This window comes from Parambassis ranga, chromosome 4 (assembly GCF_900634625.1).
Source record: "Parambassis ranga chromosome 4, fParRan2.1, whole genome shotgun sequence".
Lineage (NCBI taxonomy): Eukaryota > Metazoa > Chordata > Actinopteri > Ambassidae > Parambassis > Parambassis ranga.
Genome location: NC_041025.1, coordinates 5,064,400 through 5,349,012, shown reverse-complemented (window position 1 = coordinate 5,349,012; position 284,613 = coordinate 5,064,400). Strand labels below are relative to the sequence as shown.

Genomic DNA, 284,613 nt, shown 5'->3' with positions numbered 1-284,613 from the left:
AAATAGAACTCAATTAACAGTTTTGCTGCAGGCATATTGGAACATTGTTTCATTAATGAGATGAATACAGTCTGATAATTACTTCATCTCAATTAGAAAAAAAAAAGCTACACTCTATATTGATTGTGGCTGATGAGCTTGAAGGTTAATTAGGATCACAGTTTTTCTAAAGTCTGCTGCTGATGATGCAGGAGCTGTTTGTTGTTGACTCTTCCAGTCACAAATAGACCGTTTGATTTTATGTGCTCAACAAAAGGTTGTCTCATTTCAGCATCTTGTCCTAACCTTGACTCCAGGCTGCGTTCAGTGTGGATCCACTAGAGGGAGCCGTGGTCATGCCGAACGCCTGCACAGACTGACTGAAACGCTTCACCGGGCCCCCATTAACGCACCTGTACACAGCCAAATGGAACAAACTAACAGTGCATTACCATTAACAATACAAATGACACCATTAGGCGCACTTGGCTCTCAGGTCTTGTGAAGGCTATAAATAGTTTCACTTGGTCTTGGACAATTTGTGCTGCACTTGCATAATGACAGCACTCACATGAATTCAAGCCGTGTCAGTGGAGTTTCCACATTTCTGTGGAACATTTGGGGCTTTTTTGTTTTAATGATGTCTCCCCTGCAGCTCCTGTCACACAAGTAAAATGTCTCCTTCACATCCCATCCAGAATGTTTTGATCCTGTTATTGCTGAAGCTGTGTCCAGAATAATGACCTCTTTTTGTCAATGAAACTTGGCTGGACTTCTAGAAATGGCCCTCTGGATTGGTTTTGGAGCCGTTTTCAGCAGACCATAGGAGACCCAGCACAGTTTTTTTTTTTTTTTTTTGCAGTTAGCTGACCTCAAAGTGGTTTCACTACTGCTCCATAAAACAAACAGAGCAGAGCAGAGGCAGCTTGACTGCCCCTCACTGGGACTGTGGACAGGACCTTAAAGCACTTGGCCAAAGGGGACCATTATGTGTACTACTTTTCTCTGTGTTTTATGTAAATGCACCACACTGAAATGGAAGGTAAAATTAAGCCAGCATGTCAGAGGCTCTGGGCCAAGAAAGCCTCAAGTGTCCCTGATATTCCTATTTTACTGGAGCCTGGTGCAGATGATAGATTACGGTTGTGGGGGAGAAATGATGGAAGCCGTCACCATCATAAAGCTTCACCGCATTCACACGGTAATACTCCTCCTTCTGGGCTGTTACACACAGACATGTGAGGGTGTTAGGAATGGTGACGCTGTGTAGGCAGGTACACAGGCTGTGCCCCTCAGGTTTACATACAGGTCCAGAGCTAAGCATTCATTTAAGTAAAGGATAAACAGAGAAATGTAAAAATAAACAAAACCTTCACAGACAACAACTTGCTGCTGGTCTGGATGTGTGTGTGTGGAATACTAAGACTTATGAGAACAACGGGAAGTGTCAATAACATTCAAAGCTTAACTGTGTCTCCATATAAGGTCTTTGTACACCACAAAGGTAACCAGGAATTAAAAAGTGAGACTGGCCCATTGAGGATTTTGCTCTTGAAGCAGCATAATCTAAAAACTGTCACATGCACAATTAATCTCAGGTAGCTTGTGTCGTAAAGGATCTAGCGGGTGCTTCCCTGCCAGAGATTCTTACAGACCCTCATGCAGTCAGCAGCTTTTGCAGCATGTAGCCACAGGTCTGTGCGCAAGTGAGAGACACAAACTACATGCAGGTGTATCAGGGCTTTGAGCTAAATGCTAACATGCCACCAGGTCAAATGTCACTGTGCTGATGTTGTGCAGCTGATACTGGAGAAAAAAGGTTAAGCATGTGTTGTACTTTAAATTAGTCGCTTGGCTCTTTATGTGAAGTATAAACACATAGTCGTCATTAGTTACTGAATGATCACAATGTGGGAAGCTTGTTACCGTTCCATGTGTTTGCTTTAGGTTCAGGGTTAGGTTCTCCTCATCCAGACATGAGTCCAGTAACAGGTGAATGCTGCACAGAAATAAAATAGCCAGACAGATACACTCCACATTTAAAAGAATATTGGTGGTGCAAAGTTTTAATCAGCATTACATCCATCATTTACATGAGGAAGTACATGATGTAATGCATAATGGACAATATGAGCCAGTGAGCACCACGGGGATGTTGACCCCATACAGGAAACTCTCTGATACTCTTAATTAGATTGCTGTATTGTAGTTTGACCTTGGTGGAAGACACTCTACACTACTCTGTCTCTCCCTCCCTCCCTCCCTCCTTCCTATCCGTCTTTCTCTTTTGCTTTTGGTTGTGCTGGCAGGCTGAGAGAACATAGTGGAGCATGGGCATTTTCTCCTGGAGGGTAGGAGAGAAATGCAATCAGCAATTCAATCGTGGCCATTGTGTAGCAGTGCTGATGAGCTTTGCAGAGTAGATAATGGATTAAATTATTTATCCCCCCCTCCTCCTCCTCAGTGCTCATTGTTGCCTCCTCTTTGTGCTGCTACAGCGGTACACAGACGTAGGTTGAAGGCCTAGATCACTCGCTGCCTTTCATAGATCTAATTTTTCTAATTAGCGCTTGAATGCAGAATGGTCTCTCCCCTCTTTACCTCCTGCCTCCACTGTGCCATTCATTGTCAGATACATTCCATGAGGTGAGCATGTGAACCTATCAGCGTCCAACTCAATGAGAGAGAACAGCACTGTAGCACCACATCACCATCACTCCTCCCCATACTCCTCTTGTTGAAATGATTTTGATAATAACCTAATCAAGGACAGTTTCTTCAAATGAATGAATCAGACAGAGCAGCTGTGCCGAGCTCTGGCTAATCTGAGATCACAACGCCGGGACCAAAATGTCACTGCTTAAAAGTGTTCTCTGCGGTGAACATGTGCAAAGTTCCTGCATGCACTTTATCTGCAAAGTGACACATGGATGAATGGATCCTTACGTGATATTGATTATCCAGATGCTTTACATTATGACACATACAGCAGCAGCTGTTTGCCATTTAGCAGCAGTTCCTTAAGAAGTGATGCGGCTCATTGTGTCAGGTTAATTATCTTCAGAGGAAAACAAAAGTTTTACAGACGAAAAGAACCAAACCTGGAAGCATCTGCTGGGCCATGTGCAAAATGATCAGGTGACAAACACTGTAAGAAAGACGTAAGTCTGACTACACAGGAGACAGTTTGAAAAACAAGGGAGACCACAGACATGGAGACAGTTTAACATCACAGTCCCACAAACTGGATGATGGAGCCAGACCCAGTGATCATCCAGAGATCATGTGATCAGACAGGACTTCAGAAGAAACACAAATGTGTGTATAAATGGTACATTCAGGGGAAAAAATAAGTATGTTTTCAGTTAGTTGCAGTATGTAACTCTATATATTTTAGTTTATTCATTTTATTTCATATACTGTAAGTATAATTTAAATTTTTCTTTCCAAAGTATACAGTATGTTACATTTTAATAGACTGTATTATGAGCAGCACCGGCTCAGACTAGTCCTGCACAAAGCTCCAAACTGGCTGCGGCTTGTATGTTCTGTGTATTATTTTAAGCCACATTCAAAATTCATTCGGACATGTTTGATGTTTTTGGAAACGTTGTGCTTTCTCATAGAATTGAAGATAAACTTTTAACTAATTAACTGAATATTTGGCTGCACAGTAAAAGTTTGTAATGAGTACCAACAGTCAGGAGTAAAACAAATCCAGACTTTTGGCCCTGAAATTCAATAGTGGCATTTACTTTTTTTTATTTTCTTAGTCTTCACATTTTAGTCTGGCAATATATTACGTTTTTGTTGGTGTCACTAAACGCTATGACTGCTTAATAATAATAATATCACGTTATTCACGTCAATGTGTCTGATTACACATTTGAGTCTGGCAGCAGCATTTGAACTAACTCATAGGTTGAAGTTACGCTGTAAGACCAAAATCCATCTGTCCTCCGTCCTCCATCAGAGCTATAGCGCCTGCTTGTGTCAGAGTGTTGACAGATGATGCAACTGTTGTGGTCATGTCCCCCTAAAAAAAAGATGGCAGCAGAGAGGGAGGACTGGTGCAGACTGGTGTCTACAAACACGCCTGATTATTCTTGTTGTGGCCAGCAGAGGCTTGCATGTACTGTAAGTTCCAGAGCAGTGTGGCCTGCTTGTGTTACATACTTTTGTGGGCCGCCTCCCTGACAACTGGCAACAAAGGATCCATTGAGCAGAGGCAGCGATGAGGGGCTTTGATGGGTAATCTGCATGCGTTTGTAGAGGGAAACTGGAGCTGGCTTAAAGGAAACAGGTGCAACTAATTACAATATCCCCAGTCCTCCTTACCTCTGGATTTCCTCCTGCTTTCTCCCTCTTCTTTCATTTCCTTTATCACCCTTGTTTTCCTTTTTGCGAAATCTTTCGCAGGGGTGAAATTCTCTAATGAGATTCTAGAGAACATGCTGCAGTAACGCAGAGCGTGCAGCTTCACCCCCCCTCCTCCCTCACAGGTCAGACATCAAAGTGCTGAGGTGAAATCTTCCAGGAAAGTAACAGGAAGACGTTTTAATTTAATACTTCACGCCGCACGTGTTACGGCTTTGTTCTTTGCACGTCATCGACATGCCTTCCAACCTTTTTGATAAGCTGAAAGCGCTTCAGTACAACACAGTCTACTCTTTGTCAGAGTGCATGTAGTCTGTGTGAATCAATGGTTTAAAGTGAAAGTAATGAAAAGTTGAGAAGTTTCTGAAGCACCTGGCCCAGAAATGATTTCCAGTATTTCAAGTATAAATATTTCTGAATTGTAATACATAGAAGGTCATTCAGTGAAAATGGCAGTAGATATAAATTTAAAGCATGAGCCGTAGTCTTGATTTTAGCTCAGGCGAGTGGCCAAATCCTTCAAATAAATCACTGAAATAAGCTGCTCAATATGTACTGCATTAGGAGGGCATCGTCTGCGACATTTTAACATAAGCAGATTGTTTTCATGAGGAGAAATAGGCATTTGGCAGTATATACAGTAGAAGGGATCCATGTTGATAGCTGATCCTGATGGGAAACGGACACAACATTGACCATTTGTTGCATTAGCTTAGCAAAAGTATGCAGGTCTGGAGGTTTACATGTGTCCCTGTGCCATGTCACTAGTTAGTCTTTACTAGAGCACGGGGTTAAAAGTGCAGGGAATGGATTAAACACTGATCATATGCAAACATCAGTATATATCTGACCATAGAATGAAGGGAATTATGTTATATTTGTCAGACAGAGCCATCTCTGGATGGTGCTACATCAGTTAGCATTAGCTCCCTGTTTTGTTAATGGGGTATCATACAACACGTAGTATCACGACTATAGCTCAGTATGCTGCTGTGTGGCACTTACACATGTAGATTTTTAAAGACCCTGTCAATGGTTTTAAGTGTGTTATGATCAAATATGATGATGAGCACTGTATACTGTAAACAACAGACCTGCAGACACTGAGAAACCTCATGTTTTCAGTAAGTGACAGGGGTTACATCAGCTTTTAAGCTGTTGCATGTTGTGGTACTGATCAACATTAGCAACAACATGGTGTCTAAAAGGTTAAAAAATATCGGCCAGTATGCAGTGAATATATACAAATACAGCAGTCAATTAGTAAAGTGTTTTTAACTCATTTCTCCTGTGCTGTGTTTACAGCCTGTGTTGCTATGCACATACAGCACGCTTGCTGTTCGTTAAGAACATATTTGAAGATAATCACATATTAAAAGATCCTCTGAATTTATTCTAAAAGTGAGACTTGTGTGCATTGATGTGTCAGTCTCACAGCAAAAGTTTTTTTTTTTTCGTCAGACTCTTTGAAATAAAAGCTGTATCAGGCTGTTAATTGATGGCTTTAGATCTGCATCTTTTGTTGTATTTTATCTCATATGTCTAGTCCTTGAGCTCTCCTTTTTATCTGCTCACATCAAAATATGGAGTCATTAATTTGCAGCTCTGTGTCGCGCTCTTTCATTTGCAGAAAATACAGTCAAATGCTTTCAATAAAAAACAGGTGCTGAACTTACGTATCTATCTTTTTGTGTGTGTGTGTGTGTACATGCAAGAGTTTATACGTGGTGATTAGAATTTTGACAGATACAGAGAGGTGACTCCCCAAAGACAAAAAAAAAACAACAAGTTATTTAATGATTCAGATGCACTGATGATAAGTGAGTCATATGAAGACAAATCAAAGCCTGCTAGCTTTGCAACAACACATTCCAAAGTCTATGTTTCATGCAGGGTGCCATATCTCCTCCTGGCCTGCCACACCTCCAGCACAGATTAGCTCCATCTCTGTGTGTGCGAGGGAGGAAAGGAAAACAATCTTGCACTAACAAAACCATTATTAGTTCATTATGAATTAGAGAGCCACATCTGCAACTAATACCCGGCCAGGTGGGATTTGTAAAGAGAGTACAGTGTAGAGTTTGTTCCACTAATACATTATAAACACTGCGAGAACATGTGGCCTTTGAGGTTCCAGTTACACTGAATATGGAGCCTGATGCTGCTCAGATATAATGTTTCTCACGTGGGTCAACATTTTTGAATTAAACAATCTAGGATGAAACGAAGCGGCGCCCTTGTTTTCGCTGCTCTTTTATTCCTCGCTCTGTCTTCTTTTCAGGACAGAATTCTCTTTTTGTGTGTGTGTGTGTGTGTGCTTTCTGTGACCATAAAGACAAAGAAATGATTGCAGCAAAAGGACTCATTTTACCTCGTCTGAACATTCATCTAAATTCCATTTAGCTTCGTTGTCCTGTCAACTGTGTGACTAAGAAGGTGGGTAAAAGGCCATTTTCCCAGGCTGCTCAAGCAGATTTTGGCTTGAAAGAGAAGCGCCGCAATGAGAGAAAAGGGACATCAAAATTGGCCTCTTGTCATCAGGACCCAGTATGATCCCCATTTGCCTTTCTCCAGGCGATCCGTCAGCAAGGCTTGATCAAAAAGGGATACGTCTTCCAGCATCCCCCCCCCTTCAAGAGATGAGTGTCCCTCACTGTCCTGTTGCAATCACTTCCTGTGGGCCAGGAAGCCCCAAACAAAGGCCTGCCTCTTTCTCTCGAGAAAAAGAAATACAACACATATTTATGAGATTATCAGGCATCTCGTGTTTCATTCTAATGAAAGAAAGAATTGTTTCAGGCGCACAGAGTTGAAACATGTGACACCAGGAAATGGTTTGGTGCTGTTACTCTCTTGTCTGAGAGAAGAAGTGTATTTTTTTGGCAGGAGGAGCGAGTGATGATGCTGCTCAGAAAAGCAGTCAGACAGGATGGAATCAGCAGGAGTGAAAAGTAGCCTGCTGTAAGTGGGACTTACTGATGACGCAATGGAAGCGTGCAACGACGGGTTTTTTTTTATCCCATTTTCAGATAAATATCAAAACATACAAAGAAGTAGCTGTGTATCTGTTTGACTCTACACCAGCTGGGGAACAAAAAAACTTGCTGCTAAAAAGCTGTGAGTAATGTTGTTACATCACTTTGCTCCCATTTGTTCTGCTAATGCTGCCTCAAGGCCAAACACTCGCGCAAGAAAAGAACATGCATGCTTAGCAAAACCTTTCCTTTGACAAATAAAGGTACAAATACAAACAGCCACTCTGCCCACGTTCAATACTGGTGCTATAGTGACACAGTTCAGATTCAGTGGGACCATGGAAGACACCCCTTAAAACTCAACGGCACATTCCTACTAGAGAAACAACACATGATGTCATCTGGTAATGGGACCAATATACTCTCACAGGTTTGCATTTGGAGACAGAGGTGTGGATGGTGGCTCGGTCACCTCCCCGATCATAACCCCTCTTGCTTGTTTTCCCGGTTGATCCAGGAGACTGACTCTACAATGCTGCATTCACAGTTTGTTTCTACAAAAACAATCCCAGTTTGAACCATGTTGAAACTCTGAGGATTTCTAACTTAGCAAGAATTTAAACATGTGAGAAAGCTTCTGGAAAATGGACAGGCAAAACAAACCCAAAAAATAAGAGTGCAAGAATGTCCAACAGTGCGCTGCGGGAACACAAACAGTACTGTGTGTGTGTCCGTTCACTGCATGGCATGGTTTGTTTAATCTCCTTCATCAGTCACTCTGCATCATGTGGAGGAACCTGGTGATGTAATAAGCAAAGCTGCTGTACTGCTTATATTCAGGCCTACACACTCTGTGACCTGTGCCAGCCTCCTGCAGGAGGGCGCCGTCAACGGCATCTATCTGCTGGGCCGCTTGTTTCTGTGGACTGTAGGTATCGTAGATGCTGGGCTCTGGGATTCAGGACAATGGACAGATTGAAGTTGGGCTGACAGATTAAACAGCATCTGCCATTATTGTTGCTCCTAACAGGCCTCTGATATCATTATACAGCATGTTGCAGGTGTGACTCTGATGTCTGTGTCCCTCTTTGTTGATCGCCTGCCCCGCCGTAATGTGTTTCACCTGTGTCTTGTTATCCCTCATGTATTTAAGTCTTGTGCTCCTCTTTGTTTGTTTGTACTGCACCGTGTCTGTGTGCCACCTGTAATGCCCGTGTCCTCTGTGTCCTCTGACTATTTTTTCATTGGCTTTAGTAAAAGCAGGGCTCTGCCTTTTTGGCCTTTTTGTGTCTGTAGTGTGGCTCCATTTGGTGTGCAGAGGTAAGATGTTTATTTTCTATAATCAGCAGCATGAAAGAATTCCTTTTGTGACTCTGATGTGGCACACATAAGGTCTCCTCATGTCCATTCACCATGCACACCATGGGGGGCAGAGAGCATTCAGCTGACACACAGAAACACTGTGGCTCAGCACACAGAAGGACCGTATGGGCAACCACAGTAACATGTACACAAATTGTAGGTATAGACTTATTTACGCTTTAAGCTGCTACAGCCAGGCCAAAAATGTCTTTATAGAGCTGATCCAATATATCTGAAAACATGAAATAAATGGAAGCTTTTTTAACCCTCCATCTATCACAGGCTTTAATAAGCGTCACCCAGTTTTCCTGTCATTACACCTTACACACTCCGTCCCTGTAGTCCCTCACTGGACACCCAAAGCTCAGGGTGCTCCTATGATTAGAATTTTTAACATTATGGCAAAAATTGTGAAACTGACAATGAATCAGAAGGTTGACTTCTAATGGTCCAGATTTTGGACCCTTTCAAGAGGGCCAGGAAGTTTGTCATCATGCCAGTGTGATGCAATGCTTTTATGATGCAGCCAGAGAATCTCCACAAGGAGAACTTGCACTCTGGTTTCATAAGGGTCCAGCATGAATGGAGCGTTATGATCTGTGGTTCAAATGATATAATTCCAGTTTCAGATTTTTTTTATTGGTCTTGAAAGTCTACCTGAGAACTCTCACTGCCATCAAGGGAGGACCTCCTTTCTCCCTCAGTCCTAATCTCAGTCCTAGCCGCCTTTAGTAGAATGCTAGTGTGTCATGGGAGAAATCTTCTGCATAAAATGACATTAAAATGTCAAGAAGCTGGTATAAACAATTACTTTAGCAGTTTACCTCCATTCCCTGCTACTCATAGAAGTACTTCATTGTGAGAACCCTCTAGCTGAATTGCAGCCAGTTTGAGTAGAGCAGCATACACAGGAAGTAGAGTGTCTATCTGTAGAATGGCTTTGATGCAGCCTCTGAATTGATACACAGCCAGAAGGTCCCAGTAGAATGAAATACCACACCCAAACCACAGCAAGCTGATTTACAGGTACACGAATACCTGGACTAAAACTGGACATGTTTCCAACCCAAGCAGATGAGAACAAGATTAGTTTTATCAATTAAAACTACAGTACTCTTGACACAATTGCGTATCTATTTTTTAGTTGATTAGTCCTTTAACTCTTTGTAGGCCTGTCCATCCTCTCATGAAGGAAGGATAATGCTTTTCTTGCTTTCTCTGTGACTGTGTGTGTGTGCACCCCTCAGACATCCTGGGTCCACGTTCACAACACAACAAAGGAAAAGATGTTTTTCTTCCACCTATTGATTTTTGTTTGAGGCATTGATCCTGCCTCCCTTATCCCCTTCATATATCACACAGAAAACACAACACTCCTTCAGTCGCTAATTGCACTTTGTCATCAGAGTTCTCTACAAATCTGAGCATTCATTTTTGATGTTGCACAATAAAATAATAGTCTGACCCCTCCCTCTTCACCACAGGATGATGATTTCCACCCCGTCTCAGGAAAGAGGTGGGAGGGAGAATGTACCCCTGTTATCTGCTTTCATCAGAAGCAACCTGAGCGGCTATAAATGAAGCAGGGCAGTAGAGCTTTGCAATGGTAAATAGGGTGTCTGATTGAAAGATTGACCCACCTGGCCGTGACTGTCAGGAGGCCTCATCCGAACGCAGGCAACCACAAAGCTCACCCACTCAGCGCCCAAATAGCCTGGGACGGGACCCGTGTCTGAGGAGATTGCTTCGGACCCTGATAGAGGAACACTTATCTCTGGGTAATTACTCTCTGTGCACAATGAATAAAATGAGAGACAGCTCCATAATCTAAGGTCTGCTGAGCGCAGAGATTACACAGCCCCTCACACTATCTGTCAAGGCCAATATGCAAAGATGATAAACATGTGAGCTTGTCTGTGGTTTGTCTTGATATGGAGTGGGAGCTGTCCAAATTTAGGTTTATTTCAGTCTAATTAGTGAAACACATATTTGGATTATGAATACATCGTTCCCTTGGAAACGCTGTAACTCTGGCATGTGAGCCACAGGGAATTGTAATGGCAAGCCTCATGTCCACCAATTTGGACTACAAGTGCATGCGCGTGCACACAAAGAATGCACACTTGATTTCACTACTCAGGAAGGTGAGAGTGTTTTTCACAAAGTCACTCCATGCTTATGGATATCCTCAGCTCTCCATAGTCTCCTGTCTTTGTGGAGGGTATAAGACTAACCCACTCCATTGTTGAGCTTTGTAATTGGCTGTGTGTTCATGACAAAAGAGGCTCATGGAGGGACTCTGATGAGAAACCGCCTCAATCCAGCTCCTCTGTTTCTGGATGGGCTTAATTAGAATTGCTGCAAAGATCCTTAGGGCCCAGAGAGAGGGCCTATTTCATTTTCCTGTTGTCTTTTGTCATCCTCACATCTTCTTCCCTAATTATTTCAGAGCCAAGAAAATCTGCTGGAAGGATTGGGTGAGTGTCCGAAGAGGTCAGCCTTTTAGATTACTCAGAAATGTACCATTAGAACTGAGGGGGAATAAAGTTGGGCAGAAAAGCACTAATTGCAATAAGACTAGAAGTATAAATATCTTTTATGTATAATAGGTCTGGCCAACCAATACATTTTAGTCAAAGATAGAAGATTCCTGTGCTTAATGCAGCATTATTAATGTTGGAATTCATATAACTAAAAGAAGTTGATGTAAAAGATGTGAATCATTCTCAATATTTTAAACTACTTTAAAGTAGTAAAATTAAAATTTCTGAATTGTTTACTTATTGAACATTTTCAGGTTTGATCACGAATGAGTCTAAACCCTGCAGTGTACTACAATCCTTATGGCTTTGTCTTCTCAGAAGAACTCAAACTAACAAACAACCAATTTTTGTTTTAGGTCTGTGACCATGCCAAAGTTGCATCCTTGCAGCTACTGGGTGTTTAGATATGCAGATAACATGTTCAGTAACAGCTGACATTGGACATTGACTTAGTAAATGTGTTTGAAATTATATATGTTTAGTTTTCATCATTGAATTACAATTGTATTCTTAACCTAATCTATGATTGTCTAGATAATCAGCCTCCTGGGTGCTCAGGAGTTTGCCAGTTCTTAGCTGGAAGAACCAGGTAGCATTTTTTTTTTATCATTGCTTGTGTTGTAGCACTGTATTCTGAATCTATCTTGCTCTATATTTATGCCCAAACAAAATGTGTGTTTCACTTTTTTTGCACCTTTTTACAGAGATTACATCTGAAACAAAATGCACTGTCAACATAGATTGCAAGCAGCATAGATGGACTTCTGTGACATTTCCCACAGTCCACCTAAACTCCTGGTTCATCCAAATAAAGGCAAAGTGGTGGAGTGCGGGTGGAAATTTGTATAAGCAGAATGCTGACAATTGGCACCATATTGTTCTATAAAACTTTTACAAGTACTTTTTTTTACAGTGGTGCGTTTCAGTCCTGGGAGGCATGTTAGTGTTACGTGTGTCTGTTGTGTGTGAGACTTTGACATTTTTTTTAAAATCTTTAAAAAAATAATAGCAAACTTATCATTAGTGCCAAACTGTTTTTGTACCAGGCTGCAAACATTTTCATTTCTGCTGTAAAGGACTTTTTTGACATGGAGGTCAGTGGGGAGTGACTTTTGAAGCCATCCTCCAGACCATCTTTTGGTAAGTCTAATTTCTTATTTTATATTATTCATTTATATCTTGGATATTTGTTAGCAGTTGTTTTTTTTGTTTTTAGGAATTTTTTGAATAACAATCTTTATTAACTCGCTCATTTTGAACCACACAGCAATTAGTGAAACTTCTTGTGTGATTTCTGATTGATTCGCAGTACTACATAGAGATTATTTTGGTGAAACTGTATCTAATCACCCAAGATGAGAGACAGCAGGACACGAAGACAACATGGAGCGAAAATACATCCAGGCATAAACAGTTCCTGACTGTGCAATCTGGATCAGAGACTTTTCATGTATAATGAAAGGTGTGAAAGAGGCCACAGGGCCATTACTATACACAATATGACTCATTCATGAAACTGTTAGTCACTTGACACAAATAGCCCTAAGAGTAACAATTTACCTGTCCGATTTTACGTGGAAAGTCAATCACATTTGTTCCTACTGCACATACTGCCTGTACTGTAGTAGAATGCTATTTAGCGGGGATGTTGCGCTGTATGAGGGTGATAGGAGTAATCAAGGAGAGGAGGGGGCTTCTCCATAGGAAGTTCCTGCAAACAGAGTGCACCCACTTTTTAAACCCCATTTGTCTTGTTAATGCTCCCCTCTGATTACCTGATTGCACTGGATGACTGTGGAGAAATCTGATTGCGTAAAATTATATAGAGCAAACTTTTGATTGGGGAGGGATCTGGCGAGCTTGCTGGCACCATTGACAGGCTTTGTGAAATTTGGCCTTGCTGATTTGAAATCAGCTAAGTGTCACGTCCCATAATTGTAATCAGAACTTAATTTTTTATCCTTGTTCTCTTTCAGAGCACAACTTTTCCTCACATAAACTTTTATAGCTTGAACAATACTGCAGCTATGGTCTACATACAATAAGGGAAAATACACTCATCTGTTGTCAGAGCAGACCACCACGTTCCCGCCTGTTGTCTCTTCATGTTACACTTGGAACCTTGACCCATCCAACATCTTGGTCAAAGCAGTTTGAATAAAACTTCATGAAGTGGATACTATTCAAACACCTCTTTGAGTTTAATTTTGTACATAACTGTTAATTTTGTAAGATTTAAATCAAAAGACATATTGATGTTATTGGTGCTTAACAGAAAGTAAAGTTCCTCCAAACATGCTGCGGCTTCATTCATTCCTCAAAGTCAGCTTTGGGCAAAGTTAAATATGTAATTAGAAATTCAAGGTAAATTAAAGGTAAGCTGATTTTTATCCACATACTGGTGACATTTCAATGATTAGAACACAGTCATCGGCATTCAGAAATCCATACTTGCACAACATCACATACTCTTCATTAATTAACTTCCTATTGATTGCTGACCTCGCCACGTCAACTTTTTTTCCATTTCACACATCAGCTTACAATTCAGTCAACCTGTGTTCCAGTGAAATACAGCACAGCGTTTGAGGTTAAGTAGGAGAGAATTTAGAATGTTGGTACATTCAGAAGAATGTATTTGGATTTTTTTGGAAATGTAAAGTGCAGGTTTTAGCTCAAGGACCCGTCCAACAGACTGGAGAGGACGGAGCATGTTACGGATTCTTCATGGGGTCGACACTGCCTGTTCCTGTTCACCCATGATCAGAGCTCATTTTTCAAACTAAATTGTGGAGCTGAACTAAACTAAATGTTTTTTCAGCGATGGTGATGGAAGTAGTTAAGGAGTGAACCCTTAGGCTTCCTTACTATCCCTGACAGTTATGCGTATGTGTAAAGGCGAATGGGAAGCGACAACCGAACAATTCAAAAAATGGCAAGCAGCTGATGCCACACAACCACATCTGAAATCATCCAAAGCTGGGGAGGGAAGAAAGGGACCTGTGCAACATCTGTAAATTACATGGCATCGGATCATGTCCCTTATGTTTGAACGTTTAAAGAGAAGGAGCAGGTAGGACTAATAAAAGTCAACAATGCAGTGTTGGAGCCTCACAGGTACAGTATTTATGCTACTTGTTCTTAGCTTACTGAAAAAATACTGAAACTTTTATATTTATTTTTAATTTTCACACCTGTCTAATGCCTGTCTATTTTTAAGCAGACAACAACTAGATATTTTATTTTTATTCTAATGAGCAGCAACATTTGAGTAAATAAATAATTTGATTGAAGTTTTAAAATGTATTAAGATAAGATAAGATAAGATAATCCTTTATTAGTCCCTCAGAGGGGAAATTGCAAAGTATTAAGGATTAGTTACTTTGTTATGTATTATCATCTAGGCCATGCTAAAAAAAACAAGCTCAAGTTACATCCATGTATCCATCCATTTTCTATTAACCCACTTTGTCCTGCAGTGCAGGGTCACAGGGGGCTGGAGCCTATCCCAGCTAGTTTTGGGTGAGAGGCGGGGTGCACCATGGACAGGTCACCAGTCCATCGCAGGGCAAGCTCAAGTTACAGTATAATAAAACTGCTGATAGCTAAGCCACTGAATAATTGTGCAATTACAACCTAATTAGAGAATTATTATACCTAAAGGCAAAACCATCCCAAAAATCAAAATGCATCCAGGCATTTTGGCTATTTTCTTAGCTGTCTTTGGTTAAACTTACCCCAGATTTACACTGGCCATGTAACAGCCACGTAGCATAAGCGGAGCATCAATTCAGCCGCATTTCTGAAGTGTAGCGTGTGTTACATGATGTTGGCCAATACGATCATATGCTCCATTAATGCAAATTTGCAATATATACTCACAGTGGCTGTGGCTTTGAAGCAGGAAACATACAGGACTTTCCATGTTTGGACCCCTCAGCTCCATTCATAGCTCTGTGAGACCAAGCCTGAATCTGACCTGAAAGCAAATGAAAAATGGAAACAATCTCAGTAAGACTATAGAACAGATGGCAAGTGTTCTCATGTCTTTTTAATGTACAACTGGTTTGTTGCAGTATATAAAGGACACAAACACAGTCATGAATGTGCACCACAGTCTCCTGGACAAGTTTATGGGGTCTTTTTAAGTAGAAGCTGCTTTTTAAAACAAAAATTACCAATGTGAATAATGCATTTGTGGCTTAAGAAAGAAGAGATATGTCACTCAGCTCTCATTATATGAACTTTCATTTCACATCTCTAAGAGATGATGCAGGAATTTTGAAGCTTTGGTGTCAGCCTGCTGGGTGCTGGGACTCTGATGGGAAGTGGATTCTGCAAAGTCAAAGGACAATCTACATTTTTTTGAAGAGTATCCTAAGAGATTTTTTTAGAAATATGTAACTGTGCATAGCCGATACTATCATTATATCAGAGGGGGACATGAGGTGAGGCAGCAGGACGGGGAGACTTCTCACAAAGAAACGTAAAGTAAGCGTTTCTTTTGTAGGTAAAATAAGTGTTTAACAACCTGTTAAAATCCACCTGAATGCAGGAAATGACCTCTTCATCATTAAACATTTTCTGAACTGAACGGTTCCATAGTAGAGGTGCCTGATAGCTAAAGGCTCATCCTTACTTGAATCTTCATGAATTCTAGTAATTGTAGGTTTCAGCCAGTGTTTGTGTTATTTCCTGTGTTATTTTGAAGTCACTGACTTCCCTCTTGTTTCAGGTGTCTTGTCTTCCTCTTCCTTGTGTGCTCCTAGCCTAACCTGTCTGTTCCTTCCTTCTGTATATCATGTGCGTCTTCCCCTCACTGGGTGCCAGCTTGTCTTGTGTGTACTCAACCTCTGTACACAGACACTGTGCACTAATCCAATAATACAACCGCTTTTTGTACAAAATATTCATATTGGTCACTTTAAACATTTAATTTGCACTGTTAGTTTTACTCTTTTTTATTCTTTATTCTATTTTATATTTATGTAGGTATATTTTAAGGATGTCTCTCTTTTATTATGTGTCATTATGTATCCAACTGTGCGCCTAAGCCAAGAGCTGCTGAACAAAATTTCATTGTGCCTTGCATAGTGACAATAAAGATTCTTGATTCTTGATTCTTGATACTACTCCAAGCCTTATCAGCCTTCAGAACCTCGTGAGTAACCTTGTAACTATGTCTGACTCTAGAGTGTGTTTTTGGACTTCCTTTGCCTAGCCTTAGTATTTTTGGACCACAGTGTTTTTGACCTGCAACTTGCTTGGCCCTTTTGTTACCTTAGCCACACAGACTTCTAACCTGTTGCCGACCACTGCCTGAAATGAAGGACTTTGTCAACCCTACTGCCTGCTGTCCTGCACCTGTGTCTGCCATCTTAGTAAAAACTTGACAGTACAATTAGATTGTGCAGATAGAAGTATTTTCTAGGATGTAAAAAGAGGCTCACTGGAAACTACACTGATCTCAGTGACAGCTACTGGAGGAAACAGAAAGTGGGGTGAGAGGGTCTGGCAAATGTTTGGAATCTGGATTTGAAGTGGTCCCATCCTATTCAGTTGTGGTTCAAATGGCAGAGCGGTTGTTCACTAACCATGAAGTTGGTGGTTTGATCCCTGGTTGGATGCCATGGTGTCCCTGGGTAAGACGCTTAACCTGAGGTTCAGCCTAATGTTTGCACTATTAGTGTATTTGTGTGTTTAAATGAAAACAAAAGGTTGCAGTGTAAAGTACTTTGAATACATTTTAGTAAGTAGAAAAGCACTATATAAATGCAAACCTTTTACCAAACACCAAGATTGGTCCCCTCACACTGCTGTTCCTCCCCAAGATGAAGAAGGTGCTCAGTGGTCACCATTTTAACAGTGATTCCTATATCATCTGATGTAGAGCATCCAGAATCCAGTTTACTTATCATACATGTGTTAGTACAAACCTTTGTAAGAAAGAAAAAATGTTGTAGGGCAATAACAAAAAAAGAAAAGAATATGACCCCTCACTGAACTGTTGTCTGGCTCTTTTCAAAATAAGAGCAGCTTTGTTAAGTTTTGTAAAAATTCCTGGAATGCCAAAAAGGTGATATCTTTGCTTGCTGTGAGTGCCAAACTGCACCATGGATACTGTGGCAGTGTGCGCAATTTCCTGTATTTAAGATAGAGTTAACTCTGGCTTATGCAAAGTTGGATTGTCAGATCCTTTAATCTGGGTTTATTCACATCTTAAAGTGCATCATTGTTGAGTGGACTGCAGCACAAAGTTCAGTCCCAAGTGTGTTTTAATGGTGTGTTAGCTGACAGCATGCTCATCATTATAAACTCAGCAGCTCCTGAACATTTTGGACCATCTCCACACATCATTCTTTTTTGACTCCTGAGCCTGCAGCCACCTGCACAACTTGTAATAAAACTGTCACAAATGAATGAAAGTCCAGGAGGGGGGAGGGGTAGCGGGGGGGGGGGGTTAACACAGATGTCCAAATAAAGTGTGAATGATTCATTTTGCCCAGATTAGTGGCATTCACCGCCAGAAACTTTCCCATGGCAAAGGAGCTGCGCTGCTTTCATTACTGCCCTGTGGATTGTCATCATAAATTGATTTTCTCCCAAAGACAAATTAAATTGCATATGAAATACAACAGAAAGAACAAGAAAGTGTCTGTTTCTCCATTTTCTTCCACAGCTCCTGTTCCCTCCCGTCTCTTTGTTGTCCTCTTTTTTTTGTCAATTTCCCATGTCTCTCACATCTAAGTGATCCAGAGTGTTCAAACTTAAATTAAGATCTCAGGCAAGATAAACAGTTAAAACCAGTTCCCATAGTTACGGCTCACACAGCGTGGTGATTGCATTATAATCCGACAGCAATCAACTCTAAATGAAACAGGGATGATAAGGGTGCTATTTTCTGTGTGTGTGTGCCTGCATGCTTGAATGTAGCTTATTTCTTTTCTTTGTTCGACTTAGATTTTTATTACCTTCCAATCAGGTCAGCTCCACAGCGGAGGCTTTTTGGACAAACATAGCCGTGATGTGGGCAGAATGAGATTAAGACACTACAGCAAGGCCTCTGTGAAGGGCCTTCTACTGCTGTGGAAAATTCATTCTGTTGATAACTCAGGAAATGATTCAGTAAGTTTGCCCTTCAGCATTGAGCAGGGTCTGATCTCAGTCATTTCATATAAATGATATATATATATATATATATATATATAAATGAAATATGTTCAGAGAGCACTGGTTCATACTATAACAAGACAAGATTTGATGAGTAATCCAACCCCAAATGAACCTTTTAACAACTTTCAATGTCTCATAAAAATGTATTAGCCTGGCTAACCATACCCATTCATACCCAGGGTCTGGAATCCGTTCTCTTAACAGCCAGCAAAACAACTCATTTCACTGATCTCTACACGATTTAAATGGAGACATTACAGAGACATCTTCACTTGGGGACAGGTCACAAAACAGTCAATGGTCTGGTCATGAAACTTATGCTATTTCACTACAAGTCAGGGTGAGAATCCTGGTCACAGATGTGAGAGTAAACAAATCTGTCCCTTCCAGGGACTGTATACAAAGACAGACAAACCCTCCATGATGGCGCCAGTATGATGTCTTCGGCTGTTGCCATCTTAGCGATGTCCAGAAATGCATAACTTTCAGCTAATCTGCAAAATAGCCAACATGTGGGGCGGGAATACAGCTGAGCCTGCAAGTGACAGGAAGGTACATTGTATAAAATTTCAGCCCCCCATATAGGAATACACATGGATGGAGTTAATAAATGTAGTGTTTGCTTCTGAACATATTCCAGTCAGTGCAAAAAAAGGTCCAGCAAGACATCACCATGCAATATCAACAATACACTAACTGAAACTGAAATGGCTAGACCATCGTACATGGTCAGTAAAAACCCATCCTCTGATGTTCCTGCCCTCTAATACCTGTGATGATAGCTGGTATATGCACCAGCTTACTACTGTTGTCTGTCTGTTATACCTAATATTTTTTTATCAGGCTTGTTTTTATGATGCACCTTCATCCCTATAGATGTACACGGGTGCAGCACAAAAAGCACAAAAGGTTCAATAAAAATGTTTCATTTTTTTAAACAAACTTCAGTGTTTGCATAAATTTGTGGGCACGGTCACAGGAAGAGAAAAACATTTGTCCTGCATGTGTGTCACACGCTTTACTGACCCAACAATCCACCCCAATCTCTTCTCAATGAGGCCTCGTGGGGCTACGACATGGGTTCTGACACACCATCCAAAAAAGACCCCAAACATCCACCCATCCATCGGACCATGAATCAGAAATGAGTTCAATATTCTAATCTCTTGAACCAGCATTGGTGTCCCTCTCCAGCGTCAGTGTCTCCTGGCCTGGACACTAAAGAGAAAGGATTTTCCTGCTCATTCTTCCATGTCTGAGACTTGGTGTCTCTGTGGGAAGAATGCCGCTCATCTGAGATGTCTGCAGGTTGTCAGAGGGAGAGGCATAGGAGCGAGGCCAAGGCGAACCCTGAGGCAGCCCGAGACAAACAAGAGAGGCATCTGTGAATGGAAGCCATCGTCAGTCATCCTAAAGAAATTATCCCCTCTGCTGTGTGCATCTGACCAACAAGGAGCTGCGTGTTCGGACTGTGGCCTCCTCACAAAAAAGACCCTCTCTCATTTATGCATTGTTTAAAATCTGTGTTAACGGGAGCAGACATCACTGCTTCTTTTCATTTCTTTCATTTTAAGTTGGTGTACAGTGGAAGAATAATGAGCAACTTCTGAAGAGGTGACGTTGAAATAAAGAGCAACATTTTTCACACTGTAGAACAGAGACTGTATGCAGTACACATTATGTCACCGTAAATAAAAAAAAAAAAAAGAAAGGAGCAGACGTTCAGTAAAGTGGGGTTAGAGCTGAATGAAATATGCTCCCAATTATGGCAATGGGTGTAAGGAGCTAATAAAGTGAATGTCCCTACAAGACACTGAACCCTAATGGATCCCAACTAATTTGCTTTGACTGATGAATTTCCCACTCCAGTTGTGTGGGGTTGAATAATTATGAAATTTATCACAAGACATTGAGGCTCATTAAGGATTCGCGACATTTCATTAAAGCAATGTTGTTAGAGGCAGCACATGGTGTTCTGTTTGTGTTTGTACGTGTGCACATGCAGAGAGTCTGAAATACTGTGTAGAAGCAATTATCCAGCGATTAAAGCACTTAAAGGAAGGCCTGTTTTCACTTCTCTGTCGTTTAGTTTCTGAGTTCCATCATTTTTACATCTTTTTTCCCCCCTCATCCCCTTTTGCTGGCTCTGTGGTGCACATTCATTACTGCCAAGGGCTTCTGGTGTGTTTGGAATTGTGCACCCTGATCCATCAAAAACCTACAAAATCTATTACATTTATAGGAAAATCTCATGACAGACCAGATGGTTTCATTAAATAGCTTTACAAGAAGAAGTCTCGGAAACCCAAAGTCTAGTTCAGTAAGTTCTGATGTGTGTGTGTGTGTGTGTCTCCCAGAGATTCCCATGTATTTACCTGTATGTATACAGCCTAGTTTAACAGTAAATACCCAACATCAGCATCCAGTGGATTTAAACTCCAACAGAAAACAATGTGAATGAATAATAACAATAAGTAAGACAAAGAATCATGTACTGCCAGCTGATGAAGACAGTGGTGCAGAGGACCCATAGCATATATATATTTCATGAACCCCAACAGAAAAGGGAAGAAACAATGGAAGCCAGCAGGCTGTAGCACAGAGCAGGTCAGCAACAGTGTTTATCTCATGAGCTGTGACATACACTGTGCTAGCTTGTTATTTTTGTGTTTTTAGTGTTTAGTAGCTGTGTGTGTAGCAAGGAGTTATGAGGTAACAAGCGCAGTGCATTATGGGTGTTGGAGTTCTACTGCTTGTTTTGGTATGAGAGAACCACACAGCATGTTCTCTGGGTTTTCTCTGGCCCTGCAATGATTCCATTAATTTAAACTTTTATAGACACTAAGCATTCATGACAAGTCCATCATTTCAGTTAAGTATCACTTTAAGCTCATTTAAATGTCTAACTCCTGACAAATACAAATAGACAGATAGTCTTCTTCCTGTCTCAAGCTAGGCTATGTTAGAAACACCCAGACATCAGCTGGATTTTTACACATACAGTACACTTCAGTCACTTTGTCTCACTCAAACACATACGTTTATTATATACACCGTTCATTCTGGAGTATAAATAGTCTCTTTCTTGCCGCCTTGCGTACATATGGCTTGTGAAAATACACCATGCTGGATTGTTATATATCAGGTCAAACTCAGAGGGATCTGTGAATATGGTATATTTTTGAACTCTTAATGTTCAGACTGTATTGGTTCAGATTTGTTGTTCTGCCCAGAATGAAACCAGAACAAACAGCACAAGCTTAAAGAAAATCCTCACACACAGATGAGGCTTGTATTGACTTGTTGATTTCTGTTTACTTAAGCTTGCTTGTTCTCTGTTTAATTACAAACAATAAATGGAGGACGTCAATGCCACCAAATAAATGAAGTGAGACATATTTTAAATAGGGGAAAATGGAGCAAAACACTTTGAGCTGTTCCAATGTTTTCTGACCCAAGTTGAGCTGGAAGCACATGGAAAATGGATCACAGAGACAATACCACAACACGAGGCAACACAGCCAAGAGCTCCACTTGAAGGCTTTCTTTACACTAATTTAGTCATTCTGAATGTGCTTATTTTCATGCCATTTTAACTACACACTGCACAGTCTACCATTACAAAGGAGAGTCTGAGTTGACTTACAGTGCATTGAACCAAATATATGGCCATCTCTTTTGTTCTCTTTGTGTCATATTTAGCATCAGAGAGGACCAGGACTAAAGACCAGTTTAAGCAGTTTAATCATTATAGCTCCTGCGGTGCATCCTTTCCTGCTTGATATGCTAATAAAAGTCCAGTTATACATGATTTTTTAGAATGCTTACGCCATTGCAGACCTCCCAGTGTATACATGTTCGTAATGTGAGTGGAATATTTATAATAAAGCTCATATGTTTAATTTAGCAGACCACAGTCCTTGGATTTAACACAGATTACCAGATTAATAACATGTCCCCTTTTAGCATTGCATTTCATACATTTATTGTGATCCCTGTTCCCTTCTGCTGCTCCCTGATCCATTATAAAGCACAGTTTCTAAACTGCTCATTATTGCTTTCATTCAACATTGCATTAATCATTTAACTACATTTCTATAGAACTTCTATAGAAATGTAGTTAAACTCTGTTGTTTGTTGCACAGAATCATTTAAATATTCACTTCTGTGGATATCACATTCAGTGAATAATACATTAAAGCTTTAAAAAATGATTTTTGGTCATTATTAAGAGAGATTGTAGGCTATATGTAATAGAGATTGTGTCTTCTCCATTCTTCTGTTTGATGATCTTCTTTAGACTAATTTAAGACTATTCACCCATATGCAGCCTGTTAGCATAAAGGTTCTGTCTAGGGTAAACAACCACTACTCCCACTGTGCTATCTATAGCAAAAGCTGCTGTATGCTTGTGATCAGAGTGTGTACAGTGGCGGCCAAGTGTTGCAGCATTTGCCAGAACCAAACACAAAGCAGCGTCCCGCCTCTTCCAGTGGACCACCATTGGTCCTTTTTTTCAAATGAACAGTGGTCAATGGTGAGAAATTCTGTTTGGATGGTATTCCAAATTACACACCTCATGTTTGTCATTTTAAAATATCATATTGCAGTCAGTAAGGAGGTATTTCTTTTTCCCCCTGTTGAATGTGCTGACTACAGGATTTTGTTCCTGATGTTTATTGTGTCTGTGCAGAGAAACCTGAGTAGTTTAGTAAATAAAACAGTGGTACATTTTAGATAGGGTTAACAATATTTTTACCATTGAAAACTCTTCATACTTTTCCACATTTAGGGTTTTGTGCGATACATTGGAAGGTCTCAAACCCACACACCATCATGTAGGCCAGCAGCAGCCCTACTGTTTTTGGCTGATTGCCAACTACTCAAACAAGAAGAGGAGGAGGAGGTAGATGGGAAAGAGGGGTTAAAGGAGAAGGAGGACATGAACATACTCACATACATACTACATTGCAGAGGACATAAATATAAGTGCTGGGAAGCTAAAAAAAACATTGTAATCACTTGTGTTAATAGAGTTAGGTGCAAAAGGAAACAAAACTAACAAAGGTCCTCCCCTGATTTGTCAGACTTGTCTACTGCTCACACGATTAAAGCATATATGTGCTCAGTGTTTGGAAGCTGTCAAGTTGTCCATCTTTGTGTCCTCATGCTTTTCCAGCCTACAGACATGATGCAGGCTTCATCACACACCAAGAAGTTTCTGACTACTTCACAAAATCTTCTCCAGAATTCCTGCTTGTCTTTCAGGAGCAGAATGTAGCAACAGTGTCCCGGTCTGAAACTCTGAATGTGCATCCTCATGCACAGTGAATCTGAAAACACATTTTTAAGTGAAGGGGGACTCTAAAGGGCTGCTTTAATGTGTTTTTAGGTAAGTGGTCTTTTACTCATTTAGCAGATTTCACTTAGAGATCTTTGTGCCATCCTCTGTGCAGTCCTGGAGCAGCTCCTCTCTATCTGAAGACAATCTAAGCTCTAATCTTCCCTCATCAGTTGGCTCAGCTGAGTGAATATCATTCTCTCTAGCAGACAGCACACACACACACACACACACATTTCAGTGATGGCAATGCTACACTGCAAACACAGACAAGGCCATCTGAAAATATGAGTGTGAGAGAAAGTTTGAAGACAGTGGTGTGGTGTGCAAACTTTGGCTCAGTGTCATGTTAATAGAAAAGAAGACACAATCTGAAGTTAAGCACCACACTGAATACAGCTCTCCTGCTTTTTCCCACAGGACACACAGCTTCATTATGAAGCACCGTGGTCTCCTTTTCATCTCAGTGAGATCACCCCTGTGGGGAGTATCAACACTGCGAGCCACATCTGACGCTCTCTTGTCCCTGTTCAAACATTGAAGTAATGTTCTGCCATATTGTTGCGTGCTGCTTTTTTTTCTTTCATAATGCAGCTGCTTGGAAACTGCAGGACTAAAAAGATCTCAGCGGAGAACGAAGGTGATCAATTTCTTAGGGAACTCCCACCCACCCTCCTTCTCCTCATCTCTCTGACCCCTCCACCTCCTCCTCCTCACTTCAACTAGCCATAATTATTTTGCAAAGGAGGAACACACAGAGTCATTTCTCTTGCCCAGTTATGAAAAGCTCATTAAAACAAGCCCGGAACAAACAAAGCTTTTCCTTTGAGGCCTCTTTTCAAATTCATTTTATAATTTCCCTCTGTTTTAATCATTTATATCAATTAATCATTCCTTGGTGGAAAAGATATTCTTTGCAATCTTTCTATGGGTTTTTTTGTTCTAGTGAGTGAGAGGCTTGATGAGAATGTCAAGAGAATGTGGCTCAAACCTAGGTGGAGTAACACTGGCTTTGCCAAAGGGAAATCAGCTTGATGCAGCACAATCTCTTCGGAGCAGCAGGAATAATTAAACAATTAAAGTCAAGAAAAAAGATCATCTTTATACATCTGACGTCTTTCTAATGAGGCCGGGGGCATCTTATAAGAAAAGCCTGTTTTGTCATGTAAAACCACTCAACCTGGTGAATCTCAAACAACTTTTCTCCAATAGCAGCACTTTTTGAAGACGTCACCGTGTTTGCAGAGGAGAAGGAAACGCTGCATTCCTTTTTATGAAAAGGTGCTGGGGTTGCTCTCAGTTTATCTTTGATGTGTCTTACATGATGCTGAAAAAAAGTCAAACTGAATGAATTAAAGGAGCTCAGCCAGATCGAGGTCTTGCAGATTAGCCTTAATAGGTGTTGAAACCAATGACCTGAGGCTTAATGAGGTTGTAAACGACAGCAGGCTTGGCTGCTATTATATCCAGTGACAGACGATGGCGCCACTACGCAGCTATAAGGCCTTGATATTTCCCAGAGGCTGGAGTCGCTCCTGGTAAACTAAGTAGTCACCGAACGTCAACTAATTAAACTCAGACGTGAGATGAATGCAGTCAATACGTCGCCACGCTGCCTGTGCTGAATTGTCCCCTCTAATGTTCAGAATGTATATTTTGTGGCAGATGATTTTACTGTAGTGATTAGAGTAAATAAGATGGTGCATATATATTTATAAATATTAAACAGTGCAGCTGATTAAACAGGACGCGCAGAGACGTCGGGCCTTTTTATGGGTTTGTGTGTGTAAACATCATGCACCGCGTCTCCGCTCCGGTCCGTCTCACCTCCGTCTCCATCCCTCTCTGTCTGCGTGTCCAAGTCAGTCTGTCCTCACTCTGATTGGCTGGGATTGTTATTCCTCCTAAATGGACTGCGCGCTGATTGGCTACAGCGGCACCTTCGTCACGCGGCTAAGGGGGTTTTTTTACTGGAGGTTTCTTCCTGTCAGCGACACATGTAGAACAAGCAGCTAACGGGACCCAGAGAGAGAGCAGAAGCAGAGGACGGTCAATTACAGCCTCTCCGCCCGCCTGCTTATTTCGTCCTTCTCTTGTTGCCACAGCACGCACTTCTCATTTTTGAGGAAATTACGGCACGCGCAGACCTGTCATTACGTCTTGCAATGGACTCCTTTTGTTCCGGCGAAAAACAGAGCAGTAAAGCGGCGCCAGTGAAACGGGAAGCATCCAGTGGAAATACTATCTGATAACTCCATTTGCTCGCCGCTCCGCTTGTTGCCGCCGTGACACAGCCGAGCTCGAGTCCTCGCGGAGGGGTTTCGCAGTCGCGCGGAGCTGGAGGCCGGCCGCGCGCGGTAGTGCGTACTTTTGTGGGACTGTTTGAGTCTGCAGCACAGCAACTTTACAACCATTACACTGAAAAGAGACCGACGAGGTGAGTGTGTTGGTATCACAGCTGTTTTGCATTTATTGTGTTATGACTGTCAGCAAACATGATGCTTTATACTAGCTGGAGCCGACACTAGTCCTCGTCTCCTTGTCGCTTTTAACGCATTTACGTTTTTTTTTTGGAGCTACATTTCTGCTGTTCTCATTAAACAGCAGCAGGAGCTTTTAGCACATGTCTGCCTGATACGTCCCCCCTCCCTGTCTCTCTGGTTTTTCCATGACTTGGTCTCTGCGCCCAAATTGCCTGGCCGTGTAATTACTTGAGTTAGCCCATTTAAGTTAAAAGCCACCCCCCTCCCCTTCCCCTCCTGTCCCCTCCATCCCTCAGCGGAAAAAAGAAAACTCCTCTCTGAATGAAACTTGACGATGGCCCGGCTTGTTTATCCAGGGAGTCACTTTCAGGTCGGCTTTTTGATTCATCTCCTTTTAGATTTAATCAGCACTAAGGTACGCTGTGGTTTGTCCCTAAGAGCCATCGCTAATGGGCTTACTGAATGCTTTTCTCTGTGTACCCCCCCCCTCTTCCCGGCTCTAATTAGCCTACCTGCCTTTCAACAAAGATTTGGCTTTATCCAGGCAAGTCTGCCTGACCAAATTGGAGAGGATTACAGTTGAAAGAGCCCACATTAATTTTGTGGGTGAAACAAATGCCTGCATTTCATTAGATTAGAGCACTTAACATCATTACAGCAGCTCTGTGGTGTATCAGGGCTGTGCTGTAAACATCGGTTTATAGTGGGATGCATCATATTCATCACTCGGGTCAAAGGCCTGGCAAGCATCAAGTGTTGGTAAACACAGAACCAGCATGTCAGACGGTTTCACATGTCCGTTCTGCTCCATCCGATTCATACACACTCCTTTGTGTTTTGCAGTAACCACAACCTCCACGCAGCTATTCAGACTGCAGTAGAGTGAAGAATTGTGCAGGGAAGTTTAGTGCTATTTAGAAATTCTCAGGACAGCTCACCAAAGACCTGTGCTGTGTAATTGTTTCTTTGGCCCTCCAGTGTTATCAGTGTTAACAGACATTCATCATGAGGTCCATCGAAGCCACAGCGTGGAGATGAGACAGAGATCAAGATTAATTTACTAAATGACTCGTAGCTGTCTTGTAGCTCAACAGGACTCAGGACTCTTCACATAATGAGATCAGCTATTGTGTATTGGTGCAATGTTGAAGGTGGATTTTTTTTAATTTGCTAATTAATTATGATACTTGTGCTGTGTATGGTTTACACGACCATGTTAATTCAACAGGACATCGTATACAAACCATGCTAAACCTGTAAAACTGGTACATGCGTAATCTGACATCCTTCCCTCTGTGTATGCACTTTTTTGTTTTTGTTTTTTAGGTACAATGGTGAATCCTGGAGGCAGCAGCCAGCCACCACCGGTGGGCACAGGCTCTCTGTCCTGGAAGCGATGTGCAGGCTGTGGGGGCAAAATCGCAGACCGTTTCCTCCTTTACACCATGGACAGCTACTGGCACAGCCGATGCCTCAAGTGCTCCTGCTGCCAGGCCCAGCTGGGCGAAATCGGCACATCGTGCTACACAAAAAGCGGCATGATCCTCTGTAGAAATGACTATATCAGGTAAGACAAAGACCTCACAAAGTCGGCGGATAACAATAACCGTTATGATGACAGATTATCCGAGGTGATTGCTCTTCCAAAACTTAGATCATTCATTTTTATATCTTTCTCATAAACTGCACATTTTTTTCTTGTAGCCATTCAGGGATTATATTAGGCAGTGATATTGCTTGCCATGCATTGATCGACAAACTTGGTAGAACACCTGTCTTAAATTGTAGAACCATCACCAGTAAAACACCCCTGGCCTAACTTGCCCTGAAAGACGCCCAGCATGGCACCGTGTTGTTAGAGCACAAAGCCAAAAAGACTTGCTCTGCAGGTCAGCGGTCTGTCTGTCCTGCTTCATGGTCAAAGGAATGACAGAATAGAGCTTCCAGTAGCTCCATGCGAGGCGTAGACTGTCTGACTTTATTTTTATGTAACAGAAAGGTACCATTTAATTAGCAAAGAGAGCCTTTTTAAATATTCTAGTAGGTCTGCCAGACACCCAACCACAGCCTGTTGATGACACTCACTAATGTAGAGCCGTCTGATGTGATGAGACGAGCCATCGGACAAGCACTGAAAGTTCAGATGCTTTCTTGACTCACTCTGGGGCGCGAGAATGGTATTTATTTTAAGCTATCAATTAGCCATTTGGAATGTTTTTCGTCTTTGCAAGTAAAATGTCTTAGATTCCACATTGTTTTGCATTCATACTCTAAAAAAAATCTTTATACAACTCTGCTATCACATCTGCATGGATAATTCAGAATCTAAAGTGAGCCTCTGTGCTCTCACACCCTCCTCATAAAAAGGATAGGGAAGTCAATGGGGTACTTCATTCATAATGGGAGCAAAACGTAATTAAAATTGGAAGGGGGAAAATGTGGATACACCTTTCCACTTGTAATGAGAGCATGCTTGGTGGAAGAGCTACAATGCATATTATGGAACCATGAGATCTCTGTAGAGATAACGATAGGAGCGGGGGAAAAAACATCTGACAGTGAGTCTACACAATTAAATGCTTTAATTATAGTCCCCCTCCATTTCCTTTAGTCCTGATGGGTTTTATCTAATGAGATCTGGTCCCTGGCTTGTATCCGCTCCCAATGACGTGTCCGAAATGAATGAGAGCCACACTGCAAACAAAACATTTAATTAACCAAATTGGCTTTTGAGAGAGAGCAAGAGAGAAAGACAGATAGAGAAGAGGGATTATTGTGAAGGCCATTTGCTGCTGTTTTTCCCTCCTTCATCTTAAAGGGGCAGACTCATTTTTTGTAAGTGACTTATAAACAGGCCATGAAACACGCAGTTCAAGCTGTAGCTTGAATCTGAATACAGCTGATATGAAAACGCTCATCTGATTGAGTCAAATGAAGTGGGATGTAGCCCTGGCCTGGCATGATACCCATCCTCTATCAATCAAATAGGAGCAATATACAAACATCACAGCGTGGCTTTCTCTGAGCTGTCACCAGAAGCTTCAACTTAAAGCCCAAGTTGCATTTGCTGTGGGGATCATGTTGTTTTAAGCTGGAGGTGATATTATTTCTGTGGGCTGCTAGTAGAGGGAGAATTAATTTACTTGTGGCTGCTGGATTCAGGGAGAATGCTGTCCCCTTAATTGAATAAGCCTAGGTAATTAAATGGCACTTTTCCAATAGAACGTGTGAGGTAAATCTAATAGTTGGTTATTTAATATCACTTTGAAGTCTGCCCACTCAAGCACTATGACAGCACAAGAGAATGTGAACTATTAGGCCAGGAAAAAACGGGATCTCAGAAATTAATTAAATCGCATGCAATTTAGGGGAAACGTTTATCTTGATTTGTCATAACAGAATTAATTCAAGGCCTTCAATTCACTTGGGGCCAGATCTGTTACTCTGAATTAACCAAGTGTAATTTGGCTGATCCCCCACCGCAACCACCACCCAACCTCCACCCTTGCACGCACACACACACACACACACCTCCCCATCCCCCTCTTCCCAAAACACATGCACATACACAACACAGATCCACGCGAACCCTCCCTCATCCTTCCAATCTACCCACCCCGCCCCATCCCCGGCCCCTCCACCCTTTTCTCTAATGCAGCTCTTGCCATTATGCAAAGCTCTGCTTCAGTATCAATATGGCCTAGTGCTTTTAAGGTGCTTTGGCTGCTGATGTAGAGAGGCATTTTTAATGGACTGTGTTGCAGAAATCATTGTTGTGGGGTAATTTTACCCTACTCAAAGGCCTCGGTGAATGAGGTCTGCATTTACCAGACAGCCTAGCAGCAAGCCATGCTATATTTCACCCAGCAGTCAGTGCTGAAATGAAATCCAATAGTCATTGCCTATATAGACAACAGACAGCTCCAAATGTGTGTTTTTGTTTGTTATTTAATATAATCAAAGACAGATCCACGGGGGCAAGACAGCAGATAAATCAAGATAAAACCATCCCCCAGAAACGTACTAACGGATTTGTTTTTTAAGAGGCAAAAAGCAGAAACCAGATGTGTCATTGCAATTAAAAGAGTCCCTTGGCCTTAATTATACTGACCTGGGGTGTCGACTTCACCTTGGCACCATAGTTCACTGGCAGAAGAGGCCATTAGAGCCCAAGTTCAAACCGATACAGCAACTTAATTGAGCACCTAAAGGCTTCGGCTCCTTAAATCAAATACTATCAAGAGCTACCCCCTGGTAAAATAATTAACCCCCCCTATATGAGTGAAATATAAAAAGGCAGTTTCCTGCAACCTTTGTTTCACCAATTTCAACCTAAACATGGAGAACATGGGAAAAGTGCGGGTTTGCGTCTCCAAACACGTCACGTGAGCACAAGTGTCTTAAAGCAAGGCATATATGTTCATTTCCACTATCATGTTTGTCCCAGAGAGGGCTGGCAATTGGCAGTGTTGTGACGACAGTCTCCAGTTAATTAGTTTCTGAAATTGAGTTTTGATGGAGCCTTTCCAAATGATGCCAAGACAAAATTTGCTTCTGCCTAGGCCGTCTTATTGAAAGACATTTCTGTGTCCCTTTGCAAAGAGCTCTTGCTTGTTTGTCAGTATATCTAACAACTGCTCAGGTTATGCTTAAGATGGTAGAGGTATTTACTCTCTTGTTCTGTGAATTTGTTAAATACTTTCCATATAATTGTCTCTAAGAATGTCTGGGTGGGAAAAAGGGAATTTGTTTCTTTTTCTTGTTAATTTTTTTAAGCCAAACAACTTTATCTGATGCACACACACCAGTGTTAACCACTCCCCCTATCCCTTCCTTTTTTCAGTCCCTCTCTCTCTCTTCCCTTCTCTCCGGAGCATGTCAGATGCCGTGGTCTTATTTGATTGCTTAGGAAAAGTGCAGTGATAGAGCAAACACCCGGTGAGATATGATGACAAATGGGTCCAGATCCCAGTAAATTACTTTCTGCTCAAATCGAAATTTCATTCAGTTTGCTGCTCACCGAGATGAAGTAATCTAAATTGTGGACTCAGAAGGAAGATAGAAGGGAAGCTGGAGCAAGCATTTCATTATCAAGAGGCAGAGGGAGGGAGAGAGAGAGAGAAGGTTAGGGACGAAAGAGATGAGCAGAAGCAAATCTAAAGTGTTGACACCATGATTGAAAAGGTTAACCCATGCACATTATATATCAACCCGAGTAGCTACGGGTTTCTAATGGAAACACGGCACTGACAGAGCATTCACAGGAGTCCTAATGGCAAAAGCACTATGTCTCCGCCTGGATGTACAATCAAATCCTCTTACGTCCTGATTGCTTATGTTCCAGGTTATTATTAGGTTGCAAAAAATGTGCAGCAAAAGTAATATGCAGTTTCAGTGGCTCGTGCTTGTGGAGAGTGGCAGAGGATTCATTTTTCCTGTTGATACTGTGATGATTTTCTATTTCTTTTCCTGTATGTTTTCCCTTCAAGTTCGAAATGGAGCTGGGGGAAAAGCGAACTTATCACTGAATGCAGTTTTCATTCAGTCACATGCTCGGCAGACAAAAGTGTGGATGCCACAGGCCATTACACAAGGCTACATCTATGCAGATGCATGCAGCTGTTCCATAGTAACACTTCTCTTTCTTCTTCTTGTCCCCTGTTTTCTCAGATTATTTGGAAACAGTGGAGCTTGCAGCGCTTGTGGTCAGTCAATTCCAGCCAGCGAACTGGTGATGAGGGCACAGGGCAACGTGTACCATCTCAAGGTAAAATGCACGTTTATGGAGCTTTAAAATAACAATGCATTACAAATGCTCAAAGCCTTTGATTTGATTTCCCTGACTATTTATGTAGGCCACTCTTACAGACATAAACAATCTAGTATTGAATGGATTTAATAAAATATTTATTATATATTATATATAATAGTCTATTGGCTCAAGATGTCTTTGAAACCCTTTGTAAGCACAATACAGTGTGTATATAGAGTTATATAGGTCTTATAAGCAGCTAGTGATACAAACAAAACAAAACAATACATAGTGAAGGTCGAGCATTTTCAATGCTCACCCCATCATAGGTGTTCTTTTTCATTGAATTCATTCATTGAAAATCTTACCAGCTAAAGAAGCAAGTTCTGATGAATAACCTTTATGTAAGTGTGATGTCATCCACATAATGTGATCGTAAAGAAAGCCTCATGTTGCTGTTAACTGTTAGTTCGACCTTCTTTAGTTGACCACTAGACAGACAGTCATGCAGACATAAGTATATCTGTTCACTGGCTTGCTCCATTATTACATAATAGGCCTTGATGCTGGCTCGCATCTGCAGGCCTGGTTGTGATCGGTTCTCACTCTGACCAACAGTGTTTCACATGTTCCACCTGCCGGAACCGGCTTGTCCCGGGGGACCGGTTCCACTACATCAATGGCAGCCTGTTCTGCGAACACGACAGACCCACAGCACTCATCAACGGCCATTTGAGTTCACTGCAGACGAACCCGCTACTGCCCGACCAGAAGGTAAGATGACCACTGTGACGGTGGAGAGTGCTGCCGCATTCTCTGTGGTTGTGTTTCAGAGTGTTAAAGGTGGAGCAGAAGACTGGTCGAAGCACAGGACAAAGCTGTAAAAGCTTGTCATCAGTCAGCTGGAGTCATTAGCAGGAAAAGAAAAACATCTGTAATTTTCACGCCAACATTTTTCACTCTGTTTATATTGATGTCTGTGGTCTGACTTCACTGCAAGGCTTGAAGCAGATATTTAATCTAACGGAGCAGAGATGAATTTTTTTTAGACAGCCAATGGATTTTTTCATCATTCTTGTTGGAGGACACGCGCTCAGAAAATCTGTATTAACCGTCAGCACAAAACATGTAAAAATGATGTTTTTTGTGCAGCACTCGGTTTGTTACAAGCAGACACATATTTGACTTGGAGACATGGAAAATGTATTTTGTCGTCCCGAGCCAGACTTCCATTTGTGCTGAAAAATGACACGTGTTGCCATTAATGCAGAGGGTTTAAAACAGAATTTGACTACTCTATCAACAAGACTGGGATCACCTGGGCTAAGTTATCACTCCAAGGCCAAAACTCTGTATCCAGGAGGCCCCAGGGCTGAACACAGACAGCAAGCTGCAGCCGCTAGTATATCATGAAAGCTGTCATCATGGCTTTCCCTGATTTGATCTTGATGCCTCCAGTGAAAGCAAAACAGAAGGCCTAATCATATACGAAGGATAACTTCATTCTTCAGGATAGCTTCATTCTGCCCGCAGGAGATCTAATCATTTTTGCCTCACAACAAGCGGCTTTATTGATACCTTGTCTGCACACACAGCACACAGAGATATGGGAGGCGCTTGGAGTGTGTCAGAGTCTGACTGAAAGAGGAATTATATTGTTGGGAGCATGCATTTCACCTTGAGTGCTTCTGTGAGTAGAGGAGAGGTAGAACTCCATTAAGCCCCCCCCCCCTCCCTCTACGTCACAGGCCTTTTAAGGGCTTGTCACTTTTACAAATCAGCTCTAGGAGCTCTTAGAGCTCCTCACATTTAAATTGAAAGCCACTGCATTATCTAGCTTAATTTTAAATGTCTGTTTAAGTACTTACTCCCACCCCCAGTGTCTCTTGTAGCATGGCTGGTGTAGTAAATATGAGGCCTCATTGTTTATTTATGCACTAACATCAATTGTAGTGAAAACTGCTGAATTATTGATGCTAAAATGCAATCTGAATATTGGCCCTGGTGCTTTAATTATAGCAGAGAGAGAATTATTAAATAAACAGAGACGCACCGCTCAGCGGGAACAGTCTCTGGGTGCTTTGGTTATCTGCACCAATGAAATAATGCACAAGTACTTCAACACACAACACATATCCTTTGCTGAAACTGAATGTGGACGGCCTCGAACAGCACAGACGTACAGCAGGATAACAGCCTCCAGATCAATATACCCCCCCAATGTATCAGGCTGAATGTAGAAGCATGGGCTGGTTAGCAGAGGAGAAAATGAAGCAGTCACAGGGTTATCTGCTGACCATTGTTTTGATTATGTGCGATTTTGCTGTGACATAATTGGTGTTGTTCACGATCATGGCATAGGATATTTGATGCTCATTTATTAAGCTTTCTTCCCAGCGTCTTCCTAATCTCTTTGTTCAGAACAGACAAATTACCTCTCTCATACAGAGCTGCTTTGACCCAGGGGAGTGAGACCCTCCCAGCGTCAGTCACTTTAATTAGCCCCCAAGTAGGAGTTTGCAATTACTAATAGACTGAAGCCCTCCTAGTGATTTGAGGGATGAAGGGAAAAGTAAATCACCCCTCGGAATCATAAAGAAGAAGGAAAAAAAAAACAAGAAAGATGAAAAAAGTTACAATTCTGGTAGAACCCAGACAGATAATTGTCTTTCCACCCCTGCATTTCTCCGTTTCACAGAACTGAACACCTCCTGCAGTTATGTTGGAGCGCTGTTCTAATTATACCAAAGAGAGCCGCTTCATGAATGCACTTTTAAGTTAATGCAAAGTAAATGGGACACCAGATGGTTTTCAAAGCCTGGCTGATCAATAAATTAAAGACCAGAGCTGGTGGAAAGTTGATTTATCTGGGGGTGAAACATTTATGACATTTTGTGAGGGGGGGATGCTCTTAATGAAGGCTCTAAAATGTTTTTATTTTTCACTGTTCAGGTGTGTTAGGTGGGAGACGCGCAGGAAGCAGGATGTGTGCCTTCATTTTAGCCCTTACTCATTGTCACCCGAGACAGCGTGGATCAGCAACACCCCAGCCCTTTTTTTAGCTGTGCTCCCAGGCCCTTCTGTCCTAAAGGAACCCTCTACACATCTAACCAGTGAACTGACTTTTTATTTCTGCAACCCATACACACCCAGCCTTCAAACCTTGGCTTTTCCCCAAATATGGGTGGATACTTGCACTTACTGCACCTGAATTGAGACGCTGAGGACTCTGTGACCTTGGGATTAAACAACAAGGGGACTCTTCAGGAAGAGAAAATTAAATAACACGCTGAGAGGATGTTGTGACTGAAACAAAAGAAAGAGAAAAAAGACTAATGAGGTTTAAGAGATGCAGGCTTTTCAACTCTGCACATTTGTTTAAAGACATTTTGGGGGGAAAACCGGGACCTTTTAATTTTTCCTCTCTTCCTTTTCTATCCTCATTTCCCAGCAACATGGTGTTTCCACTTTCTATATTTTAAGTGTTGTCAAAAGGGGAATGTGTTTTTTCTTTTTCTTTTCGGTGGTATATATAAATATATATAAAAAGATGGGGTTTTGAAAAAAAATCTGTGGCATTTTGTGGAAAACAAATCATGAACACTCTCTTTGGTGTATTTGTAAAACTACCATGTATGTACAGTATGCATGTAAATGTCGTTGTCCAGGCGTGGCTACAATACATCTGACCCCTCTGCACTCAGCTCTTCCCTTTGAAACCCATGGCAAGCTGAAGAAACATGCTCATAGTCAGCAATGTAAAGATCATCACCAACATATAAATGCTGAATGAAAGAGAAATTTATTTGTGATATTTTCCAAGACATTTGCTCCAGTATGGTGTATTTAATTAATAAAAATATTGAAGATTTAAAAGCCTCCTTAATTTCATTGCAAACCTAGAATCATAACTCGCAGGTATAATCAGCTAACTGGGTTTTATGGATATTGTAATATCGTTGTCAAGTGTCTGATACCGGTGCACGACTTGTCTGTCGTACCACTCTTTTGAGGACCCTGCAGAGCCGCTATTCAATCCCCAGCCTCGCAATCATCAAGGCGCATGATGAGCGTCTAACTGAAAATGGATAAACATGTATCCTCTCTTTCTGTTCAGATGACCGTTTGCTATTCATCACTCTAATACCTGACAGAAATAGAGGAAAATGTCCCTTTGAAGATTCAATTACTGCAGAGAGAGAGAGAGAGGTGTCTGTCTTTGGCAGGCACAAATTGAATGGGCTATTTGCAGAACAAATTGGTGTTTGAAGTCCTTGCAACACCTAATAGGTCTGAAGGAGGGACCCGGTAATGGCTGATGTGCTTATCTGCGCAGTCCTCAGCCCCCTGTGAGCCCCGCCGCCGAAACAATGCAGCCTCTGCACAGGATGAGACTTTGATGCAAAAATCGGCTCCAATAGCAGAGGAAATGGGCTCTTGTGTTTTAAATTGAAATTTCAATGTTTTTTCAATGTTCTCAGCCTAACCCATTCCTGTAGTATTGTCCTAAACAATGGTGACTCCAGGAGTCTATCAATGAGACCGTGAGTGCACTCTACCAGGCAGACGCTCGGACACGTTGGCTGAATGCCATTTCGCTGCTTCAGTCTCAGTACTAAAGACAAGATTCTAATTTTTACTACAGCACAAAACATGAAGAAACATACCCACACACCTCACAGAAGAGTACAGCCAACACAAGGTTTTCAACTCAATTGGGTACAGATTGTGTTTGTTGCTGGGACAACAGTGACATTCCAGTGTTGTGTAAGTGGGTAACGTAGCTATGATGAGTGTTTAGGTTGGAAACTGCACCTACTTTAATGTAAGACAGGCAAGAGTGAGCAGGTTCTGTTTGGATCACATGGAGCAGGCTCATGTGTTTTAGGACAAAGGACAAAAGTCTTTTTGAAGTCTCATACCAGCAGTAGGTGTCAGTACACTAAAAAAAACTGCTGATTGCTAATTGGGCTACACTTGTAAGTTCGTTAACAGCTACATGCTAAAAGCGTAGCTTGGTGCGTGCATGTACTGCAGCAGGATATGGACCACTTAATGCTGACGATCAAACCTCTGTTCATTACATGTTATCAGGCCATCGCTCTAGTCTTGTCAGGTGTAACACTGACTGATAACCATCTCACCTTTTCTCGTGGACATGGTAATAACTGGGTGCAGATCTCATAACGACGGTTTCATAATTAACAGATAGTATCTCCACTTTTATGAGTAAATGCACAATGGCCTGACTACAATGCATATTTCTGTGTTTTCCACTGGTTACATTTCTGGCAGCTTAGTAATGCTTAACTGTGAAATCATGCTGGGACAAGAGTCCTCTGTACTCTGACAGTATTTTTAGATGAGGCTGTAACTGATTTTACATCTGATCCCAATGATAACCAGGCTCTTTGGAGTTTGGACGACACATGCAGATTAAAGCCTGGATATACACACTCCCTTATTCTTATTGCTAGCGTACAAAAGCAATAGATTTATAAAAACATGAAACAATCTCGAGGGATAATTCCAGTTTTTCACGTGACATTAAAATGGAGCTTTGGCTGGAGGTCCTATGAACCACTTAAAACTGGATATTTTTTTTTTGGGTGGGTGGGGGGGTGCTAAGGCTATGTATGTAAACATCATTAAAATGTAGCCAGCGTTAATGCTCAAAGCCATCATCCTCCTTTAGCTTAACTGTTACATTTAATTTAAGTCAGAATTATGAAATGTTGCCGTCCACGGTTGGTGTGTCTGAGGTGATGACAGCCGGAGAGAAGCAGGACATGCCGTCACCTGCAAATAAAAATCACTCCGAGGCCACAGAAGCCTCTGAGTATCAGATTTTTATTTGAAATGATCCTTTAAGTTGATTTTGGGTTTGATTTTGCTTTAAAGTGATCTCAGTAATCCACATCAGAACCAGACTATTCCGTGCAGCACTAACACTGACCTTTTCCATTATGAAATCCGCTTGGTTCCATTAAGCTGTTTACTCACACACACACAGACATATACATAAGCTGTACACGTGTGCAGATTTCATATGAGTCATTTTTTAAAATCAACTTATTGAATCAAATTGCTCAGTTTGAGAGTAAAAAAAACTGATTTGCACATAATCCATATGTGAGAATTTGCTTTGATGTGGCAAAGCAGAGTGAGGCCTAATGGATCTCACCCACAACAATGGAGCACTCTTAAATGGCACGTCTGCCTGAGGGAAATCACTTTGCTTCTACTGCAGCTCCTTCCTGCTCTCACCGGGGAGTCTGCTGATGCACCACAACTGGATTACTTCTGATTAGCCACCTTGTATTTATTTGTAATTAGTTTATGTCTTCATTCTGCCACAAGTTTTTGATTATCATTTATCTCTGGTGTGATTGGGAGGTTTATTTTTGTATAAATGGATGCTGTGTTCTGCATGTGCAAACCAAGGACATCTGACTGGCTCTCTCTTTTTTGTTTACTGTATCAGAAACAATATACGTAACACCTTCCAGATGCTTTGAGATAATAACTTCAACACATTTAATAGATTTATTTATTGGACGATGTTAAGAGTTTATGATGTGCCTCAGTGTTTCCACATTCATGAAAGCCTCTATGTGAACACCAGGCCTTCTTACTGGCCTGCCTTCTCTTCTTCTATCACAGCAACAACTCTGAGGTAGTTTTTGAGTGGAAATTCATTCAAAACAAAGTTTGCCTGAAGGTGACACAGTGAATATAAAGGCTGAACAATAAACTCTAATAATGTAAAACACTTGTCATAAAAGGTGTTACCTATCCCCAAACTGATCTTTTTTACCGGGCTGTAAACATGTTTATTTTTGCTGTAAAGTTGGTCATTTTAACATGAAGGTCTGTGGGGATTGACCACTGACGGTAAAAACTATGGACAGTCTGTTTCTGAAGAGCCGTTTTGAGGCTCGGTGTGAGGCTCCGAGTGCCGCCATGTTGGCAGCGTGACGTCCGCCAAAACTCCAAATGTAGACAAAGAGGGGGAGCACGATGCTGTGATACATCAACTGTCTGTCACTCAAAGTGGTAACATCCATAATTATGCATAATTTTAAATCAGAATATAATTAAAACGAGTGAGTACAATTGACACTAGAAGAGAACCTATCATTTGAGTCCAGAGTGGTTCTTTGTATCAGGCTGTAAACATGTTTATTTCTGCTGTGAAGTCAGCCATTTTAACATGGGAGTCTATGGGAAATGACTCGCTTTTGGAGCCAGCCCCCAGTGGATGCAGTGTGAACTACAAGTTTTGACACTTCTGCATTGGCTTCAAGTTGGTTAATCAAGTTGGTTAATGCAAATAATGGGATTGACTCACTTTTAGAATCAGCCTCCAGTGGCTGCGGGGGGAACTGCAGTTTTTGACACACACTGCATTTAGCTAGCACATTTCATACTGTATATATCATTCAGTTTAACCATTTAAAGACTAAAGATTAGCCTAGCTTAGCTGTTTTCAGTCTACGGAAGCTAAGATAAAGAGGTGATGGAAGCAGACTTCTCATTAGCAGATCCACACAACTTGCAGTAACAGTTGCGGTCCATAAGTAAAGTTAGCAAACTTCTAAACTCCTCTGTGTACTGCTGCTAAACTATCACACGCCAACTTTACAAGGTGTTTCTTTGTTTTCTTCTTCTGAATGAAAAATATCCGTTCCTGCATTAATTCTTACCCACACTCTTATATACAGAACGTCCTTTAAACCATCATTCAACTTCCATTTCTTTATTTGTTCCTTCATTAGTTCATCCATCCATCTGTTTTCTTGGCCACACTTGATCAGAAACTTTGCCAAAACCTGTGAAAATTATGCATCTCACTTCCACGTTCCAACATTTCTGTAATTACACTGATGAGGTCCAAGGGGTTTTTGTCTGTTCCTTTGTTCATTTGTATCTCATAAAGCATTTATCAGGGTTTGACAAAACAGAGGAAGTGAAGCTCTTCTACAGACGGCAGGTTAAAACATGAAGAGCGAGGGTATTTGGAAAATAAATGTGTCTTTCAGAGGATCTTCTTTCCACACCACAACACATCTGTCGCATCTCCACTGACCATCCATATAAAGGATGCCAGAATCTAGCTCTCAATGAAACACGAAGCCCTTTAAAACACCATAATGGTGTGAAAGGGCCTTTATAATTATCTTGTTTCAGCCCAGCGTGGAATCAGCAAACAACTTAAAAATAGTGCCTGTGCCACGGTCGGTTACTTAGCGGGGTGTTCGATAACACAGAGAGGGACATGCAAATATTGGTAAGGCAATTATTGGCAGTCATGTTTGGCCCTAAAGTAGCAGGAAACTCTATCCTCTCCATTATGTATGCTGTGAAGTCGGTGCGAGGCGCGCTGTTAAAGCGCTGCTTTTTACTGACCAAAAGGGGCTCACTTTACACCAAGACGTCCTTCACTGAGGCCAAAGACAGAACCCAAGCTTCTTAAAGTCACATTAATGGCCCAAGAATCTCCAAGAATTCAGTTTCACACGTCAAATCTCCTGAAAAAAGATCTCCAAAACATTGTAGAAGAAGAGGACAAAGATATGGAATCAGTTTTTCTGAACTTACTGCAACATTTCATTATAAAAATAAACAGTGTAAAGGAGTGGGAGCCACTCGCTCTCAGCTGACATAAATGTTTATTTCACTGAAAGATATGATAAACATGACATCTGGACTCAGACGGCTTTTATTAGGGAAAATGAGCATAAATACAAAAGGAATGAGAGTCAACATTCATGTTATGTTTACTCCTGTGCACACACACACACACACACACATCTCCTCTCCTTTTACTGGGTTGACTCTTGAAAAGCATTCCTTGTTCCATTTTCCCCCATTCTCCTCAAGAATGTAGTAACAATAATAATGCATTAAGTGGGCTGAGTACTCCAAACACTCAGAGCTTCCTCTCACAGTAAGTGCAGAACCAGTTTGCCTGCTGCTGAAAGCATCTTACACACAGTCCTACAGAGAGTGGAGAGTTTGTTTCGACACCCCCGCCCTTTGCTTTCTACCTCTCACACACACTCACAGACACACACCACACACACTCCTACACACTGTCTGTGACTCTGGAGGGGGGGAACAAAAAAACACAGTCAGACTCTGGCTCTCGCGCCCATCCGGTGAATCCGAGGATCTAAACGCGAGGTGTAGCGTCACCTCTGCACAGGCATCCTGCTGGAAGAGTCCCATCTGAGTTCCAGCGCTCATCATGCTCCTGTCTGCTGGAGCCACCAGCATGGTGCCGCTCTGAGCAGGGGGTTAAATCCCCCGTAAGAACGGCAAAAGGTCACCAAATGCTGTTGTTTATCAGCCATCCTAAAATGAAGCGCTGAGTGGGTGTCATGGGGGATCGATTTTAGCACCTCTATGTGTGCAGCGCCGCAGACACAGCGCACTAATCATCCCAATACTAATGTCTACACAAATGCTGGGTTAAAAAAAGGCCTTCAAGTTTGGGTTAATTTCCTTTATTGATTATTGGGTGTGTTAACAACCAATAGCTTAATCAGTAATAATATTGGTTAAAGATTATTATACCCTTATTAAAGAGGACATGGAGAAAGGACAGAGGATTATAGCATCTTAACCAGTATAAGCTACCTATCTGTGGCCCATATGTACCACACAATCTATAAAACAACAATAATCCATCTTAAATTTAGCTTTGTTTGTGGTAGCTCAGTAGACAATATGATGATTACTGCTACATGTGCGTGTATGTGTAGAGTTTTTGCTTGTGTATATTGTATTTATTGTTCTTTGATATGCTGCTACTACAACTTATTTTCCCCACGGGGATTAATAAAGTAAATCTTAATCTTAATCTAGCATCTGGTAGCCGATTGTTTTAAAGGCAGCACTAAATTGTTTTAGCATTAGCCTTGAGAAAGGGCACAAACCAACATTTTGGTGAAATATTCTTGTGTTGATTTATTGTTTTCTAACAATTCGCAATGTCCTGATATGGCAGCCATGTTTTCTCGGGCTACAAGTATAAAAACATCATCAAGTCTAATCATCTGTAATGCTTTGGCTAGCTACAAGTTTGGCTTATTGACTGAAACCACCCAGTTGTAGGGTACTATGTAGGGAGCTGATCTGAAAAATTTAATAATATATTTCTACTCACAGCAGCGTTAATCGTGTCGCAGCTGTAGCATAATTAACACGAGCTGCATCGCCAGCAGCTGCATAAATATTGAGCTCATAGTCTGACAGTACATATTGCTAATACAGTGAGCATTGCATGTAGCCGACACTGCTCTTAATGATGCATTGTGGGATACAGTGAGTGCACAATGTAGGGTTTAATGATTCTCACTACACACTTGGACAGCACTAGAAAATGACATACAGCAGGCTATGTAGTGTGCAGGGGGTGATATCTGAATTAGACGTTATTATGCTAATCTAGTAGCCTATCTGAGAGACACAGAACCTTTCCTTCTTCTGTTAGCTTCCGTTAGCAGTTTGAAATGTCCTATTATGACAGCTTTATTGTACAAAGTATCAAAACATCTGTAATCCTTGCTATCTAAAGTGACTTCCCAGCTAACATATCTGCTTACAATTTTGGCCTTAAACTTGTGCGGTATTCCAGTTACATTATATATGATTACTATTTTTAAGTTGATGGTTTAAAATTTATTTTTTTATAGGCTACTTCTAATCTGTTATTATTTCTGATCATGCATTGGGGACTTGGAATGTAATCCCCTGGGATTAATAAGGTATTTGTGATTGTGATACCTAACATAAACTAATCCCAGTCAGAGCCTACCATGTTAGACACCTTTGGCCTGTCACACATGTAAACTCTTCCCTCTTAAAGTCACGGCTTTCACTCGACAAAACAATATGAATTCTCGGCCTGTATAAATCTAGCCGTGAGCTCACACTGTAGTTTTCCCTGCAGTGGCCAGAATGTTAAGAATGCTAACATGGCAGCCATTTTAATGCTCTCACAAACAGCTCACAAATAGAATTTCTTAGTGTCTTCAAAGTTGGAGCCATAAAGAGCTCACAATCAAGTTGCCAGTTGTCTCAGCAAAGGACTGTGTGATTTGGCATTATCTTTGCAATTACAAGGAAGGCAGGAGGATCTACCTAAGATCTCTCTGTCTATGCCCTTTACACACACACACACAGTGAGATGAGCACTCCAGGGGGAGAAAAAGCACCTGAGGGAGCTCTCCTCTGCCTCAGTCCTAAATGAACTTAAATACCATAGAACTATATAAAGGGTGGATGGAGGTGGGGCTTGTTTGAGGGGTGGGGGCACTCTATGTTCATCTAAGTTGAGTTATGTCTGTTAATGAGTGCTTTGCTCTGCAGTTGTCTTTTCTAATTAAAGGAAACGTGTCGTGGACAGAGTTTCTAAACACCCGAAGACAAAAATGTAAAGCACAAGACCTGAACGTGATTTTTCTCCTCATCCCCCGGTCAATGACCTATACATGTAATTATGGGACCAGTTCAAGCAGCTGCAAATATACCCTGAAGAATGTCCTGCACCATCATCGCCTCCGAACTGATGTTTTTTTTTTTTTCCATTCTTTTTTTTTTTTTCAAGGCATTACAGCTCGCTGTTTCTTCATATGTCAAAAAGATTCAGACTCTGTGACCTGAAACAGCCTGAGGAGAGCGACTTCACAGGCAGTTTCCTCGGGGACTAATGTGTTTTCAGAGCGGCGACCATCTTTTTCCCTGTTTAATGAGCTCAGTCATAAATAAATGCATGGCCTTAATTAGCCTGCGTGTGGCGGGGGCACTGGAATTAGTGTGGAGCTGTGGAGATGGAGGCTCCATGCCCGAGTTCTTCTGGAGATGGTGATCCGGGCGTGGGGAGGTGGCCTTTGAGCAGATGCTCTCCTTGCTCTCTGCTGGTTGAGGCTTCCATGACTCCCTCCTTTCATCTAAATCTATTAAGCTGCCTCTCAGCGAGTGCTCCTTGGCTGGCAGAGGGCTTATTGGACCGATGGCCAAACCTGCACCACACTGCTGTCTGTTTTTTAAAGATGCTGGATTCTAATACTGTTTTGGACTTTTTTAGGTGATGACAATTGTCTATATGAGCACATTGGGGTTCATGTGAACAATAAGGTCATGTGACCAAACATTAACTCGTAAGTACTTAACATTAAAACTGCTCACTGACTATAATTCCAGTAACTTTAGTCCTAGCATATTAGCATCCTAGCTGGCACAATGAGTGCTGAAGCTATCAGCTAACAATGCACCACGAATCCTCCTTTTTGAAATGTTTCATTGTTTACTGTTAAGTGCAATTTCTTTGATCTGCCATCGTTAAGTGGGAGCATTGTGAAATATGCAGTCAGAAAACAATTCAGGTTGATGAAAGGGTAATAGAAGCATTCCATAAATGATTGATTCAGGTATTGATAGCTCATCTAAAGCCAAAGATCCATAAGTGTTTGGAGTATGTTGGTGTAGTTGCAGCTGATGAGGAAGCGCTCACAGTCCGCAGGTGCTGACAGAAGCACCCAAAATGCCTGAAGGGGGCGTGGTGACTAATTCTGCTCACATATTACAGTCTAAGTTACAGTGCGTCTGTGAGAGGGCCCCTCCTCTCAGCACAGGCCAGAACCTGAACACACACACATACACAGAGATCTGTGGTCCAGAACATTACTGGTCTCCAGCATGTAAACAGCTCTCACGCAGCACACTTTGCCTTCTCACCACACATCAACATTTGTCCAAAACAATTTGTGCAGAGTGGTCCTGGATCAGGATTGTAAAAATACATTAGGCACAGACATTAGTAATATTGCTGGGCCATATGTGTGGCAGACCACTGAGGTCACCTGACACTGAAGGTCACCTTTTTCAGTTCAAATTATTAAGTGCTTCCCCCTCTCTAATCAGATGAGACGTCCCGCATACTGCCCCATGCACATAGCAACCAGTTTATTTATAGGCTCCAAACTGAAATGACCAGTTGGTTTAATTTAATAGTGAGCAATAGGATTATACATGGAAACAAATTACCTAAGTGGGGGTACTCACTACCAAAATCTTTTAACAATGATGGAAACCACGGACATGATGTCTCCTCGTATTATTTCATTATTGGGTTTAGCCTCTGCATCTGTCAGCTATAGGCCTGGCTTCTGGATGGGCCCAGCTTGTGTCCAGACTGATGCACAGCTGCTAACACAGCTCACACAGACCCCAGCCATCCCACACTCCAGGGTCAGAGAAGGGGAAGGGCAGCATCCCATCCCATCCCATCCCATCCCATCCCACCGGCGGAGCAACAGACCCTGTTACCCAATTACAATTCAATTTACCAGCCTGCTGTGGTCAAAAGACACAACATGGACTGTGTCTGCACATCATGATATCTGTTATTGGTAGTCTTTTTCCGACGCTGAGCCTCTTTAAATGCGAGGAAGGGTAGACATTATTTAATCTGAAGGAGTACAAGAGCCCAACATCAGCTTAAAGACGTGGCAGCATACCATTCCTCCTCTGAAAGACTCGCGCTGGTGACAAGATTTCTTTTTTTTATTATTATTATCAAGGAATGCAATTAGACTTCAGCCTTAATATCTTAGAAGCTGTCACATTCTCAAACTACTCTGCTATCTATGCTTGCCAACTGCAATCAGAAATAACTCTGTCCCTTCAACTTAATGAAAAACAAGTACTTGGCTATAAACTTGTAGTCATCCTCTATCCAATCACATTGTCTTGAGTAATTAAAATGATTAGCTTAATTAGCTTAATTAACTAAATTTGACTACAGGACATGGCCATATGGTGAAGAAAAACAAAGATGGGAGCTAATTAAAGTTAAAATAATGCAGGTTTTAATTAACTCAACCCTTAGGCATCAACATTTTCAAATTTATCCAAGCTGATAATTAAAAAGTCCTCTTGCCCAAGCAACATTTCTTCTCTGAGCTAATTAAATCTGGAAATAAATTAGCAACATGACGCTCCAAATATTAATTCCTGCTAGAAGATGACTTCACTTTCTAATGAAATTAATTAGCTGCACTGGACCCTCAATCAGATGCCAGGCGCTGTCCGTGAGCATAGACCTCATGTAATCTAGCGCCGGGCGAAGGGCCCAAGGGCAGAAATTTACAATTGTAATGAACACTCTTTAACTGTGTGTCTCTCTTAATATACCAAATGAACATGTAGATCTATTTATGCCAAGGGCTTCCTCATTTATAAAGGAGTGGTAAGACCAGCTAGTTAAAACTTTTTTTTCAGAAAGAATGTGTAGTGTGTGTGTGTGAGAGAGAGAGAGAGTGTGCATAACCACAGAGCTGCCAAAAGCGACGCCAAGACCAGCTTCAGCAGCCTGTAAGGTTCCACAGGCTGTGCCTGTGTGTGTGCCAGCCTATTACAGAAGACCCTTATGAATTCACCCTCCTAACACTCTCTTGGCAGCTTAAGGGGGATGACACTGTGGACGGTGGGGATGGGGGGGGGAATGCAGTAAAATGTATCCGTCTGCATTTTCACTGCCTGTGCATCTCATTGACTGTATATACTGTAGGAGGGCAGTGCTGTAAAACAAACGTCATTATCTGCCATCAGAGCTGTTTGAACAGATGTCTGCTGTGTATGTCGGTGTGATTTTAAATGATATATTCCAACATTTTTTTTTTTTTTTTAAATGTGGAAATTAGACACAGTTGACTGCATCGGTGGAAAAAGCAAAAAAAAGGTTCAAACTGATTGTACAATGTGATTGAGAAGATAAATCTGAGTGATGCCCACAGGGGAGAAAAATCATCCACATTAAATAATGACAGCCAACTCCAAAACAACAAGTGTAGTGATACGCAGATACACACACACACATACACAGCCTCTCCCCGATACATAATGTGCTGCAGTAAAATCATCACTTAGGCTGGACTCACACTGCAGTGGAAGTGGATGAAGATGTTAAACATTTATCACAACCACTCCTGTCATCAATATGCAGGCAGTACAACAGTGAAAGAAAAAATAATGCACTACCTGGGATGATAATGCACAACAATCTGCAGAGCTCCTTATTAGCACGCTGCTTTACTTTCAATTAAGAGGTCTGACACTCAATGGCACTGATCAATACGACACACTCTATTATTCAGAGACAGGCGGACAGTAGAGGAGGTGACTCTCCAGAGGCTGCACCAGGCTTCTTACAGGGCGAAACCTTCGCTTCACTGTAAGATGCTCCATCCTTTGTGCTTGAGCGCGTTCTCTCAAATGTCCTTAAAATTGAGATAATTGTGTTTACTGGGCTCGGAGTGGCTTTCAGTGTGTGCAGGCAACAAACTATGAAGCTGCTCTTTTGATTCTGTCACTTTCTCAATAATTAATGCTCTCCTCTGGCAAATTTTGATCCGATATGTAAATAGTTTCTCATCCCATTATGCAGAACATTGATGAATGTGAGCAAAAATTCCAAAAGATGACAGTCCAGCTCAACAACACAACGCGTGGGCAAACGTTACAATACACACTAATGACCCGGCCTCTTTAATGTCATCCCATCTGAGACATTAGAGAATTTGAAATTAAAGGTACAGTTGGCTCACACGACAAAGTGGCCATCTCATCTAAAGTGGATAACCCACATCAGTCAGGATGCGCCCGAGCTGAGCTTAAAGCTAGTTACAGCTCACATCAAAGGAACGTCATCATGCCCAACAGCTACCCTTGCCATTTGGATCCCACTGAATCCGATCCTTTAGTTACATTTTTTTTTCAAGCTATCTCTCCTCTAGCTTCCACGCTTAAACACCATTAAAATGGAAAATATAGTTTTTCTGCGTCAGCCTGGCCTTCGTTATTTCACAGACTCGTCCTTGTTATCTTGATCGCAGTAAACAAGCGGCGTGTACACACTCCTCTTGTATTCTCGGGCTGGAGTGCGAGCGAGTTGTCTGACAAAGTGGTCAAGAATGTAGACACAATTAGCGCTACAAAGAAATGTCTAGATATCAACGAGGTGGTGCAATGACCTTTAAAACAAAGGATTCTAAACACTGGCATCATAGAAATGTTGCTGCCTGCCTGCTGCCATCAGGCTCCAACTCATTTATTTCAGGTGGTTTTTTTATGTGTTTCTGCTTTGAAGAAAAATAAATCTCACTGCTCTAATCATGCTGCTCCGGGCTGTGACTCTTCCCTTAGATATTAATAACGCAGAAAAAAAAAATATACACACAAGCATCTTATTGGGTCAGATACATACACAGCTTTCAGATGAAGCATCTGATGGTGATTGTTTATTTGATGTTCCTAAAGCTACTTTCTTAATTATCCTGCTGTGGATAAGATTTTTTTCCTTCGTTTTTTTTTTTTTTTTGACATCTGATTTTCTTTAAACTAGTTCAACAGAGCATGACTGTGATTAACTTTAAAAGGTCAATTCAAATAGCTTTCAGGATGATGAAACCTGGTTGAACGTTGGGAAAACGATGTACTCGGAGAGGAAGAGCAGTCTCGCCCAGCGACCCCCTAAAGAATTACACTTTTATGCTTTAATAACCAGCCTGACAGCGGTACAGAAGTCATCCCGGGCGCATGTACCTGCAGAAAATACATGCCGTCTCCGAGCAATAATACATCAAGATTCCCTTTAAATGAGTCTTAACATGTCTCCAACTGCACCTTTCGTGACCTACCTCAGACACGTAAGGTTAATCCATGACAGGGTTAAAAACTTATCTGGCCTTTCTGGTCACATAACATCCCAATTACTTTAACAATCTCTCAGTGAATGGGGGTGGTTGTGGTGGTGGTGGTGGTGAGGGGGGTGACCAAAGAGATGGGAGAGAAGAAAAATACAATAGATAAAAGTCTGTCTCGGAGAAAAAGATAAGTTCTTATCTTAATCTAATGACTCCACAGCCTTAATTTGTCAGACCTGGCCTGCCTGGAAGGAAAGGAGGGAATAAAAGGAGAGTTTCTCGTACACAGTGTTAATAAGGGACATCTCTCAAGTCTCAGTGAAACAGGAGAAAGGATCATCAACGGAACATTCGGTGGCGACGGCGAGATGTGCTTCATTCTGTGGGTTTTTTTTTTCCTTCTTACTTGTGCTAACAGTTGCTAATTAGCACCTTATCACCCTCCAAGTAGCTCCATACTGCGGAGACGCCAAGCATGAGTATTTATAACCCAGTGACTGAGGAGATAAACAGCTCTGTGTGGCCAATGGCCAGATCAAACATTTTGCTGCCGTGACAGAACCATTTAGTCGCATTATTCCACACAGAAGGAAAACACTTCAGATCAATTTCACCTAAACTGGCTGCTCTGAAAGGTTCGTCCTGTCCACTAAGTTCAGGTTACGAGTGCACACACCTTCACACGTCACTGTGATAACACTCCTTCAAACCAAACTCTGCTCCTGTGTGTTTGTTTACTGCACGCATGGATCCTCAAACCTGGCAGCTTCGGTGACATGCTTTGCTAACGGAGCTACACAGGACCAGACTGACGCAAGTGAAAAGAAAAAAAAAAAGAAAAACATGTCTCTTGAGCTGCAGTTTCTTTGATGAGACAAAGAAACTAGAATGTGAGCACTGTGTGAGAGCAAATCTCAATAGATTAATTTGAAGTGTTCACTGAATTGTGATTCCTTTTAATTAATGATAGAATTAACTGCTTTGTTAATGTGCTCCTGGAGGAAATGAGCTGCTGGCAAACTCTGCGCTGAACAAAAGGAGGGCACATCTCTCTTGACATTTATACAAGTTTGCCGGTGTCAGGGTGCAGAAGCTCATGTTGGGTGAAATCTGTCTCTGAGGAATGCTTTCCTGCACTGCTGGGAGAAGAAGTGTGTTTGAAATCAATGACAGCACAGCTTACTGCTGCTTTTATGGTAGCTGAAGGACTGACATGTTCAACTGGCCGTTGATAGGATTTAAAAGCCTGGTTGTAAATTATTAGCTGTGTTTTTTTTATTGTGAAAGTAAGTCATCAGCAGTGAGCTCCATTTGCATGGCAGCGTCTGATTGAAATAAATCAGGAACAAAAGCCATGTTCACACCGCCTGTTTGTTGTGTGAAACACACGGAGCTGAAATGCATGTATGTTATCCCTTTAAGCTGCCATCAGAGGTAGGAACTGAGGCGGATCGCTATGTTAAAGTACAAAACCGCATGGTTTAGCTCTCCATAGAAAACAACAGACAAGAGGCTGATGCTGATACACAATGCTGGCATGACACTACACCAGCTCTGTTCAAAGTCTGTATGAACGAGTAAAAGAAGAGCCGCAGAGGGGCTAAATAAGAATCCAAAGTATTCCCTGAACACCATTTACATTACTTTCATGTTATAGTGGGAGAATCTATACAGGGCAGTGTTGTTCCCAGTCAAACACAACAAGGTGTGCGCTCAGCAGGAAATGGAAAATGGAAAAATGGAAAAATGACAAACTGGTTAATCGACTCAGGCCCCGTTCACACTGGAGAAGGTCAATCCAGATAGAGTAGGATTGTATCTGGATAGCCTTTAAGCTGGATACGTTCAGACCTATTTTCAAATCTCAAACGCGCATGTCCGCGTTTGATCCGCCTTAATCTGGCTTGTTTGGTGTCCTCCAAACCGCTAGGTGGCGCCTCGTAATATACAGAGTTACAGAGATTTAAAAAGCAGTTTATTTCCTTGAAGCCCTGTCTAAAATAAACTCAGGGCAAAGCTGTCATAGTTCGACGGTTGGTTACATATGGCTTTTGTACGCGACCCGGACACTGTCCACGTGAACCAGGAAGTATCATGTCAGTAGCCAGATTTTCTATGTGATCTTTGCCACAAGAGGTGGATCGAGATCTATCCGGATATATCTGGATTCGTGTTGTTCAGACTCAGAAAAAATCGGATCGGATGTATCCGGATACGGCCTGAATCCCGCTCTAGCTGGATTGATTTCCCCAGTGTGAACGGGGTAAAAGCTGATGCTAGCTGACACATTTTGTGGGAAAATAATCACAGGAAGTACAACACATCAGGACAAAACAACTAAATGCAACTAGCTGTTCTTTGTGTAGGTTACAGAGGCTACAAGGTTACAAGGTTTTTCTTTTCTGTTTTTTTTCTCTGTCGTGTCACTCAAAATACACAAAAAAGGATGTTTAACATTCACATCCGCTCATCCTGCACTAATTTATCAGCAGCAGTGAGAGCAGGCACCACTGACTTTTAATTTCCAAGACAAACCACTTATACCTATTTACTGTGCATCTTTTTTAAAATGAAATATACTTACAATTATAGCGATAGGAATGATGAATAGCTGTTTCTGAGCACTTTGAAATAATCGGCTGTATTTAAAGTACCTGACATCATTGTGCTACACTCTCCTCAGAATGTTCTTTGAGTCACTAAACGAGGTTTCACAGCCACTGTGTGTCACAGCATCGGTACACCGTGTGCTCCCTGACAGCACTTCCATGTATGTTTGCAGTGGATTTCATGTTGCAGAACACTTTCTGACAGTGCGCTTTGTGATGATTTTGTGTTGGGGTACGACACAGAGACAGAAAATCATTGAGATTCCAGGATCAGCGATATTGGAAGTTGAACTGAGTATTACAGGCTACATGTTTGCGGCGGCTCTTAACACGTACTAAATTACAGCACGTCCACACCCATGCTCAATATAAATCCATCAAAGGCCACGGTGACGGGAGGATCAGCATCTTCATCCAGGCTTTGTAAGTTATTTAATGTACAGTTTGTATATGTGTCCATCAGTAAGACAAGACTTTCAGCGGGTCTTTACACAGTAAAAGCAGCATGCTCCTCACTGCTGTGTCACATGACAGCACACCGTGCTTTCCTAAAGGGTGGAATGATAGGTTTGTAGCCAAATGTAGGAACAGGAAGCTGAGCACATTTATTATTCATTTACACACTTCGTCTTTGACCACCCAGCTCCACTGTGGTGCAAAAGGTTCCTGGTTCGATTCTGACTGGGGCCTTTCTGTGTGGGTTTTCTCAGGGTGCTCCGGGTTCCTCCCACATTCTAAAGATGTGCTTGTTAAGTCAATTGGTGACTCTAAATAGCCTGTAGGTATGAGTGTGACTGGTTGTCTGTCTGTATGTTGCCCTTTGATGGACTGGTGACCTGTCCAGGGTGTACCCTGCCTCTCACCTGTAGATAGCTGGGATAGGCTCCAGCCCCCCGTGACCCTGGACTGCAGGACAAAGCTGGTTCTGAAGACACATTAAAAATCTATCTTTATGTCACATGGAATATGATGAAGATGAATATTTGTTAATGACCAAAATGTATGTTTTTTTCTTCTTCTCTAGACATTACAGTGGATAAAGGTAGGGACAATAGGGGGTAAGGGCTAAAACTAAGACATATGACCAGGAAGTTGAAAGTGGGAGTTTTCTTGATTACCTTCTACATATAAGCATAGGACTTTAAGGAGGATGTTCACCTATCAAGCAATGCAGTGCACAGACAAAGCCAAATGTCACCTTGTATGAACAGTGCTACCCCCACCAACCCTCAGAAAACAAACAACAGCTGCATATTCTATTCAACAACAGGGCAGCGGGGCATCCGTACCAGCATAATATCACTGAGCAGGCCATTCCCTGCACTGGCCTGTCGAGCATGATGTACGTAGTGGACCGGTATCTTCCCCAGCAGAGCTCAGATTGTTTTGATATTTTTATTAACATGTCCTCAATCATAAATCACCCCGGGGGAAGTGAGGCCGATCCCTCCTCTCCGCGCAGCATCAGATTACAGGTGGAAGACAAAGTTATCGGACACCTTGCCACGTGTCTTGCGTTTAACACTACTTTAAGTCTTCGTGCACGAAGACTTAAATTCAGTTTACATTCAAATATTAGGATGTAGCGGAATACAATATACATAATATTATGTAAATGGCCTCTTATATGTAATGGCTGGGTTTCAAAAGCAGCCTTCTATCCTTCATCTGTTTTTATCAAAGCTTGGAGACAAAACCAGTCGGACAGGCAGGCGAGCACTTCTTGCAATGTCAGGATTTGATGTCATATCGCTTTAAATAACCTCGCAGGACATCATTTATGTTATTGTGCATCCTGTGATGTTATCTTCTCAAAGGGGGACGTATTAATGCATTGTTTAAGCACAATGCCGTGTCCATTTGCATCACAATAAGACTTTTTTTTTTTTACTTCTCAGCAGCCGCTCCGTGCCCCTCGACTCAGGCCGGGCAGCAGCAGGCGAGCCGTTCTACAGCCACACACATTTTCATGTCACACTAAGTTGCCTGTGTGCGCAAAACTGTCAGACTCTCTTAAAGGCTCTGGATGCTATGTGTAATTCCTTTAACACAAGGCCGCACAGATATCCTTATCATTGTTGTAATGGCGTGCTCATGCCACCCTGCATCCTGTGAGCTTGCACAAGGCAGCTGGTAATTCATTTAATTTATTCAACTGGACCCGCGGTGGATCAGGCCGCGCTCCTGTTGTGTGTGACGGCCAGGATACAGGGCCGGACACTCAGCAGGCTTCGTCCTTCAGAGGTGATCTCAGGGTCGCGTGTGATTCTATCACAGACCCGAATAACATCGCTCACTACTTTATATCTGCAGCCAAGGGCTGTTTGTGTAGGGTTTGTGCAAATGTATAGAAATGTCACGTCAACACAACAAACTATTTTCTCCGTCAGTCTCACTTGATGAAAGTCTTTTTCTGTCACCATCAGAACTTGCCTTTGTTTGTTAATATGTAAACACCATCTGTATTTTGTTTAATCCTCCTCAACAGGTAGCCAACTCTAAAGCAGATCCCCTGTCACTCACAGCCTAGGACATTTGGCACTCTGACACGCTGATTCAAATCTGTCTGTTGGTGCTTCAAAGCAAATATCTTGTTCACATGTGGTCTGAAGCGCCGCGGGTGTGTTCGACTGGATCTCAGTCAGCACAGAGAAGGAGCTTTATCTCTCCTGGTGGATCTGGCCACTCATTATGAGGTGGACCTGTCTAATGAGCTCTGATTTCACAAAGGCTTTGGCTTGAGTTCAATCTCATATGAGTGTGGGGAATTAATACATTTTGTTGCGCATGCTCAGTGGAATGTTTTATTTGGATACAAAACAATGTGGCACCTACTGTAATAGTGTGATTTTAGTGGCGATACGCATTAAACTGACTCCAAGTAGGGACAACATCAAACACACTCCTCAGACCTCTGGTAGAGACAGACCTTTTTTCCTGCTATTATTTGTTTTTAATTCTGACTATGCAGTAAAAGCATGGAATTTGGTTTTGTTTATTCACATAAATGACTTGGTCGCTCTCATCCTAGGTGATGTTTCATGTTAAGTAATATTGCACAACTATTGTTTTATATAAACAAATGACTGGATAGGCCATGCAGTCAATAATAGTTAAATAGATAATTAAATATCATTTAATAAATCAGGAAGCTGATGGAGTCCATAACAAAGATAGAAGATAAATATTTGACTATATTTTGATGCACGGTGCTTATGGCATATGCTTATTATTTATTTATTATTGGTTTGTTTGGTTGGTATTCATATATTCAGTGTCAGCTTAAATCAGGAGATATTAAACCAGATTTAATGTTAAATATGTTGAGACATTATAGCAAGTACACTATGGATATGTATGTGTGCGTTTATTTGCATACAGAGCGGGTAACATCTGATGACAAGTGGTCAACCGTGGAGACACTCACAGCAGCAGCAGGAAGAAGAGGAGGAGGAGGAGGAGGAGGAGGACAGTAAACACCGGATGCTGTTACAGAGAAGACAACGTGCTGAAGAACTCAAACCCAACTAGTTGGACAACTGAAGGTATCTGAGAGTTGACTGTCAAGTCAGTATCTTGAGCTATCTAGCTGTCATTACATGCAACTCTTCCAATGATGATGCAGAATGTTTGAAGTCAATAACTTGTTTAGAGTTGTTGAGTTTTGCAGATGAGCACTGTCTGAGAAGATGAAAGGCATCAGGTTTTTATGTTTTGGCGACCAGCATCTAAAATGTAAACTTAATATTAAACGGAGTGTCCTAAATTGTATAAAGAAATATTTGTTGTGCTTCAATCCATGTAAACAAATACATACTGATATGAACTGATGAAATAAATATACATTTATGTCCCTTTCGGTTTAGTAAACAATTAATAAAGTATTTCCATGGCCTTCTGTATTATATATCCTCTCCATTATCCGCCTTGTCATTTGAGCTGCCTGTGTGACCTGGTGATGAACACTGACAACAATGAATCAGAACATAATGTGATAATGTGTCGGTGGTGGTGGCATGCTCACACTATGGGCAGCTGTAGCTCAGGTGGTGGAGTAGGTAGACCATTAATCATAGGAGTGGCGGCCCATTCCTTGGCTCCTCTCATCCACAATGACAGAGTGTCCTTGAGCAAGACACTTCACCCAAATTTCTTCTGTATGTGTGTGGATACGGTAAAATGTGTGTCTTTAAAACACGTGTAATGAAAAAACGCACCTGTCACATCTGAAGCTTGGAATCAGTAGATTGTTGCTGTCTCTCTGCTGGGATTCAGAGAAGCATTCATCTTTTCAGGATGGTCCTGTAACCTTTCAGGCTGCCATTTGCAGCAATGCCCTGTCTGGGACTATAGATGTAAGAGAGCCCACTGGGGGTGTGCTTTCCCCACGTGCCCACCTGCCTCTTTTACTGCAGTCTGCTGTACCATGTGGAGCCCCAGATGTAGCCTGCAGAATAATCCACACTCGTACACTCATGAAAGTGTCCATCTGGCCCCACACGCACACATTAAGCTCTGGAACCATGCGGGCATGGGGACACTGTTGTTGTGGCATTTAAGAGATACAGCCGTGTGAGATACTGCTGTACTTCTTCTATTCTGTCCATAAAAAAAAAAAAGGCCCGAGCTGAGGTGGTGCACAGCTGAGAGTCACTTGGCTGTGACCGAGAGGTGAAACGGAGAGGGAGTGAGCAGGATAAGCCTGCAGAGCTCACTGCTAGCAGAGTGAGGAGGATCTTTTTACATTAGCTGTGCCTCAGGCACATGCAGATAACAGCAAAGCTGCTGCCTGGCAGGAGAGCTACCAACATTACAGCTGGCAATGTTTATCCAATCACAATAAAAGACTGCTTTTTATATTTCAAGGGTTTTTTTTGCTGTAGATCTGAATAATATCTTGTGTATTTTTTTTTAATATATACAACCCACCTGAAACCCATTCAAAGTAAACATGAGATAGAGGCCTGCCTCTGCCTTTATTTGCCTTTACATACAAGAGCTTTTCACCAAAATATTGCTTCAAAAATACAACATTCAATTATTTAAAATGCAAAAAAATAGAATAGAATAAAAACTATAGAAGAACATTCATTATATACAACATTAAAATGTGACTCCTGTCAGTTGCTGGCATGTCGTCTGTGGCTTGTCAGGTTAAAATATGATTAAGGTGTCATATAGTTTGAAAACAGTATCAGAAGTTTGTATTATGAGAATGTCCAGTGCACATGTCCCGCTTTGGTGTGGATTAAAGAGACCAAAACACAAAAGTGAGTTTTAAAAGTGCTTGTTTGAAGTGTTTTGTGATGTTGTGCTAACTGGCAGCTGGATATATGACAATCACCTTAACTGAAAGGCGGTATCTAATGGAAGAAAGGGTGTCGCAGAGATTAAAGTACACGCTTAATCCAAACAAATAACATGCAGTGAATATGACGGTAATAGAACATGAGAGCTACTTGTTAGCACTTTGTGTATATCTGTATGTTAATGCTTTATCATACAGACAGAAAAAGCAGCGTCTCTCTCTGGGAAGCTTTACTCTCATTTCTGAAGCAGCAGTGGGACAGACGCTGCTCTCGCCCCCGTCCTCGTCACCACTTCACGGGCTATTCAATTAGCAGAAGAAGCATGGGAGATGGAGCCATAATGGAGCTGATGAGATGCACAAGGACAGGTGACACTAATCAGAGCGGCGCCCCATTGTCTCTGTGTGGGCATCATTAAGGAAAGAGAGTGATTTCAGGCAATTTTTTTTCTCTCTCTCTCTCTGTGTCTGAACTGAACACACTCGTGCAAGCTGCACGCATTCTTTTCCTTAGCATCAGTTTGCAACATGTGTGAATATATCCACTGAATTAACATTAAGGAAAGCAGGAATGTTTGACACCTTCAAAACAGGTTTTGAAGTGTAACATCTCATAAATGCCACATTGATATACTGATGCCATACCTGGAACGGCTGTTTGACACATCTAATGCCCAGAGGACTGACTCTCACCTGTTTTGTGTAAACTGCTCAGAAAAAGCTGAGACATCCTCTTTTCAACACATCCACTTTCCTCTCCTGCACTTGGCTGAGTGAGGCTGCTGATGAAGCGTGACCTGCTGCTGCTGCTGCTGAAGTGGCCTCGCACCCATCCCAGCGGCCCGACCTGTTTCTGTCATCCTCCTCCTCCTCCTCCGAGCCCCGGGGCTGGACTGTGAAGGCGGTCTGCTCGGCCCGCCGGTACCGACCGCTGAGGAAGCTCCACAGACACCTGAGAAAACAAGTTCAAACGTTCATCCCACATTTTCCTGTCAGCACACTCCAATTAGATACATTCACACTTTGGCTGATCCCAAATAACTTTGTTAGTATAATAACATAATCCTAATCTCATTATTAAATCCCTCACCTCCCATTAACTGAGTCTTTAGAGCATGAGGGAGACCTCTGCAGTGCCTCTTATGCTCCTGACACAATGTGTCTGCTGCGCCAAAATATTATGACCTCCTCTGCCTAACACACTGCTGATCCTTCCAAACAGCCCCATCCTTCTGAGGACTGGACTCTCTAATGGCCTTTATACACTGTGTGATTTTTAACAAACCTATAAGACCGTAGCATGACACACTATGCGACGTGAATCTAATAAACTTTGGTACGACACAAGTTTGATGCATGCAGATTGTACAATGACCATTTACTGAAAGGGTTACAACGAACGTCAATATGCGAAGAGAAGGAGGATGTGGACGTGGGGTGACAGGTCATAGCAGCTGTCACATGGTAAGACAGTCAACCTAAAGTGCTGTCAACGGCAGTCGTGGAACCTGTCTCACAGTGTGACGTAAGACCACGACCAAAGATATCTCCACGATTCTCCTACAAATGTCGTCTTTCATTTGGGACAGCCCAAATCGCACCGTGTATACCCGGCATAAGACATCTGAAAGTGCACAGCTATCATCAGATCCTTTGAGTTCCATAAATTGTGAGTTGGAGCCACCATGGTCAGACGCTTATCTGTCTGCTGACTCAGACTGTCATCAGTCTATCACAGATATGTCAGTATGAGTTTATATGTTTACTGATGGTGACACACTTTCTGTGACATCATCCATAGGTTTCTAAAGAGCAATTTTGAGACTATGTTTGAGGCTCATCACCATGATGGCAGCATCTGAATCCACCTAGGTTAATCTAAATAAAAAGAGGTGGAGAGTGAGTGGATCTACAGAGGGCAGAGGGGGTTACTTTAGCAAGCAGAACAAGTCTTCCTGCCTGCTTGCCTACCTCAAGGTAGCCTCACTGCAGTACATGACACGGCAAAGCGCTATTTCATTACTGTTGCTAGCATTTTGGTCCAACAGACTTCAGAAGTGATTCACCACCATGAGTCGATGGATGTGCAAGACATTAAATTCAGACATTGCAGAAGGTCCTGAAGTTGTAACCATGGTAACCAATACTTAGTTCTGATGGTTGAAGGTCTATATTGTGGGCTTAAGGTGTACTCTCGAGGATGAAGATAAGTGGTGTTCTTGAACACTTCTCACAAGTGTTGTCTGGTCCAGGATATGAGCAGAGCAAGAGGAAAAACGATGCAGGAAGATTGTAAGTGTGTACAAACAAGGTGCCTGGACCAGGTGGGACCAGGCTGAATCACATGGTGAGAGCTCTGGAGACCAGAACCATTCTACATTAAGTTCTTCATCTCATCAATATATCATGTTCTCCCAAGCCCAGCCAATCTGCACAAATGGGGCTTGGTTGAGACCCCAATATGCCAACAGTGCCTGAGGATGACTTAAGAAAGTAGCTGTCTTAAGTCGAGTCGAGTCTTAAGTGTCGAGAACATATCATAGCCAATTTGCTCTGCCTAGACATGGTGACAACATTGGAATGAGCAAAGCAAATGGTCCTACTGAAACTTACTGGCCCTTGGGAAAAAACGGACTTCGCTGGTCAGTCACAGCTGCAAGCTTTAAAGCTCCTTGGAATCAAAGCACAGAAACTTTAAAGAGCCACCATGAACATCCTAGAGGCAGCCCCCGGGTTCATCACTGAAGATGTGCCCAAGTAGCACACTTAGGTGTATTTTAGAACAAGGTGTTACATATGTGATGCTGACCAATTTGTCCAACATGTGGCAAGATGGGTGTGACAATGTCTTGCTGTTTTTACTCTTTAGGACTGGGCAGGCTGAGGCATTAAGTGAAGAGAGAGGCTGCTAAATGGATCATCATAAACCGCAATTAAAAAAAAAAAGCAAATTCGAATTAATCAATAAAATGATTAATCGCCCAGCCCTAGGCTAAACTAATCACCTCCTGGCTCTGACATAGACAAACCAACAGAGAAAAAGGGATCAGCTTTCTCAGGTAGGTAAAAAATTCTCTAAATGTGATGCTCTTCCTTCAGAATATTTGAAACATTTTCTTTCACAGCACATTGTACATAAAACAAACTTCTTTTAGTCTTGGGAGAGGTTTATGTGTTTTCATGTGACTCTCCATGCAGCGCATACTAACTATCCAAAAAAGCAGTTAGTTATCATCAGGCCCATGTGACTGATGTGGGAGCTAATCATGATTGCTTGACTCCGAGGTGTTCGGACGACCACACACTGTATCATTTCCTACAATCAGCAGCCACTTAATATCAAGACACACACCTTTCTGTGCTGCCTGGCAACCAGAAGAAGGACCTAAGGAATCAAGACTCATTATTTCCACCTGTAATTTTTTTTTTTTACCAGTAAGAGTTCATTTAAATCCACATTTTTAGGAACAAAATAATACACTGGACAGGAAGGAAAAAAAGCCTTCTCCCAGAAGATTGACTGAATGCATAACCTCAGTCCGCACAGTAATTGGCTGGTGAGGCGAATCAATGCCTCAGATCAGAATTGAAGCATTCTGCTTGTTTACAGCATCTATCATTTGTTCTTATCAAGTGTGATCAGAGCAATTTTCATTCCCTTAATATAGGTGTGATGGGACAAAGAAAAGCTCAATTCTCAGAGAATTGGAAAACACATTTCTTGTGCTTTGTGGTAACTAAACTGTCAACAGATAAGAGAGTCCATAGTATCAACTCATGGGTAATTCATCTCACAATTGCGCTTCTGTGTTTTCCTCAGGAACAGCTTAGAAATATGGTTTGAGGCCTTTGCTCAAATGTCAGTGAAAATGGTTCTGAGAATGTAAAAGCCTATAATCAGAGCATCCCCAAATCCTCCAAACTTATGTGTAGTTATAAAAAGCACACTTATGAAGCTCTTATACATCTAGAAAAGAGCGATGAGCTACTCGTCCTCAGGCAGCTCTGCAAACTGCTGCAGACAGTAGCGTGAGGTGAGAGAGCAGTGTAGGCCACTTTGTATCATGTCAGCGCTAGCGGTTAGACGCCATCTCCACAGTGTCCCTTGTCACCAATCACATCCTTTTAAACCACCCAAGTAGCTTGACACCCCCATCACACACACACATACACACACACACACTCCCTTATCTGTCAATGCTGCTTAAATAATGTAATTAATGACTTAATTAACATTTCCATAATCTATTTTAATAAATCTAACACGGCATAATGAGAGTTTCTAACCTCCAGGCAATGGCATATAAAAATTCACAGTGCGGAGCTGCATGGTCAGGGCACTGTCTCAGCGCCACAAACTCTCGCCATGACAGTATAGGAAGGAGAGGGCGCATATTGTGTGACAGCCTTCTGAAAGGCAGTTCAAGCCTGACAAATGTCATGTGACTCTGTGAATGTGTCCAATAACAGACCTGCAGCAGGACAGGGAGGGCGAGGGAAAGATTGTTTTGGAGGGTCAAACTGTCGAAGTGAAGTGCCACTGAGAGGGACTATTTGTTTGCATAATAAAGATAAAACAAGAGTCACTGGACATTTCAGAACTTATTGACGATGTTTGGATGCTTACATCCAATGGAAATCCACGCAAGACCTGAAAAACACACGTCTAAAGTGTTGTTAGAGCTGCACTGTGAGTGGCTGATAAGTGGTATTTCAGCCCATTGTTACAAGAGATGTGCCTTAAATTAGAATGGATGGCTTTTTTCACTGTTCGCATGACTGAGGGAGTGTTAATGATGCATAACACTCATTAATGAAGGTGTGAATGGTGAGGGAAGTTTCCTGGAGAAAGTGCATGGTTCATGTGTCTGGGTTGGGTGCGCAGCATCTGATGCTGTATTTGAGCCCGTAAGTCACAACTTCAAACCATGACTCACAACTTTGTAGTGTTCCGGGCAAGTTATACAAAACTGCCTGAGTGTGAGGAATTCTGGTAGCTAGATGTCAACAAACTAACATGGCTGACCGCGCATAAGGTAACGGAAACTGTAACTTTTATTGTGCGTTTTTTGTATATTTGAAAAACATTTTAACATAGAGGCCTATGTGATTAGCTCACTTTTGGAGCCAGCCCCCAGAGAGTGCAGGGGGGGACAGCAGTTTTTTGACACTTCTGCATGGGCTTCATCTTTCAGCCCTGGGGGTTGCCACTTGTTTTCAACCAATAAGCATTTAAGATGGCTTCCTTTACTCCTATTTCAAATATACATCTTGTGTTACCAAAATGTTGATGTTGTTGTCCTTTAATAAGTGTCCCCTGTCCTTTAACGGAAGTGGGGGTCTAAACTCTAACCTGTGAAGCTTGCTCTTTGGCCTTATTTCAAAACCTGAAACTCTGAAATCCTGAAGCTCCAGCAAGTCCAGTATCCTGTGTTTGAGCACTTGAACATACCACAAGTAAGATGACAGAGAATTTCCACAGACATATTTTACTCAACTGTTATTATTATGTTTGTCGATAGTCAGAAAGCAGTCAAAAATGCCTCAATCACAGTAGCTGAATGCACTGCAAGACAAAGGAGCAAATATAAGCTCCTCTACCTCCAAGGGCTCCTGTAATGACCAACTAACCATAAAATGATGCTTATTCGATTGCTTTGTAGCAAAGTTAAGCTGTCGTCTGAAGTGTTGTAGCCATGGTAACAGACAACAGGTAACAGCGACACAGAGGTTGTGCTTTAAACAGCCCTGCTAATAGATTGGCATGTGACCGTTTCATCAGTGTAAATGATCGTAAGCTCTTGACATGGACACGACACGGTGCAAAAAATAAAAGGTCACTGCACCTTGTTTATCTTCGTGTGGTCTCTGTTTGGAAGACTAACAGGCAGAGTGGTGGATGAGAGACAGGACGGGGGGGGGGGGGGTGTGGTTTGCTCCTTACAAGGGCTTCCACCCCAGGGCTGAAGTGTGACTGAGATGCACACTGACAGGGGGCAGCAGGAGGCTGGCACATCCCAGGCAGCACAAGCACCATGGGGCACGACACCACAATGACCATCACCACCAACCTCCCTACTGCACCAGCAATCATGTGAGCAGCAGTCTACGGAGAACCTGTCAATGAGCTTTATGGAGGCATGACAATCTAAGGATGCACTGAGTTCCTAATTAAAGCTTTAAAACAACATCAACGTGTAACAGTATGTTAAACCCTTTCAACTCAAAACAACGAGCAAATACCTGCAGCCGAGATCTGCCAAGAATGCAGCTGGTCTGACGCTGTAAACAAACCAATTTCCTGACATAAAATTACAGCTCATTACTAGCGTGGATAAGGGCTTCAACAACATAATGATGCAGAAGCACATTACCACTGCCACCATATTTATTAATTACCAGTTGACTAGCCACATTCCTTGGCAAAGGCCATTAATGGAAAAAAAAAGAAGTTATGGGCCTTGTTAAGTTAATTACAAACAGGCTCTCTTATTTTAGTGTAGACAAATACTGGAGGAAGGACACATGTACAACACAAAGGTTTAATTACACTACCACTGTCACACTTTATCATTCATTTCATTAGGAGGCATGCGTGTCTTAATCCCTGCATTCAGTTGATTAAGTTGGTTAAAATGTGGTCTGATTTTCAAAAAACGTGATTAGGAATTATAATTCTAATGTATTAATCAGAACGCGCTCGACTAAATTTTAGACAATTATAGATTACATAACCTGTATTTGTAATCTGATTACAGTATCCACCATATGTTGCTTTCTAATCAGAGAGTAGATATTGTTTATGCCAGGAATCTAATGCATTATTTACAAGTTAGATGTTAATAAAAACAGACTGTTCATTTACTAATGGTTTACAGTACCGCAGGCATCGTTCCAATTAGCAATATCAAAATGGAAAAGAAGACTAAGTGAAAACAAGAGAGGGAGGGGGGGGTCAAACAACAACATGTTTTAGAGATGATTATTTGGATGACACTCACCACTTCTTGTTGTTGAAGTCACATAAAAATGAATTGTTAGTTGAAAATATAGTTTTAGAGCAGTGTGGATATATACTGGCATCATCATTAATTATTCTGAGGACGCTCTGCACATTATACACATGTTTAGCCCAAGGGCACTTCCAGTTAACAACAGACCGAGTACAAACACTCACCTGATGAGCAGGATCTCTGTCAGGATACCAAAAGAGGCTGCTGCCACTTTAAAGGTGCTGGGAGGGGGCGGTTTGGTGAAGGCGGTCATCAAGCAGTGAACGACGTAAGGCACCAGCCCCATCAAAGCAAACAGGACGATCAGCACAAGCCACGTCTGCCACTGGAAGCTCACCGACCGCCACGGAGAGTTCCTCTGCAGCTGGTACTGGATAATAGGAAAAAGAAAGTCGTACACAAAGAATTCATCATTCACTTCAACTGTTTTTGTATAACATCAATGTTGGGTTCTATAGCACTCATTCTGGACTGTCTTGAGAGCACAACCTATGAAGCAGCAAGTTCTCTGTGTTCTGTGATTATTATTAAAATAATATGGTGGCCAAAGAAATTACACATCAACACTATGGATGCAGTATATTTTCAGCACCTCTTTGATATCTGCAGATTTTGCCGATCAGCTGATAAGATGACGATATAGGCAGGTGAGCTGACACCGACTAACACTGTTCCCACTAACAAACACATCCAAATATGTTGGTGAGTACATAAAAAGAAGTAGTCTGTGAAGTATGTCTGTGGTGTGGGGGTTTTGAAGTCAGAAACTGCCTGCAAAGTTGCTGTTTGCATTTGATAGCTCAGCAATGGCACTCGTTCAACACTGAGTTTAAGCTTATATCACTACAGAAAAGACGTGTTGTTCCCTGGAATTATGTGGAAAACTATGAATTGTGTTAGTACCAGCGAAACGCGGGTTGAGCAAGAGCGATAAGTCAGAAATCGGAAATTCAATATTGTGCAACTTCAACAACATGTTGTCAAAGTGAGCAGGTTATTCCTCCTACTCAGAGGAATCCTGAGTAGGAGGAAGGGGGGCAACAAAACTGAGAACCATGCCAGGTAGGAGGAGGGCAGTGCGGTGCTGCCATGTATCCACAGCTTATAGCTGTGCAGGAGTTTCTTTTCAGTTTCTTTTGTGTGGCAAACACTTAAAATGGTACAGGAAAGCTTTGGGCTGAATACAAACTTCATGAGCCCCAAAAGATACAGGAAGAAACAACCCAATGCGGCAGGCTACAGACAGCACACAGGACTCCAATAGTGTATCCAACACTGTTAATTGAAGTTCCTCACTTTATTGCCTCTTACTAATGCCTTTTTTTTAGTAACAACAACCTAAAGTGGTGAAAAGGTAACAACTCTCCCTTTGAAAACTAAAGATTGATCTATTATGAATTCAACTTACTTAGTTGTTTTCCAGCAGCTAAAACTCTGGACTGAGGCAATGAAGATCTAGTCAAAATGTTAGCCTAATTAAAGGCATAACTGATGTCCGACTTAATAAATTACAGCATAGGCTGCATACTGCTTTGAATCTGTATACTACCCAACAGTAGCTGGATGTTAAAACAGCCTCTAAGCCTTAGAAAACAAAACCAGCTTCCCTTATACAGAAATCCTAGTAACTGTATATGAACCCATTATATAGAGTAAACAAACCCCTATTAGTGGAATAAACTCATAAAGTAATGCACTGTCACATTCTTTACATCCAGCCCTTTTTCTCCCCTCTTCATTCTTGGCACTGGACGAACAAACCCTTGAACAGGAATAAAAACAAACATGTATGTACACAGGCACATACATAAAACCCTAAGAGATGCATGCAGCCATTAAGCCAGCATGCAAGCACCGCTTTAAGTCCTCGCCAAATATCGCCTGGCTCTGGAGACAAACCAAAGCACTTAAACAGCGTTTGATTAGTGTCTGGAATTCATCTGCAAATGCACACTTGCCTTGTCCTCTTTCATGGCTGCTATTCATTAATTAGATTCTTTGTGCAACTGAGCTATCCTCAATGTTTAAGGTTACATCAGGCCCCAGTAAGTGGCTGCCTGATAACAGAATGCATCCATCTTCATTACTCAGCCCTTTCTGTCTAGGCTTGCTCCTCCACAAGTGAGCTATACCAGCAGCTTCTAAGGAACTGATACATTTCATTGCATTCAGATCCTGAACTTTTGCCTCCTTTGATTTTGGTGCCTCTGATTAAATTACTGGGTTGTGCTCTTCACTCATGTCAAGTTCTTTTGTGGCTATTTTCATGGAGTTTTTTGGAGCAGTGATGCAGCCAAAGGAAAGCCACACACCTTTTTTGGTTTGGATTACGACTCTTTAGCCATTAGTGACCACAGCGGCGTAAGAATACTCCTGTAATGAAATCAATCATACAATTTTTTTTAATATTTTAATACCAAACTAATGATTAAAATAATGAAATCACAGTGATTTTTTTGTCTTTTTCTTCCATAATGCAAACCGGTCTGTTGGTGTAAGAGCTAGTAGAGAGGTCAAAACCCACTGATGGCTTATTCCATACTTTAAGCCAAAGAAAGCCCAGACATTCAGATAAATGTCTGCAAAAACTAAAACACGTGTTTTCAATCTTAAAGGAGAAATGAATAGGCTCATGTGTTGCATACTCTTTTTTTGTTGTTAAGGGAGTGGGACTTGATAACATGAAGTAAATGCAGCGTGCTCAGTCATTAAGGTTTTTAGAGAACTGAAAGCAAATGGAACACATTTTGACGACAGTCCTGAAAAGGCAGGTTTAAATGAGGCATCGGATCCATTGGTGGGACCCCAAGCCCATCAAGGCCAAAGCCACTCTGAATCAGGTTAAAAGCAGCATTGTATTCTCTTTGCTAAATTAATTATCCACAAGAAAAATATCAATAAGAAGATACACAATCACAACTCTGTCCTTCCCATGTGAGTCTGCATCGAATGAAAGCAGTTTTCGGAGACCGGAGGAAAAGGAGGCCCAAGGGTCAATCCATTTACAGAAAGAAATCCTTGATTAAAGACATTAGAACAACTGTGTCCATTCAGAACTGCATCCCTCAAAGCCTGTGGTATGACCAGTGGTGTCAAGTACAAATACTTTGTTACCAAAAAGTAGAATTTTAGGGTATTTCTTAATTTTTCTGCCTACTTTTTACGTCTATTTGTTACATTTTCACCTAATGTCTGTTCTTTCTAATAATTACATTTTGAAAACAGTCTTGTTACCCGGGTGCGGTTCGATCCCGAGCCATTCAGAAATTTTTATTGTGTTCATCTATCATCTGTCCTCACGGTTCTGCAAAGATCTTTAATAACACAGATGTCCCACTGTTTCCTGATCGCTTGCGTCACTTCGTGTTTGTGTGTATAAAGTAGCATAATGATCAACGGAGTTAGAGCTCTTACTGTGATACAAGATTTTTGAAAAACACAGGTTTTTGGGCCAGGACAACAAACCGGACAGCTGAATGCTGCGAGCCGAGAGAAATAGGACTGTACTGCTGGATGTGGATGATGTGCGTCATCCACAGAGACTCAATTCGTTAAGGAGTAATAACATTTAAACATCTTATTGGTTTGTATGTGATACATCTCCTTCGCATGTGACAAATAAACAGGCCGAGAAACAGGAGACACACACACCAGGTAACTGTTGGAGCTGAGGGCATGAAAAAACCCTGTATCTATACTTCCACTTAGTAAAGTCATTTTATTAAATTAGACCAATGAGTAATAAACATGTGTACGTTTGACACCACTGGGTATGACAATGTCTCATTTTGACGGCCTTCTTCCTGCAGCCAAGCACATCATATACAAAGACACCAGCTCATACTGTATTTTCAAATGTAAGCGTCCACTGCCACCATCATGGTTGCTAGGCAACAGGGGAAACACATGGTGACAGCAGGTGACCCAAATGGGAACTCCTTCATAGGCCAGTGTCCTACTGAACACTTCTTTGGTGTATTTGTGGTCTACGAACATGTGGCCACCATTGGAACAGGGATACAGACTACGGTACATAAGGGAGGTATCTCAGGTCTGCCCCTTTAAAGGGAAGAAACACTGCCTTGTCAGGAATATTTGCACCTAATCTCAAATTCAAATAACACGCTGTAATCTAAACATCAGTCTGAGAAGTAAGCTCTAACTTAAAAAGTCAACGAGCAATACATTTAAAGAAATCAGTCTGTTATTTACATCCTGATGTTTTATGACTGTGACCTTTAAACACTATACCAATCAATCAATACAGGAGGGACGCTGCCTATTGGGAATATTTAGATCCACAGATTCTGAAAGTAGGGCACTATTTATCCAAACACAATCATTTATAAAAGCTGGACAGTCAACCCAAATACATTTTCTGCATATTTTCCACATTAGCCCCTCTCCCTGCTGAAGTACACATACACATTGTCCAGCAAGGAGATAATTAATGAAACACGGCTATCACCTCGGTGCACCAAAGGAGAAAGACAACCGCTTTACTGTCCTCATAAAGCCACGGTGAGAGTGTTTGACACACACAAATGAAATATCTGATATTTCTTAATGATAATAACATCAAAGGAGAAACACACTGCACTGGTATGTGTAGCATAGTAAGATTCATTTTCATTTTGTGTCATGCTACACTAATCAAGCTTTAATTCTAAGAGAGCACTGATGTAGCAGAGTGACAAACAAATCAACGTGTGTCAGGAGTAGCAATAAGCTGGCTTGAATTAGCAGAGCCTATAGCTATAGCAAGGAAACACATGTTTTCAGCTAACTTGTGTGTTAATCCGTACCATGAGTCACTTTGTTTGTATTTAATCCAGCATACGGTCAAGATATTGCGCTAACTGTGTGTTCTGTGTGCATGCGTTTTAGCTGTGTGGGTATGAAGTAAGTCAATGGGTTTAAACACATTGACACAACCCATTGAAAATGTTAAAAGTGTTTATGATTAGATAATGTGGTGAACATAGTCTACAATATAATTTCTAAATGGTAAACAATACATTTAAGCTCCTCACAGAGCAGACATAATCCAAATTCTATTTTGTGGAGGTGCTGAGATGCTAACTTCTTACAAAATATGTTATTCCTGCTACACTCTATACGTGCATGACAGCTAAAGCTAACAGTCAACAGTTGTTTAGATTTTATATTAAAATATATTTTACCTTCCCAAGAGAAAACATCTAGGTGAAGTTCTAAGTTCCCCTGACTACACCTTCAGTGCTAATCATGCACATTGGTGCAAAAGAATATTTTTCCAATACATAATCATCAGAAGTGAAATAAAGTGCTGCTAACACTTGAAAAGTCTCACACAGGAAAGACTGAGGACGCGTATGTAGTTTTGTGCAGAATTTTCATGAAACGAGAGCTAAGTTTGTACTGGATATGATGCTTCACACATCCATGCTTCCACACACACGCTTGCTATTAGCTTGTTATTTCCTGCAGCATTGTGTTGTATTGTTTTGCATAAGCTCGCAGATAAATGAGGAGTCACATGGATTTGCTGCTAAAATATTTATACCTGCATGTTAGGATCCACTGGTCAGAGCAGCAGAGATCTGGATTGGTTTTCCTATGCCGGCTCAGTACTTAGTAACCTTTAGCTGACCGTTATAGACGTATCGACAAACTCTAGTTAGAACTCCTAATTTCAGGTGCAACACAAATTAACTGTGTAACGTGGAAACGCCAAGCAGCTCCTGAAAGCGCCTCCCTGTGTTACATGCTGTTTGTTTGCTAACAACAGGGATGAAGTTCTACTTAGCAGGACCAAACTTGAAAGTCTATTAACTTATTGAGATTACAAACCCGATGCCTTCCCTCCCCTCCCTCCCTCCCTCGCCTCCCACCCGCCCCACCGTGGCCTGGCATCACACCTCAGAGGGAGAAAGGTGATTGATGAGAGCCATCAGGCTGCTTGGAATCTCTTCTCTCATTAGACTCCTTATGCATCTAAGCTGTTTCAACACATACTGGGAGGAGCGGAGGGGGGAGGGGGGTGTGTGTTCATCCTCACACTTTTTAGAAGGTAAGTACTCGCACTAAAATATTTACCTTGTACATTAATCTCTGGGAAATTAATTTGCCATTATACTTTCTGCCTGGAAAAAAAGAGACGTGTGATTCACACTCCCCTAATCTTCATGCTTAGTGAGCTTTCTGTCTTTTGACTCACTCGTGGGACTGCTTGAAAATTAACGTCCCTGAGGGAGCAGTGTTTGGACAATCAGGGTGGATCCTACCATCGACTACTGAGGCTCTCTTGAGAAGGGTTAGCAGGAGAGGAGAAAAGGGAAAAGGAAAGCAAAGAACGTTATATATGCATATCCCTAACAGACGTGCTCAATCACATTAATGCAAGTGTGGCACATTATTATGTACTAATTGACAATGGAGAGTAGCGTTACTATAATGTGCTGCTGATTGCACTTCTGCAAACCAAGTGGGGTCCATTCTGTTCAGATAAATCACCTCATTGTACCTAAGACAATAACCAAGATAAATGGAATCAGAGCCCTCCGTGGAAAGCAGTCAGCTCTACAGCTGTTTCCTCTTAACTTTTATGGTACATATCCGCTCAGTTTTTCAAGCGGCACTTTTGATATATGAGACCAAATACAGAAAAAGGAATAATGTAAATCTTTGTTTACTATTAAACCCCTATCAGAGCATAGCATTTCCTTGGATCTATAAGCTGAGGCAGTTTGCAATGGCCTGTTGTAAGGGATACCCACTGACTAAAGTAATCCAACACAGGGTTACTGCCAGGGCCAAGAGTTACCATATCCCTGTCTGTGAGTCATCCATATGCTGTGTCGTTAGCTATTGTTTAGTGAGCTCACAGGTGACGTTAAATGAAAGCCTGCGTGGTGTGTGTGTTTAGTGTGTGGGGGGCGTCGGTCCTGCAGCAGCTGTGTGGAATTTAACTCTGTCACCTGAGATTTCAGCCCAAGTGTCCACTGTTCAAAGCCTTTTTGTCAAGAATGTGAGAACCTATGCATAAATCTGTGCTTTGTCCAGGTGTGTATGCTACTCAGCCAAGTTGTGTCATGTTACAACAGTCTTTTGATTTTTATGAACTGTAAAAGGCAACAATGCTGCTCCTTATTTCCATCTCTTTAGCCAGTGTTTTGGTACGATGTATGCAAGGTTCATACACTTTTACATCACAAAAATGTATACTTATCCAGAAGAGAGACCCTATGATGCTCTGAAGACAATATGGTAAAAAAAGACCAATGACAAAGTTTATACTGTAGATGCATGATCAACCAAGTGGCCCAAAACTGGAGGTGTGCTAACTAAGCTCTACATGTACAAGTAACCAAAAGACGAACATATCAAATTGTAAACCCCATGCACACTAACAAGCTACCTGTGTGAGTGAGCCATCTACAGACATCTGTCCACATGTGATGGTTGCATGATGTTGATGCGGGCCTGAGCAACAGATGTTGGTTAGAGCTGTGCCTAACTATACTTTACTGTTCCAATAGGTGTCACAGTGGACCCTGTGGGACCTTTGTTTTAGAATGGGTGTGACTTTTGCTCTGTAATGTGGTGGGGATCTCATCATTATGGCAAAGATTTAACCCCTTCCAGGATATTAAGTCACTTTGTATGGGCTTAACCCCATATGACACCATCAGAACAACCAAGTCATTATCCCTGTGGACTAGTGTTACAGTGTCCTTATGTAGGCTCAAGGTTATTTAACATTGTGCATTATTATCTAATATACAGTATTGTCATTAAATGCCATCAATTAGCATCTTATTAAATTTTATATTTTAAATTATTTTACATTTTCTCTTTTTTTCCATACATGGAGATTGTTCACATCCAATTCCATGTAGGAAAATTCCATCCAATGCATATTCAATGGGGTTATGGGGTTAGCTTAACTGCCTGTTGCTGTGTAGTCACCAGTCCTGATATCTCTGCACACTGCATATGTACCATGTGAGAGCGGACAGCTTGACAGATGCACCAACAGTAACTTACTGAATAGGCAACTGTTGGGAAGACAGTGCATGGGAGGAAGGGGGACAGTGGATGCATTGTGTGGAACAGTGTGTGTCAGAGACAAAAAAAAGAAGGAGAGTTTGTCTGTGAAGGGTGGGATTTTGGTCCTTTGCCATCGGATAAGATATCCTGACAAGGCAATCAGAGAAACAAATTCCACAGCCACATGGGTTCAACTCTGTCGTTCTTCACCCTGATGAGCTTTTTGAAAAATGGAGTGCAGTTGAAATTGGGTTTGTATGAGAGCCTTCAGATCTGTCTCTCGTCAGGATTATTGCCACCTGTCTTCATTGGCTGCAAAGGTCTGTTAATTAATCTCGCCTCTGCTTCATATAGCGGCCCGGAAAAGGGACGAGGTGGTGGGGGGAGGGGGGCGCCATCTTCCCTCCACAGCACCAGCGTGTCAGATGTTGCAAACATGAGGCTATACTGTTGATGTTAGGCAACACTTCTAATCAGTCTCATTAAAATACTACATCATGTTCATCTTTAATTGCATATTTAATTTAATTTAGTTAATGAAAGTCATGGGGAATTTTCTTTGATGGACAGTAATATCTGGTGCGATCAATGAAGCTGCAAGTAGATTCCATCCTGACTGATCATGCTACAGCCACAGATCAACCAAGGAAACATGTTCAATGTGCTCTATTCTATAGAAATGTGTCCCTGACATCAGTAAGTGTAAGTGGAATCCTGCCGCTGAGCACACAAACATGTGATTCAGCATTGATTAATTGGACATGGATAGATTAATATGTCACTAGATACCCATGCCAAGCTTATCAGAGTAAAAGTGTTATTGCACAACCATCAGCTGCATCGCTGTTAATGAGCAGAAGGGGAGTAGATGGATTTACTCGACCAGTATCCTGCAAGACCAGCAGCAGGGGAAAAAAACACACAGCACAGATGACTTCTTCTTTCTTTTGTTGCATATATATATATATAGGACCGATCACACAGTCCCACAGGAACCCGCCACTGGTCCCGGCCCCTGCTAAGTGTCAAATTGATCAAGTGTTTTGCCAGGATTGTCCACTGCCGAGTGTCTGCACCTGTGCATTCCACAAAGTGTTGAGATCCTGGCGATTTGTTAGAGTGAAGTTTAAACTTGGCCTGCTGTTTGCAGCCCAGGCATACCCGGGCTTGTCTGGCTGAGAGCGGTTTGTATTGTACACACACACACACACAAACCCGTCACTCTCCGCTCTTCCTTTGGAATGTAAACCACCACACAGTGTCACACAGGTGCGGATCCAGCCGGGGCTGAGTGTGTTTTTTGTTGGGGATGCAGGACTGAAGCGCTTTGCCAAGTTAAAGCATGTAAATGAGACTAGAGACAGCAAAGTTTTCTTCTCCCTCACAAGTCTGAACAAAGGAAATAATCAGATAATGTTGGTTACATATTTCCTCTCTGAATTCATGCCACAGTACCCATAATCAACAGCACTTTTTACATATGTTTGATTAAAGTAAAAATGAGCAGTTTTTCCTCCAAGGACATCTTTTCATGTGAGAAATACTTTTTCATTTAGCAGATGCTTATATGCAGAACAGTCCTGTTGCCGCCCACAGGTATAATCAAGCAGAAAATTAATAATCCTTCTGCGGGACTACAATAAATCATTACGCTTTGGACAATTAATAATGGAGGCGAAGCTTGGGATGTCTGATTACAATAGTTATGATGCATATCATCAAGATTTAAATTTAACATTTCACAATGGAATTTCAAACACCAGTGCACATTACTGATGTTTAAATTTGGCGTCAGGGGCGGGCCTTAGGAGGTTTGAGGAATGGTCTATATCTCCATCTATAATTTTAACCAAACTGCTATTGCAAAATTACAGTGCAGTACTTTTTGTATCCATAAATTTACATTTGATGCATAGTTAAAAAAAATAAACAGGTTTGATTAAAGGAAAAAAAAAAGTAAAGTGCTTGGAGCTTCTGGTGTGACACACTGTGTAAGTACCATCACTAGTCATCCAATCAGCAGACCAAGTCTTTGACTAAGACGTCAATTTGATTTGAATTTGATCTATAAGTGACATATTAATAACATTTTGTGTAACTTGTGTGACTATCAGTTGTCACTGTCAGTTATTAGAAGGCAATGAAACCCTATTTGAACTGAAATAATTTAAACTTAAGCAGATTTAGGGAGAAATACACTTTTTTTATACTAGGCAGTAAACTAGTTTCTTTCTGCTGTAAAGTTGGACCCGCAGCTTTTGACACTCGTGTGTGTTAGCGTAATTACTTATATTGCATCTCTTTGTGAGCAAAAGTCCCACTATTTTAAATTTAATTCAGTTTTATTTATATAGCGGATTTTACAATCAGAAATTGTCTCAAAGCGCTTCACAGAGACCCAGAGCCTGAACACCTTAAGAGCAACAGTGTCAGGAAAAACTCCCTTTTAACAGGAAACCTTAAGCAGGACCTGACTCTACCTGGCCGGGTAGAGGAGAAGAAGAGGGAGACAGGACAGAGAGGATGAAGGAGAGAGAGAGAGAGAGAGAGAGAGAGAGAGAGAGAGAGAGAGGAACAAACATAACACCTGCAATTCTACTGACGCATAAAGAAATCCATCTACTATCATATCATAACTACTGTTAGCAATCAGGCCAAATGCTGCAAAAAGAGATCCTGCATGTGAACAAGCAACAAGTGCAGAGTAGATTTAATATTTCCTGTCTTACAACAGAGCTTGAAATCATGTCGTTTTGCTATTGTTGAAATGGAACCCGGCAAAATTTGAAAAAGTTGCTTTAGGTGTTTTGAAATACTGTATTTAACCTAACCAAGATGACAGAAAGTGATAGAGGACAGAATGGCACAAAATGGAAGAAAATGAAATACAACACCAGGAAAGAAAATATGCAGGTAAGCATGTGAACGTGTAACTTTCAGAAGTGTTTTTAGCTGCTAAAAGGCAAGCTAATAGAAAAGAGTGGGTCAGAAGTCATCATTGTAAAGGCTTTATTTCGGAGGAGCATGTCCATGAGACTTTCTAATTCTACACTGTTTGCACTCAAATTAGTGCTACCATTGTCAAACTTTTCATCTATTCTAGCAGTAATTACAGCTCTGACTAAATAAATAAGCTAGTAAGAACAAACGCAGAGGATGAAAGGATTTCTAAGCAAAAAAAAATCGATTTTAATTTCACTTCAACCTCAGGAATAAACAACAGCAACACTTTATTATGATTATTATCTGTCAGAATAACACAAAAGGCAATTTTCCCTCTTCACACTGACTAGTTGAACCTTTGCACTAAGCCTTCAAACACTATTATTTTACTGTACCCTCACAGGCCAGGTGTGCAGACATCTGACACTCTGTGAGCCTCCACTCAGTTTTGACATCCAGCTTTCAAGAAGTGGAAAAAAAAACACAAGGGGTCCAATACCTGAGCTGGGTAGTCAGCTCATTGAGTGGACATAAACTTCCTCCACCTGACATGTGGTGGTTGAAGAGGATTAGTTACACACACTCAGCCTTGGCTGACTCACAGTTTGTGGAATCACAAAGTAATCTCCAGGCACATTCACTTAGAAGGCAGCTTGATGATCCCAGGCCCAGTGATTTATTCATCTTAGGCACGTTGCGAGGCTGTAAGAATTTGTCAAGTTAGAATCCTAATTAAAACTGTTAATCACAGATTCCTGTTTGTTCAGCACTCGAGTAAGATGAAAAATGTGATCAAATTATTCATTGCTCCCTTTCAGACAGGTAAGCCAGCATAGCCCCGAGCATCAGTGTGCTTCAAATGTTTGTTTTTTTTTAGGCTCGGTTGTCCTGAACTACAATTTATTTGATATACATTAAAATCATAGGTGGACATTAAGAATTTAACCACCTGGTCAGTTTGGATTTATCTGTTCATTAAAATAAACAGAGTGTTTGAGAAAATGGGCTGAGGGCAATGATTCAGTGGACTGGATCAAAGTGCACGCTCCAAACTCAGCAGTAGGCTGACTGAGAGTGTATTGAGGCACTTCTTAGCTCAAATGTTTCTTACAGCTCAGCATGCATTTACATTCTGCCGTAATAAAATCATGCCATTTGTCAAGGGTTTCTTTATGAGCAGTCAAAATAAAACAATGACAGAGTATGTAGGTCTTTGCTTTCTTTAGCTAGGAACACACACTCCTTATCAAACCAACACACGGCCCTCAGTGCTGAGAGAAAAGATGGAAGACGGGACGCGTCGGGGAGTCTGGAGGAACGGCTGAGCAGCACAAATGGTCGTGCTGCTCCCTGCTGTGGGGACCCTATTAAAAACAACGTGGACGCCAGCAGGCGGTCAATCTAAAGAGCAGTTTGATGTACAGCAGCTGATGGTCCCTTCAAAAATGTATGAAAGATTGCATCAGTTGTTTGGACCAAGCAGCTCCTCTGCATGTATATGGAAGCAGTGGACCATTGCTATTGGAGAAATATCTTCATCAAGGTTTGTTTTATTTCATTAAATGAGTGTGTATCTGTCAATCAGTGTGATTTACAGCTCTGTAAACTCCACTAGGAGACACTACAGGGACAATGGTGGCTCTGCAGATTCCTAGCTAGTTGAAAAGGTCATAAATCTGCTAGTTGACATTATGCTATCACTAGAACACATGGTGAGGCCAACAATAGTGATGTTTATGCTTGATCACAACCATACCTCCTGGAACAGATTAAAAACAAAAAAAATTACTAACATTGGCTAATTAGTTCCATTACATAACACTGTAGAGTGGCTAAGCTACAGCTAAATACATTCTGAGTGGATGCAATAGTTTGCTAGCTTGCCACCACAGATTACGTAATCCACGTCCATCCATGGATTTTTCCCTCCAAACAATGATATAACTAAACAATTTAGCAACCAGCTCACCCCTGAGATTTTGGATGAAATATCCATTCATACAACCATACCAACTAATGCCTAGTGATGATGTGAATGCAGATTTTGACAGCATGTATCTTGGATGGCGTGAACACGTGCATGTAAATATTCACACAATAAGAAGGCATCATTCGAATGAAACAAATAAACTGTCTTTGGCTAATTAAATTACTTCTTGAAGTTGTTGGCTTTGTGTTTGTGGCTGACATTATAAAATGTTACAACAAGACCAATTAGTTTGTGTGTTCTGTGTGTAAATAGTTAAATCTAGGGTTGAGGTTTTGGACAGGTGACAGCAGTCAAACTCAAATCACCACATGAAGATCCTCCTCTGAGCTAACAGCCTCTGGAATCTCTCCAGGGACTCCACTTGGCTGAAACCTCTGGTTAGTGTGTAATAGTGAAGAATGTAGGGGGAGGAAGGGGAATGAGGGGGGCTCTGTAGATTAATTGGCCTACTTCCTCCAGTGTGACATCCCACTTCACACATTCACCAATGAAACAAGGCAACTGTAAAACTGTACAACACAGGGCTCATTCAAGGAAACACTGCCTCGTCACCACCATCTGCAGTAAAGCCAAACCCCCATACAAGCAGAGGACACCGGGGGCCTGCTGCTGTACACTAAGTGCTTATGATAACAGAAAGCATTACATCATACCATCATATATCTGGGTCCACCATCAATATGCAGGTTAATGTCTGTAATTTAACAGCACTTTTTTATCTTTCCCAGCACAGGCTAAAAGCCATTCCAGTGAAATGTAAAACTATAGAAAAAGGCCTAGATTGACATAACTAGGTAAGTCTATCTAGGACATAGTGCTCAGTAGACACAAGTCCTGAAGAGCACAGAGATGTGAAACTGAATACAGTGATATCAGAGCCATTGATGCTGCTCTTTTTTGCCTGAAAAGCTTATTTGGCTTCTTAAACAGTGTTTGACTCCATAATCTAAGGTCACAGATGCTGAAAGACACTGACAGCAATTGGACACTGTCTCTTTTGTATATTGATCAAAACAGGCAGCTCATAATTGGTTAAGACACAGTAATGCTGGTTTACAGTCATTCTTTTAAATGCAAATAAAGCTCCCCATGATATGGGACAGTGCTGAATGTTTGCCTATGGAGCCATGGCTAGTGTTAGCATTAGCATTGGCTGTGCCATAAATATTAGGTAAGGGTACTGATTTTTAAACATTTTGACTTGTAAATGTATTTTCCCTTTACTATTGCCTAGTAGTGAGGTGGTCATAGTGCCCTAAATGTTAGCAACTAGCAACAGAGGAAGCAGTCAGCTGCTCAGCTGAGAAGATCCATGTGAGGTCCAAGGTAGCATGTCCTCTGTCTACTACATTTTAGAGGGTAGCATACGTTTGATGAAACACGTGTCTCAAAGATGAAACCGAAAACTAAAGATACAAGCTTTATTGATTGCATCGGTTTCTGAAGTTTAAAGCCACTCATTTGTAGTCCCATAAAAACAATAATATTAAAGTGAGGGTGCATGCTCGGTTAGTGAGTCTCTTGCTGTCCTTACAGTTTCTACTGAGAAACACAGAGGGCTGTTCTGCATCCTGTGGTTTTAGGGTTAAATGAGCAGAAAGATTATGGCCATCATTATGAACACCATGCTGTTGGTCCAGTGCATATTGCAACAACAGCTCTATGTAGTTCAGAATGTCCTCTTTGCTATCAGGCACCAAGATGCTAGTATCACATCCTTTATGTGGTTTCCTATCCACCTGGCCCTTGTTGCTCAGGTCTTTCTGTGTGCCCAGTCCTCTTAAAGTGTCCAAGAGCTCATACAGTATGTGCAGCCATTGGGTTTGAACTTCAATATCTGTTTCCTGTACATTAAATTGGATTACACGTTGAGACTATTGAGAATGTTGCACAGCGACACTGAATAGCTCTGGACTATTTAACAGAAACAAATGACCACTTCTGGAGAACAGCATTGGACACTTTTTGTTTTTACTGACTGTTTGGTTAGCTTGCTTAGCAAGCAGCAACCCAAGTCTATGTAATAAATGTGCTCATGTGTTGCTATGGGATGTATGCTCTGGGTACTCCAAGAAAATAGATGGGACACCATTCAGCAAGTCCATGTGTAAGTTATAAATGGCATTATGCACGGTGTTCATGAATGGTAGCAGCATTTCTTATAGGATGAGCTTCAATCTCTATAGCTCAAGCCATCAATGCAAGGTCTCTTCATGATGCTTTTACAAGTAATGATACACAACTTCTAGTAATGCTGTTGCAAAACAAAATATAGGAATGGTGCTGAGTGGAAAATAAATTCACGTTCCTTTTATTTATATATTCCCTAGGATGCGCTTATTGGATGATTGGACGACATGCATGCAGTACTTTAAGAGCACACAAATCAGTGACTAGCAGAAAGGATCAGGTAAATCACCGATATTTCTTCCTCAGCTGTATTTATTATATGTTAATGCAATGTCAGTGATTCAGTTCAACCTAATGAGCTGAGACAATGGTAAATTAGCAGCTAGTAAATTGATACATTATTGTTGCTATCACTGAATTTCCCTATGGGGGACCAGTGCTGCTGGGCCCACGTTTCAATGCAAAAAAACACTCTTAATTCATAAACTGCAACTTCATTAGTATAGTTCTTATTATTTTTTAATTGGCAGGCGTCATATATTTATATAAAAAATATATATATATTATTAGATTGATAGAGCACCATTCATATTTCCTCACAATTAAGGTCCTATGTCTCCATTGGAATGGGTGTGACTCTATGGTGTTAGTACACTGATGTAATAAAGTTCACTTCAAACTGACATTCTGAACAAAGCGCCTAATTGTTGGAATAATGTTTAAATGGAAGGTGTGGTTGCTTTTATGAATCAGTGAGAGCAGCTGTCACTCACATCCTCCTCATCTGTAGCAAATGTCCCCGTCAGTCAGCTTAAGGTGTTCATTCTCCCGTGCGACAGCCCCCATAGTGAGTGGGCCCCACTCTAAAAGCCCATCCAGACATAGATGCGTAGCACTGGTGACCTTTAATTTCATTCAGACTGTGTACAAATGACTTCAGCATAGCCCACTTAGGAAAAAAAAAAGCCTGTGAAAGAAAGTCTTTGCAAGATTGTAGCTACTCTGGGTTTCGGCACACTGGCATTATCTACTCCCTAGCTTTAATGACTTCCCGCCGAGAGGAGCCACGGTGAGAGAGCCTTGGCAGTCAGACTAAGAATAGCATTAGACACAAGGTTATCTGGGCATTACACTCACTGTAACATGCAATTAACTCTACTCGTCCATTTTCATTATACAATTATTCATTAATGTCAATTTAATTTTATGCATTGTTCTACATGACCAAAGCCTGATTACGGGGGCCCTTGCACTCCAATATCCCAAGTTAACTGGTGCCAGCCTCACTTGCAGGCCGACTAATTGCAATTTAGCCCTAGACAGCACCTCCCCTCTTTAGGCCCTCAATAATGGAGCAACTGATTCACAGACAGGTAACGATTGGAAAGACAAAGTGCTTCTCTCTGTGAATGGGAAAACAAATGCACTGCTGCTAAGCTGTTTTCTTTGTGATAGCACTGAGGTCTGCCCTTTGTATTCAGAGAGGGACAAGAGGTAATATGTTTCCTTAAATCCTATTTGTCTTCCAATTCTATCTCCATATAGAAGTAGAAGACCCCATTAAATCACACGGAAATGTCTATACAGGGGATAGCAATGGAATTTAATTTATGGAAGATAACAATTTGCATTTAGCCATGTCAAGATTATGGTGCCATATGTACGTTTTTCATTACAAACTAGTCAGAAATATTCAGTCTAAAGATATGAGGCAGAATAATCCTATGATACATTTATTTCCTTTTCAGGCTGTTGGTGAGCAGACCTGAAATGCTTCATTCCTATTTTAAGGGTTGTGCTAGTAACAATGGTAATGTACTAGTAATGTTAAAACAGGTCAGAAGAATGGTCCAATTGTCAGCACTTATACAACGGCCTAAAGGAATCCAATGGTAAGTTTAGTGTTTCTCTTCCTTGCAGATCTGCTTTCCTGTGTCATGCTTCATGTTTCTGTTACTCAGAAAATGGGATGGGTTTGAATAAAGTGAATGCAAACTCTTATTTTATTTTATTTTATTTGCTGTGATTTTTGAGAGCTTTGCTGCTACCAGCAGCAAGGTTTAGCCTGACTGACACAGCGAAAAATACTATAACCTACTATAACAAAGCAATGCTAACGAGGTCCCACCTCCTCAACTTTCTGCTTCATGCAGGGTTCCCCTTAAGATGTTCGACAATCATTGGGGCTACATTAATTGAGGTACAAAACTTTTATATAATAAACTGCTCTTTGAACCGAAAAAAAGGAAAGAATGAGCGACACAGGCCAAAAACAAACGCATGACGCATGCGCACACACGGTCCTATCGCATCCTGAATAGACTCTGTATATTACGAGGCGCCACCTAGCGGGTTTGGAGGACAACAAACAAGCCGGATTGAGCGTGAACATGCTCAGATACACCCAGATACAATCCTACTCTAGCTGGATTGACTTTCTCCAGTGTGAACGGGGCCTTACAGATATTACAAACTGCTCACTTGATCACATGATGGTCTAAGTCTTTAGTGTGACAAGCCGCAGTCCCTTCACAGGCCACTTGACCTTTACAGCTGAAATAAATGTGTTGATAACATAGTGTATTAATATGTCCCCTGCTACATGACAGCTGTACTGTATTTGCATTAACTGAGAACTAAATGAATGTAGGTGTTACCAAGATGTCAAATCCCAGAGCCTCCAAACTTCTTAGAAGGTTATCCACAGTCTACGGCTGTACTTTGGGCTGTTTTGCAGCTTTTTCTTTGTAAGTCTGTTAATGTTGCTGCATATTTCTGGAGTGTAGATCTGTTGTCCCTCAGGTCTAGCATGCAGGATTTATATTATATTAAGGTATTTAGCATGTTTGCATGCAGGACATTGTATGTAGTGTAAATTTCAAACCCTCTAGACGTTCCAGATGAAATGTCAGGAGGAAAAACATTAGAGGGCATTTTTTTTATTCCCCCTCTGGGGACTGCCTCACTGCCTAAACCAAATATCATGGAAATCCATCCAATCTATTGTTGAGATGAACCAAAATGCTGGACTGGAGTGACAGACAAATCCACATCAAAATCCCTTAGAGCTGTGTTGCTTGTGTGGCTAAAAAAAGGCAGTGAGTGACCTTTCAGTTCCATCCATCTGATGGTAATTAGACGCCACAATCCCAGTGTTTATGAAGGTATTAACACAACAACTGTTTGGGTTTTTCCTCCCATGCTGTCTCCGTCCTCTTCTAAAGTCTTGCACAAGCAATGCGAAAACTCCAAACCATATTTAAGGGGCAACAAATGGTTTCACCCTCTTCTGGGAGGAAAATTTGCCTCATGCAATAATGGTAAAAAAATGATAAACCACGAGGGACCGTTTTTTTTTTTCTTCTTTATACACCTGACATGGAACACATGATTAAAGAGTGCAAATTTGAGGGTGACTCCAGGCCAATTGGACCTGTCTTTCATGCACTGATTCACATCAAAGACTCTCAGGCAAGACTCCTCAAGGCATACAGTATGTGATCAAAGCAACTCTCCTCTTTGCGAATTCTATTTTATGCCTGTTGTTCATATTATGTTTCATGAGTAACCATACAAATCTCATGCATAATTGGGAAAGGCTAAAAGACATTTAATTCTTCCAGAAGCATGTTTCATGAACAAAACAAGAAACTGTAATGCAAGATAATGATTAATGTACTTCTCTGCTGATTGACCATTGAAAGGACCCACTCTTTTATTCTTTCTGTTTCGGCGGACTTTGTAAGCAGTAGGGCAGCAATTATTGTTCATTTTTCAGACAGAGAATAATCAAGGCCTTCAAAAGAAAATTAGATAATAAGCATATAAAATATGAAAGGAAAGAAACAGCCAACTAGAGTCTTCATTCCAAATAAAAGAAGATGTGATTAGCATGGCCAAAAGGTTTACAACATTTTGTTTGAATATAATAGATGTAATTACTTTCATGTTGAATTGAATTCGCTTCGTAACAATATATCAGAATGAGGTGAAATATGTCCAGATTCAAAATGGGATAGTTAGTCCCATCTCTTTGCTCTTACTGAATGTTGCTATTATTTTTATAAACACAGAAAAGTCTTTTGAAAGCAGGACAATTAGACAAATCAACTTCTAGCACCTTCATTTATATACGTAGTGTATGGACACATTACTGGACTTCTAAGTGATTGATGTGCATAACAGCTTTCACTGACCTCACAGCAGCTTCTGTGCTAATCAGTGACATCGCTCTTCATGAGGTGTGGTAAATTTGCTGACCCCTCATTATGCTGAGTTGTTCTCTCAGATTGCTGTTCAAAAATTAGCCAAATTATGCCCACATTCTCTCTCTCTCCTCAAACACTGTTATGGCTGGTTGGTTGAATGAATAAATATGTCTGACACAGGCTGTCATGATACCAGATTTTTACCAATATCGATAATGAAACAATTGAGCATTGGCTAACTCAAATCCCTGGCTTCTTATGTTTTATAACTGCAAACTGTAATCTGTAATCTGCAGATCCATCCTACTGTTTTCACTAAGGATGGAAACAGTATGTTTTAAAATTAGTTATAGCTAATGTCAGGGGCCATTTTTAGATTGTGTGGGTTTTTTTTCTAGTCAATGGTTGACACACACAAGTTTTTTTTGTGCACAGAATCAGCTCTTACTTGCTTACATGGCAGGATTTTTGTGACCAACAAGACATCGCCAGTAACGACCTGCAGAATGGATGTGAAATTGAAGCAGTAGTGATGGTCTCCATCGCAGAAATTCTGATTAAACTAAAGGGATCCTCTAGAATTAAACTGGGGTTGGTAATGTGAGGATGTAAATATATGTTGAATGTAGGTCTATAATTTCAGCTGGATTATGACAAGGTTTTTTAAAGTAGAGGTCAGATTGCAGTAACCTTAAAAACCTGTGGAACATAAGGTTTGGAAATATTTATTTATTTTTAAATGTTTTCTTTCAATGAAAATAATATTAAAGTAATCAGACATACAGTCTAGACATTGTTAATGTGGTAAATGACTATTCTAGTTAGAAAAGGCTGATTTTTAATGGAATATATACAAAGGTATACAGAGGCCCTTTACAGCAACCATCACTGTGTTCTAATGGTACATTGTGTTAACTGATCATGTTAAAAGGCTAATTGATGATTAGAAAACTCCTGTGAAAGCACAGCTGAACTGATATGCTGAGCAGAGAAGCTATAGAACTGGCCTGGTGACCCCAAACTTTTGAACGGTATAGTGTATCTTGTTACTATGGCTGATGGGTCCAAAAGACAGGTAGATATTTTAGATTTGGTGATAGCAGAGGTCAGCTCAGAGGGCTCACATTAGGCATGCAGGTCAAAGTGAAATGTAAATGAGCAGAAGCATCTGGTTTGTGTCGGTGAAACAGATTTACAGCACTACAGTTGTGCGTTACAAACTCAGATATAGACATCTTATCCTGTTCTGAATCCAAATCCTTGGAAATCCCTTTATAAATAAAACTAGTGGCAAAGTTTATGTTTGTGAGGAATGAAGAAATCTGTTTGTGAAAAAACATCAGTAACAAAACAGAGAACACTGATGAGAGATTAGATAAAGGATGAAGAGCTTAGCGAATTTAGGAAATATGAACAAACTTGGAAGCGGACCCAAGATGGAGGAAGTATTGCTGTAAGGCAGCAAGACTTTAAATATGGGAAAACAATTGGCCATTTAACTGATAGGACAATAACACAGGCAGTGGGGTAAGGCCAAGTACAAGACGTTTATAGCTTACTGAAGTGAAATATGAAGTCTAATTTTAAGCATGCAATTACAGATCAAAGGTTTCATAGTTTCCTTTGTTTAAAATTGAAATAAAAAGACATGGGCCAACTGTCTATATTATGGCAATGAAGGGAACTGTCAGAGAGGAATCTGCTTTGTTTGAACTTTCACAGAATTTGTTCTCCACAATAAAAAAAATGTAACTAAAGGTGCCAAGGTTACAAATAATTTTCATTTTTCTTGTAGCTGATTTTTGAGCATGCCAAATTTGAATTCTGGTTGATCTGAATCCAGCTTCTGATGCTTCTGATGACCATCCTCATAAATGCCTCGCTGGTATAAAGGACACAGCTCTTGCTTAGAACTGGTCCAGCTTGTGTAACTGATCGCTCTGTGTGAATGGAAAAACTGTGATCATCGCCAGCCCACCTCTCACACAGTATTTGCCAAAGCTCTGTCCTTGGTCCCTTATTGTTTTCTACGACGCCATATTAGGGCCATTCTAAGAAAAAAAATACTGACCTGGAAGGGGGGGGGCTAATATTCTGAGATTAAAGTAGCAAATTTGCGTGAAAAAAACTCAGAAATTTACAGGAAAATTTCTCTGACATTAGGCTATAGGGACGAGCTACGTTGCTCGTGGTTAAACCCACCATCACACACAGCTGGAGGAAGGAAGACCAGAGCACTTTTCTGTCCTTGCAGGGCAGCAGCTTTATTCTCTTATTCTTCACTCCTCTCTCGAGCTAACAACTTTCTCTTCTTCTCTCTCACTGCTACACACACCGCCACAGGTACGCACACACACGTAGTCACTGCTGTCCTCTTAAGAAGCCATGTACTACTCTCATAACACCATGATAACAACTAAAGCCCTGTTTAAACAGTTGCATTTTATCCAGTTTACATATACACATAAACCATAAATGTTGCTCTTCCTTGACCAAGAACAACAGATGCAAATTTCTTTTTCACACAAACTTGCTACTTTAATCTCAGAATATTAGTCCCCTCCTCTTCCAGGTCAGTATTTTTTTTCTTATTTGTGTCTTTTTGATATTGAAAGCTGTACAAAATCCAGCTCAACAAGACTACTAACTACATTCCCTATTATTCTTGATGTGTATTGGTTATTAAAGCAATATATTGCTGAGCCAGTGAGTGACTGATAAGGGCTCTTAGCTGCAACTCCTCCCCTGAAATCTATGGCACTACCTGCCTTGTTGGTATATGATGGGTGCTAAGTTGCTGCTCTACAATCTAGGCTTATTTAGCAAATATATAAGAGCTGTAATCATTGAATTACAGCTTTATACACACGCACACACTTATACACACACCCTGTCATCTCAGTTTTTTGTCTTTTAATTAAAAACCTAGTTCACTTCACCTCTGGCTGTATTGTGCAGCAGTATAAGGAAAATGAATGAAGTGCAGCCCTGGGGGGTAAGAGCTCTCCTCATAAGATTATAATTGTCAAGATGAAACTCTCCAAAACAAGCTTCTGCAAAACAAATGTTCAAACATGAATTAGACAGTGGATTCCTTGTACAGTGAATACATGAATAATATTTTGTTATTGTTACATTATTAATTCACACTTTAAAAATCATAAATGCCACTGTATGTCTCGGAGGATGAGCGCGTGTTTCCTCCTTTGCTCATAATTGAAGAGTTTTGAATTGAACAAGCTAAGAATCAGGACAAGATTAGCCGCACATTCAAAATATGACATGTCAGACAAAAGTGTGAGTTTCTGGGTTGCTAAGAGATTTAAATTACAGGCAGAACAACGGCTCACACCGCTGCATTTCAGTGTGTCTGCACAATTAGAAGACACATGGGAAAACATTAGTGTGAGCACAGGAGGCCCCTGGATGTTAATGGGAGTCTGAACTCTCTCTGCACTCACTTCTTTAAGTTGGGAGTGTTGAGATGGGCCTTCTGATTGTCCACTGAGAGTTGTTTACATTTCTTCAAAAGCTCCATTTAGTTTCCCCTGACAAGGTGGAATAAGTGACTTGGCCATGATGGATGGCGGCACCTGTCCTAATGGTGGCTCAAACTGTGCCCACTAGTGCACGATACATTGATAAATTGACAACAGTTGGGACATGCTCTGCTAGCAGGGAGAATGAGGCTACTAGGACATCCGACTGCTCACCATAGTACCATGTCAGGGCTATGGAATCTTAACGTGGAAGTCCCCAAACAGCTGCAACAAGAATGAGCGCTCAGAGGCGGGGGGGTTGACGACCGATGATGTTTGATCTTTGTCTTTGCCAGAGAACAAAGATGATGACTTGCAACTGTAACCATTGCATTTTCAGGGTTTGACCAATGTTTACCAGGCTTTGAAGTTGATCCACACTGACAAATTTAACACAATCAGCCCATGGAGGTTTTGTTTTCGCTTTTACAGTCTGCAGCTTTAAAACATAAAGAGTGCAATATTAAATGTGTATTAATCCATTTTGTGATTGTAATGTGACTTGAAAATAAATAAAATACTCATTGACTGCCTCTGTTGCCATTAGAAACCTGTCCTCTATAGAAACAACTTGGGACTCTAAAAGAAGTGACCTTTATGGTCCTGACTGCCTTGTTCTGCTAGCCTATAGCTAATGCAAGCCATCTTCTTCCTATAATCATTTTCTAATGTAACAAAATACTTAACTGATAACAGCGTGCAATTCTAGAACTGATCTGGCCGCTAAACTGTCATTTGCAAACTTCTTTGTAATCTAACATTACAAGGGCTGAATCACCCACTACTTATAATAGTGTGTTAATGATTGTTGTGGTGAGAATCATATTACCCTCAAACTCATTATACCCACTGTACCATTGTACAAACAATGGTAATCTGTACAATCACACATTACGCTCACAGTGAGTAGCGTCTGAAATGTATTTTCCTTTTTGCAGATGAGTTCAGCAGGTAATTCACTACAACAGACACCCTCTATAGGAACTATATTATCTAAATGTAAGGTAGTTGGGATGCTTGCCACCAAAAGCTCATGTTATCGATGTACATTGTGTATTAATGAGAGCTAGCAGGGTCAGTATAGGGACCTTAACATTAGACTGAAGCTTCATAGTGATTACTACTAGGCACCAGGAATCTCAAGTTCAATTTTCCATTGAAGAAAGAGCATATGCATGCTGTCACTTTAAAAACAGGTAAAGTGGCCAGCATCGTCCTCTGCTCTCTCTCCTTTCAGTTGAGAATATCTGAACAAAGCAAACCATCACATGTGAACTAGTTGTCACCCTGGTAACCAAAAAATGGAGGAGAAGATTCTGGCTGTGTGTGGTCAGTATTTCTCTATGGCTCATGGCTGTGTAATGTTAAATGGGTCACTCTTAGTAATAAGCCTTGTAGAAACACTGTTTATTTTCCCCTGCATGCACCACCATGCCAAGAATATGGAGCCTGGGCACATAAACATACATCCTTAAGGAGGCAGAACATGACCTGCTGGTGGATGTGCAAATGTCCATCTGTACATTTATGAGGTGATTCTACTCCAGGGCTTTCACAATGTGGCATGGCCCGAGGAAATACCAGGACTGCAGAGCCGAGAGGAGTTGATAGTTGAGGAAGAGATAAGGACTGTATCTCCCCTCTATAATTATGGGGAATGTACAGCGATCAGCCTCAGCATTAAAGCGACTGACAGGTGAAGTGAATAACATTGATTATCTGGTTAAGATGGTACCCGTCAAGGGGATGGGTGTACCAGGTTGCAGCCTGCAGCAAGTGAACTGACTGGGTCAGAGCCTCTTAAAATGGCAGGTTCATACTCAGACCTTGCAGTGTATCTATGTGTGAATAAATCCAAATACAGGCAAATAGCTACAAACGCCAGTCATAATAGCATGCAACAATACGGAAGCACAGTTTCACGTGAGGGAGATGCATCATCTGGTAGACAAAGCTGCTTCAAAGTCAGCAAAGCTCCCCTTTAAGGCCTTTTGTAGCCCGAGACATCATTTTGCATAAAATAATTGTTTCCATTGAGGAATTGAAATCCTCTAATAACGGCTTACAAAGTGAAAATGGTTGTTTTAAAAGCTCCAGATGGTTATGTAATCTGTATTGCTGACTACGTCTCACAGAACTCATAGAGTTTATAATGAGCGTCAGTTCAGCTTACCTCAAATGAGACTCATAAAGCTTCCCTTGGCATCCTCCCTGCTGTCTGTTTTGCCTTAGTCTGATATGGGGTCCATAACAATCAGCACCGCCCTAATTATTTTTGGCACGAAGATGAAGAAGGAGAAAAGACCAATTTGAGGCCTTTAAAATGCCTTAACCTTATTTTAAAGAGCCAATTAACCAGCACATCTACCCATGAAGCCCACCATTACACCCTTTCTGTCACTTCTTTGGAGAGGAACCTATTTTACACAATTAATGAGGATTCTTTGCAGCTTCCACTTCAAAGTCTGAGCTCCGTTGTTTGTGTTGTGTCTCTCAAATCTCCTGCATGTGTGTCAGCACACATTCTCTACCTAACAACAAGGACCCAGTTTTTTAAGTGTGTTAAGTGAAATTAGAACATCAGCACAGAACTTTGAACATACACTCGAGCAATGTAAGAGCACATCCTAGGTCATGCTGCACGGGGGAGAGGTAGGAGGATGAGACGGGTCAGCTGCCTCATCACCCCTCATATTGTAACTCCTGCTAATCTAAATAGAGTTATTTGGAGGTCTGTGCCTGCAATTATGTCACATCTGCAACAGTTTACTAGGGTTACTCAGGTGATTAGTCAGACTCCTAAGGCCTTTATAGATCAGCTCCAGATGTCTTGTTTGTTCACAGCTATGTGAATGTAACACAACAACACATCCATGTATGTAACAAGCTCCACAACAGACAAACAACAAAACACTCTGCACAGGTATATTTTGGTTTTTAGCCTGTGTTATATTGTAATCTCACATCTGCAAGCTCAATCCAGTCTACAGTGTAATCAGTTGTCCCATTCCAATAAATGATCTGATCCTTTGGATTCTATCAAAACTTCACAGAAAGACATGTCAGATAGATAGGGTTAGCCGGCATGTCACAGCACGTCTGTAAATGAAGTGAAGGAATTCTCAGTAGATTCCTAACAGATGTGACTGTTTACCAACAGCTTTGGTCTCTGAACAAAATTACTTTGTTTATGACAGCTGTACGACTAAAGCACCTATAATACTTTGAGACATAACTTTGCCATCTATCTCTCTCTCTCTCTCTAATTTCAGCTACCAAGGTGACAGGTCCTGCCCCCCCCCCCCTCCCTCCTCCACAGGCATGTAAACAGTGGATGTTTCGAAGACCAGGAAATATCAGAAATATCATTTTTTTTGCTCTCCTGGTGATGATGGGCAGCAGGGAACTGAATTATGTATTGTGCAAGCTAACCGCTAACATGCTAGCCAGCCTGGAAAGACCGAGTTCACAGCAGTCGTCATTAGAATGAGTCAGGTGCCAGACTTAAAAGAATGAGTCAGATTGTGATGTGAATGATGTGGTGAGAGTCATTTTATAACTTAATTCCAACATAACCCCTGTGATATATTAAAGCATAATTAAAGTAAGTGTTACTTGTATGTCTTTATTAAGCGATGGAAGTTGAGGAACATTTATGGACCTTCTGGGCGTGTGTGTGCACTGTGAGAGTCTGAGGCTAGAATCATTTACACGCCTGTAAGCAGGTTGTCTTGACTTTTGTCATTTGTGTGATGTTGTCATCAGCTTAGCCTGGATGCTGGGAATTATTGGAAAACTTTAATCTATGTGGCAAGCTTTAAAGTAGAACTAATTCATCCTCTGAGCTTAGCATGCCTTTCACTTTTGTAAAGCAACATAACCTACACAATTTATTCAGTGTGTCCAACTTTCTAAGCTCTGCAAGTCAAACAGCAAATCACAAAGTATTTGACTTAAAAAAAATGTAAAAATGCAGAACAATGAGAAAGAGTGTGATGCATGTGCGCGGTGTCCCGGCATGCTAAACCTGCTCCGAATCAATCACACCAAGAGTAGCAGCGATCGCCTATCTCCCTGATAGCTACAAGGCGAAAGTTGTGTAGCACAGGGCCAGACTAAAACAACACCTTAAGGCTGATCTATTTTCTTGTTTGGAAGCAATATGAGTTCCCACATACTTCCTTGTGATTTAAATCAAGGTCATTAACTGTGATGTGTTGGAGGATGCAGAAATTGGGACATTAATCCTGAGGAAATAGTTATCTGCCTGAAGAGGTGTGATCTGAATGCAATGGGACTGGATAGTAGTGGATGAAAAATGTGACAACAAGTCTATGTCACCAGACATTATCTTCCACAACTTTCGCACATAACTCCTGAACTATTCGAGATGTCACCGGGGGGAGGAAAATCTAGGGCCGAACCTCTTGTTCCCATGAGCCTCATTTTCTCTGCTATTTATTGTGCGTTGCAGAAATTCTCCCTCTGTTCTGAGCCTACTTTTCCAAAGCCGTGACATATGAACAACAGGCTTAGCATGCTTTTTAAGATAAAAGTAAAGACGGCATCACAGAAGTGTGAGAAACAGGTTTATATAAGACAGGCCAGTATTTCTCATTTCCTGTGGTTTATAACAGGGAAAAAAAACCTCCAATGTTTCCAGAATTTGTCATATTTTAATTTGCTGTTGATGCTTTTGGCAAACCTCAAACTTCCTCCACATTAAACTGTTATCTTGATAAATTTATAAATTTAGTGTAATGTGTGATTCAGCATGCCTAATCAAAACCTAATCATCTCACACTCAGCGCCTCTTAGTTCCTACTCTCTCTGGTTTGTACTCAGTATTTTTATTTTTCTGTGTTTTCAAACAAGATTATGTCACTGTTAAATCATTTTTCATGTTAAAAGCCTTCTAAAAGCTCTGAGAATAATAAAAAAGCAGTACCTGCCACATGTGAGGCTTTTAATTTGCTTTTAAAAGTGCTGAGTAGTTAATAAGTTGAAACTAATCAAGGTAAGTGTGGGCAGGAAATGACAACATAGAGACAGTTGAAGCAGTTAAATAGCTTATTAGCAGTGCTGCACTGTAAATGTATTTAAACTTGTCTGATCTCTTCTTAATTTCACTGTTAGCATAGTGTTATTAAGAGACTGGGAGACTGGAGCTTGTGGCGATTCTTCTGGGGCTGAGACAGGACAATGTGGTTGTGGGAGTTGGACGGGACATCTATCAGACTGCCCTTCTTGTTAAAACCTGGAAACCAAATACTTCATATATGTGACATTTTCAGACCCTCACCATGCATCTATAAGTGAAGAGTGAGAACACCATCTTTACTCAGTGACGTTTAAACTCCTCTAGCTCGGCCTAAATCATTTCAATGTATCAAATTTTTCAGACTATAAGTCGCACCAGCCAAAAATGCGTAATGAAGAAGAAAAAAACTGTACTATGCTAATAGCATAATGCTAATAGCATAATGCTAATAACGTAATTGATGGCTGTGTAGGTGTATGCTAGCGTAACACATTGATGGCTATTCAGCTACATGAAGCATAAAAACGAACTCAATAGTTGTCCTTTATGTAACATATATACAGTGACAATTTGTTATTTCATTTGCAGACGAGGTAATCACTGCATCAGACATCGCAGTGATGAGGTGTTAACACACAATATAAACTGCTGCTGCCCTACAGTCACTCAGTGTTTTGTGCCTTCCTGTTATAAGGTATTCTGTTCATGTATTAATTAGACTGGTGCATCTGCAGCATGTGGCAGAGGTAAATCCCATTGTTGGGAATTGGCAGATGTATGAAATGTCTGAGAGCTCTTGTCCATGTTCTAACATCTCACTGCACACGTCTCGCGGCCTGTACGTTTCCTGCCAGTGGATTCCTGTACTGCAGGTTAGAGAAGCAGATAAGATCTATATGTGTAAAATGAGATTTCCCTTTACATCAAACTTAAATTGTGACCAAAGGAGATTAGTTAAGCTAAACCCAATCTAATTTCAGCTTTGCTCTCTCTACTGTGATTTGCATATTCTCTGGCTATAAGATAGGATGATTCATCTTTTACATGTTCGCAGATGAGATCATGGCGGATCAAGCGATGCATCAGTGTATTTTGATTTTCCCTTTTTTCCGGCATTAAGTAGCTTTTGATAAAGTCTTAATTTCCTTACTACATCATTATTAGCTTTTGATACCAATGTGCCATCTGGCAAATGTTAAAGCACAGCAGATAAGAATTCATAATGAATATGGTTGACTCTATGACAGATTGTAATAAAAGAGAGGGGCTGTGACAATTATCGCAGAGACAGAGCGTGAGGGCATTCGACAATGTGGCAGGCCTGCACTTGCTAATTGCAAAGCTGCTCGTACATCGCCGCTATCTCACCGACCATCAGAATTCCTTTATGTGCAATCACATCTTTTTTTTTTATTATTATTATGTTTCCACTCCTGAAATCCCACTATCCTGTGCAAGTCAGATTGTGTATTTAAATGGATTTTATTTGGCAGTTTAATCAGGTTCAGCGATATATAACAGAAGACCTATAACACTTCCCCACCTACACATAGTGAGAGTGATTCCAAATGGTTCTATTTCGCAGCCGTGTCAACTCCTCCCCAGCACCACCTGTCATCAGGATATTTTGCAGCAATATCAGAGGAAACACTTTGGAGATTGTGCGAGCTGTGTGCTTTCATCAGTGTCCCTTAATTAAATCTACCTTTCCCCAGGCACTTCCATGATCTCTGCAAATAAAATACAGAGTAAACACACCTAATTAAAGAAGTTAAAACAGCCCCAACCAGGTTCTGCCTCAATGTCAGCGGCTGGCATATCTGCAGAGGCTCTCGCTCTGCGCTGTAATTCCTCCCCGGCTCAGCAGTCGGTGCAGGCTAAAAAAAATCATGTGTCATTAGTAAATTACACAGGTGCCAGAATGAGTTTATCATCTTGAGTATGAAAAGCTGCATAATAACCTAAGGAGGTGCTTCTAAAACGGTCCTATCTTTTAAGCTAAATGAACACGCCACACTGATATGAGATTATCCAGCTTTAGAGCAGACACGGCTGCCCCGAGGCCTGCAGCCAGTTTATGATGCACTATTTTCCCCTAATCTTTTTCAACCTCAACAAGCACAAGTACAAGAGGAGAAGACACAAACGTGTGCTGTATAGGTGAACATTTTTTTTTACTGCACTCGTACTTATATTTGCAGAAAAGAAAGAAAGAGGAGCTGCGTAGTGCTTTCAGTCAGATGCCTTATGAAGGGTTGGGAGTTGTTATTAATACAGAATTTAAAACAAAAAACTCCATACCCCCCCCCTTCCAAATGGCATGTAAACCCATTTAATATTCATCAAGAAAGTTGTATTTTAGACAGACCTCTGTAATGACATCATTAAACTGCACGTTCTCTCTAAATAGTTTGTATTCATTACCTCCCCCACTGTGCAGTGGTTGTGTTGCATTTAATGCAATCTATAAAGGGAATTTAAGAGAGAAGCTCCACCCAGCGCCTGCTCAGCTCTGCACGATTCAAATAAAGTTTATTCAAACAGGTTGTTAGTGCTGATAAAATGATGCAGAAAGCTTGAGGCAAATGAAGCAATATTTAAAGCTGCAGTAAGTCATTATAAAATATTTCTTTATGTTAATCAGATTTATTATGCTGTAGACCAGACCAAGCTTTGAAGCAAACATTTCCTGATTTTGAACCTGCTCTGCATCAGGTGTGATGAACTAATTTCATTAGCGAACTTGACTTTTTTTATTTTTTTATTTACAAAATAACTCCTTATACAGACCTTCTTTATGTCTGCCATCCTTTGGATATGCACCAAGCCACACATGTGACAGCTGATCACATGGCCGTGTGTGTTACGGTCGGACCTGAGCCCTTGATATAACCCTATCAGAATCAGAATATCAGGAGGATGTCTATTGGTAGGACGCCGCAAAAGAACGGAATTTAACCCTTCCTGCACCCAATGAGAATCTGTTATTTTTTTATTTTATTTTTTTTTTGGAGTGGACAATTCAGTCATTGCTGGACATTGGTGGGGACGCGTCCCCTCCGTCAATGCTAAAACTACGCCCCTTGCTGCTCTGTCTACCAGACAATGCATTTTGCTCACTGCTCAGACTGTACTTCTGTAACTTCACTTGTGTTTGTGGACTGTATAGCTTTTGTAGCGGTGTGGGCACAGACTAAAAACAGCTGATCAGAAACCTATGGGTGACATTGTCTATATTTTTCACATGCTACGACTACAACAAGAGAAAGGCAGCTGTGTTTTACCATAAAACTGAATCTGCACTGCTGGTATTTGTTTTAACTACAATCAATTTTAAAAAGAATATTTATCATCAAATGAAACTAAATTATTCTGAGAATATTTACTTACTAACTGGATATATTTTGTGTGTGTGTATAACCTTGCATTTAATTATGTGTACTGCCATCTACTTAACCTAAATCTCAGTATTTAATATACCGGTGGTTTCTAAACCTGCTAATTATCACCTAAAGCTTTGATGAATGACAAATATTTCCAGTTTCAGAGTTTAATCAACACCTCTCAACAAAACTTTAAACACTTCACAAAGGTGCTTCTTAATAATTAATATATTTTATAAGGATTTAGTGCAGTTATTTAGATTTATTATTAGTGGTGTGTTTGTCTTCCTGCAGGGGTCACCAAGTTCAATTTAAGACATTTTAACTAAGAAAATGCAATTAACAGTAATATGGTTATAGCAAAAATAAACTGTGATGAAAAAAAAATTCTAGAAATTATGATTTTTCACATTTGTTGAAGATTTTGTCTGTAATTGACCAATCAAAATACAATACAATACAATTACATGTTATAAAAATGTCTGATATTTGTTGCCAGATGCTTATAAATGTCAACATTTGTCTGTGGGATACACTAAACTTATGATTTTAAATAAAAGGATGAATTAAACTAAAACCAACAGTGGCCATATAAGGACAACACTACTAAATGTCTGATAGCAGTTCATGAAGAAAAAGTTGCCTCCAACCTGGAAAAACAAGTACAATTTGGGCTGTGTGTCTTTAAGCCTGTAAACGTGGGTTGTCAGTCCATTGCACTTCCACTTGTAAGGCCTCCAGTATGTGACTGTCTGACGCTTATCTCTCCAGGAGTTATAGGAGTTAATGAGAGCAGCTTGACAATGTGAGACTACCTGGAGCCTGAGGGCTTGTCGGGGAGCGAGTAAACCATTAGCCATAGCCCAAGGCCAAATGGATCCTAAAAAAAAGTGGGGAGTTCTGCAACACTATTTACTTACTGAGTCTCATTGCAAAAGGCTGCAACTGTTTACTGCCACTGCAGATATCTAATGCTGTTTACTGTCAGAAACCCGAAGCCCAGGCCGGTCAAAACAAGCCAGAGATACAACACTGACATACAGTAATCCCTGCGACCCACTCACATGCACTGGGCCTTTTTTTTTTTTTTTTTACAAAAGCACTGTGAGTTGATACAGACAAGAGTAATGGGTCTCTCTACCTGTAACATGATTCTGCCTTTAGAAGAAGGCCCGAGGACGGCTGGGTGTGCCTACCCCTCAGTCCTCCCAGTTGGACACCACTATTCTGCGGCTCATTGTCTTTGTGTGATGGGTCAAGAAGATAAATCCTCTTAGTACTCCGCTTTTGCAAACAGGCACAGAAAAATGATAGCCCTGGGAGCATATTTTTGGCATCATATAAATAAGAAATGGAAAAAAAGGGAAAGAAATTATACTCCTGAAAGAATAATCTGGATGCCACGCTGTGCACGGATCCAACAATCATGAGCATGTAGTAACACACTTGAGTTCAAGTGGCTCTATTATAAGCAGTAAATAAGCAATTAATAAAGCACACTAACACACTCAGCTGCAAACATAAGCCGTACTGCTGTATGTGTTTACACCTCCCTCACGGAGGCACTGTCTTAATTATTGTATGACAACACAACAGTAGAAGTGGTACGTTTTAAAAATGCATTGATAAAACATGGTGACCTACATTAAAAAATGACTACTGGAAGAAAACAAAGAAAAAAGATCAGAAGAAAAGTTTCATTTTAGTCCTGCCCTGAGTTTCTTACACTAAAATAAATAAAGTACTGTAACATAAAAGCATGTGACAGTAACCTGGGCTATTTGAAAATCAGCTGTAATTTGCTTTTTACTCATTTTTAAACAGAACAAAGTGCAGGTGGGATTGTTTCTCCTAGAGACAGACTCATAAGTGAATGTCAAAGAATGTATCAACCAACATCGAAGTCGACTTTACCTTTATTGCTAAACTTTTCTACATGTGACAGATTTTCCTCCCAAATCTGATAACGTGACATTTATGCTCAGCATGCAACACTTGCAAATGTTAGCTGGCTTGTTAACAAAGAGACATTAACTGGATGTTGAGTAGACAGCTTGCTGATGGTTACATTTTTGTTTCCCCCTCTTAATGTTACAATATGAAGAGCTGCAGATCCACACAGCTCACTCAGTTATCACTAGAAAAACACCACCTGAGTAGACACTATGGCTACGTCATCATGAATCTATTGGTTTTGTTGAACAAAACGAATCATGATTAGCCAGCTAGCTGTGACTTAGCTCGACACTTTAAGTGCAAATGTTAAATAACAAGTGATACATTTAGCAGTTGTACTTACATGAATGTGAAAAGTATAAACAGTCGCTACAACACTTATTAATTCATAGTTCTTAGAAACAGAACCACACATGTGACACAAAACTGTTGCTAACAGTGTTTGTAGTACAGCTCATAAATGCTATGCATGAAGCATCATATAAATGTATAATTCCTCCTGAAGCGCTGCCAGAACGTGTGCTATTCTCATGCTAACCAGGCGGAAGTTTAACGTAGGCTGAAAGGTTGAGTTAAACTTTTCAAATCTTGAATCTACAGAGGTTAAGAACACCGGTGGATCTTCACACTTGGGGTCTTTTGAGTATATTACAATTACTCTGAAACACATGAAACAATTCCAAACACGGAGGTGATTTATTACATTAGCGCTGAGCAGTGGAGACCAGCACAAAGGGAGATTGTATAAAGATTACAGTGATGAAATAGTCAAATTTATTATCTTGACAGCTGGATATTCCAATTTCTTTGCCGCTGAGCCATGTAGATTTTCCAGAGTGCAAACACGTTTAAGTACTTCTTCAGAGTCAATTAAATCAGATACTAGTTAAATTACCATTTTTATTAACCTACAGGTTCATATTTTTGTAATTTTAATCACTATTGGAAAGACTATTAGAACAGCTTTCCTATGAAGGCAGAACTAAGGGTCATTTAAAGAGCGGGCTGAATTAATCACACAATGTCACTTCAAATCTACCTTTCAATTCACTTTAAAGCTCGCCGTATGATTTACATGTGCATGGAGAATTATCTGCGGTTAGTTAAAGAAGAGATTAGGAGTGGCGTTTGACTGAAACCCACCTCCAGGAAAACTGGAGCATGCACCTGAGAGTGAGTGAGATTATTAAAAATGAAAAGTTGGGGGAGTGTTTCAGAAGGCTGACAATGGGACCATTAAATATCCCAAAGTTCAACTAATGTCAATATAACGCTACAAATCATTAGTACCTGTGGAGCGTCTCCTCCCTCCTCCGCATGCACGTGCTGCTGTGAGCCAGCCTCTGGAGTGTGGACAGTAAATAATACACCAAGAGAACATTAACCTTTAGTTGTGGTGTTAAGATGGAACCTCAATTAACAAGAGTAAATAATCCTTGTGATTACTTTTGGCTGGCCTTTATCTCATACATAACCTAATTAAATGGACCATCCAAACATAAAACCGCAACTAATCAAGAGCTTTGCTGAGGCGCTGCGTTATGGCTATGTGGGATTTTCAAAACACACCCACGCATGTGCGACCATCCATCTCCTCAACACACACACACGGTTTACAAAGAACTAATGGATAATAGTGAGTTTTGATTTTTGGATAACGTCTGTTGATTTCATGTAGAAAGCTGTTTTTTTTTATTGTAATGTTATTTTTTATTTACTTTATAATTAAAAGTACTTTATAATTTATTAATTAATTATCAATAGTTTCCTAAAGGGGCTGTTTTCTATACATTGTTTTTGGTGTTAGAAAATATTTATTTATTTATTCTTTTAGGTAACTTTGCCATATATAGTGACCAAATAAAATAATACGTCTTATGTTTGGCTATACCTAATAATTTGTTCCATTCATTCTTCCAAAGTACTGCAAACTAGCCCTTATGTAATTCTTTCCAAGACTGAAGAGCTGGACATTGATTATGTATGTGTTTTCTGCTGACAATCACTCTGTTCTATGTAATTAGAGCCAGAGTTTTTCCAAGAAGTAGCTTCACAAAGTTATCTGTTGAGGAAAATCTGGAAGCTCAGCAAAACTGGAATACAAGCCTGTATCCTGACAGTTGTCATAAAGCTCAGGTCTCAAGAAAACTTAACAAATGATCTAACTGTGTCTGCAGGAAACCTGCAGTCAGATACTGATTGATCCTGGATAAATTGGCTAAATGATAGCGAGAGAAAGAGAGAGAGAAAGTTTGACCTCACAAAGTCTGCTAAATGTTGAGAAAGAGTGTGTTTCATCATGTTGTGCTGTTTATTGTGTCACAAGTGTATTTGTGGTGCTGGCTAGAATGAATATAGAAAGTTTGATTATTTTTAAAGCGTGTCTGTGATCAGGATGGGCAGGTGTTCCAGGTCATTGAATGTTGTTGAATTATTTTTTTGCATGTAAAGCTCTGTGTAGTGTCAGTGGTGTTACCATGAACCATGTTAGTACAATAACTTCTGGGTTATGAAGAAAGAAAAGGCAAAATTAAGAACAGCCACAAATATCTTAATTTCCAATTTAAACATTTTGAACATACATTTATTTGTGTTTTATTGTTAAAAAAAAAACAAAAAATGTAAAAACATTTTGTTTTTGTTTTTTATTTTTCCGAACAGAAATCTGCAACAAGACACAAATGCCGGTCCTCTGGCAGTGTGGGCAACTGTCTTACTTTGGGGACGCTGCGGCTGTGTGAAGATGAAGCTCCTGTTAATAAACCTGGATTACATCATTACTTGTGAGTATTGATAATCTGACACAAATATTTTTTTTTTCTTTGTGCCCATCCTACTGATGGACATTTAGCACTTCTTTAAGCTGATCAGTATATACTACGCTTATGGATTAGTACCCTTCATAGGCTTGTTTTCTGTTGCTGACACCAACAAAGCAATGCTGTTGTGTTTTGTTGTTTCTTTTTTCCAGTATGGTGATGTGACCTTAACTAAGATTCTCCCACATAATTATATATATTGATCCCTCCTGAGCACAATGATTTTTTTTTTTTTTTGCAGTTTTAATCCAAACTAATTTTATTTTAATTAATCCAAGAGCATCTTATCATATCTCACTCTAAGACAGTTGCAGTAAATGCAAATATGTAAATAAATTACTGGTAACTTGTTAACACACGAGTCTTTGCGTGAACTGTAACGTGATAATGATAAACAAAATGATACCAAGATAACTGAACAGCTGTGAAACGTTAAGTAAAACATTGCATCTGCTTGTTGTATTACAATGTTGCTTCTGTTGCACTATGTAACCACAACAAATCTTTTTGTTTTTTTCATTTTAATTTGCACATTTCCTCTATTACCTACTGCGGCTGCTATCACTGAGCATATCATCAAACAAAGAGTGTTTCTGAACAGACAGTTGAACTTATTTGAGGTCAGTAATATCAGATTCGGTTTCATTATGTTTGCAGGTTGGAATTGGTTTAAATAGGCCATAGGAAATTGACTCTATTTAATCTGAGCATTGAAATGTAGACCGTGTAATCAGTTCTCGTTCACATGTGGGCCAAGATAAGACTGGTTTTATTTGTGTGTAAATCTATCCTGAGAGGCCTCATTCTTGGCTGTGGCTATAGTAAGCCATGCCTCCAAGCTATAGCAGCGTGTGTGTGTGTATAACTGGTCCTTCACTCGCGGTCCCCACCCTCAGCCTCAGGATCCTTGTGTAATTGAGAGATGATCTGGGCAGTGCACACAAAGCGTGGTCACACCGCCTCAGGAGGTGAGGACAATAATCTTTGTAACAAGGCGAAGACGCTCCTTCCTCTCTCTCTCATGGTGGAATTAAGGAAATGTTACTCAAGGGAAAATCATTATTTAAGTGTGTTGTTCTATTGAAGTAGAAGTTTAACAGAGAGGCATGCCCAACACGTCAGGACTACTGTAAAAGCAGTGTGTGGAGAGCGCTCTCCGATATATGTGTGTCCCTGATCATTTGCATCTATGTGTGTTACTTCAGCTTTTATGAAGAAAACTTGATTGTGAGTTGTCATCTTCCCTTTAATTACAGCCTCGGCTTGGACGTATATGCATACAAATGGCTTATTGAAAAGGAGTTCATTTGAAAAACTACAACAAAACCATTTGTTCCCAACAAAACAGCACTTGCTGTATGACAAATGATGCCTTAGTCTTATGAATAATTCTCAAATTCGAGGCAATCAAGTTTTAAAGATATCGTAAATCCTGTCTGAATGGCCTCATTCATTACACCGCAGAGATGGGAGGGATACTAATAAAGCCTTACGTCTGAAAGTGCGTCTGACTTCCGCGCGTCGCTGGGAGATGTTCGCTGCTGAGCTGATGTATGGTGCGACTTGACTGTATGGTGATGGCGACGGCGCCGCGGCCTCGTTAGCATTCTGCTGTAACCCTCAGGCAGGGGTGTCAGATTCTCTCAAAATTTACAGCTCAGTTTGGAAGCCAAAGATTCAGTGCATAATGGCTGCAGGGACCTTTATAATGAATATACTGATCCTCACTAACCAAGGTGTGCAGTCAGGAAAATGTTGATTAATGAACAAGTACATATGTGAAAGGTTAGCACCGGTCGGAAGTAGAACAAAAATAACACTAAATTGTTCAATTGATTGCTGCTTTTAGTTGCTAGGGTAACTGAACCCTGTGATATAGGCTTTGTGCCTTCTGTCCAAGTGCCAGCATAACTTATAAAGAGGTGCTATGTGCACTTTCTTATAGCAGAAAATCATTGTAGGTGATGCTACTGCCTCCAAGATATACTAATCTATGTATTTATACATTTGTCCTGACTTCAGTCTAATGCAACATTGGATAGATAGAATTGGATAGAATGGTGGAATCATGTTGTTTTGCTCATACTACTGTGGCCTGCAGTGACAGTGACACTAAGTTGATGATATCCACCAATCTAATTTGTTATTTTGGGCATATGTACTAGTTACTTTAAGGTTAGCTAAGCTAGCTTGCATCATGATGTGGTAGGACCAAGCTGCAACGTTTGGGGCTCAGATCTGAAGCTCATGCGGAAGTGTCAAAACTTGTAATTCACGCTGCAACCACTGGGGGCTGGCTTCAGAAGGGAGTAATTTCCCATAGACTCCCATGTTAACATGTTTACAGCCTGGTACAAAAAACCACTCTGGTCTCAAATGATAAGTTCTCTTCTAGTGTCAATTGTACGGGGGGTGAAAATTTTTACAACTGACTCATTTTAATTATATTCGGACTTAAAATTACGCATAATTATGGGGGTTGTCGCTTGAGCGACAGACAGTTGCCGTATCCCACCGAGCCTCAAAACGGCTCACAGAAACAAACAAACAGGCACAGAAGCTCTCAATAGTTTTTACTGTCAGTGGGTTGGACTCAGTGTGTCAAGGTCGACCAGCTGAGCTGGAGCCAGCCAATCCTGTGTTACGCTGACATTAGGAATGCCCACCCATTTATTATATAGTGCGTAGAAATAGATGGATAAATGAACAAAGAGAGGAAAAATGAATAAATAAATGTAGTCATATATTAATAAATATTGTAGAAACACACACAACAAAATAACCTAAACAAAGGTGGTTGTTAAATTTAATTGAATTAAAGACAGTAATGTAAGAAGAAACATATTTATGTATGTATTAATTTATTAATAGTTATGTCATTTTTTTAGTCATAAACATAAACGACAATCAATAGCTGCAAACTGAACTGAACTGGCTGCCTTTAAATGAGTAAAGCTACAAACCGATGTGTATTTTGGTAATAAAATGACATGATTTATGTAGACTAGGTGTGGCCCTCCTCAAAATCAGAAAGAATAGTGAGCTGAGAGAATAAAACAAGAGTGTTTGTGGACTCCTTCAAACAGTGAATGTTCCACGGACCTCGTGCATTTGAATGAACAGAGGTTTTAAAATGTCCCTGCACGTGCCGCCTGCCCGTCCTGCTTTAGACGTCTCATTCCTTGAGCACTCTTCTGCTAAGAAGGGTAGGAAATGTGAATTACAACTAAGCTACTTAACCACAATGAATTAAGGCCTAACATTTGAAAATTTGATACTGAAATTACTGTCATTATGGTGCATTATGTCTGAGCATAATGATTGCTTTGGCGCTGTTTGAAGACAAAGGCAGACTCTGGGGGAAGAGTATATTCAGAGGAAAAGTTGATTTCACGCGGATGTTAATGATATGTGAACTTCAAACCTTCATTTTAACAGCCGTCATTTTCTGCCATTTCACAACTCATCTTTTGTTAGCTACCTAAATAGTACTGCGTCTGCGAGTCCTTTCTCTTTTCTTTGGACACAGAGTGAGCCGTGCACACACAGAGAACTACTTTTTCAGACAGCAGTGTTTTTTCCAGGCACATGTTTGCTGTGTACAGCACGTGCTTCAGTGGAGAACAAACACTGTAAAGGCTCAGAGAGAAATGCAGTTTTGAAAATCTTATGAACAATTGAAATGTGCAGTCAATGTGCATCGTTTAGCTAAAGCATGAACAGAGAGCTACACAGCACTTGTGCAGATCTTTCTTTGGCCTCGGCTGTGTTTTTGTGGGTATAAAGTTTGCACCAAATGTCTGGGGTGTTGACAAAGAGATGAAGTGCATACCAAGAGCGGGGACCACACAGCAACTGTGACCACGTTTTCCCCGCAGCTTTCTTATCCAACTTCCAAAACAGACACATGGAAAATGGGACTGTCTTAGGCTCCTTTGGTTTTTTTTTAGAGTGTTTCCAAGGTTGCAAAGAATGTAGAGACCAACTGGACCTGTTATTAATTCTCCATCAGTTTCAGTTTGGATGCCTGAAAGCCAATTAAAGGAGAACTTAATTGAATCAGCCTCAGGACCCTCCTGAGCAGGAACTCAAATGAATTGTGCTTGGGGACGGATAGCAGGGAAAGAGGAGGAGGGCATGGGAGGTTAAATAAAAAAAGGCTGAAATTACCCAGAGTCTCAGTCTTTGCTGGGAATAATGGCTACAGACTGACCCTGCTATGATGTAAATTAAATCTTGCTTGTAAACCTTATCCAACCAAACCACATGCTGTCTTTAAAGAACAAACTTTAATGCTAACCTCTGTTCTGCTGTTAGCTAGGATCCTTCAACCAGAGTCAATCATCAATAAAAACTATGAAAATATTAGTTGGTCATTAAAAACTCAAAAGAATTATCAATACATATATTGCAGGGACTTCACTGCTCACTTAGAGCTTTTGTAAACACATCAGACTTTCACTAACGATAAATGCATGACAATACAAGACGGTAATGTTTTGCATTAATGTTTTCAGCTCTGTCAGTTATCATTGCACAGCTGCATGATTCCATATGTCAGTTTGTAATATATGTGGCACTGTCTACTGACAGAGTTTGGGTACTTGGCCTACCTGGGTCAGACAGACGGCATAAATAACAATATGTGATCATCATTTGTGTACCTCATAGACTGATGAGCATCCCTACTGAATACATTGAAATGTTAGAATCGCAGTTACAGATAGCTAAGCTAAGCTAGGCTAGCTTGTTAGCTTCCACTTTACATAAGCTTACCTTCTTCAAACAAATAAACATTGTGTAAAGATAATCATATGAATTTGGTTAGAGTTGATGCACTTTAAGACATTAAAACGCTGCAATATTGTACAATATATCCATACCGGTCACTTTAAACAGTTAATTTGCACTGTTACTCTTTGTATTCTTTATTCTATTTTTATATTTATTTAGATATATTTTAAGCATGCCCTTTTCACTCCACGTGTCTTACTATGTGCAAGTCAAGAGCTGTATTGTGCCTTGCGTAATGACAATACAGATTCTTGATTCTTAAAATGAATGATGTGAGCTTAGGTTACAGTGAACACTTTTCCTTACCTCACTCAATATACCTCAAAAAAAATTAAATTAAATTAAATAAAAATTAAAAAATAAGAGGTTTCTGGTTCTTCAAAGGGCAGTGGCATCAAGTCTGTTGTTAAGGTAACTAACCTAATCCCACTTGCTTAAAAACAAGTAATACTTGTATATATTTATTTTAAAGAAAACAGCTAACCTTTGCCTCTTATGTTCTGTTGTTGTGTATTAAGTACGAAGGCTGCCGGCTGAGAATGTAAACAAGTGGTAAACATGTTAGCCATACGTCAATCACCTGCTGCTAATAGTAAAGCAATAAAAGGGTTAAACTGCACAATGCTGTTGCATGATAGTTTTTAGAAAAGGACACATTTTAGTAGATGAATCCAAAAGAAAGACAATAAAGTGCCAGTTTGAACAGTTATCTATCTGTGTGTGTGTGTGTGTGTTCATTCTCACACACATTTACCTCAAGGCCATGTTCCATTGTCCTGGGAAAGCCATGAGGACATGAGGAGGAATTCCTTTCATGTGTCATCTCCTGTCACAGTACTGTCCTGACAGAGGCTTAGTGACATACGAGAGGCCTCGGCAGAATGTCCTGCTTTTAGTCAAATGAAGTGTCTGGCAGCTGCTGCATTCATCAAAATCAAAGGATAATCTGCTTTCCATATAAAATCAAGTGATGATTAACATTTTTTTTTATCCAAAGAGGGAGGGTGGAGCGTGTAAGCTAGCTCCTTTAAGGAGACATTTGAGAGACAGGAGGTGGGACGGTTCACAAAATAGATAGATTTGAAGTCATATGAACATAGTAAACAGGAGTGTTGCTTCATTTATGACTTTCAGGCTTTTTTTTTTTTTTTAGCCATAACATACAATACACATTACACACCACTATAATATACACTAGTGTAATTAAAAGAAATGATCGGTGAATGCATCATGAATACATAATAGTCTAAAAGTTGAGTAAAATATAGGTTTAGTTATTTATTTACAATGGTTTTATGCATTTTGATGTCTATTTTTCATAGAATAAAATGCAATCCAAGACACAATAGGTCAGGAACCGATATTTTGAAATGGCCTGAATCAGGGACCAGTATATGGTACTTTGATACATACTCATTTGTGTATACTACAGGGAAATAAATGTTTGTTTGTTGAATGCATGGATGACATCTTTGGAGAACCAAAACACTTTATAAATGGCCCTGCCCTTATCAACATGTATTCTGCAGCTGCTGCAATGAACAATAAACTACCAGGGAGCAGCCAGAGTTTGCACAATTGGCTCCATAAATCCAGAATCAGCTGGGCTTTACTAACAAATAACTAGCCAGATAAACCCCCATCAGTATATTCAACCAGATAACCAGATTAGAGTGCTCTACTTTACCCATGGAGTGAATTAAAATGTGTTTGTGCTCACAGTCAGCATCAAAGTTCAGAAATAATGTGACCCTCTCCTAAAAATTAAACACATTCACATTAGCACAATTTGCTAACTAATGAAACTGATGGCATTATTTATTTATTTAACAGACATCTGCTGTCAGAGTCAGGCAAAAAACACAAAAACACAAATGTCTCTCCTTCTGACCCTTGTTCAGGGCTAAGGAAGTTTCTCCTTCATAACCCCACTAATGTCTCCTCCTCCTCCTCCTCCGGACTCCAATCAAAAGGGAGTGGGTGTAGGGGGGGCATTCTGTGGCTCTGGAACTCTTTTTCTTTATAATTACACCCTCCTGGATTGACCGAGCACCAGCTAGCCCTCTGCTATTTGTGCTAATTAGTCCAGAATGTGAGCTGTCAACATGCAAAAATCGTGCCACTAGGCCCACAATGCCACAGCCACCCCCACTGTGTTCAACAACAAGCACCTAGCCTCGGCCACTGGAATGCATTAACTTTTTTTTTTTTTTTCCCTCGGCGACTCATGTCAAATCCAGGTCCCTCAGAACAAAATCTTAATAATTAACTGGCAAATTTTAACATGATTGCTTCTGACACACCTACTCTGGTAATTATTGCTTTGAGGCCATGTGCTAATGAAATTAATGCATTCATTGCCCCAACAAATTAGCATAACTCATACAAATGGCCCACATTTGAGACCTCGTTGCAAAAAAAAAAAAAAAAAAAAAAAAAAAAAAAAAAGGGTAAACAACATAGAAGAGGAGGCAGCTTAAACAATAAAGAAAAGACAGAGAATGAAGTGGCTGGCACATGGAATTGGAGACTATGACGAGCAGACTTGCTTTAATGGCAAAAGCCTCTTAATGTTAACCAAGGGTGATTGCAGTAATGCATTAGAGTGATAGCAGAGCAGGACCAAATGATTATCACTAGCATCATTAGAGTCGTTGCTGATCTACATATACATCTCTCTGTGGACAAATATGAAATGGTCGTGCCACTGCAGACATTAAAATGTTATTATACTGATGCATTAACTTACTGTAGCAGGGTTCATATCAGTATACAGTAGCAGCTTCCTAACAGTCGCTCTCTAAATGGTGCAGCTGCCACTCGCAGCATCTACCGGTCCTGCCACTAACCCCTGTTCCGTGGCTGTTTGGTCTCTCAGTGGGACGTCTCTCAGACACTTACTGCTAGCCATTAATATTTGATGATGATGCCATCGGTACAATGGGGCGAAGACAAGTGCAACAGTCAGTCGGAGAGATGCTGCAGAAGTGTAAGAAATGTCCCCTCATAGCTTAAAAAAAAGAGAGAGATGGTTTAACACCTAAAAAAAATGTGTTCGCCTGCAGCCAAATACTGTCAGGGAAACAGGAAACCATGAAATCAGCCTCCATTTAAACAACTAACACAGTCAGGTGAGACTCTGCAGATAGGCTCATGGTAGTGTTTACCTGAACGTCTCTCAAGACAATACAGGGACTTCATTTCATTCAGCAAATCATCATCAACCCCAGCACAGATCATAACAGTAGTTAATGTAGATCAACAGTGTAACAGTGCAAGGCCATTTGAACTTAATGCTAATTAAAATGGATTTTCAGCTTTTGCTAAAGTCAGTTCATTTTTGTGTAGTAGCAGCACCCCTTATAAGGACCAGACCAGAGATTACGAACAGCTCATGCTTTGCCTACTGAGCAGTAGGATTTTCTTGATATTCATAAAATAACAAAACTATTTAGGGCTGGAACGATTACTAAAGTAGTCGAGTAATATTCAAGGGCAAAATGCATCAACAACTAATTTTGGGTGCAAGAGGCCCTGGGTTCGAAAGCGACCCTGTCTCCCCCACATTACCAACTCAGAATGACTCAAAATGTCATCCAAGAACATTACAGCTTGGAGTGTATATTGGATGATATGTGTTACTAAACATATAATACAGAAAAGATGCAATCATCTCATAGTTTGGCTGTCATTGGTGTTGTTGTTGCAGCTGAGCAGTGAGTCCTAATAACTACCTATCAATAGGTAACCAGCTATACTGTGTCTAAAGAACAGTGGCCAATGTATAAAATAATACTACTAATCCTAAAGCTGCTGGTCCTTCAGGTGTTCACCTTGTTGGCACACGTCTTGGCCTTTTACAACAGAAAACAACATTTCACTCGAGACCAGCTGCTGATTGACCCCAAATGAAAACTACTAAAACACACATTCCTGGATGAATAACAACAGTCAGTGGAGACCTACCTGCAGACTAAATGTTTCATTTAACTTTCATCAGTGTGTGTGTGTGTGTGTCTGTGTCTGTGTCTTTGTGTGTGTGTGATTTCATGTTTAAAATACCCTGAACGCCTGAAAGGTCGCCGTCAAAGTTACTGTGACATTTTCTCTCAGTGAGCGGATCCCTCTCATACATACACGCAGGCCCAGACACAGCAAACCCTCTGCCGCACGGTAAACAATGAATAAAACACCCAGTCAGCCAGCTTGTGATGCTTTGACCCACGTCGCAACCATGAATACATACAACACATCAACAGCATACCTCCCTAATCTGAGATGGTTAGTAATGCTGCCACCTTATCCAGCATGCAACCCCATCTGTGATGACACATCAGCTCCGACCATTTCATAGGAATAAACTCACAAACACCGGGCACAATGTGCAGACGGAAAATTTGCATTAAGAACGTAACACAGGAAGGCATGATTAATTTCTGCTCATGAAATGAATACAGATTTTGTCATTACATGCCTTGTATCCTTTGCCAAATATTGTAATGTCTCACCCTCCTTTTCTGCAAGCGAGTGTTCTGCTGCAATAATAAGGAATAAAAGACAGCTTACAGCTCATAAGCAACACAACTGCTGGCAAATCAGCTAAATCACAGAGCAAAACAAAGACCTGATTGCTCATTAGTATTATAGATCTGTTCTGTTTAAATCAGTTTGGTGAGATCCAGACACTGTTTAATGGCTTAAATGCTGTTTGTTTAACTGCCTGCTACCTACATTTCATACAGTACAGATTAAAAGAATGAGACATCATCAAATATCTCATTGAATTTTTATATCACCATCCCTTCTCAAAGCGCGCACACACACACACATCAATACACTTACCTTGGCCTTGCAAATGATGCATCGCAGTCTGTCTTCACTCCCACATCCCTGTAAGGAAACAACATTTAAAAGTAAATTAGAGACAGAAGGGAAGCTCTGAAGCTGAACTTCAGCAGAATGACACGCAGCAGCAGCAAATCATTTGTTTGTGTTTTAATCAATAAACTAATTATGTGTGTTTGGGAAATGTTATAGTATTTTTTTAACCCAAAGGTGCATTACATACATAAAGATGCTAATTTGATTTCATTGCTAAAAACCTGTATAATACAGCGGTTGGCTTTAAGGAGCAAAAAACACTGCAAAAAATTAAAAAATAAAAATATTGCAATACTATAAAACACTAAACAGCAACACAGTGAAAAAAATCTAAAATGAAAACACTGTAAAATCATAGCACACACACAACAACAACCTCATACCACTTTGTTCTAGTGTTGCAGACATTTTGCGCTCAGGAGGCTACGGGAAACACAGAAATACAATATTTTTCACCACTCTAAAACCCCACAGCACAACTATATCAAACTAAATTCACAACCATTCAAATCTTTTTAACTTTTTACCTAACTAAATTGTAAACTTCTGCAACAATGTCCACAATCATGTGACAACCATACATGTATGGAGCTATTTCAATATTGTTAAAGCACACTGGTATTGGCTGTTGCTCAAAATCCAGGTACTAGATATGACTGTTCAAAATAAAACAATAAAATTACATAAACGTTGTCTTCTAGTTTGCCGTAGCGCTGTGCACCTCAGGGGCACTCGGGGTACAGCAGCTGACAGACGATCATAAGTGCTTTCTAGTACATAAACTAGAAAGTAGCACTTCATCTGACAGCAGTGCACGTGAAACAACAAACAACATGTAGACAGCAGTCAGTCTTGGAGCTGCTGCTAGCTTACCGAAGATACTAATAACAAGAAAAGCATTTGTACAAACACAAACTGCCAAATCCACAGCTAATATGCATGGCATGTACGGTTGTAGGAGCACATTTTGATAGATGTTAATGGCATATAATTATAGAACACTGCTATTAGGCAATGTGATTTTATAAAGAGGACCATTGCCCCTGGCACTGTGGCTTGATTGCTGTGAGTGTTGGGCTAATGAATGTAAACCAGGTCTGTTTGCAATGATGAGAATTATCAACCCGAGAGAGAGAGAGGGAGAGAGAGAGTGAGGAGAGAGAGGGAGGGAGGGGATGCTTAACTCACTATTCTCACTGCCTGCAATTAAAAGGAGACACAGGCATGCACACAAACACATTTATCACATGTGAGGAACATTTCTAATGCATGTCATCGTCCTCAGTTCATCTCATTATGTTTTTCATCTCTTCACACTTTCTCCCCACTGACTCTATATTTAGCTTTTCCTTTTTTTCTTCTTCTATTATGTGGTTTATTTCAGATTGTTGGGAATAGGAATACCACTCGTATTACCCTCAACAGAGTGAAAGCAGATGTACAGAAAAGGATCCCGCAGCCGTTTTTGGAGATACTTGTGTCCTGTATTTTCTCAAGCAGCTGTCTGCGGGGCCGGGCAGTGAAGCACACACCAGGCCATGCTCGGCTGGTGCGGTGTGAGCCATACAGTCCTCTCATGCCCTTGTACTCTGTGCTGCAAGGGGTTTCACCCCTCTAGGAATGCGCTCCCTATAATGAGGGTCAAGGGTCAAAGTGCCGCTGCGCCTGGAGGCCGGGATCTCCCAGGCACACTCAGTCACTGACTCTGTCCCTATATTTAAATCATGCCTCAGGACGTGTTTTTCAAAGGGCATCTCCTAACTAGTTCCTGGTTACTAATTAGTTTTGTGCCCTGCTATTTGTCTTTGGGAACCTAAACGAGAAAGGGAGGGTGAGTGGTGGGAGGCAAATGAGGCAGTCTAAAAAAAGATAGCGTATGGTTTGCCTCAGTGCAGACGATAATCATTCAGATGGTCCTCTGCTGTTACCATGCTGAAGTACATATCAACAGTTGAAATTAATGCCAGCGCTGTTTTGTTGCCTTTGAATCCACAGAGCGCTGTATTTAGTGACAACATCTGCGCGAAGCTGAAATTAAATAAGGACCTGGAATATGCCCCCTTTTCTTTTTTGTTGTAGCTGCTTTTAGGAGTGGTAACGGCACACGCTAGCACTCCCAGCTGGCAGGCTCTGCCTCTCTCTCGCAAGTCAAATCATTATTGGATTACATTTTCTGGCTTCATAAAATGCGGTTAAGAGGCACTTTAGACATATGTGCATGACCTGCTTTTCAGAGATGGCTATCAGAGCAAAAGTGACAGGTCAATTGCTGATTTCTGTTCCGTAAAAGGGAAAGGGGCTCCCTACCCTGAGCACTCTAAAAGGTCGCATGCTCTCTCTCTGTCTGCATCTCTCTCACACAAAAAAAACTAAAGTAGTCTGGTAGCATCAGTCTCAGCTCAGAGTGGGGTTCTGTGTGTGTGTGCCTGCTTCATGAGCCTGTGTGAGTGTGTGTGTCTGTATATAATTGTATAGTGGGAAGACGCACACTTAATGGAAGTGGCTCTTCACTCTGACAGCTGGGTGGTGCAGATGAAAGGTCTGCTGCCGCATGTTGTCTACCACTTGTGGAGTATCCAGTGAGACCCTAATCTCACAGGAGTCCACAGCAGACACACATTTTCCCTTTAATTAATATACACTGATTGGTGTATTCAGTGTGGCCACCTACACATGCTCACGGGTACAGAATTAGATTTAGATAACATTCTGAAGAGTTGTTTATGCTGCAAATGGAGGCAACCACAACCTAGTACACATGTCAGCCACGGCATCGTGACCACCTACCACTCGGTCGTCTAGCCATCACAATGTGGCCCCTGTCAGAGCGGCTAAAATTCTTCTCCTTTTTCTATATTTTTCCTGTCTCTAACCCAACAAAAACAAAATGTTCACTTGCTGCCTAATATCAGGTAATCAGTGTTATTCTCTTATCATATAGTGCATACACTACCGATCAAAAGTTTGGGGTCACTTGGAAATGTCTTTATTTTTTTTTTAAATGTTTTTTTTTCAGTGAAGATAGCATTAAAGTAATCAGACATACAGTCTAGACATTGTTAATGTGGTAAATGACTATTCTAGTATAGAATAGTCATTTCTAGTACTTTCTGACATTTCTGACTATTCTAGTATAGAATAGTCATTTAGACTATTCTAGTTAGAAAAGGCTGATTTTTAATGGCATATATCCAAAGGTATACAGAGGCCCTTCTGTTCTGTTCTCCTGTGTTCTAATGGTACATTGTTTTAGCTAATCGTGTTAAAAAGGCTAATTGATGATTAGAAAACTCCTGTTAAATTATGTTGGCACAGCTGAACTGATCAGAGAAGCTATAGAACTGGCCTGGTGACCCCAAACTTTTAAATGGTAGTGTATATATATATTATATATATGTATTTTAATCATACAGGTTTAATAATAAATAATGTGCTGGCTTAATTCCCTTCTTTTATTTTAAATTCTTCAGAAACACAACTGATTAAGCTCTCTGAATGTGTGCACTGAGGTGGCATTATATGAACGAGTAAAGAGAGACAGAGAGAGAGAGAGAGCGTCTTCATAGAAGCGTCACAGTACAACTTCTACATGAAAGGGACTCAAATACCAGCTAAATGCTTCGATCTGAAGTTTGTTAATGAAAGAGTACAGTGTGTTTATCTGAGTTTTTTTTTTTGCTTATGTGTTGCTCCTTAAATGGAGGTGAACTGAAAGAGGCTGAAAGACCCCTAAGCAGCTGAAATAACTTTAAAAAAAACTGTACACAAAGCGATCACATTGTCTGTCCAAACAAAGTAACAAGCTGCTAAACTGCACACTCACGTCACATGACATGAAGTCATTTGCATACAGAGGAGGTTTATTACTTATGTGGAAGACTGCAGCTGAGGTGTTAAAGTCAGCCAGTGAATTTACATTTTCACATCAACACACCTCTTCACTCATTTTTTAGCTTTTATTTCTGGGAAAATACTTAGTACACAGTGGTAATTATACATTCTGGCAATTCAGTTTTGGCAGCGGCAGCAGTTTGCTGGGAATTAATGGTGGAAGAGTAATTAGCATGAGCAGCAATAAGCACCGACTGAACAGAGAGAGAAATGTATGCCACCTACGGAAACTTACATCTCTTCAGCTGACAGTGATCATTTGGGGAGGTGCAGAGCAAAGACAGCACATCGCTGACCGCTGCGTTACGACGAGCAGGACTACAGATGTTAATGAGTCGCTCTGCAGTGGGTGACCAGTGTCGGGTGCATGATAGCTTCCTGGATTTCTGCCAATCCATTATGAGGCACTTCTCACCACCTCAGCCCCTGTGTTTCAACCATGCAACGATGACGTCTTATCATTGTTAGCAACCCTCATTAAAACTAATTGGTATTGCCATTTGAAAGGTAGCTCATTAGGCGGAAATGTTTGTCTCAATGAGGAATGTTAGTGCGGCAAACACGGTTATTCAGTCAGAAGTCCAACACACACGTTTTGACAAACGGTTGATGAAGAGAAACAGCTGTGTCAAACTATCATTGTCCCCTACATGGAAGCGTCTTTCTTACCCTTTGGATCCATGTGGATAGACACATGTGATGGGCAAGCAAATTCTTGCAGTCACAGAAGTTCTTCAGTGGGTCACTGGCTTTGACTTCACCATCCTTGCATATAAAGCACTCTGTTGTCTCTGTAGGACAAATGGAGAAGACACAGGTTCAAATGGTTTCATGCTGCTTCAAAGTGTGATACACGTTAGGATTCACACCAGCAGAAATACATAATTCAGACTTTTCGTTTTCCTAAAACTAAAACTAATCAATCGATGGGCTGTATGCTTGGATTGGCATTTCCAGGTGGCTTTTTGACACTTGTTGGAAAGCAGAAGTTAACAACAGCACAACGAGTGTGTAGAGTACCTAAGAGTAATGAGGACTGAGGACATTTGACTTGACATGGCATTTTATTCTTGACACTTTTTCTGAACTAAGCAGATCTGGTGCTTGTGACATGGTGATCATGAAACAATAGCTCTTCGCTTCAATTCAATTTTTTATAGCATATTTTATTACAATTGTCTTTAGGTGATTTACAGTAACCCAGAGCTTAACCCCCAAAGCAAGCAATTAAAGGCAGGCACACACTCCCCTTCAACAGGAAGAAGCCTTAAGCAGGACCCAGCACTCATGACTTTAAAATCATAAAGTGGTGTTCATTTGCCAATAAGTTTATTTTCTGCAATAATCCAAATGTTAATGAAGAAAGTGCTGTTAGCTGTTGGATGACCACATTGCAACTTTGGAAATAATATTAAAATAGACAAAACACCAGCAAATAAAGAAAAAACCTACATTTGACAACATATGCATATTACACAAATAAATCTTGCTTCCTACAGCACTGGTGAGACGCAGACCTGATGACTACAAAATTAAAAGTTGTGAGAGTGAGAGTCTCTCATGGAGATAAATTAGGGCCAAAAGTTGTATTTATTTAAAATAAATAAATACAATTAATTGCAATTCTAACCTTTGAAACTGAAAAGCTCATGTTTCAGTTTCTTAAAATAAAAAAAAAATATAACCATAATTAAAACAACTAAGACCTCATTTATATAGAAAACATATGAGTAAGTTAAACATGAAAATAAATGCTTTATTTAAAAGTTGCTAGAAGTATAATACAACTGAAAAAGTCTGACATTTTGTTTACAACAAACTTAATGAATTTAATTTAATATACAAATTATTTCTTTGGGCCAGCCTGACTTGCAAACAAACATGTTGCTCCTCTGCCTGTAGCTTGAAGATGTGGAGAATAATTACTCAGGTTTTGAGAAGTGTGTGGATGAATGAATGATGTGCTAGATGCCGATCTACGGTGCGCACAGATTGGCATTGAGAGGCCCCCTAAGACCAAAGCTGACCAACTATGATAAGAAACCTCCACAAGACTATAAATAATGAGGGTCAAACATTCTGTGATGTCACAGATAGGTTTCTATTTTCATCGACATTTTGGCATTGTCTAACTACCTGCTATTCCAAATACAGGCTGTGCTGTAAACATGTTTATGTCTGCTGAAAAGTTGGACATGTTATGGAGCCAGCCCCCAGAGGCTGCAGGGGGAACTGCAGTTTTTATCACCTCTGTGTTGGCTTCATTTCTCAGCTCTGAAGGTGGCTGCGTCCACACATTCACACCGAATGTATCATTGCATTTTCCTTCAGCGGATGTTTTCTCCTTTTCTGCCGTGGCTGATGGAACATAGGATGAGGTGCTGCCTGACACAAGACTGTGTGTTTGGTTTCAGGGTGCAAAGAAGTATCAGCAGCTGATAATTGTTAACGACCACACATTATTTGCTGCCTTCACAACTCAACAGCTGCTTTGAACTCGCAGCAGAAACATGCTTAATGTCTTGTGGTGTAAATGATCTGTTCCTATTCAGTTGGGAGTGGACAACAGAGTGGAAGGGAATACATCATGTGCGAGCTGCCAGACATGTGCACCGAGGCTGGGGTTAGCCAGAAGACCTCATCTATTGTTTTATGCTACCATTGTGCTGCAGCCAGCACCTCTCATTTAACAGCAAACTTCTCCGGTATCTTCGTCAGAGATGATTGGCGAGCTTTGAAGCTAAATATTGGACAGTAGCTAGGAGCCAGATTCGCTGGTTTCATCCCACAAAAACACTGGGAGACAGCAGCAGCGCGGGAGAGCTGTCATCTGTGCGCTCGCCTGAATGGTGGATGAACTGCTGCCTCAGAAGCTCCTGTCTCTTTCGGGGCCTCTCGTTGAACCACATTGCTTCAGGTGAACATCTATCTTCAGATGAAAAATCTTTTAATCAAAGGCCTGGCTTTTAATGTAACTCATCGGAATCTGTGTAAGCAGATTTTATTACCGACCAGGCATATATCTCTACTGGCATTAATATCAGAGACAAGCTGAAAGGGAGAAACTTTTTTGTTTAGGCCTAACTCTGCCATGTTCAGGGTGGATGTGTGGTGTCTTACTTCCTTGTTACTGACACCAATACCTAGTCCACCACTTCCTGTGAGCTACTACAGTGTCAAAATGTATGTTTGCTTTCCTTTTGTCTCCCTGTCTAACAGTGTATCACCTTTAGTTAGTTTTCAGTCATTGTCAATATAAATGTGTGTGTGTGTGGAGGACCTTGCTGGAAAATAATGGAGCCATGTAGAGACATACCTATGGAGCATGGCAGTGTAGCTAACAGGCAGTCTGTATGATTCAACAGCCTGACCGAAAAGATTTTTCCAAAGTTACTGTGATGGCAGCTTCACCAATTATACCCACAAGTCCTTTTTAACATTTCACTCCCCTGAATCTGTGCTGCTTTTACGATCATTATGGTGAGCCCCGAGGCACTTCTGGAGCTAAATAACAGCAGTGCTGCTGAGAAAATAACTAGAAAACAACATTACAACAGAGATGTAAACATGCGGCGTGTCAATCGTAGCCAAGCTGACACGTCTGCGTGATCTGCGACTCCCATAATTAACTGTCAGCAGTGTCAGTGTTCAGCAGCATTTCATATGAAGGTGGGTGCTCTACTAACTGGCTGAAGTCGCCCTCTCTGCACGATTTAACAGCTAACAGAAGTTCCCCTGTACAGAAGCAGCAGCAGCAGCAGCAGCTCTGGGCTGCGTTGTTTCCATACAGGGTGACAGTGTTATCACAGAGGAGCATGTACCAACACCAGCTCTGTTTATGATTCCCCTCTGGTCTGAAAGTGGCAGGCGGGATATTTTAAATTCAGTATCAAACATGAACCGTTCAAAAGAAACTGACGAGGATAGCAGAAAAGCAAACTGAGCGGTTGAAAACACTGTACGGTGTACTACAAACTAAACAGAATGCCAGATTGGGATAATTTAATTGTCCGTTTCATTGCTAACGACCTCATTAACAGAAGAATGATGGGAAATCAGCATGGTCTGGGCGAAGAACCGCCTGTGTGACAGCCATCTGGCTACAATGGGGGGCGGGGTTGGGTGGGGGTTGGGAGGGATGGGGGGTGGGGGGGTACTTGTAAGCTAACACCGTGAACGTCACAACTTCCAAGCACGGACCTCGAGCACCTCTAGATGGAAGCTGAGATCTAGTAACAAAGCTTCATAACAATAAAAATGCCACTGCACTGATACTTGACAAAGTAATGAGGGAAGAAAACAAGAGGGACACGCCTGGATTCACAGTGTAGATCATGGGATATAAATCCTGAAGACTGCACACCTACAGTACATTTAATATGTATTTTTCTGAGAGATATATAGTAGGGATTGTCAAAGTGAGAGGCGGGCCTCCTCAGGGGGCCTTCAGCAGTTATAGGGAAGTAAAGAAAACATTGCACTAGTTATTATATTCATTAGCAAAAGGAAAACACATGACATGTCATAAAGATCTGTTATTTTGGGTGAATGGAGATACATTCATGCAGAGTTGAAAACTAATACATAATAAAGGCCTATTCTATGTATTTATTCTTAATCATGTCAAACATCAATATTAGGCTAAAGCTTGGTTCAATTACAAAGTGTGCACATGATTAAACAACATATTCATAATTCCAGGCAAAGCAAAACTATGCAAAACATAAACTAAGGTGGAGCGGTGAGGAGGCTAAAGGGCCCACAATCTCAAACCCTGATATATAATATGTCATATGTCCATTATTGTTAGAAAACTATGTTCTGTGAGTGGTTCAGCAGATGTAACAGGCTCCTATGATGTTAGGAAAACAATGTTACAGAGGCTTGATTTAGCACTTCCCAATTTTGATGACTTTCTCATAGACTGACAATACATTTAACCCATTTTACTCAAGCTACTGTATCTCTCTAATTAACAAAAAGCTATTCATTAGTTTTGTCACATTTTAAAAGCTACAAATCCGAGGCCAGGGGTCTTACTGTTGTGGTTTTGCTTGAAATTAAACAGCTAAAGTAGCCAACAGGCCCTTAAGAAAAGGAAATTATGAACACATTTTAGTAAGTAAGTGCTCAATTACCAAACAAAGTGATTTCTTAGAGCAGAATATTTGATGAATTTTTCTATCACATTTAGAAATGTGCTTGTTGTATATATTTCCCATCACCGTACAGGAAAAGATGACCTCAGGATTTATAAATAATAAACACAAATGTTATAGTCAGCCCTGTTTATCTGAGGCATTAAGGTTTATTTAAATTGATTTAATGATTAAATGGTAACAGGCTCTTTAACTGTTGAATAGACAGGCTTATTACACACACAACACTGTCACAGTACTCATCCTTCTAATGCTACAGGCGTGCCTCACTGTTGTCCTTGATATATAAACACATCAACCTTGCAAAGTAATGTATAACTGGCAAAGGAGACATACATACCTATAAACAAACTTCTGCATGACTCTGCACAAGACAGTGGTTGGTACTCGCTGCCCATTCCTCACTCTTTGTTTAGACTCCTCTCTGATTATTTCCAGACAGCAGTTTCCTCCCTGTCCTGCTAACATTCCTCTGCTTGCTCTCTCAGCTGATATATGAGCATTTAAACACAGACGAACACTTTAAAGCAGAAATCCTCCACAGTATTTCTACACTTTCTGCTCTTGCTTACTTCCAGTCAGCTGGTGGCTGTGTTTTCGTTTTTGCACCGGAAGTTGTGAAAGCGAGCGGCCAATCACATCAGTGCATTCAGGCACGTCAGAACAGGAAGTCTAATGAAGGGAGGGGGGGGAGAAAAGCTTTCCACTGAACTTTCTTCAGTCTGTCAGGACTGGTCTAAAAACAGATGCTGTGGGCAATACACTGAAGACTCAAACACACAATACAAAAGCCATTTCTTTTTCACTTCAGCCACATGCATTGAATGAAAGGAAAGGCCTATAAGACTAGCAACATTACATAATAAGGGAGAAGACTGTGATGGCACAGAAAGCACCGTTGTTGCAGCATGTGGTCATTAACAGTAAATGAGTAACGCGTTCTGGAATTTCCCCACGCATCTTTCTGTACTTGAGTAAAACATTCATGGAAAGTTATGTTTTTCCCCCACAACTGCTCTCTGCCTTAGAACGTGTGGGACTGTGTATCAGCAGCGGCTCCAGACATCCCTACGACAAACCTTATTATTTATTTAGTATTATTAATATTAATATAACACACACACACACACATAGAGAGATATATTATTATTATTTAACATCACATCCATGTGATGTCTCGTACCTTTACACACTGCACAATGTGTAGAAGAGTATTAATAAAAACAATAATATACTTTAAAAGTACATATACATAAAAGTACATACACATAATAAATACTATAAGTGCTGTACTTCTAAAAGCATTCCGAGGGGGGTGAGGCTCTGGCAGCATTGTATTAATGCACTAATAATGGAAAAACATACTTACTAAACATACTCAAGCAGACACACAACTTTATGTGATTGTAAAGTGGGAAGTGTTTCCCTTTCCTTACATGCTTTACATTCTGTTGTGACACATCTTTGCATTTACTAATTGTTTATTTTAAATATGCCACAGAACTCATGATCCACTCATTAGGAGACAATGTCCCTTCCTTTATGGCAGGCTTAGAGGTCTGTAGAGAAACATTCAATCTCCCTCCTCCTCCACACTCAAGGTGTCATCTCTTAATCTGCCCTCCCACTATAGAAATATCACTGTTTGTTATATATATATATATATATATATATATATATATTTAATAAAACTCTAAATCATCCATGGTTACCTTGATAAAAACATTAATAAATGTACACATGTAGTTCTGCTGTCCTACACGCAGCAATGAGACTAGCTTGTGATTAAGATTAGCTTGTTTGCTGGTATGGAGAAAATCAAACCTGTAACCTGTACCAGGGTCTAAGGCTACATTCAGACTGCAGGTCTTAATGCCCAATTCGGATTTTTTGGCATTTACAAAATAATATGCGACTGCTACCACTCTCCTGTGTGAACGGACTGCGGCCCTGAAGTTACCCGCATGCGCAGAAGAGGACACGACATCACACAATGTGTGCTTGTGTGGCTTTGTTTAAGTTAATGTGCGATCTCAGCCAACACAACCAAATAATATTAAGAAGAACGCTGAGAAGGAAGGCAGTGATGTGACTGCTTTTAGCGACAGTGACTTCATTCAATTTCAGAATGACGAGAACCTTTGAATACGTCTGCGAGCGCCTCTGGTTCACTTTCATGGCAAGAGAGTCGACATCTCCCGCAACCTGTATCTGTGAGCAAGCGCGTTGGAGTTGGGCTCTACTTCCTGGCAACAGGCTTGTTGCTAACAACACCGCTTGTCTGCCCGCCCCTATGTCGCAGAATTGTGATGTCCGTCGCTTTTCACCAATGCAAAAGTCGGATATATGCTGCATAGCCGTTCAGACTGAGGTCGCATTGCAAAAAATCGGATACATATCTGATTTAGGATCACATATGAAAGTGGCCTGGGTCAGATAAAAAAAAAAATTGAGCTGTTCAGACTGTCATGAAAATATCATATACAGGTCACATATGGGCAAAAAAAATCAGATTTGGTTCACTTTAGCCTGCAGTCTGAACGTAGCCTAAGGAGCTGGGCTGGGTCATTGTTACACTGTACCCAGATGCTGATCAATACTGTCCAAAAATAGGCCTACATGTTAAATTTTACTTGTTCCATTCCCACATAGGGCAATGCATAACTCAGATTTCAGGGCTAAATATATAAGCAGAAGTCAGTGTGGAAGAATCACAGCTTATCGAGAAGGAGAAGGCTACAAAGAGCGGGTCATGGGTTTCTAGTTGCTAAGGAAGAAGTCCAGTTTGTTTTGGATACAGGAAAGCGTTCGGGCCCCATGATGACAGCGAAGAGCTTCATGATCACAAGAGCATAAAGCATACGATACAGATTTGATTCTCATTACCGCACAGCTTGTTAGACTGAATTCAACAATACAAGTTAGGCTCTATTGGGAAGGTGGCTATGTGTTTCTAGATTACTGCAACATGTTATTTTTATTATACTATTTTTTTTTACACCAAAAACTGTCTCTATCACTATCAGTCATGCTATCATTATTACTGTGCAGTTCACACAGTTTATTTCTGTCTATAGAAATCTGAAGAGTCCCATACCTTTAACAAAGCACTCAGCTTCAAATAATAATAAAAAAAAACCTTGGAGAAGTTGTGGGGATGAGATAGGTCTACACTCTGCCTAATTAAATGGCACGTCTCCTACTATTCATGAAGAGCACTTATTAAAACAAGCATTCACATCCAATCCACTAGATAAATGACTTTACACCAAGTGCCATGAAGCCCATTAAATTGCTTCTTTAGAGATGGATCGGGTCCAAACACACAATCAAAGGATTTGACTGGGATTATCTCAGATTAGAAACACTCAGGGACAAATGAGGAGATGACAGGATATCATACATTGAAAGGATAAATTAGCAGTCACATACCAGACCAAATTTGTGATGGGTGTTAGGGAATAAAAAGAGCGGGGGAGAGAAAAAAAAAAGATTGAGTGCTAAAAAGCAAGGAACAGCTCTTTAGATTTCAGTAAGCCTGATGATACATGGCCAATGTAAACCACAGTAAAAGCTTTTCCCTTTCCCTCTAAAACCCTCCTGCCATGTAAATAACATCCACATCAACCACCACAGACCAAAAACATCAACCCAGGGGGAATTTTCTCACACTAGCTGCAGCCTAACAAACATTTTGTAGGAGATTTGAAACACACAGTCATCTTGAAACTTGCAATCATGATGTTAAAATGTTTTATTTGGTTTGACCTTAAGTCAAAACTTAAAATCTGCCCACAGTGCAAACGTGGGCAAGAACTCAAATAACCGTCTGTTCTTCACTTTTTCAGCCCCCGTGGAAAAAATATATTGATTTACTCTAGATAGCTTGTGCCTTCAGCAACTCCTTTAAAAATGTGCAGCTCTACAGAATTTGCTGTAAATTTAACCAAACGAGTGAGAATTGCGAGCTTAATTTTCAAAATCGAATGCTAACGAGCCCAGCTTTCTTGCATGCTAGATATTTTAGTTCCGCTCTAATTTGAATATTTTAAAGTAAAGTAAAGCCGGGCCTAGTGCTGATAAAACACTTTTCAGGAGGATAAATAATGTAGGCAGTGCTTAATGTTAGCATGTACTGCTTTGCATATTTTAAAACCCAATGAGGACCCCGCTCTATCGCATTAAACATAGGCTTTCACTTCCTCCCAGACAGCAATAAGAAAGGTATTCTGGAGGGTTTGCACTTTAAAGAAAGGTGACCTCTGAACTCGACATAATCTGCTCTGTCTTATGCTCACTTGTCAGGCTCTCCTCCCTTTGTGCTGTGACTTAGGTGAGACGGACAGTGAGGAGTAACATCGGTACCTGCGCTGCCTGTTAACAGTTCAAACGCTCAGTGCAACCGCTCTTTGATCTTTTTCATCGCCTTTAATGATTAATAGGGCAACTCACAGGTTGACTTTGTGGAGAATTTAATTTTTTCACTGTAAAATCTTCACTGTAGACTTAAAGTCCACACTAGTTGATGTGTATTTTGTGTAGTTTCCATTGATTTTGATAAGCCTGATGGAATTACTACTCATTTCAGGATCAAACAATGATGTGATGACATTTATATATCCAGAAGGTCAAAGGTCAACCTCTGACATCTCAGTGTGCTACAAAAACACTTTACAGTCTTTATTATATTTATTATGAGTCTCACCTACACTGGGCTCTCGTTAGCATTAGCTTTAGCATTGTGTATTTATTAACAAGGGGTTTGTGCTTTCCCTGCTACGATGGGCCGCTGCAAAGCTACAATGCTAGTGTTGTTAGCAAAATATCAAACGCTGGCAGCAGCTTTCCTTTGACTGGATGGGCTGATTGGAGTTTGGTGGCCACTGTGACATCAGATTTAGCTTAGCAATATTAGCATGAACTTATGAACCATTAAATATAAAAGGGTCTTCATGTTATTTCAATGACTGTGGAATTGCTGCCACCTCCTGCACACTCAGTGTTGTGTTGATTATGAGAAGTTCTGCTAGCATTAGCTGTAGCATTTAGCTATATCAACATTGCAGTGGTAACAGACCAATCCAAATCTCTGTGTAGGTCACATGTTAGCTACAATGCCAATGTTGTTGCTGTTAGCAAAACGTTGTTGAATTTCAGACAATCGCTGTGTTTTAACAACAACAATCACCACCACCATCATCATCTTCATCATCATCTTTATGGAATGTAAGTTGAAACTGCAGGTCTGGAAATTCAGAACTCAACAGCTGATGAGACACATCATGTGGAAAAAGCATGTAAAAAAATATTTTCTGCAAATACACCTTCATTCCAATCAATACAGTGAATTAGACAAAGTGCTGCAGATCACAGATGGGACTAAACAGCTGCTAACAACATCGCCCCACCCCCAGCTGATTAACAGCCCATGTGTTCTTCAAATTGCTGTCATATTACAAACTATTTTTAGTGCTTGCCCACACAGATAGCACACTGATAAAATTACAGTACCGAGATTGTTATTGAGAGCTGAGAAATCAAGTGAGTGAATAAATGAAGTCCTCTTTATGGTTTTGACCAGATAAAGTACACACGTTTAAACAAACAGAGAAGGTGTGTGTGTAAAATACATTTTAATTGCACTTTACATAAACCTCCTGACACTATCACGCCTACCACACGCACGCGCACTGTACCTCTAAATGGAGTACTGAACGCCTTTGATCATTCCACTTGATCACAGCTTTAAGATGTCAGCTGTGTTTGAGATAGGGAGAATTTGTCATTGGCTGCTGCCAGCTTTTTCTCTGTCACCCAATTTTTACTGCCTTGATTTACAGTATAAGTCGACGATTTGAGTGTGAATGAGGGTGTTTCGCAGGCACATAACACCATATCTTACACCTCCTCGTAAACAATAAATTGCCGAAGTTATTTTGTTCTTGTCTCATCCTCCTCTATTAACAAGGCTCCATTAACAAGCACTGCGGGGAACGGATTACACACAGAACGCTTTGTCTGCTGCTGAAAAATAAAAACATTTATTGTCACAGAGTTTTAGACTATAAGGTCAGACGTTCAAGGTTGCAACACTTTTTAAATATTCAGACTTGACCGTGTAAAGCTTCGGGAGGTAAGAGCATTTTCACTCCATTAGAGAAAGGGACAAGCATAATTATGAAAATGAGATAAGGGAGAATCAAAATGACCTGATTGAAAAAAGAGAAAGAAAAAAAAAAGTCCTCCAGTGCAGAACTTAGTTTGATTGATTCCGAGCAGATGAGCCCAGGGCTCCACTGTTGGCAGCCCAGGGTTCATGCTGTAATGATAGCTTTATAATTAAGATTAAAGACCACAGAGCAAAGACAAGACACTCGAGTGGTGTTGGGGGTTTCAGTGATGATACTGGGAATAATTGGAGAAGAGTATCTACAATCCCTACCTCCCCTAAAGAGTAGGCGGGATGTGGGTATATGCAAACACCGGGTGTGACTGACAAATGGAATCAAATATCACCATCAAAGTCTTTCAGTGTAAGATCTCAGGATCTAAAAAAAAAAAAAGGAAGAATTTGATGTTACTGTAATGCGGAATCTGAAGCAAGCGGGATGCGTTAAACAGCAAATTATGTATTATAATGATGATTCAGTCTTTACACGGGGCAGATTGGAGAGCCATCTGGGCAGCAGTTATGACTGAGACAGACTGACTTCTGTTGCTAATGAGTTGGACAGCATGAAATGAACAACCACATTTGCAACAACTTTCTTCTTTTATGATATTTGAGTAGGCGGTGATACTTTCTGCTCAACATTTCAGGAGGAAATTGTCAGAGATGATATAAACCTCTCTTCGTGGACGTCCTTTGTTAACATTTTCAGCCAGTCTGCTTTTTTTTTTTTTTTGCAGCGTTTTGCCGCAGCTTGTCAGGGTTGCTGTTCAAAGTGGCCATCATTTCTCACCTTCGCTGACATCTCCTATCTGATGAGGGTGAAGTCAAGTCGCTTAGATGACTAATAATCATATCAAAGGTGCCGTGTCATGCAGCAGATTTAAATAAGAGGGTTTGTGGGGGAGCATTTGCATGCATCTGTATGCCTGGGCTAAGAGGCTAATGTCATAAAAGTACGGAGCAGACATGATTTAATGTAATCTGTCATGTCATATGCTAATCTTCAGTCCTCTCAGTAACATACAGCATGTTAGCACAGGGAGATTTCAAGGAGCGGTACAGTCAGTTAAAGGTGTGGTATAAGATGGCCTGCAGTGTGTGTGTGACAGCCATGCTATTTGTGTTTATGAACAGTGCTTACTGTATAAATATACAGAGTGACTGAATGTAGCTGTTAATACTATGTGAATAGGTGAGGCTTTACAGAAGATTTATACCGAGGCTTTGAAGGAAATAGAAGGTGTCACCTGCTGTCACTGAGATCTCCTCAGTGAAACGTTGTGTTTAGGGCCCTGCTGAGTGTAATGTAACACTGAAAATTCTCCTTTACCAAGGAAATGACACAAAAAGCACCAAAAAGGGTCAATTTGACTAAAATCATCATTTTTTTAATCCAGCTAGAGCGGGGTTCAGGCCGTACCCGCTGTAGTTTAACGAGAATCCGGATATATCCTGATTGATTTTGATCTAGCCGGATTGACGCAAATGTGGCTCAGGTCTGAAACTATGACAGCTTTGCTGGGACTTAATTTTCCACTGGGCTACAAAGAAATAAACATGCGCGCACGCGGTCCTACTGTGGCCTGAACGAACTGTATATTATGAGAAATATCCTTCATACTCCTTCAGTCCCTGTCGTTCCGTTTGGAGACCCAGAGGTGAGCTGTTCACCGCGCCCCCTCCCCTCCTCTCACAGCTTCTGTACGGCAGCTTCTCAGCATCAGGGGGCGCTAATTTGCCAATTCTCCACACAGTGATCTATAATATACATAAAAAAACTGCGCAGATGATATTTTTTCCAACCCCTGTGTGATGCCGCCCTGGGCGACCGCCCGGTCTGCCCATGCCCAAAACCGCCACTGTCTATAGGCTGGATTAAATCCTACTCTAGCTGGATTGACTTTCTCCAGTGTGAATGGGGCCTTTGTTTAGACTATTACAGCTTTGGCTCGCAGTGACAAACTGTTAGCGAGCAAAACTTTCTGGACTTTTTTAATATCCACCAATCTGACCATGTTACAATAGATTTCCATTTTATGTGATAAAAGGGTGTCTTTGAAAAATCTTGATTCTGTATTCAGAAGTGTTAAAATTCTCTTGTCGTTTGTATCCTTGCAAGAGTGGCACACACCCATCTTAACTAATGAGTTATAGACTCAAATGGCATCGTTGAACTTGGCAGTTCATCAGTTGCTTGGGTGACCTATGTGAGGGTAATACGGTCTCATACAAACTGCAAATATTCTCACACTTTCATCGCTGGCTCACCGTTGTAGGAGAAAGAAGCTAAATTTGGTCACAAGTGGCGCCACAGCTAAAATACCAAAGAATGAAAAATAAATTCATTGGAGGAAAATGTCAGGTACGAAGCTGTGAGAGCGACTTTGGAGGTCTGACAAGACACAATTACAGACCAACCCCCTGCTGAGTACTGGGATGTGGTATTTTCATGTTGCTAGTGTCTCAAGTAAGCCCACAGCAGTGTGGCACACCCCTCTTTGATCTGTGATGAGGAAGGGGTGTCTGCTGCATCCCACTTTTGCTGTGGATATATGTGGGAATGAATGTCAGGACAAAGTCAGCGAAGGGCCAGCTACTTCCACACACACACACACACACTCCCAATGCACACAAGCATTATGATCTATATAACTGAGCCTCACAGAACAACAACAATAAGTAGAAAATGTTGATATTAGACACATTTGATCGAAGCTTACTGTAATAAAGATTATTAAAGTTTAAAATAGAAATATTTTCTCCCATGTATGCAGCACTACACTCTCATCTAATAATATTTCCAATTATTCATACCCTGAAGACAGCCTGATAAATTGCCTGCGGTAATTAAAATGATTAAGTGAGAAGTGCAAAATGGTAATTTATCCTTGCATGACAGAGTTAAGTAAACCTGGTTATAAAACCAGCCTAATTAGCTGTCGTAAAATAGAGCAGAATGGTAAACCAGTGAGCAGGTAGTTACACAGAACAAAGTATTTTCTGTCTGACTTGCCAGATGGCCTCTCTGCATATTTGTCTTACCTTTATGTGTTGCCTATGTTCAACATAACATTTAAAAAAAAAACATCAAATTTTAATACTGATTAAGATAAGGAGCATCATGTCACATTCATTTGAAACCAATCACATATTCAATCACTACTCATCAGTTAGGTCAGACTTTTCATTCATTTGGCACCTTGTATTGCACATGCTCACAAATAAATGCCACATTTGGCAATAATGATCTGATCATCTATTTACAGTACCGCTATAGCTGTAAAAGTCCATATTAGGCGATTGGGCCCCGTTCACACTGGAGAAAGTCAATCCAGCTACAGTAGGGTTGAATCCAGATAGCCTTTAAGCTGGATGCGTTCAGACCTATTTTCCTTTGTAGCCCTGTCGAAAATAAACTCGGGGCAAAGCTGTCGTAGGTCAACCGTTGTTTACATACGGCTTTTATACACGACCCAGACACTGTCCCTGTGAGCCAGAAGTATCACGTTGCTAACGGGATTTGCTAGCCGCATTTGAGTTTAGACCTGAGCCAGATGTAAGCCAATCCAGCTAGATCCACCTCAGAGAGGTGGATTGAAATCAATCCAGATATATCCAGATTCACGCTGTTCAGACTCAGCAAAACACTATCCGGATATATCCAGATACGGCCCAAATCCCGCTCTAGCCTGATCGATTTCCTCAGTGTGAACAGGAGCTTGGAGTGGTGGGTTGTGGCAGTAACCCTGGTGTGGAGTCTATGATTTATGTCCCCCTTGGTTTTGTTTTCATTTACGATTGAGGTTTAAAAACTACTGGTTACAGGTGTTAAAAAACGGTATTGCGGTTTGTTAAAGCAGACACCAAGCAGACAAGCAAAACCTTCCTGTCCCCTGCCGCTATTTCCAACTACATTGGTGATGAGTCTCCATCCTCAGTGACAGGCTTGTAAATATTGATCCATTATGTAGGCAGGTGAAAAAAAATACATGGAAAAAAATGCCGATCATTAAATTGCAACATCCATAGCACCATGTACAGTTTGTCTTCACTTTTTAATGTGACATTGGACAAAAAATAAAAAAAAGTTCAAACTCATATGAGCAAAAGTGATGTGGTCGAGAGATATGTACAAACTGACTGGCTTCACCAATGCAGTGCTTACTTAGGTGGGGGCTTTAGCTGAATAAAGTCTAAATCTAGGGGTTTTTTTTTAGCTTCCATACTCAGTTTTTTGGGGACAATCACATTTTACAGCTACAGTAGCTACAGTGCTAATCTAATAGTAGCAACTGCCATATTTGCTCCGAGTGTGAGAATAAACACCTTCAGCACCTCATTTTAAAATCACTTGTGTCGGTTTAGCCAGCCTGTCCTCAGCTAAGGTCGGTCTCTCTTGTCCTGTACTGTCTTTGATGTGAAACAACGTCGAAAGCACGACAAACAACATGTCGCAGGCCACGCAGACATGCACAGTAACCTTTCCCAACATCGCCTATATAAGCATGAGTCTGTCACATGCTCAATGGCATTGCATGTGACACTACACTCGGGGGCAGATTTCTCCCAAATATGATTTGAGATGATTGAAAGCTTTTTGATTTAGAAGTGTATTCTCTTAAGCTAAGTGCTCTCAGAGACCATCAAGGAAATTTAATTGCCTCACTTAGAGAAAAAAGCAGGTTTTCTGACCCAAATGATATCAGATCTTAACATCTCAATAGAAACACATGGAATTGGATGGTCAACTGGGCGCCTAATGTCATTGGGAAATGCAATTTTCTGATGGCATTTCCTAAGTCTGTCTCACCGAAAGCACAAGGATTGATCAAAATCTTAATGAGCCATTTTCAGAAGTGGACTTTGGCTTTGGCTTTATGGTAGATTATGGAGCCAAACAACCATGAATGTTGACCTTATAAAATGGAAAGTTTCTACATTTGAAAAACAGCCAGTCTGACACGACTACCAGCGGCACAGCACAAATACAAAGGGATTAAAACACTACAGTTTCATAAGGAATGACTGGAATACACTAACTACATAAATTGTCCATACGGACACACGCTGTGCAGACAAAACACAGCAGCAGACCAGCAGCACAAGCATTGTTTTAAATTTCTCTCATCTTTGACACTGATCTGAGCTGAATGTCTTATTCCTCCATCTGCGTTGTCTCTAACATCATGGTGCATTACATCTGTCTGACAGAGCACACACATTTCCCAGCATGATGTCAGCTGGCTGGCAGCCTGTTGCTGGATAGGCCCCAGTCACAGGTAATGCCAAGCTGAAGTGGATCATCCCACTCTCTTCAAACAAGATGGAGATAATGACTGATCTGAGAGGCCAGCACATTGCTGTAATGGTCAGGAAGGGAGGGCTATGAAAGATTCTTATATAAACAAGTAAAAAAGAAATGCACGGTTCATACATTCCAGCTGCTGATTTCCTACGAGAAAATAATCAAAAACACCTCAACACTTACAATGTCATTAAACTACATTCAACGTTGTTTGGCTCCAAAACAACTGGCAACACAAACAATAAGAAGTAATACTTCTGTCAGATTGATGGTGATCATTTATTCAATCATTTTAAGATAAGCTGATGTTAAGAAAGTAAATTGGGCCAATTACTGTATTTGTCCATCTGCTGGTGACATTGTGTTTCATAAAAAAACAGATTAAAACGATTGTGTTGGTGATTGAGCATTTTTACTTTTCCCTCTCACAGTCGATGGCAATTAAACAGGTAAAATGCAGACCTGCCACACAAACACTATAAGAGCGACTATTGTTGCTAACTGTACAGCAACTAGTGCAGGCTGGAAGAAGCAGGCTTTTAGCTACATATTATGTGACTCTGTAGGAGTGCTTACCCACTCTGCACTCTCAGTCCAGTGGCTCTCCATCGCATGCTTGGCACTGAGTGAATGTTGTTGTAGAGAATGACAGTTAAAGTCACAGCACAATACCTCTAATGAGCATCAGAGGTATTATGCTGCTATAGATATCATTTGCTTTGGCTCTTAAGTCTTTAATGTAGATCCAGCAGACCACTACCTTATAATAACCCCACAGAAACCGCACTTTACAGTCTCCTCAGTTTGGACTTTAAACCACTTTCAGACTATGCTGCGCATTTATACAATCTTCAGGCAACAATGGTGTTGTGTGTATGCTCCTATAGTCACTGTCTTATTCTTAAAGCCAATTTAGATAAGATTTATTTTACCAAGGGAGGTGGTGATATCAATATTTCCTGCCATGGACAGTGCCTTTAATCCAGTCTGGAGTGTGTATGTAAGTCATTTTTCACCCCCTCCATAGTAATGATTACAACAGAAATGACCTACTGTTTTTAAGCAAACATGCTGCTCACACCGTTAAGTAAATACTGTGAGAGGCTTTTTCAACAGGAAGAACTTCTCCTGCATTTTATCAGCACTCAGTGTGAAATTCAGCCTTTGTATAAAAATGGTGGACTTTCTTTTAGTTAGTTTGCTTTGTTTTGTTTTTGGTCGCAAACACTACCCTTTTGTGTTGTTCAGGACGAAAACGTCCACTAACTTTAACTGTTTTAAAAATATATCAGATAAATTTTTAAATTTTGTGTTCATATTTTTTGTCAACATGGTCGAAGTTCTCAGCTATTTATTGCAGCCCTACTTTCTTTGTTTTGTTTACTATGAAGACTTTGTAGTTGTATGTACTCGCACAGAACAAGGTCAGTGTGCAAATGGATCTCTTTCACTTTCTGTCTAACATACACACACAGTGTGTAGACACACAGTTATGTGCTAAAATATTCCCTATAACTCCATAAACAAGCCAGAAACTACACTTCATAAGCACAGGCCTGCAGGTAAAGGGTTATTAATAGGGTCACTAAGATGTTAACTGTAAAAAAAACTTTACCTCCTACCAACAGGGTAAACCACCAACAATCAAGAATGCATGATTATGTAGTGCCATGGCTGTGCAGTCAAAAAATGTGGTTGTAATGGAAGTCTATGGGACAAAAATGGCCACGAACAACAGTAGGGATACAAAATGAAAATCCAGTGCTGTGTAAAATCTAATAATGCAATAAAGTCAATTTTTTTACTGATGTTTGACATGACCAAGACTGTTCTGTAATAAAGGTTAAAAAAATCCAGTCCACATTCACCTTTTCTATTAAAAATGAGCCATTTTGTGTGTTTTTTTCCATTTATCAGCACCAACCCTTATGAAATTGGTGATTAAAGGGATAAAATCCTGGGGGGGAATGGTTTTTTTTACTACTTTTGATCAGAACTAAAGTTAATTTGAAGGTGTATGCAAAAAAATATATAAAAAATGTATCTGATATATTTTTAAAAGTTAGTGGACGTTTTTGTCCTGAACAACACAAAAGGGGGTAAAATTTGTCCACAGTGTATTATTGACCTAGATTAACAAATTTTATGTAAAATTAAGCTTATTCACAAAAAATTATTCAATTTGCTCACATATAGACAAAGTTTTGGCCAAATTAAACAAATTACGCTCAGAGGACAAAAATGTTCCAAAAAGTGCGTAAAGGTTCAAAAAACAGTATAGGCCTGCTTAGGAACCATTACAACTAGAGAATAAGCTCTCCTTTCCCAGTTTAAAATCAATACTTGCTCAATATTAGTGCTAAAATGATACTGTAATGACACTGTTCTTCCACTCAAGTCAAAGGATAAAGCAATGCTAACAATAATCATTTCTTGTTGAAGATTAGCATTAGAAAAGTAGAGTGCTAAACAACAATCATCATGCAATTTATGGATGGATTTTAGGGTTTACATTCATGTGGTCAGTATCACCATTCATATCCCAAAGAGACACAGTAGTACTCTCAGAGACCGTTTTGTCTCTGTAATATGTCTGAATATGACATGAATGTCTTTACTACAGTATGAGCAACTACAGTTTTACTTGGAACTAGTGGCTTTATTTGGATCTTTGCATTGTGTTGTTTACAGACAGCCCTGTAGATAAAGATAAGCAGGAATGTGCAATCTAGTCAAGCTCATCACAGACTGTCCTTGAGGCTTTGGAACAAGATCCATTTAGATTGTATGGCAGACTAAAGGAATATGGCCTATAATATGAACACCGGCTTTGTAGATAATGATCGAATAAAGAGGTCTTACGAAAAAAAAAGCTTGAACCCCATTTTTGATTAGGATCCAATTATAGTGTGAGAAAAAATATAGCAAATTAATTATAGGATGGCTCCTGCTTATTTTGTGATTTCATTGGATTTTCAGATTTTTTTTTCTTTTGCAAAATCTAATTAAACATGTGCCAAAACACATCAATGTTTTCAGGTATTTTTCCACTTTTTCCACTGTAATGAAAGGTTTTTCTCAGTCTCTTATGTAAAGTAAAAGTGGAATATAATTATAAAAAAATGGAAAATAAAAAAGTACTTACTTTCTATGTGTGGAGACTCAAGGTGTTCTAAACTATCGCCACATTTGTAGAAGGAATTATAGCTCTAAAATGCAATAAAAAAATAAATAATGGGAAAAATTGTGAAAGAACAAGATGGATTAAACTAAATGGATCATTTCAGACACTCCGGAGTTAACATATGCTGACACTGTCTGATACAATACTTCCATTGTGCACAGCAAAAACATAGACCACGTCGTCAAAGGTCCGACAAACCCATTTCACATGGATAATATGAAACAAACAGGGCAGAGTTAGGAGCAGCATGTCCCTTTAGAGTCGTCCCAGGACTCTGAGGCCTACTATGGTGTTTGTTTGCCATGTAGTAATGAACTTGCTTGATTCACTAAAAACCTGCACCGCTGTCGTCACACTGCGGCAGCCGAGCTCACAGCTGCCTGGGAAATAAGATAAACTATTAGCAGATGAAACACAGCTATCGCTTTCCATCTCACTTGAATCAGGAACTTGTTTGCCTCTGCACAACCTTCAGGAAATGCGCGGGGCCTCGGCTGGTACCACGAAATGATGCCCAGACACCGAGCGCAATTAAGGCCTGCGTGGCATGGGCGGCCATTATGAATGAAATCAAATTACCTTCATTAACCTGCCAAGTTGGCTGAAGGCGTCACTACCCACTGGTTCTTTCCTCCACCCTCGCCGAGGAAGATGAATGACAAACCAAAAGAGGTGTAGCATGCTGATATCCCTGTGGAGTTCTAATACAACATCCCCTCCCAAAATTTTCTAATGCATTCATACTCATGGAAACCATTTCTGCTGCCTCTGCCACCTATGTTTTAATGTTGCAAAATCAAAATGCATGGCTTGAAAACAATATCACACAGCATGAGATAATTAGCTCTCCTGGCTTGATAAATAGGCCAATACCTATGTGCACACATGCTTTTGAGCACAGCATAGGTTGTCTTCATGAATAGGCATTGTGCTGCATCCCCAGTCATAACACATATATCTATTTCCATAAGTCTTAAATCCACAACAATAGCAGCCCATAAAAATAATACATTTAAATTGCTTTATACTAATAAATAAGGCTCAGTGGATAAAGATATAAGATCATAGATGAAACTTTTGGCCACAATGCAGTCACAGAAGATTTGAAATTGCGTCCTGACTTTCTACCACTGACCTCATTTTCCACCATGGAGGATGTCAAACAGTGTTGAATTCCTCTTTTAAAAGAGGGGAAAAAAAACTCGGCCACGAATGCTTATTTCTCACAGGAAAACAGGAATCAAGTTAACAACAAAATGCAATCCTGTCTGGTCGCGCACATAATCATTTGGCCTTATGTAAAATTGCCGGCAGAGGCACCGGGGAACTGATATTTGTGGTGACTGGCTATCAGAGCCAGCATCAGAGGTAAGTGATTCTATTTAGATAGATAATAAATATGCGGTCATGGGGAACCTATATCCAAAACCCACATAATGACTTTCTGCTGCGGCTGGAAAAGGGGGAGGTTGCCCATCAGTCTTTTACAATATTTACAGCAATTTGCTCCTCCTTCATCCTTCTCGGTGCTAATTCTATTTCCTCTTCATTACAAACACCATATTTTTAATGAGAGAGACCTTTTCCCAGTCAAAATGTCTCCTCAATTCTCCTATTTATCAATCACACTGAGGCTTTTAGTCTGGAGGCACGAGGGTATCACAGGCTGAAATCAGTCTTGAATTCCACTTAGCCGGTGCACTGACTGATTGGGGAATTAGCTTGAATGGTATTTAGAATGATTATAATGCAGCAGAGACAACTATATAAGAAATGCGATATATGTCCAAAAAAATTCAAAGTGTTGCCACGTCTACAGTATACCTACTGTATGTCAATTATAGTAAGTGTGTGCTTTGTGATGCAAATTCCCTCAAACATTTTGGATCCCTCGATAACTAATAAATTATGTATGAAAGCCAATGATGCTTTGTCTGAACTGAGTTATTGCTACTAACAATTTTTGTGCCTGTGCCACCTGGAGCTGGGCGTCATATCAATATAATACCCACAAATGGGAGGAGATATTATCCTGGATTTTTGGCTGTGGTAATATTGCAATGTAGCCTAAATGTTGTCTTTTTTTCCAGCTCCTAAAGGCTGCATTACAGTTAATGGAACAATTTCCCTTATTAGACTCCTCTAGCTGAGTGAAATGAAACATGCATCCCTCGACCTGCTTGGCCATCATTTGCTGATGATCATTTCTAAAACCTTTAATATCGTATGAAAGCAATAACATCTGCCGCATTAATGATATCAAGGTGGTAATATTTGATTTTGTCAGAACCGTACACAGCTTTAATACCACCAGAGGTAAAACTATTGTGCTTGGATTGCTGTGTGATAAAAACACTGTCTCACATGCATGAATGCAGAATGTCCATCTGCAGTGTATCAGAAAGGAATTTGAAGCCAATTTAAGAGAAAATTAGGGCAATTATTCATTCATAGATTTTTTTCTCTCTACATAAATAAGAAAAAATGTTTCTTTAATAAAACTGTTTTGAATCGGATTGATATATAAGACTGTTCAGATCATATCCGAGGTATCAAAGAAATCTCAGATCCCTGCTCCCATGTTATTCAATGATACAGAGACAGACTATGTTTCCTGAGAGGTACGTCTCATACTTTCAATAAAAACTAGACTTTTTCCTTTCACCACTGGCATGGCTGTTATCCTACTCACATTTATGTATCATCATGCAGTACTTGTTAAATAAAAACAGCATTGCTGGTAAGCCAATCTTCAAATATACTAAATATATACACAACTAATTAAACGTATGTCTAAGTTACTGCACATTTAAGACACTATGTGGAAATTTGGTTTGACAAATTTGGGGCTGTGTTCTATTTGATGAATTTTTGATTATCTCTTCAGTTGAGATGCAGTTTTTTTTTCATAATTCTTCTATAGTCTGTGTGTGACTTCTAATATTGTATCACTGCCTCATTTATATCCAGAAGGAACTTTTGTCTTCTGCTGCCAAAGAGAATTCTGAATGTCTTTTAATCAGCATCGTTCTACATCTTGCCGACTCCCTATTGAAAGGTGCGAAAACTGAAACTAAATCTCATCACAAGGACACATACACAAATGCTACATGCAACATTAGTATCTAAGTTGCTAACTAGCCTTTAGGTACATGAGGGCACTCATTTATTAGACAACACTTGTTTACGGTCTGCAGTTACAATATAAAGACAGAAGAATTCATTAGAAATAAAAAAAAATCTAACTCTTTTAACTCACTTTTGGTCTCCACCAACTCCTGAGAATAAATTTTCTTAAGTTGCTAAATGTTTCTCAAGCTTGCTGACTTTAAAAAGGGTGATAATTAACAGCAAAACTGTCATTACTAGCTAATATAACAACACAAGGATATACGTGCATAAATAGCTTAAAGTAAATCACCCATGTATATTCTTTGCTACATGTGACTGAACTATAAGTTTGACCTATGAAGTATGAAAGTATTTTCTGTTGTGCATTACCTTACAGTGATTTTAACAAACATTTACATTTTTTCTGTTTTTTTAAAAAAAGTCATATATATTAACTTTTCCTTTACAGCAGTCCTCATACAAAGAATGTACTGTGCGAGTGAGTGTGTGTGTGTGTGTGTGTGTGTGTGTGTGTGCGTGCGTGCGTGCGTGTGTGTGTTGGGGGGGGGGGGTACACACACAGTACTTTTACCCTCTCATCACATCTCATTTCATCTCAAATGAACATCTTAAGAATTCCAGTAGACATGCAGCATTAGTGTAACTAAAGGAATCCTGGGTAGTATGTCATTGATTGACTCTAATGGGTTATGGTAAATCACATTTTTTTTTTCCTCTCATCAATTACTCTCATTTATTTAGTGGACCATAACTCTATTTTGTGAATGAAAACCTTATTCAAAAGACAAGAAAAATTAGCTGGTGGGTGCTGGGTTGTTGGAAAAGGAAGAAAATGAGGTGTCTAACCCAAAGTGACATTTACAAATTACCTGTTAATTTCAACTGGGTTGAGGGATGATAGGAGTGAATTACACTGACAGGAGGGTAACCGGGTAATGAAAGCCGAATCTGTAGTGGCCAAATAAGTAACCTGCACTTAGAGAGAGAGAGTGGGTTTATTCCATGTGAGCACCTGAAGTATTTTCAGCTCCTCTCTAAGCCGTATTCTGCCCACACCCACCTGAGAGGCTGGCGCTGCCCTACGTGCAAATCTACTTTTGGACCAATTAAGCAGAGGCTGGATGATGAATAGTTACAATCAGCCTTGTTTTAGGCCTGTGCTCAGGAGGATACTAACCATGCAGCGCGACTGCCAGTGTCAGAGTGCAAGGTGAGGTGGCGAGACTTACAACGGTGTCACCTTGCATCCGTCCTCAGCTAATGTCTGCTGAAAAGTCCTTTCCAGTGGTGCTGAGACAACAAGGTACAAAAACCGGTATCCCTCCCCCGCCTCCCCTCTGCCTCCCGCATGCCCCGAGCAAACATTAGGAAAGAGAAAACAGTGCCAAGTGGAAACGGGTGACATTTGAATTGAATACCTCAATAATGGATGCCATCTCCTTGCAACCTCCATTTAGCTGGCAGAGCCGGAGCGGCACAAAATCAAGAGAGGATCCCTCAGGTCAATGGAAACAGAGGACGTTGGTTAATGATGCCTGTACTGGTCTGAAAGCACCATGGTAGATGCAACAGGGAAGATAAAAACCCCTCCACCTATTAGCAGTGCAAAGATGGCATATTTCCTGGAAGCAAGACTTAATCTCCAGTTTGGTGCCATCATGTTTATTAGCTTTTTTCATAAGTTAGCAGTAGGAAAAGAGACAGAAACAGGAGAGAAAAGGGCCAAAGACTGAGTCTGTTGATTGGCCTTAAAAAGGTCAACGAAGTCTTCACAGCAATCTTCCCATTGTAGCATAATGGCTGGAAACTCCTTAACAATCTCTGCTGCGGCTGCACAGAGCTCTAGACTCCACCCTGACCTCTTTAGAGAGGCAGGCCCAGCTTCTTCACTCTCGTCTGACCGGAGAAAACTAATGAGTGCGAGGCTGTGGGTAAAACCTAATGGGGCTCAGTAGTTTTTGCTCCGGGCTGACTGCTGAAAATGAACATTTAACCACAGCTCGAGTAATTGAAAAAATGACAAGCGGTACATACAGGCCATTGGCCCACACAAACACACACACACACTCACAGCGTCCAAATTATTCTGATTATTTGCCACCTCCGGATTAGAAGCGCCTCTCCACACTGTCACTTACAGCACCAACCAGCAGTAGCGTCAGGATGCACAGGAAGAAGCAGAGATGCGGAAGTAACATCAATTAAAATGAGACTGTTAGCCTCTAGTTATGCCAGATATGGAGTAACTGTAGAAAGGCAAGGTCTCGGACATAGACTGAGCTGGGTGGCAGCCGGCTGCAGAGGAACCTTCTCAGGGATGAAGCATCAACACGTCTGTCTCCCTTCAGAAACAAAGTAAAGAGGAAAGCTTTACTTTGCTCACAGCTCCACCTGCTTGTCATTTATTGACACTGACAGCTTTTGAAAGTAAAACGAAAATACTGTGTGTGTATATAGTAGTATGTGATGCACTCTTTGAACCCCCACCCCCATTCTTTATACCCTACCCTTTATACTCCGTTGCAGAATCAGAGCAGGATGCAGAAGAAGAAAATGCATCTGAGAAATAAATGATAGATTCATGTGTTGTCTTAACACTGATGTCTCAAAGAAGCGAGTGCCCCCATTAATAACTGTTGATTATTTAACGTACAAGTTTGGCCCAGGCCTTCGGGTGTGTCAGATTTCATTAGGGTCTAGCAAGGAAATCTACACAATTTCTTCCATAAACATTTTTTAAAATAACAAATGATAAAACAATGCTGTGATTTTTCCTCAATAAGACATGTGTATAGTCAAATTTTGACTCCAAGTGTCCAATTAAATTGTGAGGTTCCAAACCCTTCCTCCCTAATAATACTGACTTTTTGCCTGCCCAATATTTAGTTTATAACTGTATGATGTGGATATCTAGCTCCCAGCACCCTTACAATAAACATGCACTTTTGTGGTTAAGATTGCATCCAGAAATCTTCTAAAGCAAACAGTGATGAACAGATATAGATTCATTAGAGAGATATAATTGAACCTGTTTATAGAAAAACACAGGGAGCTATTTTGTTATTCCTATCTTACATTGTGTAGGTGCTAATAAAACAGCTCTGACTGATGGAGGCATGAGCAGCAGAAACTTTAAGCCCTGGACGGTGTGAGTGCTGCCTCCATGGGTTGGTCTTGTTTGTCCAGCACATACCACAGATGCTGGACTGGATTGAGAGCTGTGGAAATTTGGAGGTCACGTCAACTCATTGACTTTGGTGTGTTCACTTCAGATCACTCCTGAACCAGTTTTTGGTGTTTCCAAGGAAGGTTTCCCAGCATTGCACACAGCATCACACTGTCTCTGCCAGCTTGCCTCCTTCCCAGGGTAGAACACACACACCTGGCTATCCACATGATGTAAAAGAATATGAAGACCGTCTTCCATTGTGGGCACTTTCAGCAGTAACACAGGTCAGACTGGTCTTCAGCTACGCAGCTTCGTACACAACGAACTCTGATGCACAGTGTGTTCTGACACCTTTCTTTTAGAACCACTATTACCTTTTCCAGCAGTTTGAGCTACAGTAGCTCAACCACATCCAAAAACACTCTCCCAAAATGCCTCAATAAACCTATGGCCTAGTTGCTGGTTCACCCCTTTTCATCCTTCTTAAACCGTTGATGGGTACTGACCACCAGGAACACCTCACCAGAGATGCAGGTTTGGAGAAGCTCTAACCCAGTTGTCTAACCATCACAATTTCATCACAGTTTATTTCTTGTCTATGTCACAACTCCTTCCACTTGTCCACTTTCTTACTCAACTTTAAGGACAAAATGTTCACTTGTTGTCTCATAAATGCCACCAACCGACTGATTAATGATAACCTGATTATTCATCCATCTGTGGTCAGAATGTTAGGACCTGATTGGTGTAAGTGTAAAAGTTGCCTCTGTCCAGGCACAATGACCAGAGTCAGTGTTATAAAAGCAGCTTTTTACATCATCTAGCTGAAATGGAGCAACCAGATATGAATCTATTTTATAGTTAAGTTTTCTGCTTTTAATTGTTGTTATGGACCAAATGAATGCTCTACCTATATGGGAAAGCAGTGGTGATGTTGAATATACAAAATAAGACTGATTAAAGCTAAATTATTATCTCCGACATTAACCAGATTGAACATGAGCCCTGAAACCGTGATCCATCATAATAGTTAGGCATTATCTTAAATGTCCAATGGCTATTCCATTTATGAATGTTATATTTGATGGATGATGGCAATTAGCAAAATTTAATCTCCAAAGAGTTCTCAGACTTCTCCCCCCACACTTGAACAGACTCTGGTGGAAAAGGTAATACCTTGTTTGGTGTGCTGTCCTTCAGTGCATATCATTTCACTGATGCTGTGATAGTTAAAGAGGAATTGTTATGCTTTTAGTGTCATGAACCTAGTGGGTTTGCTCAAGTCATACATGAGGGTTGTTTTAAAGATGTTTGTACAGACCAGTGTTAGCGATTACCTGCAGTTAATGAATCCACATTGTTCCAATGAAAACAGCTTTTCTGCTTTTTCCATTTCATCCAATGGTTCCTGGTTCTTCTTGTGTCTCAGATACAAACTGCACGGCTCCAGTGTGTCCTGAAACATCAGGGGTGCCCAGCCCTAACCAATTATAATGCAATTATAGGACATTATGTGTCATACTACACATGTTGTCCTAGGTCACTGTTGCTAGGTGCAATACAGTGTATGTATTAACAAAGGTCAGATAACTGGCTGCATGATGCTATTAAAGCGAGAAAGGAAATTGTTACCTGTCATATTTATACTGATTGTCTGGCATTAAAGTGTTGGGTACATCAAAGACAAAGAGAGTCATGTTAAAATGTGAACACGGTCGATGCTCTGTGCATATCAGTCGATGCCTTTTCAACAGGTGGAGGATAAGGACGGCTCAAAGACAGAGAGGCAGCACAACAGCAGGACAGCCAAGAGACGGAGACAGCAGTGTCAGACTGAAGCTGGTGCTGCAATCATTTGCATCAAAAAAAATACAATTCTATTTATAGACTTTACCTGCAAAATTACATAGCAGAGTTTAAAAAAGAAAACCACTCATTGTTTTTAAGTCCATTAACAAGCAAATATACAAACTCTTTCTTTATTACATTATATTTTGGTTTTACATTATTGGCCAAACAAAGCAGGACATTTGATGCAAGCAATGGACAATTAATCAGTGAAAAGAATTATCATTGCAGCCCTAAATATGTTCCATCATAGAAGTGTTCCCTTGCAAGACTGGTACAAGAGGTTAAAATCTAATTAGATGCCCATGTGGCAGAGGCGTGCAAAGCTGCAGCATTATTCCCTGCCAGGTGTAGTCAGTCTGCACCTAATGCTAACAACTACAATTACATGAAAGCTCTCAGATTAGCCTGATTTTCTGTAATAGAAATGAGGTCCTCTGACTGGCTGGCTGTGATTATGGCTTAGACACCACACACACTCAGACAGACGCATACTAATGTCCAATGAACCTAAAAGGCATTATTTCTTTCTGAAAGGGGGAAGCTGTGCATTTGAAACTGTCCTACAGATGTATTGTTAATTAATAACCCAGACACCACTTCTTTTCATTATTCCACTTCAAGTATTGACCTTCTTTCCTGAGCACTCAACTTGTTTTTTTTCCTCTCTCTCTCTCTCTCCTCCCACTCCATTGTACCCTTTTCCCCCATGGCCTCAGTGGGGTCTTCATTATGTCAGCATGCTGCTCTGACTGCCTGCTGTAATGAGGGCAAGGCTCCACATATGGACAGTGGTCCAGTGCAGACTCTTTTTTTTTTTTTTTTTAAGTGACAAAGGTAGCGCAGGTTCAAGTGAGTGCATACTGGGCCCACAACGCTGGCGATAATGATTCATTCCAATGCTCTCTAAAACCTGCACTTGCACCTCCGTCTGTCAGCTCCTAATGCAGTATGGTCCTCATTCATAACTGTCAAAAAGCTACTCGTCTGTACCCCCAGCTTACTTGGGTGAAAATCACACATAAAATGTATTTTTCCACCACAGCGAAGGAAGAAGTGGGAACTAATCTCATTTCTTTTGACACTTCCGTGTAATCATTTTTTTTTTTTTTTTTTGGAAGGGAGATAGTGGAGAATAATCCTTGGATGGATATGAGCCTTTCCCATGTCTGAAAGTCCAGGAAAAGCAGGAAATGCAAGCTGACTTTCAGATGTACCTGAGGGTTGGGGGTGCAGAGGGGTAAAGTAGAGGTAGAAGACACTAACAAGATCATGCAATATTAATGAGGTGTTGAGATGTAGGACATGCAAGGCAAATCGGCCACAGCATTTGGAGCCAAACGTTATATGAAAATTAGGATTGTGTGTTCATGATAATAGGAAATGTGGGATTAGAAAACAGTAAAGGACAAACATTATCTTCATGGCACACTGCTCTTGTTTTTACGGGATATAAAAACGTGCTGGAAATGTTCTGAACATTGAAAAACAGGCACTGATGTCTTCATCAGGCAAATGTTTTCAAAATGAAGCATCTCAGAACTGACCTGTGTGTGCGCCTAAAAAAAAACATCTATTATTTTTCTTTTCTCAAATTGGTGTGTGGATGCATTTTTAAAGCAGCTGATTCTGTCTGCTTCTCTGTTTCTTTCCCCGCTGTGTCACCTTTGGCATCATGAATGCACTGTTTCTCCTACAGCATACTCACATGCTTATGTAAGTCACACTATGGAAACAGCAGAAAGTAGCACAGAGGCCGACGTTTGTGCTATGTTGGTTACTTTGCTGTAAGTACTATGTCAGACTGGGGAAGTGGAATATCACAGGCAGATATTGGCTTCAAAAGGAATATATAGAAGGGCAATAAAATTTTTTGACAGGTTATATATGTGTGCTGCATAAAAGGTGTGTCAAGTGAGGAGGTGTCAATCTGATTGGTGAGTCATTTGCAATGATAGCTCAGCCCATTTATTTATTTATTATATTTTATCATATATTGTATTGATCTATTTATGTTGATTAAGTCTATCAAGATCTAGTCACCACTAAATCACCTACCAATAATATAGGCAATATTTATGTAAATGCATCGTTACTTAAGATTAAGATTAAGATTAAGAAACCTTTATTAGTCCCACAATGGGGAAATTGCATTTTTGCAACGGCATACAGACAGCAAGGGATAAGTTAAGAAAAAGATATATACATTATAAAATAGACTAACAATAAAAAGATATATACATTATAAAATAGACAGTTTACATATTAACAGTTGTTGCACAGGTGAGTGGAGGTAGAAGTGGTTTATAAACTGTACATAGTGCAACTAAATAAATAACAGTAAATAAAAGCACACTGTGGATGATGTCATGTTGAGCTGTAGAGGTATTACTTAACTGTTTAAAGCCTAAATCCTTTTAATTAAGTCCCATGGATGCTTACCATAAATATTAGCTTTGGTCATTTTCCTAAACAAATACATTTGTGTACACACAGCCCTGAGAGTAATGTTAAGTTGTGTCTCCTTTCTGACGTAATCCAAACAATCTTACTACTGTGGCGAGTTTATACCTGCAGCATGACCCATTTCAAAACATCAATGTTGATATGAAAGCTCTGCTGCTAGACACCTTAATTGTGGGGCCAAGAGTTTGCCATTTACCACCATTCCTAAAACAACCTAAAAAAAAAAGCAAACAGTATATCACCACAGAATTTAAATAATGGGACATACAATACCTACAACATAAACTGACTTGACCAACAACCCACTTTTCACAAGTTAGCCCAAGTAGGTCAGTCTTTGCACTAATTGCTCCAAGCCTCGGTCCATTTTACATGTGAATTGTATAGGTGAAATATATGGTATCAACACAAATAGCATCAAAATTGTTAGCGAAATTAATTCTACTCAAGCGCTACTGACACAGCTTATTATTTCTGTGGAAGACGTTGCAAAAGGAAGTGCTGAAACTCTGCAGCACGTGAGAGAGACCATCCCAGTGGGAGAAAGGAGACCATCTGCCCCTCTGCAGGTGACTGTCCCCTGATAGAGGAGTTAAGCTGAGACAGCGAAAGAGAGCTGCACATAAACTGGCCTGCTCTGGAGCTGCTGCTGCAGCAGGCAAAGGACTGTAATTTGCCCACTATTAAGCACCTTATAGCTGGCACTGGCTTTCTTACATCTATTGTTGTTCCAGAACAGCTACAATGATACATCAGTTAGAAGTGACCCTGATCTTCACCACAGGGGCAGAGCTACAAGCCACTCTTGTAGAGCCCTCTTGGGCATCTCTCACCAGGGGCATGTCACTCAGCACTGGCCTTGGATTTGCTACCGACTTACAAAGGCCAGGAGTGAATCATGCTGGGAATTTGCATCAAAAGGAATATCACTCTCTCTCTCCGATGAGCTTGGGATATCAAAATGTAACAATGAATGAGTGGTTGGGGGCCTAATAGACGCACTGACCACATTTGTCCCACCAAAAATACATATAGAAAAGCATGGAAACTACAACTTGCACTCTATTTTTTAATAATATATATTAATATAATAATATCAATGCAAGCATTGCATATTTATTTTTTTACTGGCAGCCTGAAGACACATTTCCAAGAAGCCACCTCGGCCTCACCTCTGTGCACTTGGCTTGACAAAACAATGCACCTACTCCAACTGCTCAATATGCAAAAACGTGGCCTGAGGTAATGCAAAGCCAAACAGCCAAAGCAAATTAGATGCTACAATTCTGCGGAGACACTACAATTAACATCTCACTTAACGGTGTTACTGTATTTTGGATCAAAGCAATGAAGGGAGATAACCTTGCTTTGCTTTCATGTTTAGATAGGCTGCTTGGACACATAATATATAATTTACCCAGAGGGAAATAACTTACCTAGCATCAGTGTGATAAGAGGAAGACTTGGCAATTTGGCACGCTTGTGTTGCAGCCACATAAGAGTTTATCAGCATCATAAAGTAGCACAGACCTGGGAGAGTTAGTCATACTGTAAACACAAGTTCCAAGTACAAGAAGCATTATCTTATGATCGGGATTTACTTATTTATGGGAGATAATTAAAGTTAGCCTGTGGAGTTTTCATTATAAACAAACATGGTTTTGTTTACATTGAGTGCTCAGTTCGTGTTTATCCTTAAGGCCTTACACATGTGCTGAATGCATTTCACAAAACACTGGCACCTGTGGAAAGGCAACATGAACATCGATTGCTCTGATTCTCCAGATGTTCACTGTTGAACTGCACCTCTGTGTCGCACACATTTATCAGGTGCCACCATGAGTAAGAAACTAGCATATTGCATGCATACCTTGATGAAAAAAAGACTAAAGACTAAGGACTAAACATTGTGATTCAGTGGCGGTTAGTTGGAGCTACAGTGCAGCGACATCACAGCTGGGTTCCTAAGTTTAGCTTGCCTTCTAGCTAAAAATCCACACCGTGGGATGTAATGCATATTGTATCATGGATCACATCAGCCAGTGGCAAACTAGCCAATTATCATAGCCACGCAGATCGCACATTAGCAAGCCAGCTAGCTTAACAGTAACTACAATGCATCCATGTCCTATTGTTTTCAGATTGTAACATTGTAGCAATGAGGTAAATTTCAAGAACAACAGTCTAGCCAATCCTCTAACTTAACTACACTGCATTTATGTAGCCTCACAGACTTTGTTAGGTTAGTTAAAGGTAGGGTAGGAGATTTCATTCTGATGCACTTTTTGTTAAATTAGTGTAACTTCTCTTTACAATCTAATAGCAACTGATTAGTTCTGCAGTTTCACTTTAAAACGAAGAATATTAATCATCTTGGAAGCTATAAACGCTAAAAACATCAGCCAATCCTAGGAGGTGTACCTGTGTGGAGTATTGGCTGGTTGTCACTCTCTTCCTGCTCTGCACGCACCAGAGAGGTACGTGCATGATGACCGAAGTCACAGACTGGTTGGGAGGCGTGGCTTCGGGGTAAGCTCCGAGAGAACAGGGCGTGTGTTTACTTTCAAAATCTGGCTGACTCTCACTGAGTTTTCAAAATCTCCTACCCTACCTTTAAGTACCTAAACCTACCTATACCAAAGTAACTTGCAAATGACAAGCGAACCAATTTACTGGGAGAGGAAGTCAGTAAGGAGCATGGGGAGCAGTTCATTTGGAGGAGCTGTAAACTAGCATAAATCACTTTCCGGAAAACCTTATCCTTGGCTGTACGGGGTGGAATGGTTCACAAAATCCACAGACTGCGGCATGTGCACCGAGCGGATCAGGTTTCTTTTTCCGTCCCATGCCTAATAGGCTGTTATAGACAAATGAGGAAATCAATAAAGGTCCCATTTTTCACATTATTGTCTGTTCATACACTGGCAATAAAAAACAATTAATATATATTCATTCTTATGGTGTTTTCTTGTTTTTGACAACACTCAGAACACTGCCGAAACCTAATGAAGAATACAGTATTTGTGCTTGATAAAAACAAGAGGACAGTGCATCATACCATTCTGGGTGCTAAGCAAATAATATAAACACCTATAACCTGGCCTTGCAGTCCTGGTGTAAATAGCATTTACATTTTGCAGTCTGACCTTGTTTAGCATCAGCTTACTGCACTAATGTATTATTGGAAGTTGGGAAAAGGTCAGCCAGTATTTGTATGCACTGGAAATTACTATTGCCCAAATTCGGATCTGACCACATGGCTGATCTCTTCAATTCCCACTCTTTACCTCTGTGACCCATGTTTCTTTATTGAAAAGACCTACTCCATTAGCAAAAAGCATGTTTTTTTCTGCACTTGTTATAGCATGCTTTCCCCTATTAGACTATTATTAGCTCCAATCCATCAACAGTGACATCATTCTAATATGATAGCTTTTCAAAAAGTCGCCGCACATGTCTGATGACAAGCAAAGATTTTTTTTTCTAAACTGAAATCATCAAATAATGTCTTGATTGCATTATAATGCTTTAAGCAGATGAGCATGTATTTGGTAAACGAAATATGAATCTACAAAACAACAAACCAAATGCATATCATCCATTGATGGAAACATCTGTGAATCATTATGCTAACTTAAGCTAATTCTTTAGAGTTCGATTCATTATGGAGTATTGTTAGTTTCAGTGGCTGAGCCCTTATTATCATGCATTTAGGAAATGAGGCAAATAGAAAAGGCATAAGAGCCCAATCAATAGCTCTTTTCATTTTGCCTTAATGGCCTCGTCTTTTTTCCCCTCGTGGACTAAAAAGAGCACATGGGAGGTTGGTGTTACAACCATAAAATGTAATTTCTCTCCAGGAGAAAACATAATAATGCCTCCTATCCCCTTTCTGCATATTCCTATAACATTCTGCAAAATTGAGTATGGATTTAACATCAAAAGGTTACATGAATTTTTCAAATGAGATATTAAAGTCAATACTTCAAGCAGAGGATATTTCAATTCAGGGGGCTTACATGACAAGGAGCTGTGTGCTAAAAGGGAGCTGGCTTCCAGGCACGGCTACAGTGGTGCCACAAAATTAACTCGCGTGGAAAAAGTCAAACCCAGGAATTATGATGTCAAATATGGCAGAGATGTTTAAAACCACTCCCTTTTAAAAGGACAGCCAGCTCAGTAAAAACAGAATCAGGCCACGAGCGCTCTGTAGCCTCTAGTGTGAAGCAACCTCCTTATTATTTATCAGACAAACAAAAGGCTGCTAAAAACAAAACATTATTGTCTTGATTTTGTTTTTATTTTTACTTAAAATGATAATTAGCTCTCTGGCTGCAATACATATGGCTGTTTTATCAAGTGTTTTTGGCTCTATGATACATTACATACAAACTGTGCATTTAAATTGTATCCCTGTGGGTTGAAGGAAAAAAAAAGATTTAGTTTAGAACCAATAAACTATAAATAAACTGTAAGATTTTTTTAATTAGTTGCTAATATTGTACTGCCATATTACAATATAGCATATAATAAAATATGTTATTTTGTCAGCTGGCCCCATTGACAGTAAAAACTCTGGACAGCGCTTCTGTGATGTCACTCGTTTGTGTCTGAAGAGCCGTTTTGAGGCTCCGGGACGCTCCGACTGCCACCATGTTGGCAGCGTCAGGACCGCCAAAACTCCAAATATGGACAAAGAGGGGGAGTTTAGGGGGGCGGGCGATCGCATTAGCAGGAAACTTGCGCTGTAATACGCCAACCGTCTGTCACTCAAGCGGCAACGCCCATAATTCTGCATAATAAAAAAGTCCGAATATACACTCAACAAAAATATAAACGCAACACTTTTGTTTTTGCTCCCATGTTTCATGAGATGGACTTGAAGATCTAAACTTCATTCCAGATACACAATATTACCATTCCTCTCAAACATTGTTCACAAATCTGTCTAAATGTGTGATAGTGAGCACTTCTGCTTTGCTGAGATAATCCATCCCACCTCACAGGTGTGCCACATCAAGATGCTGATCTGACATCATGATTAGTGCACAGGTGTACCTCAAACTGCCCACAATAAAAGGCCACCCTGAAATGTGCAGTTTTGTCTCACAGCAAAATGCCACAGATGCCACAAGCATTGAGGGAGCGTGCAATTGGCATGCTGACAGCAGGAATGTCAACCAGATCTGTTGCTCGTGCATTGAATGTTCATTTCTCCACCATAAGCCGTCTCCAAAGGCGTTTCAGAGAATATGGCAGTACATCCAACCGGCCTCACAACCGCAGACCACGAGTAACCACACCAGCCCAGGACCTCCACATCCAGCAGGTTCACCTCCGAGATCGTCTGAGACCAGCCACTCAGACAGCTGCTGAAACAATTGGTTTGCATAACCAAACAATTTCTGCACAAACTGTCAGAAACCGTCTCAGGGAAGCTCAACTGCATGCTCGTCGTCCTCATCGGGGTCTTAACCTGACTCCAGATCGTCGCCGTAACAGACTTGAGTGGGCAAATGCTCACATTCGATGGCGTCTAGCACGTTGGAGAGGTGTTCTCTTCACGGATGAATCTCGGTTTACATTGTTCAGGGCAGATGGCAGACAGCGTGTGTGGCGTCGTGTGGGTGAGCGCTTTGCTGATGTCAATGTTGTGGATCGAGTGGCCCATGGTGGTGGTGGGGTCATGGTATGGGCAGGCATCTGTTATGGACGAAGAACACAGGTGCATTTTATTGATGGCATTTTGAATGCACAGAGATACCGTGATGAGATCCTGAGGCCCATTGTTGTGCCATACATCCATGAACATCACCTCATGTTTCAGCAAGATAATGCACGGCCCCATGTTGCAAGGATCTGTACACAATTCTTGGAAGCTGAAAATGTCCCAGTTCTTGCATGGCCAGCATACTCACCGGACATGTCACCCATTGAACATGTTTGGGATGTGCTTGACCGGCGTATACGACAGCGTGCACCAGTTCCCACTAATATCCAGCAACTTCGCACAGCCATTGAAGAGGAGTGGACCAACATTCCACAGGCCACAATAGACAATCTGATAAACTCTATGCGAAGAAGATGTGTTGCACTGCATGAGGCAAATGGTGGTCACACCAGATACTGACTGGTTCTGAGTCCCCAGACCGCCAATAAAGCAGAAACAAAATGCACATTTCAGGGTGGCCTTTTATTGTGGGCAGTTTAAGGTACACCTGTGCACTAATCATGATGTCAGATCAGCATCTTGATGTGGCACACCTGTGAGGTGGGATGGATTATCTCAGCAAAGCAGAAGTGCTCACTATCACACATTTAGACAGATTTGTGAACAATGTTTGAGAGGAATGGTAATATTGTGTATCTGGAATGAAGTTTAGATCTTCAAGTCCATCTCATGAAACATGGGAGCAAAAACAAAAGTGTTGCGTTTATATTTTTGTTGAGTGTAATTAAAACAAGTGGGTTGACACTAGAAGGGAACTTATCATTTGAGACCAGAGTGTTTTTTTGTACCAGGCTGTAAATATGTTTATTTCTGCTGTGAAGTCGGCCATTTTAACATGGGAGTCTATGGGAAATGACTCGCTTCTGGAGCCAGTGGCTGCAGCATGAACTACAAGTTTTGACACTTCCACATGGGTTTCAAGTCTGAGCCCCGAAGGGTGCCGCTTGGCACCCAACAAAGTTAGAAGCTTTTAAATAGAAAATTTTATTTTTGTACTAAATGAAAAGTACAAGTGGAGCCAAATGTTTTTTTTCTTTTTAGCAAAAAAGGGCAGACGTTGGCCTTTTTTAACAATTTTTTTCATTGTATCTTTTCAAGTTCATTTATTTCTACTACTATTATTATTATCACTATTCCACATACTCCACCATATAAAGTAGACAATAACAAACTACGCTACTCCAAGCAGGTGCAAATTTTGTTCATGTCCGTCCAGACTACAAAAAACTCATGTGTTAGAGGAGACCCACAGATCTGTATGACAATGAGTCATGGGTAACATGGAGCCTAAGACAAAAAAACACACACATAATAAAACACACCAAATTGGACCGCGCTGACCGAGGCTACCCAGCTTTGGCCGTAGTGCCTTTCTAAAATACATTAAATGTCATATCAATAAAGTCTGCTCACTGATGACTGGATAACAAAAACGACAGACATAAAATATTTATACACAGCATATACAACTGAACTTTAGCAATAAAAAAATAAATAAATAATAAAAAAACAACGCTGTACCTGTTAAACATTTAAACACTGTAAAGAAAGTGTGGGTTAAACTGCCCCTAACTCCAACTATGCCTCTGACAACAACATCACAACACAACAAGAAACACACACAGGCGGACATTTTCAGAACACACTGGTTAGGTGTCACCTAAGGTGTGGATGTGCATGTGAGCAGGTCTGGTTATTGTAATGTGACCTGTGCATACAGTAAATGAGCCAAACCTATCCAACACCATTTATGTCAAGATCTCCCAAAGGTTACGAATACTGTAAAATCACAGAGACATTAGAAGAGGAAGATGAACCAGTGAGAGCATCCTGAATAGAGATCTAAGAGAAAATAATGACACAGATGGTGGCTCTATGACACATTTACCACCCCTCCCCCTCAGAAGGCCAATCATCTGTTTTATAACAGCTGAACCATATCATGCCAATCATGTTGTTGTATGGATGCAAACACACACAGTTGAGGTTCATGACAGTTTCAACTGTGTGGTGGCAGGAGCTGGTGTTGCAGACTCTGGATGAGAAGTGTGAAGATTTATTTTGTGTATACATTTTGTAGTTACTGTGATTGTCAGTATTATTATTTAGCTTCTGAGCCTTATTAAGTAGTGGGGGAGTGCTTGAAAAGGACATGCAGCAGGAGGCCACAGGACGGTTGTAAACCCCAGGTCACTGCATTAAGTACCATTGGCTTACTTTATGTGGTGCCTGTGCCAGGCAGTGAGCTTCATGCATCACCTCTCTGAAGCATCGGCTGCTGGAAAGCATGTGACTGTAAGGTGTTCACACCCACTCCTATTAGGCATTAAAAGTGGCTTATTTAAAGCAAGTTTCGACTGATTCGCTCACATTTACGGTGCTGAGAGTGGACTCACTGAGTTACAAAGGAACCTTGTATTATGCATTGTATGTAATCAAGCTGTGCAATCCAGTGCTCATAATAAGAATGACAATCCTAAAAGCCCTAATACAACAGCCTTTATGCTAGTGCTGTTCACCATTATTATGGCTCTAACCTAAGTCGGCAGATTTAATGGACTTGCTTCTGCTCAGACCTCTACTGTCTGAACAGGCATGAATTAATCTTGTTGAGCAAAGCAGAATCACATCTCTGTTCTCCCAGATTTTTAACAGCTGGATTTCCAATATGGCTTTAACTGGCTAATTAAGAAATAGAAGCTGATTCTAGCAAGAAGTGATTGAAAAAGAAACTTTTCCTCCTCTCCACCAGCGGGGATATTCTTGAGGGAGCAGGTCGTGGGGTGCCCCTCTTCCCAAAAATCCTCCACGCCTCATCCTTCATCTGCGGCTGCTCGTCATGTCCCATCACCGGCACAGTTACACCTGAACACTCTGCTGCTGCCAAACACCTGGCTCCATCTCCCACTGTCCAAATGAAAAATAAGCATAATCTGCCTTTCTGAGTATCCAGCAAATGAGGGATTTCATGACAAATTGGGTGGAGGTTTATTATGCAAAGGGGAAAGGGAGAACAGAGAGAGCAAGGAGCTAAAATAAAGGGGGTGTAGTTAGGGATGGCAGAAATGTGGTAATGACTTGGAAAATGTTGGTTTGGTTGTTAAGTACTGTGCCTAAATTTAATGTCCATGGCCATGTTGTTTTATAAGAAAGAAAGAAAGACAGTTACCGTTTGTGATTGTAAATGTTTTAGGTCCAATACATAATTATTTTTATGTGTATTTATTCAATATTTATACACTCACTACCGATCATGAAAAGGGATATGCTGTTTTTATAATCTTCAGTGCTGTCTATGTAAGAACCTCGCAATTTGTTGTGAAATGTGCATCACATTCACACCGCAATAGTACATTAACTGCCTCAATAGCTTGATGGATGTGTTTCTTAAAACTTAATTAGTGTGAAGTTCACTCTGGATAAGTAGACGTTCAATAAATGTCTGGCAGTTGAATACAAGTGGCATTCAAAACATTTCAAACGACATAAAAAGTATGACAGAGAAGAAGTCACAAGAAAGCAGGAGGGGTAGATGCAAAATAACTAGAGCTGTCATGGTGTGCAGTATTCATAGGGATGCATGAAACAGCCAAGAGAACAAAGGGGTCGCTGGATTTTACTGTTTTTGCTATTGCAACATTCTATTTGACACACTCATTACAAGTCAGTCTTTTAGTCAGTGTTTACCATGTGCAGCACCTACATTGAGAGTTGACAAACCAGCCTAAATCCATCCTGTCACTCTACAGGCTACCATGATTCCTGCTGCCAGAGAGTTCGGAGTAGGGGCAAGCAGGGGCATTTGTCCAAATAATCCTGATGAGGGCAACCGACTGCCCACAATAGCCAATGACAAGATGCAGCCAATGAAGAGGATGTTATTGTTTAAAGCTACAAACATGGCACAACAATACATAAGAGATGCCCTATAGAAACAGAAGAGCAGCTCATAGAAATATGGCAACATTTTGATCTGCTTAAAACATTAACCATTGTTTCACCAATTTCCACCAATAATGGTCATGACCGAGACAAGGCTTGTATGCCACAGGCCGGGCCATGGACAGAGGAGTAGAAGGTTCTGCACTGTACCTTTAAATACTGCTTTGGGAACATGTCCATTTCAGATGTCCATTGTAATCAGAAAACTGGGTCTTGGTTTAAAAGCTGCTAAATAACAAGGGAAAAAGTTAACTTCAGAGAATATGCAAAGCAGCTTGTCTCATAGGTGACCAAAGCAGATTATTAAGAAAACACCAATGACGTTAAACAAAGCAGTGGTAGTGGAGTCTGACAGAGTATATAACTTGTGATGAAAACTCAAACGCAACTTGAGATCTGAGACGAATAAATACGGACTTAAAGAGGATCAAGGGACAGACAAACAAACAACAAGGGAAAAATGGCTTCACTGGCAAAACGGGACATTTAAAGAACTGCTGACATCTAAAAGGCAATTGAATTTGCATACCACAAACTTTCATCTGGGGGATGTGAAGAAAGACTCCACCACAGGAATCATTTAATATTTAATAAATTAGAAACAGTAGCTATGGCTAATTAGAATTTGCACATTTACAAATCAGCCCTGATAGCAAAACAAATTATGAAATATAACGGTGCTCTGTGGATTACCAGGGGAAAATCAGATGATAGACAAAGCAAATGGAGTATCACTAACAACATACTGTCAGAACACATCACACTGCTAATCCAGTTAGAGGGGGATGCCATAGAGGCTTTGCTTTAAAATATTGATAGGCTATTCCGTAAAAGCTTTTTTTTTTTTCCCCTTTTGCAGGCGTGCATTCAGTCTAACACTTGCTTATTGCTCATGGGTCATTAGCCTCTCATCCTCTGCTGCTTGGCCAGTTTGCTTTGAAAGAAAAGCTTGTGATTAAATGAATGTGTTTGCTCTGGTACTCCATTAGAGGAGGTCTGGATGCTTGCAGTTCCACTGTTTATATTATGGGTACAAAAGGCTGGCAGTGTATAAACTGTTGTTGTATTCATTATTAGATTACTTCCTGGCGCGATGGCTTTTGGTAAAAGCAGTGGAATTCTTGTAAGAGGACGCGACGTGTGCTCGGAGGAAAAACATTTATCAAATGATAAAGGCCGAGGCCGATGCACATTCAAACTTAAGTAGTTATAGAGTAGATGCCATGCAAAATCTACATCAATAAAAGTCAAATGAAGAAATGTGGCTTAGCACAGAGTGGATTACAGCTATCCCACATGTCAGGCTGAGGCTTTAAACAAAGCAAAGTGAGAGCATATTTATCATAATGTAGCAAACACATAATGCAACACTTTAACTCCATTTACTCCAATTTAAAGACATTTTGTCAAGTTTTCAGTGAGGTTCTCCACACATACTGCACATGTTTTTTTCCCCCCAAAGAGAGCCATAATGACCAAAAAACAGTTAGAAAACAATGAGGAAGTAAGTTTGCCCACTAACAAAGAAATGATCAGTCTATGGTAGGTTTATTTGAACAGAGAGCAAAAACAAATTCAGAAAAATGCATTTAAGAAAAAGTTCTAAATTAATCATCATGTTTATGAATGAAATAAGTATTTGATCTCCTGTCAATCAGCCAGATTTCTGCTCCCAGCTGTGTTTTATACAGGTAAGGAGCTGACACTGGGAGCCCTCTCAGCTCCGTACCCTTGATAAAAGACACCTGTCCACAGAAGCTATCAATCAATCCAGATTCCAAACTCTTCACCATGGCTAAGACCAAAGAGCTTTCCAAGGACTGTGGACCTACACAAGGCTGGAAAGTTCTCCCTGCTGAAGAAAGCACGTGTACAGGCCCGTTTGAAGTTTGCCTCTGAATGATCCAGAGGAGGACTGGCTGAAACCAGAATCCAGCTCTTTGGCATCAACTCAACTCACCGTGTTTGCAGGAGGAATGCTGCCTATGACTCCAAGAACACCGTCCCCACCGTCAAACATGGAGGTGGAGACATTATGGTTTGGGGGTTGTTGTTCTGCCAAGGGGACAGGACAACATCACCGCATCAAAGGGAGCATGGATGGGGCCATGGGTGAGAACCTCCTTCCCTCCACCAGGGCATTGAAAATGGGCAAATTAAATTAAACCTGCCATTAAAATGATAGACTGATCATTTCTTTGTTAGTGGGCAAACGTCATATGATTTTTATGTTATAGTGTTAATGTGGAAGTAACATAAGTAATGTTCTGGTTCTGTCTGTCATGGAGGTGTCTTGAAAAAACTCTCCCCATAGTCTCAACATCTCAAAATCCTGCTATCGTTCCTCCCTACATTTATTGATTTGTATCATAGTTTGGCCTGGATAAACACCTTGGTTTTGCTTTTGCTATTTTCTCTTCTACTGTGTAATAACAACCTGTTTTGCAGGTTTCATTTACTGACAGCAGGAGGTAACGTTTGCTGAACATTCTGTACTATATTGCAAATTCCAAAAATAAAACCAAGAAAGGAAAAGGTATAGGCGCAGGAACAGGCACATTTTTTTATACTAAAGGCTACTGTGGAAACCTTTGCACTCCTTGACAACAGGGGGTCAAGAAATGCCCTTTCAAAGAAAAATGTGTTGTGACATTGTCAGCCTTAATCTGCAAGTCTGGGACGATACCCTGCTATGATAGGTTAGCAGTGGGTTAGGAGAGAAGCAAAGCAAAGGATTAGAGCTCGAGTTTGAGAGCATCAAAATCATTTCTCAAATATAATTTACTGAGTCTAACTTTAATTAAATCAGCATGCAGACCTGTGATTTTTAGATTTAGATCCGTATCAGTATTGGGATTACTGATACCCAGTACTAAATTCAGTGATTTCAGTTTTTTTGAATGAAACGTGGGGATTGCATTAAGAGTGTATTGTCACCTCTGGGCCAAGTATCTAACCAACTGTGGCTCCACAAAGGCTCCAATGGCCATACTCCCACACCATTTAGGCAGAAGAAGCATTAGTATATCAGATTTTAACACGCAAGGAGCCTCCGTAGCAAGAACTGCTATACGTTAATAACAGTTAGTACAGATAGATTGTCAAGGCCAGATGCAACACATCTACACTGTGCTCATTTACTGTAGCAAAGTATAACTTGAGCATGCATGTTTGTATTTAGTCAGAATGGAATTCTTGGTATATTCAGACCCAGAAAAAAAGTCTCCTCACGATAAGAAGTGTAATGACATGAGCTTAGGATCTTCAGTGACGGTAATGTAATCAGTACCACTTACTTTTTCTGACCTGAATAGGGCTGAGGGGGCAGTAAAGGGATCCGACTGTGGTATTGGCTGATGCATTGGAAAATCATTTTTCAGGGGGTATTATCTTGCCTGACATGGCTTTGTTCTTAATATCATTTCTTTAGACATCAATGGCTAATCTGCTGTAACTGTTTCTTTGTCTCTGTATTCAAAAACAGCACATCAGTATTAATTCATTAAGTAACCTTTTGTCTCTTCGCTGATTTATTGATGGACTGAGAATAAATAAGCAGTCACTAAGTTACCGTTGTCCTTATCTGCTTGATAATGGACTTGCTAAGAACTTGTTGTGGTGGAAATAATCCCTATTTAGTCAAACTATACACCTAAACAAAGAGCAGTTATTAATCCAATTCAACATTTTATACTGCATAAATTCACTTTAGGTATTATGTCACATGTAGTTGGGTATCATACAATAGACTGGGCACAACACTTATTGATTATAACTCTGACATATAATTAGATGTGGTTTGGGTATTAGATGCCATTTCTGTTGTTGTACATGTCACACAAAGTGAGCAGTCTCCCTCTTCAACCAATAAACCTGACATTCAAAAAATATGCAATGATTAATTTTCAAACATGTCCAACAATAACACTGCGTTTCATTAATCAATTACCAAGCCTGTGGAGAGTTTATACGAATATAAGGTGGCTCATTTTAACAGCTGCAGCACACTTTTTAAAGAAAGTTGATACATATATAAAACATGTTATAGGTCACACAGTGATTAAGTAGATGTCCCTGCCCTTTATTAACATTGTTAATGATATTTATGAGATCATCTGAAAGTTTGACTTCTTTTGTGAGACATCTATATGTTTAATAATACATATATAGGCAAGAATTCACTCTATATAGGGTGCTCTGCTATTATTGTAGGTTTACTACCATAGGTCTGGCACACACAGAATAATATTCAAGATCTTGTCATAGGCACTCTAATATTCATATATGCAGTCAATCCAGTGTTCTTCTCTTATCCTAAAGCTCAATCTTACTGCATGTACGACACACAAAGTTCATGGCAGTCTGCACGGATGGAAAAATACTCAAATTTTCTGATCCCTTGATTTCTTGACCCGTTTGAAAAATGATATGATCAGAGACTCTGATGCCACTTGGCTGTTTGCTGCATTCTGGGAAGAATCAAATATTCTCTTGCCACTACTGGCCCCAACTGATGTTTTGAGATTAAGTTAAATATTTATTGTGAAATTTGCAGATTAAACCACAGACCAAAGTGTATAATTTAAAAGACATGGGAAAGTCAGTTTCTAGCAACTCACAATGATTCTCTTTCAAATGGTGGGGCGGTGGGTGTCATTTGGAATCACATACAACATCCATTTAAAAGGGCCACGCTTATTTGATTTGCAGCCATGATGGGAAGTCCCAGTGTGGGCAAAGCATCCTTAATCAAAAGGGGGGAAACTGGCTGAAAAGTAAATCCTTCTTGTTTGTGCAACTGTGCTGAATCACCATAGAAACAAAGACAGTGTTAATGTGAAGCCTTTGACCAGACAAAACACTGCATCTAAATCATGAAGCAACTTCTTCCCAAGATTTAATACCAGTGATGTGGATGCTGTTGTTAAGATACTGTATGTGATGTGGGGAAGATTGTTTTGCCCTTCATATGGAGCTCCTCCACAGGCACAAGCTGCAGGCTCCACCCTTCCGTCCCCCATGCACCAACATGTCAATCAGCTGTAATTGCCATCCTGGAGGAACAATATCAGGCCGTGGAGCTCTAACCACACAGATTCATTGCAACACCTAATCTGCTAATGAGCTCAGCATGGCTATTTTCAGCATTGCCGCAGACATCGTAGCCATTGCAGAGGAGGCCTGGCGTGGCTTCCAGTGACAGCAGAGGACAGTTGGCCTGTTGGAGGAGGTACAAAGCAGACCTCAGCCTGCATGCTTCAGGACAGCACAGTCACTCCAGATCCTGTTTGGAGGGATATGTGTGATCTCAGCACATCACACTTGCTGATTAATATTCTCTTTTACAAGGCTGTTTTTTTTCATTCCTTCAGATGCTGCCTGGTGATACCCATATGTAAAATATTTCCATGTTATTTAGGTTAAATCTGTCAGGTAATTTTGTGCTTCTGTAAGCTCCCAATCCATAACTGATCTCATAATTAAATTGGATGAATAATACATTACATAATGGGCCAAAAAACACAGTTTGTTTTTCAGCAGCTCTCTGGAGCTCTAAGTTTTGCTGTTCAGGAACAAGAGCACAAAGAAAAAAGCAACACAAACAATCCTTAATGGAACTGATACAAGAGGCTTTTTAATTATCTAACTCAATCAGCTAAAGACCAGTGGATCAATGAATCCCCATTACACTCCCCAGCTCTGTGCCCAGACAGCAGCAGTTTACATCAGTTCAAACAGCAAGGCATGCTGCAGCTAAGTGACAGATTACAGGTTGTGGCTAATCTAATGTAGCCACAGCATTTGTACAGAGTACATCTTTAATTCAGATTGCAAGCTTCTCTCATTGTGACCATGTCACTTAACTGATACAACCTCTCTGAAATATTTATAGTCCACTACAGAAGATGTGACTTTGAAGTTTGTGGGGCTTGTGGGTAAAAACAATTGCCTGGGTGTCCTATATTACAGGACTTGTGAGCCAATTTAAAACACAACTGTTTTTCTAGTTTGTAGACTTAATGTACAATGAAATATACATGAAAAACAAAAGAACTAACACCTGACTTGTTTGGTTTAGTGTACAACTCACATTACCTAATAAACTGTGAAGCTGTTTTCATACATTTTTGTTGTTAGTGTTAGTGTTAATACAGTATCTAACTCGAACTGTAAAATGATTATGTTTTAACATTAGCTCATTTTTGAAGGGTATTGCTATAGTGTTTAAACATCAGCTTTGCATAAGTTTTTCAAGTTAAGAGTGTTTAAACATGCCTGATGTATGTTTGAAAGTCAATGTTTATGCTTATTTTTCACTTTTTTCCTTCTCTTTTTTTAAGTATTGTAAACTTACAAGCATACCTGTAGTCTCAGGACTGTAAACTGGCTGACTGGGAGGTCCAAGCTGTACTGACCTTCTGCATGCTCTTACACTCCATGTCGATTTTCTCACACAGTGAACACTAAATAGATTACCAGCATTATGCAGGTATCAATCTCTAATGTCACAGCACAAAACACAAGGCATCAAAGCCATGCCTTCATAACGCACAAATAATTAAAGCTTCCTCAATCTATCAACCAATGACTGCACTTTGTTTGTTTAATCCACAAGTTTTCCTGCCCTGACCTCTGAAACATAACCATAATCATCAAATCTCCAACCTGTTTTTTTAGTTTGTGTATCCACAAATAACATCCAATCAGTTTGCTTGTTGATGTTACTTCATCTGCCAATTACCATCACCTAAAACATCTGCTCACATACAGGGGCTGCTGGATTATGTTCAAATTAGTTAAAGGCATCTGGACCAAAGTCACCCCCATCTACTTCAAAGTTACCTTTATAGATGTGTGTAATTTCTGTGATGTGTGTGTGTGCCCACAGGATTACACTCAGCTTGAATTTCAGCACATCAATAGAGAGTATTTTCATTTGTGGATGGCTGAGCACCAACATGTCGATCATGTTTGGATTGCATAGAGCTCAATATTTCTCCAAGAAGTCATGAGCCTGTTACATTCACTTGAGTGTTTTCTAAAAGCAACATGGTACACTCTTAATAAAAATCCTCACTGAGTTGTAGATGTAAATTGGTTGTTTCCGGAGCAAAACGAATAAAACGAAAATAAATTTCAGATGAAATCAAATTAAATTTAAATGCTCAGAACGACAAATCAGCATGTGGTAGTGAATGGGCAATACTGCTTGTGTCTTACCTCTGCATGCTCATTTGTAGGCATCCGCACAATTATTTTGTGTAGTGCCAATTGAATATCTGATTGGGGTTATGAATTCAGGGGATTAATTTCGCTGCAACAAAGCATCAATTGTTTCCAGTAAGAGACGCAGAGGCAGGCGGTGTTGTTGTTCAGTAAACTGATCATACACAGAGTGTACTAATGCTTCTGTGGCAAATTCCATTGATCTGCTGTCCCGCTGCATAGTACTTTCCTAATGATATCTGAGATGCCACCGTTACAGAAACGGAGAGCAGCATTTCCCCAGCCCTCCAGAGCAATTTATTGTGGGAAGGTAATAATAAGTCTATCTTTGAAAAAATGGACTGGATGAGCCCCTGTCTGAATGTGGGCTCTGAGCCTGAAACCACAGCAGCCTCACGGTGGCATAGCGAGTCATTTTCAATCGCTCTTCAGAGAGAGACATCATTGACTGTAAAGAGAGCAGTTACCATTTTCACTTATAGTGCTTTTTAAAACTATTTCATTTAGCCTCTTACAAACTGTACAATTCAGTGGTAGGGTCAAAAACATATGCAAGGAAATCCCATTCAAAAAAACATGAATATTGCAGCCAACCCAGGGTCGGGCCAATAGTTGAATTAACTATTGCGCCGTAAAATGTTCAACTGCAGGAAGTCAGAGCAGGTGTAAGGTGTTTTCATTGTAGTATAAAGCCGTTTTACTCTCTTTACTTGTGTGGCGCATAGGTGAAGTCTGTGCTGTACCTGAATTTAAATTATTAATTGACCTTATAACAGACTGCAATGTAATAACTACCTCTTGAAAGACAGCAAAATGCTCATGCTGTCATACACTGCTCAAAAAATAAAGGGAACACTTAAAGAACACAATGTAACTCCAAGTCAGTCACACTTCTGTGAAATCAGCCTGCCCAGTTAGGATCAACACTGATTGTGAATCAGTTTCAGCTGCTGTTGTGCAAATGGAACAGACAACAGGTGGAAATGAGAGGCAGTTATCAAGACAGCCCTATAAAGGAGAGATTCTGCAGGTGCTGACCACAGACCATTTCTCTGCTCTCATCCTTTCTGCCTGATGTTTGATCACTTTTGCATTTTGTGCAAAAGTGCTCTCACCCTGCTCTGTTGTCCGCAATATCCTCCAGCATGACTGGTTTGGCGGTGTGGGGAGGCACTTCTTTGGAGGGCTGCCCGGCCCCTCTATCTGGTTAGCCAGAGGTACCCTGACGGTATAGGTACCAAGATGAGATCCTCAGACCCATTGTGAGACCACATGCTGGGGCAGTGGCCCACCAACATACTAATATTATCACTGGAGCTCTGTGCTAGGTGGAATATGGTTGTATAATCTGCAGTGGATTTGTTTTAACCTAACAAATTACAAACATGGCAAATGGCAGGAAAAAAATTACCAGAATTCCTCACTTTTTCCTTTCTTCTTCTTTTGTCTTGAAGTTCTTTGCCTTCTGTCTGCTGAGTTGCTGGTTTTAAATGCTGCATGAGCTCCATCACACAGATTTTCAGGGCTGTATCCAATGCAAGAAGTATTCAATGTACTTTTTTTCCTTACTTCTGACTTGCAAACCATAATGAAATAACAACGATAAAAAGTTCCAGTTGTGAAAGCATGGACAAAGATACTGCGCGGTATCTTTTATATTGCAATAACTTATTTTTTAGGGTCTATTGATGAAAATAAATCTAAAGTCATAGCACTTTGTCACTTTTAATCTCAAAGATGACTGATGTTTTTATTTGGAATTTTTAAGGAAAGTCTTATCTATTTGAGGTTGAAGCCTGATAAGTCTGATAATAAATATAATAATTCCAAGTGAATGTAGGGGAATTTGTATAGCTGAAGCACTGCCTTGTTTTACTAAAACAATCAGAGATTTGTCATGCAGTTGAAAATCTAATAAGCAACTAAAACCACTGGCAAATGTATTTCAGGAAGCCTGTTTTTTCTCCCTGGGGTGAAGTGTGTCAGTGGTGCAGCCATCAGCCACTGTATGGTAAACATAACACTGAAACAAACCACAGTCAAGTTTCTGGCCATCGATCTTCAGTCATTAGCTATGAGCTCATGGCGCCGCTCAATGACCAGCAGGAATCTCGGGGTAATATAAGCATGTAACCCCACTATTGATCCTCATGTGTCCCTTTTTGTGTCAAACACTCTTAACAGAGGGTGTCAAAAACACTCTACAGCCAAACCAGGAAGAGTGGATTACCCAATGTGAGACTCTTACATAGTGAGAGTGACTAAAAAAAGAAAGCAGCGTTGAAGTGTGCACATATCTTTTTTATGTAATTGCAGAGAACATCAAGTCTTCACAAGTCTTTATCACACTTCTGTGAAAGCAGCCTGTCCAGTTAGGATCAACACTGATTGTGAATCAGTTTCAGCTGCTGTTGTGCAAATGGAACAAACAAAATGAGAGGCAATGATCAAGACAAGCCCCATAAAGGAGAGGTTCTGCAGGTGCTGACCACAGACCATTTCTCTGTTCTCATCCTTTCTGCCTGATGTTTTGCTCACTTTTGCATTTTGTCAGTGCTCTCACTCCTAGAGGTACCATGAGGTACCTCTAGGAGTGACACCAGCTTGTGTGGGTTGAGGTACCTTAACCCACACAAGCTGCTCAGGTAGTGCAGCTCATCCAGGATGGCACATCAATGAGAGCTGTGGCAAGAAGGTTTGCTGTGTCTGTCAGCACAGTGTCCAGAGCATGGATGAGAGCCATAGGAGGGCAACAACCCAGCAGCAGGTCTGCTAACTCCTCCTTTGTACAAGGAGGAGCAGGAGGAGAACTGCCAGAGCCCTGCAACATGACATGATTTCTGCTCAGACTGTCAGAAACAGACTCCATGAGGGGCCCGTTGTCCCCCCGAAGTGGGGCTTGTGCTTACAGCCCAACACCGTGCGGGTTATTGGCATTTGCCAGAGAACACCAAGATGCAGAGGCAGATTCACCACTGGAGCCCTGTGCTCTTCACCGATGAGAGAAGGTTCACACTGAGCACATGTGACAGACGTGACAGAGTCTGTTCTGCTGCCTGTAACATCCTCCAGCATGACCGGTTTGGCGGTGGGTCAGTAATGGTGTGGGAAGGCACATCTTTGGAGGCACAGCCCTCTATGTGCTAGCCAGAGGTACTCTGACTGCCATTAGGTTCCAGGATGAGATCCTCAGACCCATTGTTAGACCATATGCTGGTGCAGTGGGCCCTGGGTTCCTTCTGATGCATGGCAATGCTAGGCCTCATGTGGCTGAAGTGTCAGTTTTTTTTGAGCAGTGTAGTAGCCTTATAGCATTACCGATTTTGTAACTTCAGATAAAGTAATTTGCAAATGACAAGTTAGGGGTTTAGCTGCCAGATGAATCCTGGGAGTTATAAAGCATATTTCTTTTATGTTATCATATCAGCATTATACATTATACACACACTATGCCATGGTCATTGATACAATTTATTGCAGGCATAACTATCACTAATTAATCCATTTTCCTTTTATTTTAACCAAAAGATTTATCTAGGTTTCACATTAGTTTCCACAGAAACAATTAACAATACCACTCACAGACAACTGAATATTAGAAGCAATATAATACTGTGTGGAAAGTGGAATTTAGTGTTCAAAGACCTGCCAATCTAAATTCATGCAATAAACATTTCTGAGCATCAGCATTTCCAATACATTTTTCTTTTAGCAAAAAGATAATTGGATGATTTCCTGAGATCTATTATAGAAAAACACTCGCTTTCATTACACTAGACTTTGACATCATTTCAAGTTCTCAGTTTTCCAAAAAAAAGGAAAAAGTGAAACTAGAATGGAGCACAGTTCAACCCCTGGGCTAATCGTGGGGCCTTTTATCTGCAGCAGAAAGAGTGTCTTTTGTCAGAAACAGCACCCTGAGTATGGAGTGAGGAGGGGGAGGAGGGAGAGTTCTGGGCATTGTCTCTCTGGAGGACACTAATGGGTTCTGGTGTCATGTTTTTCACTCAACACTTGACACATGGAGCCATTCTCCTTCAATCACTCCACTTTAATGTCCATTACGATGAGGTATGCCAAAGTAACAGGCTGACTTTTGGTCACTTAGATTGTCCAAAATGAGAGTCTATTTTAAAGTCTTCCCTCCTTAAAAAGCCTTTCTTTGCATGTTACTGTGCTAAGTTGCCTTGGTAAGTCACTGCATCTGATGTGTATGTGACACTATTCTGTAGTGTACAGTCTGTAGTCTGCCTGCCTTTGTGCCAGCACGCATGTAAGTAACAAGAAGCTATTGGTTGTAATTCTCTTTTCAAGGCACTAGACTGTCTAATGAACCCCTGAATGCCAATGAGGGTGGGGGAGGAGGCTTCACCGTATTTGGGGCAATAAAAGATGTATTCTATCCAAAGGAGGGGGAAAAAAATTCTCCTGAAATACAACTTCTCCTTGTCCTCACCTGGCACAATTTAAATTATTGCTCCATCCTGGTAAAGTAGGACACTCCATACCTCCTAATCCATTAGGCAATTAATTTGGGAACTTAAAACACTGCTGCAGATTTCTGCCGAGGAGTCGTCGTAGGTCTACTAGACAGAGAGCACTCGGGGGCAGTCCCTGAAACTTGAGTAGATGATTAAGTGCATTTCTGCTCCTGAGGAGAGATTATGTCTTGTGCCAGTGCCCGAGTCAGAGGATGGAGCATGGCTGTGGAACTTGGCAATGGTCGAGGTACATTGAGATAATGATGTACCTGTCCTCAACAATAACGCTAATCATATCTCACCTCTAGGGTTTGGCTTTAAGGTCAGAACAAATTCGCTACCATACATTAAGTCCTTGTATTGTTTTAATGAAGGTGCATGGAATCCTGCCGCTACAGATTGCACTTGCACCTCAAATGTCCCGTGTGTATAAATGCCTCCAAATCCTAATTCTCTTCACGCTTAACTGAAAAAAACGCACTGGAATTCTGGAACAGTTCTAAACATTATGAAAAAAGGAGATTGTGGCATGTAAGACCAGAGGCCCGTTTTTAATAAATGTGAAACTGAACTGCAGTCTAGTGCCTTAAAATTATAGCCATTCACCACCTTTCCACTCTGCACACTAAGAAGGGCAGCAGCAGCCCTCCGAATGTATGGAGCATCTGTGCCGACGTCAGGCCCTGATGGGAATTTTTCATAGAGGGAGCCATAGAGATATATTTATGTTTCTCCCCCCATTACCAGAGCTTTAAATAATAAAGCAAAATAAATAGCATCCATTAAACTGATCACATTGTGCTAACTCAAATTGTGTTTATTATGCTAATGGTACATGAAATTAAGAAAAAGACCTTGATGCCAGTGGATTTAATTAATGGGCTTTGGGAAAGGCACTGAGACATAATTCATTTCTGAGTAAGTAAGTCTCATTTGCAGTTCCATGGGTCCTCATGCCGCTGATTGCCTGAGTTATTCTTGCAGATGTGCTGCTCACAGCATGTCCCTCCATTAGAAATGAACACCTCATTATATAAACTACCTAATTAAACATAATACAGCTCCGCATTGACTCATTAATGCATAGCCTTCTTTTCTCTGAAGCAAAGAACGTGAGGGGGAGAAAGGGAGAGAGAGGCGGAGATAACGCAAATGAGAGATGGAGCAAAAAGAAAAGGTGCTGTGAACAGCACAGGCCGATCCGCTGTAGCCTTGTCATACAAAATACAATCTACACCCCCTTTCACCAATTCAGGTCTATGTTAGGAACACAATGAGTGATGAAAACACTGATTATTCTGCAGGTTGGACAGGATAGTGGAACAGGGTGTTGACTCTGTCCTAGTAGATTCTTTTAATGCATGTCAAAACACGCTGAAGAGTTCAAAATAAAGAGAAAAGTGGACAAATGCCTACTTACCCTTAAATATTTAGAACTTATGTCCCCTGCATTCTGTAGCCGACACCACTAGACCCTCGAGAAACATTAGCATGAATTCAACTAGCAACTAGCAAGACAATCATCTGTAGATGACCAGCGTGGCACTACCTCACTCATTGAACAAAATATCTTGCCTTTGCTCAACTTTTTTTTCTTTTTGCATAGCTTGGCCCATTAGCTGCAGACCACTCTGGAAAAATGACCTATACTGCAGCCAGCAACCTGAGACAATTCGGATGTTTTTGGAGAGACATCATTTTGTATGTATTTGTATGCAAGTAGTGAGAGTGAGAACAACTCAACGTAAATAACTATATATATAGCTTAGTTAGGCAAATTCGAAGGCAAGGGGCTGGATAGTGTACCATTGGAACCTATCAGAGACTAAATACTGGCGAACTAAAGAGCAGAACACAATCGTCATCAGGAAGCCGCTCACATCCAGTTAGTGTCTGCTAGCTTTGGGATAGGCTGCATTTGTACTTCATGTGTGTTTTGCTCTCATGCAACTCGCCTTCGGATAGCTTGTGCTAACCGTAGGCGAGCGGCTGAAGAGCAGAACACTGCAACATTGTAAAATGTAAAATCTTTTTTTAATGGATATTTGGGTTCAGAAGAGAATTAGTGGTGAATGGTTGTTCTTACTTTTATTAAAGCGATGTTATTCACATGACAAAGGCAAACTTCCCACAGCCAGAACTGAGAGTGCAGTGTCAGTCTGAGGTCTGACTGATCAGCTGGTCATACACGTGGAGTTCCGTACCTGTTGCTTGCCTCAGAGGTAGTTGTACACTCAACAAAAATATAAACGCAACACTTTTGTTTTTGCTCCCATGTTTCATGAGATGGACTTGAAGATCTAAACTTCATTCCAGATATACAATATTACCATTCCTCTCAAACATTGTTCACACACATTGTTCACATCTGTCTAAATGTGTGATAGTGAGCACTTCTGCTTTGCTGAGATAATCCATCCCACCTCACAGGTGTGCCACATCAAGATGCTGATCTGACATCATGATTAGTGCACAGGTGTACCTTAAACTGCCCACAATAAAAGGCCACCCTGAAATGTGCATTTTGTTTCTGCGTTATTGGCGGTCTGGGGACTCAGAACCAGTCAGTATCTGGTGTGACCACCATTTGCCTCATGCAGTGCAACACATCTTCTTCGCATAGAGTTTATCAGATTGTCTATTGTGGCCTGTGGAATGTTGGTCCACTCCTCTTCAATGGCTGTGCGAAGTTGCTGGATATTAGTGGGAACTGGTGCACGCTGTCGTATACGCTGGTCAAGCACATCCCAAACATGTTCAATGGGTGACATGTCCGGTGAGTATGCTGGCCATGCAAGAACTGGGACATTTTCAGCTTCCAAGAATTGTGTACAGATCCTTGCAACATGGGGCCGTGCATTATCTTGCTGAAACATGAGGTGATGTTCATGGATGTATGGCACAACAATGGGCCTCAGGATCTCATCACGGTATCTCTGTGCATTCAAAATGCCATCAATAAAATGCACCTGTGTTCTTCGTCCATAACAGATGCCTGCCCATACCATGACCCCACCACCACCATGGGCCACTCGATCCACAACATTGACATCAGCAAAGCGCTCACCCACACGACGCCACACACGCTGTCTGCCATCTGCCCTGAACAATGTAAACCGAGATTCATCCGTGAAGAGAACACCTCTCCAATGTGCTAGACGCCATCGAATGTGAGCATTTGCCCACTCAAGTCTGTTACGGCGACGATCTGGAGTCAGGTTAAGACCCTGATGAGGACGACGAGCATGCAGTTGAGCTTCCCTGAGACGGTTTCTGACAGTTTGTCAGAAATTGTTTGGTTATGCAAACCAATTGTTTCAGCAGCTGTCTGAGTGGCTGGTCTCAGACGATCTCGGAGGTGAACCTGCTGGATGTGGAGGTCCTGGGCTGGTGTGGTTACTCGTGGTCTGCGGTTGTGAGGCCGGTTGGATGTACTGCCATATTCTCTGAAACGCCTTTGGAGACGGCTTATGGTGGAGAAATGAACATTCAATGCACGAGCAACAGATCTGGTTGACATTCCTGCTGTCAGCATGCCAATTGCACGCTCCCTCAATGCTTGTGGCATCTGTGGCATTTTGCTGTGAGACAAAACTGCACATTTCAGGGTGGCCTTTTATTGTGGGCAGTTTGAGGTACACCTGTGCACTAATCATGATGTCAGATCAGCATCTTGATGTGGCACACCTGTGAGGTGAGATGGATTATCTCAGCAAAGCAGAAGTGCTCACTATCACACATTTAGACAGATTTGTGAACAATGTTTGAGAGGAATGGTAATATTGTGTATCTGGAATGAAGTTTAGATCTTCAAGTCCATCTCATGAAACATGGGAGCAAAAACAAAAGTGTTGCGTTTATATTTTTGTTGAGTGTAGTTGTCCCTCTGGTGGACAAAATATGCAACTTTAACACCCACAGCATGGTTAAGTGATGTTTTTCACCATTAATTTGCTTTTTTTAAAAAAACTTTACATTTTTCACTTGACATACGGCCGATACCGAAAGATCGGCAAATATCTCATATCGGCTGATAAAATCAGCCTGGCCGGTAATTGGTTAAAGGTAGGGTAGGCGATTTTGAAAACTCAGTGAGAGTCAGCCACATGCCCCTTTCTCTCGGAGCTCACCCCGAAGCCACGCCTCCTAACCAGTCTGTGACTTCGGCCATCATGCACGTACCTCTCTGATGTGCGCAGAGCAGGAAGAGAGCAGCCAACCGGCCAACTCTATGCGCAGGGGCGCCTCGTAGAATTGGCTGATGTTTTTAGCGTTTTATAGCTTCCACAGATGATTAATATTCTTCGTTTTAAAGCGAAACTGCCGAACTAATCGGTTGCTATCGGATTGTAAAGAGAAGTTACACTAATTTAACAAAAAGTGCATCAGAATGAACTCTCCTACCCTACCTTTAAGCTCTAATCTATATTAATCAAAAAGATTAACATACATTGAATGTATAATAATTCTGACAAGAAGTTTAGTAGAACAGATTTACTAGGCGACAAGGTTGTCGTTTTAGTAATGCAGTAATGTGTTCCCATTAGTGCATGCATTAAAGTACATTTTAATGTTTTTTTATTTTTGCACAGTACAAAACATTTTATTAAATCCTGTTTCATATTCTCACAATGGTTAAAAAAATTTACATGTTATGAAACAGGCTTCCATTAAAGATTTACCTTCTTAATTATACTGCAGTTATGTCACACTTTATGAGGCTGTTATGCCCAATGGTGTTTTTCCAAAGACATTACCCAACAACTCATCCCCAGACTATAAAGTCTATATTAAAAGTTGCCGCATAGTCACAAAGAGAAATCAAAACAATTGCAAATGCAGATAATTAGTCTGCGATTGCTAGAAATTAGGTCATTATGAAAACTGCAGCCACCCCCGCTGACAACTTCACTCTGTGATTAACTGTTAATAATGTTGCCTCCCTGCAAAAATTCTTTCTGTGCTGCATCCAGAGCCAGGGCCAAATAACTGCACGAAGTACACACACCGAGGGTTCCACAATACATCCATATAATGCATTTCTACATGTTTACACTGCCACATTTGTCAGATAACCACAGCGTCAACTTAAATCACTGAAGCAGAGGTTATATAATGATATATATTAACTTAATTAACAAACAGGTGTCAACAGATGCCATTCTTACTTAAGTCTCTGTGGCCCAATAATATACTTAAGAGATACTTGTCTTTAAACTAGAGTCACATTATTGTGACTTGGTGAGAAGTAAATGATTTCTTTTTTGTGATCACATAGAACATACAGAATATGACCACTTGGCTTATAACAATATTACAAAACAATATTGTAGGCCTATTGGCTATAAAACATCTGCATTAAATAATGGTATTATAAAATATTGTAATATAATATGTAATAATATTGAAAATAAAGTAAATTAAAGTTCTAACCATGGAGTTGTGTCAATGAAATGAAACATGTTAGAAATTAGGGCTGGATTGATATGTGAATTTTTTTAAGCAGTCATGGTCAGTCCAACAACCATCGACATATTAATGGTGTATGTGGTGTGTGTGTAGGTACTGCACCAGTGTGTGCTCAGGCAGTAACAATCATAACCTGTTAGGCCTGCTGCAGGCTGTATCCCCATGGTGTTTTTCTTGTGGTGTCTGCAGACCAAATATTGATATTGCTAACTAAATTTGCTGACTTTTTCATTTAATGTTCACAGCTGATGAAAATCTAATGTTTACTGAAACATTACATAGGATAAACATTTGCACAGAAATGACTGATGTACACATAGTAATCACTTTGTTACAATCATTAAGCAGCGCAGATAACAGTGAACTGTCCCACCCTGGAGAAAAAAACACATCTAGTAATAGAGATCTATCAGCTGGAAAAGGACTAAGCCAATCACAGTAGCCGGTCATACCGTCACCTAACTGTCCTAAACTTCCCACTGGAGTACATGGGACAAAACTTACTCAACATAAAACAGATGTCTTTGGCTAAATGGTCCCCTGAAATTCTATTTGAACGTGCAAAGTTCAAATACCATGAGTATAACTACACTCAACAAAAATATAAACGCAACACTTTTGTTTTTGCTCCCATGTTTCATGAGATGGACTTGAAGATCTAAACTTCATTCCAGATACACAATATTACCATTCCTCTCAAACATTGTTCACAAATCTGTCTAAATGTGTGATAGTGAGCACTTCTGCTTTGCTGAGATAATCCATCCCACCTCACAGGTGTGCCACATCAAGATGCTGATCTGACATCATGATTAGTGCACAGGTGTACCTCAAACTGCCCACAATAAAAGGCCACCCTGAAATGTGCAGTTTTGTCTCACAGCAAAATGCCACAGATGCCACAAGCATTGAGGGAGCGTGCAATTGGCACGCTGACAGCAGGAATGTCAACCAGATCTGTTGCTCGTGCATTGAATGTTCATTTCTCCACCATAAGCCGTCTCCAAAGGCGTTTCAGAGAATATGGCAGTACATCCAACCGGCCTCACAACCGCAGACCACGAGTAACCACACCAGCCCAGGACCTCCACATCCAGCAGGTTCACCTCCGAGATCGTCTGAGACCAGCCAATCAGACAGCTGCTGAAACAATTGGTTTGCATAACCAAACAATTTCTGCACAAACTGTCAGAAACCGTCTCAGGGAAGCTCAACTGCATGCTTGTCGTCCTCATCGGGGTCTTAACCTGACTCCAGATCGTCGCCGTAACAGACTTGAGTGGGCAAATGCTCACATTCGATGGCGTCTAGCACGTTGGAGAGGTGTTCTCTTCACGGATGAATCTCGGTTTACATTGTTCAGGGCAGATGGCAGACAGCGTGTGTGGCGTCGTGTGGGTGAGCGCTTTGCTGATGTCAATGTTGTGGATCGAGTGGCCCATGGTGGTGGTGGGGTCATGGTATGGGCAGGCATCTGTTATGGACGAAGAACACAGGTGCATTTTATTGATGGCATTTTGAATGCACAGAGATACCGTGATGAGATCCTGAGGCCCATTGTTGTGCCATACATCCATGAACATCACCTCATGTTTCAGCAAGATAATGCACGGCCCCATGTTGCAAGGATCTGTACACAATTCTTGGAAGCTGAAAATGTCCCAGTTCTTGCATGGCCAGCATACTCACCGGACATGTCACCCATTGAACATGTTTGGGATGTGCTTGACCGGCGTATACGACAGCGTGCACCAGTTCCCACTAATATCCAGCAACTTCGCACAGCCATTGAAGAGGAGTGGACCAACATTCCACAGGCCACAATAGACAATCTGATAAACTCTATGCGAAGAAGATGTGTTGCACTGCATGAGGCAAATGGTGGTCACACCAGATACTGACTGGTTCTGAGTCCCCAGACCGCCAATAAAGCAGAAACAAAATGCACATTTCAGGGTGGCCTTTTATTGTGGGCAGTTTGAGGTACACCTGTGCACTAATCATGATGTCAGATCAGCATCTTGATGTGGCACACCTGTGAGGTGGGATGGATTATCTCAGCAAAGCAGAAGTGCTCACTATCACACATTTAGACAGATTTGTGAACAATGTTTGAGAGGAATGGTAATATTGTGTATCTGGAATGAAGTTTAGATCTTCAAGTCCATCTCATGAAACATGGGAGCAAAAACAAAAGTGTTGCGTTTATATTTTTGTTGAGTGTACCAAATGCAGCCTGTGAAATGTGTCCTGCTTGTGGATCAAAGTGACAGCAGATTCTTCAACTGAATGCACTTCCTAAAGCAGAGCATATTGTCAGGAGGGAAACTAAACTAATTTTACAAAATATAAACTGGAAACTAATTAAATGTGTCACCAATCATAATCTAAATGTGTTGTGTTGGGTATTTGTGTTTGGTCCTAATTACAGACGGTGGACTATAATCTTTTTTATGTACGGTTTTATTGAGTGTGTTTATGTCTTGTACTGGGTCGTTTGTGAATGTTGCAGGGAGGGCCTCTGGTCATTGCATGCCAGCCTTTTCAATGTAATGCAAGACCTTCCTGAAACTCTTGAGAGCTGACAGTGCTTGACGTGAGCTGTGTTAATTACAGTAATGGCACGCATTCTCATTAAGTCGTTGTTTACGTATCCCGGGGCCTTACGGAGACTGAGTGGTGCTCGGGTCTGCTCGAGCACTGCCGCCTCATTGGTCTGCGTGGCTATGGCCTCGTTAACACAGACAGCTGTTCCTCCCAGCCACAGCCATGGCCAACATGACGAGTGGCGCCGGACATGCCGCTGAACACACCCTCTGCGGGAACTGTCAGAAATAGAAGGATCCCACAAGGCAGGAAAACGTCAATGAATAATCAGCAAGAAAGTATTCCTCGGGTTATGTTTTTTTGGCCCACCCCCCCCAAACCCCTCATGAACCAGCCGCTCCCCTTCATAAGGCTGTCTCATGACCCCGTCCTATCACTTTAAATTGGAGCAGTCAAAGATGCAGTTGGTGTATAATTCCACCAGCAACCTGTGGTGAAGAAACAGCTGGAATCTTACAGACATTAAACAGACTGGAAGATTCAGGCCTGTATTTATCAAACTCAAACAAAAATCTTGGACATATTCAGAAGATCCGAGTTTAATTATTACCCTGATACAATAAGTAGCAAGTGTATATTGTCATTATAATGGCCTTTTGAAAGCAGCAGGGAGTTGTGCTGTGTACTAAAAGCTAGGCTGAATAATAAAACATCATTTTTACTGTATGCACTTATCGCTGTATTCTACACTTTACTGTTACGAAAATGTTCTTCACATGTTTGTGACTGACACTAAATGTTTTTAGAGGTGAGAGGAGGCCTGATAGAGATGACTCATGAAGGCCAAATTACAATGCTTACTGGATGTAAGAAAAAAAAAATGGGACGACAACTGCAATTTTACAAAGTAGCATGGAAAAAAAGAGAAGACGCATACAATGGCTATATTTTATAAACGTCTCAACACTAACACCACACCAACAACAGCAAACACAAACCAGAACAGACTACAGCACTAGCTTTTCAAACATGTTATTAGAACCTCCACATAGCACAAAACCCGATTCTATGTGGAATTATGCTGTGTCCTTAAGGCAACCAATCAGAAAGCTGCCTCAGGTCATGGGCTTGACGAAAAAAAAAAGAGGATGAACCTGCCATGACATCACTCAAAGGTTTCTGAAGACCTGGTGTGGAAGGCTCCAGCTGTTGCTATGTGGGCAGTCGCCCAGTTAATCCAAATACAGGCAAAGAGGCCTGTCACTCAAAGCAGCGATGCCCTTCTGTGCATGAAATTAACATGGAGGCCTTTTGGAGTTTGACTCACTGCAACCGCAGAGGTTGCTGGTTGGTCCACAACAATGCCGCTGGCACCCATTATACATGTATAAAAATACCATGTACCAATAAAACATGAAAATCCTACCAAGCAGCCACTTTGATTTAGTTTTTATTTTGTAATAAATCGCTTATGTTCAAATAGCCTGTCATCTATACATAACTGAAAGAGGGTTGCACCGGAGCACCATTATAGTTGCAGATGTGTTCATAACATGTCAGAATAGTACCCTACTAATGCAGCATCTCTAAATGCAAGCATGAGAAACATAAATACTACACACCATAAAGCTAGATCACTACACACAGTGACACTCAACATGAAAAACCTACAGTTTTTAGTGCCTGTGGCAATCTCAGCATATTTCACAGTTAAAACATTACTTTTAAGACCACCATCATTTGCATGATTCTCATGGTCAATTCATCTGCTACTTTCACAGGTTACCCACAGGTCCAGCCCAGTGGTTGGGTGCCACTGCTGTAGCACTCAGTCCTGTTTCCATTCCAATTCCATCCCATTTTTATTTCCAGAGAAATACTGTGGTTCACATCCAACTATGTTTTCAAATGGCTTTAATATAGCTAAAGAAAACTTAAAGGATCAATCGGCACGATCGTGGCTGTAGATAAATTTATCATTCAATCTAAAATAATCAAGCACTATCAAATACGAGTTGGTAGAAATTGATCAATGCATTCTAAAATTCATTCCAATATTTTAATGTCTAGCTTATCGTGTCATAGGAAAGATGGCAGTGATGGCTTCAAGAAACAGTGGTTGAAATGTCTAACAAGGGAACTCTGCCTTTCCTCTGAGTGTGTGAAGTATAAACGCTTTAATTTTCCTATCATCACCGGGATCTAATACCAATCTGTATTCTTTATTCAGGCCGTCCGTGTTGCTGTCAGACAAAGCCTTTGAAAAGCCAATTCCTGAGAATTAAAGGAAAGAGATTAAAATATCATTAGGTGCTACATAATTGAATGTCAATTTTGAATAAACTTGAATTCAATTCCTGGTCATTAAACCAGATGTGGTATGCCTTTTTTCCCCCCCCAATCATACTTTTGAGTCCACAGATGAGAGCAAGGTACTAACTTGAAAATCATTAAATGGAGGGGGACTTTGTTTGGCTTTGGCATGCCAGACTGCTTTGATTCTGGCTCAGAGGAGAAGGGATGAGCAGCTGGAGGAGAGATCCAATTGAAACAAAGCTTTAGAAAATTGAAGGAAACATGAGCATAATAATATTTAATAATTAAATTCTCACAAACAATGGCAACCGAATGAAGTAATCTGCAAAAGTGTGCAACACCATTTGCATAATTGACACAGTCCCCCCCTCCCCCCCTCTCCTCCCTCCTGTAAATGAATGATGAAGACAATAAAAGATGTTGCTAAAATTGGGAACAATAACAGCAAAATTTCATCAAGGCCCCCATGCTCTGATTAATCTGCACTTGCAAATCAGTGCAGGCAAAAGAGAGAGTGAGAGAAAGAACTGGAGAAAGGGTGGGAGGGAGGGAGGGAAGCAGGGAGGGAGGGGGGGTGGCGAGATTGGGAGGGGAGGCAGGTGATTAACAGCAGCAGGGATTGCCGCCGTGGACGACGTGCCCCGTTTTGCTCAGCTCGAGGGGCACCACACAAACACCCCTTCTGCACAGCTGCTGCAGGCACTGGCTAGCTGGATCATCCCCCCAAAGTCTGAATGAGTGCAATCACTTGTTAATGTCATTAACCCTTACTACACTGTCTCCATGCCTCAGCACTTAAAAACCCATCATTTATCGCCCCCTTCCCCTCCCCTCCCCGCCACACCCAGAAAGTCTCGGAGAAGATATGTTGACTTTTAAAAGTTCCAAGCAGCTGATATATTGAGCATGATATCACTTCATGTGACATTCCTAAATGCGTCTAATCTTTCTCAGGCTAATTATTTGCTATCTGCCATTTTTAATTATTCAGCATGGAGGAACTGTATTAAATGAAAACATAATACAATGAGACCTATTTCGTATTCAGGATTTCTAATTAACAGTTTCTCTTTATACACAATTTCTATCTCTCTGATCACTTAGATAACAACTTTCATCACCATCTTTTGATGTTTACAAAATACAAAAAGCAGGCATCGTGGAGATTTATGCCGCATATTCGCCTGCTAATAACATTTGCATTTACTAGTCAATTAACTTGATTAAATTCATATTCCAAGTCTGATTTTACTTCGCTTGCACAGACAGTTATTGCTTACTGAATAAAAAAAAACTCAGCACAGACAAATGATGCAACAAACAAACAAAGGGAGGGAGATACATACGGTTCTATTAACCGGACTCAGATTACAAATTGCAACAATATAAACTGCGCGTGAAGTAAAGAAGATTTCCTCCTGCATTTCTTTCATCAGTTTGTTCACATGATAATTAGCATCTCTACAGACTTTAGCCCAAACTGAGCACATAGTAAGAATGCGTTGTTTTCCATGCATTCCTCCTCCCCATTATCACCCCTGACTCTGTATTCCCACAAGCAGCCACTATCTTGTAAAGTCCATGCAATTAGCAGCCTTTATAAACCCAGAAAACATTCATTTGATTTTAACCTCCTCTGTCCAATTAACAAAATGTAGGTTGGAAAAATAAATGGCAGACGCCTAAGCAAATTAATTATGTGTCCACCAAGCTGTTAGCCTGTGTGCAGAGAGCAGGGGCTGGCAATAAAGAGCTGGGCACACACTGCCATATGGCCGGTGTGAGAGCGGACATCATTTGAGGGGGTGCGCTGGTACACCCCCTTACATTCTCACAGATATTTATGTCTCGGCCACAATGGATATACAGCATATGCTGGGAAATGTGGCAGAATTGGTCTAATTTAAATATTTTGATCATTGCCGTTTGGATGATTAGTACTATTTTTTGATCCATCTGTAATCCTTTCTGCCATTTGTGTTAATTAAATTCTAATGTAGCATGGCTTTAAGCAGCAGTGAATTGTTTGTCTAAACACAAAAGTTTTCCTTTCCTGGACTTTGCAGACTGCTTGTAGCATGAATTATTAAAGGGACACTCCAAAAAAAAATCCACCCCCTTTGTGTTATGATGACACAATAGTTATTTTCACTTGTGTCTGTGACTTTTCAACTGTAACACAGAGCTCCCTGCCTCACACACTGGACTAGAGGGCAATAATCCTAAAGACTGCAATTCAGTATAGCTGACCTGTTGTTCCAATTCAAGTGAATCTGTGTTATTAGAATCAAAATCACAGCACAGAGCTAAACATTGAGAATCAGTACATTTGTTAAATAGCAATAAGAGGTGCAAAGCGAGTCTTTACTGAAGGTGATGTAACAATGTCAAGACCATCTTTTGAACTGGCTGCATCGGATTCCTCAGTCAGGTCTCATCAACCACAGAATATGACCAACATGGCCACCTAGAGGTGGCATAAAATAACACACAACATCTGGTGTCATTTTAAGGGAACAGTAACCTAAATCCTCCTTCATAACAGGATCGTGACATTAGATTATTGGCACAATAATCATAATTAACATAAATTATGATGGTATTATGCAGACAGACATCTAATCCACAGGGATCTGCTAACTGCACATTAAATATGTCTGATAACAGCAGACTGCATTTTAATCTAGCAGTTGTTGTGTTCCCAGCAACAGTTCTCACACTGCATTATACTACATTTATGCTGATGGGCTTTATCCTATGCACATGGTGGTTGAGTTATGGAAAACAAACACTGGTTAAAGGGAAGTAAATGGGGAAAAAAACAACTAAAAATAAGTGGTACAGATAAATAAGAGTTAATGTTTTTATTCACTATAGTCTTGTCACAGTAAGCCGCTGCAGGAGGTCAACAGAGACATGATTTCTAGAGACCAGACCAAAAGATCACATTACACGACAAGCTAGCTGTTGACATTCTATAACCAGCATACATACAGATAAGAACTCTGTTGCAGAAATTCGTATTCAACAGAAATAGATCTATTGTCCAAGAAGCAGGTGTAGTTTCTCTGTGTGGTTATGTATATACCCATCTTCGGGTTTCCATGACATCATCAGTATGCATACATTGAAAGGTTCATACAGTGGTGTTGTGTTGATGTTAATCTAGGGATCATTTGTCTGGCAAAACAGCACACCTTCATCCATACCAACAGCACAATTTCATGCCAAGTAGCTTGAAGCGTTAACCATTAACTCCGAGGCTACAATTAAAAGCATTTCATCAGATAATGCTTCCTCCACCAGATTAAGTGCAGGCAAACCACTGTTGACTATGACAGCTAGAAATAGCTCCAAGTTGGGTATTTATTGTAGCAAAATTTGCAGAGTGCAGAGACAAGCTACAGGCATGTAATGCCATCATTTGTCCAAATATACCATCACAACGGTCATAAACAAACACCTAATGTTTACATCTTGAGCAACATGACAACTTGTCCCACTATTTATTAGTAGCTTCCAATTTTTTAATGCTTAATGTGGAAAAAGCTTCCCCTTTTTTAAATCAATCTTTTGTAATGTAGGGTCAAACAAACATTATAACCACAGATGAGCAATATTTGATTAATCAAAATGTATTGCTTTAGTGAGGCCCTTTCTACTATGATGCACCATAGTATTGTATTGTTGGAGTCTGCATGTGCACAGACGCATGGCTCCAATTAGCAAGGATACATTTATAACGGGACATTACAGAAGTCTCCTTTGAATCTCTTTAAACTTCACGCACAGTATATTTCTTGGTTTTTTTGTTTGTTTGTTTTTTCTGTTACTCAGCCCGTGCTGGATGTTTTTATATTTCCATTCTGCTGAGAGCATTTACATCACAACACTGGAATTAGTTGTTTTTGTACTGTTCTGCTCTATTGTTTGGATCACTGCTGTAAAATGGGGAAAAAACATTGCATACATTTTATAAGGATTAAGATTTTTCCTCAGACTGATGTACTCTGTCTCCCTCAAGTGGCTGCTTAAAGCAACTGTCTGAAACCTTTCTGAGATGTACACTCAACACTGACTGACATGCTCCTCTTCTGCATGGTTATGTAGAACAAATGTTCACGTGTTTTGTTAACATTTATTGATATATCATTATTATAAAAGTTAAAAAAAAGAAAAAGTTTAGATACACAAGTAATGACCCTTGAATATATCGAGGGTCCAAAAGCCTAAAATAAATATCAACAGAACAATTCCAGTTCAGCACTGGGCATATCAATAAAATATCTATAGGCATTATATCTAGGCTATAATGTTTTAATGCTGCTGTTGCTTTTTGATGTAATCCAGTTTCAGTGAAAATACTTTTATGTTTACCTTTCTCCCTTTATCTCGGTCCTCCTCTTCCTCCTCCTCCTCCTCCTCCTCCTCTCCTGGCTTTAAAAGACGTTTTGTCGCTCTGCAAAGAAGAGTTGAATGTTATCAAACCTCACACCAAAGTTTTCCAAAGTCTTTGTCAACTTTCCGTAGGAGCAGGCTAGGTAAGAGTAAGCTATGTCAGCTAGCTGAGCTAACTTATTTCTGAAAGGGGAAAGTTATGAAGCCTTGGCTTAGCAGACAACACAACCACACGCCTGCATCTGTGTCCACGTTTCATTGTTCGTGTATAAGCAGTCACCTGTTGTACAGAGCCAACGTGCTAGCTCAGCCAGTGTTGTCGGTTCTTGCCGTCACTCCGCCAAAACCTGTCACGTACGGGCGCCGCCATTTTTAAAATTTGGATCCAGAGTTTGCGCAGTGGTGGCCAGGAGGTGGTGCAGGTGCAGAGACATGGATTTCCCGCCGCACTCGCACTGGTATTATCAGGATGTCTGATCCAGAATGCTGCAGTGTGTTGTGATGGTGAGAGGAAACTTGGTTCGAAGCTGCACATGCTCCATTTGTTCTACTGTGCCATGGATGTGGTGTGGGAAGCTTTAAAATGAATAAGTGAATTATTGAGTTTTTGTGATGCCAATACATGAATTATGAACTTATTAATATGGTGTCTTTATGATACAATGGTATCAAAAGGGAAAGTGCAAGCAAACTGGAAAGAGGTTGTGATGTGATGTGGCCTGGGTTTGACTACAGGTAGTGAAATGCAACGCCTACGGCCCAGCACTGTAGAATTATTTTTAAATAAAGTGTTGTTCCTATAACAACATTCGGCCAGCTGGCAAGCTTCCCCAACACCACCACAGGTCACCAACACAAGTCACGATATGGGCTTAAATATCTTCCTTGATTCCTCCACACGCACTTCGAAGCCTCGTCACAGAAGGACACAGCTTCTCTTCACTGGCTCGCTCTAAAATACAGAATAAATGTTACAATTCTTCTCTTTACATACAAGGCCCTCAGAGGACAAGCTCCATCATACATACCAGACCTGATGTTAGCACACATTACATATACCTAACCCTAACCCTAACAGAATGGCCCACTCTGAGAACTGGCAGCTCCCAGTTTGGGTTCAGGAGGCAGTCACCTTGTCAACCTTTAAGAAAACCTGTTTGATAAAGCCTACACATAGTCTGAGCCATAGTGTGAGAGGGCCTATAGTCACAGGTTTGGTTAGAGCAGGCTCGACTAACCCTTAAACATCATCTTAGATGTGCTGTGAGAGCACAACATGATGTGACTCCCCTGTGTATTGTCCATTATTCATGTCATTTACTGTCCCTCTCTTGTAGTTTTGTGTGTGTTTTTCCCCTCTCTGTATTTTTCTGCAGGTCATTTTTTTATAATCCCTCATGGACTCTTAGATCCTCCAGTGCCACAATCGAACAAATTAAAAAACAAATGGGCAGTTTAACCAAAATGACATTTTCATGGATTATATGCTTATCTAGACCACAGTGAACCACTGTAAATAATAATCACCTATAGTATACATTTAGTGTATGTTGTCAGGTGTTAAAAAATCCTTAGTCCTCTAAATAGAACAGAGAGCCAGTCAGGCATCAGTTATTTATTTAGATGTATACACATCATGTTCTTATATTTACTTTACAAGTGATCTAATATCCTAATGCACTAAATAATATTAGTTAAAATGGTATATGTTCACATACAAATGTGGCTCCCCCTACTGGACATGGATGTGACATTCAGAGTGTAGCCTAGCATTAATTCTCTCTGTGCCACGGTGAGTTTTTGTCATGAGGTGAGAGATGTTATGGTAAAGGAAGGTTTTGGACATTGGTCTAACATCAGACGTGTGTTTTTGCTGAGCAAGAATTGTCTGTAGAGACAGTGTTAGCTGTGTTGGTTGGTAAAGATGCAAAGGTAAGGTTGAGGGATTTTTTTACAGTGAAGAATGCAGAGTCATAAAAGCGCAGCTGATCATGGGAACGAGGCACACATGTCGGCTGCCAGTCATCGGCGGACCCTGGAATGAAGAACAGGTGTTGTCCCCCGCCAGCCACCAGGAAGCCCCGGCTAGCAAGTGTGAGCAGAACAAATCCCACCGGGAGGCAGAGCACAAAGAGGACCACTCAAAAAAAAAAAAAGTACACACAAGCTCCACAAGCTCCACAGACAGTGGCCGTTCACTGACCTCATTAGTCTTGGCACACACAATGAAGGTGACTAATGTTGACACATCACAGTGAAGTGAATCTCCTCTTATATCTTCCAGGTGACGAACAGCACCAAAGTTTTATTGTCAATGTTTAATCAAAACAATGAAGGGTTATTGAAACAGATGAAGTGATACCATCATGAATAGTGGCTGAATGCCTTATTCACTTAAATTCACATACTTCTGTTATATTCTCAATCAGCCTACACAGCAAAAAGTCCAGTGTTGAATTGACTCCCACAGAGTTGATTTCAACACTTTTCCAGGGTTTATATGGCTCCACACTTTCTGGAGTTAAATTAACACTTTCAAAATAGTTAAACATTCAACACTCTGTCAGAGTTAATTCTTTAACTCCAACAGTAGAGTTACATTAACACCTTGAGATTTGACAAATAACACTGGTCAGAGTTAATTTTTACTATTTGTATAGTGTTGATTTCACTCCTGAAATTGGCAATCTATTAACACTGGAACAGTGTTAAAAGTATATATAAATATATAAAATAATAATAATGAATTGAAACAAATATTCTTATAAATAACATTTATTTCTCCCTTTGCAGTCATCTACACAACTGAATTAAAACATTGTGAATGAAGGAATAATATATAAAGATTCATCTAAAACACAGTATGAGCTTTGTATATCAAATGGTTTATAAAACTTAAGCTCAGACATTTTTAATAAGCACCTTTCCTCACTTCGTAATACTCTGAATGCATGATGATATTCATCAAAATTCTCTGTGAATAGCTTGTTTGTTAGAAAAAAAATGTGATCTTCAACCAACAGTACATCAATTATTTGACAAAAGACTGGCATATCTTCTTCTAATGCACTGCATATGGCAAGTCCAGCTCTATATTCTACACCATCGATTTTAACCCAACTCGTTGAGAAAACTTCTGTGGATGACAAGATCATGTGAAACACTTCATTGTTGACTGGTACTTTCTCATCTCTGAGGGAAAAAGATTTTATTGGCCCATACTCAGTTTTTTTGAGAGTGAATGTTTCCCAGTAATATGCAATGGTCATCTGATGCTTCTTAGCAAGTGATTTAGTTATGTTTTTGAAATTTTTAAAAGAGTCTTTAAACACTTTATGTTTGGCTTCAAACCTCATAGACCACATATGTAATAAGGGGCCAATTTTCCTTATACAAGATGGGTAATGGATCATAAAATGATGTTTAGGTATCAAATTTTTGTGTGGATACAACTGTTTAAACAGCTTGTGATGGTCAACAATCAAGTGCTTTAAATATATTGTCATGCCATGAGTGAGGGTAGGTGAAAACACAATGTTCATTATTTGAAGTAACAACAGAAACAAATTCCAGTTTTCGTTTCCTGCAGGAATAATATCTATGATTTGACTGTTACTACCAAAATGCTTTCACGTTTTAAGCCATTCTAAGCATCTGACCAAACTTACCAATCCTTTGGTATCCAGGAATCTCGGGAAGGTGGAGAGGATATTATCACTTCTGCCTGGGTCATTAACAAGCTTCTGGCGGTAATGAAAGGTCTCTCTCATCTTCTGGAAAATCAGAGACTTGTCTGTGGTGTGGTTGAGCAAAGATATAGCTTCTTGACAAGCACTACCATCAAGTTGCCTTTCAACATTAACAGTCCTTTGGAAATTTGGGCCTCTTGGAGAAATGTCAGTAGAGGTATTTGGTGACATTGCATATCGTCGACGAATCTTCCTTTGCACTGTTTTCAGACGCCAAGAAATGTATCCTGTGTTGCTTGCAGCATCATAGAAGTGTTCCTGAAATGCAAAAAAACACTGTCATGCACTCATGCAAGAATCACATCAAAGTGTCATGCAAACACTAATGATTATTACATAGCCTTTGTTGGAATATGGATCCCTGAGGGAGGGGAACAGCATCACTATCCCTTTGGCATAATCTTCTCTGACTGCTTTAGTGGGGAGGTGCCTGAGAGGATATATTAAATTAGTAAACTAAGTTTATACAATGGCCATGCAATTATGTGGCACAAATAAAAGATTATAAACACACACATACCCATGATTATCAATCATGTGAGCCACTAGTATGTTGACCATTTGTCTTCTTGTGGCATCTGTTAGGGTTTCTGTTGTTTGGTACTCCTGCAGTACCTCTTCACCACCAGACTTGCTTCTAAGCACATCCTCAATCAACTAACATTAAATTGCAAAACAATGTGATAAATAGCTTTTCTAGAACCAAGAGTTGAAAACCAGGACGTGATAAGAATCAGAATTAGAATGAAGCCTTGTTATCACCTGCTTAGCGGACATTGAACGTAAATCCTCAATTCTCAATTTCTTCCTAGGGACCTCATCCATGATTATAGTTGATCCACTTGAACTGAAGCTCAAGTCAGATGCAGAAGACCTGGAGCAATCAGAGAATTCTAAAAGGAACATAAAAAAAATATGTTACCGTTTTTTTTCTTATAGGGTGTAGAGTGCTTTATCATAGTTAACTTAATATCTCACCATCATTTGAGAAAACTGTCAGCACCACATTGCCTTGTCCAAGAAGGTCACTGAAAATTTCAGCATCAACTTCTGTCCCTGTTGCATCCTTGAATGTAAGTTGTACATCAGGCGGAAGGCAAAATCTCTCAATGACTGCAAATAATCATAAGTTGAACAGAGAATGACTGTTAATCTTAAAAACGTTTATCCATAACCATATAATCATGACAGACCTAGCTCAGTTTCTCAAAATCAATTCCCTCATACACCCAAATTTGAAAATGAATGATTTAAAAATGTATATTATGTGTATATACAAAAACGTTTATCAGTTTATGCCCATTTATGAAATTTATGAGGCGTGACGAGTAATCAGTCTGCATGACTCGCGGTACAGCTGTCTCCTTCCCTGCGAGCAGCAGGCGTCTGCAGCAGCAGACTCCGCACGGGCAGACGGGCACCGACAAAATGTACGCGCACCGCTAGCGGGTCTGAGAGGAGGAAGAGATACTGGCACCTGACATACTCTCCTTACCCCTTTCTCCTCTCAGACCACAATTCGATTTTTTTGAAGCCAAACGAAAAAAAAAGAAAAAGAAAAAGTACATACCCTTTTCACTGAATTGTCCAAAGTTGAAGTGTCCTTCAACTTCATTCAGCTTCACATATTTTTTTTCTTCGCAGTACTTGACCTGCACCAGCATTTTACCTTGACTCTAATGTAGTTAACAAAAGACACGTGTTGGTCAAACAGGCTGACACATGTTCGGACCGTTTTTAGCGGTCCCTGTCATGTTCTACAGTTCTTCTGCTAAAAAATAATGTAACCATTAGCTCCAGTCTCAAACATTTTATGGAGTAAAAATATATATAAACCTTTGTTCTTTATCGTCTTGACTTAACATCAATTTGACTAAGCGTCAATTAGCTAGCAAGGCGAGCTAGCTAGCTAGCTAGCTGGCTTGCCTTGCTAGCTTTCACTACTAGCTCACCTGGACAAATTGTCTTTCAGTCAACAAACAAGGCTTACTACACGCTCCACATACATCGCGCTGCACGTACTACAGTTCGCAGCATCAATTTGTACCTATGTTAAAATGTAATTACACTTACCTATTAGAACGGCACCAGAACAGCAAAATGGAGTGGACTTGAGAATTTTGAGAAGAACGGAGAGAGGTACTGGGGCGGAGGCGGAGTTTAATTGTATCTCTGCAGAGTTGAGTTAACACTAATGTGATCAACTCTATCAAATAACTCCACAACTGGACACCATTTAACTCTGAATGTGTTGAAATTACACTTTTGGAGTTAAAATGAACTCCTAAATGTTTAACCCTGAAATTCTAACTCTCCAATTTTTGCTGTGTATGTTTGAGCCTGTGGGAGAAAACCGGAGAACACGGCGGAAAACCCACCTGGCACATGGAGAGCATGTAAACTCCACAGAGAAACGGGACAGCTGGACATTTCTTTCCTGTGAGGCACAGTGTTAACCACTGCACCATCGTGCCAGCCAAAGTTTGATGTTGTCCAGATGTCTGGCTGTTTTCATCTTCTCTTCCTTAAGACCTTCTCCATGTTTTTCACCGGAACAGCCATGTTCCACAGGACCAGAGCATGGAGCACATGGACAGCATCTGTCCATGGAGCCTACACACAAATGGACTGATTAAGTTTTCACAATCAGTCCATCAGTCCACAATCTGAACAACTAAAGGAGGCACAGCTCTGAGGAGCATGATGACCTATCACATGTGGTGTGTGCAGTCAGAAACATCAACACAGTCAGAGCTGTTAGCTTTAGCTTTTCAGCACTTTCTCTGGTTTTGAGGTGACCACTGCCTGAGCCCAAGGGTGCACAGGCTACCACTCCTCTCCAGCTGGTCCTGTGGTCATCCATTTGCCTCATCTGGTTATCATGGAAAGCTGTTGTCATGGAAACCCTGAGCCTCTTTGTGCAGACACCAAAACTGCACCTGTTAGAGGAAAATATCTGGTCTGCTGTCCCACAACTGACATGTCACTTGAGAAAGAAGAGGAGACCAAGATGTCGGTGCACAGCAGTGCTGGGAAACAGTGAAAGTTTTTAGCAGACTATGTTGCTATGGAAACTTGAGGAAGCAGTGTATGAGGAGACAATTGGCGGCATTGTTTTTTTTAAGGTTTTGTGATTATTTACTTTACCTTATCTTCTATTTTATATATTATTAATACAGAAAAGATACAGATCACCTGTTTTTTGGCACACAGTAGACAACACAATACAGACAAAAGATGTTATGCTCCAGTTATGTTCTGTTAAGGTTGCCTGTCCATTGAACCCCCTAGTTGTATTGATACAAAATAAAAGCAAATGGTCTTGCCCTATAAACTGGTCAGCAGAGGCCCAAACAGCATTCACTAACCTGAAAAGTGTGTTTAGAGGCCCAGTCCTCACCTATATGGATATTTCTATGCCATTTGTTGTTAACACAGATCCCAGCTACCAAGGTCTGGGGCAATATTGTCTGATGTTCTAAAGGGTAGCTGAATCACATGCTCCTCTGAGTGCAATGATGCCAGTTACAGTTCTTTTAAATTGGAACTGGTAGAATTAAAACACAAGACACAAAGAAGATACAGGACTGTGTAATTGGTTTGTGGTCTATAAAGATAAACACCCTGGTGATCTTCTGCAAACTGCCATGGTGGGAGTGACGGAGCAGAGCTGGGTGGCTTAGCTGGCATGTATTGATTTAAGACGTACTAAGCTAGAAGAGAGAATGTGAATACAGGCGCCCTCTCCAGGTACCCTACAGCAGATTTACCTGTAGCCAGGGTGGCAGGACGCCTAACCAAAATATGCCAGTTTAGCAGTAAAGATAGACTCAGATGGTTTTCTGTTCACACAACATAACAGCTGCAGCATAATTGCAGACGTAGTAATCTAAAGGTAATTTTATTCCCTCCTTCTCCTACTGTATGGGTAGTACAGTATAAACAATACAGTTCTCTCATTTATGTTATGGGGATTGTGATGTTGTTTTCTCACGATAACATTTTACACAGCACTTTTAATGATTGTTTGATTGGTTTTCATTGATGTTATCAACTACCATGTCGATAATAATAAATGAATAACATCATTGTTGCTTCCCATTTTTTCAGAAGGGGGGGTTGTATTGCTTGTGCATTTATCAGCTAACACACAGGATGGACAGCATGGCCAGTAGGGCCAGAGAGGAGTAGACGACGCATTGCAGGAAGTGGTGGTAATGGTTCAACTGGAATTTGATCTTTCAAACCCATTGATGAGTACATTTACTATTCTTTAAAACCTATTAGAGAAAATGTGAGGCTTGTTTGTCTTTTATAATCAAACTTGTCTCTAAGCACTTTACAGAAACCCTGAACCTGACCCCCTCAAGCACTTAAAAAAGAGGCACTGAGAGGTGGAAAAGAAGAGGCAGATAGGAAGGAAAGAATGAAAGAGAGGAAAGGATTGAACGAGCAGCATACATCATACATTGCAGAGGGCAAATATGGCAGGTTATTGCTGTTACAAGGCAAGCTGAAGTGTGTTAATTTATATTACAGCTGATTTAAGTAAGTAAGGTGGCAAGAGAAAAGGATTAATCCTCCTCTGTATGTTGAAAGCTGATTCCGATTTTTATCACACTTTAAGATGTTTACATCAACAACAAGTGGGGTAAATGGAGCAGCATAGAGGTTTAGGCTGGAATTAAATTGGGGAGTTTGGTGTCTGTTGGAGCTTGGGTCTGGATTCAAGAAGACAACTGAGAGGATAAAAGCAGCCTGTTTACAAGCCCACCACCATGTCTGTTATGTGGGGAAGCCACAGAGCCACCCCACTGTTTGAAACCCATCATTCCACATGTAACACTTGAAGACATGAAAGGGACCCACTAACAAGGAAAATAACTGAACTCAAACTGGGATCAAAATGTTTCCCTTTAACCCGGGTACAGTAAATCTAGACTGGCCAACCAAGAACCACAGTGACAGCATTCCAGAGGAGAGCAGGCTAAGTAGAAACAAGAGCTGCTGTGAAGACCCTGTCCATACTGAAAGCAGTGTAGCACGCTGCAATAAAGCCTGCGCTAAGCAGCTGTGAACACACTGACAGAAGTAAGTGCCAGACTGAGGGGTCTGTCAGCTTCAGGACGGGGCGAAGCAGGTTATCTTTCTGGCAGCAGGCCTTCAAAAACAATGCTTAGATGGTCCTGGAGGTTCCTCTGCATCTATGTGAACAAAGGTGGGTGCACAAACTGCTGCTTAGCTGGCAGCCACTGCTCCGAAGCTGTGTAATTCTTAACCATCCGATGTCGGCCTCACTACTAAGAGTTCACCGTCAACGCTTTGCAGTGAAATCTGGTCTGCATCCTTCGGAGGCCGCGTCCTCCTGAGGATCCTCAACCGTTGGTAAATGGGACGGTCTGGCCTTCAAAGCTCTTCCTGATTGTGGCGCGACGTCATAAATTTTACCCCGGGAAAAACAAAATATAAATACAAATATATATTTATTTGTTGTTGGAGGAAGAGGAGAGGCGGCTCCAGCGGCAGCAAAACCGGTGACAGCTCATTTTCTTCAGGCTGGGAGAGCGCAGTGGGGAGGTGATGGTAAGCTGCTGTTTAACCATATTATTGATCATAATTAATATACCAGCTACTGAGCAAACGCGAGCCATATAACCAGTAGATAGACAAATATGATTAAATGTAATTTATATTTTATTCAATTATAAGACTTGATACAGGGTCTGTTTGTAATTTTAATACTTTAAATTAAATAGCTAAATGTGTAAGAACCCTGCAAATAACCCTGAAACCACTGCTTTAATGTGTCATTAAGCATCAGGTCTGTCACTACACCAGAGAATTACTGCTGGGTGGAGGAGAGTGGGGCTCCCTGCAGGACCAGCTGTCTGTCCTGGAGGAGGTGTACTGACCATCATCACCTTTGGAGGGTGAGGATACATATTTTCTTTGTCTTCACCGTGGCATCATCCAGTCCAGCAGCACCAAGGACTCCTGCTCAGCCAAACATTTATATATATGTTCTTTGTAAATAGTATTTTCTGCTGATATTTTATAAATAATAAACTGTACATTTTCATAATGCCCACTGGTAAATAGTTAGAAATGTTCAAACTGTGTCTTTGTAAATATTGTACATAACAGAACAATAAATGATTTACTGTGGTCACTGAGAAATTGTTCAAAAGTTTACTTAAATCATAAATAGGTAATGAAACACATAATGTAACAAGGTTAGAAGAGTTTAGGAACACAGAGACAAGAACAATTTAATAAGTTACCATTTAAATAACACAGAACATAAAAATCACTGCTGTCCACCTCTCAATGAGCTGAGGTCTGTCCGTTCTTTCTCTCCTCTCTCCAGTCTCATCTCCTCCGTTATCAATTGTCAAGTTTCTTCTGTTTCTCTCTGCTCCTCCTACAACAAAATGACAACAGGCAGAATGACCGTTTGATATAATAACGATAATATTGCTCCTCACGTGAACTATACTTTATACTATACTACAGTAAACAGTCCAGAAACAACATTCAACCAAAACGTTTAGTTTTAGCGCCTCGTATCAACAGGACGTCATGTTTGTAAATATGAAACTCATTTTTTTAATGCCGCTATCACTACTAGCATTTTAAAACTCGAACTACTGCTCTGTACTTACATTTAAATGTGAATTCGGCACTCCTGCCGCTGCCGCCCGCTTGGTCCGTCATTGTACTATTGGACAAAAAGTAGGCCCGCAAAGCATTGTGGGATATTTAAGGCCACGAAGGATGGTAGCGATGCGTCCTCCAAATTCAGGCAAAAGGAGGACGCATTTGAAGGACCCTTCGACTTTTGGCGAACTGGGACAGCCTTCGCGCAGCTTTGTGACGTAAGCGGCCTTAAAATGCGCACTCCGAAGGATGCAGACCCTGAATTGAGGCACAGCCCGTATATGTCTTTCCCAGGGTTCGCTTCGTATCGAGCAGGTCTGCTCAGGTCAGAGGCCACATGCAGGTTTTTATCGTCAATGGTTCTGACCGGTCCGCAGGCCTTATCTCAGCGTCCCGTTACCATGATGATACCACGTTTTATTTACCTTCAACAATTATTTGCCTTTTTATTAATATGAGATATTTTACTGTATAAATGTCCTAAACATATATTTAATCTCAGTTTAAATAAATACTCCTATAAATAACCCACACAAGTCCTCAAGCTTCTAATTTAATGTTGTATGTAGTCAGTCACAGTAAAGCTGATTCATTTATTGATAAATCTAATACAAAGTGTCAAATTTGGCATACTTACAGTGTGTCCATTTAAAGTCTTAGTCTGTCACGTTTAAATATGAATATGTAAAGTGACTGAAATGAAGATTAAAGGTCAGTGTTCATGTCATAAGCAGGAGATGATCTTTGGCTCACTTGATCATCAAACTCTTTCTGTTGGCTACATCCAAACAGCTTCAGGCCCTCAGACTGTATTTACTGATTTAAAACACACCAGTGCAACAGTATTCCCTGCAAAACGTATTCTGAATGCAGTGAAACGTATCCTGAGTCCTGTTTTTTTTTCTGACTTCAAACAGGACTATCAGCAGATTATCAGTTTCATTTTAAAAATGAACACACCACACACACACGTGATCAACATGAAGAAGTGATGGTAATGGTGATGGAGGGGCCATTTTAGTTGGTTGTGCACAATTGTTAACAATGGGCAGTAATTCCACTCCTGTCGTGGCTCAGTAACATGAACAGTACAAATTCTAAAAATTCCAATAGGAAACAATGATACGTATGTTATGACAAGTTTGGATGTGTCCATCAGTTTGGACACACCTTCTTATTCAGTGCTTTTTCTCTATCAAAACCATGAAGGAACACAAATGGAATCAGGTCGCAAACAAAAACCATTAAACCAACTACAACATTTTCAATTCTTTAAAAGTGCCACATTTTGCTTTGATGACTTTCTGACTCTTGGCTTTCTCTCAACCAGTGTCATGTGGTCATCAGGAATTTTAAAAGAATTTGTTTTTTGAAATATGATCCGAGCCAAGATTCCAGCTGGTGTGTAGTCCATTTCAGTCCCATCAACGTGAACTCAAAGTATTCTGACATCACTTGCAATTAAACCTTGTTCCAGTTTTTCAAGATTGTCCCTGCTGCGTCCAGAGTACTGTCTTGCTGTGGGGGAGAAAATACTGCATTTCAGCCATCATCCCTCATTACACAATGACTTTAGAGGTGCTGTGTTGTGGGTTTGAAACAAACGGATCTTCTACTTACCTTAATGAAGCAAAGGCGAATATATTTCTCAAACTGATTCTTGGACTCATCTCCGACAAACGCTGTTACTGGAATGGCTGCTAGTTTCTATAGAAATATTTTATTACTAGCATATTGCAAGAAAACGTGCAAGTACTTATTGCTAGAAAGTACAATTACCTTTTCTTTAATCATCCACTTTACAAACTTGTAGTCATAGGCCTCATCATCACCCATATGTGACAGGTCCTGATCTATAATGAACACAGAACAGGTAATAGGTGGTAACATACTAAAAGTATTTAGTAGTGGGGACAGTCACAGTGTATACAGAGCTTAGAATTGTCTGAGAAGCTGTCTGTTTGGACAAAGCAGACACTTTTGTTTCTTTGGAAGAGCATGCATAAGTTAATGATCTGCACAGTAGTGACCAGGGAATAGTGACATGGTACTGAGGTACTTCCCGTCCTGCCTGCATAAACATGAGCGCACATTGTTTGGACCTTAGCGACAAAATCTGTATGTCCTGGACTTTTATGGATGCTCTCTGCCCCATTACTGAATCATTCTCATAGCTTGGTCTTCACTTAGCCTGATCAGAAACACTACAATATGTCTCCACCACATCACTACAGCACAGGCACTTATTGCTAAACACATTACAAACCTCATGGCATCTATATTTACAGTCAATGGTTTTGATTGATCTGATTTGTCAGATTGTTACACGGAACTAGAAGGATGCTCACATCCACATAGAAAATGTTGTGCTTGTGAGGTCTGTTTGAGTGACTTACTGAGAGATGTCACATCAGCAAGCATGAAGTAACCGCCCTCTGGGATGACAGGGGTCATACCAGCCTCCTGCACGATGGCGGCCATGCGGTCCCTCTTCTCCTCAAGCTCTTCTGCCAGTGAGGAGAAGTAGCACTCAGGCTGACCCATCAGCTCATAGTTCAGGAGTAAACCCTGTGCCACTGCCTCCTAAAGACAAACACAGGGTTAAGACTGAAAGTGAAATCTGTTGCTTCTTTCTTCCAACTGACCTGACCACTGACCTGTAAAGGTGTTGGGCAGGTGTACAGAGTATTCTGCATGACAGTCTGAAGGTGCTTTATCAAGTGCTCAGGTCCTACAGACCAACCAAGCTGGAAGACACAAAAGTCAATTCCACAATGTAAAAGAAATGATTGAACAATGTTTAAAATTGTAAATGCATATATATTTACCTTCCATCCAGTTACACTAAATGTTTTTCCTGCACTGCCAATAGTTATTGTTCTGTCCCACATTCCAGGCAGAGTGGCTTACAAAGAAAAAAAAACATTGTTAATGTATTTTACAGAATAAGACGAAAACTTCCAAACATATATTCCACATATATCCATTTCCGTTTTGTATTGCTCCATTTAAGAACCAAGTCTTTCAGAGCATCTTGATTGTGCCTGAACTTGGAGTAAATAAAAAACCCAAATAAATAGAAGAGATTACGTCATACAGTTAGGGGAAAAAAATGATTTGAACTCCTGCTGATTTTGTAAGTTTGCCCACTAACAAAAACGTGATCAGTCTATAATTTCAATGGTAGGTTTATTTGAACAATGAGAAACCAATAACAAAAAAAAACATTTTCATGAATGAAATAAGTATTTGATCTCCTATCAATCAGCCAGAATTCTGCTCCCAGCTGTGTTTTGTACAGGCAAGGAGCTGACACTGGGAGCCCTCTCAGCTCCTTACCTGTTTAAAAGACACCTGTCCACAGAAGCTGTCAATCAATCCAGATTCCAAACTCTCTGGAATTTTGTTGTGCCATTTCCAAGTGCAGTCGGAAAAGCTGCATGACGAAACAGATGCATGATGGCAACTAGCAGTTAAGCTGCAAACGTACCAATTTTAATATGTTGGTGTCCTCTATAGATGAGCCATTCATAAACCTCGTCACTGAAGCACAGCGTGTCATGTTTGACACAGAGGTCTGCAATCATCTGCAGCTCATCTCTGGTGAAAACCTACAGAAAGAGGACAGGAGGTACTGAAATCACTTCTCACACACGTGAGTCATGTGGTGTGGACATGTACTTACTTTCCCTATGGGGTTGTTGGGAGTGTTGATGATGATGGCCTTTGTCTTTGAGTTGAATTTACTGGAAAGCTCATCAGGATCAAGAAACCAGTCAGCACTTGATATCATCTTCTTTCCAGGCTTCTAAAATGTTTCACAAACATTGTGTGTTACAGCTCCTACAGTCTGCTAACAGTGAAGCCACAGCAGCAGGTGGAAAGTCCTGGACTGTGTCTACCAGGGACTATATCAGGGACCCATCTGGTATTCAGTTACACCTTTTTAGTTTTCCCTATCTATGATTTGCTTCCCTGGACACATCATGATGATCCTAAATTTTTAATTTCTGGATAAAAATAAATAAATGCACTGTCAGATATTTTCTGATTTTTGTCCTCAAAATATATCAAACTGGAATCAAACACAGTTCAAGCCAACTGTGTGTGGTTGCTCTAACATGAAGCAAACTAATTGAAGATTTGTTATTGATTATGTTTATATGTCAGAATTATTGGTATTCAGAGCTGGCTGTGAAGTTATGGCAGCACCCCAACCTATGAGCTATATATTACAGTGGACTGCAAGTAAGATGTGTTTATTAATCAGTGGTGAGCTCCATTCGTGAAGAAGGGCAATTTCTAACAATGCCTGAGAAGATTTTAAATAATATTTGGACGTCAAAAATCAAATCAAATCCATTCAATAATTCAAAATGTTTCCCCACCACTTTATCCCAATTATGCTTACGTATGGTGAAATACCTTTAAGTTGCATTTCATTTTAAATCTTAAATGTTTGATGAACACTGTAGAAACAGCAGATCTAACTTACAAGGCGTAATGGTATCAACACAGGTTTGGCCCCTGCCATCCGCACCATCGGTACATAGCAGTCAAAGAAAGGTTCGATTATAATGACCTGGAGGAGACATCACACTATAAGTGTAAAGCACATCAAGAGCATGTTTCTGAATGTTACACAGTTACAAGAAAAAGTATGTGAACCCTTGGGATTACTTGGATTTCTGGATAAATTGGTCAGAAAATATGTTCTGATCCTTATTTAAGTCACCACATTAGACAAATGCATGAGAGTAGCAACAATGCTGATCTGTCTCCATCTGTCTTACAACATCTTAAATGAACATCACGGCTTTTAGAGATACTTTGGTAACCCTTTCCAGCTTCATGCAAGTCAACAATTCTTGATCGGAGGTCTTCCGAGTGCTCACATAGGCTTCTTGAGAACAGCAAACTCACTGTGTGTGTTTTTTATAGGGCAGGGCAGCTTTAATCAACACCTCCAATCTCATCACATTGATTGGAGCCCAGGTTGGCTGGCTCCTGGCTCCTATTAGCTCTTGGAGAAGGCCTAGGGGCTCACATTGTTTCACCCTGCACTGTGAATGTTTACATGTTGTTTTCAATGAAAACATGAAAACATAATTTTCTGTGTGCTATTAGTACAAGCAGACTGCATTTGTCTATTGTGGTGACTTGGATGAGGATCAGAATTCTTGCAACTGTATGTGAATGTTAGAGGAATATAAAATAAGAGAAGGAAATGTCCTTGCCTCATCTCCTTCTTCCACCAGTCCTTGCATGGTGCTGAATAAAGACCCGTAACCTCCCACTGTGACAAGGATCTCTTTGAAGGGGTCAATCTGACGTTCACAGACTTTCCCATAAACCTGAGAGAGAGCTTTCACCAACGAGGGATGACCCTTTAAACAAGAAAAACCAGAGCAATGTCACAGCTCTATCATACTGCAGAGTTATTGTCAATATGGTTGAATGTACTATTATATATGTTTTGTGAATCCTACATTGGTCACAATAAACACTATTCAATACTATCATTATGTCATTATGCTACTGTCTCATTAAGATTCCTAGTTGGTCCTAACTTTCAGCTAAAAATCCTGTCTCCACAAGCCCTGTTCTGTCTTTAAAAAAATCAAACTTAATCTTTTCAGCACCTCCCATGATTCAGACTTACAAAGCCTCTGGTGTACTGGTTCATTCTGTCCACTGATGCAGCCTTTGCTAGCGCATCCTTGACATAAGAAGGTGGAGGGATGTCAGGGTAGCCTTGACCGAGGTTAACAATGGATGGGTCTGCTGCCACTGAGGTAAACGCCACCCTGAAGTGACAAAGGAAACACAGCCTTTCTGGAGAGAGCTCATGACATCATGCCAATCAAAGGGCAAAAAACACTTTCCCTAGAAAACAGTACAAACCTTACCCCTGTACTCTAATCAGGTCGGGAAGACCCCCAAAAAGTGAGGCTTTAAATTTCCCCAAAATTCTGTGCTATAATTTTGATGCTAGATTGCTCAGCTCAGCACATTTGAAACAATAACTGACAAGTAACAAAGAAATTAGTATTGACAAATGACTGGATCTGAATGACTTATTTCTGGATTCTTTAGAAAAGAAAAAGCTCAGAGCAGCTCATTTATAAAAAAGTGAATTCCTTCTTTACTTTGTGAGACTGAACATTTTATACTATGAATGTGAAGTGATTTCTCACACTTACTTAAACATCACAACATTTAACAACTCTATAGTGATACTAAGATATTTCCAGCTAATTGACACATCTTCTGTTTAACAGAAAAGTAAGAATGTTTTTTTTCCTTGTCATCAGCGGTACCTTGAGGATTCCATCATCTTTATCTTTGTGTTTAGCTGCTAGCTGTTCAAATCTAGCAAAAACACCCTCTACAGACTTTGATTGTGTTCAGGCCTGTTTTGCACTCATATTTTATATTTCTATTTTCTGTAAATAATGTCTATACTGTTTATTTTTACTGTTAGAGGTATAAGATTAAGAATTACTTAAAATTAAAATTACATTTATGTTTAGTATGCTGGGTGTCTGTTTATTACTGCTGTGATATAATATGGCGAAATTTTGCAACTTGGGATGAACAAAGTATTTCTCTTCTCTTCTCTTCTATTCTATTCTATTCTATAGCCCTCTCTGGTCCCACAGCCTAAAAGTGCCTCCTGCATTGAGACATGTCAGAACAGAGGATTATAGCTGGATGACACAAGTGTGTTTTTACCAGGTGTAAAGTTAGTTAGGACAGTGGGGCATGTAATGTGTGCATTAAAGAGTGGCAGCTGGGCACGACGAGGCCTCCATCAGACACCAGACACGTGAACATTCAGGATTAGGCAGGACATTCCCCACCTCTCTTAGGACTGTCTTCCGTACTCATGGGGCCTTTTTGTTCCAAATAAAGTGTAATATTGCTGTATCTAAGCTGTGGAAAAATATTTTGAAATCTGCCCGGCTAGTTTTTATGTAACAGTGTAGTGTGAATGTGAACCTGATTAACAGCCTGTTAGTAAAACTCTCCTGAAAAATGTTTCGTTCATCAGCAACTTACCAAACATTCTTGTCCAGTCCCTCAATTCTTTTAGCATGTGTATGGTGTGACATCTTTTTTTGCTGCAACACAAAGGACCATACCCACAAAGCATTCAATTACATTGTGCAGTAATGACAGCTATTTATACACTGGCAGCCACTGAGAGAGAACACAGAGTGCTTCTGTGCAGTATGATGGTAGTCAAGTGAAGTAATCATCAACCACTTCAGCACTAACCAAGAGGACTTTACTCGTGATCATTTAACCATACTATTTGAATACACAATATAAATAATTCACTATCAATAATATAGCAGTTTGACATGCAATGCATTAAACATTAGTGTTATGTTTAAACTGACAAGAAAGTTTTTTAAAGAGGACTTACCTGTGACGTAACAAACCTCCTTCTGCAGGTTATGTCAGCTAAGCGACATGTAAATTTGCAATTCACGACCTGTCGCACAATGTTCATACTGCAAAAAAAAGAGGTAAAAAGACAGTGAACACTTGGGCAAAGCTGTAGCCACACCTATTATAAGTCTACTAGCAGACCATCCCCACTATGTACCTCTGTTACAGGACACCAAATTACTCTCAGTATTACCTCTGTTTTTAAGTCTTTATGTGGATGAAGGAAACAGGAGCAACAAGTCTGCCATTCCTGCCCAAAAAAACAAGGACAGCAGGATTGATGATACTGACCCATGTCCCACCTCAAAGCCACTACAGACCCCATCCTGGATCCCCTGCAGTTTGTTTACAGCCACCTAAATCTGTAGATGATGCTGTCAACAAGGCTCACATCATCATCTAACACTGATGCTGACGCTGACACATCTGTGGGTGAATCACCCTGTCTGGCAGGAAGTAGCATCTGAGGCTAAGAAAAAGCACTTATGAAACTATCAGTTCTTACAGGCTGTGTTATTTCGCCTCTACCCTTCTCACTGTACACCAACAACTGTACCTCCAGTTGCAGTGTGTCAAGCACCTGAAGTTGCAAATGACACCACCGCCACTGGGCTTGTCTCTAAGATCTACCTACATATAGGAGATTGATCATCTGGTGATGTGGTGTGACCTCAACATCTTGGTGCTAAATGCTGTAAAGACAGTGTCGATCGTAAACTTCAGGAACACCACAGCCCTGCCTGCTACCATTGTCTTGTGTGACTCTGCAGCTGACAATGTGGTGTCCTTCTGCCTCCTGGCAACCATCAACACCCAGGACTTCAAATAGAAACATCAGCTCTCTCGTCAAAAAAGGCCCAACAGAGGATGTACTTGCTGCAACAGTTAAAAGGAAATAACCTGCCAAAGACAATGATACAATGATGGTACACTTCTAGATCTCCATCACTAAGTTCATCTTCACCTTCTGCATCACAGACTAGAGCAAAGAATCTTTTTTTTTTTAATCTGCCCTCCCTGTAGTCACAGTGTGCTTCCTGGACACTGAGGCGGAAAGAGGAAAAGAATGCAGCTGATCACTTTCGCACTGCCAGAGGGAAGTATCCAGCAGGAGTCTGTCCCGGGTCCATCGAGTCCAAAACCTCATGCCAGAAGAACATTTATTTCTTGTCTGCACGGACGTATCAACAAGGCTTAACCCTCCTTACACCCACTCCTACCCCTACCCCAGTCTCCACTCACAGTCTTATGTTTTTGACACTCAGTAACTGGACTATTGTGAACATTGCACATCTTACTCAGAGATATAATTTGCATACCTTGAATCCTTTATTACTCACTTTATTTCCCACATTCACATATTTTAATAGTGTTTTTTTTATATCAATGTTTAAACTAAACGTGTCTCCTCCACATTCCTTGAGTGTGAAAAAAAATCCTTCTGACTCTGAAACGGTAGGTGGCGCCACTGTGCATCATACAACAGTAGAAGAGGATCCTGACCTCGTTTGAACAAGATCACTTACGATGCAATTACTTGTTAGTAATACACTGAAGCCATTATGCACATCCTGATACGCACCTTCACCGTGTTTGTTTCTCCGCTCTGTCAAAGCAAACGTGTATGTTGTTAGTAAACCATGTGCTAGCGTTAGCTACAGCCGATGTTAGCAAGCTAGCTTCAGCTATCAGTCAATAAATGTAGTGCACGTAGCGGAGAGCTTTAAGTTGTAAGTTTAGCAAACACGTACCGTGTAGTGGGGGAAGTTAAGGCACTCGGTCAGCAACCACAACTTACTTGCTGTTACTGTGCTGTTCAAAGGTGCATCCAATGAGCTGCTCCGCTCAGGAGGAGTTGGCATCAAAGGCTGGGTTAATGGAGAAAGTGGTGCTGCGTTTACGGTCGTCGAAAATTCCTGCAGGCTACCGTAGAATCCAAAAAAGCGAACCCACAACTTCTTGTTAGAGTTCGCTGGTATTTTTTAAAATTGCTTAATTTTAAGTATTGGTACTTAACGTTTAAATGCCTACTGACATGATTTATTGTCCGTACACTCTGCCTTTAAGGTGAATAGGTTTTTGTTGGTTCATCTCCACTAGAAAAGAAAAATCAGCTGTCATGTAAAGGGATATCATGAATGACTTTCTACCGAGTAACCATGAACGCAGCACTGTCCCGGACCGGTTATCACGTGCTATCGATGCGTTTTTTTACAAATAATGAGCCGTCTACGTAATGTCTGTGGATGCATTGTTACCGCGTCTACCGCGAGTATTTAAAGTCTTATTCTACCAACACCTGGGCCCACTGACCAATGTATAATGTCCAACAGCCACACATCAAACCAGAAGACCCTGAACGCATTGTTGACATGCGCCCAGCCAGCCTGACATTGACACCATGATGACGCCTAACGGGACATGTGAGCTGTATGTGGAGAGAAAGTCACCCTGCTTTTGGGTTGGGATGGTTATTATGGTGTCCAAGGTGAAAAATACCTGAGGACAACAAATCAGACACAACTGCCCATACAATCTTATTAAAGAGCATACCTCCACCTCTGTGATCCATCCTGAAGGCAGGATTATTGCACATCTGTTGCATTTGTTTTAGCTATAAACATACACCTGAGTGTATACCCTATATGTTGTATGTGTGTTTTGCATGTTGCCCGTGCGAGCGGCTGCAGCTGCAGGAGTGATTGCCCTTCAAGAGGAGGATGTGGATTGTATCAGCAGTTAAAGTGATTCTGCCCTGCGATGGAAAATCTGAGACAATATCTTATTGGAAATCTGATATCAGTAATTCAATACAGCGAAGTTCCAATTTTAGTCTGTGTAACAGAGGAGGAAATATTCAAATGCCAGCCTAGTTGCAGCCTCATTATTCTCAACAGCTGTACAAGCTAACTGTTCAAAACAAGCTGCAAACGTCTTCCTGCAGAGCAGATGGACGAGAGAGTGTAAACAAATCCAAAGTTTTCTATGATGGTGCAAATGAAATAATGTGGAAATCTAGTATTTCCAGTATTTCTACTTCACTGTTACTCAGGCAGATAGTAAACCTGGGGCAGAGACTCTGACAGCTCATATTACCTTTACAAACACTATACATGCATGCAAACAACTAACTGACAGTTGTCCTGATCATCATGATGTGTGCATGTGCAACTGAGCTCTGTGATTGATGACGTGCACAAACACAAGACTACAGTGCAACAGATTTAAAGTTGGAGACCATCTGGGATGCTGTCAACACCATGCTGGGTCAGACTGGTTGTACACTGGGTTCACTGACGGCTGAACAGCTGCTTTTGTTGTTTCAACTTGACCCAGCTGCTGATTCGTCCCCTGCCTTGAACAGTTGAACACTGTTGTTAATGCTTTTTATTGTGACATGTATTTACCAGCTGGCACGCAGGTTGTATTTGGATTGTATGTGCAAAGTTTGACACACACACAAAACACACTTTTGACGACTTCATAAATATAGCCGATGTTATTTTTAGCACAGCACTGCTGCAATCCTCCTCCTCCGCTCGGCTGTCACATAAACAACATGTTTGACTCCCCGCTGATGAAGGGCGCTGTTTCCTCAGAAGTCCACGCCCCTGTGGCAGGCAGGAGATGCCTGCACTGGCTGACCGAGGATCCGGGCAGACGGAGGAAGAAAGCGGGACCGCGCACATCATGAGCCCAGACCTCATTGCATAGAAAAGCCGATCGAGTCCAGCTCTCATCAGAAAGAAGGTAAGTCTTTAACACTACTGATTGATCTGGGGTGACAGATTGACGCTCATTAATCTGATGCGTGAAGTACAATAGCGCAGTTTGTAGCGCGGAGCGAAGTTTACAGGATTACCGTTAGGTTAGCTCCCTAGATGGGCTGTGTGAAGACGGAGGGAAGTGAGGAGCAGACCGTGCTAACTCTCAACACCCCCACATCCCGCCACATCCTTTTATGTTTTATGGCAGGAGTGTTAAATTCAAGGCCCGCGGGCTAAATCCGGCCCGCTGCGACGTTCTATCTGGCCCACATCACGATGTCCTAAACATCTATGATCCGGCCCGAATCTTTTTTTGTAAATGTAAGATGTTCATTTTTCATATAAATTGAAACTACCCACAACATTCCACTGGATAAAACCAGCCATACTAACAAAACTGATTTATTGTAATCAAACCTACGCGCTCCTACTCAGGCCGCTGTTGGTTAAAGAGCGCAGCTCTGAGCTTTGATTGAGTACGGCTGAGAACAATAGAGGTGGTTCAAGCCGAAAAGGAAAGTGGACGGTGAACATAGTTTTAAAGATGGACACAGCAGTATATTTTAAGGGGTTCAGTGGAAACGAGCCCGCTTGCTGTGCAAAAAAAGTCACCGTCCTAAAGGAAAATAATCTGAAGCATGATTACTCAAAGGATCAGAGAAGAGGAAAAAAGAGGCACACAGCTACAGAGGAGGCGAACATCCCAGTAAATTATTTTTTTCTTACAGTCAGTTTCATGGTGAGTAACAATAATAAGTGATAAGTGCAACTTCAAGTCCAGTACTTCGTGTTTAGGACTACTTTTTGGCGAAAGAGAGAGAGAGTCGTGCGCATTTACGCACATGGCACAGCCGCGTGGAGCTCCCGTTACACAATAAAAGTATAGGCTCCCTCATTAAAACAAACCTCCACTCTTGGCTGGTGTTTTTTCTCTTTCCCTTAACGAGCAGTAGCTGCTTTCTGTGTCCCTGGAGTTGGGTGTGATCCAAACAGATCTGCTTTTGGATATCTGGGATTCAGACAAGTTTCCTGTCAGGAAGGAGCAAGGATATGGCCTGCTCTGCTCCATTCAATGGCTGACTCATCTAGTATTTTTCCTAGAGCCTAGCTAAAACAAATTGTAGCCTCTCCATTAGCTTGTCTCTCCCCACAGCTGTTTACTCTATTTGGTCATATTGTTAAAGGACCCAAAGGAACGTGTCCACAGGAGCCTGGAGCACAAAGTTAGAAACAAACTGGGACTTTTCTCAGCAAACTATGCAGTTATTATAATGGAGATCTTGTAAATATCATCAACCTTGGGGTATGGTACATTAAAGGGGCATGGGAGCACTGATTGCTGCAAGCAACTCTTATTCTTCACCCTCTTTCTTCATCTTCTTCTTTTTTATTCTTCCGTACATTTTTTGGCGCAGCGTATCTTCAGCATACATTCGCCGATTTCAGCCATTCAACTATCAAAATGTTCATCTCACAGAGGACATTCCGGGTTTTTTTCAAAAAATTATGATTTTTCAAATATTAAGCAATTTCGGTGTCATTTTCAACATGGGAGTCTGTGAGAGAGCCCTTCAACAAGAGTCATCTGCCAAATGTAGCTCCTCCTACAAATGTCAAGCTACAGACTCCATTTTAGTCTTAAAACGCTCATTAGATGCTGCTCTATCAAACTTGTATTCAGAATTTTCTAATTCCGAATCCTTTCCGTGTGCCAGGCTCTCAAAGTTGGAGTGGTTTTTGAGGTCTCTTCTGAGTTTAACATTCGTGTGTATTGCGCAGAATGTTGGGAGCCAGAGTGGATGATGTCATCACTCAGAGTGGAGAGAGGCTGAGGAGATGCCTAAAAAAATCTCTCTAACCTGCACTCAGGCCTGCACCCTCTATCTCACAGGGATAATTTTTATATCAGTTCGAAGGAACACTCGTTAGCTCTCTGACGGTGCGACTGTTAAAACTGAACACCAAACCGTTTTGCCCGTACAGCCAGCTGTTCGGGGAGAGTGCCGGTCATATTTCCATTAAGACATAATGTAAAACTAAAAACAGAGAAGCAGAGCAGCCATATTTTCTAACTCGCCGCCATCTCCACATCTTTGACATCATAGACATAAAAATGATACTGTGTTGTAGAGCAACTTCTTGCGATTCTCATGGTGTCCATATGTTTTGTCTGAAGGCTTCTGTTTGGACAAAACCAGAGGGTGTTTTTACATTGGAAATGCATTAGGAGGGGGACAGAGATAGTTGATATAGTTGATAAACATTCTGGTTGTCATGGATACAGGCAGGCAGGCAGGGCTGTTACCATGGTGACAGGCTGACACACAAGAAGCATACAAAGCAGCCATATTTGTAGTCTTTATCAGATTTTAAGCATTATACCTGTCATATTGATCATCCTTCAGCTGTATACTACTTTTCCACATTCAAATCACACAGCCTGAGCTTCTTAGTCTTATGGTATTATTCCAGCCTCAGACCTTTCATATATTCACAGGCTGTTCTTTAAGGTCATGACTTCATACTGTTCTTGTCTTCAGCTGTTTCTTTTATATATCTTCATAATATTACAACATTTTCTACTTTTCAAAATAAGAGCTTCATCTTTCTAAATTCTTAACCGTGTTTCAGAAAATTAAATTCAGATTGCAATTCAGAGCAATCCTTCACATCAGCATTCAATGCAATCAAACTTGCAATTTCTTCAGGAAATGCCCTTTTCTAGTTCGGTTTATTATCACCGTTTACTGTCATAAACTGACTGATGACATCATCAGATTCAGCCACAAACATGCCAGAGACTTTGTGTGGTGTGTGTGTGTGTGTGTGTGTGTGTGTGGGGGGGGGGGGGGGGGGCATCAACTGAAAGGCTGAGGACCGAGCTATAAATACATTTTGATGTAGACATGGACCTACTGTATGTGCATGTCAAATATACATCATAAAAAATCTCTGTTGTAACTTTATGATGGGAGGAACTGAACATCATAGGTGCTCCTGTCATACTGGTACTTGTACTTAAACTGGCCTGATGTTGATACAGTGAAGCCAGATGCAGAGATGAGGCAGCAACAGACAATATGTGCTATCACTACATATACAGTTTAGCATATGAGTTGCCTGTTGGAGTGTGTGTGTAGTGTCTGGGGTCTGAAAGAAGTGTGTGCAGGAAGCAGCTAAGATAAAGAGGGTCTAATCTTGAATTATGGGAAATGCAGACAGGATCGGTTTAAGTAAAAAAATCTCTGAATGTCAGTATGTACCTAATGAGCTTTCTTTAAGGAAGTGACGTAATAAATTGCAGAGATATCCCTTTAATACAATCAGTGATAGGATGAGTCTGTGTTGCTCCCAGCAAATATACTGTATATTTCTTCAGAATAAGCACATCTATCCTGCATCGTTGCATTTTCCCACAAAACACTGCTGATGCTCTCTGCTTAGTAAAAGCTGAAATAAGGACTGCTTGGAATTACAGCTTTATGTAACACATGTTTATGCTTATTGCAGTAGTACTGATGCGTTAACTAGAGCCTGACTGATATTGGCTTACATTTAAATGCTACCACGTCATAGCTGGCTTGGTATTTTGCTAAAATGATGAATGATAGTAGTGTGAACATGGGAGTAGAAGTACTTTTAAATGTCAAATGACACCAAAATGCTACAGACCTCCAAACATTTGCTTAAGGGGGTGCAGGGAAACGTGTGACCCGGCACAAATCTGTCATAGAACAGGGTTTTAATTGTGTAATTTTTTGTTGTAGTGATTTGTGAAAAGTTAATAAACAATTTTTATAGGTCCTGTGGCTCACAACTTCCTGACCATGTAGTTCATTAGGGGTAGAGTACACAACATTATATTAGGAATATTGGCTGACTGGCTGATGATTGTTCAGTATATATATTACCAATAAAAAACATTGGTATCAGTCACAGAAACAGAATATCAGTTGGGCTCTTGTTGTTCATGTAAACTACTGTAACTAAAAAAAGCCCAACATAAATGCCTCAAACAGTTACAGGCACTTGACGTTACATTTAACATGCAGATATAGGATTTTTAATAATAATAAAATTATTTCTGTCAATTGACTTAATTGACCTCTAATGTCAACCATCAGTAGATAAACACCTCCAGAGTGGCTGCTCTGAATGCTTCCTGTTGTTCTGCTAGAATCACTAAAGAGCTTCTGAGTGAAAGGCTCCCAGGCGTTTGGCACCCTGTTCAACAATACCTTTCAGATGAACTTATTAATAATAAAGTTCGAGTGTAGCCGTATTGACAGCAGTTGTTGGGGAGATTTAGAAGATAAACATGTCACATTACAGTCTGGCACCTTTTAGATTAAAATGATAATGCTGCCAACCTCCTGCCAGACAGATTGAAACTGGATACTTGCGGCTGCAGCACTCGCACACAAGGTGACCAGAGAGGGGGCGTGAGCAGCATCACAGACACAGCACTCCTTTTAATGCTTTCCGCTGTTAAGACTGTCGGGTTTTTATTTTTTAAAGAGATTAATAGCCACAAGACAATACTGTGTGTACACAACTAAAGTGGTCTGGGATCTGCTTCAGGTGTGAAGCCACTTTGAAAAGAAGTGGGCTTCTTAGACTATGAAGTAAATGTCCAAACACTGCCTCCAGCTCTGCACAATGACTCATGTATTTAGACACGGGCCACTGACTTTTAAATAATTACATTTGTAATGTATATTTGTTTAATGTCAAAGCTTCACTTGGGAGGTACTCATCAGTTTGAGGATCTGTTTGGTCCATGTTTGGCATAAACACATAACAGTAAAAAGGTCAGGATTCAGAGCTTCACTTGACAGAGAAGGGTTTGGGTGATACGTTAGTTATAAATCTGCATGCTAACATGCTCAATGTGCCGATCATGTAATGTAGCTGAGATGGTGCCATTGCATAGAGCACAAAGTGGAGTTTTTGCCACATATCTTTGAGCCTTGGTTGCTTTTGGTCTGTATCCATCACTCTCCTGTGTGAATCTTTCACCTAATGTTACATGTGTGCAGGCAGCTCTGCACTGCTCTTCTCATGGCTATTTATTCTGCTCACATAATTAGCACTTAGCTATAGCTTCATGGCCTTAAAGCTAAGAAGTTTGTAACATGCATTCAAAACTAACAAAGTACTGTTTGTAGTTTCTCTGGAGGAGGAGAGCAGACATAGTGTAGTAGCCATTTTTATTTATTTATAGAAGATAAAATAAGTCACAGTTTATCATTAATCTTTAAGGGAACCAGAATTTTGAATTAAACCCTGAAAGTGGTGTGTTCTAATTTCCCACTCTTTTTTTTTTTTACAGGCATCATGATTCCTGTGATGGAATTCCGGCAGTTCACTGAACAGCAGCCAGCGTTCAGAGTTCTGAAGCCGTGGTGGGATGTGTTCACAGACTACTTGTCTGTAATCATGCTTATGATCGGTGTCTTTGGGTGCACTCTTCAGGTCAGTGTCAATGCATCACCATTACGTCTGTGGGCTCAAGAGCAATATCGCTAATGTACACTAATGCACACACACACATGCTTATGAGATAAAAGCACAGGCTATATCAAGAATAATTGAATTCAGCAGAGAAAGCGTCTCAACTCCCTGATGGAACATTACTGCTGTGCTCTCTCTCTCTCTCTCTGCGTTGGCACCAGCTCAAAACACTTATTCTGTGCTTTTACAACTTGGCCTGCGCACAGTAAAGGAAGCATTCAGCCCATCAGGAGGTTACCAGTGGAAACATTTACCCGCCCCAGCCCCAGCCCCTTTTAGTAAACAGTAAATTCCGCACTCCTGTGGCCTGGTGCTTGACGTGTCCCTCTCTGCAGAAGGTAGAAATTTTTTTGGCGGCTGTCACAGTCTGTAGTGTAAATCCTGGAAATGATACCAAAAACATTCTGAGCAAAAACAGTTAACAGGATATTTATCAGCAGCCATTGTTTCCCAGAGTGCTTGGGCATGATCTAATAGTTAGTAAATTAAGTGGGTAATGAATTCTGTGGCTAGGTTTACTTTACAAGTCAGAGCATTATGCTGCCTGACACAATGATCCTTTCAGTTCAGAAGGAGAAACACAGGGAGACGGTTTGTAAAATCCTGCAGAGCACTGCAGATCTGACTTTGCATTATAATCTGTGGTTTGCTGCAGCGCACACTGCACTGTCCTCACTGTAGTAATGATGTCATTTTGTATGCACTATTCAAAGCTGCGCAGTCACATAGGGCAACAGATTCAGATTGTGTTTCAGAAAACAGAGCGCACACAGTGTCTCCCCTTGAGGACCCGCCACCAATGAATTAAAGTGCCCATTTCCTGTTATTAGCATAGCAGAGTCAAACAGCTGCTTTTCATTATTTACATTGCAAGTAAATAAGACCAGGAACATTTGCCCTTTACCAAAGCTAGCTTGTGGCTAATCAGCACAACTGCATGCAACGGGGAAAAAAATAAAAACTGGAGCAAACACAGGTACTGAAGAACTGATGTGTTGTGACACAAGTAACTCAACTTGAAATACATGAACAGTCCTTCTAGGTAGACTGATAATGCTGTGTGTGTGTTGCACATGAGGAAAATAAGCATCAAGAAAGAGTAACAAAGTACAAAAATAGAAACAGAAATGGGTGTAATCAAATAAATATACAGTGCAGTGTCTGTGTGGTTACATGGTATTTTTAGTTTGAATGTGTTTATCAGATGCAATCAGAGGATACTGTTTTCTTACAGAGCAGATGTGTCTGAATTTAGCATAGTTAAACGTGTTTAGTCTTCTACATGCTATTAGCAAATACACTGTGGGGATATGTTTACTCTCCTAACATACAAAAAAGTCACAAACCCAAAAACATCTGTCCTTTGAAACCAGACTGATAACGTTTTTAAGGGCTGATACTAATTGTAGGAGCTATTTTGCCAATTTGTTTATTTTATATTAGTTGTTATCTATTTGAATTATTTGTATATTTTTTGGGTTAGGTTTTGGGTATTATTCAGCATGTTTATTTAATGTAAATATGTTGTTAAGTTTACTTTATGTAATTTAATAATGTGATTTGGTGTCACTAGGGGGCACCAAGGTTAAATACAGTGTTATGCAAAAGTTTAGGCACCCCTTAGGAAAATCACTGCATCAGTGTGTCACTTGCTGAGCTTATACCTTATGGAAACAGAAACATTTCAGTAGTGTAATAACTTTTATTGGACCAAGACTATTTAACATAGGTAACTGCTGACTGTGCTTGTCCTTGGTTCTTTCTTAGAGAGTGGAAACACGGGGGCCTCTAAACAGCTCTCCACTGACCTAAAAACTAAGATAATTCATTATTCATTATTATGAATTAGAAGAAGGGTACAAGAAATAGAAGAAGAACTTATTGCCTACTGTGACATTTGGTGGAGGCTCCGTCATGTTATAGGGCTGTGTGGCTAGCACATGTACTGGAGACCTTGTTAAAGTTGAGGGCCACATGAATTCCTCTCAGTATCAGCAGATTCTTGACAAGAATGTTCAAAAGTCAGTCTCAGAGTTGAAGCTACGCCACGGTTGGATTCTTCAGCAGGACAATGATCCTAAGCACTGTTCAAAATCCACCAAGGAATTCATGCAGAAGCACAAGTACAATGTTCTGGAATGGCCATCCCAATCCCCACATCTTAACATCATTGAAATGGATTGATCTGAAGCAGCAGGTTGTCTATGCACAGAAGACAAGAACCCTGACTGGACTGGAGCTGTTTTGTATGAAGGAATGGGCCAAAATCCCACCTGCCAGACTTCAGGGACTGTCTGTGGCTATAGGAGGCGTCTACATATGTTAAAATGAAGCTGCTGCTTCAAAAGCTCAGCAAGTGACAAACTGATGCAGTGATTTTTTTTTTACCAGCAGGGACAAATTTTGTCAGTTGTTTGTTGCATGCATAAGTGATTGTTTGATATTTGGTTAAATTAAGTTGATCTATTTTGTTTCTTTAAAGTTTAAAATATTTTGACAAATAACTACACTAATATTTTGATAGAAAAAAAAACGAATATTCTTAATATAAGTACAGTGTCCTGACAAAGTATAGGTATGTTAAAAAGAGATTACATAGAAATCTAGATGTAGCAATACAAACATTGCCTGTTGTTTAATGGAGCTTACTATACAGCTTTCAGGCTGCCACCTTCTGGCCAAAGTGACCCAGCTGGTGAAATAATAATAATTCATAATAATGACCCGTCCCTAATTTGCACTAGTCATACTGTTGACCAGTGTTATCTGCATACCCCAATGGAAATTCTAAGTTCCTGCAGCAACATTGACTTAACTCAATAAACATGAAAGCTACAGGTTTATTTAAATGAGAAGTAGCTGTGTCTGATCTCTCTTTTGTTAATCTAATTTTGCTCATTTTCCTTTCTGCCGGTTCCCTTTTAGGTAATGCAGGATAAAATCATTTGCCTCCCACAGAGAACATCAGCTCTTTCAGAGAATAGGAGTGATGTGGACCTGAAGTCTCTGTTGCACCTGCCTCCCAACACCTCATCTGTGCCAAGAGAAATGAAAGGTCTGAAAACGAATCTGGACATTCAACAGTACAGCTTCATCAATCAGATGTGTTATGAGAAGGCACTGCACTGGTATGCCAAGTACTTCCCCTACTTGGTCCTTATACACACGGTGGTTTTTATGGTGTGCAGCAACTTTTGGTTTAAATTCCCTGGCTCCAGCTCTAAAATAGAGCATTTTATCTCCATGCTTGTCAAGTGCTTCGACTCTCCCTGGACCACACGGGCTTTGTCGGAAGTATCTGGAGAAAATCCGGAAGAAAAGGACCAAAAAGAGAGCGGCATTTCTCGGTCCAACATTGAAGCGTCTCCTGGGGAGGGGAACCTGGTGAAGACGCAGTCCCTTCGTTCTATCCCAGAGAAGATAGTAGTGGACACGCCATCAGCAAGTGCTCTAGACAAGAAAGAGGGCGAGCAAGCAAAAGCTCTTTTTGAGAAGGTGAAGAAGTTCCGTTTGCATGTGGAGGAAGGTGACATCCTCTACCTCATGTATGTTCGCCAGACTGTTTTCAAGGTTTTTAAATCCCTCCTCATCATTGCCTATAACAGCTTTCTGGTGAATAGAGTGCGGAACAGAGTAGGCTGCGAAGCTGAGATTCAGGACATGACAGGCTATAAAACCTTTGAGTGCAACCACACCATGGCTCACCTGTTCTCTAAGCTGTCCTACTGTTACCTGTGTTTGGTGGCTGTGTATGGATTAACAAGCCTCTACACTTCCTATTGGCTCTTCTACCGCTCACTGAAAGAGTACTCCTTTGAGTATGTGCGGCAGGAAACAGGCATCAGTGATATCCCAGACGTCAAGAATGACTTTGCTTTTATGCTGCACATGATTGATCAGTATGACCCGCTGTACTCCAAACGATTTGCAGTTTTCCTCTCTGAGGTCAGCGAGAACAAACTCAAGCAGCTCAATCTTAACCATGAGTGGACAGCGGAGAAGCTCCGTCAGAGACTCCAGACCAACACCAACAACAGACTTGAACTGCAGCTGTTCATGCTCCCAGGTTTACCTGACACCGTCTTCGAGCTGACGGAGCTGCAGTCGCTCAAGCTCGAGATCATCAACAATGTCACCATCCCTGCCTCAGTCTCTCAGCTGGAAGGCCTCCAGGAGCTGTCTCTTTACCGGTGCTCTTTAAAGTTGCATACAAGTGCTACCGCCTTCCTCAAAGAGAACCTTAAAGTTCTGAGAGTGAAGTTTGATGACAACAGGGAACTTCCAAACTGGATGTATTGCCTGCGCACCTTAGAGGAGCTCTATCTGGTTGGCTCACTCTGCCCTGATGCCTCCAAGAATATAGTCCTCGAGTCTTTGCGGGAGATGAAGTGTCTGAAAACTCTCTGCTTAAAAGGCAATTTGACCAAAATACCCCAATCCATCGTGGATGTTTCCAGCCACCTGCAGCGGCTGTACTTACACAATGACGGCACCAAACTCGTAATGCTCAACAATCTGAAAAAGATGACCAATCTGATAGACCTGGAGCTGGTGCGTTGTGATCTTGAACGCATTCCACATGCAATCTTCAGCCTGACCAACCTGCAGGAGCTGGACCTGAAAGAGAACAACATTCGCTCTATTGAGGAGATCGTCAGCTTTCAGCACCTTCGAAAGCTTACCTGCCTTAAACTTTGGTACAATGGCATCATGTACATCCCAGAACACATCAAGAAGCTCGGCAGCCTGGAGCGCCTTTACTTCAGCCACAACAAGGTCGAGATATTGCCCTCACACCTGTTTTTGTGCAACAAGCTGCGCTACCTGGACCTGTCCAACAATGACATCCGATTCATTCCACCGGAAATTGGAGTCCTGCAGAGTCTGCAGTACTTCTCAGTCACCTGTAACAAAATTGAGAACCTACCAGATGAACTGTTCTTCTGCAAAAAGCTCAAGACGCTAAAGCTAGGTAAGAACTCATTGTCCATACTCTCACCAAAAATCTCCAACCTAGCTCTGCTGACCTACCTGGAGCTCAAAGGCAACCACTTCGAGCTGCTTCCTCAGGAGCTGGGGTGCTGTCATGCTTTGAAGCGCAGTGGCCTTATAGTGGAGGAGGCAATGTTTGAAACTCTGCCTTCAGATGTCAGGGACCAGATGAAGGCTGAGTGATATGCCTTAATGTAGCCACAGTGCCTGCCGTGTGTTCTGTCATCCAGGTCAGAGCCTTTGTTTTATATGAAGTCACATCATAGCTAAGTGTATACTACTCTTTAGAGTTTATATCATTGATAGGAAAAAAATACATATTCATATATTGTCACATTGTGTGTGGCTGCAGCAGGGATGTATTATACAGCCACATCCTTCTTAAAAGGGACAGTTTTCCCACATCAGTAAGTCTTTCCCCTGCACTCTTTTTGCTAAGCTGACTGTCTGCTGGTCGTAGCCTTATACTGACATGAGAGCGTGACTCTAGAAAAATTGTGGACATATTTCCAATCATGTCTAAACTGTTTTCTGTCACTGATTTAATTATCGAATGTAAATCTGAAGACCTCATCTACGTGTGGGTCAATAGCCTTATGGTGTAAATATTTAAATCTTAAGACTGTTAGTGGACTTCTGCAGGGAAAATTCAACAAACTGAGGGGCATATCTTACACAGGTGGCTGTAAAATTATCTATGTAAAAAAGCTGGCATCTTAAAGTGCATTAAACTTAAAGGACATATCATACTGGTGTTTTTCTTGAAATGTAAAGTGCTATAAACATGTATTTTCTAAAAATATTTTTTATGTTGATGACCAATAAAATTTGATTTATTTCGAAAAAGTCAAATTGGGTTGGAATTTATGAAAAATAAACATCACAAAATCTGGTCATTGATTATGAAGTATCTACAAATAGCACCTTGTCCTTTTATCACCCATGAGGATTAACAAAGGAGATTATTGTCATGGGTGGATGACGCAGAGCTGCAACAATAAAGCTGTCGATGACAAAAACCTTTAAACTTATTGAGGAAAAATAATATTAATAAAATACATTTTGCTTGCACACACAAAAACCTGTTATTATGGCTTGGTCTCTAAAAAAATAGTATAAAGGAAGTTAAATAAATAAAAAGGAACTCTTTTCTATGTTGTATTTTAATTAATTTATATTGGTGGCACAATACACTGAATTGTGAGAACAAAGTCAGAATTGGAATTTTTTCTGAGAGAAAAAAATCCTGAATTCTGACTTTAATTTCAGAATTCAGTTTTAAATAAAAAAAATGAATAAACATATTTTTTTAAAGTAATTTTTAAAAAATGCTCATGTTGTTTCTGATTATTAATTATTCTGAGAAAAAATATGATTATTGGAAAATACGATTATTTTGATTAATAAACAGAGAATTTTGATTTACACTGCACATAAATAGGACTATTTCTTAATCCTGAGAAAGAATAAATTAGGCTGAATTTGTAATTGTATTATAAAGATGTCAACATGAAAAGTACAGTCAACGATGTTTTGCAGTGACCTTAATGCTCTTTCCCTCATGAATGGAATTAATGCGTTTGTACAATTTGCGACGGTCCCTAAGTGCAGTGGGTCATTTTCCGCTCAAAACGGTGTTTCAATACGCCCATTATAAAAGCTCCTGGTGTAAACATAAAACAGCGGCCGTGCAACATCAGCCGACCCTACACTGCATCTGATGTTCCTGAGAAAACTCGCATCAGTCTCCGTGAATGTGTGAATAACCTCAGAGCGGGTACACCTCCAGCAGCAGCTGCTGCCGCGCCGGCCAGTCAGAGGCAGAGGACCCGACCATCTGAGGCGGAGTGGGGGTAGTCAGCTAAGCAGCTTATAGCCCTGCCAGGAGGCCCACGGTCGAGCTGGTGAGAAGAATGGACGGCTTCATCACATCCGCGGAACATGGCATCTAACACGAGGCGTTGTTCGGTACTGCTGGCATCCTCATAACTGGACCAGACCCCCTGAAGGTGAGTATCTGTCCGTGTGAAGGGGCTCCTCTGTGGACTACACTCAGACGGAACCGGAACGCTTTGCCTCTGTAATGTTAGCAGGCTACATAGCAGTGTGATACTTGGTGTTACTGGGGGAACAGCACAATTAAACCGGTACTAAACACCCAGGTCGTGATTTTCGGTGGCAGAATACAGATTTTCGTGCTGCGTTTAAAGGCTTCACGGACATCGCCTGCACCTCTTATTCAGCGTCCATGGATGCGCCTCTGCTGGAGCCGGTCTCAGCCTGCTCTGCAGCCTCACTGAAAACACTGACCTTCATGCTGTCAACACACACACACTATAGATTCCAGTCGCAGCAGCACAGAAATGATGTTTTCTTATTATTAAAGATGCCATGTAACCTTGAATCTGTCTTACATGTATACATACAAACAAACATTATTTACTGTCAACATCAAGGCAGCCAGTATGATAGTGGGTGTGTGTAAACTCATTTTGAGGAGAAGATCATGCAGAAAAACAGATATGTTTCCGACTCAGTGCATCAGTGCAATGTTTGTGTCAAACACGGCATGCACGACATGTCGTGTCATTTCCCAGTTCAAGGGCGGGCTCCACTCTAAATCCATAACAATCTCTCAGGGCTATATGCGCCCTGAGCCTCCAACACATGTGCCAGGGGGAGCAGGGAAACATGCAGTGCACTCTGTCTTGTCATCATCATCAAGTCCTTATGCAGGAAAATTCTACCTCACTACACAATTGTTGAGATGGCTGCAGTTGTGTCTTCATATCCAAGCAGTGACTGTAATACATTACATTTCAAAATGAGAAGCACACCAGCACCGCTCCCTCTGTCAGGATCACTTTAAAGTGATTTATCACAAGACAGGATGACGGTGGAGTCTTGCTGCTGCACAGTGGATCGATGAACAAGCCCCTGCAGGATGTAAATAATGGATTATGACCGGACATAAACTCTGCAGCATATGTCCTTCATCATTACATGGCTACATGCATTACTTGACGGCATCATGTATTATTGAGAATTTCTGCTTCTGGTGGTTACCTCCCTTCTTAAACATAGTCATTTTAGACTGTAAGATGAGAAGGACAGCCACAAAATCCCATTAGAGCAGGAACAGCTGTAGGTAACAACAGCTGCTGGTGCCACAGCAGCCTGTCAGGATATGCAGCATATCAGTATCAGTACATGTGCTGGTGATAATGCAGCAAAGGGTGCTATAGGTTTACATCATCACAGTGTAAGCTGCTCCAGCTCTATTGTTTCCAACACTCTCAGCACTGTCTGCAGCACATGTAGCAGCATTACAGCTGAGCAGGTGGTGTAATGATGTCATCACAGTTAGCTTCTTATAGTAGTCAAATATACTATACCAGTATTGGTTGGGCTCTGGTAGTTTTAACAACCCTTTTTACTCTCAGGAATCTTTATGGGCACAGGCCTACACAGCCATGTCTCCATCTAGAGGCTGAGTCCTTTTAACAGTGCATTTAAAAGGTCCTGTAAATACAGCCTCCCCCTTCCTCACATTGAAGGACACAATGGAATCCATCAATCAATGGAAACACAACATTCAGTGGGGACTGGCTGTATATCTATATAGAAAACCCTACGTGGGCTAGTTTGACTCTTTTAGCAACACACAATGCAGTCTTTGGATTTTGATTTGGATCTAGCCAGTTAATTTAGACAGCTAGAATGTGCAAAGAATTCAGCAGTTCTAATACATTTATACACAAAAAAATATTATTATTAGTATTACCATTCAATATTCTCTGTTACAGGAATGTTCACCCTCACAGAAGTAGCCTCCCTGAACGACATCCAGCCGACTTACAGAATACTGAAACCATGGTGGGATGTTTTCATGGATTATCTCGGCATTGTCATGTTGATGTTGGCCATATTTTCTGGGACGATGCAGTTAACTAAAGATCAAGTGGTTTGTCTTCCCATCCTGGAACAAACTCCGGAGGGGGCAGGAGGCTTCTTGGAACCCCGACCCACAGAGCTCACTGAAGGTCTGTGGAACAAAGAGAGCGCCATTGGAGAGCAAGCTGCTCCTCTAATGGCTAAAAGGCCTTCTGACAGGATCGCCCCAACAATTCACTTCACACAGCATGCTGCTTTCGGGCAGCCGCAGCCCACAGGTGTGAGGACGAAGCTTGATTTCCAGCAGTATGTTTTTGTCAACCAGATGTGCTACCACGTTGCCCTTCCTTGGTATTCCAAATATTTCCCCTACCTCACTCTCATTCACACTATCGTATTGATGGTCAGTAGCAACTTCTGGTTCAAATACCCGAAGACAAGTTCCAAAATAGAACATTTTGTTTCCATTCTCGGAAAATGTTTTGAATCCCCTTGGACTACTAAAGCGCTGTCCGAGACTGCATGCGAGGACTCGGAGGAGAACAAGCAGAGGCTGGCAGGTGCCTCCTCTCTCCTGAAACATCTGTCCACAAGCAGCGAGGAGGGCAGTCCCAACCAGTCGGCCCCAATTCTGACCAAATCTGGTGTCACCTTTTCAGCTGAAAAGCTAGTCAGTGAAGTTCCGTCCATGACCATACTGGACAAGAAAGACGGCGAGCAAGCGAAGGCCCTGTTTGAAAAAGTCCGTAAATTCCGCGCCCATGTGGAGGACAGCGATTTGATTTACAGACTGTATGCCATTCAGACAGTCATTAAAACGGTGAAATTCATACTGATCCTGTGCTATACGATGACGTTTGTTGCTTCTATAGATTTTGATCATGTGTGTGAGCCTGAAATAAAGCATCTGACCGGATATGCTAGGTTTCAGTGCACACATAACATGGCTTATATGTTAAAGAAGCTGCTCGTTAGCTATATTGCTCTCATATGTGCTTATGGTATAATTTGTATATACACTCTGTTCTGGCTTTTTCGGCGTCCTCTCAAGGAGTATTCCTTTGAAAAAGTCAGAGAGGAGAGCAGCTTCAGTGACATTCCAGATGTCAAGAATGACTTTGCGTTCCTCCTCCACATGGTTGATCAGTACGACCAGCTGTACTCAAAGCGCTTTGGGGTTTTCCTATCTGAGGTGAGTGAGAACAAACTTCGGGAGATCAGCCTGAACCATGAGTGGACCTTTGAGAAGTTGCGGCAGCATGTAACACGTAATCCTCAAGAAAAGTTGGAGCTTCACCTGTTCATGCTGTCAGGAGTTCCCGATGCTGTGTTTGATCTCACTGACTTGGAAATCCTGAAGTTAGAATTAATTCCAGAGGCCAGGATAACAGCAAAGATCTCCCAAATGATAAACATCCAAGAACTGCACTTCTACCACTGTCCTGCAAAGGTTGAGCAAACTGCTTTCATTTTTCTTCGCGATCACCTCCGGTGCCTTCATGTCAAATTCACAGATGTTGCTGAGATTCCGAGCTGGGTGTACTTGTTGAAAAATTTAAGGGAACTCTACTTGGTGGGTAACCTGAACTCTGAGAACAACAAACTGATTGGACTGGAGTCTCTGCGAGATCTCAGGCGCTTAAAGATTCTGCATCTCAAAAGCAACCTCACAAAGATCCCCACAAACATAACGGACCTGTCCCCACATCTGATCAAGCTGGTCATTCATAATGATGGCACCAAGCTGCTAGTGCTGAACAGTCTGAAGAAAATGATGAACCTGGCAGAGCTGGAGCTTCATAACTGTGAACTGGAGCGGATCCCCCACGCCATCTTTAGTTTGAACAACCTTCAGGAACTTGATCTAAAATCCAACAACATTCGAACCATTGAGGAAATCATCAGTTTTCAGCACCTAAAAAGACTGACGTGCCTCAAACTGTGGCACAATAAGATCATCAGCATTCCACTATCAATCAGCCATGTTAAAAACCTCGAGTCGCTCTATCTCTCACACAACAAGCTGGAGTCTTTACCATCGTCATTATTCACCCTGCTCAAGTTGAGGCACCTCGATGTGAGCCATAACTCTATAGCACAGATACCACTGGAGGTGGGCTTTCTGCAGAACCTCCAGCATTTTGCCATTACAGGCAACAAAGTGGAGGTACTCCCCAAGCAGCTGTTCAAGTGTACCAAACTGAGGACCTTATGTGTCAGCCACAACTGCATCTCTTCCATTCCTGAAAAAATTGGCCAGCTGTCCCAGCTCACACATCTGGAATTAAAGGGAAACTGTCTGGATCGCCTGCCGGCTCAGCTCAGCCAGTGCTGCCTGCTCCGCAGGAGCTGCCTGATAGTGGAGGATCACCTCTTTGACTCGCTCCCCATTGACGTCAAAGAGAGCATCAATCAGGAATCAAGTGTTTTTGCCAACGGGTGCAAGTGTCTGAGTGATGGACGGTAGTAACTATGTATATGGCACCAATTTTTTTTTTCTTTTTATTAGAAACATCAGTTCAGAGTAGAGTACACTTGATTTTATTTTAGTAAAATATATAATAAACCAAGCACAGCACATACAAGGTTGGTACCACTGCAGAACCTTTAGACGAACCACTGAGAATGTCACGGCTTCTGTTGTTTTCTGTCTGGATGTGAGTGCAGCTCTGCCATGTCTTCATCTTTTGTATGCACAAATATCTGAAAATGTATATCATTTTGAAACAGTCCCTGTGTAATCTGTGATTTAATTTCATTTTGATACAGTCAATTTCTCCTTATCAGCTCTCATCATAGCAGTTTGTCAGTTTGGGAGTAATGTTATTTATTTTCCTGGCAAGAGATAGGCGAAAAGATTGAAATCACATATCGAGACATGACTCTACAACCATGAGGCGCTTAGCTTGGCATTAAGACTAGAAACAGGGAAATAGCTAGTTTGGCTATAATACAACTCTGCCTACACAGTTTGTGTTTGCACAAAATCCAGACTGGTGGCGTCCCCCGCTAATGGTCTTTATGCTAAATTCAGCTCAGTGAACTGGCTAAGTTTTCGCACACATGCAAGTATCTCACTTTCTGATAAAAATAAGTCAACAGTCTACATCATTTGGTGAACTATCCCTCTAAAAAGTCAGTAGACTTATATAACAAATAAGATAAAATCAAATATGGCTACAGATTTAGTCATACGTTTTTTAGGTTTGTCTGTTTAACAGCAATGTCTCTTTCAGGTGACTGAATAATCCACACACATCACTCGCTATAATCCAAAGTAACCAGAAAATCGAGCTTGACTAATATTGGACTTTTGGGATCAACATCTTGATATTAAAATATACTGATACAAATACATAAATCATTATATTTAATATATGTACAGTGTAATGACGAAGTGCAGCTCAAAGTATGTGACAATGCATACGAGCATCTTATTTTGCAAAATATCAACTGCTGTACTAAATATCTGACTGATACCTATGACCAACAGATGTCGGTCATGCTCTACCAGACAGCTGGTCACAGTGAGAGGTGTTGCTTTGGATTTCGTATGCATAAATTGACAGCTGTTTGCCATTATGATGAGTGAGTAATGTGTTCCTCGTGTTCTGTCGACCATTCAAAAAAAACATTAAGACTCTGGATTTAACGTCTACCTAATGAGCTTTACCATGTAATCATAGAAAATGAGATGAAAACTTGTGTTATGTACAAACACTACAGTATAGACCACAAACTGTATCACGTTAATCAGATGTATGCATTCCACTTCTATTATGCTTGTAATACAGTTTCATGTTGCACACAGGTTTCTTATCGCCCCCGTTCTTCATGTCGTCATGCCATTACCTTTGATGCAGCCGATGTTAACTGCTTTTGTGTGTTCAGCCAAACCACAACGATGCTTTCAATTAGTTACCTTTGCTGTTTTATTGTTGTATACACTATATTTGTCATGCATTTTTCTCATTGTCTTTTTTATGTGATTTTCTGCACAGCAGTTTGTAAACCTGATTTTAAAATATGCTATATGAATAAAGGAATTATTATACTGGTATTATTGTCATTTCTATTATTCAACCTTAGAAATAGAATAAACTTGCACTGCAATGCCACATTTTGTGACTCACTATAGTGAGTATTGTGTTAGGTAACAGCACGTAACAGTTATATGTTGTGTAAACAGGCAGCGTAATAAATGTTTCACAGCTTTCTACCCAAGCTGCAATGGGGTTTCTGAAGATTATGACTAATATTGTGCACATACAACACTATAAAAGACTGGAAAATAATAACCTGCTGTAAAATGCACAGAATATATTACAAAAACAAAATGTGTTTACTAAATTATTAAGCACAATACTCTTAATTGGCTGGTATGAAGCACTGTGACACTCTACTGTGACACTCTATTTCACAAAGTATATTAAATATATTTTCTTCCAGGCCATGATAATTAAAGCACATGAACACAATACTAGTAGATTTTAATTTGTAAGTAATAATAACTATTTTAATAACTCTCCACAAGACCAGAAACTTAAGACAGCAATACAACATGTGTGTTCTCAGACAGTGATGAGTTCAGACATATTTCAGCACCACTTCCATTCTCCCACTCAAGAGACTGCATAAAAACTACTGTGACGCTACATTTGCAGCTATACACTTACAGTACATCATGAGAAAAGTGTGCAAACTAAATTGATTTCTATAGTGCAGTGTTGCCCTCTAGTGGACGTATAATGTTCCTACATGTATTTTTTGGTTACAATTTACTGCATTTACGCAGGATAAATGATCCCTTTCACCTGCTTAGAATGAAATAATTTAGGTAATTAATTTTCTCATTTTGTTTTATTTGACCTGTTATTAACACAAAGCAAAAACAACTGAATAATTTGCACCACGATGACCGAGCTGCATTGCTCCTCTCACTGCAGCAACCCACTGAGGCAGCACAGTGAGCGACAGTGCCACCCCCTGCTCATACAACCATGCTGTTTCACACACAGGTGTCAAGCATATGTAAGACATATGAAAAATATATGCGTATGAATGTCTCTATTAACTTTGTGTCATTTACCAGAGAACAACTCATGTAAGTGTCTTGCTCATTAACAGCTTTTGGGCAAGTAGCTTACACAGGGATACACACACACACACACACACACTTCAAAACAATAAACACAATAAAATTCTTCCAACTCCTTAAGGAACTCTTTGATAAAACATTACCTTGTACTGACAATCCTAATATTCCTTATATGACCAGAGGGTAAAAACAGGAGGCTGAGGTCTTCCTGTGTGGATACATGATGAAGCCATGGCCTCATTTCTTGCTGAAAAAAACCCTGTGAACTAGAAAAATATATTTAATCATTTAATAAATTAAAGAATGCTAATCAATTAATAATGAACACACTTTAAATGGATGAGTGATTTATTTGTTTACACCTACTGTAACCTCTGTATTCATACCTGCTGTACAGTAAATTAATGATCAATAATATAATTCCCAGGTTTGTTTATACTGAGCAATAATTCCATAAGCACACTGCAGTTTCTATTATGCTTTAATGCTAACATTTCTGCGCTGTTCTCTACATGTATTTTTACCACCAGAGGGCGCTGTGTGTTATCCTGGCATGCTATTTTTAATGTTGTGCCATACATACACATAGACAAACACACAGCCTTATTTTAGTGAATTACATTGATAGCAGACATCATGAAAGCAGACTTGATGGTGCCCATTGTGCCATTTGGCTCCTCGGCTCTGGGCTGGGAGGGGTAAACATATGCCATGATAACTTTGGGCGCAGCAGCAGAGAGAGAGGATGCATGACCGTAAGCTGGCCTGACAGCGGGGGTTGTTATAAGGCCGCCATTAGGTGGACGGGGAAAAACACACGGCCTGCAGTCCAGCCTTCATTACTTCCTTGGGATCAAGGAATGGCCTTAGCACTCGTCACAAACACTTAGCGTGCACTTTCCCGCTCACAGGACTGCACTGCCAGCCATGTTTGTATGAAGTGGTCATCATGGAACATGGAACAGCCATCAGGCCACGCTGCTTTCTCGGGGGCTGAGCTAACATGATGTCAATTTAAAAAGGTTGACCGGCTCCTCAATCTGTGCTTCTCTGTCTTGCATGCAACATGAGCTTTGACACATCAGCCGAGGAGACATGTTATTGCCTTAACGACCTGCTGTGCATTGTGGGCTTTCTGGTCTGATGAGTGCTGCTTGGTTTGTCCTTGGCAGACAACATATTTTTAACAAATGCAGGTTTTTATTGAGGATAATAGGAAGCTGAATAAGTAACAGTGTGAGAGAGAAAAATTCATTTGTATTTGGACTGTTATGGCCAATTCATTTTCCTCCTGGTATTTCTGCTAATAAGGCGACAGCGTTTATTCAGCCCATCTGCAGCTGTGCTGTGAATTTTGGATCTGTATGTGGCCTGCTACTCGGCTCACGCCCCGAGGACAGCAGCAAGATCTTCAGCGACAGCACTTTGTGAGCACTTGCACAGCTGATGAGCTGTAATTATGCTTTAATTATTTCTGTGGGGCATTATTCTCTCCCGACGTGAAACAACCCCCCCCTCCTCCCTCCTCCCTGCAAATTAAGACATTCGGTATTTTGAAAACATTTGGTGATGAAACCCTCTCCAGTGAAGTCCACTAATTACTGCACAGCCTCGTGTCAGCACCCATAGAAGGCAGCTTTGATGTCTACTGCCCAGGAAGATAATCAAGGGCACAGATCGCATGTGATTGGCTGTAATTGGGACAAGTTGTTTAAAAAAAAAAGGGCACTGCATGACTTTGACGGCTGCTTTGCACAGCCACTGCTCTGAGACACCCGCCTCCGCCTCCCCCCTCCATCCTGTGCCCACAGGGTGAGGAAGCCTTGTCACTTATTAAGGAGGCTGTTGCCATGAAGTGACAGATGTCCTGATGTGATCTGTCTGCATCTTTGGCCTCCATCTGTCTTGTTAGTACACATAGTTAAGGATGGTGTGAGGAGAGAGCTGTTGTTCTTTCATATATGTTAAATGTATTGGAAGCTGTGTTTCTGGGAGAAACTAGCTCCCCTGGCAATCCTCCGACAACAATCTCTCAGCTCTTCTTTTCCACCTCTTGTTTTTCAAGGATTCCCTGCCTCCTCCACCGCTTCTCCGGGCCCTGATGTTCAGGTTCAGTGTCACTGAACCATCTCCAAATCTCCATTTTTTGCTCTGCTTTGCTCCCTGCTTGGCAGAGGAAGATTAGGGGGCTCGGGTCCTGGGGTGCACATCCCACCCTTTCTCTCTTGTCCTCACACCCTCCCCCCGCTTCACCCATCCTGGGAGATTCAAATCCTTTTAGCTTCTTCCTCAGGTAAAATTGCCAAGGACCTTGTGAGCCCTAGGTTCCCCTGGAGGTAAAATCTATAATGGAGTTTTGATATGAGCAAGAACAGCCTTGAAAATGGACTTCTTTAACTAGCTAGCTGCCTCACAGAAGGTCAACAGTACTCCAGGTGGACACAACATGCCACAACTGTGTTAGAAAAAGGCAGAACAAAGGAACAGTTTTACTCCAAAGAAAGTGACCTGGAGACACTGTGGTAAACAAAAATCAAAGGGAGACGCTGCTATTCTAAACGTTTCAAAGTGAATTATTCACCATCATTTACAATCTTACCATCAGGTTATATAAAACATATCTCTGTGGGTATCACAATCTCATTGGTTTACTCTTATATGTCATAAAAAAAGTGAATTTGTGTTCACTTAAACATGGAAGACAATAATAGTGGATTACATTCAGGTTATATTTGGTTGAATATGCTGCTGCTTATTTTGATACTTTTGCTACTCTCACTCAAAGATAGAGGGCACCAGAGGCTCAGTTATGGAAGCACAGTTCCAAGCTGTATGTGTTTAGTGTTTTTTGTGTATATTATAATCTTATAATAGCCTGAACCACTATCCAGGGCCAGAGATATGAGTGGGGTTACAATAAAGATATTATAGTTTGGGTGAAATAGTGATGCAAAAATAATAAAAATAATTTTATGCAAAAAAAATGAAAATATTAATTTAAGTGTATACGCCTTTAAAATACATAAAACACTAAATACAAATGTAATAATGTATAATGATGGAATGACTGCTCTGCTGGCTGACGCTGGGTGTGGGCTCACTGCCTTGGATGAAACATGTCATGTGACCTGAAGAGCTTTAACACACACAGTGCTGGGTAAATGCAAAAAGGAAGAAATGGCTGGTTTCAATCACATAAAACATAAAAATATATATACATATCAACATAAAAATACAAGTGGTAATTCATGATATCTATATTGATAACCGGTCAAAGTTATCTATAGCAGCACTTGCAGAAATAATGGATGTTACAGGCTGCTAGAAGAGTGACAGAGTTAGAAAATGAGAAATTTCACACAAATATGCCTCATTAGCACGTTATTGATGTACCCTCTGCTGACTTTCAATTATTCATCAGCCACTCAAAAAACTGTTTGCTCTGCCTCAATTTATGCTCCGTATCAAAACAGAAATCACATCCCTGCTGCAGCTGTAATCTTAGTTAATCAGCATCATTTAATGCACTTAGCAGCAGTGTTTCAAATTCAAATGAAACACTCGTGCAAAAGCAATCGCCGTCTGCCCTAGTTCTCATCGATGGTGGGTTTGTCAAAAATGATGCAATTGGTCATTACCTCACATCAGACGCCTTGGAGACATAATTCTGCCTGACAGTTGGATTCTAGCTTTGACAGCCTCAAACTTGTTGAGTTTTCTCTAAATACTTGCCATTGCAATGAGTTAAACATCCCCTGGAGGCACCGCCGAGTTTTCCTTTTGAACAAACACCCGAGGGACGCCAAGCTGGGACTGCACGAGGAACTGGAGGTCTTACGGAGAGGGCTGTTTGGGTTTATCTAATGGTACAATGGATAATTTCTTCTGCCACTGCAGAGGGAGAGAGGGAGAAAAAAAGGAGGGATGAGAAGAGAGAAGGGAGTGTGTTTAAGAGAGAATCTTTATCTGGGCTTAATTTCCCATGCTCAAGCAGAGTGGAGGATTTTTTTGCTGTACAGATCTCTTTTGTCAGATCCTACCTACCCATGGAAGACCCAGGGGCACTCTAAGAACATACGCATCACCTAGATTTGCCTTCCAGCCCACTTCTCTCCAGCGATTGCACCCTCTACCCGCTGGCTTCTTTGTGTAGAAGAGAAGAGCGAGCATTTTAGAAATCAAATCTCAGTTTGTTGGAGTAAAACTGGAGCAGGCTTCAATTTGAATAGATTTATTTCTACATAATTGTTCTGAGCACATACATGCTCTTTGCCTGGTTGTGATGCAAAATAAGGCTGAACGGTAGACACGGTGAGGGGAGGCTGCGAACGTCTCCCCCCGGCAGCACCACTGAGACTCCTTAAATATGGACCAAAACTGCTGAAATGATCGTCTGAAATGTGCCAGCATATTTAGATTATGTTTGTTTTCATGCAGTAAGAGTCTCCCAGCACTCTGAGAGGCCCCGCGAACAGAGCGAGGCTGGTCTCTGAAGGCCAAGGCCACTTTGCAAAGGGAGAATTCAGGCAGGTACAATAGTCATCATTGTCAAAAAGGGAGTGCACAACACTGCTGGGACAAAGGGAAAGGTGCTGGTGAAAACACGAGGTGAGTGGAACAGGCTGAGGTGGAGATAGAAGTGGAGGGGAGGAAGGGAGGGTTGAAGAGAGAGTCCCAAAGCTCCCTGCCAGTGATGACCAGAGTGTCCATCAGCGAGGTCTCACGGGTGCCCGCTGAAACAGCAGCGCTGGCAGAACTAAAAAACACCCACCCTGGGAAAGTGCTTTTTCTCCCGCCAGACGCCGAGTGATGGATTGGGCCTGGCCGGTGCACACAATGCATTTGTGAGGAGAAATAGAGAGGTGGGGTTGGTGTGGATGGGGGGGGGGGGGGGGGGGGGGGGTGGATGCAGGCAAGGTCTGTCAGAAAAACACTTCCACTTTACTCCTAGAATGCACTAAAATATTTAAGAGTTCGATATTTATTTTATCATTCCACACATCGGATGTGAGAACGGACGTACACACAAATGGAAGTGTGCAACAAAAGGCTTAAAAGTCACACACTATATACTGTACACTGACATGATTGAGGTAAAAGACAAAGAAGAGAGGTGGATGAATGTGTGATGAAGCCTTCCTAACATTTCTTTATAGCTTAAATTAACTATGATTAAACACTCCCAGTGACAACCTGGTGGGTTTGGGGGGGGGGCCTTGGAAAGTTGGGAGAAGATTCCCACAGTGACCGCGTGGAGGTTTTTCTTCCTGAATGATGGAAATGCTTCTGCTGAGAGGTATATGCACCAACCACACCTGCCAACCTCAAGAGTCAACAGTATTGATTAAACCGCCGCATCCTCTCAAATCCATCCCCATTTCCTTTGAAGGCGAAAATCATCCTTGATATCTGCCAACAGCTTACTTACTTAGGGATTTCTTCCTTTCCATCTAGGTTGTATTAATTAATGCATGTTTTTTTTTCCTTAAATTAGCCCTCTGAGGAGCTATAACTCAAATTCCTGTATTTATGGAAGTAATAGGTTCGGGGGAAAAAAAAATGCTAAACTGAAATAATTATGCAGTCCAATGCTTTGCTTTGAGAATAAACTGCAAGAAACCTGATGAAATATGAATGTGCATTGGGTGCAAAGATAGTTAAATATTTACAATCCTGTGTTAGTCCACAACCCCGGTAAAGATGCTAGTCAACTGCAATAATTGCTTTACTGCAAAACTTTCTGCTTGATTCATGGATCCATGGGTGTTGATCCTCTTTCCTCCTTTTTTTGTTTTATCTGTATATCCATTATAAATATATATTTTTGAAACACCCTGTACAGTACTGTACACATCCCCTTGTTTTCCTGCTTCGTGTAATCAGGCAGGTATAGCTGCATGTTAAGCAGGAGAGCCCCATATTGCAGTTAAGGAAGGGCACAGTGCAGTAAGACGTCCCCCTGAGGGACTGATCTTATATCAGGAGACAGTATATGTCTATGCTAAAGAGGCTATTCAAACCCAGCAATGCTTGAATTATTAAAGACACTGTATGTTTTTCAAAGCCTTGATTTATTTATTTTATTTTTAAGGATGTGTACTGTGTTGCTAGCGGTGTGGCCACAGGCTGGGAGGGGAGGTATAGGACTGCCGGGCTATCAGAAGGCGGCCTCTGTGTTTCCGTGATCACCCCTCCTCCCAACGCTGGCCTTGTCAGCTAAAATGGCCTTTTACTTTCTAAGCATGCTTTCACTGCCCTTTGAAGAGTTATTTTCGTTGATGAAAAAGATACACCGCCTCGGTATAAGTGAACCCCGGCTATTCACAAGGTTGTTGTTTAATACTTTCCCCTCAGTTTGGCTTATAAATTTATCATCAGCGGTCTCATGCCCGTCGTGTACGAGCTCCTGGCTAAGTGGCGGAGGTTGAGTGAGTGAACTGAAGGACATGGAGAGATAGACAGAAAACGTTTTATAATGGCGGCTGATCCTGTTGTGGGGCGGCGGAGCGGAGAGTGTGTACAGTTTTTAAGACGTTAAAAGTCTTAAACTGGCTTTATCGACGACTCTCTTGATTTCCAGATACAGTACAGAGGCCTGGCTTGTTAACAACTTGTATGTTAATGACTTGTATTAGAACTGATCAATCTACTTTGGATGCAGGCGTTTCCCATCGCTTTGAAGTGAATGCATTGATTGGTGAGAATATAACAGAATTAAAGAATCGGTCGTCCTCAGTATGGAGTGGAGCCGTCTGCCTGCTCTGCTGTCTATTCATAGAGTGCAGAAACACACAGGTAGGAGAAGACAGAACAGCATGCTGGCATCGTGCTGTTAGACACTACACAATGAGAGGCTGACTGCAGGGACTTCCATTAAGAGCATTGCTAATGTTGGAGGATAGAGCGAGTCATGCTGGTGTTGAACGGATAGACAGCAGTAGATACAGGAACTATGTTGTACTGTTGCATTAGTAAGATAAAGTAGCTATAAATAATGACAATTAAACCTGAATATGACTTTGAATGAATACAGCTGAAAGTTTACTGTAGCATTGGATCACATTATTGGGTGTACTCAGGGTCAGCAACAGTGATGAATGAGGGGGAAAAATAATGTGCAACACCAAAGTGTTTCTTTCTCTTTTACATTTCAACAATTCAACAGCTTTCTACTATCCCAACAAAAGTGAAGCCCAAACAATGTATATCTGTGGATGCTCTCATTGATCCAGGTCATAGTCATTTCCAAGAGTTTAAATCGAGGCAACTGGACTCAAGGATTGTTTTTTGAAGACGTTTCGCCACTCCCTCCCCCCAAGTGTCTTCTTCAGTTCTGCTGTCCTCACATATGAAGGCCATAAAGGGCTTCCAGCTGTCCCAAACAAGACACATGACCAGGTTTACAAGAACAACAAATCAAGAATCGCCCTGCTGTATTATGGCTATGGAGCTGACACCAACGTGTGGAAAGACAGTCCACCAAAGGGGGGGATAGTGGACAAACACTGTGCAGGACTTTTCACAAAGATCAACTTCACTCTTGTTTTAACTCATGATTTAAAGGGTTGGACACTTAAAAGTAATGGGCTGGGTTTAGGAAGGGATCATATAGTTTGTGATTTACAGGCTCAGCTACAACACTAAACATGTGTCACATCTAAGAACATCTCTGCATTTCCTTCGCTACCATGGTGACGACTTCTGCCCAAAACAACACATCTGACATGCACTATATTCACAGGACTACAGGGGGCACCAGATACATGAACACCGGTCATTTTACCAGGAAAGACCAACCAAATGTTACATCTTCCACAAATATCTCTGTCTCCAGCTATACTGTATGTCAGTACACCAACCTCCCAATGCTTCTATAAACAGCTGCTGAAAACCTTTGAGTTAAAGCCATCATAAAGCCTATAACCTGCATCACCCACACCACCTCTGCTCTCTGTTCCCCTTGTTTGCGTTACCAGAGGAAAAAAAACACCAGTGGAGGGAAGCTGTTTATGGATGCTATTCCAGGTGGAATATTGCTGGTGTATTGCCCACCAAACAGATGTCTCCCCTGAATTAGTTACCTCTGGATCCTCCCTGAATACAAAATCAGGGGAAAACACACACACACACACACACACACACGTGGTATACCCAGTCCTGATTTATTTATCCAAGCCCATATCTCATGCCTAGACAACAGCATGCAAATCAATGGCATCTCTTCCTCGTTCATGGTATATAGAGTACAGTGATATACTATATATATAGCACTTTGATGCCTTATTGATTTGTCTCCTGCAAGGATGTCATCAATAAAAAATGATACAACCTTGAATTAAAGGTGCTGCTCCCCTTCCTGACACCTCTGCACCGCTGAGCTTTAAAAATGACCAGAAAGGAAGCTGCTGAACAATGCTCAGGTTGCAGTTGTATTGCGCTGGCAGGTGGTCTTGATTTGTCGGTTTGATCCACGGTTACATCATTTCCTCCCTTTAAAAAATGGGAGGGAATAAAAACAAGCTGAACTCATGCTATCAACCCCTCCACTCCTCCTTAAACCCACCGCATGGCCCAGCCTTTTCTTTATTGATACTGGAGTGCTTGACAAAGCAGGGGTAATTAAAGCAATAGCGCCGGTTGGATTTCATTGATAAAGATTGGAGGCGATGCACCTCACTGTGGTGTGTCAGCAGCAGCACAGAGCTCCCGTCCCCTGGATCCCTCTTTCGCCTTTCATCTCCCCCACTCAGCCATGAAAAATTCATCCAAGACCTCCAGAAATATTTATTGTAAAATCTTAGGGAGAAGTGGTAGCACTGAAAAATTCATGGCCTTATTCGCCTCCAACAGCTGTGGACCCCTTAATTAATTTGATTGCTCACATTACACAATACATTCATTTATACAATATTTATCTGTCCTTTTCCTCAACTTGATCTAATCAAACAGACGTACATATAAAGCTAGCGTGTTTTTTCACACTTCCTTTCACATTCCCCACTCTATATATATTTTAAAAGGCTATTTTATTTCATGATCCAGCCAACATTTCTTTATTACACACAATGCTACTGTGTTGAAGACCCCACACAGTAGCTGTTATATTTATGTAGCATGTGGAACAACTTTAATAGGCTTATACAATAGCTTACAATGAAACATTATATGGAGAACCTGTGCTGACAAAAATGATGCTATTGTGTTAATAACAATAAATTAAATAAACCAGGAACTTTTATGTCTCATAAGACAATATTTGCTTCTTTTGGTTTTGTGAGCTGCTAACAAGATTAAGCTCTAGGAGACATTGAGCTAGCATGCTTGCACTGATAATGTTAGCATGCTGTTAGCACATAAGAGATGAAAAATTAAGGCAAACACATTGGACACTATTCCAGCTAACTCTCTGCACGTGTAAACACTTTTTAGATTTACATCACACTTAATTAAGACAGCACACATAGTAAATCAATGAATTGTGCTGGTATGGTATATGCCAACATGCTAATAGAATGCAAACATTCACATTATATCTTCTAAATCTTAGCATGTTAGCATAGCAACATGCTGAACAAACATGACAAGTATAGTTAACTTGATGACAACGCACCAACATGCTAAACTAAGATGGCAAACGGTAAACTGTTAGCAGGGTAGTATGGCAGCATGCTAATGTAAGAAGTAAATCTAGTAGCATGTTAGCCTGCTAGCATTGAAAAGCTAGGTTTTATGCTTGATAAAGAGTAAGAGAATGACTTGAGCAGTTATAATCCTTCCTGTTGGGGACATGAACATGTTCAGCTAAGGCTACTGTAGCAATTTCATGGTAGTCCATCCAAATATGATGGATCATTGATCATCACAGATCAACAAGAATCTGTAGGAACTATACGTGCATTAGTTGTGGTGAAAACAATGACAGGTCAACATTGCTAAAACAATACTTGCACAAAGCAAGCTGAACATTTTTTGATGGACTGTTTGCTGATTTGTGATAATGGCCATCAGTGCTTTCTACAGGAATGTCCATTATTTTGCATTGTTTGATGTATATTTCCCCCTTTTTACATGTAAAGCTTGACACATATCAGTGGAGCTGTTATTTATAATGGTGAGTGGTGACAGTCATGTTGCTTTGTTGCCGTTCAAATGTGTCATCGCAGCTAATTTAATGCAGATATATACTGCAGGACAGGCATCTCAGACCTCCTGTCTCTCATCACAAGCACCTAGCAGCAATAAAAAAAAACATCTTCAACAAAAATACTTGGAATGGTTCTAAAGCCCTGTAAGTGAAAATCTTTTGCCTCTTTAGTATGTAACATTTTGTTTCTGAAATTGGGATTTTGGGATACTCAAAGACAAAAATGATATGCTTCCAGATTTGTCATGTTTTTCTACACATTCATATGAGCAGCAACCAATCTGTAGGAAGCCATGACAGCTAGTAACAGCTAGTAACAGCTCCGTGTGACAGGTGTCTTCCTCCGGTATATAATCACAGTGTGAGGACCCATGCTGTGCAAAACAGACAACAACACTTTTTATAATGATGGAATATCCACAGTGTGCCGACTTAAAACCAGGACTCCCGAGGACTCTTCAGAAGCACTTTTGAATTGCATTTTAAAGTCAATAGCTCCAGCATGAGAAGTACAACCTGGTAATAACACACCGGCTTCTAAAGGTTGAATCTAGACTTAGCGAATTGGGAGTATATGAGAGATAATAGGGCCGGTCTGACAATTCATTACCTGTGGACCCAGGTATTCAGTCTTGCTGCCCACTGAGACTTGGTACCGGTCCAGTCCTGCACCAGATGTAAGCCTGAGGGGGAGTGCTGGGTCAGGGTTAATGGCTATAGCATAGTATCATGTTCTGCTCTGTTGAAGTCCACCCTCTCAACCTGCCAACAGGGCTAAGAGGTCAGCGGGGACATTAGTCTCAGCCCTATTCTTCATTAGCCTTGCTAATTACAGGGCTCCTCTACAGGGATTGGCAGCTCATGCCTGGGATGAGCCTGGCACTCCTCTGCCTCCTGTCTCTACCTTACGCCACCACGGGCCTTGCCATATGCTGAGCTTCAATATAAAAGACACATATTCTTCACTCACAGTTTCTCCAGCCAAGTCAACACGTATCCACACTCGGCATCACTCACCGGACTACGGTCTGTGACATGAAGCCCTAGAATTTTGCGTGCTGACAGGCTCTATTTTCTGCTATGAGGAGGCTCTCTTACAGGTGCTTTGCACTGTTATGGATGGAGGCGTGGCCTGTGACACTGCCTTTGGCCTCTATCCCCAGTTGTTGTTACTACAGAGCAGCGCTGCCTGCTGGGCGAGGTGTCAGGATGATGATTGCTTTCTGACCTTGGCCAGCTCTCCATTACATCCATAATGAAACTTCCTCTACAGCTGCCTCTGAATGGTAAAAGGTGCCTTGCTGTATGGCTTTGCCTTTGATTTCACATGGTTGCTGGCATTTGATCCTTAACGTCTTTCCTCTTTTGGTGACAATTCACCTCCGGGACCCGCCATCAGGGCGCAGCAGTTGGGTGCCTCTGTTCATTCATCTGTAGCTCTGTCTGCAACACTTTGATTAGAGTCTGTGAAGGAGTAGGAGGGACCTTTAAGAGCACCTCATCTCTTCGGACTTGGAGCAAGCTTGTGACCCTACTGTGGAAAACTAACCTCACTGTGATTCAAAGAACTTCTGACGACTAAAATGTCACTTGGTACGGGAGGCTAGTGTTGGACAGAATTATTAGGAGACCTATTGTCTCACTTATTGAGGATTAGACCTGTCTTGCTGCACAATCCAAGTCTTGAGCAACACTTGACATCTTTGGTTATCATGATCAGAAAAGGACATTGTGAAAATGGCAATATGAAAATGGAGAAGAGTTGTCACAGTGACAGGCGGGTTCAAGGCACAGAGTGCCAGACAGATGTTACAAGCCTTTAAAAAGACACTTTTGAAACCAGTATGTTGTCTGTGACTTTCTGCAATGAGGCAAAACTGCACACATGGACAGCACTTACAGCTCCTGCACTTTAGCTGCTTAAGCTAACATTAGCCTCAAAGTCTGTAATTAAAGTACTACTTCCCTATCCTAAATGTGTAAAACAAAGATGGAAGAACTTCTGTGACTGGTTCATCCAAACTCAGGTAGTACATTTTAGACAACAACAAAACAGAAACACAACAACAATAACAACAACACTAATCTGATTGATGATGCTGAACTGTTACCTGAAACTGAAAGGGAAAATGTGGCAACAGACAACAGACACATCCATCCATTATCTATTAACCTGCTTCGTCCTGCAGTGCAGGGTCACAGGGGGCTGGGGCCTATCCCAGCTATCTACAGGTGAGAGGCAGGGTACACCCTGGACAGATCACCAGTCCAGTCAAACAACCACACTCACACCTACAGGCAATTTAGAGTCACCAAACGTCTTTAGAATGTGGGAGGACGCCGGAGCACCGGAGAAAACAACAGACATATCAATAATCAAGTAGGGTATTAAACCAATCAAATCCACAAAAAAGTTAGTTAACCATTGTATTCAACAGAGTTTCAGTATAACTGTAGACCAGCTACTACTTAAGCTGGTACAACTGACCTCTTTTCCTAAGACAACATTACAGATAAAATAATATGACTGAAATAACAGCTTTTTGTCATTTAAACTGCCTAATCTCCCATCAAAGCTGTAAGATTCTTTTAAAGAACGTATTGTTGAACAGCATATTGCATGTGGACAGCAGGCCGTTTGCTGCGTGTGTATGTTGTCATCCTGTGCTTTCAGGAAGTGAAGAAAAGGAGAAGAATGGTTATTATGGAGTGAGAAATGGAAAAGGGAGCTTTGCGAGCGGCGCAGAGGTACCATCCCATAACTTCTCTGCACAGAGGCCTGTCTGAAAAGTCCCATTGATCAGCTCAGAGTCTCTTGTTCAGCACTAACCGCTATCCCTCATCCCAAACTGTCACAAAGCCATCAAGATCAAATCCCGCTTCTACACGGCAGGCCTGAGAGAGTGTGTGTGTGCGTTCCCCTCTGATAACCATACAACCCCAACAGACAGGGGAGCAATACAAGGAGCCCAGTGGAAAACTAGAACTGCTGCCACATCTTTGGCAACCATTACTGCCTTTTTTGTGACATGGTTTTTGATATGTCACCTTCTGATCTGGTGCAGGTTTCTGCTGGTCTCGCCTCAAGGGGTCGGGGTGGTGGGGGGGTAGGCTTCGCTTGCAGAAAAGTCGGCGAGAGAAAACGAGCACTTTGCATTCAATTGCTCCCCGTTTGGTACTTCTCTCCCCACCCGCATCCGAGAGCAGACAAACAGATATCCAGAGGAGCTCTCCCTCCTTTTTCATCCTCCATTGTCAAGTTAATTTACAGCACAACCTTCCTGGATGCAGGATGCCATGTGAGTTATTGATTATTTTTTCCCCTCTCCTGCTCTCAGAGCACATCATCCCGAGCCTTGATGGAACAATGAGGGAGGGATGGGCCCACCCCCCAGAGGAGCGGTATGTACAACTCTGTACACGCCACTTTACACTTGTAGTCACTGTCGGGAACATACAACAGAATTCAATTTACACTGCTTTTAGACAAATGTAAACATACCGCATGCGACGCACAAGTGCAAATCTCAGTAGTGTGAGGTCACCAGACGCAGGCAGGCGAGCAGGCGGGGATGTGATTTGACTTCCACTAAAGGACGCGTAAATTAGAAAAGAAAAGAAATGTTTTATGAAAAGTAGGGCCTCCAAACAATAGCTGTGAAAACACTTTTGACTTGATGTTTTTTTTTTACTGTAAGAAAAAAAATTGATAACACAAAAAAAAAAAAACCTGACATGCATTATTAGCCCATCAACAATGTGTTGTTGGTTTGGGAAGCTGCTCAGATCTGCCTGTTAATTTAAAGACAAGCAAATTAATTCCTCTTTCCTGGAGAATGTCAGACTGTGAGAGCGTCTGGCGTGGGTGGGTGGGGATGAAGGGAAGGGAAGCTGAGTTTCAGGAGGAAGAGTGACCCAGTGGAACACTGTCAGAAAGTCAAAAAGCCTCCCTGACTCCACTAATCCCTTCCACTATCAAGTACTCCCTCCTGTGATTAACTGTCTAATGAACACGCACAGAGACAGCATTGAAATAGGTCAGAATAATGCTTCTTAGGCAGTTTGATGAGACTTTTGTCCTCTGATGTTGTGCATTATAAAAAAAGAAAAAAAAATCTTCCTCCACTTCCCCAGAGCCAAACATTTAACCAAAAAGATTAGACAAATCAAACACATGCCCTCCAATCATTAATTGGCTTCATTTGCATGTTAAGCTGAGATTTTACCTGAAAACAGATGAACTACTTTTCAGCATAAATACGCTGCATCCTGCGTCAGATGATCGGCAGTGGTGGTAACACTGTGTGTCTCTTCTCCTCGCAGCCTGTGGTTTACATCAGTGTTTGCTCACAGTTGGCTCAATCAGTTTTATAGCGTGTCATCAAAAGAAAATCAAACAGAGGGATTGTTGCTTTTGATGTGAACAGATTAAACCATCAAAGATTTTAATTGTTTCTAAAACGCTTTCAGATCTTTAGTATTCCCTTTGCTGAGACTTGTCTTCCATCTGTCTCCCAAACACTGCAGCATGCATGCATGCAGAGGGGACGCAGCACACACACACACACAGGACAAGTGTAAGGCTTCCATAATTATGCACAACAATTCATTATGGGATAAAAGTTCTGCTCATTCATTTTTGAACTAGGATAGTTATTTTAATTAGCTAATTACACATTTAAAAAAAATAACTTTAAATGATCATATACATAAAACATGTAGCTTTAAAATTCACTACAACTTCTGGAGAGATGACAAATGTCAGAGGATAAAATAGGATTAATCAAATGCCAATCTTCCACCACCTTGAACTGTAAGCTTTTTTTTCCAGCACTGCAGGTGGGACTGCTCCTCTTTCAGTTACCTGACTGTGTCATCATCCACTGTAGTGGATGTGCGGCTAACTTGGTTAGTCACACATAATAACAGCAGTGAATAGATATGGGCCATGGTTTTTGTTGTTTCTGTCTTTTTCAATGTTTGGTTTGCACAATGTTTTAATGAAAACAGCTATATGACATTAAAATTAAGATAAAGTCAGGAGAGAATTGAGTGTACTAAAGATTACTAGAAGTTACTATATGTGTGTGATCCTGATGTCCTGCAGTCATGGTGGATCTAGACTATAAGATAAAGAGCTAGCATAACCAACCCATCAGTCTAGCCTACTATTTGCATCTAATGCTGCTAAGTAACCTGCACCATATCTGAACATTGTAGCTAGGGCAGCAGTGGCTCAGTGGTATAGCAGGGAAGGTAGGCGGTTCGATCCCAACTCCCAACTCCTCCCTAAGTCATCCCGCACTGCCTCCAGTGTACTCACTGGTGTGGCGTGCCTTGCTGGTCATAGTATGACACTGCTTGGCAGCAGCCTTAAGCAATTTCCCTCTGGGATTATTAAAGTATCTAAAAAAAAAATAAAAATAAGCATCAGCTAACCTGCTAAGCTATGACTGCATGATAGTTAGCTAATGTGAGTCATGACATAAATCTATGTATTATTGTCATAGGCTACCTAACGATGAATGGAGAGCAGAGTGTCTGTCCAAAAGGTGGCGATGCTGCGTATTAAGAAATGAATCCCAGTATTGATCACAGTGGCTCGACGTGCAAATTTCAACACCGGGAGACGGGACGTATTATTCCAGACATTCATCCACACGAGTGTGGAACGAGCTTAAGAGCTGAGGGTGAATAAAGGCAGGAGTGCTATCTGTGCATATAGCTTTGCGGATTGGCCTTTCGCTGAACAGTCTAATGAAATGCTACATGCTATAGTGCAACAAACCACATAGCACCATACAAAATTGTAGAGGGAGTAGAAGGCACCACTGTTAATGAGATTCCTACGTTCAGACCCTTTTAAAGTGTCTTAACTGAATTAATGTAATACAAAGAAGGGGAAATTTGCTGCACTTTGGAAATATTTCCATTGTGTGTGTGATGGTGTCTGCTACCCCTCCCACCTTCCACCCTCCTGTAGAAGAGCCAAATTGGGGCAATTAGGAACGTAAAAAGTTGCTGGAGTGGTAGAAGTGCCAAAACTTTGTGCTGGCAGTAATCTTGGCTTCACAGTGGGTCTTGGCCCCGGCTTCAACCCCTGCCTTTTATCTTCCCTTTTGTCGGTGTGGCTGCGCTGAAACACAGAGATTCGACGCATCTATTCCCTCCTCTGGTGTGGCTCCACAAAGATGATTGCCTTCTAGTAACAAGCCTCTGCCCTGCATCACGGCTACCATCAACCAGCATACCTCACCCCACACCCCCCCCCCCTCTCTCTCTCCTTCTTCCTTGTTCCCTAGCTCTGTGCTTAGCAAACATCAAAGGGACCTATCATACCCCAATGGTTTAAATCTTTTAACAGGGAATAACAGCCGGAGTACATCCAGACCCCTCGTAGTCCCACAGTCATGTCACCATGTGTTCCTGCAATGATCGCCAGGGGAGAGAGGCTCTGGCCTGGGTGGAGATCTTTTTTTTTTCTGGTGGTGCATGTTCTCTCTCTCTGCAGGACCGTGAGGGGGGGGGGGGGCAGTGGGGTGGGGGCCCCGACACTGTGATCAGGGGCCAGGCCAAATTCTGTTTGAAATGTGAATGGGCTAATTTTCATCAGCCTCCCCTCATGCTAGGGGAGGTCCCAGGTGCCGCAGCATGCCAAGGGTCATCATTAGAAGACAGCTGCCTTCAAAAAACACAAAATATATTAAAAAAAAAGAAAGTAGGCAGCATCTTGTGGCAGTGTTTTCTCTTTTATTATTTCTCTGTTAAATTCATAAACATTAATTAATAATAACAAAAATTTATACAGCCCACATGCTCCTAGCTCCCACATCTTCACTTTTTTTTTTGATTTCTTTCTTTTTATTTCACCCCCCCCCCCCTTTGCTGCTGTATAAACAAACAAAATAGTGACTGAAAAACGTGGAGACGACCTAGCTGGAGATATGGGTGAGGGGGTGGGGGGGGGTGGAGGAGGTTCATATCTGATTTGAAATTCAGACGGATTCCATGATCAAAGCAGGCTCAATATCTCTCAGCTGTTCAAAGGGACTTGTATAAAACAAATGTGATGTGACCAAGTGTAGAGGAGCACTCATTAAGAGCTAAAGCAGATAATGACAGGTAAAGATGAGGAGATGGCGCCGTGCTCTAATTCTCTCCCCCCACTGAACAGGCATTTGTTTGCTTTGGCGTGTGTTTTTGTGTGTCTTCCTCACGCCTGCGTTTTTTTTTTTTTTTGTTGCTTTTGATATTGATTAGGGAGGGAATAGGAGAAGAGGTACACGAAGGGTTTCACACACCGCTATCCTGCTCCCTTTTGTCAGAGACAGCCCTTGAGTTTCTTTGCTTGCTGTTGTGTTCACTGCCGTGCGCCAGCGCAGGGAGTTTGGGGTTGCTTTGCACACAAAGTCACAAGGAGCTAAACGCCTCCCTTTAGGGTCTGTAGGGTATTAAACCACCTCATTGTTTTTCTCCTTTGTGTTGTTTTACACCCACCTCATCAAGAGCAACTTTGTGAATTTACAAGTAAAAAAACATCAATCTAATGAAGCAAATCTGGAGAGAATAGGAAAAAATACATGATGTCTTAAGCTGTAAATCTCCACCTACAGAGAAAAGCAACATGCAAAACAAAGAAATGACATTATATTGCATTATATATATGCATGTTTGATGCCTTTTATTGTTTGTTTTCAGGTCTTGACCTTACCACAGCACACAGCTCCAAATGAGCTGGGTCAGTTTTGCAGTCTTTTTGTGCTTGGAGGAGCCATGAAATATTCAGGCTCAGTGCTTCCCTGAGACCAGGCTGGTGGCTGTGGCTTTGTTAGCACGCCTGGACTGCTGTCCAGTGTCCACACTCCGCACCTTGAACTGCAAATCTTGAGGGTGGGGTGGTGGGTGGGGGGGGTGAAGAACTCAGAGGAGTCCACTCCCTCCAAACATAATGTCCCATTTTCTGCTCATCTACAACAACACGCTTTTTGTTTTTTTTTTTCTCCCTTCACTATACTCTACAAGAATTTGCCGTGCGCTCGTGCAATTCCTCCCACCTTGTTGCTTGATAGCACCGTATCTGCTGTATGGCTATTTCCAGCAGGTAAGGGTGCGGGATATAGCTCTATGTGGACTTTGTCAATTCATGACCAATGGCGAGGTCCTGCATTATACACTAAGCTGAGCAGGAGAGCAGGTTTGTTTTATTCACAACCTTGTGGATTCAAACAGATTGCTCAGACTGGGGAATTGAAGCAGATACTATCATACAGGTCCAAGACATGGAGAGAGAACAGGTAGGAATAAAGTATGTATAAAAGCACTGGTAAGCTTCAGCCTGAGGCAAAGCTACATGGGCTACAATGTTACCCTCCCCAAAGCCACAATCAATTCTTGGCTTCACAGTATCCAAATGTTTATTTTTGCTTGGCTGAAATATAATGACAAGTCGTTCTGAGATACAATTGTACCCTTGGCTCGCATTGGTATTACAGGCGCTTGGTTAGGTTTACCTTGGTTTTTTTTTTTTGGGATGACTTCAGAGCTCATCAAATCTAAACAAGTGCTAAACACTGACAGTTTGAGTCTCCACCATTCATTACATATGGACAAATGTGGGGGTTTCTTTTGCCTGTTTTAGAAGCGAGCACAGGCACTGAATCACTCCACACTACAAATCCTGCATGTCAGAACTAACAGCTGTAACATATTACTGCTCTATCTCCCCCCACTCTATAAAATAATGTCCCATCACATCCAAAAAAATATTATCATCTCATTCAAATTCATAACACTGATGGCTTTCAAGCATCATCTATATAATCCTGGAATAATTTGCCCATATGTCTGTCCCTATCCGGACTCATAAATAACTGTTCTGTGACAAAATCCTTTGTAAAAGGGCAGGATGTATGTGTCGTTGTCACCGTGGTGTGTCCGTCCTGTGTGATATATAAACCCGGCTATCCGCTCCGTCTAGCCTGACATGCTCTTAATCCAGCCTGACGAAGGGATGCGCTCTGACGGTTAGCGGGGGCTTCACCGAGGCGGAGAGCGCCACTGCGACCCCAAATCCCACCTCCACCTCAATCTTTTCCTCAGCCTCAGACACACTACATCTGTAAGTATTCCATTAACCCTGGCCTGAAGAGCTGAACATGGCTAAATCAATGAGTGTGTGTGTGTGTCTCATCTGTACACCTGTACAAATGTGACCATCTTGTACCCGCCCGTCCATATTTTTTTTTAGTTTTTATATTACTGCTGCTGGGCCCTCATCAGCAATGAGAGCCTGTTGTGAAACAGTGTCTGAGCTGCTTATTAAAGTGTTCATTGGCTGTGTGTGTGTGTACGTCTGTGCTCCATTTTACTGCAAGGCCCTGTAGGCCATTTGCAGGGCTGGGGTCTCCTGCAAAGCAGCATGGGGTCCAAGGATCGGGGTGGGGGGATGTTCACCTGCTTGGAACCGGCTGGCATCACCTTGGGGTTGACTATAAAGGAATACATCACATCACTGCTGTAAATGTACACATGTGGAACAACACACCAGTGTGGAATTTTCACTGTTCCACTTCTTCCCAATTCTGCAGATTCTTAGGCTAACATAACACAAAACGTGGGTACAACCCTGACCCTGACCCTGACCCTGACCCTGACCTTCATGAAGACACAGTCCAACCTTTGCTGTGTTTAACTGCACTGAAAGGTGTGTGAAAATGTGTCATTAATAAGAAGCTGTCCCACAAACACACACACACATCCAGAAAACACTTTTGGACACATTCTCTTTTTCACTGCACTCTTACCTCGTTGCACCCACAAATACAGCAGGCTCTCCCACAGGAGGAGGTCATGCATTGCAATACTTCACATCCACACTAGGGGGCAGTATGTGACTTAAAAACATGCACTGATGAAGCTAATGCCTTGACAGGATCATGTGCAGTGCTCCAAAAAAAATAAAAAAAATAAAAGTCAAATTGATGTTATTCTCAATAAAAACAATCCTTATGACGCACATCATCAATATTCCTACGGGCCGTGTGAATTCAACAGCTTCTAAATGATCAGATGTTCATGCTACATGCATGCGCTCCTTTAAAAATGAAGCATATTAGCGCTCTGTTTTTATAGTTTTACAGATATTTACTTATGTGTTGATCCATTAGTGTGTCATAATGTCTTTAGATAAACACACAGAGGTCTCAGTTGTAGGGTTTTGTAGGGTATACTGGTGGCCTCAGTGACATACATTTGTATACACACTGTTGCTGAGGCCCAACCAGTGAAGCTGAGTAAACTCCCTTTTGTTGTGGTAAATGCTTTTATTTTGAAAAGTTTTCACAAAGACAGGCGAGATAATTTACTCCACTGTGTACAATCGGATTTGTTTTTAAATCAAAACAAATGATGAATGGCAGAAAACATCCGTTTAGGTTTCCATTTAAAATGCAGGTGAGCACGACCACGGCGCTGACACATGCACCGGCTCTATGAACAGAGTCAATTAGGAGCGGCTGCAGATTATTTGTTAATTAAATAGGGGGCTACCTTAACCACAAAGGTACAGCAGCTCACACCTCACAGTGCAACACTAACAGCTGCCAGGCCTTGTTCTGCTGAGAGAGAGAGGGGGCTGTTCATTAAGCAGCGCTATCTCTCCTGGGCTTGTCCACCTGCCTTGATCACGTTTGCATTAATAATGCATCGCCGAGTGCAGTAATACAACCATTACATTCGCTGCTCTTCTCAGCCTCTCGCTGGCAGCTCTGCCACCACAACATGGGGGGAAAATTGTAATCTTTTTTTTTCTCCTTTATCCAGGGTTCTTCTTATATTGCCACCCCAAAGAACACATTTCTGCTGTATACACACACCAAAATGGCTTTACCCTTTCTCTTTTGGGTTCACTACACTTTGAAAACAATACAGTAGACACGGCTCCTTGCCAGATGAAAGTTGACCATTTGGAGTCACAGTCTGAAGCATGTTCATTCCTCCGCCAATTCCTTATCTGGTGTGGTATATATATCTATATATCTATATAGATATATATACTGTAGCAACTAAAGAACAAGAGTGTTTGTTTGTCGGGAGGAGAGAGACGACTGATAGGATTCTCAGGCGCAGCCTTTCAAGGTGACCATGAATTTTAATAGTAGCTGGAGATGTTTGGGAAGATTCCCCTTTCAATTGTTGGACTCGCCTGATAGGAATAGATTGGGGGAGATTTGCATAGATTTCAAACACCTGTAATTAAATCTAAATGTGGCACGGCCTCTCTCAAACAGCAGGCTTTACATGCAAGAGGAGCAAAAAAGTGGAGAAAAAGACACCATTTCCAGGGATCAAATTCTTGTTAAAATTCACAGAATAATTGTCTTTGTATAGGAGAACAGTATATCCAAACAGTCAATAGGAGAAATTGAACCAGTTGCGGAGCAGGCGTGACTGCTTGCTGGTTGGGTAAATATTACTTATTATTTTCTAATGTAACACTCCTAAGCCTGAGCTCAGATTTCCATTTGGAAGCAAACATTAAGGAGATTCAGGAGCCATCCAAATGGCCAAGTAATTAATGTTACCACGCACGCCCAAGATATTAGAATGTTAACAGTGTTGGAGCCATGTGATTCCGAATACAGAGTGAGGGCTTTATTACTACGGCCCAGACAGGGGGTGACATCCCTCCTAATTGGGGACATCAGAGTTCCTGCTGCTGCGTCTTATCCTCAGTTCAGATCGTTCCTTTTTTTTTTTAATTTATTCACTTTCCTTTCTCCCCCCTTTTTTTCCTCCTTCTCTCTCCCGCTCCTTATCACTGGGATCTGCTCTCATTAGCAGTCGGCTGAGGCCCCCCTCGTTTGCATTTCAAGTGGCGGCGCAGTGCAGGAGCAGCCCTGCGTTACCGTCAGGCAAAGAGAGAGAGAGAGAGAGAGAGAGAGAGAGAGGAAGCAGGAGCAGGATCCATCGCACGCAGTTGATGCTTCATCACGGCACCGCATCCCGACATCTGGGGCCGTCTTTTTTCCCATGAGCACCAGTGTGTCATTAACAGGATTAATCTAGGCCCTAATTTCCTAATGATCGCTGTTTTAATGTATGTGAACGAGTGCAGTCTCTTGACTCATTACCGCCAATTTGCCTGAGACACACATAATCAGATTCTCTAACAACCCACCAACATTTATTTTTGCTAATATGATTTTTTTTCTTCTTCCACTGTGGATAGAGCAAACACAGTTTAGTTCTGGCTGAGTGGCTTCCCAATCAGTGCTTACTATATGCTTTACAGACACTGAATTACATGCAAATAAGCAAAATCTCACTGTGTGGCCTACAGTTTAGGCAACATACAGCTTGTTTTATTACATTACTATATGTATATTAAGCACAGATTATCTGTGTGTGGTACGGGAAGTATAATTTTCAAGTTAGTGTCAACAAAATCCAAACACATTGGCAGCAGTGTGGGTTTAAACATACACTATACATTGTTGTGGAAAAGCAGTAAGCCCGCTAAAACATTAACAACAAGTGTAGCATTGGCTGGGGAAATGGTCGGGGGTTTTGTGGCTTGTGGTACCGCACCATCCTATAAACACACAGATGTATTCAAGCCCCGGGGCAGCTGCGGGGCAGACCTGTGAAACCTGGCTGTGGTGTCCTGGTTTAAGGGAAAAGTCTCAAGGATCTTCACCCAGGAGGATCCTATGTGGCTTCTGTGACAGTTGACCTTTCACCTTCCCCCCCAGGCCTCTGCAGCGGCTGAAAAAAAAGTGGTTCAAGTCGCATCTTTGCAGGTCAGCGGCCCCCGTGTGATTCCATAAATCTGAACCTCAACAGAAAGTGAGGAGGACACAATCTTTAATATTTATACTTGAGATATATACAGTGCTCTCCATAAAGGTCTGTTCTGAGAGTCTCTATATGAGGGAGTTATTACAAATGCATTCATCTGTTTTATATAAACAGGTCATAGTGTCAGGCAGACTGGGCCTTAGGTGCAGGCAAAGTTCAGTTCTTCAATGTAGAGACATGAAGCAGAGTTTCTCCAAATGTCTGTGTGTAACTAAGAGAAAAACTCACATTGTGTTGTGGAGCTAAACTAGAAGACACTAAATCAGTTCCTCCACACGGAAAGTAACAATTATTAGATCAGGCTTATGATTTGAAATCTAACATTAAACATCTAAGATTATCATACAGGTTTAACCAACGGCTGAAAAGTTTCTGTCATGGCTTAGTCGGTCCTGTTCACTGTTTTTGATTTTTTATATTTGTATATATTTAGCAAGACACATTATAAGCAGCTGCCATTCGGATTTAACATAAATCCAAAAAGCACCAGCAGAGTCTGTAAAGATGTATGTATCTAAGGATGTCATGACAAAATCTGAACTGACCAATCACCAACATTCGAAATCTGCTTTAAATAAATAAATAAATAAATATACATATATACAATTCAGTTCTAATATGTTATCAATACTGTATAAGCTTTTTGTCTAGAAGCAAGTTTAAATAATTATTGTAGCCCTTTATCTGCATTCAGCCCTACTTATAGAGGACTACCTCTTTAGCGCCCTCTAGGTGAACTGCAGTCAGTGTCAGGAAAACTCTATGTGTCCCTATCTGGTTAGTTCTTAGTTGAGTTATTCCAGTCTTTTTGTGTTGATTTGGTTTTAACGTGTATTTAGGTTATTGAGTTAATTCTAATAGATTACACTTTTTTTTAAAATAATTTGGGTCCTACCTGTTATAAAGTAACACCTTCAGATCCCATACTTGAGTTGAAGGTAAAATGTACTTAGAAGTAAAAGTATTTCCTATAAAGAGTAGATCATGTACAATTATACAGAAACCTATAAGTCACCCCACAGTGCAGTAACAACTACTGTAGCTGATCAACGCTGCGATCTACCAAAGCAGTTCCAACTCTGAACAATCAGCTATCCACTGTCATGCTGATGTACAATATGTAAACAATCAATAGTGATTTGGGTCATTCAATACACATTGTTACTGTACGTGCAGGGAGGACAGCAGCTGCCATGTAGAAATCCATAAAGTCATACGACTTGTGATATAAACAAAATTAGGTTTCTATCAGATACACTCGAAGCAACAAGAGCAAACTGAGAGACGCTGACCTGAATGCAAATATGGAGCACCCAACTTAAAGTACATATGCATATTTATTTTCCCATATGTTGCTTCATCCTAGCTGCAGAGCCATTACTAAACATAATATGTAACAACTTTGCTACTGCCACGGTGTGCAAGCATGAGGTGTCAGAGGAAGCTCCAACCTGCTGACTGATGCACAGCTGTCGATAATGCAACACCAACAGGCATTCATCTGTGACGAAATATTCATTAAAGTCCTTTAAATGCCAGCCCGCTAATTGGTTTGCACCTGCATACGAAGGAGCAGATTTCATGATTAATATTACCCCCAGCTCACCCCTCTATCCCCAGTAAAAACTCCTGCTACAACTAGAGGAGTGCAGGATAAATATTGAATCTGGGACTAAACTCCTGCCGTACATGGCGGAACAGGGGAAGGAGATGTGTGAGAGTTGAGAAGCTGTCCTAATTAAGAAGCTGTAATCAGGCTCGGAGCTAGGGGGTAACTCCCTGGGTGTCATTTGTGATATTAAACCATGCTGTCCTCCTCCTTCTGTTTGTTGTGCTTCCATGGCTGGAGCTAATCCCCTTTAATATAGCCGCAAATATGCAAATAGCCGTTTTAATATACCAAACCTTCCATAGCTATCCTCTTTTAATTCAACAAAAGTCAAGAGCAGGACCTTGTCAGTCAAACTCCTTTTTCCCCCTCATAACAATACTAATGTGTTCCCATTACGCACAGTCCAACTAATTAAGGGGAAGTTTGTGTGGAGAAGGATTTGTGGTTCCCAGGAGAATGCAGGACATGGCTTCTCTCCATTTCTTAGGGCTGCCCTCAAGCGGATGTGAAAGTTGTTTACTTACACTCTTCAAGTCTTCATAAGATAATGCAAAAAAAATAATAAAAAAAAAAGATATGAAAATGCACATAACAAATGGCTGGGGTCCAGTCTAGTCCAGCTCCCCTGGCAGACGCAATACTCTCCTCCACAGGAGCAGTCACAGAATGAAAAGCTCAGCATCAGTCGGCGAATAGATGACGCAGTTTGTGAGCGAGGGTTCGAAAGGCCAAGTACCCCCACAATGAGATAGCAGCATTTATATCTTTGCCACACAATTTATAAATAATGGATGACTGTGTAGATCTCTAGCACCCTGTGCATCTACATGTCACAAGTGACTCAATGATGATACCATAAAGCAGAGCTAAAGTGGTTTAAGGTCTATTCTGTGGAAGTCTCAGGATAAAGAGGGCTAAGAGAACCAGGGGACATACTTCCACTAGTATTCCCCTGCCACTGTGGGGAATACTACAGGAAGAAAAACTCTGCTTTCAGCTGCTTAACCTTCCGACTAAAAGCAACCCAAGAACACTGTTACTGCCAGCTGATGGTGGGACTTTCACAAGCACTCCATGGGGTGACTGAATTCTTGCCTCATTTCAGTAAGGACGTCACACTAAATAGGTGGCTGAAGCTTATGTTTTAACTTTAAGTGTTTCAGAGGAGAAAAAAAGCAGCTCTGAGCTGCAGGGAAGCGATGTGCTGTGTATGGTGGCCCACAGAGCTCAATATTCACACACAACATTGTATTTTTAAAACCAAAACAGTTAGCAAACGCCTACTTAACTGATTTGTAAAATGCTAAATAGATATACTAGCCATATAAAAACTAATCTAATGTTAGCAAAATAAATAAATAAATAAAATAAAAAATAAATAAATATGCAAACACACATACACAGGTAAATTGGACCTATTCTTGGTAGTTTACCATTTTATATCAGTAGCTGGCAACTTCATGTTTGGAACCTTCATCATTAACATTATGTGCATAGAATATAGCATAGTTCCATCATGTTATATCCATATATCATGCAGTAAGTAGTGATCATAAAATTAGCAGTATTATTTATATATTTCATTTTCTTGTGTGTTGTTTAAGCTGATTGAACGTGTGTTTCTGTATGTTGGTTCTTTTGTGTGCATTTCACTGTATTTAGTGAACGTCCGGTTTATGCAGCGAATTCTCAGTTACCTACTATACACATAACACTTATAACACTTTAATGTAATCTAATCTAAACCTCGGTTTGGAATCTGATGGGATGATGGGATAATTACTGTTTGAATACTTGTCTTTCTGTAATGACTTGTAAAATGTACCTTATAGCTATAAATTCAGCGTTAGCTTCAATCACTGTGAGATGTTAATAGGCAGCTTGCCTGACTTGACAGATGCTTGAAGGTGTTAGCTCGCGTAGAGTGCGGCGCTGGTCTATGACCTGTTGTTAATGGCAGTCAGATGCATCCCTGTTGGCGCGAATGAGGTGAAAATGAGGAATCGGACAGGAACGGCTGAGACCATGCATTCACTGTTGTGTTTGTGTGTCGCGTGCTGCTCAAGACGGATTTAGTGCATATGCTCGATACAAATAAATAAGTAAATAAATAAATACAACCCTGTCATACGGAATAAAGCATGAGAACACTTGCTTCCGAATCCTCCTCAGTGGCAGCAGCAGCAGCAGCAGCAGCAGCCGTGTTGAGCCTGGCAAAGCTTTCTGACGTGCATTTTAAACTTGCTGGGTAAACCCAGCCACCCTTGTGCCCCTTTCAAATAGCTGTGGAAAAGCTCCTTCAGTGGCTGTTCAATTATTGATTGAAAGTAAAAAGCTTGTGGGTTCATTAAGATCATAGATGTGCTGGGGGGTAACGTGCTCAAACTGGGGTAACTGTACAGCACTTAGTCACAGATGGCCCCGTAACAGTGCTCAATAGCTGGGAGGAAGCAGCGCAGACAGGAGCCTCGCTATCACACTCAACCTGGTATTGGTGTACCATTAAACACTCAGCCAGACTGTTGCTGCTAAGGATCTGTGTATCTGCTTGAGGGGAGCTCAAAGCAACAGCCACAGACAACCTCCTCAACGATGCCACGTAAACGTCACCTCTTACTCCTGTTAGCGGGATCCCTCTCTCTCTCTCTCTCTTAGGATGCTGCTGGTGAATTAAGCCTGCCGTCTGCTAAAGTGCATGAATATCCATATGGATATGATATGATCCAATCAAAGAGCAGCTCAATTCTTCCAGAGATCGCAAAATAGGAATGTGGCATAGCACTGCTGCGTGTATATCTATACTGAGCTGCTACAGCACTGAATGACATTATGTGACAATCTTGTGTGACAGGCTCAGACGCTGCACCGCCACACTCAATTTATTGGGGAGTTTACATAGCAGGGAGTCAGGGTGAAGGCTGGCTGTGACACAGTGAAGCCAGGTAATGGCTCTCTCAATGCAAGCAAGTGGAATCTAAAACAAGAGACTACTTCATTAAAAAGCCCTGCTATCTAGGTCACTTGAACTAACTGCGTAAAGATCGCTGAATTATTAAGTATAATTGGAGCACCTAGTTGAAGAAGACTAGGAATCTTTAGGAGTTGGTTAAAAAGGGGATCTGTTTACAACATTAAAACTAACTACTGCACAAAACATACATTCCGCCCTGTAACATTGACACCAATGTAAAGTAAATAATCTGTTGCTGCTCGGCAATAACCCGAATGTTAATAGGGACAGAGTTTCTTGACTTGCAGTGCTCTCTGTATGTTCATAATTAAGTCAGAAAGAGGACTTTTCCATTCCCCCTGAGCTGGACCAGGTTAAATTGAGTTGAAAATGAGATTTTAGCATCTCCTGCAATAATAGCAGGGAGCTGAACTAGGGCATGATCTCTGTTAATAGAGTGAGAGCACAGGAGAATTTGGTGTTACACTGTGAATAGAGGCAGAGCAGGTGGAAACCAGGATCCTTTTCATGAACAGGCATGAAGTCAATTAGACAGGAGAGAGGGAGTGTGAAGAGTGGAGGGAGGAACAAGTGCTTATAAGGCAGGAGGAATCTGAAGCTGTGGGTTGGTGACGGCAGATGTCGTCACGTGATGAGAATACAGCAGAAGTAAGATAATTAACGAATTTAAATGTACTTTGAATTATGCATCACTAAATAAATATAACGATCTGCATCATCCTGGGTGGTTTCAGTGTTTGGTCCTTCTAAAGAAACTAAAGTTTGTGCAAACGATTATTTTACAGGGTTATTTAAAATATAATAAGTGTGGACAACAGCACAGAAATCAGATTTGATCTCTACTTCCATTCCACATGCTTGTATCTGTATAGAATAATTATTATTAATCCAAACTGGGACATTATGTCTTCTGGAAGTCTTGGGTAAATGGGTAACTTGTGCACCCACTGTTCTTTTAACAGTCTGTTTTGCTCTCATCTGTATTAAATGATTCAGTGATCTAACCCCTCATCATGTCTGATGCAACACCACCACGTGTGTGTGTGTAGCTGGGATTGTTTACACCATCATCACTGCGGGGGTTGGAGTGAGCATCTTTCAATTAAACCCTGTTGTCTTTAACATTCCAAATATGCAATTAAGCTAATTAGTGAGATGACTCTTTGTAGAGGATGATGATGAAGGGCTGGCCTCGTCGCTCCCCTCTCAGCCCAATTCATTGGCCTTTCCCTGTAATCAGCTTCACTATTCGCACTCTTGCCCTCCCTATTAAGCCTATCCCCAGTGGAGAGCCTTTTCCTGCATTACACTGTAACAAGCTTGTTAATAAAACATTAATGAAGGGCTGCTCCTCCAGATTAGGTGGTGGCCCCTCTGATAATGGGGAGCTGGAAGAGGGCCAGGCAATCACCTCACTGTTGTAATCTAACCTTGGGTTAAATAAGCTTTTGTTATTGAGAGAGAGAGAGAGAGAGCATGAGAGAAAGAAGGGGGGAGAGTGAGGGTGACAGAGAGTACTCGCCCAAGGAAATGTAAATGACTCTTTTGTCTCCCAATATGGCTGAAAATATGAAACAGAGAGGGACCCGTCTGCTGTTTGCGGCCTGCGTGTACATAATTGTACGGCGAAAAGACAATTATCAGAAACTTCATGAGCTGACAGGTGATTGTTGCTCTGAAGTGCAGCACTGTCAGCGTGGTGGGGATCCGTCCCTCACATGTCACATATCTCCTGTTCTCCTGCAGCGTGCGTCCACGCTTTCGCACGGGATGTACCGCTCCGGGTTTGGAATCCCTGCTCGCAAATGTTTTCTGATGCTGGCAATCAACAAACAATAAACAGCAGGAGGGGGGGGAGAAAAAGAAGCCAACGAGTTTGGTTTAAATATTTTAAATACCCTCTGTTTTTTTATTTTGGACTGGGATTCACTCTCAGGATGTATATGCTTGTCTTGTCTACGTGCTGTTTTGGCAGCCTCTTTCCCTCCTGTCTGTCTCCTAATAGAAATCTTGATAGAAATATCAGAAGGAGATTTTAATCACAGGGGTGTTGTGCATGCTTACTTATCTGAGCCACAAAGGAAGAAAGATCTCTTCCAGCCGACGCTGTCACCCCTCTCATACGGCAGCCTCTGTCAGGGAGAAATGTGCCTAAAGACACATCTCCCATTCAGCCTATGTAACACTTGCCAAACTGCAGCAAACTTAACAGCAGCCGAGAACAAACGGAATGAGGAAGCGATAGGAAAATAAGATCGAATGAAATGTTTCCTAGAGTCAAATACAGTATGTTAAAGGAGAGCCTTGAGAGAAAACATTCAGGGGGAGAAGGTAAACACAACCATTAACTTTCTAACTGAGACAGAATGCACAGGGAATTTCTGGATTGTGCTTTTGTCTCCACACCTCCTCCTCCTCCTCCTCCTCTTCCTCCTCCCAGCACAATCTTTGTTTTGTTTTGTTCCTTAGAGTGTTTTGATGGAGACAAATTTTAATCTTCATGTATTTAATCTGAAGATAAACCTCTGCTTTGAAGGGATGTCGACACTATGATTTGCTGCTTCACCTCAAATCTGTGAAAATGTACTGCTGTATTGTAAAGTGGAACCATAACCCCCCACCCCCCCACCCCACCCAACTCTAAACTTGCTGCCATAAAAACTCAATCCGAGACATATCTTCTACTTTTGTCTGTAATAAATAAATAACAGCACAAATATAAAACGATGGGGAGTGGTTTAGAAATAAAGAGGTTCTGCTGGAGTAAAGTCAGTCGCGTTCAATTAGGCCCTAATAACCAATGTTCTTTCTAAAGTTGGGGTAATTTGAAGCTCCCTGATGTTTTCATACAGGCCTTTTCTACTCATCTCCACATAAAAGGAGCAGTTCAGAAATTGTTGTCCCAAAGTAAGTTCTAAAAGACCTTCAAATCATTAAGTATGAGTTTTCAAAGAGCTGCCGATTGAAAGCCAATGGGAAAGTCCTCACACTTTTATCTGGGATGTTAAAGAAAAAGATGAGGATCTTGAGCCTGGGCCTTTCAGATAAGTGAATATATTTAATTTTTGAAAGAATCACAGAGTCGGTGTCTTTGGTCGTCATGCCTACTGGGACCAAGGCGTGAAGAAGTCAAAGTTTTTTTTTTTTTTTTTCTCTTTCCTTCTCTCCATCTCTCATCCTGCTGTACTCATAAAGAGGAATAGACCCTGAAACCTCACTGGGCCTCTAAGTTGATTTATTTATCAGGTCTACTCTGCTCCCGAGTGATGGCTGTGTGTGATGGATACCCAGGGGTGGGTCTTCGCAGAGGAGCCCCCCTCCACTCCTCCTCCACTACCACCACCACCACCACCACCACCACCTCCTCCTCTGCCTCCTCCGTGCTCCCTCGCCGTGGCATCAGAGCTCAGGCCTGACATCGGGGCTTTCATCGCAGGGCACGGCTCAGGCCTCTGTGCCTAATGAATGCCGAGCGGGGATGCTGCTGCTGCTAGCATTTGCAAGAACGTGACTGACCAGGTCATTAAACACAGACAGGTTAGGTTTCACATTCCCACAAGTCCCCCCCCCCCAATCCCCTCCGCACTGTACATCCTACCCATATGCTACAGCTGTTTGTTTAGCCCTGGGAGAGCTCTCTGTCACTCTGCCAAAACCACACACTGCAAGAGACTCCAGCAAACCACACATGCATCACTCCCCCCAAAAAAACTTCCTCATTAACGTGATATGGAAAGAAAGACAAAAAAAACTAGGAGAATAAGACAAAAACAGTGGCACACAAGTTTTAGGCCTCCTGCTGTTGAGAGTATCTAAAAGTCCTTTTGTTATTTGTTCCAAAATGGCTGCTGTTGGTAACAGAAAACACTTGTTTGTTGTTGTCTGGTTTTTGTTGCCGTGTACCAACATGTTAACGGCACGGGGACCCGCTGATAGAAAGAACATCTGGCTTTTGTGCATAGCTGAAAGAGTACACATATATTATAGATGACATTCTGTACATCTGCCAAAAAGCCAGCCTGTATGTTGCTCAATCAGTGCAAACACACAAACACACACACACACACACATGTGCAGGCAGCTCGGATGCTCCATCACAATTTTCCTTTTTATGATCCAATTTAGTTAGAGAGCTGAGTTCCTAGCATGGTGCATTTTGTTGCACTTAGAGGCAGATAGAGTTAAATATTAAGTTTTCCAATTAGGGAAATTCGCTGAGAAAACAGATGGATTGCCAGTGGTGTTACAGGCAACACCTGAAATCTGTCAATAATTACACCGTGCTCAGGCTGGGAGGTAAATTAGCTAAAACCGTCAACTCTCTTGACATAATAAGCACCTCTCTTATCTGTGGAAGATAAACCTTTGTGTTACACTCTGTTGTACTGTACTGTTATTATTGCTAAACTAAAATTAGACTAAAGACACGTTCACCGGCTCCTCATTCAGTGTTAAAGCCCGTGGCAACGCACAATTGTTTACATCAATTACTTGCCACTCAGGGAACAGTATAGATGAACAACAATGCAGAAAAACAACATGCCATAAATGCACTTCAAACTGCTATATTTAAAACAAATTGTCCAGTATCATATGCATGCCAGGCATCTGAACACTTAGTCATTCCTGTGGGGTGTGAGGTTCCACTCACCGTCTGTTTCAGGACTGAACTCTTTCATCTCAATAAAACAAGGTACTGTAATACTGAAATCCACCAGCGGGCTGATATTTTTGGCAGACGTCACTCCGATCAGTTCAATACTGTTGAAATCTTAAGTTCTTAGATTGTGGCAAAAAAACTGGTCTAACAAAGACCAAAGAATGCAGATTTAGGCCACATCCACACGGAGACAGAGACGTTTTCGTTTCCAAAGCCTTTCCAGCAAAGACGGCATTGTTTCAATAAATGTGTGCATCCACACGTGTCCACGCAAAACCACTGAAAACACTGTAATACATATGCCAGGCCTAAGAGTGGCGCTGTAACGTTACCACAGAGACAAAAAAATGCATAAGAAGACATGCACAAAACATTTGTGTGATGTAAACAGAATAACATGGATCTAAAAATGCAATCGTTATTGTCCTCTTGCTGCTCACTGTGTCGGTAGAGGAGCAGAAGCTTGTGCTGTAAAGGCAATAACAAGTTTTGACATTCATGACAAATAACCCTATTTACACTGAAATTAGTGTGTCTTTTACTTGTTGAATCTGAGTTACAGGTTTCGACACTGTGTATTATGTTTACATTGCTGCTAATCAGAGCTGGAACCTATAGACACCTGTGAATGTTGCAGAATCACGTGACCCAGATTGAATGCAGGCTGTATAAAGTAATTTTTACCAACATTCCACTGTCTTTCAAAGTCTGAAAATATTGGTAGCGGTACGAGTTTTCTTTCTTAGTTTAGAGTTTAGTTAGGTAACTTGATAGCAGTGGAAATAGGGATAAATTTAAGCAAAGTTTCAGGCTATGAAACGTTTCCCCAAAGGATTCCAATTGGTGCTAATGATCTCAAATTCAATAAAAAATTAATGAATATACACCTTTGGATTGTGCTGCAGTTGATGTATAGATATATGATCATCAAAGGAATGAATCATTTATACCCTGCATATCTTTTAACCTGGCTGATGTTATATTTGAACATCCTCTCATCTCTTCAGGCCTCTAACACAAACATGCAAACATCGACCTTTACACGCTAACTCCAGCAGCCTGAGGAGCAGCACAGCTCTGACGCTGCGTGGCTGTTGACTGATTTAAGATTTTTGTCATGCACACATGACAGGACTAATTAGTCGTTTGTGTAATTGCTGCCATTGTGTAGTAAAAGGAGTCCCAAGGTCTGTTTAATATTCAGGTGCAGCCACGTTGTCAACATCCTCTGTGAGGAAGTCAGGAAGATTTCTTATCGATCCAGTACATGTGATACATGCAGGCCCCATTGTGAAGCCACGCTGCACTTTCTACACATAGATGATTGACAGGCAAGAGAGTGAACCAGTGAACCTGGTTAATAAAACATTAGAAGCGCCTGAGAGGCCCGGCTGAAATGAGGGGTGGGGGAGAAGGGGTCACTAGTGTTCAACCGCCATCATGGCCTCAGAGCGAGCGCGGAATCTCCCCATCCTCCAAAGTACATCACAGGGGGTCCATGTGGCCTCATTAAAATCAAGGAGATCACATGTAAGGACCAGAGGAAGAGGGCTAGTCCTGGCTCAAAGTGCCTGGACTCCCAGGGTATTACTCTTTGAGGAAGCGCCACTGGAGAACACAGAGATAAAGCCTGAAACCCTTAAAACAATGAACATTTAACACAGCCTCTGCACTCTCCCTTCTACACGACTCATTCAGCTAATGCTTCAAAGAACATAGCACCGCCATTCCGCAGCTACCCTGGCTCAGATTGGAAGTGAGCTATGTCAAGTTCACCTGATTTGATTTCTTAGATAACCTTGTTGGATGGAGAGACACAGGCTGGCAGCTAGCTGTGTCATGTGGTGGTCTGAGCCCTCTTTACTTTGGATCCACTCCACACTCTGAGACACTGTAGGATCTCTTAGATCTCCACATAAACAATAGACTTTTTCATTCCATTCATTACCGGCAAGGAGAAAAACACTGATATATGCAGCTAAACTGCATAATTGGGCCTTGGCTGAACCTTTTTTTTTTATTGAACTATTTATTTTTCATGATATTTCAATAATTTACATGGTTGATTGTGTAAAGAGTAGGGAAAGAGTGAGCTGTTAGGCCCGTTTTCTAAGTCATTGCGTTTGTTCAGCTGTCTACCTCACTGTCGCACGCATTTCATCTTTTCCCTCCTTTATTTACTCTGGTCTTTGGACGCCTTCCTAGTCATGTATTAAAGCTTTGCAGCTTGGCGGCGACAGTGCGGCTGTCAGAGTGGGGGACGCCGCTGTGCATCATCACTGCCTTTAATGGCTCGCATCAACTTCTGACAAGACTACTTAAAGCAATGGGCTTCGCAAAAAAATGAGGGGCTGGCCGGCTGGTGCACCATGGGATAAATAAACCGCTTATTTTTGTTTTAGTCTTATACATTCGGAGTCGGCAGCAGACCCCTGTTGCAGGTCGTACTTATAGCTGACTCTCCTGCTTAAAGAAAAGGGTCAGAACCTACTATACAAGACAGTATTGTTAGGGAACATTTACCATGTTGAGATGCCATTAAAAAGCTGCTGTCAGACTCAGGGCCACTCTCTGACCAGGTCTGTAGTGAGAAGAACACCCATAATGAGTGGGTGGCACATCGGGGAGGAGGAACTGGTTTGTTTATGGATACAGTCTAAGAAAGCTCTTGTTTGGGGGACACGGGTTCACGGCGAGCAGAGGGTAATTATGCTCCATCCGGTGGCTTCGAGATGCTTCACAAAACCTGACACAGGAGGGCAAGCGTGCCAGGCGAACAGGGGGTGGGTGTGAGGCAGGAACAAACGGTGGTGACAGTGATATTATGGTGCTTGCAAATACACACACACATACACACACACACATGCATAAACACACACCATCCCTGTAACTGGCATGTGCCCCAGGAAGGCAGGGATGCCAGGGAGAGAGGAAGCAGCACAGAGTTAATTAGGGTTTGGATACACACTCTTAGGGCTCTCACACCTCACTCACCTCCAGCCTGCTTCCTTCCTGTCATTGTTCCCTGCAGTTCAGCCAAGGAGACACACACACACACACACACACAACAAGATGGCCCCCAAATAGCTGCTCCCTCTATGACAAGTTTACCTCAGTAGTGTTGGAAGCGTCTGAGAGGACGGTGTGTGTGTGTGTGTGTGTTTAACTGCAGCTGGGTGTCTGTGCAGTTCTAGTCGTGCATTTAACCGTTCTTCCTTGAAGAGTCAAAACACAGGGACTCCAGCTGTTTATTTACTCATTATCCAATTATCACTCTCACAGATAGACGGCATGGAACAGTGAAACTTTCCTGCGAGAACACAAGTGCGTATCATGCTACATGTTGAGTACACGCTTGCCCCAGTTGACAGCAAATAGATGTGACAGATAAGGCAAGAGGTGTGCAGCGTTATGTCGGGAGACAATGTGACAGATTTTGGACTGTAAGCCAACAGTGAGATGCATTACTCAGTGTGCTGAATTTACCATCTATCTATTTAGAATGTGTATGGTATGAGACAGAGTATGGAGCTGCTGTCTGCAGCCCTGTCTGCCTGTGAAATGACTTTTTACTGTATATACTGATTATTTGTTTTGCCAGATACATTTTGGACGGGATGTAATTGTCAGCTGTGTTTCATAATACTCAGTCACTGGTAGGTGTGATATTTTTAGCTCTCTCCATATTACCTAGCAGGTGATCGAAGTTTGGAATATTGGATTAGACAAAAGACTATAAGTGGCATTTGTAAGTCCCCCATAGGAGAATGGGAGGGTGATAGGGAAACAACAATGTCGTGCCGGACTTCAAACCAGCAGATCCGGGTCTCATCAGGTACTTATATTTTTGCGTCTTTTTCACCTTTGCTCTGCTTCTTTAAAACATGTTCACTCTCTATTTGGTTAAACGTGTGTATAGCATCCCATGGTTGGGTTTAAGGATTGGATTACAGGGCTAGGTTTAGATGAAACATCATGTTTGTAGTCTGGTCATGGTTACAGCTCACACCCCTATTACAACATGACTGTGGGGTTTTCATAGTGTCTATTCTTGTTAGAACCGCAGTCACCTTCAGCTTCATGTATGTGACACTTTCAGACATCCATGTGTGTGTGTGTGTAGGTGATGCAGCCATTGGAAGGATCACAGGCCTATCACTCATGGTCACACGTTTATTATGTCAAATCTTATGTACCGGTATTAATTTATTAAAAAAATAATAATAATATATAATATATATATAATATAAAGCTTGTGTTCATGAATCTTATCTCGTATTTGACCATATTTGACCCGTTGGTCTTGGCTTCATTTCTCAGGCCTCTCTCAGGTTCAAACCCTTGTTGCTAAGAAGCGACAACACTACTCCTGTGCTCCCTGTCATGTGCTTATGCAAGAGGCAAATTTGTCATTAAGGGAATGCAGCATGTATATACAACAATTCAGCAGCACCTCAAACCGCAGCCTCAAATGGACATTATAGGGATTCATTGCATATTGTATTGTTTTATTACCTGGCTTACTATTTGTCACAACTGACCTGTTAGGGTCAGTTTAGAAGTTTAAATTTATTCATGTTAAGACCGGCACTGTCCTCATGAAACCGAAGTCCTCACAGATACAGTTTTACATAAACACACATCCACTCAGAGAGTCCATATGAAACATCTGTTCCAGTCACAGCGCTTCTTTCTCAATTATTCTTACATTTGAATCACTCACAGCAGCATTACAGAGCAGAGGCGGGGTCATCTCAACCCTTGCTGTAAACCTAATCTCAATTTGAATCTCAGGATTGGGTCAGCTGATCCACCACAGACTCAGTCTCTATTCTAAGTGGATAAACACAAACTTAAAGAAGCATAGAGAGTTATTGAGTTCAGCTCATTCTGTCCTTTCTCCACCCTCTCAAACAAAAGCTAGACTACCGTTGGCTGTGTGTTGCATGTCATTGCATACATTTGCCTCAGCTGATAGGTTCTATTAAGTCTGAAAATGTATTAAACAGCACGCTGACAGATATCATTGCCGGTCCAAGGCCAAAAACATATCATAACAAACAGAACGGGCTCCATTTTATTAAAAGAAAAAGACCTTTTGCCTCCACTCAGGCTGTAATATTTTCATATATATGTATTATTCAGCCTAAAAGTATTTTTAATTCAAAGAGTGAAGGTTGTTTTCTGTCTGCGATTAGTACAAATGGAACTATTTTGGCGTTGAGTGTGTTATTTTTAGAATTCAGTGCTGATGTTAGATGAATAGAAAAAGATTTATACAGAAAGTTAAACAGAACTAACCACTGGGCTCTTGAACAGAAAAAAAAAATAGCCAACAAGTGTGCTGTGCTGATTAACCCCATCAGACATAAGAGAAAATTATATGAAAACATTCCAAACACTGTATGAAAGAATTACAATGAGATGAAATGCAGCACAAACTACATAGCGGTATTTGAAAGAGGCCATAATTTTCCTGATTTGTCCTTTAGATAAATATTGCATACAGAGTAAACAGATAAGGATGACAGTAATGGTCAGAGCGGAGAGTTTACATTCCGCTCCTCTTCTCAAATGGACCCTCAGTGGAGCACAGAAAAGGCCTTTCTCTGTGATGTGTCCTACAACATTGCAGTGAAAGGCAGGCTCAGGAGAGGAAAGTGACATTTAGGAAGAGCTAAAACAATGGAACAGTAGTGCTTTAATGTCTCATAAGACGTCCTCTAAACATGGCTTTTCCATCTGAAAGCATCTCCATGCTGAGTCAAGTGCACTAACTGTGCATGAAAGAGCTGGCTCCCTCAGGACACGGCTGCCTGATACCCGCAAGAATAAACTGGCCTTTAACTGCCAAGCTCCACACAGCACAAGATACACAGACTAAAGCGCACCGTGCCAGAGGGACAAAACAACACCCAAATCAAGGCTACAAATCTGTGAAGACCCCACACTGCAACCTCTGCCAGTAATGTCTGAATAAGGCCACCTGACACTAAATGTCATCAAGGCCTTCCTGCATGCAGACGTCTATGGAACTGGAGGACAGATAAAATCTGTGTGCTGCACTTTTAAATGTATTGATATATCACAGCAGAGGTCAGTAAACCTGCACTACAAACAATCAAACAATGCAAAACTTTGATAATGTATGGAGGCCCATGTTGACCAAAAAACTAAAAAAAAAACTACACTACACTAACTTACAAAAAATGAGATGAATCAGAACTATAAAAATCTAAATTAAACCTCAGTTTTGAGTGTAAAATAAAACAAATCAATATGTTTACATTCAAAAATGTAAGAATGACAAAACCTTTGGATGGTCAGACATCATGTACTGCACACTTTTTTATAAAAAGTGATGACAAAGCATATTAAAATTGTGGTTTTACATATATGCCAAAAATCAAAGTTATAGTCATATTAATGTAAATGTGTCGACACTAATTCTGACTTATCTAATAATTAATGTCAGTATGACTACTTCAGTTCTGTCACCCCAAACTTTTCTCATCTCGTTTATTATCGTTTACTTAAAAATGAGCTAATGTGAAAAACTGAATTTAAATAAAACATAATTTGATGAAAGCTTTCCCCACCAACAGGGAAAATACATAAATAATTAAATATGCAAATAAATTTGTTCCATCAATTTGGTATTAAGTCACAATCCTGGGACTAATATATTTATAGTATATTTGGTTACACAATCATTTTCATTACTGGTGTTGCGTTTGCTGTATTTTTTTTATCATTTCCTAGCACTTCTGTACATTTTAGTGTTTGCTGTAGTGAACATTAGTCAAAAATAGGTCTAAACCCAAGAGCTAAGTTGACCGGACTCTGAATTATGAACATAACCCAACAAAGATTTGTTGCAATTTCTCTCAGACGTACTCATGCTTTCCAAGAATTGCCTTGTTCTCAATGTAAGATTAAAATTCATGGATGAGAGCGTCACCTTTGTGCCCCGGTGGGTAGCACACAACAGTTCGGAATGGGCTGCTCTGGAAAACAAATATTTTTTGCCAAGTGGCAGTGGTTGTGAAGTACATACGTCCCGCAGCTCTGATTTTACATCCTGTCACATTAATGATTCAAAGCACTCAATATAAATATTAAAAGTAATAGCTTCACTATTCAGCTATTACTCCATCATTCCCTGAAATCATCATAAAACATTCAGAGCCTTTTAGAAAATTTACACACTTGAATTTGATGGCAGGGAAAGGAGGCTGTCAGAGTGCGAGGTCCTGGAAGCTTAAATAATAGTGGAAAGCTGTTTATGGAACATGCTTTATTTATTCATCGTCTCAGAGTAAGGGCTTCAGTTTAGATGGAGAAACAGAAACAGAGGGAGGGTGAGACAGAGAGATAGACATACGGCAACAGAGAAGCATAAAAAATCAAAGGAAGACCTACAGTATCTGGGGGGAAAAAATCTGAAACATAACTCTTCCCACAGTGCAATGAAAGAGGGAAAAATGCAGAGTCCATGAGATTCTCTGCACAAGGTCAATCAATGGGAGGACTCTGGGTCCAGGAGCAGCTAATGGATTGTGAAGACACGTAGCAGGTTTATGAATTTTTAACCAGTTCCTCCTTGAGCCCAGACCTCCATAAATCAATGACGACTTATTGGAGAAGATCAATTATGCAAACTTAAAAACATTTAATGACAGATAATGTAGAGGTCCCTGGAGGTGGGCTGGCGGGTTGGAACCTGACTCTTAGCCCAGGAATCATTTGTGGAGAAGTTTCAAGGCCGCAACTGAAAACACCTCAAAGAGCGGCTGGTGGAGGTCACTGTTCTGTCAGAAATGTTTTACACATCAGTGCCAAAATAATCCCATTTTCTCCGTCTAAGTTTGTTCCTGTAAGTGTGGAAGATTTTCCCCTAGCAGGAACAAGGAGAAGAGATGGCCACTTTCAAGAGCGACATTTTCCAAAGCTCATCATAAAGATGCCCTGGGGCCGCCCCCTGTGGTAGTAATCTCAAATCACTGAGCTCTAAACAATGTTAAGCACAAGTGCGCACATTAAAAGACTCTCTGCAAAATCTGTCCCCTCCACTCACGTCGCGCACAATGCCTCTGACCCTGTCACCACATGCTTTTATGTAGTCTGTGTCCTTCCAACAATTCATGTTTAATGTATCGCTTCTCTTTTACTTGTCTAGCCGAGCGTGCAGGCTGTTCAAAGATTGTACGGCCGCTTTACTGCTTGTTATGTCTCTATAAGAAGGTAATAATGTGCCGTCTGCTTTTCTAATTCTGATATTAGGACACCTTTAAACAGGTGTTTAGGATCAGGAGCTGCTAAGTAATTCAGGCACGATGGTTTTCCTAACACTCCGTACAATTCGAGGGACTATTTCCAATTGTCCAATGGAGGGACGGCAGGGAAGACGCGGATACAGTGTGGAGGGGATCAAATCAGATCTGAGCAAATGCATCGTGGCTCAGGTCATTTGTGTTTATATCGCAGCGGGGAAATTCATTTTTCATTACTCTAGGTACTGTATCAATCCCATTGACAATTCCTTCCAGATGTTTCTGTGTATCCCAGGGGTGTCTGAGCAGCATCCACAAGGCTGATGGAGAGACTTATACCCAAGCTCACATCTGTCCCTCTCGCTATTTATTTATTTTTTTCCCCTCTGTGAGAGCAACCTTTTCATCACTCTGACGAGAAGAGAAAGTGCTTTCTGACTGTACCGAATTCCTCTGTAAGTACAGTACATTGTGAGGATGTGTGTGTGTGTCTTTTTTTATGAGTGACATGTGTTTGGTTTGTTTCTCCCCCCCGTCCATAATGGCAGAAGGTCATTTCAAACCCCCCCACCCCCCACCCTCGTCTCTAGTGGTTGAAGGAGGTAAAGAGGCACTTAGCCGCTGATGGGCTTTACTTCAGACGGGCCTCACTGGTGATTTCTTTGCCCCATTTCCTCTGATTTTTACCAAATGTACCTTTGAGACATATCATTTTATAATTACATATCATTGGGAATGACATTTCATTTAATCATGTGGTGTGCTATGGTGTCACATCATTTATTAAATCAGTGTCAATTAACACTCATGTTATTGTACAGCAGAATTTCATTTAAATAATACTAACTAAAACAAGGAGGTGAAAAAAAACAAGCCTTCCAGGAAATAGCCACGTCCTACGGCTCGTATCATCATTACAATCAGCTTTAATGGAGGTGCAAGGGCTAAAAAGGAAAGTCTGAAGTGACTAAGTCGGTCTCCGGGTTTTGTGCAGGTACATCTTCACGCTCTGCTGGGTCTCATCCAGACAGGAGAGATGACCCAGAGTCAGGCCAAAATGTTTACTGGCAGATGTGTTTTAAAGGAGCTCTCCTTAGCTGGTCATGGCAGCGGAAAATACCCCGCTGTTCGGTGCATCTGCAATTCGCTGCTCTTCCCAATTCCACCTACAAAATCCTGACCTTTTAAAGAAATGATGGATGAGCTGGCCATGCTACTGTTCCTTCTCCTTTCTTATCTTTTTTTTCTTGTTCTCTTTCTTTTTTCCATACCATTGAAGATTGAAGCTCTGTCTATGTTAGGCTCTGAGGCAAATTCTGCCCCTCCTTTGCTCGCTGTTTCAAAATCACTTTAAAGTCTGATGCTGGCTCTGGCCAGAGCCCTTTGGCACTTGGCTTCTGTGCAGCGGTTCGCGTCAGGAGCTACGATTTGTGATTTGCAGATGACATGAGCAATGCCTCGCTTGTGGCAGTGGAGGTTTTTTGTTAAGCAAAGCCAGTAATGTGCGATATGATGTGACTGGGGCTTCACATCACCACTACTGATAAATTGATTCCCCCTGTATTTTTTTTACATTCCTGCAAGTGTGTGTCGTTTTATTCAATTTAGTTGTTACAGAGAAAAACTGCCATCTAGATTTCCTGGATTTCTTTTGGCCTGAAAGCTCTTCCTCCTTCTCATGGTTGCGGTACACAATATTCCCCAAGTTGCACTAAATAATAACTGCTTCATCTTTTACATCAATACTATTTACAAAATTAATATCTGCACCGGCACACTTAGATTGGCAAGAGCGGACTATGAAATAATAATGTGTGTTTTTAAGCTCTTTCCAAGATTAAAAGGTAATCTCTGTGCGTGCTATCTTAGCCTCTAACTGCCTGAAGACACTTCACACTCTGATGAGTATGATCATCTCAGTGTGATGGAGCTCTGCAGGTCTTTCCACCAGCCACTGATCAGCTGCACTCATATTATTACTGCTTTATGGTACAAACAGGCAGCACTGATGTTTATCTGATTGTTTTATTTCACAAAATGCTGCTGTCGCAGTGCTTTTCTTTACATTCTTGTACTGAAAACTATACACTCATTCCTCTTTAGACATGTTCTTTAAATGTCTTCTAAATAAAGATGGGCTGGCGATGAGAAGAAACAGGTAGCCTGAGCAAATGCATCTATCTACCAGCATGCTGCGGCTGCACTCTGTGGCGTAAACGTGGAGAAGAGTAAGATGGATGATGCTGTTTCTGCTCTGTGGCACGAGAAAAGCAAGGAAAGTTTCAAGGAACTGTTTGCCTTTTTGACATTTCCTCAAGGGAATATGCCAGCAGAGTAAAAATGGATAGGCTAAATATTGGCAAGAAATAGCAATAGGCTTTTCATCAACAGAGAAGCTAGTTATCGGTCTGGAATTTAAGACTTTTGTTGATATAGTTACAATAATAAACATTTGGGTAATGCTATGGGCTGATTAAAAATATGATTTGTACAGTAAAGTCGGTTTGAAATGCGAAACAGCGCTCGCTATTAAAACATCAACAGGGCCGGTTAGCTCAGTTGGTTAGAGCGTGGTGCTAATAACGCCAAGGTCGTGGGTTCGATCCCGTACGGGCCAGTCTGTGTTTTGTGTACTATCTGATATTATATAACATTTTGCAAATCCATTTACCCCAACTTCCTCCACTTTGCTTGGCCTCATAACTGTACCTTCACCTTGTTTCAGGCATTGACACAATGAACTCTAACAATAGGCCGATTGTTCATGCATAAAAATACACAAATATTAGTTCACACACACACACACACACACACACACAATATGTATCCATCTTTGCAAAGTCTATTATGACCATAGTTTCTAATCTCAACACAGTTAAGGGAACAGTGACCACTGATGGTGGTTTACATGAGATGACATGCTATAAACACCCACAGATGTGTGTAGTTGTTATGTGTAGCAACAGCTGTTGTGGTGTTGGAGACCTTTGTCACATTGTCACAGGTGCAGGCGCGAGTATCCATCTCCAAACGGATCATTTGTAGCCAACAGTGGCTGCAGAAACCACAATCATGTGTATGCACTCAGATCCACAGCACAGTACACACAGCTTGACAAATCATATAAAATAAGATATAGAGAAACTGATCTTTGCATGTACACTACACTGTTTTATACATGTGGCTGAAAATAAAAGTTGACTGTGGTCATAGTGATGTATTAGTAATTGTTTACAGACCAACATACAATGGGAGGATCTAACCATGTTGAATAATTCCTGACATGACATTATGATTATACATGTATGAATCTTCAGATGGAAACATCAGCACTCATACTGTACTGCTCAGTGTTCTGTAGAATGGGACTTGAAGCATATCTTACTTTGGCCAACAGTTCTCCTGAGAATACAAAATGCCCAGGGCATTGTTTAGTTTGGAAAATCCTCAACAAGAGCTTTTGCTGAATACTATTGGTCCCCCACTCAAAGATGGAATTGACAGTGTGTGTGTGTGTGTGTGTGAGATGAGCAAACACAAGAGAGTGAAAGGATTGACAGCGTCCCAGACAGTCGTTCCCCAGTGACTGCGTCCACTGATAATTTACTTTTCAGGAGATGTGTTTACCAAGGGTTACAATTGATGTGCTAAAATATTGATAAGGGACATTTTATAAGCTTGGAAGTGGTGGGACAATTGACCTCACACAAGGGCTGGGAGGGCAGACAAGAGTGTACACAACCTGCTGACTGCAGCTATTACTACACTGCACAGTGTGTAAAATGGGGTGTGGACACCACGAGACAAACATCTACATTTGTATGCATGTGCTGTCCACTTGAATGTTCTTCATGTCCATTATGTTTTATAGGCCTAATGTTATATGTGCATAAGAATCTGTCAGTAAACACAACATAACCCCTCAAGATATTGCAAAGAATTGTCACTAAGAAGAGGAAACCACCGACTGAGGTCTGACACTTGTTCTTTTAATTACATCGTTGTCTTCTGAAATGGCTTAATGGCACCCAGGTGGACAATTAGCTCCATCAGCTATTTGTCTTCATGCTCCTAACTGCTAATATTTGCATAACAATAGACCATGGAGAGAAAAACACATTACTTTCCTGCAACTTCGGTATGAAATTATGAAAAAATATGGTAAAATTATGCATTTAATCCCACCACTGCATAGAAATCAAATAAATAAAAGTAAAAATTATAAATACATATATATATATTTAGTTGGTCTCAGGCTACACATAAATGCTGAGAAGGCCACTGAGTCGATCAAGTTGTGCTTCATGTATTTGAAGTGCAAATGTGATGACATGGTGGTATTGATGGCCCTGCCAGTGACACATGTGGCCTGGGGCTAGGTCAACAGCACTGAGCCAGTCATTGTAATGCCTGCTCTACAGGGACCCTCGGACACACGCCTCTGCCCCTGCAGCCGTCCAGCAGCAGCCAAAGCCCTCAATCCCTGGCTGATGAGACGCACACGCCGCCTTCTTTGTCCACTGACCGCGTGGATCACCCAGGTGTTACTGTGGCTGTCAGACAAGGTGAGCAATATTGACTTAAATAGCCTGACCTGACTCATCCGCGATGGCCGTACCTTTTCACCCCCAACCCCAGAACCCTTCCAGCCACTGCATCACTCTGGCAGTGCGTACAGGAATGAGCTGGAAGTGTGCCCGGTCTGCACCAGGGGTTACCCTCTGTCCTAATAAATGAAACTACAGAAGGTAAAGACGGAAGAATGATCATTTGCTATGGATTCGGTCTCCTTAATCCCAACCTGCCATAAACATGTCTCAGACCTCTACCACCTGACCCAGGGAACTGACACTGTCCCTGGATTATCACTGAGAAAAAGTCAGTCAGCAATCTGTCACAGAAAATGACACAATAGTTACCTAATAGTTTACTGATGGATTGTATTTATGATGATGAAAAGGGTGATCCCAGTTTAAGTAACATTAAACACCTGTACAATAGCCCAAAACATAACTTTTGTGGCTGGTTATTAGTATTTAAATACGATTCATGACTTTCATTGCTGGTAAATAGAACAAAATTTAGTTGGTGTAATTTAGTGGTTACAAGATAGTTATGAGCATGCTTTAAAAATGATGATACAAACAGAGATGCTAATCTGTGCTAATGTTGGACAAAAAAAGAATTTGTACTAGTCATTTTAATCATTTTAATATTTACTAATAATAATGCCATTTTGATTCCTCATTCAGCGTTAGGTAATTTCTGCTGACTGGCTTCAGGACAACATTAGTTTTCACATGTTAGGTTTACCATGTATATTTAATCCTCCTCTCACCTTATTAGAGGCAGAAATTTATTGATTTCTTCCTATTTCTTTCTGTTTCAGGGCCGACACAGCTGCTGTTTGCCAGGAAGCGTTCTGGAGGAGCTCGGTAATAAACCGAAACATCTTAGGGATGCCCTATACAGAGAAAGTGAGCGGCGCAACTCTGTCCTGAGCTGACAAGCTGCAAGAACAGTATGCAGATAATATACCATAGAGATGATCAAAAACGTCCCGTCACGCTCCCCTCGTCCTCTGTTCTGTCACGCTGCAGCTTCCGCTCTGAGATATTAATGTGGCGAGCGTGTCAACATGGTCAGATGAAAAACAAAAATAACTCGGTAGGTGTACGGCGTGTGATAATGACACATGAATTGGAGAGGCTTCTCTGTTGAAGAGCCAGTTTTTTTTCATTTACAAAACACAAGGGAGAGGAAGATTGTGACAGAATAAATTGGACATCCAAAGTGATATTAACACTGATTTACTTTTGAAGTTGCTGCACACGTGTAATACCAGCTGACATCAGACAGGGACATCACAGACATATAGATATATGTGTGTGTGTGTGTGTATTGCAGTGTTGGTAATTTGTATTCTTTTCAGTGGGATATACATGGAGAATCAGATGAGGCAGGGATGACAGTCGTCCACTGGTGATGCTGATATTAACTGCACTGCTCCCACTACTCCTCACTATCTAACTGATAGCGTGCATGTGTGGACAAGCATAGCTTTAGGGTCCAATAATTGTATCCTTGATGTGTCAAAACACGGTACATTCTCTCAGCGTCGCGCCGAGGCCCGGGCGCCGGCGCCCCCCCCCCTCCGCCCAGTGAAAGGTAGAGTTTAGATTTGCCCTGGCTTGTGAAGGCCCCGGGTCTTTTTTTTGCGCCATGAGCTAATTGTGTATATTATCACACATTTTTTGGTCTCCGTCCTGTCCACAGCAGTGAAACAAGCAGGACGCCTATCAAAACCATTATTCCCAGGTGTGAAAAGCTGTCACCTTCGTATGTGTCACTTTTGTCTCTCTGCCTTGTCCCACTTACTGGCCCATTTTGCCTGGGCAGGTGAAATATGTGCCACCTGCCACTGCTTGCCTGGTTTAGGCTGTGGGGATTGATGGAACACATTCTTGGAGAAGGTGATAGTAAGTGACAGGGTCTTTACATCATTCTGCGTGGAGAAAAGGGGGCGATGACCATTAATCAATACTATTTTCACGCATCGAGCAGAAACAGACAGGGCTGATTCTATTTTGGAAAAAAAATTGACCTTTACCTCTGTCATGCTACAGTAAACAGGCAGAAAACAGAGACAGATCAATGTGTTTTTTTTTTAATGACTATGATTTCCTGCTGCCATGGAGTGACACAAAGGTGAAACGCCACGATGAGAGTGATAATTATTACGCACGGCGATACCTCCTCTGATGACAGGTAATGCTTGTTTGGTGCTGCTGTCCTGTCATCATCATCAACATCTACTAAGCAAGAATCCAGGCGATTTTATGCTACATTTCATCACTGACTGACCCATAAAGCATGTGCTGCTGAGTGCACAGAGCTACCTGCCACACCCTGTTAGGAGACAGCACGCACCGATGGGTGCCAACTTTCCTTCCATTCAGACCTCAATCTGCTATGCAAAGTGCCCCCCCTCCCCCTCCTCCCCTCCCTCCACTATTGTCTTTAAAACCATTTACCAGCTGCACTGATATGAATAAAATTCATACACTGTGGCAGGTCTCAGCTTCAACACCATCAGTCTACCTTTTAATTTCCCTTGAAAAAAAGTCTCACGTTTCATTTTTTATCAGTTATTTTGGGTTTAAGTGAGTGCAGCAGGGTGGGAATTGCAATGCTGAGCAGAATCCAATCTGTTGATTAATCATCTAGCGTTACTGGCAGGATGACTTCCGCTCCAGCACACACCGTTCATGGAAAAAGCTTTTTTCATGCTTTATTAAACAGAGAGTCATTTTGATTAGTGTGGAAACATACTTTAAGAGGTACAATGACTAAATCAAACCTGTCAGTGGCTTTTACTCACCGAGGGGACCATATTGACAAGACAAGGCCAAGGCAGCCGAGGACCTGCATAGCAGTGCATAGAGGTAGATCATAACACAGCCTGTGAGGAACACAGAAAAAACTACAGAACACAGAAATCTCCTTAAAGTTGTTCTTCATGCACTATTTTCTTCATTTCTTTCCTCACAAAATGCTTATTAGCGAGTGAAAATCCATGGATTGACCCCCCTCCCTAATATTTACCATTCCAACAATCAATCAATCCTGCAACCACTACAAGAGGGCTGGACGTTTATGGGTTTTGCTCAGTCAGACGGCTTGACTGGTTGCTATCGATTCGCGCTCCAGCCTTCAAATGTCAATACTACCTCTTTTGGGTTGTGTCACTGAACAAAAAAAAAAAAAAATCATCTTCATTGATCACTGTGGTCGGTGAGCAGGTGGCTCTCTTGCAGTGCGCCACAACAATTGGACACACCGGTTGGTACGCCGCCTCGAAATGTTAGACAGGCAATTCATGGTCCAGTAAGTCACCTGTCAGCCACCGACAACAGTTTTTGAAGACGCATCTTCACTGACCTGTGGCTGCCATTAAGAGGGAACGCTGCACGAACGCACACGGCCGTGCAAAACAGACACAAACACGCACAATCCCTGCGCTGCATCTGCTCCAGTTGAGATTGTGTGTTTAGTGAGAGAAATAGTTATGAAAAAGAGCATAAAAAGTGTTTGAAGCTGAGAGGTCAGAGGTCAGAGGCTGCGTGGTGGGAGTGGAAACATCCATGCTGTTCTTTAATCACACTAAATACAAACAGAATACAGTCCTTATAATGTTCACATTGGGTGGGAGCAGAGATTTTTGTTTTAATTCATACATTTATACATAAAAACATTCATGCGACTGTAGTCCCATATTTATTTGTGCAATCTGAATTTTGAATATTTATAAGAGGAAGAAAGGGCTGCACTGTAAAGAGAGCAGCTCCAATTTAATGCACAGTTTATAAAGCTATTATATTAAACAGGGCAGAGTCAGTGAAGCGTTAGAGGATGGACCAGACACAATTATTCTATTCTCTGCATGCTAATGAACTGAAATATGACAGGGATAAATTAAAGATTCATTCAAAGTCATATTCAAATCATATTCATTTAATGATTCACTCAAACCTAAATTCTGCAGATTTCCACCCACTGGTGACATCAGGGTGACAGTCAGTGGAAAAATAAGTGGAAATACAGTAACTGTATGACTTTTCTTAAAGGATCTTGTCCAAATGTCTAAAGATTTTTAATCTCATTTTACTTACTGACCCCTCCCCCAAAACACTGAATGTCCACTCACAGCTCTGCATTTAAGGGGCAGCAATTTAAATAATGTACGTGGCATTTAAATGGTGTGGAAGACGGTGCAGATTTATGCCTTTTCTGAAATGAGAAAAATGAGTGTTTGGACAAGATGAAACAGTTTGTTTATCTATCTGATCCAATATAAGGTGCAAAGGTTAGCATGTCATGCTAATCTAATTAGAATGAATACAGTTAGCTTAGCAAAAAGATTAGCTTAACTGGTCAGGTTAAAACGATTCATGTAAAAATAATATTTTTAATCAAGGACCATGATGTTTGATAATGTAACGATATCTCTGTAAAAGATGTGGAGAGTACAAAGGTTAGCATCAAAGCTAGCCTCTGTCAATGGGAAACATTCAAAGATTCTTCACTGACAATTGTAAATTAAACTAGTTGAATTATCCAGCTAATGTTTGCTGTAAATATGTCTCCAGGGACTAATTTGTCAGAAATACTTTAGCTGACAAAACATTAGAAAAAAAACTTCCTTTGTATGTCCACAGGTGAATTCAGGATACCACAGCCATGAACTGTTGAAATTGTAAATGTTAAATAGCAGCAAAAAAAAGTTTAAAATATTTCACCTGTACAGATTAGTATTACAGTAGTTATCTTTGGGGTGCTAAACAGTGGTCAGTTGGTACTAAAGATGACAGTTATTATATGAAAAACCTGCCCACAGAAAAAACAGGCTGAGAGAAAGGGATCACAAAGTCAGCGTTGTACCCCTCCCTAGGTGTCGTACAGTATATTCTTATTGAGGTGTGTAATTTCACTGCTGTCCGCAGCTGGGAGAGCATCACACAGCCAACAGCCCTTGTTAACAGTATCAGTATTATTTGGTGTTTTTGCTTTCGCGGGTGTTGGCCAAGTTCTCCCACTTCACATATCTGAAAAAGGCAGAGCCAGGAGACAAAGAGCCTCCTCTTCCTAATCATCATGATAAACGATGAAAGCACTTTTTCCTTCCAAGTGTCATTCTCTCGTGGAGAAAATCTTTTCCACTTTAGATTGGGGTGTTTGAAGTCACTCTCTGTCTTCTTGTCTCATTAAACATAAAAAGAATGAAATGAAATTCAAATGAACTGTTTACCCTGTTACTTTAAAATGTGTAATTTACCCTCACTCTGCGAGACAACTCACAATTACAGTGGGCTGGCTCTCCCACATCCGTTTAGTGTATTTTCTATAACAAACCCCTATTAATCATTTCAGAGATCAAAGTGACACTGCAGAAGAATTTTAAATATTTAAATCTCCACTATTCAAATCTTATATCAGATCAAAGAATTCTGCCTTAATTTTGCCAGGCACATTGCCAGTAGATACAGAGACATACACACAGATGCACACAAACTCCAATTATAATATTGCAAATTTCTGTAAATCTCCACAGTATTTTCATATCTGAGCAGGGCCTCACACTGGGTGCATCTGAACTGCTGCAGGAGGCGGCTAACTGATTATTATGGGCGCTCTTCAAATGTTATGTGGATGACAAGGAACTTTAAAGTACATGTCATTTATGATGGGATGACAGTTAGAGGGGGGAGTCACAACTCACACATATATGTTATATGAGAAAGGGTTCAGTACAGATATATATGCATCATTTATCAAAGTCTACTTACATTGAGATTTGACCAGAGTGATCATTTAATTTAGTCTGTAATGTGTTTTGAATGAGTACAGTACATTCTATAGGAAGTGCCTACAGTGCCTGCAGATGCTGGACTTCTTAGAGGATCTGTGTTATTATTAATAACAGTTATTAATAATAGTTTGTGTTTGATGTTGTGAGGTATAACTGATACACTACAGAGCCTCATAGTCTATAGGGTTTACTATGAGACATGCGTGACAGGTGTGAAACATATTGTTTGTACCACCTGACCTTCATGAAGCTGTCTTTGAGTCTTAGGTGGACTCACATGTTCATAGGATGTCAATATCTTTTATATGCATTCCCAATTAAACTGCACACTGAAACAATAAAGGACAACTACTTTCCTGCCACATAGCCACAGTTCAGTACATAAGTCATTTTAGAGCCCAACAAAGTGACTAGAATCCCAGTTTATACTTTATGAATTACTACATCTGAATCTTACATCTGTGAATGAAACTCCTGTAGTCAGATAAGCAAAGTACATATATACAAATAAAGGACACAATTAAATGTCATTGCATGTTCTATAGTGATAGAGTATATTTTAGAGCATATATGAGTGTAGTACCTTTCATGAAGCACATTCCAGTTTGTATTTTTATACACACCTCAACAAAACACAGAAAACAGTCTCAGACCTCTGACCTCAGACACTTTGACTGTCTGCAGATGGATGGATGACATGCAGCTCCACCACCTGTCACCGAGCTTGTGATAAACTGTTCTCCGCCGCCTTGCTGTCTAACTCTTCTTTGTATTAGATCACATGACAGCAGAACCAACAGACACAAAGGACTGATTCAATGATTGGTGTGTTAAATCACACATGCCTGTTGGACCTTGTGTAACGATCTGTCACTTACAAGTATATATTGCTATATGCAACATTCCAGTCATTGATCGTCACACCTGTAAAAAACTATTAATAATTCAAGTGAACTGTATTAAGTAGCTCCACTGTAGTTTAAACCAGGCACTGCAAGCAGAGGAAAACTTCAGCACCTTGGACAGCAGCCACCCAGAAAACAGAAGTGACCTTTGGGTGCATTGTGGGTGCTGAAGTTTTCTTTGGCAGTTTCTGTTTCCTAATAGACACTTAACATGATGACAGAACTTAACTGGTCATAGGTCAGAGAGCAGAGGATGCACAAACAATCTATGGTGGTGGCCTATATGGTGACATATTTAACCAGAGATGCTTATTAACAGCCTTTGGCACAAGTAACTGACAATTCTGCTGTTTCATGCTATTTCTCTTCTCATCTTAACATCCACAGTTTGGTCTGCCTTATTCCCCAGAAGCTCCATCTCTATGACGCACATTAGGCTGGAGTGCAAGACGAGGTGATCATCCATCTTTTTTTTTGCCAGTGATCTCACTTTCCCACGACAGCGATGGAAGATAGGGATTAAATCTCCATCTCTGTCAGTCTCACCTTCACCTCTGCACTCATTCCTGTCTATTGTGGTTGCTAGACTCTTTGCCCGGGGCCTGCTCCCAGCCTCAGGGCGATCAGCTGCTCCCAGACACCAATAATATTTAACACAGACTAGTGTACAAATGCTGAAGAAAGGCGGTTATGTAAGTTGAAAAAGTAAAGTGAAATAATTGTAGAGTAATAGAAAACAATGGCAGAGCCACAGGAACTGCTGTACAATACACAGAGTTCTGTCTTGCACAAAAAAATAAGAGTATGACATACAATATAATCGAATATAACCCTGTCTAATTAGACTCTGACACTATACGACTCGCAAAGTAATTGCCGTTGTGTCCCTGTCAAGCTGTCTCATTATGAGCGCAAATTGGATGGATCTCTCCCAATCACATTACTACCGAGTGATCAAACTTCTCATAAGACAGCCAGGGAGCCTGGCAGGTGGAATACCTCCATCTCACTGCAAACGTGGCCATGCAAATCAGTCAGCTGGCACGGCGCTCCGAGGAGTTCCTTGTGAAAATTGCATCGAAATTTCTAAATAACGGAAGGCATGACACCTCTTTGAAACAAACGCAAAAGTGAACAGATGGATGTGTGCCACCAAAAAAGCTCTCATTCTGGCAGGCTAATGCTACGCCTTTGACTGCAACCCACGCTTGATGTTAGCAGTTCATCTACTTCTATTGTGCTTTTTCCTTTTGCAATGGGAGAAACATTTTCCCTGTGGATTGGAGGGTTTTTCATGAGGCAGGCAGATGGAGAAAATATTGTTGACATTAAACTGTTCCTCTTTAAGGGGATTGTTGTGACAAGGTGGAGCTCCCATCACTCGAAATAGCAGCTGTATGCTGTTTACAAAGGGGCCCACAGCAATGTTTGTTTCCATTGAAACGCTGGCAACTTTTTTTTTTCTGTCGATGTAATGAAGAAGCTTCTGGCATTATGTTTGCTCTCACATCTACTGTCATCATAATACAATATTTTTGTAGCGACAGCATTACTGTTGGTACAAAGTAGTCTTTTCTGCTCTTACCGTGATTCTTAATTATGAATCCTTCTGTTTCTTTACATTCTCAGTTTCTCAGTGTAGATAGAGGACTGTAGGAAAATTATTAGTGTGCTCACATATCTCAAAATAAAGGTTATAATGTGTGCTGTTTTATATTATGTAATAGTTACTACTGGGTTTTTTAGTAGCAGGCAAATACACCAGGAGAGTGATATGTAACAAGGATCAGGCAGCCAATCACATGGTAGCAACCCAGTAACATGATCATGAAGGATGACATGCTGAAGCTCAAAGCGAGCATAAGAATAAAGGGGAAAGAGGATCGAAGTGACTTTGAATGTGGTATGGTTGTTGGTCTGAGTGTTTCAGAAAGTGCTGATCAGCTGGGATTTTCACACACAACCTGAGAATGGTCTACAAAGGTCAGAGGAGAAGGATCAGACTGGTTGGAGCTGACAGAGAGGCAACAAGAACTCAAATAAGCACCGCTTCCAACTGAGGTCTGCAAAAGAGCATTTCACACATCTAACCCTGAAGAAGATGGACTACAGCAGCAGAAGGGGTGCTGCTACTTCCATGGGAAAGACACCAGAGCTCAGTGTCTGCAGAGTGAAGCTCTGTAAAGCACTTTAAGTACTTTGAGTAGATAGAAAACTGCTAAAATGTGGATCATTAAAATAAAACTGTAGAAATAGCAAATAGCAGTGTGAATATCCTATTAAATCATAAAACTAGGGTCTGATAACTGGTCTTTTTTGTTAAGCCTGTAAAAACACAAACCTGTCTGGCCTGATCAATCCTTATGGGAGGAGCTGCAGTGGTCTGTTAGTGTAAAGTCTCAGGTGGGTAGTTTAATCAATAAGCTGCTCTGTGCTCTTAATTACCTCACACACTCTAAGTCACATTAAATATGTAAGGACCTTAGGGAACGTTATGGGGGGAAAAAAGAGAGAACACACAACAGGTAACAGAGAGAATTTACATGTGTAAATCTCTCAGTCTGCAGGCTCCACACAATGTAGACATACTGTACAGTAGCAGGTACACATGTCATTCTTCAATATTCATGATGCTCCTTTTTTCAGAACTTGTCCTTGGGAAGGAACAGAGAGCATGTGTCCACCCTCTTTACCCATCATCTACGCAACATTTGGAGCAGTTTCACAATTGTTTTTCTTTTGGTCACTGTACTCTCAGTGTAATCTACATACAGACAGAACTGCATGCATCCTTCCTAAGTCTCAGTTTCTCCGAAAAATCATCACAGCGTTCCCACAGGAGCCTAACATCCACAGCACCTGAATCCCACATGGACTTTCAAATGAAACTCAATGGGCTACAGATTCAATAATAAATTTATGTGCCAGTCATACAAAAAAAACTGCATTCAAAGTTTTACTTCAGCCCTCTGTAGTGAAATTCAAATTACACTCAGAGCCTCAGCTTAACTACTTTTTTTCCCTCTACCTTATTAAAATTGTCTGTCTAATGGCTACTTTGCAGTCTTTCTTTATGGCAGCTGATGAAATTTTCATGACCACTGAACTATTCCGCTTTCACATTAGGGCCTCACAAAGCTGAACCTGAAAGCACATGATGAGCACATCATCCATCCTCATTAATGTATGCATCGGTCCATCCATGAGAGAGGTGGACTCTCTCTCTCTCTCTGTCTCTCTGTTTTTCACGCTACAGCACAATCCTCCACAGGAAGACCATACAGTATACACTTGTAACGCAGCCCCGCTCACTGTTCCTCTTCCTCTGAGCGCGCAGGCTGTGCTTCAAACACAGGCTTTTGTCAGAGAGCAAGAAGCCAATTTTCCATCAAGTAGTTGCACTCAGTGATAGATTCCTACTACTGGTACATTATAAATCAAACATAGTCCTCATATTCGTGTTTCTCCCTCCCCTCTGGATTAGAATAGTGCCAAAGCACGAAGAAATACCTTTCCAAATTTCAACCAAGACACTGTATTTTCATCAGCTTCTAGCTTTGGTAAATAGTTGTCAGCAGAAGAGAGGGGCCTTCAGGTGCTTTATAGTGATGGAAAGATCTGATTCTGTCTGCTGAAATATTTATTATGTATGAATCTGACACAATATAAGAGGTGTTTATGGGAATTTCTAAATTATTCATAAATTATTTTGATAAAATAATTTCACTCTGCCGTCCATGTATGTTGTTGGTAGGTTTCTATGAGATGTGAATAAAGTTGTATATTTACAACAGTGTAAAGCACAAAACACAATCCTACAAAAAACACAGACTTAGAATTCTTTCAGCTAGAGATAACCTAATGTTGTTGGACTCTGGTTATAGTCACAGACTTTTTTGTTTTGCCAAAACACACAAAAAGTTTTTTATTTTTTATTTTTACCAACTTTTTTCTAGATAGGCAACAATACTGTTATTGTGAACTCTGGCAAGAAAAGTGAAAATCTGTAATTATAGTTTCACAAGTTGGGCATTTTAATTTTTAGCAAAACTTTTTCAAACTGTACAAAAACATGGATTTGTTGATGACTGTTTATTGCAATATTACACAGTTTGTGCTAAAGTGTGTATTTATTGCAGGATGTTGTATGTGTGTAAATGTGTGGCCATGGTAACGATTTATAGACAATTTCGCTTTACAGCTCAATACAGGAGTACAATATGTGAGAACAGAAAGTATTAAGAACAGAATTTAATAACATTGTGTACATTGGATTATCTACCAAGGAAATAAATACAATAATTAACATATGTGATGCTAAAGCTGAAGTCTGTGCAGCTGTGGACTGAAAGCATCTCAGATAAATCATCTTTTTTTCCTGTATTTTAGCATCACTGCATATTTCCTGCTGTACGCCTGTGTTTGCAGGGAGGAGGAGATCACTTCCTGTGCCATGATCTGTCACGTAAGCTGCACTTGTTACATGAAACGTAGCACTGTGTTAACACAAGCAGCACATTGTACCTGATGACACACTGGGCAGAGCTGGGCCTCCTTGTATTTAATGCGTACATGCATTAGCAGGTACATTGTGGATGTAGAGTAATGACTCTGTGCCAACACTGATATGAGCGGGGTATTCTAACAGCATTAATGACAGCAGACTGCTCTCAATCCTAAAGGATTCATTCATATGCTGAACATGAAAAAGTATCTTCAATTAACAATGTAAATGCATCACTAGTGCATCAGAATTACAACGGTGTAAGGAAAATACTATGACTTGTTACACTAATTGAATTAGCAGGTCTGTTAATCATGCATACGTAGTGACGGCACTCTGAGGACAGCAAGTGAAATCAAGGTAGAGATTCTCTTTGTTGTCATTTCCTTTTAGAGAGAGCTTTATCAAATAACCTGCTCTGGTTTCACCTCAGCCTCTCTCATTAGCAGCACGCGCAAGCAACACAAAGCGACGAGGAGGCTCCGGGAGAAGTGAAGGAAGATTCTGAGAATATTTTACATTCATTGTAACATTTTACTATTGCTTTATTTTAATAAGATTAACATCACATGGGATAATTAAACAGTAATTTAAGTCATTGCTGTGTAGACATTCAGCAGGATAAGCTAATGAACACTTCAAACTTGATTGAGAATAATCAATTTTGAAGTTTTATCATAGGAATCCAGTGATAGCTGTCTGTTTATCAGGGGCACATTACAACAGTTAATTCAGCATGCTTGTAATGGCGCCAATTTGTAGGCAAGAAACAGAGCTCACATGAGCAGTACAGAGCTTACAGGGTGTGGCTATAACTTTGTTCATTGCTGTTTAGTCCCCTTTGGAAAGATGGGAGTCATGCCTACAAGTTGTTAATAGGGATGTCCCGATCAGGTTTTGTTGCCCTTGAGTCTGAGTTGTTTTATTTTGAGTATCTGCCAATACGGAGTCCTGATCCGATACTTTTAGGGTTCTCTACAAAGGCGAATGGCAGGTCACTCATTGCGATCATTTGTGCTATCTTGGCCGTGATGTCCTGCACCTTCGCACAGCATCACAGGGCATTGACTACATCAGGCTTTCCCCCCAGTGTTTTTCTCTCCTCTTCAAACCTATTACCTACTGCATAATTTTGCGAAGGAAACAGCTCATCCGACTCTTGAACCCAAGGCCTCTCTCACCCAAAGCAACAAGCCACAGAGTCATTGATAGCCCTATTATATATATATCCGAGTACTGATCGGGAGGTAACGTCTGATTCCGATCAAGTCTGAAACCACGTAATCGGTTCCGATCACGTTCCAATTTCCGATCATGTGATGGGATCTGGACATCCCTAGTTGTTAATCCAGTTTCCACCATCTGATGTATCTAAGTATTTAGTCGACCAGTTAAAATTGAAAAGAGTGATGAGAAGCAGTGAAACTTCTCCAGAAATCAAATTATACCAGAAGTGATTTTCAACAGTAAGCAAATTATTTGAGACTAAACTGTGCAAATTGAAACATTTCACAGACAATCAGTAACACCTCAACAAACAGTTTGTAAGAAAGCATTATAACTCTAATCAGTTTTAGTCTTCCATTGCTGCTGTCAATCATTCAAAGCAGCTCTTGAGAGAATCATTTGAGTGCTGCTCTGTGAAGGATAATTAGATCTCTGTACAGCAGTCTGTGTCCGCTGAAAGCAGAAACGTTTCATGAAACTTACCCTAGATAATGCAGAGAGCTGCCTCAGCTCAGAGTGGCTCCACTCACCATGTTATATGATCCATAATAACAACAAACAGGTCGAGTAAGACAAAGCAGTATTTTGTTTACCTGACATCAGTCAAAGTGGATATGATGCAAAATGAATGGTCAGATCCAAATGATCCTGATGTTAACCCTTGACCTCTAATTCATTTTATATCATAATTGATGTATTTAGGTGAAGAGGTTCGGTTCAGTTTGTATAGCATGTCTTATGAAGATGCATCATGGCTGCTTCAGTGTCTGCTGACCGATGCTTCGTCCTCCTCCTAAGGCAAACAATATATTTTCTTTATATACATACACTCTATGGAGAACATCTGACAGGACGGACTTCATGTACGACCTTATTGAACATAAAGGGGCTAACACTACATTAACAACACAAACCAAACTGTTGTCCAGGCTGAAATGTGTAGTAATTGCTGTTGCAGTCAGTTCATAAGCATAAAGATTAATAACTGACTCTGCATGTACGGCTCTATGCAGAAATCACTGTTCTCAAATGTTTAGTATTATACAGATCCCATCCATGAGCAGAGAGTTTGAAGCATGTTTCCTCTGCTGAGACATTCATGACTACATCAAGCTTTTCCCCCCAGTGTTTTTCACATGCTATTGTTTTCCTCAGAAAAGAAATAAATAACTAAAGCGAATGTGGCTTTAAGCCTCAGACCCTCAATCACACGCAGCTCCTCTTTCGTCCCCACACAGTGCCCATGGCATGCCCCGACTCGCTTTCTCACCGACTTCCACCAAACAGTGAAGGCCAGGGCCAAAATAATTTGTATCTGTTCAATAAAACATTAAAGACCATCATGCCATGTCCTGCTCTCTTTCCCTTCTCCCTCTCCCCCTCCTCTCCCCCCGTGTGCTCTCAAAGGTCTTGTTAATGTTTCAAAACTGCACATAAGACAGACCAGCCAGACGATTAATTTGAAAGATACCCACAGGGTACCTGCAGGATCTTTTTCTTACTCCTCTTGCTTCTGTAGTGTTAACACCTAGCTTTCTTCAAGAAACGAAGAGTGGAGGGGCGGCAGGCCAGGGAAGAGGGGGGTGAGGGTAAAAAAGCGTACAAAGCATACCCTGCAGTTATAAAACAGAGCGCTTTTCAAAAAAACAGCCTTTTGATATGAGAAACGCAGTGAAGCAAAATGGGTTAAATGTTTTAAATGCAACCATTTCTCTTTGTAAGAAGTGTGACGACTCAGTATATCCACACTGAGGAGCACGTTGCTCCCCCCATCATAATGACATCATCAGCAAGCTCATTTCTACACGTATTTATCTTTTTTTATATAATTGCCTGTCCTGTATAATTTCTATAAGCCGCTGCCCTACTTTTTTTTTTTTCTCCATGTGTGCACTGGTAACACTTTTCCAAAATAAGCTTATGAGTATTTGACCTGATTAAATTCAATTACATTCAAGCAGAAGTCATCACTTCAAGAAGATAGAAACAGAGGTTGGTGCTTGCTGACTTGTGGAAAGCGGTCTTGAAATATTAAAGATAAATGCACAAAATACACGCTGCAGAGATTTTGGTGTTTTTAATGCACTGCGTGCCAGTCAGAGGGAGCAGATTCTCTACAACACCTTATTGACATTGTCTGTGTTCCCCCCAGTAAGGGTTTTGGTTATTCCACAGTTCCTCTTTTTAAAGCACCCCTAAATGCTGAGCTATGAAAACTAATGCAGGCTGCATTCATTTTAGATAAATAGTTTAAGCTTGGATGAATAAATGATTTATTTAAACTCATAAATAATTTCATCAAAATATCCCAAAGCACTTTTTTTTGTGCCTCATTGTACATCATTTTCTAAGTATGCTTAGATGAGCCCTCATTTATTTTCAACTATCACACCATGTCTCTTGTAAATATGTATACTGGTCTTTCTACTTATTTATTTTACAGATCTGATTTTAATATTTCATCCTCAGCATAAAGTTCTATTTGTTTCCAAGGGCATGATAACCATGAAATAAATATCAGAAGTATAAATTCCCAGTCTTAACATATTGGAGCGCATGAATCATTTAAGAGAAACAGATTTTGTACATAAAGCCAAGGCCTAATTTTCATAGCTGTGTGCAGTCTGAAAATGTTAATCAGTTATCTCTTGTCTTGTGTTTTTAAAAGGCTGCAGCTTGACAGCACAGTTTAGGTGGATGACTGGAGGGTTTGCAGGCTCGCGCCATATGGTTACAAACCTGCCGATGCCGCCCCGAGCCAAGGATTTACTGCGGATTGCTTTAGTAAATATTCCTCTTAACTGTGTGACGATGCACAAAAAGGAGGATTAAGTTGCTCGGACAGATATTTAGCAGTCACTTTCACCCAATTATACATAAACATGCTGGAAGCTCTAACAACAGCAGCCCAAGATCTGAATGCTTCAAGCTAACAATTGTATCCTATTGTTGTGATGGAGCTTGGCTTATAAAGACAGCATGGAGTTGAAGACAAAAAGTCAACATACATTAAGCCATAAGGCTGTACAGTTGACTTTTCTGAGAAGTGAGTAGGAGGACGTGTTACAATACAAGCTAGCTTAAATGTCTGTGCTACTGGGAGGCAGACATTTTTCAGAGCAGCTGCTACTGTATAGGAGGTCTCAGACAGTGAGTGGGCGGCAGGGAGCATTAACACGTGTGCGGTAAACAAGTCACAGCCTGCCCTGAGTGGGACACCACATCCATTTGACCAGTGCAAATTAGAAACTGTTAAACTTCTTAAGCAACACGCAATGGCTGCAAAGCAAAGCGCTCCGACAAGTCTCTGAGAGGATATGAAGAGAGGGAAGAAAGAGATCATTTGCCGTCTTACTGAGACTCACAAAAGAAGATGGATATCATGTTAAGCAGAGACAAAGGTCCAGATGTTCAAACAGTTACCCTCTGTCAACAGTGAAAACAGCACTTTCCAAGGAGTTCAAAGCTGTCAGATTCACATTTACAGTGCATACAACCTACGTGGAGGTCCAATCTGTGGGCACTTGCTCCCAATCCCATAATGCATCATGATTTATGATGTAAAATGTAATTATTTTACTGTTTTAATACAATTATTTAAACCTTCTCATGTGACCTAGTTAATGATGTGTGTTTACGTACAGTATGTATGTACGGTCACCATGGAAGCCAAGAAATTCCATCTCATGAACATGTGACACATTCTAGAGCTGAGAAACAAATCCAACATGGCGCCAAGTCAAAAACTGCACCACTGCAAGTGAGCACTGAATTAAGTTCAATCCCCAGAAATGGTTTTTGACACATAGTCAAATAAACTACAAACAGAATACTGACATACCACCACTAGCTAGAGGGTTAGCAAACACTTTTTGGCATGCAATGGGTGCCATTCTGTTGAGCAACCATTACAAACTGCACCATTAGCTGCTAATTGAACTTGTTGCTGCTGATCTTGTCTGGGTCCTGTTTAGTAATGGCTTGTAGTAAACTGTTTAGGCTGAAACCACACAAAATATACAAAATTAGAACCACAAGATAACCAAAAATCAGGAGTATAGTGATAATGTTCTGTGGATGCTGACGTTTCACTATACATAGTCATTTTGTATGAATATTAAACACTGTGACTGTCTCCTTGCTACTTGAACTGTCAATAAAAGCACAGGGCAAGTTGGGCTGCAGCAGGGGACCAATAAAATCTTTCTACCATAAGCGATTATCAAAGTGTTAGTTATAGCTCTGATGTAACTGCACTGCAGTTGTTACACTTTGATCTAAAAATGAGAAGCCTGTTCTTGTTATGACTATACAGTATAATGTATCTATATATACTATGAAAGAAATATGTGGGAGTAATGTAAGAACGGCACATTTGAAATCACTTATTGGACATTTTCCAGGGTGTTATTTATGCTCAGTTGCGTGACAAGAAATCAAATATTCCGATGTTCTCTCCTGCCTCTCAGTCTGATGTGTGAGTGCTGAATCGTTAAGTTCACAGCAAGATGTCTGCTGTGGTGTGGGACACAAGAAAGCGCTGGAGTTAGTGCATTTACAGCAGCGTGAGGAGATAAATGCCTTTCCTTCCAAAAGGTTTACCACAGAGCCATCAACAAGAATCAACACAGTTAAAAAATCCTCGCCTCCTCAGGCATGCTCATACAATATGTGTGCTTCAGACTGGAACAGCAGCATCATATCCTTTTATAGATACACAGTACAGTAGCATTTAAGCTAATTCCTGATGACAAGCCTATAATTACACTCCTTTCTCTGACACTGTTGCTAAAGGCGTGCCTGTTTATTTAAAAACCCATAAGTCACATTTGTAAAAGCTGAGATAGCGGCACACAGATTGCATCATTTCCTTTACTTTCAGCAGTGGACCGAGTGTGACAGATTTCACAGCAATAAGAGTAACGTGACATGTAACCAACTAAATATATATATACAGTATGTATATATCACATATATATATATAAGATGCTAAGATGTGTAAGATGCTATCAGCTACATGGAACGGCATAACGAAGTGGCAGGCATAGTGTACAGGAACATCTGTGCCAAGTATGGCCTGGAGGTCCCAAGGTCAAGATGGGACACACCCCCAAAGGTGATTGAGAATGACCAAGCTAAGATCCTGTGGGACTTCCAGATACAGACTGACAAAATGGTGATGGCTAACCAACCGGACATAGTAGTAGTGGACAAACAGAGGAAAGCCGTAGTGGTAGATGTAGCAATCCTGAGCGATGGCAACATACGGAAGAAGGAACATGAGAAACTGGAGAAATACCAAGGGCTTAAAGAAGAGCTAGAAAAGATGTGGAAGGTGAAGGTAACAGTGGTCCATGTGGTAATTGGAACCCTCGGGGCTGTGACCCCCAAACTCGGAGAGTGGCTCCAACAGATCCCAGGAACAACGTCAGAACTCTCAGTCCAGAAGAGCGCAGTGCTAGGAACAGCTAAGATACTGCGAAGTACCCTCAAACTCCCAGGCGTCTGGTAGAGGACACACCACCCAGGAAAGGGATTTTTTTTTATATATATAACAGTAACTTAATTTAACATTATCCATCCCTGTCATCAAACAAACAAATATAAAGCCAAAAGTAAACAGTTCCTTTGCTGTTGATATGCAGCTGAAAGGAGAAAGCTGGAGTTTAAGTGACTTTGGTAACAGTAATGAGTGCATCTGAATACATTTACTGTGATCCTAGGTGTTGGAATTATGCAGCCTCTTATAGATATACTGATATCAGTGTACAGTATTTCAGCTTATGTGTAGGATTTGCTTTATCAAAGATAATGCAGACAATTCTGCTTTATGCACACATCATCACATAGTTTCATCTGCTTCAACTTGTTTACTCAACACTGTCTGCAGCACATGTAGCAGTGTTAGCATCACTGCTGTGTGTCAAATGACAGCAAGCAAGTTAGCTAGCCACTGTAATTTGTCAGTATGCAGAATGTATTTTAAGAATATTAGGTGATATTTATAGATACCAATATTTGGTTGAGTTCTAACTACAATAAAACAGAGAAAGAATATAATGACGTGTATAAGTGCTGTCCTCTTACCGATGTAGTTCATTTGATGACTTTTAAATAACAGACAATGGATCAAACAACACAAACAAACAACTACATTAAAAACTGAACTAAGACAGAGCCAA

General features: G+C 41.0%; 6 protein-coding genes and 1 non-coding gene across 17 annotated transcripts; 4 read left to right on the top strand and 3 right to left on the bottom strand.

Moving 5' to 3' along the window:
* Positions 1–25,743: 25,743 nt before the first annotated feature.
* lmo4b (LIM domain only 4b) lies at positions 25,744–35,856 on the top strand. Its single transcript, XM_028404704.1, has 5 exons — positions 25,744–26,187; positions 27,560–27,800; positions 31,904–32,000; positions 32,604–32,759; positions 34,938–35,856. The coding sequence occupies exons 2-5, from the start codon at positions 27,565–27,567 to the stop codon at positions 34,944–34,946; spliced, it is 498 nt and encodes a 165-aa protein (XP_028260505.1). The 5' UTR covers positions 25,744–26,187; positions 27,560–27,564; the 3' UTR covers positions 34,947–35,856.
* Positions 35,857–56,577: 20,721 nt separating this feature from the next.
* Positions 56,578–180,145, bottom strand: LOC114434639 (uncharacterized). 5 transcript variants are annotated; one of them, XM_028403963.1, is made up of 10 exons: positions 180,060–180,145; positions 179,759–179,840; positions 141,071–141,199; positions 140,987–140,999; positions 140,692–140,834; positions 113,903–114,024; positions 109,304–109,351; positions 63,792–63,997; positions 57,308–57,566; positions 56,578–57,015 (listed from the first exon to the last, which is right to left on the bottom strand). In XM_028403963.1, exons 5-9 carry the CDS (start codon positions 140,750–140,752, stop codon positions 57,326–57,328), a joined length of 678 nt encoding a protein of 225 aa, XP_028259764.1. In that variant the 5' UTR covers positions 140,753–140,834; positions 140,987–140,999; positions 141,071–141,199; positions 179,759–179,840; positions 180,060–180,145; the 3' UTR covers positions 56,578–57,015; positions 57,308–57,325. The 5 variants fall into 5 exon arrangements, with proteins under 5 accessions (XP_028259764.1, XP_028259763.1, XP_028259761.1 ...); XM_028403962.1 differs by having other exon boundaries at positions 56,578–56,961; XM_028403960.1 differs by having other exon boundaries at positions 56,578–57,566.
* Positions 180,146–182,702: 2,557 nt separating this feature from the next.
* On the bottom strand, positions 182,703–185,833 carry LOC114434879 (uncharacterized). 2 transcript variants are annotated; one of them, XM_028404327.1, is made up of 7 exons: positions 185,602–185,833; positions 185,099–185,204; positions 184,507–184,641; positions 184,291–184,421; positions 184,049–184,185; positions 183,865–183,958; positions 182,703–183,786 (listed from the first exon to the last, which is right to left on the bottom strand). In XM_028404327.1, the coding sequence occupies exons 2-7, from the start codon at positions 185,190–185,192 to the stop codon at positions 183,409–183,411; spliced, it is 969 nt and encodes a 322-aa protein (XP_028260128.1). In that variant the 5' UTR covers positions 185,193–185,204; positions 185,602–185,833; the 3' UTR covers positions 182,703–183,408. The 2 variants fall into 2 exon arrangements, with proteins under 2 accessions (XP_028260128.1, XP_028260129.1); XM_028404328.1 differs by lacking the exon at positions 185,602–185,833 and having other exon boundaries at positions 185,099–185,516.
* A 5,329-nt stretch (positions 185,834–191,162) lies between these two features.
* On the bottom strand, positions 191,163–199,542 carry LOC114434351 (kynurenine--oxoglutarate transaminase 3-like). 6 transcript variants are annotated; one of them, XM_028403521.1, is made up of 16 exons: positions 199,395–199,503; positions 199,226–199,249; positions 197,837–197,893; positions 197,618–197,705; positions 197,248–197,309; positions 195,848–195,992; positions 195,423–195,572; positions 194,681–194,767; positions 193,871–193,993; positions 193,676–193,796; positions 193,014–193,090; positions 192,843–192,932; positions 192,582–192,768; positions 191,965–192,038; positions 191,806–191,892; positions 191,163–191,703 (listed from the first exon to the last, which is right to left on the bottom strand). In XM_028403521.1, the coding sequence occupies exons 4-16, from the start codon at positions 197,702–197,704 to the stop codon at positions 191,647–191,649; spliced, it is 1,347 nt and encodes a 448-aa protein (XP_028259322.1). In that variant the 5' UTR covers position 197,705; positions 197,837–197,893; positions 199,226–199,249; positions 199,395–199,503; the 3' UTR covers positions 191,163–191,646. The 6 variants fall into 6 exon arrangements, with proteins under 6 accessions (XP_028259322.1, XP_028259320.1, XP_028259321.1 ...); XM_028403519.1 differs by lacking the exon at positions 197,837–197,893 and having other exon boundaries at positions 199,395–199,531; XM_028403520.1 differs by lacking the exon at positions 199,226–199,249 and having other exon boundaries at positions 199,442–199,515.
* Positions 199,543–201,258: 1,716 nt separating this feature from the next.
* lrrc8c (leucine rich repeat containing 8 VRAC subunit C) lies at positions 201,259–212,768 on the top strand. The gene is made up of 3 exons (XM_028404436.1): positions 201,259–201,393; positions 206,743–206,885; positions 209,850–212,768. Exons 2-3 carry the CDS (start codon positions 206,748–206,750, stop codon positions 212,097–212,099), a joined length of 2,388 nt encoding a protein of 795 aa, XP_028260237.1. The 5' UTR covers positions 201,259–201,393; positions 206,743–206,747; the 3' UTR covers positions 212,100–212,768.
* An 879-nt stretch (positions 212,769–213,647) lies between these two features.
* On the top strand, positions 213,648–218,460 carry lrrc8db (leucine rich repeat containing 8 VRAC subunit Db). Its single transcript, XM_028404036.1, has 2 exons — positions 213,648–213,925; positions 215,723–218,460. Exon 2 carries the CDS (start codon positions 215,725–215,727, stop codon positions 218,275–218,277), a length of 2,553 nt encoding a protein of 850 aa, XP_028259837.1. The 5' UTR covers positions 213,648–213,925; positions 215,723–215,724; the 3' UTR covers positions 218,278–218,460.
* A 45,510-nt stretch (positions 218,461–263,970) lies between these two features.
* On the top strand, positions 263,971–264,043 carry trnai-aau (transfer RNA isoleucine (anticodon AAU)). Its single transcript has one exon. It is a non-coding gene; the product is annotated as a tRNA-Ile (tRNA).
* Positions 264,044–284,613: the final 20,570 nt, after the last annotated feature.

Coding starts and splice junctions, on each gene's coding strand:
- lrrc8db (XM_028404036.1), top strand. CDS start 215,725: ATGTTCACCCTCACAGAAGTAGCCTCCCTGAACGACATCCAGCCGACT.
- LOC114434351 (XM_028403517.1), bottom strand. CDS start 197,704: ATGAACATTGTGCGACAGGTCGTGAATTGCAAATTTACATGTCGCTTA. Junction 192,933..193,013: donor TTAGTGTAACTGGATGGAAG/GTAAATATATAT, acceptor TGTGTCTTCCAG/CTTGGTTGGTCTGTAGGACC. Junction 191,704..191,805: donor TTCGCCTTTGCTTCATTAAG/GTAAGTAGAAGA, acceptor TCTCCCCCACAG/CAAGACAGTACTCTGGACGC.
- lmo4b (XM_028404704.1), top strand. CDS start 27,565: ATGGTGAATCCTGGAGGCAGCAGCCAGCCACCACCGGTGGGCACAGGC. Junction 27,801..31,903: donor TGTAGAAATGACTATATCAG/GTAAGACAAAGA, acceptor CTGTTTTCTCAG/ATTATTTGGAAACAGTGGAG. Junction 32,001..32,603: donor GCAACGTGTACCATCTCAAG/GTAAAATGCACG, acceptor TCTGACCAACAG/TGTTTCACATGTTCCACCTG.
- LOC114434639 (XM_028403960.1), bottom strand. CDS start 140,752: ATGAAATGGAAAAAGCAGAAAAGCTGTTTTCATTGGAACAATGTGGAT. Junction 109,352..113,902: donor TATCCACATGGATCCAAAGG/GTAAGAAAGACG, acceptor GTTTCCTTACAG/GGATGTGGGAGTGAAGACAG. Junction 57,567..63,791: donor ACAGAGATCCTGCTCATCAG/GTGAGTGTTTGT, acceptor TTGTTTTCTCAG/GTGTCTGTGGAGCTTCCTCA.
- LOC114434879 (XM_028404327.1), bottom strand. CDS start 185,192: ATGCTGGTGCAGGTCAAGTACTGCGAAGAAAAAAAATATGTGAAGCTG. Junction 184,642..185,098: donor TGGACAATTCAGTGAAAAGG/GTATGTACTTTT, acceptor GATTATTTGCAG/TCATTGAGAGATTTTGCCTT. Junction 184,422..184,506: donor GACAGTTTTCTCAAATGATG/GTGAGATATTAA, acceptor TGTTCCTTTTAG/AATTCTCTGATTGCTCCAGG.
- lrrc8c (XM_028404436.1), top strand. CDS start 206,748: ATGATTCCTGTGATGGAATTCCGGCAGTTCACTGAACAGCAGCCAGCG. Junction 206,886..209,849: donor TCTTTGGGTGCACTCTTCAG/GTCAGTGTCAAT, acceptor GTTCCCTTTTAG/GTAATGCAGGATAAAATCAT.